A 208,957-nucleotide genomic window follows, 5' to 3' on the forward strand; every position below is an offset into this window, starting at 1 on the left:
TTGCCAAGTTCTTATCCGCGAACAGGGCTCGCTAGTATGCTAGGCTCAGACCAACACAAGATTCTCGTCGCCACCGGCATTTTTTAAAACTCTGCACACACGGCCGACAACATCGGCCCAAAATTACATGCCCTGCCAACAGGCGTTCACTGAGCGCGGACTGCGGAAAAGAAATGAAGCTCGCAGCGTGCGGCACGGACGTTTGGCAAGCAGTGAGTAGTTGCAGGATCAAGTGGCATCTATCCCAGCTGAGACTGGCCTTAGTCGGCTCACCGAGTTTCCGTTGTGACTCTATACAGCACGCTTCTGCGAAAGACGCAAGAATGCACGTGTCGTACAAGCCACTGCCGAGACACGCACTCGGCATGGCTGTTTGCAGTACGCACTGAGCACTTCAATCTACCGAGCAGCTGGCAACGAAGTCGGAGTCCACCCTGACTTCCGGTTCCCGGCCGTCTGCACGATGTCCACGCCCGTTGACAGAGCTCGCACAGTCCCACGACAGCAGGGGCCGCGTGAAACAAAACTCGATGCTTGTAAGGTCTCAAACTTCAGTCCTTCACGCATCAGCCTCGCCAAAGACAAACAACTGCCTCTGCAACACACTGCCATAACGTCTGACATATGTCCACGACCACTCTCTTCGGGGCTGCACAACGGTGTTGCGACAGACGACGACAGCGATGCTCACGAGATGTTCCTTTCGAGATGTTTTCTTATTTTCGTTCTTTTTTGGCAGCAGGTTTTTCATTGTGCACAATTGCAGGAATCGGTCTGAAGCAAGTCGGGGAGTAGAAAGCCTGCGACGGCACACGGCGGCGGCGAGAAATTTATTTTTGTTATTGTTATTATTTTTGGCGCACAGCGAGGAAAGGAGAACTCAGATGAGGCGTGGCCGTTTGTGCGTCGGTGAGTCCATCACGACATCTCCGGGGCTCGTGCTTTCCGGAGTAGTTCGCTTGCGAGGCTCAACGTGGCGCGAGAACTCCTCGGCGGTGAAGCTGCTCAGGCTGGCCGCACTGCGGAACCCGGGCAGTGACACACTGTCTTCGCTGTGGACTCGGCCTGAACCCAGAGTCGAAGAGAGGGCCAGAGCCCCGCGGAACGTGTCCAGGTTCGCGTCGTTAGGGTCCCCCGACCCCACGACGGCCGAGTGCTCCTCGGCGGTGGCAAGGTTCAGCATCGATGACGGCGGCGCAGTGGCCGCCACGCGGGGCTCGAGGTACAGGCTTGGTCGGGGCGAGGCCCAGTCGTGATACTGGTGGGGATGGTGCGGTGCCTTACCACACAGGAAGGCAAGCAGTTCCTCGCGCCTAATATGGCGCTTGTGCTTCTTGGCCCACGCCAACAGGTCCTTGATGCAACGCTGGTAGCCCCACTGGAAGTCCAGCTCGCTCACCCTCTGCTGAGCCTCCAGGCACTCTTTGTAGAGGTTAGTGACGCTCGAAGCGGCGTTTTGGAAGGGAACCCACTGAGACACTTCATTCTGGCGATCTGTGTACAGCTGGGCTACGCAGGTAGCCGTGTTCTGAAAGAGGAGCCACAGCTTCTGAGACGATGTGTCGCGTTCGCTCTGAACCTGGCTCTCCAAATCGGGCGCCTGTTCAACCTCCTCGATGCACTGTCTCTCCAAATTGGTAATCCACGAGTCCAACTCCTCGGCTCGTTCAGCCATGGTTTTTGTGTCGTTTGACGGGCTTTACTGCCGTCGCACTACTAACAACGATGACGCTGCAGCCACAACGGGTGGCGCGTAGCAACCTGTAGCGGCGCTACTATCGGCTGCAACCCGGATGTCAAGGAAGACGAAGCGAGCTCGAGCCCAGAAGATCACCGAGCCAGCGGCTATTCTTGTTTTTCTGGTCTTTCCTATTTCATATTTCGTTTCTCCACCTACATTAAGTATTTCCCTTACACTACATCCTGTGACCCTATACCTGGTCTATCACCCTTAATGGGTACGCTCCACGAATGAGCTGCATCATCATCAACAGCAGCAGCAGCGGCCAGGATTGTTTGATTGCCGGGGCCTTGACGCCAGTCCAGACTAAGCCCCCGTCTCGTCCTGGACGCATGTACGCCTCCTGAGCCTTCGGTAACCACGCCTCAAGCCACTAGCATCGGCTACGTACCTCCGCGCGTCAAGCCCTTCAAACGACATGTCAGTATGCTCATGACCCCCAACGCTGATTCGATTGTACACGTCCCCTCGCACCACCCGCTATTTATGCCATGCGCACTTTCATTCGCGGCAACAGTTCATCCCGCCCAGCAAAGTCTGTTCTCTTACGAGGCGTCGCACCCTAGCCCACCCGCAGCAGCGGCCACCGAAACAGAGACGTTTCATTGTCTGCATAACAACCACTCAGGCGCGCGCTTGCGCCCATGCATGAGGTGCTTTCACTGCCCTCGCATCATTCCGCAACCCGCAGACCGTCAAGCAAGCGCGCTGCACGCACGATGGTGCGCGAACCTGCACAACAGTACTCTGCAATCCTCACCTACGGGCCGTCGGTTTCGTCGACCTTTTAACCCGCGACCTAAAACTGCGCCACGAAAAGTGCACATGCGCAGGATACCCGGGCAACCCACAACACGATCACACGGTGCCACGATAGCACCTATGGCAGCGGAGTTTCGTAACGTCGTTGAAACGCGGGTCAACGCCGACCTGAGACCTCGCCAACACACAGCTGCCAGAGTGGACCACCCGAATCTCCGGTTGCGTTCTGAAAAGATTTCACTTGTCGACCCCGTCTGTGTCCTACCATAAAATCAGTGAAAGCATGCACTTCCCGACGTCTATATATCAGCAACACAAAGCACTGCCCGCATATGTCCGCTCGCATAGACCTACTCCGTAGCCTACTCATGGAAAACCTTCCACTGTGCCCCCTTGCCAAGATCACCTCAATACCTAGCATGTATCCTAGCAATGCCTACTTTATCGAACTTCCACCCCTCCCCTACCCTACCCACCTCTCGCCAACTCCTACGGCTCAGTGGCTGACTCAAGCCACCGGCCTCGAGAACCAATAGTACCTTGCGGACTTCGTGGAATCAGCGCTGAACAATCCACAAACGGCAGCCTAGACTCGGAGCTTTGAACTACCACACCGTTGTTTGCCAATAAATTTGTTTTACTGCGATATCAATTAATGGACACTCCAGGCCCATATTGCCGTCGCCGCGGTGTTACGTATAAAGTCCAAGGGCAATAACACCGTCACCGCGCGCCGTATGCTGTATGTAGGAGTGAAGGCGCGCGAGGGGAGCCGAAGATCGCGGCTCAATCTGGGGCGCGCGAGGGAGGAAAGCGGAGAGCAAACGCGCCGTCTCCCGTCGCATGAAAGGCCGTGAGGGATGGGAGGGAGGAAAGGGGGGGGGCGGTGTTGGACTCCGGCATAAACTGCGTATTTCGCGACACGGAGCAAAGGGAACTGACGATCACGGCTCAATCACGCGCGCGAAAGGGAGGAAAGCGGGTTGGCAGCGCGGGGAGGAGAGGGGGCGGCTTCTACTCCGCCATCATTTGTATACTTTATGCGGCCGCGCGCGGTATCTTGAAATCAATCTGCAGACGGCTCATACCTTTGTGCGTGCTGTGTTCTCACCGCTCAGTTTGCGTTGAAGCGATAGACAGCACGAAGGTCACTTCGCTCGCTGCTGCTGCCACACTTGCTCACGCCAGCGTTTTGACAGCGAGTGTCCGCGATCATCGAGTGTGATGTGTTCATGTCAGCCTGTGCACGCTAACACCATGCTTGTTAATTCAGTTAGTAAGCGCATGTTTCCAAGTTCATAAGGCTGATAAAACTACTATCCTTATTTTGTATAGCTGTCTACCAATTTGCTATCGCAATTGATGCTTCGCCTTTCAGGCGAAACGGCGGCTTTTTCTCTCTATGCCACGCGAGCTTCTCGATGCTTCAGCCGTGCCATGTCGCCTTCTCATCCTTCGGTAAATTGCGTCCTACAATCACTACACCTATGGAAAAAAGAGGCTTGACAAGTTAAAGCGCAGAAAATGAAGGCCGGTATGTGTCTGCGACGTTGCCGAGATGTGTAATACTGTAATTAAAAAAATGTTTTAAAATAAGTAGTTTTCCTAACAAAGTGCTATGTTCAATACTATCATAGACTTTAACTATGTCTAGAGACATTAGAGCAGCACACAGTCTCCACTGTACACAATACCGAGCCCTCTGACCTGAAACAAATTTAACTTGGGCTTGAGTGACTGAGTGAATAAACTATTATTTAGTCCAGCAAAACGCGATAAAACGCGGACCCGGCTAATCCCACGACGGGACTAACAGATCTAGTCTGCCGGCCCGATCGCGGGCGCGCTGGACGGCCAGGATTTGGTCCTCAAAGACGGGACTTCGCAAGAGCGTGCCCCACTCTTCCTGGGTGCACTTCAGGCCCAACGACCCGCACTCCTAGAGCATACGAGGCAAAGTAGCAACCTCACCACAAGCCACACAAGAACAATTCGGATAAATCTCGGGATATATGTTGTTAAGGGACGCTGAATTTGGGTAGGAGTTCGTTTGCAGGAGTCTGAGTGTGACCGCCTGCGGCCTGCTTAGCTTCGAGTGAGGCGGCGGGAAAACTCTTCTCTCTAAGTAAAAGAATTTAGTAAGTTCATTGTGCGTTATAGGAGCATCTCTGTGTCCGGGAAGAGAGTCGCCCGATCCGAGGGCAGCGCGATCGGTAAAGCCACGCGCAGCCTCGTGGGCAGACTCGTTGAGGTTCAGAGGAGCCCCTCAATCGCTCTGACGTGGGTAGGGAACCAAAGGATGGAGTGTATGGAGGTGTCGCCGTGTTTGGCGCCTTTCAGAATTTGAATTGTCTGCCGGGCTACCCGGCCTTCCTGAAATGCATTGATGGCCACTTTCGAATCGATATACACCCTTTCTCTCCGACCGTCTTGCAAGGCGAGTGCAATGGCCCCTCTCTCGGCCACCTCGGGGTTCGTCGTCCGTACGGAAGCACGGTTGATGACTTTGCCCCGCGTGTCCACGACGGAAACCGCAAATGCCTTGCCGTCTCGGTATGACTTGGGCTTATCCAGACTGTAATTCGACAATATAGAACCATTCCTCCGCCACTGAAGTGGTGACTTCATCCCAGCGAGAGGAAGGAGATGGAAAAAAAGAGCAGCGGTGGCAGTGGTCAGTAGGCCAGGACTTCGGAACCGTCTACCTGGGATGTCAGGGAGGCAGTGAAAGCTTGGGCTGACAACGCAAGCTTGCACTCAGTCTTTTTTAATTTTTCTATCTCTCTGTTGTGTGTGCAAGTGGGGGGACTGGCGTAGGTGTAATCTTATGAGGGCATGTTCTCTATTCTTGCGGTATAGTGGCAAATATAGCAGTGGCGCTAACAGCTGCTAAACGGTATAGACGGTCTCCTGGCTACGCTGCAGTAGCGTCGACACTTACCCGCGAAGGTGAATATACTCTGAAGTGTGCACGCACGCGTTGAGCAGACGCAGTTTACTGTGCAACTCCCATTGTCACTTTAACCGTACCACCATCCTTCCTCCTCACACCCTGTCTGCGTCGTTCACCCAGCCTATTCTCCAGCATGGACGAGCAGGCTAGAGTCACATCATTCAAGCCGACCGCTCCACCTTTCTTCCATGTAACGTTCATCCTCCTCCTCCTGCACATTCACATATGATAAGGTTGTGCGAATATTCCAAATTTCTCATACGAATTCAATACGCTTTGATATTGGATTCATATTTGATTCGAGAATTCACCACTCGAAGTTAGAATATTATGGATAATAAAACTTACTGGAGTCCGCAGAGAGAACTTTCTCTCTGCGGATTCCAGTAAGTTTTGTTATCCGTAATTCGAGTAGTGAATTTCGAGTAGTGAATTCTGGAAAGCCTGATGGAAGTGGTGACTGTTTCGTGTGATCTTATGCTGGATAGCCCCTCTTTTTGTGCAGACACACCAGTTCTTGAGCGACCGCATGGAGCAGACAACTTCTATTCAACAATTTCCAGTCATTCTGTAAGCATACCTTGTCCTTAGACAGCCTGCGAATTTGTTGTCTTGATTTAGGCAAAGCAATTTATTAATTATACAGTCTCACCATGTTAGCATCCCTTTAAAACAATGTGAGGAGCTGAAGGAGTACAATGAGCAACTACAACTAACAAACACTTCGTTGCATCTGGTGACATGCTGTTCCTTTGTATCATTACTGTCATTGTCACAGTGCAACAAATGCGATCACTTTTCAGTTGTTGGTCAAGTACAAGCACCTTGATTGACTGGATGTCCAGTTGTGAAGGGCATTTCACGTGTCACATAACGTAAATAAGCTTAGTTTTTTCTTTTCTTTCTTTACCAAGCGGACAGCCCGCATTCTTTATATTTTCACTTTTTTGAGAAAGAAGACAACATTGTACATTCGAAGCTCGTTCTCGATTATTCGTATTCGATTCGATTTGGAGATTTCGCTACTCGAACACCTTAATATATATTTTTTTCGCAGTGAAGTTCTGTAAACCGTAAATGTGACGTAATTATTCCAGAAGCACAATCTATTCATTTATCTTTACTTATTATTCCCCTTTATTATTAATATTATTAATACTGTTTTATGGCGCAAGGGCTACAACCACCAAAGAGCGTCAGTATCGATGTTTAGTAGTGCGGTAGAATGTTAAAAACATGACTGCGGGTATAATGGGCTACGATGCCTGTGATGTGCTGCGGTGGCTGTAAAGGCCTAAAAAAATAGGAAACACTGGTCTAGTGTCCCCTGAAAGTATCGTGGAACCACACTTCCCTAGATGACACAAAACGGCCCATAGACGTCCCAAAAATGTCCACACGTCCTACGTCCAAATGAAGACGTCCGCAAGGTCCGAAAAACGTATCACGGACATGATTACGTTGTAGAATGAGCATGCGAAATATTTTCTGCGAACGTGCACAAGAAAACTGGCCGCCAGATGTCTGTGCTTGCTTATTCTCGCGATTCCAACAGTATACTCCCCAAATTTACTTAAACGTTTAGGTTATTCCATCAGCGACGTCCCAACACATGACATTCAGACTTTTTCTACCCAAACATAAATAATTGGTCTCCCAGGGGTTCGGGCTTTCAGCTTCCTAGAAAGATAAACGTGTTTTCTGATACGTCCAAATTATAACACAAAGCTATATAAATTATAACATGCTTCCAGCTCGTGCATATACGGTACTTTGCGGAAAGCAAAATAGCGGAGCTCCTGTCCAGGGAACTAATCACGCAATCTGAATAACCCTTCATGAAGCCCAAGAACAAAGAAGCAGGCCGCTTTTATCTTTTGCCTAAAATACATGAGGTTCCCGTCAAAGAAATATTTGCAGTAGAAATCCTAGGTTAGCCTATTGCGTCTAATAACAACACACCTACCCAGTCAGTATCTAAATTCTTAAATCACCACCTTTCAAACATCCCCACCACCCTCCCATCTTTTGTTAAAGATACGCCGCACTTCCTTCGAATTATCGACGGCATCAACGCCAACCAAATCCTTCACCACCACGCTATTCTAGTCACTTTGGATGTTTCTGCCCTTTACACTAACATACCCATGAGTGAATGCCCTAGCGCACGCTACTGAAGTTTACCTGTCACTCCTTGGGTTAGTTGTCACGCTCAACTATTTCGAATTTGATTCTATTCACTACCTGCAAACTTTCGGCACTAGCATGGCAACAGCATTCGGTCCCACGTATGCGAACATTTTCTTGGGACAGCTTGAAGCAAACCTGTTGAAATCCTACCCTTTAAAACCCCACACCTATCTGCGTTACACTGACGACATATTTATAATATGGGAACATGGCACAATCGAGCTAACCGACTTAATTAGCCATTTCAATCGCTTTCACCCGAGTATTAAGTTTACTGCTCACCATTTTCCTAGTAAAATCAACTTCCTCGACACCACGGTCTACATAGAAAGCGGAAAACTGAGAACGACACTTTACCGGAAGCCCGGAAGCCTACGGATAGCCAGCAATATTTAAACTACAACAGTCATCACCCGCGATACTGCAAGCAAGGAATTTTTGTAGTACAAGCGAAACGTATAATAGGAATCTGCAGCGAAGACAACGATTATATCCACCACCTAAATTACCCTAAAACATCGCTAGCAAAAAGAAACTATCCACAAGTTGCTCTCGATAAAACTTATGATGTCGCGTCAAGATTGGAGAGACACTCTGAATTAGCGAAGAAACAGCTTACACTAGAATCTGACCGACCGTCGGCCTTTATAACAAAATATTCTAATCCACTCCCACACATAAACAACATCCTAAGAAAATACCACCCAATATTGTCAAGTAACAAGCATCTGAGGAAGGCGTTCCCGGATGTACTAAGAGTTACCTATTGCCGCAACAGGAACTTTAAAGACATACTAGTGCACGCGAAAGTCAGCCAACATCATTCCCCCGAAATAAAAGCATGTTGTCCCCCCAGGTGCAAAACCTTCAGGCACATTCAAAGTGACATTAAAATTAAAAGTAGCCCAAATAGTTATACACACGAAGTCAAATCCAGCTTTACTTGTGAAAGTTCGGATGTGATTTATATGCTTCAATGTTCCTTCTGTAAGAAACAATATATCGGTGAAACGGGACAATCAATGAACGCCAGATTAAACGGACATCGCGCGGACACCGCTAAAAAGCTTGACAAGGCCGTCGTCGAGCATATCAACCAACCAAATCACAACTTTGATGAACTTAAACTCTACATCTTACAGTCAAATTTCCGTTCTGAGCGAAAAATAATATACAGAGAATCAAACCTTATCCATAAGTTCAAAACACTGCAACCAAGAGGCATAGACGTTTCAAAGGAAGCTTTAGAATCTAATCGCTATGCTAAATTTCGAGCTATAGGCAACAACACTTGGTTTGCTTGCTTAGCGTTTTTTTTTCCTTTGTTTCCTTTTATTTATCTATTTATTCCATAGCCCAATTTCTTTTATTCATTTTTCTCACGAGCACTGTTTTCTGACGCTCCTTCTATTATCTCTTTCAGAGGCACGATAGCCCATGACTACCAGCGAAGCAGGTAATAGAGGGGTGCTGCGCACGCCGTTGACATGCCGGCTAACACACGGCCGTGTCACCGGCCTTGTGCACAGCACTCCCTTGTTGACAATTCTGCACCCTCGCCGTTAAAACACCTTCGCTCGTTGCCGCACGCACCCGCCTTACCCCCTCTCCCTTTTAGAAGAACCCCGCCTACATATACTGCGCCGAGAAAAGCAAATGTCGCCTTGAAAAAGACAAGTCCACTTCTCGAAACATTGGCTCCCGCTTTTACCTTGTTCTCGTTTTGCTCATCGTCTTGAACGCATAGTGAAACATACTATCTTTAAGGACAAACTGAGCCTTGAAGTAAAATCCCCAGAAAGGATCCACAGGATAGGCACCCGAAGCAGTGACCGAAAGCGCACGGTCATTACTGAAAAAACTAAAATTCTTTCCAACTGTTCTAAACTTAAAGACGCATCGTTTTCTATTTCCGAAGACTTCTCGAAAAGAGTGAGAGAACTGAGAGCTCGATTATGGCAGTCTTCCGCAAACGACAGAGCCAAAGGTTCAAAAGTAAAGCTTGCATTTGACAAACTGAAAGTTGACGGGAAAATATTTACTGGGGAACCGATAAAAAATGTCAGGACTGAAATAAAGCAAGCCATCAGTTCCTCCCGGAGTGAAAATAACATTTCATCCCCCCGTAGAGGCCGTAATAAAACATAATGCAAACTGACAGCACACGAAAAAAAAATCAGAATTCTTTCCTTGAGTGCGCGATGTACAGTAAAGAAATGTTGGTCAACTAGAACAACTGATCCTGTGATTCCTGTCGTACCACCCTCAAGTATTAGTAATAACTGAAACATGCATGGCTGCATCCGGTGGTCTTAGATTCTGGAATAGACCTCTCGCCATATAGGTTGTTTCGCAGAGATAGGGGATCAAGAGGAGGAGGGATAGCAGTAGCAATTAAAACCAATTTGAAATGTTTAGTGCTAGATGGAATTCCGGACCATGAAAGCGTATCGTGCAGGCTCACGTATTATGATAAGTGCGTAATCTTGGGGGGCGTCTACAGACCGCCGAATGCTGCACCTGAATATTTTTTGAAATGATGCACGACTATCTTTCAAAGCAAACCAATACAAAGTCAAAAATGATCGTAGCTGGGGACTTCAACTTACCCGGAATAAATTGGAAAAATGTTACACACGATGGTCGGGAAGTACGAAGTTCGGAATCACTACTGGACACCGTCTTGACTTTCTCTTTTGATCAACTATAGTTACTGAAGATACTGGGATAAGTTTATCCTCATCGTCGCTCCTGGACCTAATATTAGTGAGCAGTACGCTGCAGGAATCTACTGTGTTCATTGAAAACTGTATTACCCGCCGTGGTTGCTCAGTGGCTATGGTGTCTGGCTGCTGAGCACGAGGTCGCGGGATCGAATCTCGGCCACGGCGGCCGCATTTCGATGGGGGCGAAAACACCCGTGTACTTAGATTTAGGTGCACGTTAAAGAACCCCAGGTGGTCAAAATTTCCGGAGTCCGCCACTACGGCGTTCCTCATGATCAGAAAGTGGTTTTGGCACGTAAAACCCCATAATTTTTTTAAACTGTATTACCGATCACAAGGCGATTATCCTATCCTGCCCCGTATCAGCAACTCGGCAACACAAAAAACCACCGCCCACATATGTAAAAGATTGTGCGTACGCTGGCAATCCTGCTATGTTTAGCTTCCTGGAGTCAAACTTGCCGAATTTCAATAGAATTACAGACGTTAACTAACTGTGGTCATGAAGCAATAAAACGACGGACACCGACCAAAAGACTGCGGTCACGTTTTAAAGACATCGCTTCTTTTTGCGAAGCTAATTTTATTCCGCAAAAGAAAAAAGTGTATCAGCAGAGAATAGCCATGAGTAGTCCGAGAAATAATACAGATGAAAAGAAAGATAAAACGCCGACGGAAAAAAAGGAAAGAATGGCGACGCCTATAACCTTATTATTGCATTGCAACATAAAATCGGAGAAGCCAAGTTGATGTTGAGTTGAGTGGTTGTAAGCTACTGGTGGGATTAGCCTTTCAGTTGCTGCCGGAAATTGCTCCACCGTAGCGGCACTTAAAATACATAAATCATATAAATCAGACACAGACCTCACAACTACACATAGTCACTCCTAAGGTCAACATGTGGAGGCCAAATCCATGTCCTGCAGGTAATTTAAAAGAAGGCGAGAAACCTCCTTCCTATCTAACTGGTTCCCACGCGGGAAAACAATGTCCTGAAGAGAACTGTAAGGAATTTCTGTCTTCTTGAGGGGCCGAAATAACACACTTCTTTCCGCGTATACAGAGCACAGCACATAAGGCAATGTTCTATGTCACCGCACACACCACACGTTGAACATAATGTAGACAACGCCAGGCCAGTCTTATACATCCACGCAGGGGTACGAGCAGAGCCCGTGCGAATGCGGAGCAGTAAAGTGGCTTGGTTTCTTTTGAGACCCTTGGTCACACATGGCTTGTGAGGTGAGCTCCACAAAGAATTGAAGTGGCACGACACCGCTTCTCTGAAGAGTCTCTTGTCCTCTTGAGGCACTTTTCTGAATGGATTCCCCGACAGCGCTCTATGGGCGAGGCTGTCCGCTGTCTCGTTGCCTATGACACCTATGTGCGAGGGCACCCATTGGAATCGTATGGAGAAACCTTTGATATGAAGATTGTGCACCAAGCGTAGGGAGCTTAGACATAAGGCATCAGTAGGGAACCCGTGCTCCATCCTTTGAAGGGCGGATTTTGAACCTGTAAGAATGACAGCAGATTGAGGCGTACAAAGCCGTAGCTTCTTTAGAGCTGCCTCAATGTCAACGCTTTCGGCCGTTGTGGAGGACACGACTGCAGTGAAGCGAACCAACCAATCATACTTCAAAGAGGGAATGTGAAAAGCAGCTGCACTAGATCCTCTGACCTTGTCCACAGAGCCATCAGTAAAAATTTGAAGATGACGTGCATATTCAGTCTCAAGATGTTCCAGTACGAGCGAACGCGTTGCCGCCAAAGGAGAACTCCGCTTAGCACGAACGTGAGGAATTGTCAACGAACAATCGAGGCTCGCGAAAGACCAAGGTGGTTTCAACCTCTTAGTTCGACTTCTAGCGTCAAGACCCAGGTAACCAAGAGTATTAAGGGCCAAGTACGCTCAGTACTCAGATCTCTTTCGAAGGCTCTGTAGAAGGGCTCGCCCTGCTATCATCTGTTTGAGGCGGCCAATTTGCATCAATAACCTTTGTGAAGCGACTAGGCTAAGTGGGCCTAGCCAGGTGACGTTGAGTTTACTCGCGTCTATTGTGGAGCGAATAAAGTTGTTTCACTCACTCACTCACTGTCAAAACCATGTACAAACACTATATATTTAAATATATAAGCAGGACAAATTTCATTATAGTTTTCAACAAAAGGAGGTAGCCAACTAACAATTATTTCTAATAATATGGATAGCATATGCCTAAAGAATGGGTATGTTGCTGTATGCTCATCTCGCTTCAAATTGCTTTGCGTGCTTTTTTGATACTGAAAAAAAAACTGCAGACTTTAGTGACCCTTTCTGCACAGTCTTTTATCAACGGCGTGTGACATGCACGTGAATGATATGTGTCTCAGTATTGCTTCTCTGTCCAGTAGACAGTACTAACGAGTCATGAAAGAAAACCTATTCTAATAATTTACATTTGTTAGGGATGGAAACATCGCCACTTGCTTTCAGAGGTCATAAATATACGAGGAACGTTCCAAAAGCAAGTTTCGTCATTTATTTTCACACGGAAAATTTGTTGCCAAAAAAATACACCATAGCATCATGAACCTTCCACCGACATTGAGACACTTGTCGTAGCGTGCAATAAGTTTGAAGCAACTACTATGGTAAAACTCGGTGCCCTGCAATGCAAGGTATTGTCGCACAGCCTGCTCCACCTCAGCATTCTTTTGGAAGTGACGCCCCGAGAGTGTGGCTTTCAATCGCAGGGAACAGGTGAAAGTCCGATGAGACAAGATTGAGGCTGTAGGCCGGGTGGTCCATTCTATCCCATCCGAAGCGACGAATCTGATCTTCCGTCACTGAACATGCAACACCAGCGACCAACCATTTGACGAGACATGACCTCATCACCTTACATGATCTGTAGGCGTTCATGGATGACGGACACATTAGCTCCACGTGCCCATTCATACCAGATAACAGCGCGCACTTCCAATGGTGCCAACGTTGTCAGGACACGTCTGACTGCCATCGTGATCTGTACTCGAATAACCTCGGGAACGCCAGCCTGCCGCTCCTCTCTCTTCTTCGGCTATCTGCACATGTGTCATTCCTCCTCTGCTGACGCACCTTCCGTTGTTGAGCCATTAACGGGCGTGGATTGTTATAATGATTGTTTCACCTACTGTACCATCTTCTCTTTAAAAAAAATGACGAAACTTGTTTTCGGAACGACCTTCGTATCCGTATACAATTCACTCAGTAACTGAAATGTGGCCACGCCTGGTTCACTCAAAATTAAAATCAGTAGCAGCCATGCGCAGCAGCGTTTACTCGGAGTCACGCTGAAGCAAAATCGAGAGAGAGAGAGAGGCCGCAGTTTCGCCGTCAAGGCGAAGCAGTATTAGTGATAGCGAAGTATAAGTCAGTGACGCGAAAGCTCTTATGCTATAAATTCGTGTACGAGCCGCACACCCAACTTGACAGGCAACACTAAAAGAAATACAACCGAGAAGCAATCGCGTTCGGTGCGGTGATTTCGATCACGCTCAAAAGGGAATTTTCCCGCGCAGCGTACGTTCGCGCGCCGCTACTAGATGGCCAAAGGAAGCGATCGCGGAGGTTTACGGCGAATTTCATACACGTAGTTGGAAAAATTAGGTCAAATGGCCCGGTCCCATGTAAGGCTTGTCAAAATCGTGACAAGAAAGTGCGCCCCTTACACGAGTCTATATGTCAGTTATATCGGGCATATAAATCGTAGTAAACATTAACCTACTAATCAACACAGCAAGCATAGTGTAATGCACGGACCAAGTGAACCTGTAAATATCTCACTGGATGACTACGCGCATTCGCTGTCACAGCGCTGGCATTACAAAGAACGCCGGCAGCGGTGGTGAACGGTTCGCACAGCTGCGATATTCACCGCGACTCTGCAATTGAGATTCATCATCATCTGCCAATTTTTATGTTCAGTACAGGACGGACTCTGTAATCTAATTACCCCTCTGAACTTTGACTACGTTATCTACAACACTATAGAAGCGCGGAAAGACAGCCTGGGAAGGAAGACAGCGCGCATGAACTTCTCTAGCTCACCTTCTAACCTAAAACACCTGCTCTATAAAACTCTAATACGTCCTAAATTAGAATACGCTACTTCTTTATGGAATCCCGGCCAGGATAACCTGAAAACGGCCTTAGAACTTGTCCAAGATAACTCAGTTCGCTTTATATTTTCTAATTATATCAGAACTGCGGGCATTTCTTCCATGAAACATAATCTTAGTCTTATTTTGCTGACTGTTCGACGTAGAATTGCACGTCTATAACTCTTTCATATGATCTATCATCATCCTACACTGCACACGCAATTCTTCACAAGGCCTGATTATGTATCACAGTGTGTCGATCACTGCCATAAAGTTGGGACCTATCTATGCCACAAAAGGCATTTTTCGCAGTCTTTTTTTCTCTCGCACATGTATAGATTGGAACCACCTTCCCGCTGATATCGTAAATACTTCTAATGACAGCCTTTTCTCTGAAAATTTAGCTAACATTGTATAACCAGGGATTTCTTTTTTGTGACACACCAGCTAAGATTGTGTAGAAAGAAACCTTTTGTATTGTAGCATTGTGTTTTGTTCATATTAATCGCTCCGTTTTGTTTACTTGCTATGCACCACATTTTCTTTTGTACCACTCCCCTCTATAATGCCTTTGACCCTGAGGGTATGATAAATAAATAAATAAATAAATAAATAAATAAATAAATAAATAAATAAATAAATAAATAAAACGAGCGCTTAACAGTCTGATTCGGCGTAAATGAGTGGTTCGGAAAATCGTTCGCTCTTGTTCTAATGGAGGGGTGCACCTTCGTGAACGTTGCGTGGCGATAAGTCTTGAAAGAAGAAAGAAGTTCGGAGTTATCGCATAGCTCTGCCCCGTTCTGTACGAGGGCGCCAGTTTTACAGAGTATTCCTTATGAGGCATTCAGCTGGCAAAAGTTATCAGGTGCTAATACAAGGCGAGGAGGTAGTGAGGGAAGCTTCAGGGAAGTGAGGCAAGCTTCAAGCAAACCCAGGCTTAGAAAACAATGCAAAAACTTATACGAAGGAACGAAAATGGGGTACATAACAGCGCAAGCAAGGTGAGGCATTTTGGTAACGCAAAGACGTTTGGTTGCGCTATTTTATAATGCTCCTTGGTCAGTGCTGTGCGCTTGCCTTATTAATTTTGATTCGCCAGATGCTTTATGAGCTGCCCAATAACGCAATACACGCTGTTCCTGCTTGCTCTCGTGTCCTTTCACGTTTTTAAGATATCGCTTTGTTTGATTACCTATTGATTTGTTTGTTAATCTAATTGTTTATTTGTGCTCTTGATAATTTATTACCCTGTAATCATTTATTCCGTCTCTAGGAAATAAATGAAACCAGTGGCATAAGCCATGCTTTGACGAGTAATATTAAACTATTGCGTTATGCAGTCACATTGCTTTATGCTAATAATTCTGGTCAGAAGTCGTCTTCAGAAATTGTATTATTGTGTAATTTTTAAACATGTTACGCCTTATCTTCTCAAATGACCTTTCGTCAGGAAAATATTTCTTGATGACGGTGGGACGTTGCAGACCAGAGAGCCGGCAAAACGGTAGAACGTTGGAGACAAGAGGGTTCCACAAAAAAGTGGGAGTACTGCAAAAATGTGGGACATTGGGACCGGAATTGTTCAGCCCTTGTGACTGGCCAGTGAATTCTCTCGACGAGTGAAAGACGAAAAAAAACGGCATAAAAAGCGGATCTGGATCGCTGTGAAAGGGAGGTTTGGACATGCAAAGACTCTAGCATGTGGTGTGCCCCGAGAGTTGGAGCCGTGTTTGTAAAACTTGATCATGTACTTTTGTTTAGAAACCTTTTTCTCATCTCTTGAACATCGCTCTTACCCTTTCTTTATCCCGCACCTGGCACGGTACCATCCATGGAGGAGGAGGAGGAGGAAGTAAACTTTAGTAGGTTTATCCATGGAACCTTCGTGGCCGCGCGGACCCCCGACTTCACAACAGTATGCAATGGCAACACTTCTGGTCTATGCAAAAGTAAACTGATCAAAGATTTCTTCAACCATCTGAATGAGTTATAGGCCCCTCCTCTCAATTTTGATACCAGTAAGTTAGCGTGTTATCAAAGATTGCCATAGTTCTAGACGCGGTCGGTTTACAATTGGTGATAACATTTGCAGTATAGTGAAAAAAAAAATAAGTATCGGACTTGATTTTTCGGCAGCAGTGCAAATTACAAATCCGCAACTCTGCACCAAAAGCAGATATTGTAGTTCTGTGAACTGCACCTGTAAGAGCACCCAAACCGGACGAATTTGATATACAAATCAATACGACCTTGACTACTATGCAAAATACAAATAGGAGTTAAAACTACATAAATGTTAGAGCACAACAAAAGAAAAAAACATGACCACTCCCCACCCCACTTCAATCTATCGAACTCTTTTTTTTCTTATTTTGTTCTGTTCGGAACTCTGCTACGCTAAAAACAAAAAATTTAAGCAAATTTCATCATCTGTTTTATCATGCACTGGAGGCTCACATGAACAAGACAAGACTACGCGGCCTGATACGCTTCTAATGCAGGTTAATGAGGGCGCGCGCTGATCCCGACAGCCTTGCATTGTACGGGCAATAAAGCTTAAGAAAGCCGCAATATATATTTATCCACCAACAATATTTTAAGTGATAATAACGTAAGTTAAGTGAGGAAGATACAGCATAAATTTATGCGGCTAATGGAGCCACATTTCAACTAAAGCAATGATTTGGGCTAGTTGGTTATGCATTGAGAACATTTTTTTTTTTTTTTGCGCTAGAAGACGCGGACAAAGAAAGAAGGGTACAGGGCACACAAAGCATTTCGTATGTCCTGTACCCTTCTTTCTTTTTCCGCGTCTTCTAGCTCAAAAATTATTTTCGCAATACATTTCAATTGGTAGCTTGACGGCCGAAGACTATACGATCTGACTGTACAATGTGATACAGAAGTGTGGGCACGTTGTCTGAGAGACAGTAAAAAAATACATAAAACAAAACAAATCGTACCACTAAATCCCGAACATCTATGACAAGATTTGTTCGCATGTACAAACGAACCAAAAACTGTAGGTTTAAGACATATGATCACCGTGCCACGTGCATGACCATGGCTGTATTAGTCGCGTGTATCTAGCTTCACGTATTTCACTTCTTCACTCTTGCGAATGGAGCATATTTCGTACATATTTAAATACGCTTTAATGTTTGTCGGCGGGATTTAACGACTGCTGAGCTTCTGTGGAAGCTACCGTCCTTCTATTATTGCGATAATATGTATAGCAAAATATAGCCTAAATTAATTGCCACGTAGAAACACCTAATATTCCCATATGGCGTATAAAACCTTAAAACCAAACAAATATTAAGCGCTGTTGCATAAAACTATACTGCAACCAACCGAAATTCCGCGGCAGTACGACCAAAAACGAAGCAGGCGCCATGGCGCTGAAGCAGATGCTCCGACACGTGCACCAACTTTACACGCAATTCAGGCGCTGGCGGCAGGCGCTGCGACGGGCATTCACGCACCACGGGTCCAATTCACGAGAATTTCAGTCTAATCAACAAAGACATGGAAGCAAGTAGCTGCAGGCTCCAAATGTGTCAATTTTGGCCAATGGAACTACGGCGCCTTATATATATCACCGCAATGGTGAAAGTCGCGTTCCACTCCTTGGGTTCTATTAATAATGATAATAATATTTGGGGTTTTACGTGCCAAAACCACTTTCTGATTATGAGGCACGCCGTAGTGGAGGACTCCGGAAATTTTGACCACCTGGGGTTCTTTAACGTGCACCTAAATCTAAGCACACGGGTGTTTTCGCATTTCGCCCCCATCGAAATGCGGCCGCCGTGGCCGGGATTCGATCCCGCGACCTCGTGCTCAGCAGCCCAACACCATAGCCACTGAGCAACCACGGCGGGTCTTGGGTTCTATTCCAGCGAGCACCAGAGCAATTTGAAATAATTTTTTGCTCATTGAAGAGCGAAGTGAAAGAGGTTAGATAAAAAACGGTGAGACATATGGCAAACGGTCAGAAAGACGGTAGAAGGTAATACAGATGGTACATACAATAGCCCTTATGGAAAACCCCCGGCGCGCTTTTTCAGTAAGCACAAAGCCGAGACCGCGCTATACCATCGAGATCGGCCCAAGAAAAGGGTTAGCCAGATGGCAATAAAAACCATGCTACACTCGACAATAATGTTTCACATTAAAAATCAGGGAAGAGATCTACAGAGCCGGGGTTGTTAAATGCATATAGGTAGATAACTGTACAATACAGAGATATAGATTTTAATAAGAAGAGATAAAATCAAGGAAAGCCTGATTAGCTCAAGCAGGCTGGATGATATATTCGTCGCCACACAGTTTCATAGAAATATCAATAGAAGTATCTGCAGCAGCAGCAGCGAACTACATCATTGATGCGAAGCATTCGCATTAGTGACTCGGCGTGATTCGGCGTTTTCGTGGGCCGATCCCGAAGATAGTGCAGTGTGAAATTTAGGTCGGTCTCGAAGGCACTGGGTATGTGGCCCAGAAACAACTGGGTGACTGCCACTGGACATGCGCTGCTCTTGAATTAACCTATTTGACATCAACAACAAACATTCTCTTCAATGACGAGAAGAAAGGGTGTTAACCGAGGGGCCCGATTTTATTAATCGTATCATGAGAAGCCAACAAACAAAGACACCAAGGAAAACATAGAGGAAATTACTTGTAGCTTACCAATTGAATTAAAGAAATGATAAATTAATGGCAATTAAAGTGGATGAACAAATAACTTGCCGCACGTGGGGAACGATCCCACGTCTTCGCATTACATGTGCGATGTGTAAATGCGAAGACGTGGGATCGTTCCCCACGTGCGGCAAGTTATTTGTTCATCCACTTTCATTGCCATTAATTTATCATTTCTTTAATTCAATTGGTAAGCTACAAGTAATTTCCTCTATGTTTTCCTTGGTGTCTTTGTTTGTTGGCTTCTCATGATTCTCTTCAATGAAGCTCTTTAACGCCAACTTGTGTCACTGGGTAATGTGGGCCTTTCCCATGGGTATATGTGGCACTGGGTATGTGGCACTGCTTATGTGCCACTCTTCAATGAACCTCTTTGACGCCAACTTCCCGTGCAGCATAACTAGGCCGCGAATCGAGTCCGCGCCAATTCCACCGCTTCACGGTCGACATACGCAAGGCGTTTGACTCCGTTCATCACCCCTCGATCCTAGCTTCTGAATTTGGTGCCGCGGTATGACAGGCGTACCCTGGGCATACATACGCGGCCTTCTCCATGACTGTGCATTCAAAGTTGCCGTGGGGAAGACACTCTCTACACTGACGGAATCACGAGTGGGACTGCCACAAGGCGCAGTCCTTTCGACATTACTGTTGAACTTGGTGATGGCACCACTTTGATATCGCCTGGCTGATGCACGACTTCGCTTCAGCGTGCATGCGGACGACATTACAATACAGACTAGCGGGGACTCCAACGGTGAGCTGTCTGATTCCGAGATCACCAGGAGTTCGTAAGACTTTGAATCTTGAAGGTACGCTTACTTAAGGTAGATCGACATTGCTCACTTCCACGCTACTGGAAGTATACATATGCGGCCACCTACGCACTAAGTGGTAAAGCGGGCCACAAGTCACTTTCCTTTTCTCAGACTACTTTTATTCTGTGAAAATGGTTTCCTGAGGCGTGACATCACAAGGACCCTGTAGTTAGGGTCCCAATAAAAACTTTGCTGCTGACTGCTGTCTATCTGGCCCGAATAGCAGGAAGAATAGTACAGACATCATCGTCATCATCATCATCATATTCTATGTCCACTGCGGACACATACCCACAGTAGACAGAAAATATCATCATCACATCACTAGTGAAATATACTCGATAAAGCTCCCTATGAAAAATATTCACCAAATAATCGGTCTATTTTCGCTGGTTTCACGGTGACTGAAGGTGTGTTGTTCAAATGGTGCTTCCAGTTCACGCTCATGAAAGGGACTCAAAAGTGACCCAACCCGCCGCGCCAGGATGCGCCTTCAGACCTGGCAATCAGCACCTGCCGCTCCGGTCCAAGGAACCAGCTGCTGGATCAGTGGCATATTCTCTGCGGCTGCTTAAAGCGACGGTGGTGCGTGGATGCAGGGGTTTTAGGGCTGCTCAGCGCTCGCTGTAGTGCAGCACCGGAGAATGGCAATAGTCACCCTTCCCCCTACGCTGAGGCCCCGCCTGGGGCCTTCGCACTGTACCCCACGAGGAGAGGCGCCTCATATTGTAGTCATTTGTTTTTATGAGCGACTCCGAAATGGTCAGCAATATTTGAAGTGACCTCCTCCTCCCCCGCCCTGATGGATCCCATTCCTGATAGTGGAAAAGTTTTATTATTACTTTAATAAACATTTCAATAACAACTGCCGCTTCATGCGTAGACCTGCTCGCGAACAGGCGTGTGCTACTGCAGTGGCTGGGAAAAAGTGGATGGGGGTGCGCACACACTTGCTGCTCGCTCTGCTCTAACCGGAGACTAGCACGGCACTCGGTGTGTGGCTTCAAAACAGCGCGGTAGTCTATACGTCGTGTTGTCGCACCGTGCGTATTTGGAGTTCATTTGATGGGCAGACTGCTGTCAGCACTAAACACCATCCGTCACTCTCCGGATTATGCAGCCCGAAGATAGTGCAGTCCAAATTAAATGTGGGCCGATCCCGCGGAGGGCACTGGTATATGCCACTGGAGCCACTGCACAGGTGTCGCTTTGCAAAGAACTTCTTTGACACCTACTTGGGTCACTGGGTATCACAACATGCGCATAAACTCCGCATCAGTTCGCATTAAGTGACAAAAGCATTAACCGTTCGCTGCAGAACGATTATGATTCATAAGAACAATTCTCTACCGTTGACATGAATGCTTCGCGTTACGTAGACTGTAGTCTTTCGTCTTAGTGCCGTCGCCCCAGACGACGGTACTGTAAACAAAACGTTCACAAATGCGTTATTAAATTTAGTCCACCGTAAAATACTACCACTGAGCTTAATTTGAGCGGAAATCAGTCAGCGGTTAAGCTGGAAGAGTTAACACGCGCACACATACATACTGGATTCGCTGGACCAACACGCATGACAGTCATTCACTCACTCTCGCCTGGACATGGCGTCGAGTGGGACCACAAGGGCCCACCACATTCTTCTTCCGAGGCGCGCGCAAATCGAGCTGTCAGGGCCATTCAACAAGGTGTCATTGTTTTGTGTACTTTGGCGGTGCCTCGATCCGGGACAGCAAAGGGGAAACGGGGACACAAAAGCTGGAATCCGGATTGGTCTCAGTTTTAATCACCTCCGCTGACCCTTGGGTGCCCCGGAAATCATATGCCACATGCTTTATGGCTCTCAGGTGCACTCCTAATCAAGATACACTCTTAAGAAAAGTTTACACCCTTTGGGTTGTATTTTCTCCCCAAACAATAACCGCCATCAGTCTTACCCGCATTTCTCTAACGCTGCGAGCCGGGTACTTCCTATAGTCACGAACGGCTTGCACGTTATCAGCTTGACAGAGCATTCTCGACCGGAACGTAGCGAGCGCCGAGTTTCAAAGAGAGGAAACGCAAGCAAGGCAGATGACTATTATTGTTTGGGGACAAGGTAAGCCCCAACGGTGTAAACTTTTTTTAGAGTGTATGACAGCGCGGTGTGCCGTGCAATGGTTGCTCTTGATTTCAATAAAACTTAGAGTACTTGGAAATCAGCAATCACTTTATATGCGTAGCTCAGGCAAGGACCATGCCCGCTCGTCTAGTCGCCATTACGCACGCGCACTGCCCTCCGGCTTCTCCGCTCGCGTCATTACCTCGGCATGGCAGCTGCCACCATCGTTACAGGCTGCGCGGTCGTTTGTTACGACAGCGGTTCCGAGTTCTTCAATTTTTTTTTTCGCCAGCCGAGAGGGGAAGGGGCACAGTTATCATCTTTGCAAATGCCTCCGATCCGTTGCCAGACTAAACGCCAATCGTAACAGCCATGTCACATCAGGGAGGAGCTTTGCGCCGATTCTAACTCTCTTGCATGCTGTTACGACTTTGAGGTGGTCCCGTAGCGCTCGTCACCCGTTTCGTGACAGAGCGTTGGTAGCGAAGACTCCGAGTCAGGCGTCGGTGAGAATAACAAAAGGGACTTTATACACTATATACAGGTCATTATACAGGACATGAAGGGATCGGCACTGGGGCCGAGAGCTCACAGCAAACGCGACTGTTCTCGCACGGCGACGTCCGGCGAAAACGCGTGACACATCTCACTCCAGTCGAGAGCGGCACTCTGCTCCCGGTGGGTCGGCGGATCCGGTTTTCCAGGCGGCGCGCCGCGGCTTATAAGCCCCCAGAAACCATTGTCACTCAAACGGCCCAATACAAAGTGAGCACTCGACGGTCGTCGGAGGGGGTCCAACCAGCGACCACGCTCGCCACCCCGTTCAAAACTGGCGGGCGCGGTGACCTCCAGGGAAGGGGATGTACGGCGCCGGGCTGTCTGGCACTTGGCGACACGTTTGAACATGTTGCCCGCCGATGCTTCTCCGGAGGACACCACTGCCTGACGGCTCAGCATCTTGACTTGTCAAGGGAGAATTAGGGCGCTGTGCCTTTCGGCGCAGCCCCGGGTTTGTCCAAAGGGCGCTCGCAGGATAAATTCTGCACCTTGCAGATTCGGAATCCGGGCTTGTGGTAATGGCACAACAATGCGTAATCATGCGAACTACAATTAAAATTTGGAGTCGGATATCACGGAGCACAGACACGCTAGCAGTATTCTTCCAACTGATACCATGCAGAAACACGACTGCCTCTAACTTTTCAATACAAACATACCCACTTACTGCAGTCAACAAAAAGTTAAGTATTCAATTTTAGTTAATTGGGCTGCTGACAGCGATAATTACCATCTCACTTTGTGTCCCCCTGACCACACAACTTATTTGCGCAGATGGTCATCGCGTGCCTCGCAGTGCCTAACATTAGGAAACCATAAAGCTTCATTTTGGACACACTGCATAGAGTGGCAACGCAAGCCATAAAATTAGAACTACCAAAGTGGGTGGAGAAAAATGATGCACTGGGGAACTACAAAATGGATTCAGACCAGGCAGACGCTTAGAGGGTACAGTCAAACCTCGTTGATACGTAGTCGGCCGGGAACGACGTTTACGTACGCACTAAACGATGTACGAATTAACCGCCAATGCCAGTTTAGAAGCTACTTACCGGCCGGAAAACAACTACGTCACTATGCTCTCAAACACACACATTCAGACAGGCTTTATTTGTGGGTAGGCAGCATAAAGTCGGCGATCTTCACTTGCCGCCATGGTGGCCTTGCCGCGACACCTTCGAACTCGGTAAGGCCGCGAGCGAATTTGTCCACGAGGCCTCGCTTCTCTGCGAAAGCTCGCATGACTCTCAAAGCACGCGCCGCGTCAGATAATGAAGGGTCGTCGTCCACTTCCACATCGTCGTTCTCGTCATCACTTTTGCTTGAAGTTGGGCGAGGTGCGACGGCGGCAACACTGTCGGTATCCATGAATTTCACGGATGCAACAACGTCGACGTCTCGATAACATAAACATGACACGCCGCAGCAAAGACCTTTAGCCCCACGACAACACCACGACCGCAAACACACTGGCGGAATGAGGAGGAGGAATAAACTTTATTAGTTGAAATGAGCCGACGGTAAAATCGTCCGAGGTGGGCGGCGTCCCTAGTCCAGGATGCCGTTGGCTTGAGCTGATAGCTTGGCCCTGCTCACCAGGCGATGCTGGTCTTCAGGGCTCGAGCTTATCAGTTGGGCCTCCCACTGCTCGACGGTTGGTCCGGTGATGGGCGGTGTCGATGGATTTTGTTGACATTCCCATACCATGTGGTAGAGGGTATTAAGCGTAGAGCAGAAGGCGCATTTGTGAGTATAGGTCGTAGGGTACATTGCGTGTAGCAGGGTGCCGTGCGGGAATGTGCCGGTCTGTAGTTTTCGGAAGATCACCGCCTCTTCTCTTGTCAGCTGGGGATGCGGGGGTGGATAGATCCTTCTACCCAGTCTGTAGTGGCTCAGGATATCGGCGTATCTTTTCGGGACGCTATCTTGTTGGTCTACCGGTGCTCGTGAACCTGGTGGGATAGCCCGGAGAATGTGATCTCGGGCAGCGGCATTAGCCGCTACATTACCCGCCAGCGACTCGTGTCCCGGGGCCCAGACAATGTACACCTCTGGAAAATTGTCTCGCTTTTCGAGGATGCTCAGGGCTTGTTTGGAAATGCGGCCCTTTTGATAATTTCTACATGCTGTTTGTGAGTCGGTGATGATCGTGATTAGATCTTCCTCTCGCTGGCCCGTAGTGGCCGCCAGGGCTATCGCCGTTTCTTCCGCGCAGTCGATGTCTGGAGTGCTTACCGAGGCCGCTGCTACCTCTTGTCCTTGGCCGTTGATCACGCTGATAGCGTGGGCCGCTCTGTTCTTGTACTTCGCCGCGTCGGTGTATCGGACTTCTCCTTGTTTTGGTCCTTCGTAGGCCTTACGCAGAGCTTTCACTCTCGCTCGCCTCCTTTCTCTGTGGTATTCAGGGTGCATGTTTCTCGGGATGCTGGCCACCGTGATCTTCTCCCTCAGGGGTAGAGGAACCCGCTGTTTTCTGGACTCATATTCGACTGGGTAGCCCAGTCTTATTAGCGTGTCCCTACCCGTGCTGGTGAGCTTGAGTCGCTCTATCTGGCTCGTCTTGTGGGCCTCTACTAGTTCCTCCCAAGTATTGTGGATGCCCAGGCTGAGTAGCTTCTCCGTCGACGTCGTCGGTGGAAGCCCCAGTGCCAGCTTGTAGGTCTTTCGTATTAGGGTGTTCAATTTGTCTCTCTCGCTGTTCTTGAGACCCAGGTACGGGGTGCCGTAAGTGACTCTGCTGATTACCAGGGCTTGTATTAATCTGATTGTGTCCTGCTCTTTCAGGCCGTGCTTTTTGTTTGTCACTCTTCGCACCAAGTGCGCGACTTGGGTAACTGTCGCTTGCAGTTTTTTAATGGCGGCGAGACCGGCACCGTCCTTCTGGAGAGTGAGGCCCAGAATACAGAGTGTGTCCACCTTGGGTATGTTGACTCCATTTAGTGTCAACGTTGGGTCAGGTGTCTCCTGCGGAGGCCGCCCTCTTGTCCTCTTTTTGAGGATCAGGAGCTCCGACTTTTCCGGCGCGCATGAAAGACCGCAGCGGTGCAGATAATGCTCGGTCCTGTCGATGGCTTCCTGCAGGGCGTCTTGTTGTTCGCCCGCCGATCCCGTGCACGTCCACATGGTCAGGTCGTCTGCATACATTGCGTGACGGATACCCCTGATGTTCTCCAAGAGGTTCGGCAATCCCCTCATCGCTATATTGAACAGCAACGGGGAGATCACCGACCCCTGGGGGGTTCCTTTCTGCGGTATTTGGAACTTCTCGGTCCTGAGATTCCCCAGGCCTATGGTCACCGTTCTACCCGTCAGGAAGTCCCGGACGTAGTTGTATGTCCGCCGTCGGCAGTTGGTATGTTGTAGGCTGTTTAGCACTGCTTCGTGTGAGACGTTGTCGAAGGCTCCCTTCACGTCGAGTGCCAGGATGGCACTCTTGTGGAATGTGCTGAGGCCGTCGATGACTTCTTCTTTCAGTTGAAGTAGAATGTCCTGGGTGGAGAGGTTAGGCCGGAAACCGAACATAGTGTTCGGCAGGTGCCCACCTTCTTCCAGATAGGGCGAGAGACGATTGTGGACCATGTGCTCGAAGAGTTTTCCCGCGCACAACGTGAGAGAGATCGGACGCAGGTTCTGTAGGTTGATGGGCTTGCCGGGTTTCGGGATCATCGTTACGTCCGCGTGCTTCCAGGAAGCCGGTATACTGCCGTTCTACCAGCTTTCATTGATAAACTTTAGTAAACTCTCCGTTGCCCCGTCGTCCAGGTTACGGAGGGTCTTGTTGTTAATTTTATCCCTGCCGGGCGTCGTGTTTCTTGTGAGATTTCTTAAGGCTGCCACGATCTCCGACTTGGTGAAAGGTTGGTCTAAATCCGGATTGGGTTCCCCCTCGTACTCCGGGTGAATGACCGGCTGCGTCTTCCGTTGTTGCTCGTCTCCGATGTACTTCTCGGTGATGGCTTCGAGCGCTTCTTCTTCAGTTCCCTGGAAGTTGTGTATAAGTCTTTGTATGTGTTGCCCCGTGACAGTTTTTGATTCCGTCTTCGCGAGAAGGGTCTTTAGAATGGCCCAGGTCTTTCGATTGCTGAGGGTTCCCTGTAACTGGTCGCACATTTGATTCCAGTTCTGACGTCCGAGTTTTTCAGCATACTCCTCCGCCTGCCGCGAGACTGCGGCAATGCGGATCTTGAGTTTGCGGTTTCTCTTCTGCTTCTTCCATCTCTTCAAAAGTCCTCGCCTGGCCTCCCAGAGGTGAAGTAGGTGTGGGTCGACTTCGGGATTGTCCGCAGTGAGTTGGATGGTCTTTGTGTACTTGGTAACCAAGTCCATCACGTTCTTGGTCCACTCCTCGATGTCCTCTAGGCTTCTGGGGTGTTCGTCTTTCCGGAAAGCAGGCCAGTCCGTAATTTTGGCATGACCTAATCTCACAGGGGTTTTGTGGTGCGTGATTTCAGTCTGGATGATATGATGGTCGCTGCCCAGAGTCTCGTCCAGTCTCGACCACTCGACTTGCCTTAAGCCAGTGGAGAAGGTCAGGTCTGGGCTGGTGTCTCTGGAGACACTGTTGCCGATTCTAGTTGGTATTAGAGGATCGGTCCACAACGTCAGCTGGTGGTGTTGTGCCGCGTTGTGCACGTCCATACCCTTCTTGTTGGTTGATCGGTAGCCCCAAGCCACATGTGGAGCGTTAAAGTCACCCACCACGAGAAGTTTTTGACCGTTGGTGACTTTCTTCACTTCTCTCAGGAACTTGTCCAAGTCCTTTAGTGTGTCGCGCGGAGGACTGTATACATTCAGGATGTAGAGGCTCTGCAGGGTTTTCTTGGGAGGAACCAGCTCAATCAGAGTGTGTTCGATTCTGTGGTTGATTTGGTGCTGCTGCGTCGTGTAGTGCTTCTTGATGAGGACGGCGGTCCGGGTCCTTCCTTGGGCAATGTACGTTTTGTAGCCGCGCATCGTAATATTATTTGTTTCTGTTTCCTGTAACGCGATGACGTCAGGTTGGTGTAGGGTGCATAGGTGAAGTAAATTTTGCCGTTTCCGATTTATTCCTCTGCAATTCCACTGCCAAATTTTGAGGGTTTCGGTCGCTTCTTTCTTCTTTGCTATCTTATTCGCCATCTTGGCTTCCCAGAGTCTCGTTCATCTGGGATTCTCTGATGGGGTATTTTGGCTTTTTCCTTGCCTGCTCTTTTTCCCTTTCTAGAATGGAGATGCGTTGGTTGAGTTCGTTGCCCATCTGGGTGATCTCCTGGCGGAGCGTTTGTACGGCTGCTTGGACGGTGGCTGCCACAGATTTGCTTATGGTGTCGACGGCCTGAGCCAGTTCGGCTCGGAACTCATTTCTCAGTTCGGCCTTGTCTTCGGTTCGGGCCTTGTTCATCTTGTACTCTATTCCCGAATCGAGGTCCTCCATCGGGGGAGTATGTTCCCTCGGCGGCGTTGGTGTTGTGGTCAGTTTCTGCTGTTTTTGCAATTCGTCAATGAGATGTTGGAGCTTCCTCTCCAGGGCTTGTTCCCTGGCCTGAGCTCTTCTGTCGCGTTCCTCCTGGAGACCTTCTTGCTCTTCTAGACGTTTCATGAGCACTTCATTCCGCTTGATCAGGTCGGCGTTTTGCCTTCTAAGAGAGGAGATGGTTTCCTCGTATCTCGAATTTCGCTCTTGTGTCGGCTGTGAGGGAAATGAATCGGTTGTCGACTTGGAACTGGCTATCACTTCCGCCCAGGTGATCTTCTGCTGTTGTTGCTGTGGCTTACTTGTTCCATATTGCGAGGAGCTTGAACTTGTCTCCCTTGTTATAGGTGGTTGTCGGCCTCTTGATTGACTTCTCTCCCTCACGTACAGGGGTGGGGGTCTTGGCTTGAGCCTTTTCTCGCACTCCTTGCTTGCCGTCTCGTGAGGTAGTCCACATAGTTTGCACTGCAACTGGCAATCATGATCTACTTGTGGGTTCTGCACCCCGCACCGGTTGCAGATATGTTTGTCTGGGTTGGGGCATACGTCCTGCCGGTGGCCGATTTCTCCGCAGGCCTTGCAATACTGTACCGATCTGCGGTATGGGCGACAACGTGTGTACGAGCCGGCCACCTTCACATAGAAAGGGATGTGCGGACCTTCGAAGGTGATAACTGCTGAGGTGGATTTGCCGAGCATCCTCGCATGCAGGATGCCACAGTTGTTGGCTGCCAGTAGTTCCGCAAGTCGTTTCTCCGTCGTACACGCAGTGATACCGTGCACGACTCCACGTACTGTTCCTGGGAGCGGTTTGATGTACGGCGTCATCTCGTATGTGGCCGCCCCAAGTTCGATGCTGCTGATGGAACCGAGCTGCAGTGCGTATTCCTCGTCTGCGGTGCTGGCAATTATCAGGTTCTGCTTCCACTGCGTTTGGATTGTTACGTTCGCGCAAAATTCTTTGAAAGGAGAACCACTTGCCCTTGCAAGTCCTTCGGCGATCTTCTCGTCCGGCCAGCTGGACAGTTTCATGCCGGTTCTTGGTCGGTATACCACCTTGTAATCATTCTCTGGCAGCGGCGGCGTCACGCGTCGCGGCGGTGGCTTGCCGTTGGTTCGGCTTCCCTGATCTTGCTGCCGTTGGTGGTTGCTGTTGCCTTGCATGCTTGCTTCCACTCTCGGGTTGCTCCTCGCGTTCAGTCCTCCTTGCTGGTTCTGGGGGTTTTCTTGCTTTCCTCCCTCTTGTATGCGGTCCTCGTTCAGCGCCTTCTTGTTTTTTCTTGCCTTGATTGCTTGGAACCATGGGCCAGCTTGACTAAGCGTCTTGCCGCTGTTCTCGTCGAATTCCATGTTGCTCTGGACCGCTGTGGAGTCTTGGCTATTGTTCTCTATGTCCATTTCGTGAGCACTGCCGTTCGTTTCCCCTGCCATTCTCGGTGCTCGCGAGGCCACGCGGGCCCGCTCCTGGGGCGCGTGCGGCGTTCGGAGAACGGTGTTCGAATATGTCGAGGTGCTCGTTGCTCGGTGTCTCAAGGAAACCAAATCCTTTAAAAATCAAGTCCTTTAAGCATGCGCAAGCATTGTGCCACTTGCTCATTTCCACGCAGCCCGGTGTCATTATCAATGTTATGAAACTTGATCCGGCCAGTACAAACAAACAGCGCTGCGGCGACACGAACTGGTGCGGACGGCGGCGCAAGGTGCATTGATAACGCAAGCAAAGTACTGCAGGTGGCGGTGCCCGGTGCGATGATGATGTTCCGATCATTATAAGTCGTAATCGCTCATTAGCGCCTTATCCATCCGCGTCTAACCATGATGAACCGTGATCAAACGTATGCCGGCGGTGCCTGCGTATATGGCACGGCCGCGCTCACCGTATCTTCAAAACGATTTGCGATGCGGACAGAGTGCCGACTGCTAACAGCTCCGCACGCTGCTTTTGTATGTCCCCAAACAATTAAAAAAAATAAAATGGGGAAGCCCGCACCACCAGAGAGGTACAGCAGGCAAAAAGGGCCAATTAAACATAAATGAAAAGGGGAAGCGTGAGCTATCCCAACTGGAATTGGAGTAAAAGCTAATTGTGAAAAAGAAAAAGCGGAGGGTAGCCGGATGGAGAAGACATAAAAGAGAAGCATACGGCGTAGAAAAATGAAATGGCGCTCAATGTCAAGAAGCGTGCTCCGATAGGTGCAAGAACCCAAGTGCTCCCCAAAGCCGCCTACCCACCACCCCATGCAATAACCCGCAGCATCAGCGTGGTTTATTTAGATCATGGCAGGTGGTGGGCGCGGATGAGTAAGCATGAGTAACAGCCACGATAACGGTCACAATGAAAAGACAGAATAGCCAGGAAAAGGGCGGTAAATGATAGGAAAAAGACACGAGAACGAAGTAAATGAGAAAAAGATGAAGCATGCAGCTAGAGTCAGCTAACACGGGGAAACCCCGCCAATATAGTAAGCTAAACCAGTGCAGTTGACACTAACAAACATGCAAAAGTAACATGAGGCGAGAAAAGTAAAAATGAAACGAAAGAGTGGGATCAGGAGCCATCGGGAGAAGTGGAAAGGGTAGAAGAGATAGGAAGGACGGCGAGATGCGCCAGCTGCAAGAGCAGGGCTCGCGAACGTCGAGAAGTCAGCAGGGAACAAACGGGCGACAGAGGCGGAACTCGTGCCTCGTCACTCAATTGACGCACGATGTGCGCCGGGCAGATGAAATAGTGCGACACATTGTCGCACGCCGCGCCGCATGCGCACAAATTGTAAGCACGGAGGTAGAATCGGTGTAAATAAGACACGAAATGCCCATGCCCTGTAAATAAGTGCCCAAGTAGGTTGGTCGGCAGGAACCAATCGGGGATGGCATGGACGCTTGGAATCCAGCGGTAGAGGCGCGTGTCGCTGCCCTCCCGTTGCCAGTAACCATGCCATTGGTTCCGCGCTATGCGATAGAAACGCGCTCGCACTGTTTTGGTGGACGAAGTGGACGTTCTAAGCATGCCAGATCACGCCGCCGCCGACGCAGCGGAGTCTGCCAACTCATTGCCCACCACGCCCCTGTGACCAGGGACGTGAGACAAGCATAGAGAAAGGAATAGAACAAGAGCGGACACTCGGCGAAAATTGGAAACAGGAAACAAGTCACGCTATAGTATTAACGCCGACGAATTGGGGCCGCGAGCATCGAAATAAAAAGAATGTGAAATCAGATTAACAGCAATTGTTTAATTTTTTTTCTTTCCCGGAAAAAGTAAAAATATCTGCGTATAAATTAAATTAAACTTTGCGGCTTACTTCCGTTGCCTAGCGACAGGCGAACCGGCGAATGACGAGCCAGATGTTTGCGTCATTCGTCAGACACACCGCCGAAGCGAGAAAGACCGGCCACGCATCTGAGCGTTGGACTGTTCGGGCACCCGTCTGCCTGTTTTTCTATTTTGGGATTTAGCCTGGTTTGGCTGCCTCCCGGCGAATTATTGCGTTCCTTCGGAACTTCGACATGGCACCACTGCACTATTGGACTACGGCAAAGTGAGAAACTTTGTTCGACAGTCTGCGACGCACTTCAAGCAATTAGGCTTACTGCCCGGCACCTAGGTTAGACTTGACGCAGTTAACGAAAAGCAGCGTGGCCTTCGTGGAGCAGTTAATTTGAATTAATTAATCGTACTGGAAGATGTTTGCGACGCTTTCTATGAGCCCCAATATTATTTTAACTAATTTCGGTAGTTTTTGGGCATGCTGCTGTGACGCAGTTTCGCTTGTACTGAATTTTACTGCGACAAGTTTTGGCGCTTTCTCTGACTGCCAACATTATTGAAACTAATTTCATTACTTTTTGTGGTACCTTTCGAGCGCAGTGGGTGCGCCTGGCGCTGTGACGCGGTTAGCGAAAATCAGCTCGGCCGTGGTGCGCGGTTTCGCGCTTTAATGCTCTGACAAGTTCATGGCGCTTTCTCTGACGCCCAACATTGTTGAAAATTACTTTCGGTACTTTTATGAGGCCCGCTCGCCACGCCTGTTGTGACGCAGCGAAAAGCAGCTCGGCCGTGGTGACAAAGTTAGTTTGGCGCGTACTGAATCTTACTGCGACAAGTTTGTGGCAATTTTTATGTCCCCGCAACAATTTAAGCCTTCTTTCGGTACCCACGCTTGTCGAAAACGCGACGAGCAATCGTCAAGAGTGATAACACGGGAGTGCGTTGCTTGCGCCTGCAGAACGCACAAGAGATAAGCCAAGGAGCTCAAACGCCAGGAACTAGTAACTCGAAAATTCTGTTTTCTGAACGGCACCCACGCATTTGTCTTGAGTGCGAGTATAGAAGGAATTCTGCGAGCGTCCAGCATGCTCTGGTTGAGAGCCTGTGTTGTGGCCACCTCTGTGTGTTCATAGCGTACTATCGTGTCGGTTGTGGCCAAGTTCGCGAAACGCGCCGTAGCCCGCCCATTCGTGCTATTAAAGTAAAGGAAATAAGCCTTGGGAGGAGGGGAATGCTTGGAATTAGGATGTGTTTGTGGTATGTACGGTATTGCTTGGGATGAGTCGGGTATTTTCTACGCCGTGTGTGTAAATACGAACTGCTTTTGTTTGTAATGCCGTCCATGCACCACTTCCGCACGCTTGGCCTCTACAGGCATTATTCTTACATGTTAACACCAAAATAACACTTGTAATTTCTTCAGCTCACGTCGTCTGGTGCAGCTTCCTGCGGAAACTACTGCTGCTTACCTGGTGCCACAACGTTGGATGAATGCACAAAAAGCCCGCGACGAGCATTTATAAAGAATAAAATAAAGATTTCCTCATTTCACAAGGTGTCTTGCGTTTTTATGAATTTGTACGTGGCACATATTCAATGGAGGCTTGTGAAGATCGTTCCCAATCAATTTTACTTATCAATAAAATGATTTGCAAATAAATATTTAATAAATAAAAAAACAAATATATCTATATTTGCTGCAAAAAAAAAAAAAGAACAATGGAACCGGCGTGACGCGCACTAGCTAGTATTCAAAACGCGCGCGCACAAAAACGAAACCAGAAGTGTGCTTCAGGTATTAACGCCCACGGCTTGGTGCGCTGCAATCAATTCGGCCGCTGGGCTCTATGGGAGTGTCCGCTCTTGTTGTATTCCTTTCTCTATGATACAAGCATATTCGGCGACCTTCACGAGCCTGCAAAGTGAGCGCCCGCTTGCCACACGCGCAAGTCCGTGTCGCGTAGATGGGAAATCGCCGCCAGCAGTGAAAGGCAGTCCATAGCGAAATTGCTTTCTCTATGGGCAGTCTGTGTAGATGTTAACGGGCGCTCCCAGAGGCGACGAAGTAAGGAACTCGAGCGCCTCGGCGAAAGCGATCATCTCAACGCTATACGCACTTAAAGCGTGTAATACCTCGAACTTGCGCACGGCAGCCAATCGTAAACGAGGGTCGAAGACAATAAATGCCGCCCCCGCACAGGTACTCGTAAATGTGCCGTCAGTGAAGAGCTCTGATAAGCTGCAAGAACAGCGATGCGGGCAGCCTGTGCAGGGTTGAGGCGCGTGAAAGAGAAGCGACATGTTTCTCTAGAGTGACGGGACCACGGGTTGAATGGGCAGGCGATGTCGCGCGGATGGAAAGTCTCAGCGCCGTAATGAGTGATTTGACGGCGCGTGAAAAGAGAGAATTCAGCGCTGAGGCGGTCCAACTCTACAGTGAAAGGCGGACTGATGGCCAAAACCTGCAGCGCCGAAGTTCTGGTTGTATGATAGGCCCCGGTCAATGCCACTGACAGAGACCGTTGCACCGGCATCAGTCGTGTCAGAAGGCGCGTCGTCGGGAAAGGCGGCCACCAAACCAGCGACGTGTATGCAACCGCAGGCAGCAGAACCTGTCTTTATAAACGACGTAAAAGGACTGGACGCAGCGTAAAATGCATGCGGATAAAATTGAGCAATCGGGTGACCAATGTCGGCTTTAGTCTTACGGTAATCAACGTGGTCGTGAAAGTTCAGTTTGTCATCGAAGACCACGCCGAGGAGTTTAATGTGGTCCTGATGTTTTAGAAAAGCGCCGTCCAGTCGGATCGACGGACGGCGCTTAGAAGTGCCAATGTGCCCGTTGTTGAAAAAGACAAAAAAAGATTTGGATTGACTGATTTTGACCTTGTTTTGCCTGGCCCAATCGCAAATCAAGGTTAAGACCAATTCCGCTAAGGCCTGCAATTGGAAACGCGACGAAGCAGAAAGACGATGGTATCATCCACATAGGTATAGCGCGCGCTGCGTTTCTGCCGCTGCGCGCTGAAGAGAGACGCGCGGGCCCACATAGCCTATGTATACTGTACATATTGAAAGCGCTCTGCGAAAGCGGCAGGGTGCGCCTTGTCACAGAACAGCTATATGGCCTTGTGCCGAGAGCTTCGCGAGCGCTGTGTTCTCGCCGCCTCGTTAGCGTTGAAGCGACAGGCAGCGTGAAGGTACAGTCACTCGCTGCTGCGGGCTTTATCTGGAAAGCGGCCGTCTTACGGGACGGACGGATGGAGGGACATTTTTCTCGTTGGGTTAGCATAGAAATGCCATTGCCTACACATTTAAAAAAATGGCTTTTGCGCGGTTACTACTTGAATCGGATTTGATTGGGTTCGACGGCGACAGCGAAACCGCACCCTACCGGTAGCTTCTTCGCGTTACAGCAAGCAAATCTCGAAGGCCACACTTTTATGCGTTGCAATCGGCAACAGCTGTATGAGCAGAAAAGACGTCATGGTGGCCATGTTTCAACGTCACTATCGCTGGCGGCTGTCGTCTCGATCGTCGCCAGCCGCCGGCTGTCGCTGGCGGCTGGCGACGATCTCGCCGCTGCCACCATTTGTTAGAATTGTCGGACGATCTACGAGCTGTAGGCCGATCTCACCGCTGCCATTCAGATGCAAGATTTGGCAGTCGTAGCTGTAGGGATGAACTTGGGAGGAACTAGGTGAACAGGATTTATTTACATTATTTACATCTTAGGCAAGACATATATCGACAGTCTAGCGTGACTCGCAAGACTAACATACAGCAAACAGCTTACGAGCACACAGCTCACGAGTACATTTCTAGCATGACGAGCACTCAGCTCACTACGACGAGCACCCACTAGCAGCCGGCAAACGCTGCTTATAAGCTCTCTGCTCGACGTCATAGTTCGACGTCATTAAAGATGACCCGCCCTTTTGGAGGATGAGGGCTGTCGACTTGGAGGAGGATGAGGGCTTACATACACGTGCCGCACACACACACAGGTGTAAAGGTCCGGAGCTGACGCAGAGGGGCTTCGTAGAACTCTGAGCCGTCCCTGTTGACGCGGCCGGGTGGATTGTCTGGTGTCTCGAAAAGCTCATGGGAAGGAGCCTTCGTCGGCTTTCCCGCGGCAACTTCCCCACCCGTAGCAGATCAGGTCCACGTTGTTGTGTTGCGCACAAAGCCTGCTTCGTCGAACTCCTTCACTCGCAACGGCGACGAGGCTAGAGGTTGGCGGCGGCGTTCCGAGATGAGGTTACCACCGCTGGCGTAACTGGCTGGCAAACTTGCACTACAGCTGGCCGTTTTTAACAATGCACAGGTGACGATTTCGTGGCGCTGCCGAGGTAGATGGGACAACCGACTACAAATTGTATGGAGAGGCCGAAAATGTATTGAAGTGGTGGAAATTCACAAAGGACTGAAGTAAGGATGTCCTTTGCCTCCATTTTCGTTCCCGCTTTATAGGGCCCTAAACCACCTCTCGGGCTTGGTGAAATAACATAAACCGCGGGTAACCTACGCTGCTGTGAACATAGACAGTTTTAGTTTAGCGTCCGCAACTATAGCGTACGCTATACGCTATAATATAGCGTACGCTAAGCAGCGCACGTTTTCTACAATTTTAGTTGGCCGGCGATATCTTCGGATCTCAGAGGCCATATGCCGTCGTTGCGGCTATTTCGCGCTTTTAGCGACAGGTGGCGCTGACAGCTCGAACGTTTCTTTCGTTAGGCTTCGACTCGTTCGAAACGAGAAGCGATCTCGAAAACACCACGGGGTTATCCATAATATTCTGTCGTCGAAGCGGCCTGAGACTAAGCGAAAGCCGTTTACACAGTCATTTGCTACGAACGAAGTGCATTTTGCAAAAGCAACGCCAAATTCAATTCGAAGTGGGCAGCCGGGACCGCCGCCATGTTTCCCGCAAGCTCCGCAAACCCCGCAAAAACGTTAACGCTAACTCGTTTGCGTTGCGTACGCCCGCTATACCCGCTATTTCGTTTAGCGTTCAGCGCATGCGCAGTGACGACCCGCTATTTTTTAGCGTACGCAATGGAATAGCGTACGCTATACTAAAACTGTCTAATATATCAGCCAAGTTTTGCTGTCGCACGTGTACGGAGTGTGGAGCTCGCAAGCGGATCACGAAGTCGCCTTTCTTTCAAACGCTCTCTTTTCTATGGTGTTGGGCTGCTGAGCACGAGGTCGCGGGATCGAATCCCGGCCACGGCGGCCGCATTTCGATGGGGGCGAAATGCGAAAACACCCGCGTGCTTAGATTTAGGTGCACGTTAAAGAACCCCAGGTGGTCAAAATTTCCGGAGTCCTCCACTACGGCGTGCCTCATAATCAGAAAGTGGTTTTGGCACGTAAAACCCCAAATATTATTATTATTAAACGCTCTCTTTTTAGCAGACGACCCTGTCCTCACTCTCTTCTGGACGCTTTATTTCGTCATCGAACGTTTTATTTTGTCATTCCCTTACACGGCGATCGCTGATATCAAGCTGTGGTCGGCTACATGGCGAAGATACCGCGGCCGCCACGGGGTGCTGTGACGAGTCCACTGGCTAAGCGCATTGCGGCTCATTGAGGACAACCGCGTTTGGCTTATGCTTAGGTGGAAGTAGTGGCATCGACGTTAAAGTGCCCCTGAAACAGTTCGGACAAATTTTGTAGACGCATAGAGTACAGCTAAAGTTAATCATTCGTACCACAATTTCTGTGAAACGTCTCACATTAAGAGAGCTACGGACGATTACAAGTTACCCTCCTTCATAGTCATGCATTTTCTACTCAACTTGTTCGCCGAGTGATCGGGGCTAAGCTCCGCCTTCACTGGCTCTGCGTCATGATGGCACGTCATCTCGTCGACTTCTGGTTCTCTAGGAGCGAGCACGCGAAGCATCTCCAAACTCTCCGCCAGCTGTTTGGCAGTCGACCCCAAGCGAGAGCTATCGAAGCAGCGTGCGTTGCGAGCACTCTGTCGCTGCGCCGAACGTGTCTGGTATTCCGGTAACCACAGGCTAGCTGGGCGTTTCTACGGATGCCAGAGGCAAACTCAAGCTGATGAAGGAACTTGAGCGTAAACTAAAACCCCTTGATAATTTGAAAGTAGCGACACTCTCCTCCTCGATTCTCCTCGCGCGCCGGCTGCGCGCGGCACCATTTTGCTCCTGGGCTCCCGCGGACGGGCTGCAGCATTCTATAGAGGTGTGTAACTTTGGGCCAGTTGCGCGTCCCAGTGGTATTGAAAATTTTGAGAAATGCTGATAACACCATCGATAACGCTGAAGGCAACGTTTGAGGCGGTTGGTATATTCTTAAGCCGTGTGAACGGGTTATAATGATGTAAAAGGAGCTTTGAGGCGAGTTCTATACTCCGGACAATTTTTCTGCCACATGATCAGATGCTTTACTTTGTGCGACATTTAGGCAATTACAAACACAGTCTTATTATTCACCTGCACAAATAAAGGAATGGTATGACATTGCAAACATGAATATTATATACAAAGCAGGCAAAAAGAAGATATGCACAAATGAACATCTGCTCTGGGAGCGTGGGTTGCTCGGCCCTGGCATTTCCCGGAATCGGTTTTTAGGAATGATCGGATCTCCAGATCGTATCCCTCAAGTCCTGGATGTCCAGTACTCCCGTGATAGGGCTAGGAGGCTTGACCTCCCGGTCCCAACATGGGACTAGCTAGGCAGGTGGCAACACCTTGTACAGGACCAGAATAAAGCTTTTTCCTCCTCCTCCTCCTCATCCTCCTCCTCCGCATCTGATCTAGTATTGCTTGTGGCACATCCCTTTGTGTGTGGCTTATTAAGCAAAAGCCATAGATCTCTATTTCAAGGTCGTGTTGTGAGCTAGAGAAAATATCGCGTGACCGAAGGAATGCCGAAAGCGAACCAAAGCATATGCAGATGTGCATAACAGATGATTACTCATAAGCAAAGTAATTATTGATTAGTGATTGGATTAAGATAAATTCAGGAAGATTAGGGTGTACTAAAGATAATTAAGGTGGATTAAGGTTGATGAAGGTGGATTAGGATGAATGAAGGTGGACAAGGTGCATTAGGGAGGTTACGGTGGATTAAGGAGTATTGAAGTGAATGAAGAAGTATTACCGTGGATTAAGGAGGATTAAAGTGCATTAAGAAGGATTAGGGTGGGTTAAAGCCGATGAAGGTAGATTATGGTGCATTGAGGAGGATTATCATGGATAAGGGTTCACTAAATTGAATGAAAGAGGATTAGGGTGGATTAAGCAGGATTAAGGTACATTGAGGAGGATTAGGGTCAATTAAGGTCGATGAATGGGGATTATGTGAATTAAGATGGATTAAGGTATGTTGAGGAGGATTAAGGCCGATTAAAGTGAATGAAGGATTATCATAGATTAAGGTTTACTATAGTAGGCTTTAGAACCTTAATCCTCCTCATCCACCCTAATCCTCCTTAATCCTTGTTCATGCACCTTAATCCTCCTTATACACCCTAATCCACCCTACTCGGTCGTAATACTCCTTCATTAAGCCTAATTAACCTTAATCTACCCTAATCCACCTTAATGCTACTTCATACACCTTAATCCTCTTTCATAGACCTTAATCCTTATTCATGTATCTTATTCCACCTTAATCTTGCTTGGGAACTTAATCTTGGGAACTAGGAGTCGGATTCCTGATTAATAAGAATATAGCTGGTAACATACAGGAATTCTATAGCATTAACGAGAGGGTGGCAGGTCTTGGTTGTGAAACTTAATAAGAGGTATAAAATGAAGGTTGTACAGGTCTACGCCTCCACATCCAGTCATGATGACCAGGAAGTCGAAAGCTTCTGTGAAGACGTGGAATCGGCGATGGGTAAAGTCAAAACAAAATACACTATACTGATGGGCGACTTCAATGCCAGGGTAGGCAAGAAGCAGGCTGGAGACAAGTCAATGGGAGAATATGGCATAGGCTTTAGGAATAGTAGGGGTGAGTTATTAGTAGAGTTTGCGGAACAGACTAATATGCGGATAATAAATACCTTCTTCCGCAAGCGGGATAGCCGAAAGTGGACGTGGAGGAGCCCGAATGGCTAGACTAGAAATTAAATAGACTTTATACTCTGCGCTAACCCTGGCATCATGCAAGATGTGGACGTGCTCGGCAAGGTGCGCTGCAGTGACCACAGGATGGTAAGAACTCGAATTAGCCTAGAACTGAGGAGGGAACGGAAGAAAGTGGTACATAAGAAGCAGATCAATGAGTTAGCGGTAAGAGGGAAAATAGAGGAATTCCAGATCAAGCTACAGAACAGGTATTCGGCTTTAACTCAGGAAGAGGACCTTAGTGTTGAAGCAATGAACGACAATCTTGTGGGCATCATTAAGGAGTGTGCAATGGAAGCCGGTGGCAACTCCGTCAGGCAGGATACCAGTAAACTATCGCAGGAGACGAAAGATGTTATCAAGAAACGCCAATGTATGAAAGCCTCTAACCCTACAGCTAGAATAGAACTGGCAGAACTTTCCAAGTTAATCAACAAGCGTAAGACGGCTGACATAAGGAAGTATAACATGGATCGAATTGAACATGCTCTCAGGAACGGAGGAAGCCTAAAAGCAGTGAAGAAGAAACTAGGAATAGGCAAGAATCAGATGTATGCGTTAAGAGACAAAGCTGGCAATATCATTACTAATATGGATGAGATAGTTCAAGTGGCTGAGGAGTTCTATAGAGATTTATACAGTACCAGTGGCACCCACGACGATAATGGGAGAATAGTCTAGAGGAATTTGAAATCCCACAAGTAACGCCAGAAGAAGTAAAGAAAGCCTTGGGAACTATGCAAAGGGAGAAGGCAGCTGGAGAGGATCAGGTAACAGCAGATTTGTCGAAGGATGGTGCGCAGATTGTTCTAGAAAAACTGGCCACCCTGTATACGCAATGCCTCATGACTTCGAGCGTACCGGAATTTTGGAAGAACCCTAACACAATCCTAATCCATAAGAAATGGGACGCCAAAGACTTGAAAAATTATAGACCGATCAGCGTACTGTCCGTTGCCTACAGAGTATTTACTAAGGTACTAAGGTATTTACTAAGGTACTAAGGTAAGGTATTTACTAAGGCAAGTAGAATCAGGAACACCTTAGACTTCTGTCATCCAAAGGACCAGGCAGGATTCCATAAAGACTACTCTACAAAAGACCATATTCACACTATCAATCAGGTGATAGAGAAATGTGCGGAATATAACCAACCCTTATATATAGCTATCATTGATTACGAGAAAGCGTTTGATTCAGTCGAAACCTCAGCAGTCATGCAGGCATTGCGGAATCAGGGTATAGACGAGCCGTATGTAAATATACTGAAAGATATCTATAGCGTCTCTACAGCCACCGTAGTCCTCCATAAAGAAAGCAACAAAATCCATATAAAGAAAGGCGTCAGGCAGGGAGATACGATCTCTCCAATGCTATTCACAGCGTGTTTACAGGAGGTATTCAGAGACCTGGATTGGGAAGAATTGGGGATGAGAGTTAATGGAGAATACCTTAGTAACTTGCGATTCGCTGATGATATTGCCTTGCTTAGTAACTCAGGGGACCAACACGAAGGAAGATTACACCACCGAGAGCCACCAGGTTCTTGGTGGTGCGAGAGGACTCAGGCTGGTAAACTGAACTGTCTCCTACTATGTGGTCTTGCAAATTTTCTTTAACAGGGGATATATATACAGTGAAGTTTCGGCCGGGATCCGGCCTTCCCACACACACACACACACACATACACACGCATATATATATATTTATATATATATATATATATATGGGGTTCGGAAAGCTGGTGGGGCCCCAGCACGCCCACAATCCCTCGGAAAAATGAAAACTTTCCGCCTATGTGCAAAGGTGACATTTTTTGTTCCACTTAATATAGCATGCAGTGCCCGTCCAAATTTTGAACCAATTTACAAGTTCAATTTTCATGAAATGTTGCATGTATGCTTATGCGCTTCTGATGATTTTGTTTTACTCCTTTGTGGCTTTCCTTGAAATATCACCATAAACTCCTGCTCTTTGCTATCATCGCTGTACAAAAGATAATAATAATAATATTTGGGGTTTTACGTGCCAAAACCATCTGTACAAAAGAGGCCTCAGCTGCAGGCGGCCGATACCTTCGGTGACAGCCCGTTGGCTGCCTGCCGTTGGTATTATTCGCAATACTTTCATGCCCAATACTTGAGTGGACACACTTACATGAGCTAAATGTGCTCATGGGCCATTAACAGTGCTTTTTTCCCGATTTGGGATGTCAACGAACGGTGTTGAGGCGACTTTAACCCTATATTTGTGTAGTTTCGCTTCTTTTTCATCTGTATAGTCGCAGCCTGCGAGTATTATTTACGCGATCATGTTTTAGTACAGTGAATAGATAGTGATGAATATATACCGCAACGACATATCCAGTCGGTAAGGAATTACACAGGTCCCGTCAGTCTCAAAGCCAGTACCATATTCAAGTTGAAAAGAGGCAAATAAAAGAAATGTTGCCGAACAAACCTAAAAAAAAACTTCGAATCTGAAACAGCCTCCATCAATAACTGCATGAACGCGACAATCTAAAACGTTAACTGACGTTCATGCCGTTCAAATCGTGCAACTTTTCCAGCAAAGTAAGAACCCTTCAATCATATAAGATCACTTGCCGAGCCGAAATAAAGCGGTGTTGTTGCTGTCGTTCTTGCAAACATGATCCGAAGTTCTCCACTCGTATCACTTTATGCAAGCGAACAGCACGAACGAACCGCCGCCACTGCTGCTATATATGATGATTATTAAGGAGGAAAGAAGAGGCTTAAATTTCTGCAGCCCATCAGGGAGCATGGCGCAGCGTCAAAAGTTTCAAAATCGGCAGAAAAGAGCGCGAAGCGGCACCAATTAAGGGCGGCACCATACGTTGCATGTGGCGTCACCTCCACTCCGGCACTGCGTTTGAATAAAGCTGTCTAATCTTTTCTCATTCTTGCATATTTTCACTTTAAAACAACTTTAATGCACAGCTACGTTTTTGAGCATCATCATCATCATCAGCCTGGTTACGCCCACTGCAGGGCAAAGGCCTCTCCCATACTTTTCCAACAACCCCGGTCATGTACTAATTGTGGCCCTGCCATGCCTGCAAACTTCTTAATCTCATCCGCCCACCTAACTTTCTGCCGCCCCCTGCTACGCTTCCCTTCCCTTGGGATCCAGTCCGTAACCCTTAATGACCATCGGTTATCTTCCCTCCTCATTACACTCATTGAGCAGAATACATTTTATTTCTTTACTCGCTCTTTATGTTCGTCTTAAATTGCGCGGCCCCTTTGCGGGCTACCAGTCGCAGCAATCTATAATATACGGCACCAGATTTGAACCGGCGAACGTGCGCACTTGAAAAGGTGCGTAGGAAATCTACGAAGAATCGGTTTCCGTGCGCTCCATTTGTAGTGCTGCTTACAAGGGATTTCATGTGCCCTATCAACGCAACTATCTCCTCACCTTTTCCGAAGCATGCCGGAAACTTCCGCGCTTACCAAACTGACCGTGTCGACACCACCCCCGCCCGTTCACTCTATGTATTGGCGAACCCCTCTACAATTCGTTGAGGCTTTCCTGGATCCTCCTTGGCAATGCCTTCGAAATTTCGACACTTTTTCTAAGTAAATGTCTTCACAATGGCTAGAACCGTTTGGCTTGGACAGATCAAGTGCCGGCCATCGTGAAGATGTCTAAACTATGGCTTGACATAGTTCGGTGCTGCTAACCTGCTGAAGGTGTATCACGCTAGCTAGTAGCCAACTTGTGCTTCCTGGGTTAGGATGCAATAATGTCCCGATGCCATAGGTGGAAGTTTTCATATATATATATATACTGACACGTGTACTTATCTTTATCGGGCGACCACGTTTCTCCGCCTAACAAATGTTATCTCATAACGCAGGACGCGCCTGCATGTAAAAGAAGTTTCTGGAATGTTATCGATGGTTCCGTCCACTGTCTTTCACGGCAACTTGTGTAATCTGATTGCATGTATGCGCGACGCGAATAGTGTAGAACTATGTGGAAGACACGCGGGTTCCAGCGGTTAATCTGGAACATTCGACGACTGATCTATAAAAGCCGACGCGCTTGACCCGCTGATCAGATTTTCGACGATCGCCGATTGTGTTCGCCGCTCTCGTTGTGCTTTAAGTGTAGCCTGTTTTGTGGGCACAGGTTCACCCAATAAAAGCTAGTTTTGCCTTTCACAGTATTGCTGCTATGTTCTTCGACGTCACGACCACGTGACACCTGGTGGAGGTGCTTTTTGTTCATGTACCGGACGCCCCGACAAGCCGTGATCCAAGCCCGGACCGCAAAGAGAACACCAACGTAGTCCCGGACCATCGATCAAGCCGCCGTCTTCAGCAGCTGCCCCTGGAGCACGGACTTCTACCTGAGAAGACCAAGAAGATTGTGGCTAAGGCAACCCCAATGGAAGCCCCAGCGTCTCCCATCGTGCTACAGCAGCCCAGGGAACCGCCGACGTTCCGCGGTTCCGCATTTGAGGACCCGGAAAGCTGGCTGGAAACGTATGAGAGGGTCGCTACGTTTAACAGCTGGGCAAGCGACAACAAGCTTAGACATGTCTATTTCGCACTGGAGGACGCCGCCAGGACGTGGTTCGAGAATCGAGAAGCCACCTTGACGACGTGGGACCTGTTCCGAAGCGGCTTCCTGCAAACATATACAAGCGTCGTGCGAAAAGAGCGAGCCCCAGCTCTACTGGAGACCAGAGCGCGGCTGCCGAATGAGACGATCGCGATCTTCACTGAGGAAATGACCCGTCTGTTCCGCCACGCCGACCCGGAAATATCCGAGGAGAAGAAAGTCCGCCTACTGATCCGTGGTGTAAATGGAGGAACTTTTCGCCGGAATGGTAAGAAGCCCACCGAAGACCGTCGACGAGTTTCTTCGTGAGGCGACGAGCATCGAGAAGACACTGGAATTGCGGAACCGTCAATTCTACCGACGCACCAAGCCAACAAGCTACGCCGGAGTTCAATCAATGGCCACCGACGACCTGCGCGAGACCATCCGGGCAGTCGGACGAGAGGAGCTTCAAAGAATCTTCCCTTCATCGCAACCTCAAGTGGCCTCAATCACCGAAATTGTCAAAGAAGAAGTCCAGCGATCGTTCGGAGTTCCCGAGGTACAACCACAATCATCGCAGCCCCAGCAAGAAGCGATGACCTACGCCGCCGTCGCCCGCCGTCAAGGTCCCCCTCCGCGACCGCGCCAGGGCCCTGTAACGCCGCAATTCCGTCGACCACTGCCGCCGCCACCAGCACGCCCACCCGTCGCCCAGCGCAGCTACTCGAGGAAGACAGATGTTTGACGCGCTCCTGACGACCGCCCGCTCTGCTACCACTGCGGGGAACCCGGCCATGTGTACCGCCGATGCCCATACCGCGACCTGGGCTTGCGAGGGTTCGCCGTCAACGCACCGCGCCCTCGGGTAGGTGAACGCCCTCGTGACATAGCCGACTACCTCGCCGCTACTCAGGGGAGCCCTTGACGGCCGTCCCGGTCGCCGTCACCAGGCCGCTACCTGTCGCCGCAGCGCCGTCCATACACTAGCCCAGCACGGGGCCGCTCTGCGAGCCCATATCCGGAAAACTAAAAGCAGCAACCGATGGAGTTGCGGCTGCTGTTCGTCGAACTGACGAAGATCCTCCGCCGCCGACGAAGACGAGGAAGAGACCATCTCGACGACATAATAACGACACGCCGCCGTCCCGACAAAGTCAGGAAGCCAAGACTACACAGACGAAAGACGACTGGACGACGCGACGTTCCAACTTCAGTTCAACACGACGCAGCCGTGATCCGACGCCAAGACATAACTGCAACGCCATACAAAGAACCACCGACCTCGACGTGCTTCTCGACGGCCACGCAGTTACCGCCTTAGTGGACACAGGAGCTGATTACTCCGTAATGAGTGGACACATCGCCGCCCAGTTGAAGAAAGTTAAGACCGCATGGGAAGGCCCTCAAATTCAGACCACTGGAGGACACCTCATCACGCCGACTGGAATCTGCACGGCAAGAATTACCATTCATGACCGGACTTACCCTGCCAGCTTCGTTATCCTCCAACAGTGTTCACGAGACGTCATTCTCGGTATGGACTTCCTGAAGCAACACGGCGCAATCATCGACCTGAACTCGAAGTCAATAACGCTGTCGGAAGATAAAGCGATACCGCCGGATAGCCCTCGTAGTCACCACGCCTTGAGTGTGTTCCAAGATCAAGTGAGCATCCCGCCTCGCACCAGCATCGTTATTTCGGTTGGCACCGAAACAACCGCTGACGTAGAAGGCGTCATCGAAGGCGACCAATGCCTACTGCTATACCGTGAAATTTGCGTCGCAAGAGGGATCGCTCGACTGCATGGAAGGAAAACAGAAGTGTTGCTGACAAACTTCAGCCAGGAGTTCAACCACATCAACAAGAGCACGACGATCGCGTACATCGAGGAAATTCTGGAAACCAGTAATGCGTTTGTCCTCTCGGATTCCGCCGCATCTACCCCGATGACCATGGTTCCCGAACCAGACTACGACATTAATCCAAGTCTCCCCGTGATTAAGGAACAGCAGCTCAGAAGTCTGCTCCGACGATACAAAGGCTGCTTTTCGACGTCATCGAGGATTCCACAAACACCAGTCGCCAAGCATCGCATAACCACCGAGGAGTGCGCTCGACCACTCCGCCAGAGCCCTTACCGAGTTTCGACGCGAGAACGTGAAGCTATATTTTATTTTTTTATTTTATTGTACCCTCAAGACCGAAGTATTACAGAGGGGAGTGGGTAAAAAAAAAACATACACAAGTAAATAAACAAAGCAGCAATAAACAACAAATGTGATTAGTTAATTGCATCCGGGAGTGATGATGTCTGATAAGGCCGAACGAAACTTTGAGTTGTCCTTGATTGCGACAACTGCGCCGGGAAGGTGGTTCCATTCCTGAGAGGTCCTAGGAATGAATGATTCGTTACAGGTTCTGGTGCGGCACTGAATGATTCCAACCTTATGGCTATGGTCGATGCGAGAGGAAATGTAGGTAGGAGGTGATATTAGATTATCGCGTAGGTACGAATTGTGGAAATATAGTTTATGAAATAAAGCAAGGCGAAAGCACTTACGCCGGGCTGAGAGAGGAGCAAGCAGCAAAGAGTTTTTCATGGCAGTTACGCTTGATGTACGGCTATAGTTGCTATGAATGAAACGTACGGCATTGTTTTGGATTAGTTCGAGTGATTGAGTAAGGGTTTCGAGGTGCGGGTCCCAGATGGATGAAGCGTACTCCATTTTACTCCTAATAAGCGTTTTGTATAGAATTAATTTTAATGATGTAGGAGCAGAAGAAAAGTTTCGGCGAAGATAACCTAGCATGCGATTAGTATTGTTAATTACGTTGTCGATGTGCAACGACCAGGAAAGTGATGAGGTTATGTGGACGCCTAGGTATTTATACGATGTTATGACCTCCAGCGGAGTATCATTAAGGTAATAGTTCGGTGGAGGAATATGGCTGCGAGTTACACGCATACATTTACATTTACTTACGTTAAGTTGCATTAACCATACGTCACACCAGTTAGAGATAGCGTTTATATCGTCTTGTAAGAATTTGTTATCAGATTTGTCCGAGATTTCACGGAGGATAACACAGTCATCTGCGAAAAGGTAAATGTTAGAACAAACGTCATTGGGTAAGTCGTTAATGTAAATTAAAAAAAGAAGAGGGCCTATAACAGATCCTTGGGGCACACCAGAGTCTACAGGATTAGATGAGGACATATGATTTTCAACCACAACATACTGTAACCGATTAAATAGAAAATGTTCAAGCCATGCTAACAGGTGAGGATCAAGATTAAGTTTACTAAGTTTAAATAGAAGTAATTTATGGCACACTTTGTCGAAGGCCTTGGCGAAATCAAAGAAAACACAGTCTGCGAAAGAACCTTTGTCGAGAATAAGCTGAAGGCTGTGAGTAAAAGAAAGAAGTTGGGTTTCACATGACAAGTTTTTTCGGAAACCATGTTGTGCTTTTGTAAAAAATGAATTATTGTGTAAGTGCTTAGCTAAATGTGAGTACAGAATATGATCAAGAACCTTGCAAGGAATGCTTGTGACGGAAATGGGGCGGTAGTTGAGTGGCGAATGTTTGCTACCGCACTTATGAAGTGGGACCACCTTCCCGACCTTCCAATCTGTAGGTAGCCGATGGGTATCTAAGGATTGCTGAAAAATTTTCGATAGCAGAACAGATGAATAAACAACAGTATTTTTCAGGAATTTCGCGTTAACCAAATCAGCACTAGGACTTGATGACAACTTAAGACCTTTAATTACATTTTCGACCCCAAGAGGTTCAATGATAATAAAGTCCATAGGTGGGTAATTGCAAGACTCGAGGGTTGGAAGCACAGGGTTACTACATACGATAAAGTTGTTACAGAACACAGAGTTAAGGATATGGGGACATACATCTTCGGGTACCGGTGAACCGTTGGAATCAATCAACGTGATTGAGTTATCTTTGGAAGGGTTAATAACACGCCAAAACCGAGAACAATATAAGAGAACAAGTCGACGAAATGCTGCGCGACGACATCATCCAGCCGTCGAAAAGCCCGTGGGCATCCCCTGTTGTCCTGGTAAAGAAAAAGGACGGAACCCTACGTTTCTGCGTCGATTATTGTCGTCTGAACAAGATCACGAAGAAAGACGTACACCCCCTCCCACGGATAGACGACGCATTGGATCGGCTCTGCAACGTTAAATACTTCTCGTCGATGGACCTCAAGTCTGGCTATTGGCAAATAGAAGTCGACGAAAGAAATCGCGAAAATACCGCTTTCATCACTCCAGACGGCCTCTACGAGTTCAAGGTTATGCCATTTGGACTGTGCTTGGCGCCTGCAACGTTCCAGCGCGTGATGGACACGGTTTTAGCAGGATTGAAGTGGAAGACCTGTCTCGTTTACTTGGAGGACGTCGTTGTCTTCGCCGGAAATTTCGACGATCACCTTAGGCGGCTTGCCACAGTACTCGAGGCCATCAAGTCAACAGGGCTCACTCTGAAGCCAGAAAAGTGCCGCTTTGCTTACGATGAGCTTCTGTTCCTAGGCCACGCCATCAGCAAGTCTGGAGTCCGCCCCGACCCGCAGAAGACTGCTGCCATCGCAAAGTTCCCGCAGCCCATCGACAAGAAGGCAGTGCGTAGATTTCTTGGCATGTGTGCCTACTACAGACGCTACCCGCCGTGGTTGCTCAGTGGCTATGGTGTTATATATATATATAATATATATATATATATATATATATATATATATATATATATATATATATATATATATATATATATATATATATATATATATATATATATTTCTTGCACTTGAAGAAACTTCCGTGTGACCTCGAAGAATTGTTCACTGAAGTAACGGCCTTACAGGAGAATTTACAAGACCTGATAGTAGGAGACAGTTCAATTTCACAGCCTGAGTCCTCTCCCACCACCAAGAATCTGGCGTCTCTCAGTGCTGTAATCTTCCTTGATGTAATTGTCGTATACTTCGCTATCCCTAATACTGCAGTAGGACGTTCTGGTGGGCCGGTTGGTTCATATCTTTAGACGTTTCTTTTAACTGCACGAAAAGAACGAGGACACACGAAAGAAACACACCACACCACGAGCGCAGACTGCCAACTGTTTATTTTTGGTAAGCAAGCAACATACATATATTTCATTCAGGAACATGTACACGTGTCCGCATTGTCACTCTCACATGTGCCGATAAACATAAAAGCATAAAAATTATCTGCTGGGTAATACTGCTTAATATTACTACTTAATACTGCACTAATACTGCTTCGCCTTTCCGGCGAAACTGCAGCCTCTCTCTGTCATTTTGTTTTTTTCTGTGAGTCCGAGTATATATATAAGCGCTCCTGCGCTTGACTGCTGTTGATTCTGATTTTGCGTGAATCAGGCTTGGCCTCATTTCGGTTACTGAGTGAATTATACAGGGTGCCCCAACTATCATGCGCCAAGACTTAAAAAAAGAGCAGTTGCGTTACTCGAAGAAAACCTAGTGCATGTTGTTTCCAGTACAGTGTAGTAGCTACCAGTAATTCTTTCGTTCCTGAAATTTAATTCAACAATCGCAATTAATTATCTAACTCTAGAAGTACTGTCCTAATTATCGAAGTGTCAATGAGGCATTTGTAGCCCCCCCGCCTCCCAGGCGCCCCCAAATGATATCTAACTGCTGTGTTTTCACCGATATATATACTATTTGCGTGCAATTTTTTTCCGACTGGCAATCAAACCTCACGAAATATGAAAAATACCACGTCAGTGCGCCACCACTCGCATCCATAAAGCGGCGCCCTAGAATAAGCTAATTGAAAGCAACTGCATTGCTTGTCGCAAACCCGAAGAGACACCGCATCACCTTGATGATGGTACGGAAGGAGCACCAACAGCGGATTTCGCGGCTTCGCTGCTGTTCCTTCCTCTCTACGTCACACTTATTATCCGTCTCTCAAGGCCGACTGATCACATTGATAACAAAAGCCCCTTGATAACGCGGCCGAAGCGCCGCTCTGATCACGCGCGAAACGCAAAAAGGAATGTAATAGACAAAGCATGTTTCAAAATCCCGGCTCTGCTCGCACCGCATCGAAAGAGCGCGCGCGCAGCTATATTTCGCGCCAGAAACTTGCTTCGGACCAAAGCCAAATTAAAGTGACGGTTTTATGTTTCATGAGAGTGTATACTTGCTGCAAAAACAATCTCGCGTCAAAAAATAAAAGCGAAATAAAGAGACATAGAAGCGACCCGCGTGTAGACAAAGACAAAACCGATGTGTTCAAGAAAGTAAATGTACGACTTCTAAGTGATCCGAATTGGCAATCGGAACCCCTGCACAAAAAAAGAGAGATTTCAGTGTGCCCTTGTGATCTATGAATTCATAAGCGTTGTTGAACACCGGCTGCTGCCTAGCGGAAGGAAAAAGGAAGGAAGGAAAAAGTGGAGAAGGAAAGGCAGGGAGGTTAACCAGTTTAGCTTAACCGGTTTGCTACCCTACACATGCGAGAGGGATGGGGGCGATGAAAGATGGGGAAGGGGAAGATAGAGAGAGAGATAGAGAGAGAGTACACAGCACAGCACACACACATCGTCCGTTAGAGTCCATCAATCTGGCATGGTACGTGAGTGGAGGTGTTCGAATAGGTCTCCTTCTGCAGCTATGCAGTACTGAGTCCGCTTTATCACATCTTCAGTGGCTTTCTTGATGACCGACGCTCGAATTCTACGACAGACATTCGTTATCCTTGTCTTGAGCTAATATGACGTCCGTCTCGATCATGTAAGCACTATCTTTCACATAACCCTAAAGAAAAAAATCGAGTGGAGAGAGGTCACGTGACCTAGCCAGCCAATTTACAGGCCCGTGCCTTCCAATTATTGCGCATGAAAAGTCGCATCCAGCCAGTTTCGTGCTCGGCTGCTGCTGTGTGCTGGTGCTCCGTCTTGCCGATACCACAGAAGTGGAAGATGTGACAGCAGGACTTCGCCGAGAAACTCATCCATCACTCCGTCAAGGATTTCGTCCACGTAACGCTGTCCAGTCAATGTGTGATCGAAGATGGGACTGATTATGGCACCGGCGTAAATTCCACCCCCCACATTGAATGACCACATGGTACTGGTGCCGATTGCGCTTTACCCAGTGTGCATTGTAGTCCCTCCAATAGTGTGCATTATGCAAATTTACCTGGGCATTTCTGTGAAAACTGGCTTTATCTGTGCACATGATGTTGCTCAAAAAGTCCAGTGACTCATCAGCTTTTGTGAGGACCAAATTCGAGAAATCTAGACGATTCTACAGGTCCCTATCTTCCAAGCACTTGTGCTGGTTAAGGTGGTACGGGTGAAAAGCTGTCGTTTAGAATCCTCCGAACTGATGACTTGGAAATTGATACCTGCGCGGCCACGTCTCGCACGCTAGCGTGAGGGTTTGAGGCCATAAATGCTTGAACATCCGTGCGTAGGCTGGGACTCAAAGATGCAATCCTCCCCCGCTGTTTCTTGAAGCTGTAGTTTTGTCTCAGGTTTTCATCATTTCTGATGATAGTAGACGCGTTTGGTCTACCACCACACTTCCATGACTGATATATATTTGCAGCCTTCCTCTTGTGTTTTTCAGCTCCCGAGGCAAGGATCATTTTTACCTTCTGCTCATTAGAGAAAGCCATGGCGTCTGGGACGAAACAAAACACATTTTAAACGTTTGCACTGACGTTGTCAGTTCACGTTTGTGGTGATAGGGTTTGTAGCAAAAAAAAAGAGCCATTCGTGCACATTACCTACGCTAAGGCAACAGCTATCAAAGCTTGTTCCCAACTAACACCAAACACAACGTGTTACTTCAGCCGAGGCACGGCAGAGAAGGCACTAGCCCGATCACGATGCTTTACAGCGAAGCTGTATATGGCTATCTCATTCGTCCACCTGTCCCCCTGTCGCCTGACGCCGAAAAATCCTCCGGCGCAACCCCATGCGAATGGACGCAAAAAAAGAAGCGAAAGAGAGGCGCGCTATTGGCTGCGCCAGTAGTGACGTCGTTGCTCCACAGCCGAAAGCACGCGCAGCAATTTCTCTCCGGCTCCGAAATGGGTAGGACACGCGTCATACATACCCCTGAGGAGCAACTAGCTTTTGATCAGCAACGTCGCGAGCAGAACCGGGAACGAGCTCGTCTACGCCGTGAGATGCGTGAGTGCCGAGCGCAAGCAGCAACTGTGTACGGAGGATGCGGCAGCCTACCATGCCGTCGTTTAAAGGGCCCCTGAAATGGTTCGGACAAATTTTGTAGACGCGTAAGGTACAGCTAAAGTTAATCATTCACACCACAATTTGTGTGAAACGTCTCATATTATGAGAGCTACGGATGATTACAAGTTACCCTCCTCCATAGTCATGCATTTTCTCCTCAACTCGTCCGCCTAGTGATCAGGGTTAGGCTCCGCCGTCACAGGTTCTGTGCCATTATGGCACGTCATGTCGTCGACTTCCTGTTCTCTAGGAGCGAGCACACGAAACCTCTCCGAACTCTCCGCCAGCTGCTTGCCAGTCGACCCCAAGAGAGAGCTATCCAAGCAGCGTGCGTTGCGAGAATTCTGTCGCAGCGCCGAACGTGTCTGGTATTCCGGTAACCACAGGCGAGCTGGGCGTTTCGACGGAACGGTGGAGGCATGAACTCAAACTGATGAAGGAACCTTAACGTAGACGTACGTGAGCGGCCTGATCGGTCTGCACGGTCCAGCCACCTGTTGGCGCAGAGCTTAACCAGCCAAACAAAGCGCTAATATTGCTGTAACCAAGTGCAATACATTTTAAACATTTACAAAAACAACGTGTTAACGATTACACTCATGCGAAAAATTTACACCAGCAGCAAAGCAGAACAATTCGTTACTGCTACTCTGTATGGTTGAGCACTGTGCCAACAGGTGGCTGCACTATGCAAACCATTCACATTTGCACTTCTTCTCATCCCGAGAAACGACACGGTCAAACGGCCAGGCCCTGTCCCGTTGCGCTTGCGTTTACCCGAATACCGGACTCGCGAAACGCTATGGCGTTAGTAATCTTCCGGTGTAAAGTGACGGCCGCAAACGCGCAAATCCAGGCGCCGGTCGGATAGCGGCAGTCCGATGCACTGCAACCAGTCCGCTCGTCTGCTGCCTTGCAGACGGACAAGATGTCGCAGCTTGACATATTTTGCCAGTCGCTACGTTTGCAGTCCACAACGCAACACAGTTGAATTATAGTGCTCGCGAAAAGACTGAGACCGCCTCTGACCGCGGAGCTCTCGTCAAAATGGAGCACTTTGTAACACAAGCAGACGACACTTGCTGTGTGCTGGAAGTGCTTAAGTGTAGTTGGAAATTGTTCTTGTGGATTCTCTTTCTGTTACTTTCTTTTTATAGAAACAAAGTAACTAACATTCCAACTATTACGAACATCACACTATACAGGTAGAAAATGATCGATGACGCGCTCTGGGCAGCCAATCGGATAGCTCGCCCTACTGACGTCAATTGGGTGATTTGAGTCATATAGTGTTACGGTTGGCACCTAGCACGCCGTGCAGAAAGGACTTTAACCCACCATGCCTCGTCGAAACGAAGCGTGACTTCCTATCTCGAGTGTCTGCCGGTCTAGCGGAAGCCCCGCAGTGTTAATTTACAGGCCTCTTTTGTGTGTGTGTGTGTGTGTGTGTGTGTGTGTGTGTGTGTGTGTGTGTGTGTGTGTGTGTGTGTGTGTGCGCGCGCGTGATTGCGTGCGTGCGTGCGTGATTGCGTGCGCGCGCGCGCTGCTTTTGTGTCTGTCAACTATATGCACTCTCTGAACCACCCACGACGCAGTGTGCGCGACAGCAGCAGTGGGAAAGTCGAAGGAAGTGGCAAAGCTTAGAACGACAGAAAGCTGAGCTTATTGGTAAGTGTTCATAAAGCAAAGAAAAGGGGTAAGGCAGACAGACACCATATGCGGAGACTTCATAGCTCCGCTAGTTTTTTCAGACCCCGTTAGGTGGAGTAATTCTAAGGCGTTAGGCCAGTTTTTGATAGAGAAAAAAATCCTGGTGATATGTACAGCTTTAAGTATGGGTATCGAAGATTTGTATTACTCCTTGCCGCATGACGGGTTGCTAAACTAGTGCATTAAATAACAAGTGCAAGAGTCGGCTTTTATAGATAGATGCGGTGTTTCCACAGCGGCTTTGCTAGAAATCCTCTAAGTACAACGTCGACGCTGGTTGGGTGGAGAGATGGCGTGTTTCTGCAGAAATCATGAATTTGTATTGGTTCAAAGGTTGCCCCTATTCTTAATGATATTTACCTGAGCATGACTGACAGCTGCCTTGGGCGATTGTGTTATTAAGGTATTTGATTACGTTGGGATTACCTGGTTTTCTGCAATAGGGACGAATTTGATTCTCTGCTACCTCAGTAAGTGAGAGAGAGAGAGTGAACTTGAATGAGAACCAGAAGTTTAGTCGGCTGGGCCTAGGCGTCTCACGATGGGACATCGAGGTCTTGCCTCTTCGTAGGTCTGCTGGGTAGCCCAGAGTTGGTTATCGAGATGAGGGCTGCGCGGGGCGGCGTGCCATCTCGACGAGAGGGTCACGGGATTAAGGCCTGGGTACTGATGTTTGTACTCCCATATCATGTGGGGGAGTGTTGCTGATTGAGTTTTACAGATCTTGCACGTGTGGCTTGGGTAGATGTCGGGGTATATGATGTGATAGCGTGTGAGGGAGGGGTATGTATTGGTCTATAACAGGCGAAAGGTGATTGCCTGTACTCTGTTTAACTTGCGGTGAGGGGTGGGGAAGGTTCTTTCGAGGTAAAATGACTTCACAAGGTCGTTGTATTTTGTAAGGCGGTCGCGACCTGCGGGTGCATCTTGTTACGTTCAACCTGCGTGGTCTGGCGATCTTCGGGGAAGCGACCGTCGAAACCTGCCCGGCCCGCTGCGGCGACTCGCTTTGTAAGGACGTCAATGCGCCGCGTCCCCAGCCGAACGGTGCCGAGATGCCTAGACGCAGTCGGCGGACCAAGTGTTGTTAGTGGATTCACCGTCACCGTTTGTTTCGAGCGGGGGAACTCCTGGAACAAGATGTTTTGCGGCGCCGTCTCACGGGCCTTAGAAGTCGTCAGTCAATGGACAGACGCGGCGGCCACTGTCTGCGGAGTCAACTCGGGGATCAAGAGTCGCCTGCTCAGGGCAAGACCCGTGTCTGCGAAAACCCTCTCTTCTTGGTGTGGTCAGTGAAACCTGTGCGGAAGTGAGTGTGTAAACCCTCCCCTTTAAAGGCGGGTCGGCTACGATGACTTTGGACTCTCCGAATTGGTCGAAGGTTGAACGGCCGTTTTCCCTCACCTAGGGATCTGGGGACGACAGAGTGTTTATAAGCAGCTGTTGCGCGGCTGCCGAGGGTGCATTCTCTTTCAGTCGTGTTAGGCTGATGAACTGTAACGTTCTCATGTAGATACTGTAAATAAATCCCATATTCCTAGTTCTCGATGAGAACAAGTCTCTCCCTTCAACAACGTCCTCAGCGTGGATGAGTTGGACGACGGCATGGGCCAGCTACCATATATTTCATGCCCGACCCCAACTCTTACAATCTGCACAGTCTCCGGCACGGTTGACTATACACTCTAAGTTTACGCCCTTTGAGTCTTTTCTTGCCACACAACGATAAACGTCATCTGTCTTGTCCGCATTTCCTTTCTTTGACGTTGCGAGCCCGGTACTGCCTAGTAACGAACGGCATGCGCGTTATCAGCATGACATAGAACTGCCGACAGGAAAGTCGCGGGCGCGGCGTTTTCAAGAAAGGAAACGCAAGCAAGGCAGATGACGATTGTTGTTGTGTGGCAGATTTACACCCCAAAGGGTGCAAACTTTTTTTAGAGTGCTATAGTCCTCGTGCTACGGAGTGTGCAACCTCGTTGAGGTTGGTGAGGAGCGGGTTGGTATCGCCGGCGTGTGCTAGGATCCAGACGAGGGTGATTTGATTTTCAGACGAATGCGGGGCTTGTTGTAAGATACGGAGTGATTCTTGAGAAATACGACCCTTGATGTAGTTGTTTATTGCTGTGCGAGAATCGCTCAGTATGGTGTGACAGGCTGGGTCAAGAGTGGCCAGGGCGATGGCCACTTCCTCGGCCGTCTCGGCATTTTGGGTAACGATGTTGGCAGCATGTCGATCGGAGCAAGCCGCCTGCTGTGGTAACCGCCGCAAAGCGACGTCCATCTTGGTATTCAGCTGCGTCGACGAAGGTGACGCCTGCGGTGTTGGCATAAGCTTGGCATAAGCTCGCGTGGGATTGGGTATTTGTCTCCATGTTGACGGTGGTAGGTGGTATCAAGCTTGGTCAGAATTCTGCGGCCCATTTCCGTGAGGGTAAGCCGCTCCAGTTGGGATCGACGTCGCGCTTCGATTAACTCGTCTGTGGTGTTGTGGATACCTAATTGTAGTATAAGTTCCGTGCTGGTGCGGTCGGGTAGTCCTAAGGCCTGCTTATATAAGCTCCTCTGATGATGATGTCCAGTTTAGTCTTTTCAGCTTCGTACCAGTTGAGAAATGGCGCAACGTAAGTAATGTGACAGATGATAAAAGATTGGACAAAGCGGATGAGGCTTTCTTCCTTCATACCCTCTCGTCGGTTGTTCACTCGTTTCAGCAGTCTGGATGTATTAACGGTCTGTCGAATGATCTTGGAGATAGCCGTAGAGTTGGCTCCATTGGCTTCTATGGTCATACCAAGAACGCGGATGCTATAGGGGCCACGGGTATGGGTCTGCCGTCCCTCAGGTGGAGTTTGATTTCCTCGTATTGGTTTTATTCGTGGAGCCCCGTTGGGGATATCCACAGAGTGTGGGGCGGTATAGGAGAAGCTCCGACTTTTCAGGGGAACAGCGGAGTCCTGTGCCTTGAAGATAATTTTCTACTACGTAAATGGCGTCACGTAGGGCAGTTTCGATTTGGCCGTCACTGCCCTTTGCAGCCCAGATTGTAATGTCGTCGGCGTATATGGTGTGTTCAATGCCGTCGAGTTATTGTAGTTCTTGTGCTAATCCGAGCATAACCAGATTAAACAGTATTGGGGAAATGACAGGGCCTTGCGGTGTGCCCGTGCTGCCGAGGGAGAGTTCTTCCGACCGAATGTCTCCGACCGAGAGATAAGCCTTCCGATTGGATAGAAAGTCTCTTACGTATACGGTACGTTCTCCAAGGTTGAGCAAGGAGATCGATGCATTCGAGGATGGTGGAGTGCCTTATATGTTATCGAAGGTGCGCTCGAGGCTGAGGACCAAGACCGCCTTCGCGTGACGGGATTTGCCATCTTGGATTTGATTCTGAAGTTGGAGCATAGCGCCTTGGGTAGAAAGATGCTCTCTAAAGCCAATTATCGAGTGGGGGTGAACAGATGTGTCTTCGAGACGAGTGTTTACACGGGTTAGGAGTGCGTGCTCCATGACCTTACCTACACATGAAGTTAGCGACATAGGCCGGAGAATGGCGAGGCTAAATGGCTTACCGGGTTTGGGGATGAGAATTACTTTGGCCGTTTTCCATGTCGGAGGAGTGGATCCTTGGCGCCAGCAGTTGTTGATGTGTTCGGTAAGTTGCTTCACCTAGGGGTCATCTACATTTCTTAGTGTATTATTCGTAACACTATCTGGGCCTGGCGCCGAACGGCTGTTCAGCTTGTGCAGGGCAGCATGAATCTCTGCCACGCTGAAATCTTCATCAAGGGCAGGGTTGGAGGTCCCCGTGTATGGCCCGTGAGGTTGAGGGGGCCCAGATGGGATGTACTTTTGACATAAGGTATTCTTAACATGGTCCTTGCTATGCGTCTTGCTTTCTGTGAATAAAAGCTAAAATATGAGCGGGTGGTGGTGCTATCAAGCAAATGTTTGAGGATTTTTCACGAGCGGGGGTGGTGGAGTTTCCCGTCTAGAGAGTTACAGAGCTCTGTCCATTGCTGTTCACTTAGAATGCGGCAGTGTGCTTAAATTTCCTTGTTGAGAAGTGCGACCTTGCCTCTGAGCCTTCTATTGAGCCGTTGTCCTTTCCATCTAGAGAGGAAGGATGTTTTGGCTTCGATAAGGAGGGCGAGTTTGCTGTCCGTGCACTCAGTCGGGGCATCTGTTGTAATAGTGCGGGTGGCCGATTTGGTATCAGACTGTAGATCGCATGACCATGATTCTATGTCGGTAATGGGAGTGTCCGTTGTTGCTGTTACAAGACGTTTACGGAACGCATATTCCACTCCAAGTAAAGTCCCTTGTTCTCATCGTAACGGCTGTTAGGTGTGGGAGAGTAATTTCGATGACAGAGCGGTAAGGCTACCGTCCACGCATCCGATGACACCGGGAATGGGAACGTCGAAGAACCCTTCCTTCACGGCCGCCTTCTCCTCCGATGTCCTCGGAAGTGGACCCACTTGTTGCGGGCCCCGGCGTGGACGATTGCCTCCGCCACGCGTCGCACACACTTGCTGACCGCAGGCTGGGTCACGCAGATCGTCTCCTCGTTCCCTACCGAAGCTTGAAAGCTGCCCGTTGCGAAGAATCGCAACGCGCACAACACTTCTGTCGCTCCAACAACAGCGCTGTTGTTTTCACGCCTCTGAGTTCCTCCGCCACATCGTCTCACAGCCACCGCACAGTTTCTTTCTTCAGGCGGGACGCTGAGTCTCCTGTATAGAACGCAGAGCTTGCTGTCTTTCGACTCGGACGATCATCGCTTTTTTCCGCTGTTCCTTGGCCTTCTACCCGTGCGCGAGAAGAGGCTCTCGCAGCACAAGATGGTTTTCGCCTCGCCCGGAGAGCGCCTGCCGCGCTTTCGCCACTGTCGCCACGCCAGTTTGAGCCTGGTGACACGCGGCCCCGCCACGCCAGACTGCTCCGCTGCTGAAGCCAAAAGGGAAGAAGAAGAAGAAGCAGAAGCAGAGAAAGGAGCCTGCCGATGTTTCGCCTTCCTTTCCCGAGGCAACGGACGACTCGCGGCGCCAACCTGCTACCCCGATCACCCCTAGCGCGCCTGCAGCGGCAGTACAGAGGGGGACACCACCTGCCCGTGAGCCAACGCCAGACGGCTTCACTCTGGCGCTGTCGAAGGGGGACAGGCGGCGTGCACGGGCCCTGGAGAATGCTGCGCTCCCGGTGGACCCTGCGGTCATCGGCACGGTGCTCTTCCGTCCCGCGGCGCCTGGCGGAGCCTTCCGAGGAGCACCGCGCCTCGCACTTGCCGCGGCCCTCTCTTCGCAGCCCGGTATATCAGCGGTTCGCGTCAACCGCAGGCGCAACATCATGGCCGCCGACACTACCACCCAGGAGTGCCTAGAGGGGTTGCTCAAGCTCACCGAGCTGCACGCGATTCCTGTGACTGCCCGACTACCGGCCGAGCACGGCAAGAGCGCCGGCTTGCTGCACGGTGTGAGCGGGCTGCCTGCAGACACGGACCTACTGGGAGCCATCGAGTCCAGCATCCCTGTGCTGTCGGCAACGATGGACGGGAGCACCGTCACCATACGTTTCGCGGGACCGGTCCCCCCGGAGCACGTACACCTCTGCAAGCTCGGCTTCAGGGTGAGGCCAGCAAGGCCCCGCCCAGTACAGTGTCGACAGTGCGGCCGCTTTGGGCACGTCCTGGAGTCCTGTCAGTGGCCGACCGACTGCATCTCCTGTGGCAAAAGGCACGCGGCGAACATCTCCTGTCAGGCCGTACGCTGCAGGAACTGCAGGGGCTCCCACAGGGCGGACACTCCTGCTTGCCCCAAGTGGCAGGAAGAACGCAAGGTAGCCACAATCATGGCTTCCTCCACCTCGCCATTGTCGAGGCGCGCTGTCAGGGCAGCAGTCCGCGAGGAGCAGCGGCCGCAGCAGTCCTCACCTCCGGTGAGGTCCTATGCCAGCGCGCTGAAGGGCCCCAGCCCGGTACCCAGGCCTCCGGTACCAGCCCCTCGTGCCTCCCGCCGCGAGGAGACACAGGACACAGCCGTGCCTCCTGCCCAGACTACCGTGGATCAGCTGGTAGCGAACCTGCTGCTCATCATGGAAGCAGTCAGCACAATGCTGCCAGCTGCCCACCCACTCCAAACTATCTGCCTGCAGGCAGTGGCTTGCCATCAGCCAGCCAACTACCATGGCTGATCAGCCAACAGCAAGGAAAGGTCGCCGCCGCCCGAGTGTTCTCCAGTGGAACACTAACTCTCTGCGGCGGCGACACGCAGACCTTTCCCTGCATATCCTGCAGAGCGACTATGACGTGCTTGCACTGCAGCAGGTGTACGCGATGGCCGAGGACCTGCCACTCCCGGGATACACCGGTTACTCAGGCGCCACCACCTGCACGACACGCGGCTGCACGGACGCGCCGTGCCTGGACGACGCCCACCAGCCCGGCAAGCCACGGACAGCCATCTACGTTCGGTGCAATCTGGCGCACGCTGTGGTTCCAGTGGCCGACGTCGTAGGAGGCCCTCTGGAGTGTTGTGCTGTCACGGTGCGTCTCGGCAGCCAAGACACAACCATGGCGAGCATATACATACGACCGGGAAGGCCATGGGACTCCTCCATCCTTGACCAGCTGGCTTTACGCCTCGGGAGGCAGGCAGTCCTGTGTGGCGATTTCAACGCCCACCACACAGACTGGGGAAGTCGCCGCTGCTCCAGCCGAGGCCGAAGCATCCGCGATGCCATCAGCAGAGCCGGACTGGTGATCTTGAACAGCGGAGGACCCACCTATGTCCGCCGAGGGGTGAACTCAGCCATCTATCTCTCCCTCACCACAGAACAGTGCTCCTACTCCTGGGACACAACTCCGGACACTTGGGGTTCGGACCACTCTCCCATTGTGATCACCGCTGTACATGGAAGGAAGCCAAAGACCAGAACTTTCCACGTCATAGACTGGTCTCTGTTCAGGAAGCACTGCAGTGAGGCGGCCGATCGCTGTGACTTTCTAGATGCCATTCGGAGTGCGCCCAAGCGGCTACCGTTCAGTGCTCTGCGCCACCGGACACCCCTGCCCCGGATCTCCGCCTACTCAATCTCCGCTCCTCCAGGCGCCGCACGGAGCGCAGAGCAATTCGGAGAGGGAAGGCAGAGCACTGGACTGAATACAGACGGGTGGATGCTTGCTGTAGAAGACAGCTCCGGCGCAGGAGGAATCAGAGCTGGGTGAGCCTGTGCTCCAGCACCAAGGACCGTTCAAGGGGCCTCCTAGCCTGGCGACTACTCAAGTCACTCACCGGCAGGAGGACGAGCCGTCAACCCGTCCTCGCTGTGGCCATCTCGCTAGGAATCAGCGAAGAGGCCCTCGCGGAACTTCTGGCGGACCGGTTCGTCCCTCCCGTGCCACAGAGTGCAGCCATCTTACCGGTGGGACACCCCCCTGCCCAGCTACCCACCTGTCTACACAGCATCCACCCTGCTTGGACGTCCAGCCAGGTCGCTGCCCTCTGCCAAGAGCCACTTGCCCTGCATGAGCTCCAGGCGGCTCTGAGGCGAGGAAAACGCCGCAGCGCACCAGGAGCAGACGGTGTAACGCCACAGATGCTCCGTAACCTGGGCACCAGCGAGCAACAGCGCCTGCTCGAGTGCTTCAATGAGATCTGGCAATCAGGGCATGTGCCAGAGGCATGGCGCACAGCCATTGTGGCACCCATCCTCAAGGCCAGAAAACCGGCTAGGGAACTGTCATCCTATCGACCGGTCTCTCTCACCTCCGCTGCCTGCAAGGTGATGGAGGCCATGGCTCTGGCACGACTGGACTGGGTGGCCCGTGCTCGCGGCTTCCTGGCAGACCAACAGACGGGCTTCCGGCGGCGCGGTGCACTGCGGACTCCATAGCTGACATGGTGTCCACCGTGGAGGACGCCAAGGCCGGCAGGGACCTCGTGATGCTCTTGCTGATCGACGTACAGGGTGCCTTTGACAGCCTCCCTCACGCAGTTGCCCAGCAGGGCCTGGACCTCCTCGGCATCTGCGGCAAGCTGCGGGAGTTCCTCTCGTCGTTCCTGCACAACCGCACCCTCAGGGTACGTGTGGGTCAATCGAAGAGCACCCCCTGTCCAGTCGCTGCAGGCGTGCCACAGGGGTCAGTGGTGAGCCCCTTCCTTTTCAACCTGGCCATGGCACGGTTGCCTGCTGCCCTGCCAATCGACCATCACCCGACCCCGTGCAGTCCTCAATATACGTGGACGACATCGCCCTATAGGTGCGGGGACCACCGCAACACATCCGCAAGGCACGTGCGGCCCTACAGAGAGCCCTGGACACTGCGGCTGCCTACTTGTGCAGCATCGGCCTTACCATCTCGGCCAGGAAGACCGAGGCCTTGCTACTGCACCCCAGAGCATCAGCCCACCGCTCAGCTGGCCGGCTGCGGTTGGAGGGCGTCCAGATCCCATGGAACAAAGCAGTCACCTACCTGGGGCTGCGCATTGACCATCGGCTGAACAGGTTGCCGGCTACCAAGGCCCTGTGCGCCCAGGCGCTTCGGGTCCGCAAGGCTATCTCACAGCTCCTTGCCCGTGGACAGGGCTGTACCACCAGGTGGGCCCTGCAGCTATTTGAAGCTGCAGTCACTTCACGGCTACTGTATGCCCTCCCTCTTGTGGCGCTACCCCCACCCCGCCTGCGGAAACTGGAGCTGCAGCATCGGTCAGCAGTACAGCTCTGTCTTGGCGTTCCCCGAACCTCACAAGTGGCCGCCACTTTGGCTGAGGCAGGTGCCTTGCCCCTGTCATTACTCTTCCTACAACAGGGGCTACGACACATTGATCCGCCTACACCATGCTGCAGATGGTCAAGCACTCCTAACCCGCCTACGCTCCCGGCCACCATCACACATAGGACGGCTGTGTGGCCTCTATAAGGAGGTCATAGGGGACACGTCTGCAAACGCTGTACAGCCTCGCCCACCACATCGACCACCAATCCCTATCTCGACGGAGCTGCCAGGTGTCTCGAAGAACCATTCCCCAACATGCGCACTACAGCAGACGGCAGTCTCTCTCCTCCAAGAGAGACTTGGGGACCACCTTCACATCTTCGTCGATGGATCCATGATACTGGCTCATCCGCAGCAATCTGCGTTGCACCGGCCCTACGAAAGAGCAAGCTGTGCCGTCTCCTGGGGCACGCAAGTTCTACCACAGCAGAGTTGGCAGCACTCCACCTTGCTGTGGACCTACTTGCAGAGGAGCTACCAGCGACCCCGGCAGCCATCTTCTGCAACTCCAAGGCGGCGATGTTCTGCCTGCAGAACCCTAACAGGGCTAGCCTTGGGGTAGCGATGCTCTCTTCAAGACTGACGGCCCTTCAGGACGCAGGATGCTCAGTATATCTGCATTGGCTACCGGCACACGTGGGGATCTCGGGCAATGAAGAGGCAGACACTCTGGCAAAAAGTGCCCACCACTCAAGCGTCCTCCTCAGCCCTGCTGTAACGGCCGCAGACTTCTTGAGACACAGGCTGCGCTGGCACATCATCGCCTGCCACCTGGACAAACGGGTATCCCTGGGCCGGCCTCCACGGCCTCTTCCACAGCACGGCCTCCTACGAAGGGATGCCTCGTTGCTGCTCCGACTTTGAGTTGGCTGCTACTGGACGGCAGCCCGTCGGCACCGCTTTGGGAAAGCCACCTCGCCAGCCTGTGCCTCCTGTGGTGAACCAGAAACTCTGGAGCACCTACTGCTGGCCTGCCCTGCTCACCTGCAGCACCGCGGTCGACTTCTGCAAGAGTTCCACCGCCTGGGGCTCCCATGTTCACGACAGGAAGATATCCTCTTCCCCTGTCGTAATCAGCTAACAGCCTTCCTAAGTGTCATCGAGTACCTCGACTCGTCGGGGCTCTCGGCGAGACTATAGGACATTTCTACAAAGACGGATGGCCTAACGGCCATCCCACCAGCTCGGGCTTCCTGATCGGCCACTACTTCGGTTCCATCTCTACGACCCTCTACCTTTCTCCCTCCTACCCTCTCTCTCTTTTAACCCCATCCCCCCCACCCTGCTGGCGCTGAGGCGTGCTCCTGCATGGGTTGCAGAAAATAGCGCTAGCCTTTTCTCCTTCCCCACAAGAACCATTTCTCTCTCTCTCTCAGGCGATCGAAAGTGCCACCGAAACAGGTCATCTGGCATGTAAAACGCATTCTCAAGCTCCTTCCTCCCGCGCCTGGGCTGACGAGCCGCCGCCACCAACGCGATCAAGAAGGCAGCCATTTTCGATTCCAAACGGAACGGGGCAGTCGCCAGTAATTCCAATATTTTGCCGGGTTTGTTCGGCGTAACTAAGCATAATTAGTGTGTAAACGTCACTTTGACATGTCGGTTTTTTAGCATTCCTGACGTTGCTTGACAGGCAGGCAAAATGGGCGTGGCCTCAAAAATTTGGGCCAATGAGCGAAGGGTGATGGTGGATTTGGAATAAAAACAGATTGGAATAGTTTTACGTTATACCGGCCCTGGCTGCAGCTCTTGAAATGTGTAGAAAGGCACGCTCGTAAAGTTCACCTGTTGAAATACACCCCCCTCATACGTGCTTTTTGGCTTGTCGAAGTTTGTCTCAATTTGGTGACAAGGGTAGCTTCATCGCTTTTTAACCTGTTGAGTCAAAAGTACTGAATTACGACCACCAAATAATTGTTTAGTTGTTTTCATGTGACTGCGCTGGCCGACGGGATCCGACGATAGGATCAGCACTCTACACCTAAAGCTTTCGTCGGCCTCCAAAGAAAGTATATTCTGTGCAAGGGTGCGATTTCGACAACTGTACGGCTGGCCTTTCCCTGCATCGCTTTCCGCGCTGAAAGCTCGAAACGCCCATCAAGTTGAACGGCGGGGCATTTGAATATGTAGCTCTAAAGGCAGGCCAACAAAACAAATTTCGCGCCTTGGAAAACAAAATGACGTTACTTCTGTTTTCAACGGATATGGTGTCACATTATTTTTTCTTCTGCCAGAAGTGTTCCCTCCACATACAGATGGCGCTCAGCCCCATGAACCGTCGATGAACCGTCGATGAACCGCCATGTTTTGGATATATAGGCTCCTATGGAAGCTTTGCTACCAGGTATATTTACCTTGCCGAAGCCGTTCTGGCGCAGCATGGCGCAATTTTAGTCAACTTTCTGTGTTTGGCGCAGTGGTGCAGGAATCAGCATTTGTATCAATATGATGCAATTGGTGCACCATTCCCACCCCTGCAGGTACTCTCCCAAACTGAATGCATAGCAGACAAGCACAAGCCACAGAATCATGTTCAAGTTTGTGCAGTGCTCACAGTTGGACAAAACACAAGGAAAGTACACAACATATGCACTAACTCCCAACTCAGCTAAGAGTCGGCGCTTGTTCAGTGTACCTTCTTTGTCCTCGTGCTGCACATATTTCAACATGAATGCCTACCAACTCGCTCAGTTTTCCATCTTAACATATCTATACTTTAGGTTATGCGCGAAACACTCTGACAAAAGGACTACATGACGCGAGCACAATTTCTGAACTGGTAATATCATCAAACAAACATTTCACGTGACGTTCACTGAAATCCCCTTTGAAATGGGGCAGAAAAAATAGACACCAAGCCCGACTGATTTAATCAGGTTTTACTACATTTATCGCTATTGCTTGCTGACGCCTAACATTGCTAACACTAACATAACGCTATTGCTAATGCCTAATATTGCTTTTCCGCCTTTGCAAAAGGGAACTACAAATTGGTCATTCACCCTGTCTCCAGCCGCTACCAGCTAGAGCTACCAGAAATTATCACCCCGACAAGATAACCCCTATTTTCACGAGTACAAATTGCTTTAAATATTCCTTCTTTCCTAGAACAATAAATGAATGGAACTCTCTGCCGGCCGATGTATTCCTGTCCAATAACACATTACATGCCATTGAAAAACTGCATTTCAAAGAAATGTGTGACCGCATGGGTACTTTCATGCGTGTTAGCATGAAAAAAAAAAAAAAACTGTGTAAACTGGTACTGTAAATATTTCTCTCCTTTCAATTCAATCCCTTGCATTGTATGCTTGTAGAATGTGTTTTCTATGTACTTATATCATCCTTCAATGTACCTCATATGATTCAATGTATTTCATATATCATACGCACTTCTGTTCATTGAACATATTTAATTGCATTACTGTATGAACGAATTCCCTCCTGCCTCGGTCACAAGTTGGCCTGCAGTATTCTGTAAATAAATAAATAAAAAAATTTCGCCTTTTGTCTATTTGATAGACAAAAGCACACCAAAAATTCAGTGCTTGTAGGGTTCTTTAATAAAATTAGCAATCGAGAGATTGTGCTCATGTCTAGTCCTTTCCTTCATACATGTGTTTCTTGCACAACAAAAAGCATCAATACGAATAAGTACCAACTCGCCCAGCTTTCAGTTCTGTTCCATCTTAACTACACAATCACCGCAATAGTGATTGCCACCACAAATATATACTCACGAAGTCTGCCCTTCACATTGGCCATAGAAGCATACCTTGCAACATTACAGAAAATTACATTAAGCCGCTTTAACAAATTTCAAGTGAAACTCAAGATAATAACTAACTCTCAGTATAGCTTTTGGCGAGGGCCAAGTCCAAAATTTGCCCTTCTAACACTAAAGGAACATATTTTAACGCATCTTGAGCAAGGTAATTTGGTACTTGGATTATTTCTGGACTTTTTCAAGGCGTCCGACCTCGTGAGTCATGAAATATTATTTCAAAAATTTGAGCGGTATGGTTATCGTGGCAAAGCACTAAGTTTAATACAGTTTTACTTGGAACATCGGAAACAAATTGTTAAAATACCTGACTTTATCTTCGAACAACTACGGGTTTCCAGCAGTGTAACTCAGGGCAGTATTTTAGGCCCATTTCTGTTCAATATGTATATAAATATTACAAACATTTCTCCTATAGCACAATTTATTATATACGCCGACGACACAAGCATTTTCCCAACAGGAAAAGATATTGAAGCATTATTGAACTCCGTAGAATCCACACTGCTTGTTTTAGAAGAATGGACTGAAAAAAACTGCCTGACGATCAATGTGTCCAAGATGAAATGCATATTGTTCAGGGCAAAAGGAAGAAATAAAACCATAAATAGAAATATAACCTTATACTCTATTTCGATCGAAATTGTTTCTACGTTTAAAACATTAGGAGTAATTTTTCGTCAAACTTTATCCTGGGTTCATCATATCAACCATCTAGCAACAAAACTTTCTCAAGTTATAGGCCTCACATATCGCAACTGTAGTATTCTGTCACGGAAGGTTATGCTGGTCATCTATAACACCCTGTTTCCCTTAGGGTTAAACTACCGTCAATTAGTGTGGGTGTCTACAATGAAGGGAAGTATACAAAAGCTCCATGTACATCAAAAAGTGTTTCTTTGTACAGTAGAAAATGTGCACAGTCGTTTTCACACATCAAATATTTTCAAAATATGTTATGCCTATTATGATGATATACAATTACCAACTAAGTAAGCTTTATAAACAGGAAATAAAAAATTGTGGCACATTCTTAAAACAGTTAGCGAACCTACATGGTGACGTCCCTAGCCATGTCACCCTTTACAATGAATACCGGAATGTAAAAACATACCGCACAACATATGGTCTTCAAACACTGGAAAATCAATTGCCGAGATTAATAAATAAACTGAACAGAGAAAATATACAGCTGGAAATATATACATTTAAAGAACTCTGAAAATATTAGATGTCCAAATGATCATGTCTTTGACTGTCACTGACAATCTGCAATTACGCTACTGTTTTTTTTAATCCTTGTTCCATTCTTGTTCTCAACCTACTTCTGTTTTAATTAAGTCCTTTGTCCTTATTCCAAGTGACCATGTTTCCATTACCCATTTTTATTGTATATGTATGGATGTTATTTCCACCCGATGAGTGAATTGTATTTGTGACTTGTATATTCGAATTATATTGTAATTTGAATTGTAGTGAATACTAGTCTTTTTTTCTTACCTTAGTAGACCAACTTCGTATGAATTTTTGTTCTAATTGGTTCAAAGTATTTGTTCTGTCATTGCTTTCTGCCTTATTCGCGATAATTTTGTTTCTATCCATTTCTGGAAAATGGAATTCATTTATCAGGGTGTATTGTGTACTGTACTGTGCATGTTTCTTTTTTCTGATGTAAGCAATGCCGCTATACTGCTGTCAAGTGCATGGGGGCCTGCGGCTTTGTCAAGCTGTCATTTACGACAGCTTTTACTGCTGGCCTCCAGTGTCATGTACACTACACGTGACACAAACAAAGGCATTATTATTATTATTGATCTCAGGGAGAGGTCTTCGTCCTGCAGTGGACATAAAATAGGCTGATGATGATGATGATGATTAAGAGCAAGTCCTTTCTTCAATACAAAATGCCACCCAGGGTGGCAAGAACCATTGCTGTGCAATGCAACTTGGCATTGAAACGAAACACTTATGGTTAAGAGCGCTATGTTATTGCAAGTATTTGGGGTTACATAATTGTTTTTTTAATGTAAGAGCTATTTACTGCATCACACTTAGCAAAATAAGACTTATGTGCGCCAGATGTGCCGTCTCCTTGCAGTATAATCGCATGCCCAGGCTTTCAAGAGCGCCGTATTTGATGTTCAATATCCTCTGCCCCAGCTATATTATGTAACGTGTTTATGGTGATTGTGAAGTCGTGCACAGCCCAACATCTGGGAGGTCTTCAGAAAATAAAAAGTAGGCTTTTTCGATAATAGGCTTCGAAAGTTCCCAACATTTTCTTGAAATTCGGATGCTTGCAGCTTATTAGGTACTTGTATGAAATATACGATTAAAACTTATGCCAACCAATGGAGCCCTAATTTTTAATATAGAGGGCAAGTTTCAAAATTCTACCTTCTTGTCATAATAAAAATATGCCAAGTTCGCAAGAGTTCTGCTTAGACAAAGTTTAGACTCTAAAAAAAAAAGAGCATTTAAAATGATAGTTGTTGCAATGTGCTACATGCATAGATTTTCTAAGAAAGCTTTCAAGGGTGCCAACAAAATATTATCAAGGTATGGGCTATCAATCTTGGCTGCAATGTGCACAAGCACTTCCAATCTGTTTCTCATATTCAAAATTCAAATTCACTTTGTTTTTCTTAGAATTTGTGTGAGCTTATCAATCCCCATCATTAAGCAACAATTAATGAGCAAGCCTAAAAGTGTCAGCCAGCCACACTTTGTTTGATCTTATGTGAAATCACCCTGCTGTGTGTGCCACTATATTCTCTACCATGCATAATATTCGCTTATTGAAACTAACTTTGAAGCGTACGCTTCAGAAAATAAATGATGCCAATATGATGAAAGCATCTAAATGTCTGCCAGCACACACAGTGAGGCAGCATTTTGTTTTAGCAACATAAACACAATGGTGTCAGCACTGGGTGGTTACTTTCTGGCTATTTTAACAAAGGCACGAGGAACCAATAACTACAAACACATTGGATTTTGTAAGATCAAGTGGCAAAGCTGCGGTAAGCAGAGTATCCTAAACACAAACAAAAGGAGCAAGCACTGTTCCTAGGAATATTTCCAATGGATGGCCACTGTGCCAACTAAATTATGGTATGGTTGTGTGCTACACATAACATCAGTGGAAATTGGAATGTGAGCAGGAAAAAAACTGATCAGAATGCCTGTTGAACATAGAGTGTGACATGCACACACTCAGCAGCTAGTTTGTAGGCATGGTGTAGTCCCAGATGTACGTTTTGGAGCCTAAATTATGCAACTAACGAATGCAGGCGAACCTGAAAACCCAAGGAGACAGTCTGGTTGTTTTCAACTTGTTTGCCTTTGAATTTATACTGATAGTACAGTGCTCACGGAATGAAATGCAACAAGGAAACTTTAAGAACGCTCTATACGTGCAATTACTCAAGAGTACCATGTCATGTTGCTACAAATCTGGTCACTACACCTGATACAGACACTGATCTAAGTGAACAGCCAACAGCTGAAATAGATGTATGCACATTAGGTAGCCCCAAATTGATGTGTTACATTCCGAGAGCACTATAAATATATGTATGCTGGTACAATTGTTTGTGTTACGGCATGCACTGAATGAAACTTATTCAAAAACTAGAGTGAAACTTGCCAGCACAATGAAACCTGAAGACTATGTGGATACCCATGATACCAAGTCACTTGACAACAGGTTACATGCTCAATGCCATCTACCTGCTGGAAAGATCTGCTTCCGGCAAATACAGAGTCAATGTGTGCACAAACGAAGTATTTTTAAGCTGGTAAGAAACGTCTGCACTGACAAAATTATGTTCCACAATAATGTTTTGTTTATGTGGGCTTTAATGGTTCTTTCAATATAATCAAGCTGACCACACACCATAATGATCAGAGTGACAAGCCAGACAACAAGTCCCTCACTAGCACAGTGAAAACAATCAAGACACCTCATGAGAATATTAGAGGCCAAGCAACTCGTAAATATAACTTTATTTCACTATAACAGCACTTTGATGCAAACACCCAGAAACATCTGATGGAGTCCATTACTCTTTGGTTCATACTTAATGTGCAGTGCTAGCAAGGCCCACTACCGAATGAAAAGCACTTAAGTACATTGTACCACAGCCAAAAACAAAAGTGCACTGTAAGATACTGAAATGCAGAGAAGGCATTTTAGGCTAAGTGCTGAAGTCTGAAGGAGGTTTTAAATCCACACTGTGAAATTCACTGAACCTTTAACTGCTACACTGTCGACAGTGTCAAGTTCATCCAATTGGCATTATCCTATATGAAACTATTATAAGCAAGCACATGCATGTGAACAAAAACATATGCAATAAAAAAAAATCAATAATCACTGCAAGATAAAAAATAATAAAAAGTAAGTGTTGGGAGAGCAAGTTGAAAAAAAAAAAAAAGAAAGCTAGCCAATGACTCGTTTCCCTTCCCCTCCCCCAGAAAAGCAAATAAGACTAGGAGAAATGTATAAACCCTAGAAAGCAAAATGGCAGTGTTTCAGCAGATGTAAAACACATATGGTGCCTCACGAGCATTAACTGATTGACATTAACGTTGCGGTTGGCTCACATACCAGAAAGCATGGCAGGTCCTGTATCACACTGAGGAGAAATAAGTCTTCTCAGGTAATACGTATTAAGTTGTGCAGACATTAGAAAATTGGTAGATTCATATGTCTTTATTACAAACCTGTAATTTATCTAGGAACTAGCTGTAGAAAATGATGTACAAAATGTTGTTCACGTAACTATACCATAGCTGGCAGACCTTGCTTGGCGTGTCTGTTGCTAGCACTTGCAGAAACAATGCAACCTCTATTTATGTTGGCAGTTGTAGAGAGAGCCAAATTCAGTTCACATTACATTGCTGTCACCAGATACATACCAAACACAGACAACTCTGGAATCAATATGAAGTCTTTGAAAAGGCAACGTGAGTGATAAAACATGCTCAACCTCCACTTCAAATTGTTGCCATATGTTCCGAGAAATAGCAGAGGGCACCTCCTCACCAATGAGTTCTGCATATTTCATTTTTTTAAGGGCTTGTTTTCACATATATGTGCAGATCTAACAACTCATTAAAAAAATGCAACATTCAAGAAGACAGAGAAGAAAAAGAAAAACTCAAGCAGTCCATAGCAGCTGCCTGTACAACGGTGCTTCAACAAACCAGCTCCTTGGAATTCTTGGCCAGTTTCACAATGCACCACCACGTGAAAGTATCACACACGCACACACACACACACCAGCAAACACACAGTCAAGAAAGAAAGTCCTGAAGAGTGTCATGTGATCGTCCTTCCATCATGTTCTGCTCCCACAACTGTCCCAGTCTATGAGGTACTGCACTTTTCCGTCCATGGAAATGCGTCTGGCCAGTACACTGAAGTGGCTCTTTTCACCACTGACAGCCTCACTACTGCGAAGCAACTCCTTCCACCGCAGTGATCCTCGGCCTGAGATGTTGCAGTCTACATCTGAGCTGCCAGTGCTGGTTGTGGTGCTAGTGCTGCTAGTAGCACCAGAGCTGGATGAGGTGCTAGAGCTGGTTGCACTACCAGTACTGGTTGTACAGGTGCTGCTCATACTGCTACAGTCTTCCGAGTCTGTGTCAGCAGCACCAAAAATCAATCTCCGTTGGGAACCACGCAACTTGAGCTTGGTTGGCTTGAGTGGCACTGGGAGCGTGCGCTTTTTTGGGGGCCTCCCAGGCCTTGGCCTCGGCAGAGGAGGCGGTGGGAAGAGCACCTCATCACGGAATGGATGGTTGCCACCATGAAAATCTCGTAGAGGTGGTATGAAGGCATCCAAGAAAGTGCTGCCCTCTCCAGTACTTGAACTCACAGCTTCCTCATCGCTGGCAAATGGATCATGTGGGATCTTACAATTGTGAATGTGAGCCTTGCTTCTGCCTAGGCCATTGGACAACTTGCCAGAATGGCTGGCATTGTTCTAAAAGAAAAAAGGGCAAATAAGAACATCAGCAACAGCTACAACGTAAAGCTTCACATGCATGAAAAACTTATCTAGAACAGTTACAACTGTACAATGTTTTTTTGTTTGAATGCTTTATTTAGACAATACATTTTCTGGGATATAGGGGCTAAAGGCAGACGCAACTGCCTGACAAAGGCCCCCCTACCCATACATTGCTCAGGGGATGGAACATCATGAAACTACAGTGCAACAATGTAGAAACGAGAAAAAGAACAAAATGTATGCGGCAAGCAATCAAGTATACAAAGAAGTAAGATTGTTACACTGGAAGCACATTGTATGTGGCAATACAATGTGCTTGTAACTTAACCAAGTAAAAAATTTTAACAAAAAGTGGCAGTTTATCCCTATACAGTTAAACCTCAATATAACGAAGTCAGTAAAATCAACAAGGTGCTTCATTACACTAAAATATTGTTGAAATACAATCTTTTATGCAAATAAATACAGTCGCCTATGAATTTTTCTTACATGGAAGGGGCAGTAAAATTTTTCTAATTATCAGGCAATTGGAAAGATGATGTTATAATGAGAAAAAAGTCATTTTCTTGAATTTTAGAATCGACAATGAAAGACACGGTTTCTTGCTGTGTCAACGATGTCGTCACATCTGCAGTACAAAGCAAGCCTAGCAAAGGTGTCGTGTCCACTTCGCCTGGCCAGCTGATAGTGTTGCCCACAGTGGGACGACGCTATCATGAAAATCGCCTGCGGCAGGGAGACAATTCTTCATGTGCCTCTTGCTTCAACACATCTCCAGTTAAACGCCCCTGAGGACAGCACGCATTATGACACGCCATCTCAGTATGCCCACTCTTTGCACACAGATCAGATCTCTAAAATAGGGCGCGCAGGCTACACATGCACTCACTGACAGCAATGCACAGCCACAGCAGCGCTTGAAAAGGAGAAGCACGCCAACCTGCCCCCAACCTGCCCGCCTCTTTCCCCTCACCTCCCCTCACGCTTCACCACATTACCGCCAGCTTGGTCCCTTCCCCCCCCTTTCCTCTTGCTTGTGCAGGAAGACAGCACTTATCAAGCTATCATCCTTCTTGGCTCACCCTCACAAGCTTTCACTCGCACCCAATAGGATCTTATCACATTTTGCATTTGCATGGAACATGACGCTGCTCCGCTTCAGCCGTCCTCTTGGTCATGCGTGTGATTGGAGAGGTGCATTCACAAGTAGACGCTCATAATTCAATAGCTTGAGTATCTGTGTCCTGGGTAGTTTCCATTTATTGTCTCGATATCCCTTCGGGACGGAAGTGAAATTCTGTTATACTGAAATCGTGTATAAATACACTTCGCTGTACGGTCGAATGCCTCTACAATGCATAAGCTGCATAACGAAAGTTATGTCCCGCTTGAATCCCTCTCTCTCATGTATATTGTGAACGCCTTTACGACAAAGACCACAACAACAAATTTGCCTGTACAATGAAGGAACTTCTTCTTCATCATCATCATCAGCCTGATTACGCCCACTGCAGGGCAAAGGCCTCTCCCATACTTCTCCAACTACCCCGGTCATGTACTAATTGTGGCCATGTTGTCCCTGCAAACTTCTTAATCTCATCCGCCCACCTAACTTTCTGCCGCCCTCTGCTACGCTTCCCTTCCCTTGGAATCTAGTCCGTAACCCTTAATGACAATCGGTTATCTTCCCTCCTCATTACATGTCCAGCCCATGCCCCCATTTCTTTTTCTTGATTTCAACTAAGATATCATTAACTCGCATTTGTTCCCTCACCCAATCTGCTCTTTTCTTATCCCTTAAAGGGAAGCTGAAAGCTTTTCCAGAAAAAATGAGTGAAGAGCAGTACGTCGTGGTTTTCAACCCTCTGAATTCGAATATCGCATCGAAATTGAGCGAAAGAAAGCGCAAACATATTTTATTTCGACGAAAAGTGCAGCAGCAGACACGCCCAGCTTGCACGCCTCGTTTTCGCCTGTGATTCGTCGGGCGCCTCGTGACGTCAACAATGGCGTTCGTCCGGACCGACTGCTGCCGCTACACACGAAGCACGGTTCAAGGTAGTTTGGCGGTGTTTTGCTGAGACGGTCATGGAAAATTTCGAGAACTTGCGTTTCCCTGAGGAGTTCGGCCGGTTCGGCGTTAAGTCCAAACTCCACGAGAGCGATTTTGCGCGCGACGGGGACGGACGATGGCTTCGAGCGACAAAACGGACCGTCGCTTGAACAGATCGCTCGGTGTTGTCGCTCGATCGCTCGTTTCTAGAAATCTAGAACTCGTCGCTCGTCGCCCGCAAATGCTATGAGCGACTAGCCAATAGTGCGAAGCCGAAACTGGATGTATATAACTCAAATACTACTGTTTGTCGCACAGAATGAGCAAACTATTGAATTTTACACATGAAAAAATAAGAACCTAGTGCAAGACCTTCAGAAATATTTTATGCTCCTTCTTCAGTAAAATACATCAACTTAAATTGATAAAGCATCCGTCACGCTAGCTTCGGCGCATATATTGCTGCCCTCATACCGGGAAGTCATCGCTCAAAGCCGTTGCTTGTGTGGAGTTCGGCTTGCAAGCGACGAGTGAACGCGACAGACACCGCCTCGCTTGTCGCGCTGTCGCTGTCGCATGCAAGATCCCTTGTAAGGGGTTTATACTTTACTCCCTACATGGACGAGCCGAGTGCGAAGAGCCGGCCTCTCCAAGAAGCAAAAAATGCTGGTGCAAGCACTGCTTTCCACGTGAACGAAGGCGAAGTGTTAGCATCTCCTTGTGTTGGAAGTGTTCTTTGGCGAGTATGTTTTTTGCTAAGCTGCATTCAGCGTTCCAGTGGGTACGTTTCCGGGCAAACAACTGTAGTGTTATGTTCCTGCATGCCTCCTCGTAGAACGTAAGCAGTGATGCAATCTTCGGCATTTGTGCGCTGCCCCAAAGCTGTCGGCAATCTACACAGATGGTTTAAACGCGGGAAAAGTTTACCGGCTGTTGTAGCACGTGTAGTATAGAACCTTCATCAGCACGCCATCCGCACGCTACTCGTAACCGGCGAATTCCGTCAGCTACGTGAGATGGTCGGTTTCTCTATGCGTGCGAGAGAAGGGGGAGCGCAGCGTCCTGGCGTAAGCAGGCTTTCCAACACATGTAAACTTTACGCTTGCACTGCGTTATGGTATCTGCATGCAGGCTGTTTCACAACACATGTGCGAATAGAAAATTCGCAGCACTTGGCGATGAAACCTGCGTCAAGGGTGGGAGATAAACACGCACCTTCCGTTCAGGGTGCCTTTTTTTTTTTTTTTTAGATGAACCCAAAGCACGCATTATTGATAAACTCCAGTAGTAATCGTCACGGAAGTGGTTAGAGCACAACACTGTTGTTTTTGAGCGCTTGAAGTTGTTTCGCTTCACAGCAGCCTCCCACTTAGCTGAAAGCTTCTTGTCTTGCAGGAACTAATGGAACATCGAAACATCGTCGCGGCCGCTGGTGTTCGTGCAAGCGTAGGCTGCACAGAACGGCAGCATGATCGGCCTACAAGTTCAATTGATGCTGCGCACATCAACTACCACTCCTATATACACACAAACAAGGAAATGTAGGGTCGAGCGAAGCAGATTAGGACGGCACGCACTCAGAAATAAGCCCGGTCAGGCACGGTCGCGGAGACTGCGAAGGAGCGGAACACCAGTGTTGACGTCACTACGCCGCGGTTTCCGGTCTCCGCTCGCATCGTCAGCGTCAGCAGCAGCGCGCGGCGCTCGACGGGGGGCGGAGCTACAGTGCAATTTTAACCGACGATTGCGTCGCTCCTAAGTGAAAAATCCCCCCCAAATTTTACCTTAATGGTTTATAAGGTTCCCGCATCCGTATATGAGCGTCTTATTGAATTCGACAGACTCTTCAGCTTCCCTTTAACGTTACACCTATCATTCTTCTTTCCATAGCTCGTTGCGTCGTTCTCAATTTAAGTAGAACTCTTTTCGTAAGCCTCCAGGTTTCTGCCCCGTACGTGAGTACTGGTAAGACACAGCTGTTCTATACTTTTCTCTTGAGCGATAATGGCAACCTGCTGTTCATGATCTAGAATGCCTGCCAAACGCACCCCAGCCCATTTTTATTCTTTTGATTATTTCAGTCTCATGATCTGGATCCGCAGTCACTACCTGCCCTAAGTAGATGTATTCCCTTAGCACTTCCAGTGCCTCACTACCTATCGTAAACTGCTCTTCTCTTCCGAGACTGTTAAACATTACTTTAGTTTTCTGCAGATTAATTTTTAGACCCACCCTTCGGCTTTGCCTCTCCAGGTCAGTGAGCATGCATTGCAGTTGGTCCCCCGAGTTACTAAGCAAGGCAATATCATCAGCGAATCGCAAGTTACTAAGGTATTCTCCATTAACTCTTATCCCCAATTCTTCCCAATCCAGGTCTCTGAATACCTCCTGTAAACATGCTGTGAATAGCATTGGAGAGATCGTATCTCCCTGCCTGATGCCTTTCTTTATTGGGATTTTGTTGCTTTCTTTATGGAGGACTACGGTGGCTGTGGAGAGGCTATAGATATCTTTCAGTATATTTACATACGGCTCGTCTATACCCTGATTCCGCAATGCCTCCATGACTGCTAAGGTTTCGACTGAATCAAATGCTTTCTCGTAATCAATGAAAGCTATATACAGGGGTTGGTTATATTCCGTACATTTCTCTATCACCTGATTGATAGTGTGAATATGGTCTATTGTTGAGTAGCCTTTACGGAATCCTGCCTGGTCCTTTGGTTGACGGAAGTCTAAAGTGTTCCTGATTCTATTTGCAATTACCTTAGTAAATACTTTGTAGGCAACGGACAGTACGCTGATCGGTCTATAATTTTTCAAGTCTTTGGCATCCCCTTTCTTATGGATTAGGATTATGTTAGCGTTCTTCCAAGATTCCGGTACGCTTGAAGTCATGAGGCATTGCGTATACAGGGTGGCCAGTTTCTCTAGAACTATCTGCCCACCATCCTTCAACAAATCTGCTGTTACCTGATCCTCCCCAGCTGCCTTCCCCCTTTTCATAGCTGCCAAGGCTTTCTCTACTTCTTCCGGCGTTACTTGTGGGATTTCAAATTCCTCTAGACTATTCTCTCTTCCATTATTGTCGTGGGTGCCACTGGTGCTGTATGCCACTTGAACGATCTCATCCATATTAGTAATGATATTGCCGGCTTTGTCTCTTAACGCATACATCTAATTCTTGCCTATTTCTAGTTTCTTCTTCACTGCTTTTAGGCTTCCTCCATTCCTGAGGGCATGTTCAATTCTATCCATATTATACTTCCTTATGTCAGCTGTCTTACACTTGTTGATTAACTTCGAAAGTTCTGCCAGCTCTATTCTAGCTGTAAGGTTAGAGGCTTTCATACATTGGCGTTTCTAGATCAGATCTTTCGTCTCCTGCGATAGCTTACTGGTATCCTGTCTAACGGAATTATCACCAACTTCTATTGCACACTCCTTAATGATGCCCACAAGATTGTCGTTCATTGCTTCAACACTAAGGTCCTCTTCCTGAGTTAAAGCCTGTTCTGTAGCTTGATCTGGAATTCCTCTATTTTCCGTCTTACCGCTACCTCATTGATTGGCTTCTTATGTACAGTTTCTTCCGTTCCCTCCTCAGGTCTAGGCTAATTCGAGTTCTTACCATCCTATAGTCACTGCAGCGCACCTTGCAGAGCACGTCCACATCTTGTATGATGCCAGGGTTAGCGCAGAGTATGAAGTCTATTTCATTTCTAGTCTCGCTGTTCGGGCTCCTCCACGTCCACTTTCGTCTATCCTGATTGCGGAAGAAGGTATTCATTATCCGCATTTCTGTTCCGCAAACTCTACTAATAACTCTCCCCTGCTATTCCTAGTGTCTATGCCATATTCTCCTACTGCCTTGTCTCCAGCCTGCTTCTTGCCTACCTTGGCATTGAAGTCGCCCATCAGTATAGTGTATTTTGTTTTCACTCTACCCATCACCGATTCCACGTCTTCAAAGAAGCTTTCGACTTCCTGGTCATCATGACTGGATGTAGGGGCATAGACCTGTACAACCTTCATTTTGTACCTCTTATTAAGTTTCACAACAAGACCTGCCACCCTCTCGTTAATGCTATAGAATTCCTGTATGTTACCAGCTATATCCTTATTAATCAGGAATATGACTCCTAGGTCTCTTCTCTCCGCTAAGCCCCGGTAGCACAGGACATGCCCGCTTTTTAGCACTGTATATGCTTATTTTGGCCATTGGAGACACCTAAGTTCCTTGAATGATATGAACACAACAATCAAGGAACTTAGGTGTCTCCAATGGCCGACTTCTTTATTCACAATGACCGCTACGTAGTAGTGCCACCAATGCCCTCGGCATGTGCATGCCGCTGGGCTGTGCTCTGCACTGAAGCTAATGGCAGAACTAGTGGCGCACTTGAGGTGCATGCTGATGTCAGCAAGTGTTACGTTTCTGCTTCATTGTTCCATGAATCACTCAAGTCATACGCTGCTTGCAACTTCGCAGTGGGTGCGGTGGCTGACGAATAAGTTTCATTTGACCACAACATGATGATGCAATTGTAACTAGCAACTGACAATGTCTTCAAAGCCATCTGGGGCAGAAAGGACATCACTGTCAATGAAAGCAATAGTGATCAAGAGCCAATAAATGAACCAAGAATTTTGACAGCAAGGGAGGTCGGAGCAGGATTTGATACTATGCAGCTTTACGTTGCGTCACGACCACATTCAACCGCGGAGCATGCCGTAAACGTTGAGGCAATATGTTTGGCTGCAGTTGCACATTCCGCCAGACACAGTGTCACAAAAAGTAATGACTTCTTTCACTTTGTCGCTCTTAAATTCATGTTAAATAAAGTCTTCTGTTGGTAAATATGCTTCACCAGCTCTATTGTGAGTGCATTCAGACCGGGATACATAGCGCAAAAATTGCACAGGGACAAGCAGAACACAGGACGAGCGCTACACAACAACGAACACAACGCGTTCGTCGTTCGTTAGCGCTCGTCCTGTGTTCTGCTTGTCCCTGTGTAATTTTTGCGCTATGTATCCCGGTCTGAATGCATCCCACCAACACGCCCAAACTTCTTCCCTGCTATTGTGAGTGGTATGGTGTGTGAGCTTCACAGCAAAAACAACCTGTATAATGAAGAATTTTGGAGGTCCCAAGCACTTCATTTAAGCAGAAGCTTTAGCTCAGGCAAGGTTTGGGTACGGGCTAGTTGGTATTCCATGGTATCAATCGTCACTTACAGCGCATACATGGACGAGGGACAAAAAACGATGACGAAGACAATCGCTTGTCTTCGTCGTCGTTTTTTGTCCGTCTATGTATGCGCTGTAAGTGACGATTTAGCTCAGGTGCTCCTACCTAAACATATGTAAAAGGAGAATTCGTTTTACTCGGCAACCACTGCACGGAATTTGACGTGGTTTGTCAAGTTTAAAAGAGGCACTTAAAATCTAGTGACGGATGGTTTCGAATTTTCGATTTCGGTCGTCAATTTTTTTTTAATTGGCAAAAATAGAACATTTTCAGAAAACGAAACTATCTAGTTAACAACTCTGTAACTCAGCAAGCAAAAATCATATCATGCTTCTGTGAATTGCATCTGATAGCACATCTAAAGCGGACGAAATTCATATGTTACACATGAATCTCAAAAAAATTTAGCAATGTGTAAATACAGCTTTTGCAGAACCCTTGTACACAACGCAACAAATTCACGTAATACATAAATTGACATGTAGAATTTGTCCGCTTTGAGTAATCTAATGGATGCCATTCACAGAACCGCAATATCTGTTCTTGACAGAGAGCTATTAATTTGTGAACTTTGTGTTTCTATGTTTTTCGAACTTTCAAATTTCTGAAAATTCTTTCAATAAAATTCAGGCCCTAAATCGAAATTCCACTTCCAGCAGTCACTAGAATTTAACTTTCTCTCTCAAATGCAATTAATTTCATTAAAATCGGTCCAGAGGTTATTTCAGAAAAGCATCTTTATGTTTTACATGTATTTGAATAGGCTGCGTCGAAGTTGGGCCCGAGCTAAAGCTTCATCTTAAAGGCGTTTGACTGTATTGAGGTTCTAAGTACATGGTGTTCTATGGACAAGGGGCTAAAGAAAGTTAAGATAGTTTGTTATATCCCGGTTTAACTGTAGTATGTACTAAAGTAATTTTCTGACCAAATTAAGTAGGGGCTACTTGTCTACAAGACTAGCCCACTGATACAAAACTGTAATACAGCCCATAGAAAACATGCTACTATCTACAGTTACAAAATACACACAACAGAAAATGCTTAAAACATCGAAGCCCTACAGATGCTACAGTGCAGTCCCACTTGCTGTCTGTTACAGCAACATAGTACAGACATGAAACTACAAATAATTTGAATGACTTTATCAAATTCTTACTGAACTTATTTTCTTTAATTTCTTTTTAAAAATAGAAACCAGTGGCAAAGTGTCATGAAAGGCTGCACTGTAAATGAGAAGAATTCAGTTGAAAATGGATTTGTGAATTTAGCCCCCTATGAGAAATGTCATGCACTTGCACAGTATGAAATACCAAATATAGAGTTATGACAGACCAAGAATCCCATTCCAATGTACTGCATGGCCATGACACCACAATGCATTTGCACACAGCTGGTTTTAACTCAGTGATACCAAACCTATACAAGGCGCTGTGCTAGGACTAGACTCATGGTCCAATATAAATATCTCATATTTAAAATCTAACAAAATGACCAGTACCAGACATGAAAAATTGAAAGAAAAACAATAGGAGTTCTGTCTTAATTTTAGTGGCCCCAATCCTAACCAGCCTGCATACAATCTTTTTGGTAGCTAGCAAAGAGATAAGTAAAAAAAGTAAAACACTCCAGCAAATAATTCTAAGTTGTTCACTGAAAACAGCAGTCTGAAACTCATAATAACTATGCACATAGAAGCCATAGTCATTTGTCACAACTAAAGATATCTAAAATCCCAAAGCTACATGAAAATACTGCTATCATTTACCCTCTTATACTCAGTATGGCCACATTCAGTCCATTCTTTATCTCAACAGTTGTTTTTTTCCCGAGACCCTGCAACAGTGCCATCTTCTACCTGGAATTTTTAAAGAGGGTGCGTTCACTCCCAGGCTGGTCCTTGCACGAAAACACCTACCATGCCCAAGTCCTCCTTTAGCAAATGTGCATCATTCTGCACATTTGGGCACTGCTATGTGGGCACTGCTACGTGGACAGCTTCAATGGCTGCCAATTCAATCAGTTGATGGAGCTGAGCAGAATGTTAATTCAAGGAGCCCTTGAGCAACGAGGAAAGGCTCCACTGGTTTGTCATAAACAACAGCTTTGAAGAAAACTAATAGCAAAAAACTAGTTACCTTGCAAAAATTATTTTTCCACCCACAGCCCCCCAAGCACAAGTCCAAAGCTAAACTTCATGCATACAGATCACTCATTAGGCCAAAAATGGAATACACAGACACCCCCCGTCTGGGGTCCACATAATAAACACAATATTAATGCACGGGAAATGATTCAGCGGAAAGCAGTTAGGTTTATTTTTTTCCAAGTACCGTATAATTGACTCACCAACAACTATCAAGATCATCGTATACAGACATTACAGTTACAGCTGAAAATTCTAAGAACTGAATTTCTTTTTCTACTCAAAAATAAACTCTTGATCCATCCTGCTCCATATGCTGGACCATTACCACAAGACAAACCAGACATCACCACTCTGAATCTTTAACTCTTTAACAGGAACTAATGCCTTCAAATTTTCCTTTACCCCCCATACAAGTGAAGAATGGAATGCACTACCATTATCATTGTTAAACAGCACTTACTGAATTGATCTGATTAATTTTTATCTGTTAATTTTGCAATAGAGTTGTGAGTGTTTTGTTTTTCTTCTGAATACATGTATGATTACTTTTAGTAATTTTACCACTCCTACTTGGGCCCGCATGGGCCTGCAGTATTTTGTAAATAAATAAATAAATGACAAAAGCACAGGAAACAACAGTCTCAATGCGCCAGAGTGCTCAAATAAATACAAACAATCAAAAGTCATAGAACATCCCCACAGCACCGCTGGGACATTTGAAGGGTGGCGATAATAAAAGAAGCCACAAAAAAAGCATAAGTGATCGTCACTGTGACATTTTAAATTCACTGTTGCATGCAAATTAGTAATATTTCGTTCAGGTGTTCCTTACAGCATTCTGCTGTACATGGTATGGCATGACTTATTCACCAAAGGTCTGCATGGTTCAAGCATGACTCATGATATGAATGCTAGAAAAATTGAGGCAGTGCCAACAGTGCCAGCACAGCGCATAGCATGCACTTTTTAGTCAAACGCCAACATACAGGCTGCATCATCTGCTTAACCTAATGGTGCAGGTGGCAGTGTTTCCAACTATACGGTTATCACCCTCCAAGCAAAGTCTTCATTTGAGTGCTCTGTAGTGTCGTAGCTCTACATCTTGATACAGATGTAGAGCTTCTTGAAGTTTTTTTTTTCCAATGTCACGAAAATAATGGCTTTGAGAACGTACCACAAAACATCAATCTTGGACAATACTTTCCTTTCACAACTAAATGTAGCAATCGAACTGGAATAGATGTTATCTCAATGGCTCAGACATTCCTGCAATTAATGACAACAAAATGCTGTTACATCTGTGATCCACATGAGTCTTCTATTATTCTTGATGCAAACAATAGTATTCTGCCGCAACCAATACAGATATTAATGTGAATGTAAAAATGCAATTCAGAATAAATATTTCAGATGCCACATAAGGACAAGGCAGTGCCACTGGTTCTAAATTTTCATTTACAAATATTCCTCAAAATTAAATTATTAATTTCAAGATATTTTTGCAGCTGTGAGTAACTCATAAAATCAATGCCCCCTTATTGAATAGACCGAATTTGTTCCGATGGAAAGATAATTTAATCAGCACATTTTGATGTTTCGTGCTGTATTGTTCACTTTCATGGCAAAACAGCTTGCAGAGTAATGCAGGTGAACTAAATTTGGTGTAAGGTCAAACATTGGGTAAAATTAAATGCCACATGGGGTCTCAAAGGTTTTTCTTGGGAAAAAAAAAAGGAAAATGGTTTGCAACACTGCTGTGCAGCCAATTTTTCTGTGAACAACTTTCTAGTTTGTGCATAAACACGTGTGAACATGTGCGTGCATGTCTGTGTGTGTGTGCTATGCCTGCTCCCAAATGGTACATGCTTTATGTCTCCATACTGTCATAACACCAGCTGCAAAGCATCCTGATGGGATGTTCCAGACTATTCCAGTTACAATATAGAAACACTGTGTAAAAAAGCAGGGAGCTCTTACATACACTCAGGGAACTTCCAATATGCACCAGCAAACATCACCCTAGCAAGTGTCATCTGCAAGATGATGCGCACCTTGGCAGCACCACCTTGTCCCACCAGTAGGCACTGATGCTCCCTGCGCCGTGCCATCTAGCCTACACTACGCTGCAATCGAGGATCATTGTGCAGGGTGCACTTTAGCATCACAGAATCGTCAGCTGAGGTGTGGTGAACCACACACAAATGTAGAGACCCCATGTTAAAGGAGTTTTGCAGAACCCCTTTAAACAAGCAGCAATTTCTCATGGTAACAAACAGATGTGTCAGCATCAGGTATATTAATACATACAGGGTATTTTTCTTTAGCTGCACCAAATTCTTAAATATTGCTTGGGCTGATAACATATTTCTAACCCTTGATTTATATTACTCAATGAGATGGCCATTACTTCAAGAAATCAAAATGCTAAATTTAGTAATTAGCAAAGCTCTGCTAATTAACTTTTTGGTTAATTAATTTACAGCATGTATTCCAATCAACGAATTATAGCCGTTGAGTTTGCAAGGCATATCAACTTGAAACGAATTCTGAGGACTACACTAGTTTGAATATTTTAATCTTTAATATGTCTGACAAAATGCATTGGCATTCCAGTTACTTTTGTGCTTCCATCCATAAAACAGTGTTTTCATAAAAAAGTAAGTAGAACAACAGTGCATTCTTTATTGCAAGTTTGACAGCACATATATCAAAACTTGTGCCATCCTCACAATTCGTTCTAGGTCTATATGCCTTGCATACTTACTAGCTACACAAGTTGTAAATTGAAATATGTGCCATACAGTAATTAGTTAAAAATATAATTCGTGTAATATGTTAATTATTCAAATAAGCATTTTCATTTTTTGTAGAAGTTATGCCTCATTGAATAATTTAGATCAAGGGTTAGATTTGTGCTATCTGCTGCAGGCAATTTTAAAAAATTTGGTGCAGCTACAAAAAAAAAAACATGCTATATAATTATAGCAGCTACAATAACGCAGATACCCAGTGGCATCATCTTGGAAAAGGAGGACTGAAGTGCGATGCACCGCAGTGCAACTCAAACTGATGCAACATGGAAGCAAATTAGCAAACACAGTGTGCACGTTGCTTGCAGTGAATGCTGGACACTGTATTGACTACTGCATAAGCAGTTACTGGACAAGCATAAAATCACAGTTTTGCAGTGATTTACGTGCATGCTATAGCAATGAATGAATGTTTGATTTTTAATGGCGCAAGGGCCATGTATGGCCAAAGAGCGCCATGTCGATGATAATGGGTTTGCAATATACTTAATGATTTCCATGAAATTGGGCGATGTGGCTGTAAAGGGGCCTTAAAGTGTAGTTGCTCTAAAGTACGTAAAATCTGTATAATAAGATTATGGCGATGGCGTATGATGTGTGCTATGAACATTAAGATGCATTTAAAAAGAATGATACGATGTGTAAAAATATATAAGGTTATAAGATTGGCTGGAGCACTACTGCCTCCTTAGAGCCCTTGAAACGCAAGGGTCTGGAGGCATGTGCTATGCAACACAATTATCGTAGCGGCATCCTCTGGAACGAGGATGCTCTACGAATGTAATGGGCTTATAACATGTAGGACAACGTCATTTAAGAAATTGAGGACTGCCTTGCAATTAAAAAGGGGCTCTCTGCCAAGAAACATAGCCGGGTGAAGAGGAATGTGGTAATGGTATGCAAGAGGAAAATGTTTCTTTCTCTCCGCTTCGGCTTTCCGGCACTCCAGGAGGACATGGAGGACGGTAAGCCTATCCCCACATCTACCACAGGTTGGAGGGTCACTTCCGGTGAGTAGAAAATTATGGGTGCCAAACGTGTGTCCTATTCTGAGACGACAGAACAGGACATCCGTTCGGCGTGATTTCGCTACAGAGGGCCAGAATCCTAATTGTGGTTTTATCACGTGGAGCTTATTATTTGTTTCCGCGTCCCACAGGCGTTGCCAGTGGTTCCGTAGTTTTCTTCGTAAGAGAGGCTTCAGATCAGTAGCAGGGACCCCAGCGGTAAGAGTAGCTTGCGATGTAATTGATCTGGCCATTTGGTCTGCTAGAACATTTCCCTCAATACCTCTATGGCCAGGTACCCAGCATATAATGATATGCTGGTTAGATATGCATGCTCTACACAAAACGGAGTAGAGCTCAACAAGTACAGGGTTCTTGTGTTTAGAGAGTGAATTCAGGGCTTTTACGACGCTTAGAGAGTCTGTATATATGACTGTTTTTCGAAGTTTTGATTTCATTATATGCTTCACTGTCGACAACAGTGCTTGGGCTTCTGCCGTAAATATACTAGTTTCCGGGTGCAGTGCGCCGGATTCTGAAAAGGATGGGCCGGTGGCTGCGTAAGAAACCCCTGCATCCGACTTGGAAGCGTCCGTGTAAAACTCAGTGCAAGAGTACTTATACTGGAGTTCTAAAAAATGCATTTTAATATGTGCCTCTGGCGCATGTTTCCCGACATCTACAAACGACATATCACAGTCTATGATCTGCCACTGCCATGGCGGTAACAGTTTCGCTTGAGTCATAGGACACTGTTCAAGGATGGGAACACCCATTTCCTCAATTAGGTTCCTCACACGCAAAGCAAACGGCTTTCTCATTGCAGGCCGGTTATGGAAGAGCGTAGCAGCGGTGATATTGTTTGTGGTTGAATAACAAGGGTGTTCATTGTTCGCTTGTACTCTCAGGAAGTATGTGAAACTGCTATATGACCGTTGTAGATGAAGTGACCACTGATTTGACTCAGCGTAGAGGCTCTGGATTGGACTTGTTCTGAAAGCGCCCGTCGCGAGACGGATACCCAGATGGTGGACGGGGTCTAGGATTTTTAATGCACTTGGTGTTGCAGAGTTATAAATTATTGCTCCGTAATCAAGGCGGGAGCGGACAAGACTGTTGTATAAGTTTAATAGACACTTTCGATCACTACCCCATGTAGTGCGTGACAGAAGCTTGAGGAGGTTCATTGTTTTCAGACATTTTATTTTCAGATTTTGAATATGGGGAATAAACGTGAGCTTTGAATCTAAAGTGATTCCCAGGAATTTATGCTGACTGCTCACAGAGAGGTGGTCTCCCTTGATCATAATACTAGGCAGTGGTGCTACCCCCCTCTTGTTTGAGAAGAGTACGCAGGTACTTTTTTGAGTGTTTATTTTGAAGCCGTTCTCATCTGCCCATTTAGACAATTTGTTTACCCCAAGCTGCACTTGTCGTTCGCAGACAGCAATATTGCAAGATTTGTAACTAACTTGTACGTCGTCAACATAAACGGAATAAAACATTGTCCGTGGAACGACTGTATGTAGGCTGTTCATTTTGACAATAAAAAGTGTGCAACTAAGTACGCCTCCTTGCGGAACACCAGTTTCTTGGGTGAATGATTTCGATAAGACATTACCAACCTTTACGCGAAAAGTGCGGTTAGAGAGATAGCTTTCAACTGTGTTTAACATGTTCCCACGGACACCCATCGCGGAAAGATCGCGGAGGATCCCGTATCGCCACGTCGTGTCGTACGCTTTCTCTAGGTCCAGAAACACTGAAAGTAAAAACTGTTTATGAATGAACGCATCTCTAATGTTCGCCTCAATGCGGACAAGGTGGTCTATTGTTGACCTTCCCTCTCGGAAACCGCATTGAAGGGGGTCTAGTTTATTGTTGCTCTCTAAGAAGCTGATTAAGCGCCGGTTTACCATTTTTTCAAAAGCTTTGCACAGACAGCTTGTTAACGCTATTGGCCTGTAGCTGCTGGCTAAGGCCGGATCTTTCCCTTGTTTGAGTATGGGAATAACTATAGCTTGCTTCCAGGAAGATGGAATGTACCCCGCCGCCCACATGGTATTAAAAAGAGATAGAAGTGTTTCCAGAGCTTCAGGGTGTAGGTGCCTAATCATTTCGTACATGATACGATCGCCACCTGGCGCCGAGTGGTTGCAAGAAGCCAGAGACGCCTTAAGTTCCGCCAAAGTAAATGGACAATTGTAAGCATCACTCGATGAGCCTTTGCGGTTTAGGGGATGCCGCTCCTCGCGTTCTTTGTGTCTTAGAAATGTTTCTGTATAGTGCGATGCACTGGAGATATATTGAAAGTGGTCGCCTAGAGAATCCACCTGATTTTCCAGGCTGTCACCTTGGCTACTTACTAACGGTAGGGGATGTGACTCCTGGCCTGTTAACTTATTTACCCTATTCCATACTCTTGTTTCATCAGTGTGTGAATTTATACTGGAGATGTACCTATCCCAGCTTTCTCTCTTTGCTCGTCGACGTGTTCTCCGACCTTGTGACTTGGCTTGTTTGAATTTAATAAGGTTTTCAGCGGTTGGACAATTTCGAAGCAATCTCCAGGCCTTATTTTGATTTTTTCGTGCTTTCCGACATTCGTCGTTCCACCATGAGATGCGACGTTTGCTTGCCAAACCGTTAGTTTGCTTGATACATTTAGTTGCAGCGTCAATAATAAAACCTGTTATATATGCCACAGCGTCGTCTATATTAAAACCAGCAATGTTATCATCGCCTAAATACGTCAACTCTTGGAACAATTCCCAGTTGGCTGAGTTAATGTTCCATTGCGGAAAATGTGGCGAGCATGCATCCTGTTTCGTTAGGTTTAAAATAATTGGAAAGTGGTCGCTCCCAAAGCAGTTCTTCAGAACACTCCACTCAATATACGGAATTAGTGTACTCGATACTATACTTAAGTCTATTGATGAGTACGTGTTATGTGCCACACTGTAGTACGTCGGCTCTTTCTTGTTAATTATGCATGCTCCTGAGGAGGAGAGGAAGTTTTCAATTAGGCGACCTCTCGCATCGCAACGAGAATCTCCCCACAGAGTGTTATGTGCGTTGAAGTCGCCGGCAACTATGTAAGGTTCCGGAAGTTCATCTATATAGTTTTGAAATTCTGTTTTGTGAAGATGGTAATTCGGAGGAATGTATATGGAACTAACCGTGACTAATTTGTTAAACAACACTCCTCGGACAGCAACTGCCTCTAGGGGCGTACGAAGTCTTAATTCCCGGCAAGCAACACTTTTGGCAACTATAATGGCCACACCTCCGGACGACACGACAGTGTCATCACGGTCTTTACGAAAAATAGCGTACTGTCGGAGAAAATTAGTTTGCGTATGATTGAGGTGCGTTTCCTGAACACACAGCACATTTGGTCTATATTCATGTAGGAGCTCTTTAATGTCGTTGAGGTTATGTAGAAGTCCTCGCACATTCCATTGTAGTATTTGTGTATCCATTATGCTATATGTGTAGGGTGCTGTGTGTTTAAGAGACTGATATTGGTTCACGGGCCTTTTTCTGGCGCCGTGACGGGAGTTTTGTCTCTTTTGGAGCGATCGAGACCGCCTCGCCGCTCCTTAGGCGCTGGTGGCGCCGTCTTGCTCGTGGTTGTGTCCATCGCCTCTTGCGAGGCGCTGGAGACGCGCTCTTCCGAGCGCTTTGTTTGGCGTGAAGGCCTCGGCACGTTGGATGAGGCCTTTGAGGTCACCTGCCCGGAGGTAGATGGCCCCATCTGCTGGGTTGGCGTAGCAGCACTAGCTGCATACGCCGGGGGGGCGGATAGCATCACTGCCGGCTCACTGAGTGTGGGTCGGACAGCCGCCGGAGACCGTTGTGGCGCTGCCCCCTGACGCGCCACTTCGGCAAAGGTGTTCTTTGGCAGGAAGGATACCCGCCTGCGTGCCTCTTTGAAACTTATGTTTTCTTTTACTTTAATTGTAACTATTTCCTTTTCTTTCTTCCACGATGGGCACGATCGCGAGTATGCAGCGTGCTCCCCTTCACAGTTTACACAATGGAGAGAGTTTTCACAAGTTTCAGAGGTGTGCTCATGAGCACTGCATTTCGCGCATGTTTGGCGGCCTCGACAGCTCTGTGAACTGTGACCGAAACGCTGGCACTTGAAGCAACGCAAGGGATTTGGGACATATGGACGAACACGGAGCTTGATATAGCCGGCCTCGATGGACTCGGGCAGAACACTTGTGCCAAAAGTAAGAATCAGGTGATGATGATGATGTGTGGTGTTTTGTGGCGCAAGGGCCAGATTTGGCCAAAGAGCGCCATGACAAATGGTGGTGTTAACGATGTAGTATGGAAGATGTGACTTGGCTGTAAAGTGGCCTAAAAATAGTCGCTGTAAAGTGCGTAAAATCTACGTGCTATAAAATTATGACAATGACTAATGACGAAGACTGTGAAGATTAAAATCCATCGTAAAAGAATGATGCATTGTTTAAAATATTCGAGACGTTAAATTGCTTACAGCACTACTGCCTCGCCAGAGCCCTTGAACCACAAGGGCCTAGAGGCATGTGCTATTCAAAATAATTATCGCAGCGGCATCCTCTGAAGAGAGGAAGTGCTACGAACGTGTGGGGCTAATAACATGCAACACAACATCTTTCAAAAAAGCTAAGATGGCGTTGGTGTCAAAGAGTGGTTCTGGACCAAGTAACATACCAGGATGAAAGGGGATGTGGTGCCTGTATGCTAAGGGAAAATGTTTTTTTCTTTCGGGTTCGGCTTCCCGACACTCCAGTAGGACGTGGAGGACGGTCAGCCTCTCCCCGCATCTACCACAGGTTGGAGGCTCGTTTCCCGTGAGTAAGAAGTTATGTGTGCCAAAAGTGTGTCCTATTCTTAGACGGCAGAATAGGACATCTGTCCGGCGGGATTTTGTTACAGGAGGCCAGAAAGCTAATTGTGGCTTTATTACATGCAGTTTATTATTTGTTTCCATGTCCCACGAGCGTTGCCAGTAGTTCCGCAGTTTTCTGCGCAAGTAGGGCCTCAGATCTGTGACAGGGACTGCTGCGGTAGGATTTACAGAATACGATGCAATTGATGTGGCCATCTGGTCCGCCAGAACATTGCCTTCGATGCCCCTATGACCGGGCACCCAGCATATGATGACATGCTGGTTACATATATACGTTTTACATAGGACGGAATAGAGTTCGTTGATGACTGGGTTTTTGTGCTTAGAAAATGACATTAAGGCCTTCACAGCACTTAGGGAGTCCGTATATATAACTGATTTCTCGAGTTTTGATTTCTTTATATACTTTACAGCCGACAGCAGTGCGTAGGCCTCGGCCGTAAAGATACTAGTTTCCGGGTGCAGTACGTCGGATTCCGAGAAGGATGGACCGACGGCTGCATAGAATACCCCGTCGTGTGACTTTGATGCGTCTGTGTAGAACTCCGTGCAGGAGTATTTGTGCTGGAGTTCCCGGAAATGCATCTTGATTTCAATCTCTGGGGCATGCTTTGTGACTTCCACGAACGATATATCACATTGTATGAGCTGCCACTCCCAAGGAGGTAGCAGCTTGGCTGGATGCATTAGGCGAAGCTCGAGGAGTGGAACGTGCATTTCTTCGCTAAGCTCCCTCACACGCAGCGAGAAAGGCTGTCTTACGGACGGACGATTGCGAAAGAGTGTAGCACATGTCATGTCATTAATGGTACTAAAACAGGGATGTTGGGGGTTTGAGTGGACTTTCAGAAAATATGTATGGCTGATGTATGTTCTCTGCAGATGAAGTGACCACTCATTTGATTCTACATATAAACTTTGTATGAGACTCGTTCTGAAAGCGCCAGTGGCCAGTCGGATTCCTAGATGGTGGACTGGGTCTAGCATCCTTAGTGCGCTCGGGGCGGCAGAGTGGTAAATCACGGCGCCATAGTCTAGTCGTGATCGAATCAGGCTTTTATAGAGATTCATTAAGCACTTCCTGTCACTACCCCACGTAGTCTGGGATAGAAGTTTGATTATGTTCATTGTTTTTAGACACTTTACTTTGAGATGTTTAATGTGGGGGAAGAAGGTGAGTCTGTAGTCAAGTATGACACCTAGAAATTTGTGTTCTTTGTTTACAGGTATCTGTTGTCCACGCAGTTCTATGCAAGGATCTGGGATAAGTCCTCTCTTTCTTGTAAAAAGAACACAAGAGCTTTTGTTAGGATTGATCTTAAACCCATTCTTGTCTGCCCACATTGACACTTTGTTCAGACCATGCTGTACCTGTCTCTCGCAGACTGCAAGGTTACAAGATTTGAAAGCTATTTGAATGTCGTCCACGTAGACAGAGTAAAAGATGGCGGGTGGTAGTGAAGCACGAAGCGTGTTCATCTTCACGATAAATAGCGTGCAGCTGAGCACGCCTCCTTGGGGTACACCCGTTTCTTGCGTAAAAGGACGTGAAAGTGCATTGCCGACTTTTACCCGGAAGGTACGATTTGACAGATAGCTTTTTATTATATTAAACATATTACCGTGGATGCCCATTTCTGACAGGTCTCTTAAGATTCCGTAACGCCACGTTGTGTCATACGCCTTTTCCATATCGAGAAATATCGATAGGAAGAACTGTTTATGTATAAATGCGTCCCGGATATTCCCTTCAACACGCACGAGATGATCGGTTGTGGAGCGCCCTTCTCGGAAGCCGCACTGATAAGGATCAAGCATTTTGCTCTGTTCAAGAAAATGAATGAGTCGCCGATTTATCATTTTTTCGAACACCTTACAAATGCAACTTGTGAGGGCTATCGGGCGGTAACTTGCCACTGAGGAAGGGTCTTTGCCTTGTTTCAAAACAGGGACTACAATGGCTTCCTTCCACGCGGTTGGAAGGTACCCTGCATCCCAGATGGTGTTGAAAAGTGTGAGTAGTGTAAGTTGCGTGTCATTGTGTAAGTTTTTGAGCATTTCATACATGATTCTATCAGATCCTGGTGCGGAACTCTTGCATGCGCTCAAGGCAGCTTTCAACTCGGCAGCACTAAAAGGGCAATTGTACGGTTCATTCTGTCGGCATTTATTGATGAGTGGCTTGCATTCTTCTATTTGTTTATATTTTAGGAAGGATTGCGAATAATGATTTGAGCTTGATACACTCTCAAAGTGCTCCCCAAGTGAGTTGGCCTGGTCTTGCAGTGTATCGCCCTGTGTGTTTACCAGGGGGACTGAGTATGTTTGCCTACCTCTAATCCTATTAACTCTGTTCCAGGCTTTGGCCTCATCCCTAAACGAGTTAATACTCGATAGATACTTTTGCCAGCTTTCTCTTCTGGCCTGTCGGCGGGTTCTCCTACCTTGGGATTTTACTTTTTTAAAGTTTAAAGAATCAGGTGTTTGGTCTGAATTTCCTTATTATCACGCCTCATCTTAATTCGCTTAACGTTGATGACATTCTGCTCACTGAAGCCCTCCAAGAGCTCAGCCTCAGTCAGCTCCAAGAGATCATCATCGGAGACTACGCCAAGGGTTGTATTCATAGTACGATGCGGTGTTACTGTTACTTTGGCGTCGCCAAATGATACTAGATTAGGTAGCTTTTCATATTGCTTCAGGTTGCGGAGCTCCAAGAAGAGATCACCACTTGCCATTCTGAATGCTTTGTAACCTGTACCAAGAACTTGGGTCAGAGACTTGGACACGAGGAATGGTGAGATTGCTCGCACTGGTTTGTCTGGTGTTTCGGAGTGCACTACATGGAAACGAGGAAAAGTTTCTTTTTGACGGGCAAAAAATTCGAAAACATCATCGGTGCGCCCCCTCTTGAGGGAGCGATCAGGTAAGGGGGGAAAAGAAGAAGCCATAAGAGATTGTAATTTCGGCAGTAACGCCAGCCACCCACCGTGGAGTCCTACAAGGGGACGTTGCAGGACCTGTGAAACACGGCCTGCAAACGCCAGCTGTACATTACCACTATAACCAAATATGAAATAACCTAGGTTGGTTAATCACACAAGGTTAACCCTTGCTGCCTGGAAAATTTGGAAGTAAGCGGAAGGAAGGAGAAGACAGGAAAGATGAAAAGTGAGAGAAAGACGAAGGCTGGAGGGAGAGAGAGACAGGAAAAGGCAACTACCGATTTCCCCCGGGTGGGTCAGTCCGGGGGTGCCGTCTATGTGAAGCAGAGGCCAAAGGGGTGTGTTGCCTCCGCCGGGGGGCCTTAAAGGTCCAAACACCCAGCATCAGCTCAACCCCCAGGATCCCCCTTTCCCCAGACACGGCTAAGCCGCGCACGGCTACACGCGGGAGGGTCCAACCCTCCTGTGCTCGGGTACGTGGTGTCGCAACACACCAAACGCCTGCTGACGCAGACGCCCCTGCGGGGCATGCTATAGCAATAATAACATGCTAGTGATAAATACCTTGTGATGTAAATCAACAAGATCATCCTTGTATTCAGCACACTTTTTCCAATGTTGATTTTATTATTTGCTTACCTAGTGGTCCTGCTGCATGGGACAATAGCTGTAACCATGACTTTTATCCTTTTTACTACAGTATCAATTGGTTAAAAATTTAGGTTCACTCACATTCTCAATAGTACTGCCTTATAACAGTTCTGATCTCTTGTAGAGATGAACAGCCAGCATATCAGTGAAATAATTGTTCATTATTTTTATCGATATTTCTGTATTTGACATATTTAAGCACCACAAGAATTTCAAAATGACAATCTAGTTACCTATATGAAATAATGACATGATGGCCCCACTGTCTTGCACGGGTTAACATTTAGAATGTGACTACATAGCTGTAAAGCCATAACCACAAAGATTAGTAGAATGTATTTGACACATATAGCTGCTAGAAGACAAAATCTCCAAGTTATTCAGTTGGTGAGATAGTAGCTAAACTGGGGTGATGTGGTCCTGTAAACTCTTACAAAAACAAATCTGTCGACATTTTCATGACAATTGAAGCATGGAATACAACAAAAGAAAGTATGGTACAACCCTGCCAGCATATCCACAATACTTGGAAGGTGCAACAACCAAACACTCCCTTAAAATTCAAATACTCAACAGTAAGTTTCTATACATGATGCTACATACTGCGTTTCACTGCGGCTTCTAGCAATCTAGGACAGTATAAATTGCTGCAAAAGTGGTACATAAGTACAAAGCACCATTTATCTCGGCAGTGCACCTGCTGTGCTTGGCCACTGGGCACAAAAAGCAACTTACCTTCATGCGACTGCTCTGAAGCCTTTTCCTCCTTGCTTTCTTCTGGCCATTTTCTCGACCTCGCATTCCAACCATGTTCTTTACAACACCACGCCTGAATACACGGACACTGCAAAACATTTTAAAATAGAAAGCATATCTATCATACAAGGGCCAAAAGTGGCAAAGCAAAGAAATAAAAGAAATATCACAAAGTTTAGCCTCTTGAAAAGTTACCACCCTCAGTTGTGAAAGATCAGCAAAATCTCGTTATTTGGTTCTCTTTATTAAAGAGATCCATCTGGTCCTGGCAAAAATGAATTATTCAATAGCATCAAATGCTCGTAAATTTGCGTGGACAGTCCACACCCACTACAACTGATCTGCATAAACATATTTTTGGATATAACAGACCATTCCTCTCACTTAGTTTGGTCTACCTGTATTATACATACTATGTCCACTTTTAATGGGCACTGCTATAACTGACCATCAGCAACAACAAACAAAATTTTGGGCATATAGACCCACTTCAAATTTACCAACAATGTGGTGCTGGCGTATGTCTGGGGAGAGCTGGGGTGTTTGTGCCGCAATCATCTGCTACTCTTCAGTTCAGCAATCGGGTCTTGTTTGGAATTTTCCCATTACCCATAATACAGAAAGCATACCAGGCTAGCACCAAATGTAGGGATTTCCAAACATACCTATTTTTCATTACCTACATGCTTTTGTACAGCAAACATTTTGGTGAAAAAGAAAAGGTACAGCGACATATGAGAAGCCATTTTCGAGGGCGTCAGCTAAAACTAAGAAGAAAAAAGTTTGGAGCCCCCTTCTGGCGATAAGAAAGTCTGCTTATATTCTTTACTAAAATCACACAGGGATGCAACACATGAAAAGTAGTTTCCTTCAAATGCCGTTGGGCAGCATTGATCGAAATAGCTGGTGGCAGCATTGGAGCGACGGCTGCATTTCGCTACCCCTCTCCGCTCACGACGGCAGCAAGGAACAACACAACAAGCACATGATATGCTTTTCTCTCCGCCGTTTCTAATTTTAGACCACTTCCAAGGAGCACGGGAAAGAAACGGGACACCTTTGCGCTGACAAACTTTTTTTGTTGCCACAGTAACCATGCGAGAGTGAAAGTGAAAGTCAGTGGTTCACTCTCACAATGCCTTGTGACAAACTACAGCTAATGATGAGAGACGCCATGCCACCTTAGTTGAAATGCTTGAAGTGCTTGGAGCAGTATGAAGAAATCAAACGAACTCCCAGAAATGTCTGCGTGGAGAAAAAGAGTTTTCCTATCGACAACGTGAATGGATGATCGCGCAAATGCGACGAAGCTATGACAGCAACAGGGGGAAAACAAGGCGAGCAGTTGTCGCTTGTGACCAGCTTTTGCTGATGCTTAACTGCTCGACTAACTGACGAAGACGTGAAATGACCCCAGAGTGCACTAAGCTTCTGTGGAACAACCATCCTCGTCCGGCAGCAACCCAGCATCTTTATACTGTATTTATTCGAATCTAGGATGATAGCTTTTCTTTAACATTCATACACCAAACTCTAGGGTTGGCTTACATTCAAGGATTTTTAAAAATGTGCCAGTTTTTAACAGAAAATGATGAATGTGGTACATAGCTAGCACCATCTAGGAAAGTCAGTATCGCAGTCACTACTAGCAGCACCAATATCCAACTGAAGCACACGTACGATGCCGTCATTTTGACCTGTGCCGTACCGCCATGTGGCGTCACATTATCATAATGGCACCAAACAGGCGATGCCACTATAATGCCGCTTTCAAACGAAAAGTTGTGCTAGCTGCAGAGGCATCGTCAAACGTTCAAGCCGGGCAGGACTTCAGCATTGATGAGAAAAACGTTCGTCGTTGGGGGCAACAGGAGATGCTTTTTGCGTGCGCTGCAACGAGAGAACGACCGCAGTAAGGAAGATAGTGTGTTTATAGACCCTTTCACTGTTTACAAACATAGGCCCTGGACGGCTTCCGGTTTTGCTCACTGACATAGCCCGCTAAATCTAGCGAGCAAGTTAAGCATTGACCGCTCTATCGAGTAGCAGCAGTGCGTTAAACTAAGCCCGCAGATTTTCAACACTTTCCTCTGTACATAATGACAATTTTAAAGTCAAGATTATCGCAAGTTATACGAGAAATTTTATGTATTAATCTTAAGGGGTAATGCGCATGTCTGTTATCTCAGAACTTAAAAACAGACTTTCCACACAGTGGAATAACTACTAAACGAAATACTAAACAAAGTCAACACCAAAGTGCGACCATTCTGCAAAATTTGAGCAAGAACAGTGCAGTGGTGAGCGCAAAATCTTTTTTTTTTTTTTTCTTGAACATGCGCAGCCAAATATTCAGGACCCTGTACATACTGTTGTTTCTTCCTTTCCCGCTTTGCGTTGTTTCTTTTTTTAGGGGCATGCAAATATTCGAATATGAATTGAATAGTTGTTGCTACGCAATTCATGTTCGATTTGAGATTTTTATATTTGAAGCTGCTGAATATTCGTTCAGTTTGAACACTATTAGGGCAACAACTGTTGCAGCAGGCTACAGGCAGAGAAATCTACGCAAGTAGACATGCTTTCAAATGATGCTGCTTGCAGGAGAACTACGGTTGTTGCGCAAACAAATCGATCCTTTAGCAAGCCCGTGGAGACGACTTCTGCAAATCAGTTTCCAGTCATTAAATAAACATGCCTCGCTTTAAAGCTGCCTCTGAATTTGCTGTCTTGATAGTGGCAAAGAAATTGTTTGGCCCCCAATCTCGCCAAATTTTAATTCCTTCCAAACAATGCACGTTGCTGTAGCATTACCCTAATCTCTTTGAACAAGCACTGCACTTTGCAATGTGCCATTCCTTTGTTTTATTACTGCCATTGTCATGGCGCACCAGATACGATCACTTTTCCTTTATTTCTGATTTACAAGTTTCTCAGCTGGAATGACTTGGTGGTATCGAAAAATGTAAATGAGCCTGTTGTTGCAAAAGAAGTCCATGCAATTTTTTTTATTTTCCTTTGTTTAGAAACTTCAAATATTCTATATTCAAAGCCACTCTTTTTCAAATATTTGTACTCGATTCGAAAATTTCCCTATTCACACGCCCCTACTTCTCTTTCATATTGTGTATTTTTCACATCTGTGATTCAAACATGCTCGGCGTCAAGTGCATTGAACTTCCCTTGCTAGTTTTCTCCGTATGACTTAGCCAACATTCCCGTTGCTGTGTCTTGGGTGGTGTTCATTTACTGTGTCAATGCCTTGGTGTGAATTTGCGTGTTCATCCTCTGCAAAAATATCTATGTATGTATCAGCAAAGTAGAAGCTTGACACCACTTTCAATAATATGATGCTTTCTATAGAAAAAAAAACTAAGATTCAATAAAACTGCTTTCACAATGCCCAATGTCTGCATGTAGTGCCCATGCTCTGCAAATAATAAAATACCGGAAATTTGAGATAGTTGTCCAGGTTTTGTGCAACTTGACACTGCTATGTAGCATGCTAAGCTCCACTGCACCCAGCAGATCATTACGATATTATGCTACTGCCTGTTGATATTTTCCCAAATCAGCTATGTTAATGGCAATATTTTCTAAAAGTTAAAACATGCACTGGGCAGCTGCTGACAAAATGCCAGCGTTATTGGTCATTGTTGAATTAAACGAAATACCTTAGAAGTGCTTGTCACCTTGCACCTTAATGGGGTGGTTGGACCAGGGGTGTTGTTTCTGTCGCTAGACCGGTATTTTAAAGGGACCCTGAAGCGATTTTGTATAAACGTGCAGAGTTTTTAGAGTAGGTCCTTCTGATCATTAATTGACGCATCTAAGTGCTCTGCATAAAGCATGTAATTTATTATAAGGCCTTAAAAATGTACATCACTGCCAATCGCAGCACACTGCTCAGCAGAATTTTCATCCGCCCCTACCCCATATGACGTAAATCACCCAATTGAAGTCAGTAGGGCGAGCTATCCGATTGGCTGCCCAGGGCGCGTCATCAATAATTTTTCCACCTTTATGACAAACAAATGATGTTCGTAATAGTTGGAATGTTAGTTAATTTGTTTCTATAAAAACAAAGTAACAGAAAGAGAATGCGCAAGAACAATTTCTCACTACACTTAAGCACTTCCGGCACACAGCAAGCATCGTCTGCTTGCGTTACAACGTGCTCCATTTTGACGAGAGCTCCGCGGTCAGAGTCGGTCTGTCTTTTAATGAGCACTATGATTCGACTTTGTTGCTTTGTGAACTGCAAATGCAGCGACTGGCAATATGTCAAGCTGCGACATCTTGTCCCTCTGCAAGACAGCAGACGAGCGGACTGGCTGCAGCGCATCGGACTGCCGCTATCCGAACGGCACCAGTATTTGCACGTTTGTGGCTGTCACTTTCCATCGGAAGATTACCGTATTTACGCGACTGTAAGTCGATTCATTTTTACATTTGAATATCTGAAGTGGGCGGGGTCGACTTACAATCGAAACCAAAACGTGGCAACGCCAAAAAAGTGAGACCAACAGGAGCTACAACGTAGTTACAATTTTGTTTGCTCTATGGCCCTACTCGTAGCTTTTTGCTATCCCGTGCATTTGTTCACTTTTCAGAAGGGTTTTTCAACATTCTTAAGAGTTTTACAGTGCACACAACACTCATGGGGGGTGTCAATAGTTGATGGAAGCACCGCTCTTCCATTCGCGGCGGCACCCTCAGAAAGGCGGCGCTTGCGGGGAGTATCGGTAGTTCATGGAAGAGCAGAAGCTGCTCACGGGTTTTTCTATAGTTTGACCAAAGGCATTGGTTTGACGCGTTCGACTTGACTGCCGGCTACGTGCTACTTCCGTGCTTCCTCAGTCGTCATGAGTGCTCCAGGCCCGCTAATTATTCGGCACTAGTTCACAGCAGCGTTCAGGAGGGCTGTCATTCTTTATGCAGAAGAAACAAATCACTGCGCAGCAGGCCGCAAGTTCAATCTTTCTGAACGGGTGGTGCGAGAGTGGCGACTGCAGCGAGACGAAATTTTCACCTGTGACAGCAAGTGATGAATTTCCTGCGTGCCGAAGACTGGACGTTTTCCGGAGCTGTAGGCCAAGCTTGCGACGTACGTCGCTGAAATGAGTGATCGGTCCCTGCCAGTGAAGTGCGACATGGTCATGAAACAAGCCCGGATCTTCGCCTTTTATGACCTGCTCCGCCGTGAGTATGAGTTGCTGGCGGCTGAAGACCGCGAACTTACGCCAACCAGACCTGTCAAAAGAGCCTCCATGACAGCTGCGTGTGGTTGGGTGCATTCAGCATGGGGTGCATTCAGCATGGGCTGCTGTTCCACAAGATGTCGTGGTGTGGTCGTTTGCCAAATGTGGAATTTCGCTGGGCGACGACGCACTGTAGAACTGTAGCAGCGATGATGACGGCAGCCCTAGTGAATACGAGTAGTCCAGTGACCATGTCAGCTACTAATAAATTTTCGTTATCGAATGTGCCCTTGGGTATGCTCTTCTTTTCTTCTTTTTTTTTCCTGCCACACAATGTGGGGGGGGGGGGTCAACTTACATTAGAGTCTACTTACTATCATGTAAATACGGTACTAACCCAATAGCATTTCGCGAGTCCAGTATTATGGTAAACGCAAGCGCAAGGGGACAGGGCCTAGCCGTTTGACCATGTCGTTTTACGAGATGAGCAGAAGCGCAAATGTGAATGGTCTGCATGGTGCAGCCACCTGGTGGCACAGAGCTCAACCACACACAGTAGCAGTAATGAAATGTATTCTTCTTTGCTGCTGGTGTAAATTTTTTGCAGGAGTGTTATCGCTAACACATTGTTTTTGTAAATGTTTCAAATGTTTTACACTTGGTTAGAGCAATATTAGCACTTTGTTTGGCTGGTTAAGCTCTGTGCCAACAAGTGGCTGGACCGTGCAGACCGATCAGGCTGCTCACGTATGTCTACACTAAAATTCCTTCATCAGCTTGAGTTTATGCCATCGAAACACCCAGCTCGCCTGTGGTTACCGGAATACGAGACATGTTCGGCGCCGCGACAGAATGCTTGCAATGCACGCTGCTTTGATAGATCTCGCTTGGGGCCGACTGCCAAGCAGCTGACGGAGAGTTTGGAAAGGCTTCGTGCGCTCACTCCTAGAGAACCAGAAGTCGACGACACGAAGTGCCATCATGACACTGAGCCAGTGAAGGTGGAGCTTAGCCCCGATCCCTTGGCGAACGAGTTTAGGAGAAAATGCATGACTATGGAGGAGGGTAACTTGTAAATGTCCGTAGCTCTCTTAATATCAGACATTTCACACAAATAGTGGTGCGAATGATTAACTTTAGCTGTACCCTACGCATCTACAAAATCTGTCCGAAGCGCTTCAGGGGCCCTTTAAAGATATATATCTAGTTTGAAATGGCTGTTGCTCGGTTTTTCGAGCTCTTCCAAGGTGTAAGAGGCATTTTGTAATGAAATGCGAACTTCATAACTGCACTATGTAATGAGAAATAAATTGGAAAGTTCTTGATCCCGTGTATTTCAATGGGCCAGGAAAAAGCAGGTAATTCCAATTGGCAATCACTACTGTAAACAGCGCCACCACATACTGATAACATATGCTGTGCTGCGCCTATGCGTGTGCGGCAGTGCACTGCATGCAACATTTTCCAGCCACCCACGGAAATGCATTCTCTAAAGGAGTGAACACACCAGCTGGAAGCTTTGCACAACAGTGAGCCATGCGACATCCTCGGCTATCACTATTTTTGAAGTCACCACGTAAGCAACTCACCACCGCCTACTGATGTTGGCTCGATGCCACGAAGCCTAGCGTGGCCTATCCAGTTTTAATATGAATCTGTGACAGTGCTTCAAAAACAAGGACTAACTAATCATAAAATGCAAGGTTTAGGGGAACACTTACTTTCTCTTTGTGTCATCTCACACAACAGAGCAGGCTACTATTCGAGGTGTCTACGATGCGAAGTGCATAATACGGATGAGCCATCTCAGTGCAGAAGCAGTTGTAGGCACCAAGTTGAGCTTGCTTATTATCGCAGCTCCCTATCATGCTTAGAGGTATAACATTTAGAGTAGCTTTCAGTTGGGCATGTAAGTAAACGCTCATGATGGAAAAGCGCTGCGAAAACGGCGACTTAGGAAGAAGAAAACTTAGGAAGTCCTTTGTCCCTGTGTTCTTCCCAAGTCTCCGTTTTTGCAGCACTTTTCCATCATGAAGGTATAACAGTGGTTGAAGCTAGTCATAAAAGATAATAAATATTGCTACATGCACATTGCATGTTGCTTTTGGACGATGCACGCAGGCACCCCGATAAAGAAGACGAACTGCTCCTGGGTCTCGAGCTGTCGATTGAACTGGCCAGCACTGCTGTTGTTTTTGTACATAGCATACATTGTAAATAGTCTCCAGTGTTTCGTCCCTCGTCCACGTAACAATGTTAAGACATAATTTTATTCTATTGACTATTACCGTATTTACTTACATAATGATCGCACTTGCGTAACGATCGTACCCCTGAATTTTGTCGTCAAAATTTCCTTTTTTTTATTTCCCGCGTAATGATCGCACCCCGAACTTGCCGCAGCGATATGTCGTGTGCCAAGTCTAGCTAATAATGATTGCGCTTACCATCTGTAGAATGCTACGCGAACGACTCTTCAAGACAAACCAAGCGTTCTGCACACACCAAACATTCTTAAGCAGATGCCCCATTTCATTCCTTTCATCACTTTCTGCACTTCCATGACAAAAAAAGCTACAACCAAACTTCTTTTTATCATGTGTAGGCTTTATAATGGTTGTGGTCAACAACAAAAAAGGTGCCTTTCAATTCTTCTCGTCTGCACTCGTGGGCACGCAACAAATCGCAAGCAGCAACGATAGCAGCCACGTTTACACTGATACGGTAGAAGTGTACCCTATTCATATGCCAACGCTTGTAACACAGCTAAGATATTGGCCACCCTTAGCGGAAACGTGCCGCATTATGATAGGAGCAAAGACAAATGCCGCAGTTTCCGCAGCCTGCCCGCTATGTGTTCCTATGTCACTAGCAGCTAAAGCGTGCCCATCTGTTTACGACATGGCTACGTTATTGCCGCAAACTTGTTGATATTAACGATATTATTCATTACTGATACGGAAGAAACTGTTTCAATGTATGTAATGTACTCACGAGAAGAAAAAAAATTGCGTTCGGTGCGTTCAGCTTGCTCCGCCAGCCGCCATTTTTGTTTTGGCGTCATGCACTATATACAGCAGCAGCCGCCTATTTGTTGACCTCTAGTCATTCCGCAGCAAAGGTGGGATGAAAAAAAAAATTCTTTTTGTGGGAAATTTGACCTGCGTGGTGATCGCACCCCTGAATTGTTGTCAATTTTTTTTTTACAGAAAAGTGCGATCATTATGCGAGTACATACAGTATTTTGTGCTAAAAACAAATTGTAGACTGTGTATCTGCGGGCGGTGGCACAGCAGAAATATCGCTTTTACCCATTAAAGAGATTTAGTATAATGTTAGTCTTACCATCACCGGCCGCCACAAATGCAGATGCATGGAGCTTATTGTATACTACATTAGTACCAATGTAGTACTACTAATGTATACTATATGACGAAATTGACTCACCCCAAGATCAAATCAGGCTAAATAGTGACTTTGGCAAAATTGTTGCATGGTGCCTTCAATGGCAAATGGCTATTAACTATGAAAAAAAAAAAAAACGCCTTTATGAGAATAACACTAAGGAAAAAGCCCCTTCTCTGCCGCTATTTTGCCCAGAACACTTGTATCTCCGAAGTATCTCACTATAAATATCTCGGTATACACATATCTCACAATCTTTCCTGGTCAAAACATAATGACACTGTAATGGCTAATTGTTTTCGCAAATTCTTTACCCTCAGACGGTCCTAAAATTCTCCACACCAGCTGTCCGCCTCCTGGCATATAATACAACAGTTCGTCCTACTTTAGAATATGCAATAATCATTTGGGACCCCTACACAAAAACAAATATTGAAAAATTAGAAAGAATTCAAAAGAAAGCTGTCCGATTCATCTACAATTTTTACGGTCGAACTTCTATAACAGATCTCCTTAAACGTAGTGGCTTCTCTTCGATTACAGAACAAAACATGTTTTCCAATTAAAATTCTTTTTTCAGCTAATGAATGGCCACTACCATATTGATACCTCACACATCTTAACACCTTTAACTGGTTATGCTACTCGTCATAAACACTCCCTAGCAGTAACCCCGTTAACACGACACCACCACTGCTTCAAATACTCATATTTTACAAGAACAATAGTTGATTGGAATAAACTTCCTGATGAAGTCGTTACACAAAATTCTTTATCCCGTTTTCAGGCGCACCTGCACTCATGACTCGACCGCACATAGTTTATTTGCTCCTTTCTTTATGCATTTTGTCCTTTTGGCATGTTGAATTCAAGCGTCGGCATGATTGCTTGAACTGTATGTTTGTATGAATGTACTTGTATGTTTCTACCCAGCTAAGATTTTGTAAAAGATCGCAGTATCTATATATAAATAAATAAATAAATTGGGCTCCGGTAACCTTAGCTTAGGTTACCTTAGGTTTTGCCAACACATGTGAATCCAGCCTAAGTGGCTCCTGCAGGTTAAGCTGGATTCACACATGATGGCAAAACCTGGCCAGCTCTATGGGTTAAGCAGCGATCATTTGACGCAAGTGCCACAGGGCAAGATTTTCACAGGGCCGGAGTACATTCTCTAAATTCGCATGCTTTCTCTCAACTCCAACACTTTCGTGCAATGCCAAAGCACAGAATGTGAGAGCACTGTTCTCTGCGCCTCGCTCCAATTATCAGACTTGTGTTTGACACCAACAAATCAACAAAGTAAGAATTCTCTTTTGCATCGCAAACACAATTCCACACTAGATAGCTAGCCTAGCGAGCCAGACCAATCCAGCCTACGTTAACAGACTTGAAGCTCAGTGGACTACACAGAGAACAGACGAATGCCAAATGGATGGACAGAAATATCGGCCAGCATTTTCAATCCAGCATGCGAGTGTAGAAGACAAGACTAGCTGAGGGCAGCACCTCCTGATGGTGCATGCATCACATGATACGCTCTATGTTGCGGAAATCCTCGTTTCTCTCCATCATGTGAATCGTACTTTACTGTAATTGTGTAAAAAAAAAAATGCTGGCTCTCCCGTAATGGAGAGGAGATGTAAGCATGGAATGGCTACTGGCAAAACAGATTCGTTGGAGACGATACTAGCCACAATGTTAAAATAGGCGTAGTGCATGTTCGCAACGGCACACCTCCCCGCATTACAGCACACCACACCATACTGTGCACTGGTCCATATGGACGCAATAGTGTCCTGTCACAGACAGAACCTCATTGCAAGTCTCGTCTCGGTCAAACAGCTATCCGTGGTGCTGGTGCACTGGATGCCACAGGCGCTGCCGGCGCACCGGATGCGCTGTGGAACCAACGAACCATTGGCGTTGAAAAGAGCACAGGCAGCTCTGTCTCAGCGCCAAAAGATGACAATCAAGTGTATACTGCCCTGTATCTGCCTTTTGAACGTTGCTATTGGAAATGACAAATTAAACTACAGTGTACTAAAAGTTACAGCTTGAGTAATATTGTGAACAAACAATTGGAAGAACTAAGAAGAAATATTTTTTGTAACTTGTTGGGAAGTAATTAGCATATATAATGCAGTCTTGACTGGTTGCCAGGATGATCTTATTTTGTTCTCGCAACTTGCCCACATGTTCATGTTTGAGGGGCCGGATAACGGCTCTGGTTTTTGGCTCAAGGTCACTTGAAGGTTGCCAACAATGGAAGCTAAAAGCATTTCATGCTTAACATGGAAGTGGCCAAGCTATCTGCAGCGATGCTGCCAAAGCTAAACAAGAAGTGAGTCATAAGCCTCACTGTGTGCAATTGACCGTGTAGTTGTATTTGATCAGCAATGTTTTACGCAGAATAATTTATATATTACAACTACAGCCTGCGGACTCAAGGGCATGTCAAATCACATATTATTTGGGCATCTTTATGCTTATACTACATTTTGTTTGCAAGCAAAAGTGGTGACCTGCAGCCGCTGGTCGCAGAATTGTCTCACTCGGCTCTTTTATGCTTGCCAACAAATAGGTCCAGCCTCGAACCAGAATTGCAAAATGAGTCCGCCAATCCATTCACACTGCATTTTGGAAAATGGAGATCCCTGTACTTCCACCCCTTTTAACTCCTCGGAATGGAGACAGTTGGGCCATTCCCACTCTTAGAATGGTCAAGGCGGTCCATTCTATTCCTCTAATTCCATTAAATTAAATGCTTTCTCTATAATTATTTACTACTTTTACTTGTGAGCTAATGACAAAAACCAATAAAAACAGGTATTTTTGAAGTCTTAACATAATGTTACATACTCTTTTCTTGCACAGCTTTGTAGCCTCTTATTTCTTCATAGCATTCTCACCTGTAATCTTTTCAATTAGTATTGTAAAGCAAAGTACAAAATAATCTCACACTGTGTCCTCGTTTTGGGCGATTTCAATTATTTCAGTGAAGATCAGCCAAGCAATATTAATACATGTCATGGAAGAATTAACACAGCAAGCTGGGCGAGTCGATGACTGAACATATTCATGCCCACCCTAGGAATATGTTCATGGAAGAAACACGTTAAAATCGTGCATAGCTACCCTTTTAGGTAACCTGTAAAATTATATATAAACATAAATAACTTATCCTGCTAGAAGTGGAAGACTTGTTGACTAAACTGCTGGTGCTCTTAAACACATAGACTGTTCGCTGATTTGTATGAATAATTACATTGAATTGAAATACTTAGGTTGTGCTTTTTTTTTTTATTAGCTTTGCTTGTAGACACTCACTGGTATTGCTCCTGTAATGAGGTTTCTAAGTATGTTATGTGTTGCGCTTTGCGTTTTCTGCAGGCTACTGTTCGCTCGCTTTCGGCCCGCCTCCCTCACTCCCACATGCAAGATAGAGCTGCGTTAGCCTGCTCACCCTCACACATAGAGCATACCTCGAGCGGCAACGATTTTATTACCCTTGGACTTCACACGGAACCTCACAGCGACAGCAGAAATGCACCTGGAGTCTCCATATAATTGCTATCGCAATAAAAAGTGCTTGTGTAGTCATTTTCAGTGTATTGTTACAGCTTCGTAGCATTGCCCATAATGTATGAAACAGAGTATACAGTCAAACCCACTTATAACAATATTCAAGTGCCGCGAAAATTCCATTATTATAACCGATTATTGTTATAACCGGGTTGCATGAAAAAATCAAAATAGGAGGATGGCAGAGGTCATATGAGAAAACTACATAGGCAGGGAGGCCAGTACTCCTCCCCACCACCTTCCTCCGCCCGGCAGCTCATTGTGCTTACTCGTTTAGCTGCTTCCTGGGTGATCCAATCGCGTTACCAAGCCGCGGCTGTCTGCATTATTGAATAGCACTGCTATAACAACTGCAAAGAGGTGTCACGGGTGGCAAGCGATATGCATGCACCGCTAAGGCATCACTTTGGTGGCCCCAAAAGGGGCCTTTTAAAAATTGTGAGAAGGCTGCTGCAGCAGCTTGTCAGCTTGATAAATCCAGAAGAAACAATGAGGAGAGATCGCCAGAAGCATTTCAGCACGTACTTCTCACTGGCTTGCACGACAAAAGCCTATGTCCATCAGCCATGCATGCTTTACGCGAAGCTTGCCGACACCCTTCTCCAAGGCATCCAAGAGCTCCACGTAGTGCAGTGGAAGGTTCCTCGCGAAAATGAAGCTCTGGAGGAACTGAATCATGCCGGGCCTCCTGTGAGGACAACGTTGAGGCAAACCTGCCCTTCCGTGTCATCGCTGCTGTCGTCGCCGTCGCTATCTGATGCAAGCACGTTCGTGACGATCGTCTCATCGGTTAAAAGCACTTAGTTTCCAAATCTATAGCCGTGCGCTTTCTTTTCACCAGCAATGGCGTGCATTGCTGATGATAAGCGGGCGGATCAGCCATCTTCCATTTTGCCGGCGAGTCAAGCGAAGTTGAGAAACCGCATGGTCGGGAACAACTTCGACACACAACCAACAACTACGAACGATTAAGCTGTTCACAGAACTGCACTGAATGAGGAGCCAGCGAGCAGCATGATGATGATGACAGTGATCTAAACAAAGGAAAGATGCTTGATTCTGCAACCCGTGAGGGAGAACAACATGCGAGAGAAGTGGTTCTTGCCGAGGGGTGGGGGGAAGGAGGAAAACTATCTTCTGCAACCTTTGCAGGAGCACACGGCGGGAGCACGCATAGGGAGCACGGCTCAGCGCAATCTGCTTGCGGTGCAGTTCACGCAGTCCATTTGTCTTTCGGAGGGTAGAGCGGCGTAGAGCTATGGGCGCAGCCCATTCGTGTTCAGAGGGGTGGAAAAGCCACGGGAGAGTCGCATGGAGATGGCTGTAAAATAAGCGCGTGGTGGCTGTTGTAGCAATGGCCCATCGTGCAGTGGCTCGAATTTCTCGTTTTCTTTTCTTTTTTTTTTTTTTCAAGGATTTCGCATTTCACTACCTTTCGGCTCGGACACCCAGCAGCCACACTTCATTGTTTAACCGATAATGCGGTGTCGAGGCATTGTAGTAAGCGGGTTATTTCACCATGGAAAACATACCAAAGTCAACGGTTCAGCAGCTTCTCATTGTTATGAACAATATATTGTTACAACCGGTATTGTTATAAGTGGGTTCGACTGTATATTTCACCCCTGTTACTTGCTCTCCATCATGACAGTAAGGAATAAATGGTAAAATCGGCCATAGCAGGGTGTCTACCAAGTTGACATTTCCAAATTCCCTGAGTTTTCCAGGTTTTCCCTGAGCACCTTTGCAAAATTCCCTGAATGAGCCAGAACTTTGTTTTATGTCAAGACAGGCTGACACCACGTTGTCCGATGCTGTCACTCTCTAGTAAGCATGCTGAAACAAAAAAGAATGACTTAATCCAGTTTGAATAGTAAGGAGTAATATCTATTTTATTTAAAAAGAAAACAGAAGGAAGGTGTTAGTAAAATACACAGCGAAAGAAATGGTAAAACCCATTCCAAATTGAGTCGAACATTTTAATGAAAAGGAGATGCATACATAAGTAAATATTTTTTTAATATGAGCTATTTCTATCAACTGATAGCAAGCTCATCTGTATGAGGCCTGAACTTTGTCACAACTAAGGATCTCTCTCAGCAGCTGGGAAGTCAACCTGAACCGTCCTGACACACTTTCAGCCCGTACACAACATCTCAGTGTTGGGTCTCACTGCTTAAAACAGTTTATTTTGGTTTGGATGAGGGACATCTGCATCTCGGCGTCAGCCAACACTTAGATTTTTTTAGCTCAAGCTCCTTCAAAAAGGCGGCGGCACGCTTCCGTTCCCGTTAATTCCTCAGTGCGTTGGTCCTTTCTGTTCTCATCCTCCTTCTACCATGCTTTCACCACATGGATCATTTGAAGCATCCTCTTGGTCAGTTGTACAGTCAACGTCCGATTTTTCTGATTCCCTAGGGGCCGCAAGAACATCCGAAAATCGGGCAGTCCAAAAATAATGAATGCCTGTCTTTTTAACTACCCTTAAGGGCTAAAATAGACACAGGCACGTCCGAAAAAGCTCTTAAGGCCTGCCAGTACACTTATTAAGCATATCGGTGCTCGTACTGTGATAGGACACGGGGGTGCACGCGTGTATAATTAAGGAGTACATACTGTGTCCCGTGACAATTGCCCCTTCCCACGCTTGTTATGCTTCACCGCGTAACACTGCTGTAAGGAGGCGAAGCTAACTTTCGGAGACTGGCATTACGCAACGCGCTGTGCTCTGCGAGCTTCAAAGCCAATCGCGAGGATTACAAAGGCGGAGTCGGTGCCATAGGTGATAGCGGCGAATTCTTTCAATGAAAAACACGGCACCGCACGGCAAGAAGCTTAACAGCGAACATAGAAGCAGCTAGGCTTAACGTTGCCGCGGTGGTGGTTATGGCTGCCAGCGGATCTGCGTGCGAGAGTGCCGGCTCGAGGCGGCGAGATAATCAAAATAGCGGCAGTGGCGGCTTTGATTAATGCCATTTCTGACCTGCAGTCAGAGCAATATACATTGACTATATGGAGTACGTGGTGGTGCCGCAAAGCCGTGCAAATTATCGGGCATCTCCGAAAAATCAGACGTCTATAAAATCAGTCATTAACTACTCTGGCAATACATCATGCGATGACACGGCGTCAATGACGATGCGTTGCGATTCCTCTGTTACTGGAGCCAGCATTACCACGACTTTCGTTCCCTTTCAATAAAGTTACAGCTAATTTTCCCTGATAGAAGCACAAATTCCCTGAGTTTTCCCTGAGTTCTTCCAGACTATTCAAATTCGCTGAGAATTCCCGGTTTTGATACATGGCGCATTATTAGCGTTATGCCGCTATGTTTACCGTTCTGCTGCAATGTCGCGTTAGTAATTTTCCTGTCTTTTCTTTAATCATTAATACTGTTTAACACTCTGGTCTTGTTAATTACACAACTTCACTGAAAACAATATGTGGGAGTTATTCCTTGTTATTATATTATGTTTTCTTTTTTTTTCCAGTGAATCTTGAACTAAATAATTCTTTTTCATCTCGGTTCCACTTGCAGTTGTAGTTTGTTAACTAATACGGTTTTACAGATGTCATATATTCTATGCATTTTCTATGTACTGCCCCCCTTACTCAATGCCTCACTTTGAGGCCTGTGAGGGATTTTTAAATAAATAAATAAATATCTATAGGCACCCTGCAGATGTACCTAGCTCTAGCCCCACCTAGGGCGCTATAGTGGCAGCGTGAGCATATGTCAAGATTAGTAGCTGCAGCAGCGGTAGCATCATTATAGAGTTGGGCTGTACTCTACAATTTGTTTTGTTCTAAACCATTTACACTTCAACTGAAAACTGAGATTTTCAAGGTTAAGTGCGATCAGTTCACGTACAAACCGCAATACCTACTATGCAGTGGGGTGCAACAGTGTTTAGAACAATGCTCCAGGTACGAAGCTTTTTGCCAGTATAGATATCGGAGAACCAACGGTATGATCTCTGGAGCCAGCTGGTTCATTGAAGAAAGTCAGCTACATGCTTGGTATTTTCGTTAAATTGGTTCTGATGACTAACGATCGCATCATGGTGTTATCTGCAGAAGGTTTTTTTTTTTTCATTCTATTGCGCTTGTTGTGTTCAAGAGGCAGAGTGCAAAGTGCACGAAGCTGATGAAAGTAAATTCAAATGGTAACGGCTGCCGAATGGCACTTAGACAAAGCCATGATTTAGGCGAGCAGACATGCCTCCGCTACATTTCCAGCACTGCCATTAACAAGGCGTTAATTGTTTTGCAGCATTTTGGAAAAAGCAAACACTCGCCTACAGCCTGCTGCTGACAGCAATATGGCGACATCTTGTAGGATGCTGCCCCATTGTACACATACCTCTTTAAGGATTGTTTACACATTAAAAAGAATTCATATTCGAAAATATGTGCCCTTGATCACTCTGCAAAAAAAAAAAAAATTATGAGGCTTAACGTGCCAAAACCACTTTCTGATTATGAGGCACGCTGTAGTGGAGGACTTCGGAAATTTTGACCACCTGGGGTTTTTTAACATGCACCTAAATCTAAGTACACGGGTGTATTCGCATTTCGCCCCCATCGAAATGCGACCGCCACGGCCGGGATTCGCTCCCACGACCTCGTGCTCAGCAGCCCAACACCATAGCCACTGAGCAACCATGGCAGGTTAATCGATCACTCTGCAGATCGGTTACTTGCACACATTAACTACTGCGTTTTGCAAAGCAACAGCCAATGTTTTAAGATGACTAAGGCAGCAGTTTCAAAGCGACAGATGTGCTTTAGTATGCTTCACCTCAATATAAACCAGTACTAATAAGGCAAAGCATACTGATCGGACAAAGGTGAATGTGGCACGTAGGGTTTTTGCCCAGCGACTGTATGGCAAGGTGAGAACTTTTGATTGACAGTCTGCGAAGCATTTCAAGCAAATTTAGGCTTACGGCACAACACCGAGACTAGTGACTCAGTTAGCGAAAAACAGCTTGGCCACTCTGGTGTAGTTAATATGAGTTAATGACTCGTACTGGGAAATGTTTGCGATGCTTTCTACAAGCCGCAACATCATTACAACTTATTTCAGTAGTTTTTGGGCATGCTGGCCGCACCCGGCTAAGTGATGCAGTTAGCGAAATGCAGCTCGACCATGGTGACGGTTTCGTGTGTACTGAATCTTACTGGGACAAGTTCGTGACGCTTTCCCCGACCCCCAACATTATTCTATCTCGCTACTACTTGGGATACTTCTGAGGTACGCGCGCCGCGCCTGGCGTAGTGGCGCAGTTAACAAGAAGCAGCTCGGCTGTGTGCCGCACTTCCACATGTGCTGAATCTTACTGGGACAAGTTCGTGACGCATTCTCTGACCCCCAAGATTACTGTAATTAATTTTGTTACTTTTTGGGATACTTTTGAGGCATGCTCGCCGCACCTGGGTTTGTGAAGCAGTTAGCAAAAAAGCAAGCCGGCCGTGGTGACAGTTAGTTTGGCGTGTGCTGAATTTTAGTGGGACAACTTTGCGACGCTTTTTTATGGCCCTGCAACCAACGTATACCTTCTTTCGGTACTCACACTTATCGAAAACGCGACGAGCGATTGCCAAGAGTGATAACACGGGAGTGTGTTGCTTGCGCCAGCAGGACGAGTAAAAGATAACGCTGAGGAGCTCAAAAACCAAGAACTTGACAATTCTGTCTTCTGAGCGACTGAAAACAGGCTTTGTACCTACAAATTTGCCTTGAGTGCTACTAGAAGGCATTCTGCGAGCATGTAGCATGGTCTGGCTGAGAGCCTGTGTTGTGGCCACCTCTGTGTACTTGGCATACCATCGCATCGACTGAAGCCAAGTTGTTTTGGAAATGCACAGTCACCTGTGTATTTGTGCTCTTAAAGTGCAGGAAATAACGACCAAGGAGGGAGGGATGCTTGAAAATCAGATGTTTTCTTCACATTATATGGCATTGTTTGGGAGGCGTCTATTTGCCACGAAATGTATGGAAGAGTGAATTTATCTGTAATGCTGCCCATTCACCACTTAAATGCATTTCGCCTCTACACGCAGTATTCCTGTTAAGTCAATATACAAAAATGATACATGCTTGTAATTTACTTTTTTCAGCTGATGGCGTCCGGTTGAGCTTCATACGGCAACGAGTGCTGCTTACCTAGTGCCACAACTTTGGATCAAAGCACAAAAAGCCCAGAACGAGCATTCATATAGAGCAAAATAAACTTTTCATCATTTCAGAAGACGTCTTGCATTTACTTTATGAACTTGCATGTGGAACAGATTCGGTTGAGGCTTGTAAAGGTTGTTCGTAATCATCTTTAGTAAATAATAAAGCGATTCCGCAACGAAGCTGTGCGTGGTTCAGCAGTATAAGCGGAGAAAAAAAAATGCCGCGCCAATCAGCGGAGCCGGCATGGCTTGTGCCAGCTGGCTCTCAAAACGAGTGCGCTCAAAACCGAAACCCGGAAGGTGTTAATCCCATCCGCTTCGTGCGCTAGTCAATTCGGCCACTGGGCTCTATGGGAGCGTCCGCTCTTGTTGAATTTTTTTCTCTATGACGTCATCCCATACAGAAAATCAACCCAATCATACAAACTGCTTCGCTGTGAATGAGAACCTAAGCATCATTGTTGATCCTGCTTCTTGGGCAATAAAATTTAGAACTATGTTTCGGCTTTTACCCATTCAAAAAGCAACACTTTCGTATCATCGACAAGATCGGGTAATGTGAGATAGTTTGAAAGGTTATTTGTTTCTGCAAGAAGCACAGTGTGTAATGGGCATTCAGTATCGCCCAAATCTAAAGCACCTGAGACCACAATGAACACTAGTGACTAGTGTGGCTTGCCACCAAACCATTCCAGCTGCTGTGTGAAATTCTGGTTTGGCTGGATAGCGTGTGAAATTCTGGTTTGGCTGGATAGCACCTGGATAGCGTGCGCGCGCTATCCAGGTTTGCTATCCAGAATGCAATAAAAAAATTCATTTTCTGAATGCATTTTTGGATTTTTGCAGGTACTTAAAAGGACTAAATAATAACGCTTCAAGATTCTAAAATGAGAAGATGGTAATGGCTTTGCTACAAACCTTCATCATGTATCTTACTTCATACACACTGAATGGGTAAAAAGGAATACAGAATTTTCTGCCTGGATAAAAATTATGCTTCTAGCATAATAAAGATAGCTTCTTGCTCACCCTGGAGCAGCCTTGGAAAGTGGTGCTCGTGGAGGCAAGGCAGGCGCAACACTTCGATGTTCCCTTGGTGCTTCTTCCCCAGGGATGGGAGGAGCAGTTCTGTTTCGAAGTCCCCACAACGACGTTCTCTTCTTAACTTCCTTGCCGGATTTAAACCTTTAGAAATAGAAAGAGCCCAAGTTGAAAAAAAAAAAAAAATGCTTCCGTTATTGTCAAGCACATATGTGCAAAAAAAAAAATATATAGGACAAGGAAAGCAAATAAGATGGAATAAACAAAGGGTGCAGCCAAAGGAGAGAGGGTCACAAGGCTTTATCAGCTGCACCTAAGATATACAGTTGGCACTGCATATATAATGCAATCACCTTATTTTCGCTATCACCAGTTATCACAGCATTCTGTTCAATAAAAGTTTTCAATCTTTCATACCAACAATGATGCCACCAGTACAAGCCATGAGTGTCAAGCAATGTGTTGCTTGGCACTGATGAAGTTTTCTTTATTTCTTCTCCCGTGCATGCACCATATTCTCCATTTATGGTAATTCTGGCTTCCCATCACTTAAAAATGGTCCCATAAACTATCAAGATGTAGGAACAACATTACCTGGCCCTATCACTGCACAGGCACCCATAAATGTTTGTTCGCCTTTCCCGGACAGAACACCGAAAAATCTAGACAAAAGAAGGCATACAAACTTGGGTTACAGAAAACACAGCACTACTACTCGTGAAGCAAACTACACAAACACATCAAAAAGGTACATACTTCAGATGGCAACTGCAAGGCCAGCCATATAGAGTTGAGGTATGGAAGGATTACATCATCTAAGTCATAATACTTCTTTCGACGCTCCATGACCAAGTTGTACAATGTCAAATGAGTAATGTCCATCCTGAAAAAAATAATTCCATGTTTCCAACATCAAACAAAACACACTCGAGAACAGTCACTGCCTTCACAGGAATGGGCTGCACATGCCCTTAAACAGACATGCAAAATGACCTTGCTTCAATGCATGCAGTACACTGCCACTCTTTCAATGCTCCTGTGGCATAGTGTACCATTATGTAAATGCTAATATTTCAGAAGCATACCAGACATATTAAACAACGCTACACATGCAAGCAACCCCTTGTGGTTTGAATTTGGCACCCAAAGTACTGCCATTTAGAGTTACTGTGAAAGAAAATACCCTGTTTAAAGCAATGTATAATCTATTGTGCAGTGCGCAGTGTACGTAACTATCGAAAACTATAAATCAAACTTTTTTGCCCTCTACCAAAATATTAGACCTAAAAGCATAATTCCTCTGCCCAACGGTTACTTTTAATACCACAGTTCCACCCATAGGCAAAGTTCCTCAGTGCATGGTCAACATGATATCCTGTTCAATAACAAAAGCCAATAAGTGGACAAACCAAGTCAGGGGCATCCGCTTGACAACTTCTGGCCCATTATTGCACACAGAGCATGTAAAGTAGTAAAAGCTGTCACCATATAGCAGTGGGGTTTCAAGGCCTTGGATGCAAGCTGAAAAATGAATGCATTAGCTTGAAATTACTGTTCAATGCATTGTTTCCTAGCATGCTTTAAAAACAAGGCTTTGGCTATGAAGGGCATCAAAACCAAAAACAGTGCTTGATGACATCCATACAAGACTGAAGTAACATAATGCCCATGTTGCACTAAACACAGACCAATAGACAGCTATGATGAACTCCTAGAATAACCACAGTTTTATTACTTAAGGAATTATTGAAGGGAGGAAAAGTTCACAAAATTGGTCCACATGTTCATAAACAAAAGTATCAAAGGACAAAAAGGAAAGCATCAAGCATGCAACTGCTATAAAGTTCTGTTTGATCATGCATTAGCCCTTTAAGCGCTTTATTAGTCTGACCAAAGGTGATATTACTTTGCTTTTTTACATTATCTTCAAACTACCCTTTTCTGAAAACACTTCTAAAAAGCTTTAAACCAATACACTTCACGCTATATGCATGCAGACCTCCTTTTACCTCTTTACTGAGCAATATGCATATATTGCTCATAGCTGCAAATGGTACAGTTCAAATCAGGGATATGTGTCAATTAACAATGCTTCAAAATCAACTATATTGTGTAGCAAACTTTGGCACCAAAAAAAGTTTTTGCTTTAGACGAGCTGTGCTCGTCCAAAGTAAAATTTACCAGTATCGTGCTGACGAGTTAAGGTCGTCCAAAACGCCCAAGGGATTAAGAAACTAAATCCTCTGCCAGTTACAAATCATTTCCCTTTCACACAGTAAAAAACCAGACCCAAGCTGATGCCTTGTGGAACTTATTAAGTGCAAAGTCACTCATGTTTTCTTTCCAATGACTTTGCTGTGCGTCACCCAGGGACTCTTTCAACATGCTTTCCAAGTTTTTAATTTGTTGTAAATCAAAATGAAGTGCAATTTATACACACACAGGCAAGTCCCTTAACAACAGTGCATTGTGCCCTGCTGCGAGTAAATGTGCATGTCTTATGAAAATAATTTGCATGAATTCAGCAGAAGCAATCCTTACATCAGTGAAAACATTTACAGTCTTCCACTTGACACGACTCCCAGACATGCTTATTCAACTCAAGCAATGACTAAATTAAATTATGTGCTTACGTGGGCTTACGTAAATTATGGGTTTTATGTGTCGAAACCGCGATCTGATTATGAGGCACGCTGTAGTGGGGGACTCCGGAGTAACTTGGACCACATGGAGTTCTTTAATGCGCACCTAAATTTATGTACACAGGTGTTTTCGTAATTTGCCCCCATCGAAGTGCGGCTGCCGTGGCTGGGATTTGAACCCGCGACTTCGTGCTTAGCAGCCTAGCAATGACTGTTTTGAGAATAAAGGTGGGACCATGGCTATGAAGACATGATAGCTCTGTGTACACACACAGTCCACACAGCCCACAGCACTCAACCTGTGTTGTCTCTCCTAGTCATCCTCAACAATTTGCCTTCTGCTTACAATGGATCACTTCGAACTTGCTCACTGTGACATTCTTTTGCTGTTCATTGCTAGCTCTTCAGGCTCTTTTTTGTGTGCTAACCTTCAGTGTTCATCCTGCATTCTTTCCTAGTCATCCTCGTCCATTTGCGTGCTGCCTTACAATGAGCCACAAAAATACTCAGGAGAGACGTTTATTATTCAAGAGCAAGCTTTTCATGACATACATGTGAAAAGAAGTAATATTTCTCTCCTTTCCATGGGTAAACATCTACCTGCAAAGCATAAAAAGCAACTCTGGCAGGCCTCTTAGTTGGCTACATACAAGGAGAGCTCTTCATTTAAATTAAACACTCCTGAAGGTTAGCAGGCAAAGGTTTAGCTGAATAATAAAACTAAATAGGTTTGTGTAATCCTATACCTTCATGAAACCATTGCCGGCATGACCGACACTGAAGCATCTTCATATTCCACCTGAAAAAGCAAGCGGAGTTTAGCAATACATAAGAACCTCATAAGAAGCACACATGCAAGAACATCCCAAATATAAAACACAATAAACAAGATAACAGCCCTTAGATGCATTATAAGTTGTGGCAGTACTTTAAAGGTAGACAGTGCATGCAGATAAGTGACAACCAATGATGTGGGAATGTAATCCGACACTGTTTGGCTAGAGCGTCAGGCTCTATTATATTAAAATAATATTTAAACATCACTTACTGTTATTATTTTATATGCCATAAACCCTCCAATTAGGTGTGGGCACTTGGAAGCAAAGATTCTAAAACACCTCAATGATGGTAAAAAACAATGTAACACATTCTTTCACGAAATAGTGCACTCCTAAAGCAAACTATTCCTTCATGCTGAGGGTGCCAAGGGAAACATGATCAGTTCTGCCAATTAGTGATGCAAACTGCAGGACAAAATTTCATGACACGAAGCAACCAGCTTTATCACAAGACAAGCACACTCACTCGCCCGGTCCCCCGCAGTAGCAATAGCAGTTTTTGGTGTTCACTTTATGCTGATCATCCCACTGCAGTGTCTTCATCTGCACATCAAAGAAAATTCCGTCAATCACTGGACCCACTATAGAAAGGGAAACCTGTTCCATCTGAGGCAATTGGCACCCCCAACTTAACTGTAGGAAAGGTCTACTATGGTAATAAACAAAGCAATTTCAAGGAAACCAAAGTTCCAAGGAATGCAAAGCAGTAAAAAAAGGCATTTCTGCATGTTATACTTCTAATTATGTATCTTACAGTTAACACAATCAACTTGTTCTCTTAGTATGCCCCGTTCTGCACACCATGAGCAATAATGATGATTCAAGTAAAGTACTCCAATTTGTCTCGGATCATCAAAAATGTATTGTCATAAACGTGTTCCTACTGTGCACAAAATATATTTTTGGAATATGAAAATTGTTAAAATTTCAGAAATTCAAATACCTCACAGCCTAAATATTCAGCGTGGTGCTCTAAAGTGCATTGTGTAGGACCAACGCTCAGGTGCAAAAATGCATAATTGGAGGCTGCATGTCTGGCCGTGAAATAATTTAGCATTTTAGCAAATTGCACATTCTAAAAGCTTTTGTGCATAGGCACAAATTATGGTTTTCCCAAAATATGTTTAGTATCTTATTAATCAAATGTGAATGAACAAAAGAAACCTCAGCCTGGAGCCATGTGTTGAAAAGGTTGCGGCCTTTGCCCTAACAAATACAGCTCCCCTTTTCACAACATTGGCCTAAGGATTCCTTTGGACATCCACTCTTGATCAATTTCTTTTCGCGAACTATTTGTCTTTCTTTGCTTAGAGTCTTAGGACCTCGCTTCATGCCTTTAGAATGACATGCACGTTCTCTAACTCATGAGACACATAAAATACTACTAGAAATATATATGGACTAAGATACATGATATTTTTATTGATGTTTTTTGAACTGCACAGTATAACAAAAAAACCTGGTGGTCTTGCCCACACTTGTCAATGACTGTCCATTCTTAATGTGACACAAGCTTTCGATCCACTGGTTTAGCCACAGGCTAGCTGACCAACCATGACAATTTTCTGGCAGCCTTCTATCCCTGCTGAGCGAGCTACAATAGCTCGCTGAGCAGCCACAACATTCTGCTGCTGAGCACAAGGCTGCGGGTTCAATTCCCAGTAATAGTGGTCACATTTCATTACAGTTGGAATGCAGAAATGTTTGTGAACTTAGAACCTAGTCGATGTTAAAAGAAGCTCAGCTGGTCAAAATTGTTACAGTGCTTCAGAACTACAAAACTGTGCATTCATCAAAAACAGTTCATCATGACTACCCCTTATTTCCAATTTAACTTCAAGCTTTCTGGGTTCAGTGCACAAGCAAAGACACACAAAGCAAATACAAAAACATTAATAAACAGCTATTATAATACTCATAATGAATTATCTGGGCTGGAAATCAGGGGCCATATTTTTGAATGACCTATTTCATTTCTCATTCTTTTCTTCCTTTGTCACTGGTTCATATGTGGCATAGATGCTGACGCACAGCCATGACTTCTGGGATCGGCCACTCAGAGAAATACACGATGATAGTAATTTAAAATTAAATAGGAGGTTACAAAATATGGGCCCAAAGTGAATGGGAGATGTACTCAATACAAGAGCGCGGTGCATCGCATATAAATAAACGTCGCATGATACCATGCTCAAAGTTATTTTAATAAGGTTGAGTAATGCTTTGAAGTCGCACGATCGAATCCCGGCCACGGCGGCCGCATTTCGGTGGGGGCGAAATGCGAAAACACCCGTGTACTTAGATTTAGGTGCACACTAAAGAACCCCAGGTGGTCCAAATTTCCTGAGTCCCCCACTACGGCGTGCCTCATAATTAGGAAGTGGTTCTGGCATGTAAAACCCCATAACTTATATTTTTAATGCTTTGAAAATGTCTACCAAGCGCCTAAGTCTCTGAAGTCCACTACCACCTGCTTTTTCCAACACAGAATAGCAGGGAAAAAAAATGTACTGCAAGGACATCCCTGGCAGTCTTTCCTTATGTTCCTGATCCAATTTGCGCCTCCACTAATTTTATCCCATTCCTGTGGCTCCCCTGTATCATCACACAACTCTGCATTAGCTGCATCACAATGCATTTCTTTGGTACCAGCTTATCTTCAGCTTTCAACTGCTCAAATATTTCTAGTACATAATCCTAGTGTTTACAGCCATCACACAGTTTCCTACAGCGAATACACTGGATGATATTGAGAATCAAAAGAACACTCCGGCAATTACAAGAGGACTATGTTTACCAAATCTACGAAAACTGTGCCATAGTGGCAGAAGCAGATCAAAGCTTCGTTCTGCAGAGAAAAAAAATCGTAGGGAATTTTTAAAAAATGCTCTTCAAAAAACTTCTGCGGTTGTTTGTCCTACTTAGGCCATCAGAAAAGTAAGACAAAGATTCCTATATTCACTTAATTATAACCCACTTTCTCTGAAAAAACTGGCTAAAACTTTTGTCAGAACAGGGCACAAAGAGAAGGTCTTCCGGTCAACATCAGTTTCAAGTATGCCCCACAAGTAACATTTTTTACATGCAAAGAGGCTACCCCCTTATGCATTCTGCATGTTGCCGAGTGCAGAACATGGGCATGGAGCAATTTAGTAACGAAAATCAAGGCATCTAGCACAGCTACTGCTACCGCCACGCATTTGCCACAAATGACATGTTGCTGAAAAATGAGTACTTAATCAGTGTATAATTTCTGTTCTGCACAAACAATATTGCAGGTTAGCATTTGGGCAGCACTTGAGAAAAATCAATTACGTGCTGCTCCCTAGGCCTGTCACGGTAGCCCAGTCATGGCAGACTCCACACTAGACTGAATTTAGATTACCTACATACAGCTTAGGAAACCAATCGGCTGGTGATTTGCAAAGTGTGAATGCCCAAGCTAATATGAAATACTTCTAACCACTGATAGTGTAACCAATTTACTGGCAATAACCTACTAAGCCCAGAGCCACACAAACAACAAATGCACTTTCCAATAGAGGGAGTTTCAATTTTCTCTTTTCCAACCATGAGCGTGTTACAATTGAACATGCCTTAAGGCTAGCACAAAACAGAGATAAATTGGAAGGAACCCACTGTGTATGTAACAGCAACATACTAATCTGAAGAACAGTAATTAGAACTTAGATGCAGCGCAGCTATCTAATACCCATGTCACACAGGCACACTTGGAAGGCCTTCCAGTTTATGGCCTTCGAAATGCCACAACTCTATCAACTCAAAGGAGTTGTGGCGCTGCTCCAAAGTACTTTTGAAAAGCTGTTGAGTGGTTCAGGTGTTGCTTACAAAAATTGTGTGGTGCTGCGAATCTTTATTTTCATTTTCATGTCACAAAAAGTTAAATAATATTGAATCAACTTAATAGCACAAAAATTTCAAGTGGCAAAGATACTTAAATAATTAATAACACCCATATATACTATATTTTACAGCATTTTGGTTTGACTTTTTCTTTCTAATTATGAGTACGAGCACACTGTACGAGAGCACATGTTCATGCTGTTTCCCCTTCCGTTGCTCAAAGGCCATCAGGGTTTCGATAAAGTTGTAGGGTGCTCCATTGACTCAATATATTATTGACTCGGCGGCCTTCAAAGACACCCGTGTAACAGCTCGAACTTGATGATGATGATATGTAGTGTTTAATGGCGCAAGGGCCAGGTTTGGCCAAAGAGCGCCATGACAAGTGGTGATGTTGACGATGTATTATGGAGATGTGACTTGGCTGTAAAGTGGCCTAAAAATTGTCGCTGTAAAGTGCGTAAAATCTACGTGCTATAAAATTATGGCGATGACTAATGACGATTACTATGAACATTAAAATCCATCGTAAATGAATGATGCAGAATAAAAGATATAAGAGATAGTAAAATTACCTGGAGCACTGCTGCCTCACCGGAGCCCTTGGAACACAAGGGCCTAGAGGCGCGTGCTATACGAAAGAGATATCGTAGCGGCATCCTCTGAAGAGAGGACCCGCTACGAACATGTGGGGCTAAAAACATGCAGGACAACATCTTTCAGGAAATTTAGTACTGTGTTGGTGTCAAATAAAGGTTCTGGGCCGAGTAGCATTACAGGATGTAGGGGGATGTGCTGCCGGTATGCTAGGGAAAAATGTTTCCTTCTTTCAGATTCGGCTGCCCGACACTCCAGGAGGACGTGGAGGACGGTCAGCCTCTCCCCGCATCTACCGCAGGTTGGAGGATCATTTTCAGTGAGTAAAAAATTATGTGTGCCAAATGTGTGTCCTATTCTTAGACGACAGAATAGGACATCTGTCCGGTGTGATTTTGTTACGGAGGGCCAAGAACCTAATTGTGGCTTTATCACGTGCAGTTTGTTGTTTACTTCTGCGTCCCACTTACGTTGCCAGTGGTTTCGCAGTTTCCTTCTTAAAAAAGGCTTCAGGTCTGTGACAGGGACCGAAGCGGTAGGATTAACTGTATGCAATGAAATTGATGTGGCCATCTGGTCTGCTAGAACGTTACCCTCAATGCCCCTATGTCCAGGCACCCAGCATACAATGACATGCTGGTTAGACATATACGCTCTACAGAGAATGGAATAGAGCTCAGTAATTACGGGGTTTCTTTGTTTACAGTGTGACTTCAAGGCTTTCACGACGCTTAGGGAGTCTGTAAATAAAATTGTTTTTTGAATATTTGATTTTCTAATATGTTTCACAGCCGACAATAGTGCATGGGCCTCAGCCGTAAATATACTTGTTTCAGGGTGCAGTACACCGGATTCCGAGAAGGATGGACCAATGGCTGCGTAGGACACCCCGGCATGCGACTTAGAAGCGTCTGTGTAAAACTCTGTGCACGAGTACTTGTACTGGAGCTCCAAGAAATGCATTTTGATATGTGTCTCTGGCGCATGTTTAGTGACCTCTACAAAGGATGTGTCACACTCTATCAGCTGCCACTCCCAGGGCGGTACTAGCTTAGCTGGAGGCATTAGGCGTTGTTCGAGAATTGGGACATCCATTTCCTTGCTAAGTTCTCTTGCACGCAGTGAGAAAGGAAGTCTCATAGAGGGTCTGTTATTAAAAAGTGTTTCACACGTGAAGTCGTTAATGGTTGTAAAACACGGATGTTCCTTATTAGAGCGAACCTTGAGAAAATACGTTAAGCTGATGTTGGTTCGCTGAAGATGGAGTGGCCACTCATTTGACTCTACATATAAACTTTCAACAGGGCTTGTCCTAAATGCGCCAGTGGCCAGACGGATACCCAGATGGTGTACGGGATCTAACATCTTAAGCGCGCTCGATGCGGCAGAGTGGTATACTACGGCACCATAATCTAACCGTGATCGAACTAGGCTCCTGTAAATATTCAATAAACACTGTCTGTCGCTACCCCACGTTGTGTGGGATAGTACTTTAAGTATGTTCATTGTTCTAAGGCATTTTTCTTTAAGATGTTTTAAGTGAGGAATGAAAGTGAGCCTGGAGTCAAGAATAACACCTAGGAATTTGTGTTCTTTGTTGACAGGAATTTGTTGTCCGCCCAGTTCTACACAAGGATCTGCGACCAGGCCTCTCTTTCTTGTGAAGAGAACACAAGAACTTTTGTGGGGGTTGACCTTAAATCCGTTTTGGTCTGCCCATTTGGACACATTGTTTAAGCCCTGCTGTACCTGTCTTTCGCATACTGTGAGGTTGCAGGATTTGAAGCCTATTTGTATATCGTCTACGTATACGGAATAAAAGATGGCAGGTGGTAGTGAAGCACGTAGTTTGTTCATCTTAACAATAAAGAGAGTGCAGCTGAGCACGCCTCCCTGGGGTACACCAGTTTCCTGGGTAAAGGGACGTGACAGTGCATTGCCGACTTTTACACGGAAGGTACGATTGGACAAATAGCTTTCAATTATTTTCAACATATTTCCACAGATGCCCATTCCCGACAAATCTCGCAAGATCCCGTAGCGCCATGTTGTATCATATGCCTTCTCCATATCGAGGAATATGGAGAGGAAATACTGTTTGTGTACAAAGGCATCGCGAATATGTCCTTCAATGCGCACAAGATGATCTGTTGTTGACCGCCCTTGTCTGAAGCCACACTGATAGGGATCGAGTATATTGTTGAATTCAAGGAAGTGTATGAGTCTGTGATTAATCATTTTTTCAAAGAGCTTACACAAACAATTCGTAAGAGCTATTGGACGATAACTTGCTGTCAAGGAGGGGTCTTTTCCGTGCTTCAGCACAGGAACGACAATCGCCTCTTTCCATGTAGATGGGAGGTATCCCGCAGCTAAAATAGTGTTGTAAAGTGTGAGTAGTGTAACTTGTGTGTCAGCATGTAAGTTTCTGATCATATCATACATGACTCTGTCAGGTCCCGGTGCAGTGCTTTTGCATGTGTTCAAGGCAGCTCTCAACTCGGCAATACTGAAAGGCCGGTTATAGGGTTCATTCTGTCTGGAGTTCCTAATTATTGGCTTACATTCTTCTATCTGTTTATATTTGAGAAAGGACTGAGAATAATGGGTTGAGCTCGACACGCTCTCGAAATGCTCCCCAAGTGAGTCGGCCTGATCTTTCAGTGTTTCACCTTGTGTGTTTATCAGAGGAAGTGAATATGTTTGTCGCCCTTTTATCCTATTAACTTTGTTCCATACTTTGGCCTCATCTGTATAGGAATTTATACTTGATAAGAACTTTTCCCAACTTTCTCTTTTAGCCTGTCGGCGGGTTCTCCTGCCCTGGGACTTTACTTTCTTAAAGTTAATAAGATTCTCCGCAGTGGGAGACGCGCGTAGCAACCCCCACGCTTTGTTCTGTTTTTTACAAGCGATTCTACAATCGTCGTTCCACCACGGGACACGCCGTTTGCATGCCAGGCCATTTATTTCTGATATGCATTTTGATGCGGCATCTATTATAAAGGCTGTAAAATATTCAACAGCAGCATCAATTTCTAACGAGGACATGTCATCCCATGATATACTAGTTAGGGTGCGGAATTTCTCCCAGTCAGCTGTGTCAACCTTCCACCTAGGAGCCTGTGGTGGATATTCGATATCTTTAGGTGATCTTAGTAGTATGGGGAAGTGGTCACTTCCGTAAGGATTGTTGTTAACTTCCCATTCAAATTCAGACAGTAGTGACGGGGAAACTAGGCTAAGATCTATTGAAGAATATGTTCTGTTTGCAAGAGAGTAATATGTGTGTTCCTTCTTATTCAACAGGCACGCACCAGAAGAGAGAAGGAATTGTTCAACAAGTCGTCCTCGCGCATCTATACGAGGGTCGCCCCACAGGTAGTTGTGTGCATTGAAATCGCCAAGAACAATATAAGGTTCTGGCAATTCATCTATGAAGGACTGAAATTCATACTTAGTTAATTTGTAATGTGGGGGTATATAGAGCGAGCACACAGTGATAAGATTGTTTTGGAGAACAGCACGAACCGCCACTGCTTCAAGGGGCGTTTGTAGCTGCAAACGTTGACACGCTATGCCTTTCTGAATAACAATGGCAACACCGCCCGATGATGCGACAGCATCATCGCGATCTTTGCGATAAGTTATGTACTGTCGGAGAAAGTTTGTATGTTTTGATTTTAGGTGTGTTTCCTGTAAACACAGCACTTTTGGATTGTGTTTGTGTATGAGTTCTTGTACGTCATCAAGGTTCCTAAGAAGACCTCTAACGTTCCATTGAATAATTTGTGTATCCATATTGAAGGTTAATAAGTGCTGTGTGTATGGAAACAGGTGATGCCTTAGGTTACAGAGCTCTTTCGAGGCCCTGTAACAGGGGTTCTGCCCTTTCTGGAGCGTTCGAGTGAGCCTCGCCGCTCCTTAGGCGCTTGGTGCGCCTTGGGAATAGGTGTAGTGTCCATTGCCTCTTGTGAGGCGCCGGACACGTGCTCTTGCGAGCGAGAAGTTACCAGCGAGGGTCCCGCCTTGGAGGGCAAGACCCCTGCGCCCACCAGCCCGGAGGTCGATGGGGCTCCCTGGGGAATTTGGCTGCGCCGGCCGTTGCCAGCGCTGGAAGGGACCTGGGAGGTTGAGGCAGCCTCGGCTGCGCCCACCTTCGGGGTCGATGGTCCCTTCTCCTCGGTTGACGGAGCAGCGCTAGCTGCAACCGCCGCGGGGGCAGATGGCGTAACTGCCAACTCACTGTCTGTGGGTCGGACAGCCGCCGGAGGCCGTTGTGACGCTGCCCCCTTACACGCCACATCGGCAAATGTTTTCTTGGGCAGGTAAGATACCCGCCTGCGTGCCTCTTTGAAACTTATATTTTCTTTTACTTTAACTGTTACTATTTCCTTTTCTTTTTTCCAGGATGGGCACGACCGCGAGTACGCGGCGTGCTCCCCATCACAGTTTACACAGTGGAGAGCGTTCTCACAAGTTTCAGTGGTGTGTTCTTGGGCACTGCATTTAGCACAAGTTTGGCGACCTCGGCAGCTCTGCGAGCTGTGGCCGAAGCGCTGGCATTTGAAACAACGGAGTGGGTTTGGCACGTACGGCCGGACACGGAGCTTGATATACCCTGCCTCGATTGACTCGGGCAAGAAACTTGAACCAAAGGTGATTATTAAGTGCTTCGTCTGAATCTCTTTACCATCTCGCCTGATCTTTATTCTTCTAACATTGATAACATTTTGCTCACTGAAGCCCTCCAGGAGTTCTGCTTCAGTCAGCTCAAGCAAGTCATCGTCTGACACAACGCCGCGGGTGGTATTCATTGTACGGTGCGGGGTTACTGTTATGGGGGTCTCTCCAAATGACAGTAGTTGCGGTAGTTTCTCATACTGTTTTACATCACGGAGCTCCAAGAGAAGGTCGCCGCTTGCCATCCTCGACACCTTGTAACCTGGACCAAAAATATCAGTTAGGGACTTTGAAACAAGGAATGGTGAGATGTTTCGCACTGCTTTGTTTGGCTTTTCGGAATGAATAACATGGAAGTGGGGAAAGTTCTGGGTTTCGCGTCCAAAAAACTTGAAGACATCTTCGGTGCGCCCTCGTTTCTGAGGGCGATCAGTAAGGGAGGGGAAAGAAGTTTCCATGAAAAAATGTATGCATTCGGCAACAGCGCCGACCGCCCACCACGGAGCCCAACGAGGGGACGCGGCAGAGCTTGCGTACAAGTCTGCACGACGCCAGTCGTACGCCGTCACTATAACCGAATATGGTGTACCCAAGGTTGGATAGCCACACAGGGTTAACCCTTGCCGCCAGGAGAAAGGAAGTAAAAAGAAGAGAGAAGGAGACAGGAAAGGTCAAAAAGTGAGAGATAAAGACGAAGATTCGAGGAGGGAGAGACAGGAAAAGGCGACTGCCGATGTCCTCCAGGTGGGTCAGCCTGGAGGTGCCGTCTATGTGAAGCCGAGGCCGAAGAGGTGTGTTGCCTCCGCCGGGGGGCCTTAAAGGTCCAGACACCCAGCATCGGCTCAACCCCCAGGATCCCCTTTTCCCCAGACACGGCTGAGCCGCGCACGGCTACACGCGGGAGGGTCCAACCCTCGTGTGCTCGGGTCCGTGGTGTCGCAACACACCGAACGCCTGCTCACGCAGACGCCCCTGCGGGGCAGCTCGAACTTGACCTTTGAGTCAACGGACTATCAGTTGGAAGGCCTTACAAACACCCGTGCGACACGGGTACAAAACATTGAACATATAGTATCAGACAAAAGGAGCAACAGAAACCAATCTAGCCCATTCAAAATACACTAGTGCCAGTAAAAAGCACGACTACGCTTTTTTTTTTCCTTTTCTTCCACACATACGGCTAAACTTCAATATAACAAAAATAAAGGGGGAGCCAAAAATGCTTTGTTATGAATTATGACTGCCCTCTTAGCCAATACTGCCTAGCGGGATTGGGGTGGGCGTAGTTACCAATGGATAAGCTGACGGCAACGCAACAGCACATGATGCACCACAAAAGTAAATTAAGAGTGTGCATGTGTCAATTTATTCTTCCGTCATGAATCAATCACTTAGCTTATCAGTGTTTGGCGAGAATGCTGGCAGAGCACTGCAATCCTCAGATTTCGTTCAACACTCACTGCAGTATGCAAGAAGATGGTTATTAACAGTAAAATCAATTTCCTTATACAGGCATTAAGCTTCAATAATTGCACAAAGTTGGAGGGTTGCAGCCCTTAGGCAGGATGCTGAATTTCCAAGAACTGCACAGCACACATTTTGTGCTATGTGCTTCACTCTTCGCATTTTATTGCGGCGTGACAGCAGACAACACTCAACCAAAGCACAGTGTGCAGAAGTAGAACCGCTGCTGCATGAACTCCAAGATGTGCAGTGTGCGGCGTACCGCCCAATACTGGAGGTTATGGCTGCTGCCTCAGTAGTGTGGCCGGCTTGTAACGATGCCAGGTGGCCCCACGGTAATTTTGAACTGCCGCATCAAATTAGTTGCTAGAAGAGTCATACATGGACAGATTTTGGCCTAATCGACGCAGAATAAGTAAATCTTCATAATGAACTAAAGAAGGGTTTGTTACATTCATTTATAGGATATTCTTTTTTTAAACTGAGATTTTAAATGCACATGTTTATTTGAAACCTTTAAGGGCAATTCCAATTAGTACTTTATCATATCCATTAGTTAGAAGAGTTATGAGCAGCATCACATGCCAACAGATTTTGTTCTAATCGGCACAGAATGATCAGTAAATCTTCATAATGAACTAAAAAAGGGTAAATTATATCCAGTTATTTGAGAATTTCAAGGGCACTTTCAATTAGCACTTTATTATATTCAGTAGTTTGTTATGACCAGTTCTACTATAACAAGGTTCAGCTGTATACAACCTAGCAGTCTTGCTAGTTCAACCAAGCTATCAAGAATGGCGTGCCAGTAGAAAATTTACAGACTAAAATCAATTTCCCATGGTGTGGACACGTAGTGCATCTAAAGTTGTAATGCTGCTCAGGTGGCAAAAGGGCTTTTGCCCCTTTAAAATTTCCCCCCTGCCCAATGTTCACTTTGAAACCACTCATATAGCGAGGACTGCAAATCAATGAAAACATGCTGCACCAACAAACCAAGACTGCCCTGTACTCATTCCAAGTTCAACTTCATTTTGATACAAAGGGGACCAGTAATGAGCTGCTCTCTCTTTTTCTGCACACAAAATAGGGATTAGATGTGGAATTATCACTGCCTATTTACCCCCACAAATGCCCATGAGGGCAAATAGGCAGAAATGCCCTTTTCTGAAATTTCCTGTGCACATTGAAAAGTAGCTGAAGCTCACCATTTTGCTTAGTTGAATGAAAAATCCACAAAGTTTCAGTAGAACTTGCACAGCATGAAGAACCTTCCAGCTCCATAAATTTTCTCGCAACATGGAAACACCTGTACAAGGTTACCTGGCCCTATTCATGGAAATGGCCAGTAGTAAAACTGCCCAGCGACACCACCTCTAACACTGCCACACTTTCCTTCAAGAACTGTAGCCAGGCAGATGAGCAAGAAAACATTTTGCAGAAAGCAAAAGTGGGAAAAACTAAACCTTCTTTCTTTTCGCAACTGTGTATGTCACTGAAATATGCCTGCAACTATGAGATTGTAACGAACTTTTCTTTAACCTTCCGTAGCCGTGACGGACACCCTATGCACTAGGCCACGGCTGCACCCTTTTCATTAGCATTGGGTGCCTGGCCGCAGATTTCGAACCAACCACCTTCCTTAGCCGTGACGGATGCCTTATACACTAGGCCACGGCTGCAGTGTGGATTATTGTACTCTCGTCCACGCACAAAACTGGGTGCGTATCTAATTTCACGTAAGAAATAAAAATTACCTTTAGGAAAAGGCTTGATGCAGAATACTTATGCTTTGTTGAAATCTGATAAAGTGTAACAAAGCTAGATTCTTAGTGGTTTCACACAACTAGAACAGCAGTTGTAGCACAATATTTGATCATAATGAAATGCTATTTCACTGCAACATATTCCATCAGCCTTGACTTAAAAGAGCACCAAAAGGAACAAATTTTTAACACAGTCTGGATGAAACTTACATTATATGGAAAGCCAAGCTTGAACATCTGTACCCGGGCTCCTGAATAAAGAAGCAACATTTCTTTCACCTTGTCAATGCCACAAAAAGCAAAAAATCAAAAGCCCAATCAAGGGAACCAAGCATAAAAGACTATTCCAGCTAAACCCCTAGCTTGATTGCACTCAAGATGGCATACTACGGTTAGGTGCTATGTGTGTTGCATCCAGAATAAAGGGCCCCGTTTCATCATAGCCGTGACTGAGGTGTTACCATTCTTTAGCTAGGAAAATCTACACATCTGGCATCGTTACAAACATTGTGCAGTTACCATTTATTGTGGGCAAAGCAGGTAAATACTGCATTCAAACACAATATTAAACAATGTGCGCTATGAAATGTCACTTCTGTGCATACTTAAAATGCAATCAAGTCAGTGGTTCAGCCGAAGCAGCTGCTTCTATGTGTCTCCCTTATTTACACAACACAATGTATATCGTAAAATGTCTTAATTACATCTTTACCAGCTCATAACACTGTTTCAATTACATTTTATTATGATAAATCATACTGTAATGGTGTACCTACATGATAGACGGCTCAGGGCTCAGTGTACTACTGTTTCGCAGATGATTCTACAACCCATAATACAGCTGCAGACAGCATCCAAACGACCAACAAGGCGAGCAGACGACAGCGGCAGAAAAATATTATACATGACAGCGTCGCCGAAGTGGGTGATCTATCAAGTCATCATTTTGTACTGTTTGTCCCATTTGTTCCCAACTGGTGCTTGTATTTGTTTTAGGTTTGTGTCATGAAGCTTCAACAGCAGGGCATTCATGACAATTCAACACCATTCCCGTTTTGTACATAGCAGGCAACACGCGGAAGCTAGGCAAATAGTGCACTCAGAGTTCTCATTCTGTGCCTGTCACAGGTTAGCTGTTTTTGGTCTATTATGTTTCCTACGGAAGCTCTACATTATATATTACAACTACAACTTGTGGACACAAGTTAACATCAAATCACATATTACTTATGCATATTTGTGCTTCCAGTATAGACAACGTACAAAATTTTAATCGCGAGTGCAGCTGATGTGCTGTGGACACTGGTCACAGAAACATGCCATTCTGCTCATTTGGTATTAAATACTTTTGGATCTCCCCAATGTTTTTCATGTAATAAATATCTTACACTTCACAACACAAAAACATGAGGCTAAATTTTAATTGCTTAGATGGCACCTACCTATGTAGCTATCTTTCCCATGTGACGCACTAGTTTTTGGTCACAAATGCGAGCAGTGAGAAGACTTTCTAGCCTTTGTATCGTTGCCTGCTGTGTATAAAATGGTGCGTAGCTGTACATAGCCCCAGAGATTTGGCAGCACGCGTGGCAAGCTAATGAGTGCTGCCAGACCTTGGAGGCTATAGATAACAAATGTTAGCTTGTTCTCATTATTCCCAATAGATGGTGTCACAACCTACCATATTTACTCACATAATGAACACACTTGCTCAAGAAAAAACAAAAAAGAAAAAAGAAAAACAGAACGAAAGTTTGGAGGTACATTTAATATGTGGGGTTAATTTAATGCAAACTTTTTTTGAAAGAGCAAAAATTAGGGGTGTGCGTATATTTGGAACTCTGAATACGAATCAAACAATCTTTGTTATTTGCTTCGCATTTGATTCGAGAATTCATCATTCAGAATTGTCAAATATTTGTTTCTGTTCGAATGTAAGGGATAACAACACTTTACCCTTTCACTACCAAGGATGAGCCAAGCTTGTTGCTAAAATTTGCACCGCTCCTACTGAGAACAAGTACGGGAGCCCCGACTCCCTGCGTTAACATTTTTGTTTTGCATAAAGCTATTTCATTAAATCTGGGCCCATCCGAACTAAATCCTTGAAACAAAGTTGAGCCTTTCCAGGTTTAGTGCGGATAGGCCCAGCAGGTACAAATTCCAACGACAAGCCTGACTCGTCCTCAGTAGTGAAAGGGTTAATGGAGCCCCATGCAATTCATCACTGTTCCCAATGATTTTGCTACAAGGGAGCCACGGCTGCCGTGGCGTTCTGTCCTGCTGTTCCTCACTCTGCCCCCATCTCTGTACGCTGTTAACCATCTGTGTACGCTGCTTTTAGGTAGCTTATATACCAATTTGTTTTTGCAATTAGGACAAAGCAATTTATTTTTTGGCCTATCTAACCATGTTTGCATTACTTCAAGACAATGTGTGGTTCTGTAGTATTAGGCTTCTCTCCTTCAACGAAGACAACATCCACATACAATTGCTGACATGCTGTTCTCTTGGTTCATTACTATAATTGCCATGGTGCACTGGATAACTGAGAGCAGCTGTTTGTCATTTATAGTCACTTCAGTCAAGCAGGTGTCCAGTTGCAAACGGCATTACATGCATGTATCAAGCATGTACCAAATATTCTAAACATCTTTCTCTTTTTTCTTTTTACCTCACGGAATCGACACAACCCCCTTTTTTTTAAAACTTTACTTAGAACAGAGAAGATATTCTATATTTGGAGATCATTTTCTTGAAATATTTGTTTTCGATTAAATTAGGAAATTTCGCTATTTGAACAACCCAAGCAAAAATTCAAAAATAAGGTGTTAATGCCGAAAAAAAAAAGTTTTATATACCTTATATTCCATGTACAAATAGTACATGTCCACTATTTCCAAACAGTGACAGCGTTACAGTCCATAACCCCTAAAAGGTGCGATGCACCCAATTCGTGGAGAGCAGCTTGTCATGCTGCTTGCACCAGTGGCACATACAAATTTCGTCAGCATCGAAAAGCCTTCCAGCAGCACAATTTCCATGCTACAACACATAGGCATTCCACAGCCTTCAACTTAAAACCAGCTGTATAACTAAATTAAGGCTCATCCCCACAGCAAAACGCAAGACAGGCAGAAAAGAATGGTCACCTTCGAAGTAGAAAAACATCATGCAGATCCCCTGCACTGTGGGAATCGTAAGCGAAGCTTTGATGAGCTGGCAAGACAAAACGGCTCATCCCAATAATAAATGCGCAGTAGATTTCAGCAATGTCCGCATCGATGACGACTACCACCACCAACATGACAGTGATGACAAGGTAGGCAAATAAAGCGTCGATTTAAAAAGAACACTAACATATGACTCACCAGTTCACTCGCTTGTAGCTGTCCCACTGTCTATGCGTCGTTTTGATTGGCTGTCACAATGACATGGCAGCAGAAAGCATTAATTTTTCCACCAAGAAATCGCTCTTGGTGGCATGTGCTATAATCATCAGCCGGAGCGAGTGAACTGGGAAACTAAAGCATGGCTATTCATTCACAGACTGCACAGGACCAAAGTGCAGGGTGTGCTTATTCTGCGAGTGCATTCATTGTGCGAGTAAATATGGTAAATTTTGCATACATGAAACTCGCGGTTGACTGCAATGGATATTGTTTTTCAAAGTGAATGATGACAGGTATTTTTTTTCCCAGAGAATGGTCTTGTAGGTAAAAGTACAGCGCTTGTTGTCCAGACACAGGAAGAATTCTAGGCCAGAATCAAGATGGGAGAAATAGCTCAGCATCTTCTGTCCATGTGCGTTGTGCACAAGATACTGCCAACAGCAATTCATGACGTCTAATCGCATGATGCACCATCCAGCATGGAAAACTGATTTTTTTTCTGCTGTGTGGATACACTATTAACCTCAAAAGCAGCTATCTTTTTCCAATAGGTAATTTTCAATGTAACATAAAATGTCTGTCACTAACATATGGCGGCACACCAGCATGCCAGTATTATAGCATGCAAACATAGCAAGGTACTCTTTATGGTTTTTTAGAACCATGCTACATTGAAATACATTGCACTAATCTTATCATAAGAAGCCAACAAACACCGACACCAAGGACAACATAGGGGAAATTACTTGTGCTGAATAAATGAAATAAAGAAACGATAAATTAATGGAAATGAAAGTGAATGAAAAAACAACTTGCCGCAGGTGGGGAACGATCCCGCAACCTTTGCATTTCGCGTGCGATGCTCTACCAATTGAGCTACCGCGGCGCCGTTTTCCCATCCACTTTCTTGGGTATTTATGTGTCCTAGTAGAACCCTGGGAGTGTCAGCCAGCGCCTCCACTCGCAGACCTTGGTGGCGGATGTGGCACATCCTTTCTGCCGCAGGCAACACGAGAATGTGGTCTTTTTGGCTGAAGGCTACTGGTCAATAAACCTACACATGCTACCTGAAGGCATCAATGTTGCCGGATTTGGGACCCTCGTTATGTAATAAACGAGAAGAAAGGAGGTGAACCGAGGGGCCCAACCTTTATTAGTCATATCATAAGAAGCCAACAAACACTGACACCAAGGACAACATAGGGGAAATTACTTGTGCTGAATAAATGAAATAAAGAAACGATAAATTAATGGAAATGAAAGCGAATGAAAAAACAACTTGCCGCAGGTGGAGAACGATCCCACAACCTTCGCATTTGTAATTCACAAGTAATTCCCAGCACAAGTAATTTCCCCTATGTTGTCCTTGGTGTCAGTGTTCGTTGGCTTCTTATGATATGACTAATAAAGATCGGGCCCCTCGGTTAACTCCCTTCTCGTTTATTGCACTAATCTGTGCAAAAAAAGAAAATTGTGGGTTTTTGAAGTCTAATCAGTGTGACAAAAGGATACACAGTCTTAAAGAATATCTTACAATAAAGAGATGGACATATTGCATTAAAATAAAGTTCTGGGATGCAAACAAGGAAAAGGCCATAACGAATTTGAACAGCTCATTACCATGAAAGCTGCACCCCAAGTTACATAAATAAGAATTTTCATCCAATCACAGTAGGCACTTTAAAGGGGCCCTGAAGCACTTTTCTAACTAATCATACAGGGTGTTACTAAGTTGCCATTTCCAAATTCCCTGAGTTTTCCAGGTTTTCCCTGAATGCCATAGCAAAATTTCCTGAGTGATGCAGAACTATGTTTTATGTGAAGATGTGCTGAAACCATATCGCCCGATGCTGTCACTCTCTAAAAAACATATAAAAAAATTTATAAAAACGACTTAATCCAATTTGAATACTAAGGAGTAGTATTTATGTTATTCAAAAAGAGAATAGACGGGAGGGATTAGTAAAATGCACAGCAAATAAGTGTCTTCGAAAAAAAATTCAAATGGAGTTGAACATTCTCAAATACGAATAAAAAGGAAATGCATAAAGAAGCAAATATTTTCGAATATGAGCTATTTCGATCAACTGATAGCAAGCTCAGTGGTATGAGGCCCGAACTTTGTCACAATTGAGATTCTCTTTTAACAGCTCACAAGTCAACCTCAGCTTCCCTGACATACTCTGAGCCCGTGCACGACGCCTCAGTGTTGCGTTTCACTGCTTTACAGAGTTTATTTTGGTTTGGATGAGGGACACCTGCATCTCGGCATCAGCCAACACTTTGTTTTTAGAGCTCAAGCTCCTTAAAAACAGCGGCAGCACGCTTCCTTTCCAGTTCATTCCTCAATGCGTAGGTCCTTTCTCTTCTTGTCCTCCTTCCACCACTCGTTCGCCCCACGGACCGTTTGAAGCATCTTGGTCAGTTGCACAGTCCACGTCCGAAATATCGCCCAGTTGGAAAAAATAAATGCATGCCATTTAATGCCCTTAGGGGCTCAAACCGCCACAGGCGCATTCGAAAACGCTCTGAAGGCCTTTCGGTACACGTATTAGGCATATCCGTGCTCGTAGTGTGACAGAAAGTATCGGGCGCACGCGTGTAAATTAAGGAATACATACTGTGACCCGCGGCAATAGCCCCTTGTTATGCTTGTTATGCTTCACTGCAATACTTTTGCGTATGCTTCACCAAGTAACATTTCTACAGAGAGGCGAAGCTGTCTTTCGGAAACCGGCATTATGCAATGCACCGTGCTTTCTAAGCTTCTTAGCCAATCGAGAGGACCACAAAGGCGGAGTCCGTGCCGTTGCTGACAGCAGCTAATTCTTTCAATAAAAAACTCGGCATCCAACGGCAAGAAGCTTCATAGCGAACGTCCAAGCAGCTAGGCCTAGCGTTGCCGCAGTGGTGGCTACGGCTGCCAGCTGATCTGCGTGTGAGAGCGCCGGTTCGAGGCGGCGAGGTAATCAAAATGGCAGCGGTGGTGGCTTTGATTAACGCCGTTTTGGACCTGCGGTCACGGCAAAACATCCGGAAAATCAGACAGCGAAGAGTTCTTGCGTCTGAAATTTCAGACATTTGATACATTGACTCTATGGGGTACGTGGTGGTGCCGCGAAGCCGTCCAAATTATCGGGAATCCGGAAAGTCGGTCGTTGACTGTACACTGGCACCTCCTCCAGCCGACGACAGGGTGTCAAGGACGATTCATTACGATTTCTGTCTCTTATTCGAGCCTGCATTACCGCGACTTTCGACCCTTTCAATAAAATTACAGCTAATTTTCCCTGATAGAGGCACAAATTCCCTGAGTTTTCCAGAGTAGTCAAAATCCCTGAGAATTCCCGGTTTTCCTGGTTGGTAGACACCCTGTCATATAATGGCCTCACTATTAAAGTATGTTGTCCCACGAATCTCATGCCACAAAAATATTTAGAATCCAGCTATAAGTCAAGTTATCACATCAATACCCGGCTTTCTCTCTCTTTTCATCACCGCTGGCGCACTTGAAGCTACGCAGCAGAGAAGTCAAGAGGGCAAAACTCCGGTCAAAAGTTGAGTGTCGCGGCACCCTGTGGCAGCCGCAGTAGGCTATGCTACGAAGCATGCTGCTGCCATCTCGGAGGACACAGCTGTGCGCAGTGCACAGATGAAATGATTTTTCAGCATTTTCTCAAAGTTAGCCATTACATATTACTGAGAAGGTTCTCGCGATCATGAAATCAGCCAATAGTGTTGTCGGCCAAGTACTGTCTATGACCACAATGCAGATGCAAGAGCAAGCGTCTGTTCACTGCTTTTGACACAATTGTAAACTCCCTGCTGCATGCAGTGCAACAATATTTGGCTCACATGTTCACAAGAACTTCATTAAAAAATCATCAACATTCTTGTTCTATGTTCATAAAGTGTTTCAGGGCCCCTTTAAACAAGCACCTGTCCATGTATGTCACACATGTCATGATTGATAGATGATGCAGGACTCGGAAAGCACTTCAGGTTATAAGCGTATGCAATACACTTCAATGCAATATGCAATACAGTATGCAATACAATATGCAGTATGCAATACAAAAAACTACTTAGCTACTATATACTTGGCACACAATTCTGAAGCCAACAGGTCATGCTTGCACTACGGTTCAAGCACAGCAACAAATTGGAAAAATTAGCTTGAGCTTACTATTGCCTTGTTACTGCTCTGAAATGCTCACACTTTTTGTGGCTTATAAGACGTAACACACTTGGCACTACTAGTTGCTTCATCCACCCAAATGAAGTTAAAAACTTGTCTTTTCAGAATTCATCACAAATGCGCACGCACACACACAAAAAAAAAATTAAGCTTAGTTAGCCAAGCAAAATGCCACAGCCATACATCTGTGGAACTCTTTGCCAATTACACTTAGACAACTTTTTGCCATTAAAAATCTCCACAGACAGATAGCAACACCAGTACTCAGATAAAATATTGCCAATACCACAGGTGGTGCTACAGCAAACTGCCGCAAGGTGCAGTTTAGTATGAAGATATAAGAGTTGAAGCTGTAAAGTGAGTTTTACTGACAAGGGATCAAAGTTTAAGGCCAAACATAACATTTTGGACAGCATAATAAAAACCTGTTTAAGATATTTAGGTATAAAGGAGCCTGTTCTTTTACAGTTGAAATACAAGTGGAAGAGCCATGAAAAGCTAGCACGAACAGGTGTTTTTTATACACTCGCTGGAAATGATGCAGAGCCTGGAATGTTGAGGACCAGCACAGCACCTGGGCATGAGCTCCATGATCGGGCAGTGCTCGTAGCATGCCGAGGATTGCAGAGGCTGTTCCTGGGATGTGTCGCAGTCACTAACCACCATGTGCCCACATCATCTGCTAATGTGGTGTTTGAAGGCAGTTAACAAAAAAACTAGACAGCCCTTCGGCATTGCCAAGATCCCTTTACTATTAGATACTGAATTACAACCACTTTAGCAAAAGGGATACTGTTAAACTTCAATAAGACAAACTTCAATATGACAAAATTCTGGCTATAACAAGGTATTTAACTTTTTATAACTTCTTGTCTGTAGAACACCATGTATTTCAAACTTTAGTAGAACGAAGTGTGCTTATACATGATTTTAACATAATAAGATCTCCCTGCCGCCACAACAGAACATGAGGACAATCAATGGAAACTGCCGCTGGCCCAGATGGTCAAATGGTTGTATTACACACGGCTGCTTGAGAATGCGAGCGTGCAATAACATGATCAAGCGTACGTCTTCTCTTTTAACTCAGCAGCAGCTACACATGGCCATCAGCCCGGTTGACTGCATAAGCGGCACGTGCAACCTACCTTAGAGTCAATCGGCGGCGGGTCCAAAGCCAAGATGGCCATGGCTTCCCGAGTGTTTTCTTCCCACATACTTAGTGCTAGACATCGCCTAACCTCTAGTTTCGGAGATACGTTGCAGCAAGAGGCATGCAAAGCATTTGCTCCCCTCTGCCTGCTCTCTTCATGATAGCATCACCCCCACTGCAGGCGAAACTATTAGTCATGGTGGCAGAGTGGATGCAAAAGCTTCGCATGCTTCGCCTTGTACTGCCCATGTAAAGATATAATCGACACGCCATGAAACCGCTTCTTCGGTTGCACTCTCAAATTCAACAAAATGATGTTTTTCTCACTGAAATTTGTCCTAACGATTGCCCAATAATTGGGAAAATTCTACAGCCCCTTCCGTGTAAGAAAAATCCACCAGCGACTGTACTTATTTGCATAGAAGTCGAATTTCAACACAACGAAATTTTAATACATAGTGAAGCAGTGACGATTTTACCAATTTAGTTATATAGAAGTTTAATTGTACTGCATTGCAGTTGGCCTTTAGGATGCCTAAGCTGTTCAATTATTTTGCATGCATGGATGCCTGTGAAGCAGCAATGACAAACAAAGTTATAACAAGTTCATTACATATTTGGCATAATTTTTGTGATCACAAAGGGATCGCAGAACTTTGGGATATAGATATCAATATTCCACGAAAAGAGATCAACTGTGTAAGTGAGCTTTTGTGACATTCAGAGAGTATATTGCTAATAGCACACATAGGCATTGGGATGAAGGTCAATAGCTACTCACTGCTGGAAAAACAAGGCTAGAACTTTGTGTCAGCATTTCTTTTAAAAGTTTGAATATTGAAGGAGCAAATGTAACAACTTACCATTTTTGTAGTTTTTTGCACTCTTCTGTAAAAAAAAAAATAAATTATGCTCAAGCCACTACCTGTCAAATAATATATTCGGAGTATACTTCAGCAAATCTGAAAGCTCTCGCCCCGCCACAAAACTCCAGACTTCAACATGAATGATAGATAAAACAGATGTGGAAATAAAAATAGACATAAAAGCTGAGCACTCTTACCCGCACAGAGCCAACGGGAACGCAATTTCGGCAGTGCCATGGTATATTTGGCAGGAGGACCTGGTCACTTATCTTGGGTGTATGGCATGTTTGATGAAAACCTTTAAATGGGAAAAAAAGCAAGAAACAAAATAAAGTCTTAAAAACAACATTGCGCTCTCATGATACTACCTCTCTACAAAGTGTGACGAAATGTATTTGCAATTCCACATATTATGCAAATTAGACAAATTACCTTTTTAACAACCAAAAGAGTCATGTGATTGATCCCAATGGAAGACTTGAGATACACCATTTAAGGTGCTCATAACTGTTTCCAAACATACAAAAAGTGGATGCTGCTAATATTAGAGTAATTAATTTCAGCCAATTTCATTTAAAAAAGAAAGTAAAACTCAAGTGCTGAAAAATGCAACTGTAACACCCTTAGTAGACGCCCACGAGTGACATGACTGTTCTTATCAAGCCATCATCTCTCAAGCTATCTGATAATGCATGGCTTGCATAAGCAAGTACAAAGTGGTATTAAGGCCTACCTTTGTTGCAAGTGTCACAGATGACAATCTCATTAGGAGGTTCAGACTCGCCCATGGTGCAGACACTACAGACAAGGTCATTGTCTTGATCATAGACAGACTCTCCATCAGTAGATACGTCAACAGCACACGTGGCACCAGGATCTATGAAAAGAATGGACCACCTTCAAAAATCAACAAAGAACATCAGCAACTTTTGATCTGAACGCAGAAAAACCCTAAGAGAAAATCTGCACGAAGAAACACTGCATTAGAACACATGAAATAATGTAGGTGTATTAAAACAGAACACCAACCCTGATTGGACCTACCTGAACGTGGAGCATAGCACTTTCCATTGACAATCTTTTCTGGTGGGCCACTATGAAAGACATTGCCATTGAGACGCACCTTGCCTGAAGCACCATGCTCACCAGAGCTTCCAAGAGCATTACCAGAAAACTGCATATCAAAATACTTCTGTCATACATAGAGGTCCTTCGTTTTAATGCAGTATATTATCACTTCCAATGTGTCTTTCGTAATAATTAAACATGCACGTTTCTCATGTCGTTCACATCCAAATTAGGGTTATTATGTGTAAGAAAATTACTAGCCAGACAGCAACCTATTAAGAAAGCAGCCCTGAAGTAGCCCCTACATAAGTAGTTTTGTTTTGAACTGTACCCAAACAAAAAATAGTAAATTCACTGGTGTTATTATGGCAATCCTAAACAAACCATAAAAATAAAATATTTTATGATAAAATTGTAAAGCTTGACAGGTATGCAATCAGGCGTGGCTCCGTATTTAAGAATTGCAAAGAACATAGTCATCAAGTTAGCTGTCCCTGCTTTCACGAGGCTCAAAGATCAGATAATGCAGGGTAAGGCAAAAGTTCTCATAAAACTTATGGCTGATGAAATTATTGTGCCGTTTGCGTTCTTGTCTGGGCATAGATGCAAATTGCATTCTTGCAAGGCACATCCGACCTACAACTGGCATACAAAGATGTACAGCTATATACTTATGAGGATTCTACCAGCGAAGACATGCAATGGCTCAAATGCCGGGCGTTTCAATACCATAAATTGATGACATGATGACAGCAGTAACAACACAAAAACATCATACACAGCTCAATAGTACCTGTGTTACCTGTATCATTTAATCCAAAAGCAGAAATTTTAATCAACTGACCTGTCCTTTGATCACAAATAAATGACCGTGCCCGTGCAATGTTTTTTTACTGGCTTGTGACAATGACTGCCAGCTCTTAACAGACACTCACTGAGGTTGCCAAATAGCAAAGCTTAACCACTGGGTTTGTCTTGAATATGCAATTATGCTTACACTGCAAGGGTTTTCCTTGTCTGTCACAAATTCATGTCGCAAGTTATTTAGGATGTGGCTATGCCATAATGGACACACTGCCAAAATTTTGATTACAGGGCCCCTGGCATGACACCTGTTACCACCTAGCTAGTTATTAAATCAACGAAGAGTTTTCGTAATGTCTGTAAATGGGACAGATGTACACCACAGCCAGATGTTCAATTTAATGTTCAATTCAGATTCAACACCTCAATTTTTGCAAACAGTACATTGCCATCGCAATACAAGAAAAACCATAATAAATTGCTCACCTCATTATTGTTATGACGATGCTTTACATCCCTTGGCACCTTGAAAAAATTAATGCATGCACTGCTGTTAGCAATCACCACCTTCACAAGTAGGCATAAGAGAAGTTTCAGCCAAGTTTCAATAAATGTTTTCTTAGAGTGGCCTTAATGTAACATCTTAAAAGTTTCTGCTTCACAAGTTAAAAGAATAAACCATATACTATAGCTACTGCTTTAGCTCAACTCATTCCCAGTTGCATTCGTACATACAGTAGGTAGGGCCGTAGGAGAATGTTATTGGATGCAGGAGGATATAAGTAGGGCCGCCATAAGTAGCCACATTCTCTATGCGAAAGTTTGATCACTTGGTTCAGCTGTGAAACCAAGAAAGTTCAAGGACCTGAATGGTTTGTCATTTCACATCTCTAAAACCTCAATGAATACACTGACTATGCTCCGAGACAAAATTTTCTGTTAGCTTTTCTATGTTCCATACCAAAGGATGGCCCTCCCCTTACTTTCATCTGGTTGGCCCCTCCTAATTTTGAGTGCAATAAATCTTGGCATATTATGGTACACCTCTACAAATACTAAAGCTTGGCATTAACCCTCTCAGAAAATATACGGCACCGCGAGCAAGTTCAAAATGGTCGTTGCTGTATATTTACGGCGGCGTCTGTACGTTTAAAAAGCGCACAAATTTCCTAATTTTTTCTTTCCTGGCATGTGCAGCCACTATTGGGAGTACAGGGCATTTTTTTCTCGCACCTCCTTCTCTCGGTTTTCGTTGCATGGTTTTAGAGCTAGTTTGCTCCAGCGCGTCTATATACTACCACTCGCGCATTGGCACGCGCACGCGGGTGGGTGGCGGTTTGGGTTTTGTTCCACAGGTGGTTTCAGCTTCTTGCGCTTGCAAAACTGATAGCTATCTTGCTACTAATCGCTCAAAAGGCGGCCGCCTGTTTTTCTCTCGTTTAGTGCTCACGGGGATGAGCATAGGAAGGATGCCACCGCACATGCGTTTCCTTTTCTTTTCTTTTTTTTGGGGAGACTCACAATATCTAATTGCCTCTGGTTGGCGATAAGATGAAGATTAGCGGAAGTTCATCACACATTTTGCTTTTTTTTGACGGGCACACAATCACACAGTTTTCTTGGGTGCGCTCACCTACGCAGTTAGATTAGGCTATGGACATAAATATTAATGTAAGAGCAGCAACATTTGAGACTTGCGAAATATTCTTGTGTGTTCATATTCTAAGCCTTGAACTATAGCAATGCATCAAATTTTTAATTCTTATATGTTTATTTCCTTTTTATTGTTGTTATTCATGAATAAAGAGTGCATATATACCAACGCAAAATATTTTTTCCTCACTTCACGGTCACCCTAGAAAAATTACGGTAAATTTTTTTCAAAATAGTTCCCTCAGAAGAATTGGAATCTGCAATAAAAAAAATCTACCCTGGGCGGATGCATATGGCAAAAAAAAATCGAGCCTGAAAGGGTTAAAATAAGTACAGACAGTCAACACACGATATCAAACACTAATTTCTCAAATTGCTATTTTTGCCTCGCCACTAGCTCATTATCTAGTGGCAAGGTCAATCCAGCACAGGCTGGATTAACTAAATGAGTTCTGCAAAATTCGTGAGAAGTAGGCATCTACTTGAAAGTAGTGGAAAGCTACAACAGAAACACTCATGGGTTGCCCAGAAAGCTTTATAGTACAAGTGAGTGATTGTTTTCATTATCATAAGCCTATTTTATGTCTACTGCAGTATGAAGGCCTCTCTCAGCATTAAGAGAGGACACTACACGACGCTGTATGGTGTCCCCTCCCTTTTCTTAGTCCTCGTCTTCAGCTGCTCTGTTGCAGCCACGATCTCCCTCTCCCAGTGACCTCCAATCTAATCCTCTACTATCTTTGACTGCATTTTCTTACTCTTGGCATCTCATTCTGTGATTCTAGTAAACCTCTGGCTATATTATTGATAGAAAAAAGGAACAGGAAGAAGAAATACATTGCTGGCAGTATCGTAACTACTGAACCTTCAGATTGACATGAGCTAAAATTCTTGTGGCATTACTTTGAGTTGTTAATTCCCCATCACACCCCTATCTGCTGGCCTTCTGGTTACGTCAGTTGACACAAGTTGGCACATAAAAAAAGGGTACTTGTGTTAAGTTTAATCCTTGAACCAGGAGAAATGTTTCACCTGTAGAGCTTTCTTCCCAAGAAAACTATGTAGTTTGTTTGGTAGCTCCGTACTACTTGTACGTGAACCCGACTTGACAATGAAGAAGTGCAATTAGATTAATGAAGTCGAGGTTTTGACGGAAGCCCGTCTGGTCGGGAGGCATCATGAAGAAGGGTAAAAAGAAGGACACCGACCACACCGAACACCGACCAATTAGATTAGTATATGGGTCGCAGAAAGCAGTCTCTTGCAAGACGTGGGGGCAGGTGAGGGCCAGACAGCAGGAAATGCATAGCTCATCTTCTCATTTAATCAAGCGAACACATATATCAATACAATCGCTTCCTGCCAGCAGGCAATATGAAGAAGGCACACCCATGAGCAAACGTATATGGATCACAGGCTCACCGAAAAAATAAAATTTATTCGTAATTCAGATGCTTAAACAAACTGACGAGAGCATTGGAAAGTTCTCAATGCCAAGTTTGGACTGCAGTCCTAATTTTCAAGTTTCATTTTGAGGTGAAAAATAAAAGTGGTCTTCTTGTGGAATCCCTGGTACCTATACTTTTTGCTCAGGGAAGCACCAAGTTTGTTGTCTTTCTGGACAATGCACAAGTTAAAAACAGGAACACAAGTCAAAACAACATGAAATGTTCTATGTGCTAATGCAGAAAGCGATATCAACACAGGAATCCACTCTAGCAATGAAATTTTTTCGTAACAAGAGAACCTAACACAACCACCGCCAATAGAAATAAAGCACAACTGCAAGGCAAAAATACATGGCATCTGGATTATGCACATTATGAGCAATGGCTTGAGCAGAGCATATTTAGCCTGCTATCCCCCCCCCCCCTTGCCAGGGCATACCGAAGCAGATATGGGGCCATGGCCCCATATATGCATATTCGAATGCATTATTTCCAACTCCTCCTGTGCTTCCAAGCTTTAAAGGGCCTTTGATTTGTGCACTGCTAACAGACAAGATCACATGGTGTTTGCAACGTATCAAATGGCTGTACTTTGTGAAAGCAGCTGAAATTTCAAACGCCCTGCATGCCCTTCCTCCCACAGTTAAAGGAAAGAAGAAAAAAAAGGTGGGGCTGAGGTAAACATGAGGTAGTCCCTCGGCTCCTGTATGGGAAAAGGCTGGGAAGCAATGTCACTTGTAGACATTAGTTGTGGCAGAAGGAGAGTGTCTACATTGTCAGGGAAGCTTATCTCCTGGCAACATGGCAATGCAACATTTCTATTTCTCCGATCTCCCCTAATAATGAACCAAATTGAAAAATTAGTGTGGCAAAACACTCCCTAGATGGCACTCTACAACTTCCAGTGTATAACTAAAATTCGAATGGGTCCTCGTGAGGGGCCCTTTAACTAAACAATGCTGATGAAACGCTATAGAAAGAGAAAAAGAGAGAATCTGCAGAATAACAAAGCCTTTTGTAAACTGTAACCTTAACATTCTGGTGCCGTTTTCAAAATTCGGCATTGCACTGCCGAGCTCAAGGTCGCATGTTCAATCCCTGCAACGGTAGCCACATTTAATGGAAGCAAAATGCAAAACCCTCACATACTTAGATTGAAGTGCATGTTAAAGAACCTTAGGTGGTCAAAATTATATCAGATCATAATAACAAACTCTCATAATAAACTAATAATAAAACTAATAAAACACTTCAAGTTTCTTTATTATTATTATGCATTACCAACTAGCCCACCTATCCATCCTTAGATCATGGTTTTGGTACACAAAACCAAAGAATTAAATTTCTTTAAATGCGTTCAAAACAAAGCTTGTCACACACATCTAATAACTGAAAAATCACGAGCTTCATATCCTGTTTTTCTGATTGATAATGGGGAATGGCACCTACATAGAACAGTAAACTTACCTGTTCTTCCATATCATGGCTGTTGTGTCGTTTATCTTTTCCCACCTACAACAAGCAATAAGACCTTGTGAGACAAGCTCGCAGCATTTTTTTGAAAGAACAATATCACTATGCTTAAAGGGACACTAAAGTGAATTTGAATGCGTCTTGTGGACTGTCACACAGATCACTAGTAATATAGGCAAAAATTTGGCTGGGGTCCGGAGCTCGTATTAACCTTTTTACCATGTAAAAAAATTGTCTTTTCTGAAGGCTTTAATAGGAACCTTTTACTGAATACACCACAAAATGTTATGTGCTGCATACAGATCAAAAGCTAAATAAATGTACTTTCAGATAAATTTCAAAAACATATGTTAGAGCGTAATGTGCAATTTATTTCTGAAAAATGAACTTGACTGAAAAGTACTGGAAATGTTTACTATGCTGATAATGTAAAAGTAATAAAAGAAAATAATATTCTGAAATATAAAGAATGTTTCCCTTTTGTTTTTCTACAGTCCATAAAAGTTTCAACAATTTAGCTTATCGACATGAGCCTTTTTTTTTTTTTTTTTTTTGCCTAGTGGAAACTGCCTCTTTCCAGTAAGTGCCACATTGGTTAAAACATCACACTGCTGGTCTAGGGCCAGGAAATATCCTCCATACGCTGTAAAGAGACTGCAAATTAGAGAGATCACAATACTGCCAATATCTATACCACATCTCAGTCAGCACAAGAAGTCGGCCATCAAAAGGCCAAAAATAGCCCTCACTGCTGAATAACTCCCAATTGCCCGGATTGGTATTGGGTCTCCATTGTTTCAATTAAAATTCTATGATTTGACAACTTCCTCCAACTCATTGCTGCTAGTTGCATCCAAACAATCATTTGAGGACACAACTGAATTGCCAGATCAACGTCATTCACATGACTGCCCAGCCATCTTCATGATCATAAGCCACGCGCCCCTGCGCGCTCGCTAAAAATCGCCATCGCATGACAAGGAAATAAAGTACTGAGAAAATGCAAGTTTACTCCTTATGTTACGTTCCAGATATCACGGCAATTCCTTAAGAACACCAGGAGCCTTGCAATCGGGCAGTGCTCGTGGGTCACCTGTCACCCATCTTCAATGGCCATGGTAAGAAAAGAGTTAATAAAATGCAGAGAAGTCAACAGCTGGCAACTCCAGAGGCACTGGAACAAAATGCTTGGAGCCACGAGTCAGTAACATATATGTAGTAAAATGACAATTTCATTATTTTGTTGAATACACTGAAATACAATGCATTATTATTTCATTTCACTTTTATGGAAACTTCACCTTACTTTTATGCCATATTTGTATCTGTGAGGCTTTAAAGAATGCAAGAATAATGTCACAGCACCGGTTATATTATGCAGCGAGTCAGTCATTGCTGTCATACAAAACTTGGCCTTAGCCGCTTTCAGCATGGTCACCTTTGGTGTCCAATCTCCACTCAAGACAGCACACCGACTCAGAGCCAGAAAGTGAACTTAAAACAATGTTAAGGAACCCTGGTTTGAAAGAACATACGTGGGAGCCTGCATTCAAACACATTATCATGAAATAGTCTGTAAGCTAATGTCTTCCTTGGCATGCAAAAACGACACTCCTTCTCTTGCACTGGCTTCCTTCCTGTGTGCACCCAAAAGAGACTGCTCAAGGAAAGAGCCATGTGGCCAGTCTTTTGCATTCAGGTGTCTACTCATCCACCTCAGTTTCTGGTGACCTACCTTAGACAATGTAATAGCATCACATCAAGCCGAAGGCAATTAGCGTAGCTTGGTCTACGAATATTTAAGATATTTAATATTAATCGTATCACTCCTTCCTGAATTTGACACTGTCAGAAGTATCCATTATCTAATAGTGATCCCACTGTAACAAAAGTATTTAATAGGAGCTCATTCTCATAAAAACAACATTGCTGAAGAATCCAAATAAAGCAGGTAACAAAACACGAAAGTAAGGCCTTTTATGTTTTGTGTTAGGTTATAAAAACTATCCTACCAGTGCAGCCTGGCTGGACCTGCATAATCATAGTCAACTGCTAAAGCCCAAGCTTGGCAGGCAAACATTCCTTTATAAAAATAAAACACTGACCTTACAATAGTTGACCTTACATTGACCACATTAAAGACCTTAAAAGATACAATATAAAATGAAGCTAACTTCAGTTCCTTGAGTAAACCCAAGTTGCTGAGAAAATGGTAGTCAACACTGCTGAGAATACAAGGGAAGTAGCAATGAAAGGGACTAACCAGTGAAATTTAAGAAGTTTGTATTTAAGAAGATTTTTTGTAAAGAAATTCTAAGTCCAGTGACAAAAAAACTAATCACACAGCAACAACATCAAAGGTGTCGCCAAAATATTGCTGCAAGATTACTCCATTTGCAATTTCTATCGATTGCACATAAGAGCATGCCAGAAACACCAAAAAATTAGAGCAAGTGTGACTGTGGGGGGCGCCAGTAAGTCCTCCTGCTCCACAAGCATTGGTCCAGAGATTTGCAATACCATGCAGAACACTGCATCAAGCCCCCCCAAATCTTGCAAGACCTTGCAACAGTAAGAATGACAACACTGCACATCACATATTTTTTTTTTTACGTGCATATTAAGTAAGCATAAATGCAAAGATGCACTAAGCAGCTGGCAATAAAATAAAATTTATTCTTGAGACAGAAACCAGGTGAATATTCTGGGAGCTCAACATCCCAAAGCGACACTGTGCACTATGAGGTCTATTATAGAGGGAAGTTCAAGATCATTGTCAATACCTGCACTTCTATGTCTACCCAGGCCTCATTAACAACCACATGAGCATTCTTGCAGTGTGCCATATTGGAATCAGTTATCCAAGGCTGAGATTTGATCCGACCTTTCACTCAGAAGCAGGGTACTGCAGTCACAAAGCTGGTGCAATGTAACTATAACCAAAGTGTCTACAATGTCCTGTGCTTCTTTTATGTGGATCACCTAAAGCATCACTTGTTCTAGCTTTACACAGCTTGTCAGTCAAAGACAACATTTCTTGGTGTAGCCATAATTCTGATGGTTAAACCAAGAAACCCCAAACATATAACATGCACATGCAGAAGTTCAAAATTTTTTAACAGTGGCAGAAGTCTAAACAGAATGACAGGTGTTATAGGTATCAAGGCAATCAATAAATAGAAGCTGCGCAAAATAAAGCAAGCAATTCAACAGTCAACAGGCATTACAGGGGTCACTAATTAAGAGAATATGCAGCAGCATCTTTAGCGACAGCTTTTAACACCACTTAAGGTCCTGCGACCCCTATATTTAAGTACTTTTTGATTATGAAATGCCGCTACTTCTTAGTCTGGCGATGTGGACAAAGCATCACCACAAATAAATGTTGTCTACTTCTTCTTAGTCAAACTATTTTTCTCACATTTTTTAATAAAAATCTAAAGCACAAACATGATGCTCAGTATACAAAATACTTGTTCGTACTATTAAAATCTACAGCATCAACATGTTATGTGAACCTAGGCTTTAAGAAACATGACTCAGGAAAGAAACAAAGCTACACTCAACAGCACCCAAATTTATTTGTTTTTTAAATCATGAGCCATTTCACTTTCCACTCTCTGAAGGTGGATGACCAGCAAAGTTGTTTAGCATACGACACAGCAGGACATAGAATTTTGAACAAGGGTACGAACATAACTATTGTCCTGATGATAAGTATGCACACACATTCTCGTGTGACCTTTGTTATTAAATGCGTCCGTCACATAAGGCAATGAATGGCTCCTACCTGTAAATTTTAAAAATTTTAATGTGGCCTTTCCATTATGACGACAGAATAGAAATGAAATTCTACTAGTGGTTGCGCCGAGGAGCGCCAACGAGCTAGTTCGTGGATGATGGAAATACCACTATAAAAGCATACCCTCTCTCAATGAACTAGATGAATGTGTGTTGTTTAGTGGCGCAAGGGCCAGTTATGGCCAAAGAGCGCCATGCCAGTGTTAGTGACTTCGCAGTGGATTGATGAGTACTACGAAGTTGATATGACATGGCTATAAAGGGGCCTTAAAAATAGCAGCTGTTAAGTGCATAAAATTCACATGTAATAAGATTATCGGGATGTCTAATGACGTGAACTATGAGCATTAAGATGCACTGTGAAAAAAATTATACGATATACAAAATAAGTCAGATGCAAAAATTGGTTAGAGCACTATTGCCTCACCAGAGTCCTTGACAAACCTAAGGGCCTGGAGGCATGTGCTATACAAATTACTGTCACAGCGCCATCCTCTAAAGAGGGGATGCACTACGAATATATGGGGCTAATAACATGCAAGACATCTTTCGGGAAACCTAGGACTGTATTAGTATAAAAAAAAACGGTTCTGGACCAAGAAACATTACAGCATGACATACCCTCCCTCAACGGCATCCAACTACTGACAAGCACTCAGACAACTGAGCTGGCTGAGCTTTTCACCGTTCAGCTAGCTCAGCAGTTGGTTTCCTTGTTCCAAATACAAGCACTTGATACAAGGCAGTGACTAAGAGACATATGTATGTCATATCAAGCAACAGCTCACTGCTCCTTAGAACAGCAGGAACCCTAACAACCACAAGTTAGGCTCTGAAAATATCAACAAACCAGTCAAGTTTTTCACCTGGTTTCACCAGCAAATTTCATACATTTGTGCAGACTGCAGCTGACTATTCATAGGAACTTTGGAAGCCCACAAACATGGATAACATAAACCTGGAATGTGGTCAACATAAGACCAACAAATGTGCACATTTTAATATTTGTTCTTTCCCCCGCTTTGCATGCGCTGGCTGTGCCCCTCTTATCCATTATAAAACTACTTCTGCCACGGGGTATGTACAAGTGGGCATGTGGCACTGAGTATGCGCATGAATAGACGAGCAGAATAAAAATTTAACTAAATTAAATTCTGAGAAAATTGAATGAAATTTTGGGGTGTTACATGCCGGAACCATCATATGAATATGAGACATGTCATAGCGGGGGGACTCAGGATTGGTTTTGACCATCTGGGGGTTGCTTAATTTGCACCCAATTCATGGTACAAGGGCGTTTTTTGCATCTCGGCCCCATCGAAATGTGGCTCCTGTGGCCGGGATTTGATCCTGCGCTCGACATAGCAAATGGAAAATTGAAGCTGCAGAGAAGTCAAGAAATGGGCTCAAAAAGTAGCCAAGTGTGGAGAAAGAAATGAAGAGAACAAAGCGGGACCAGAGGGTGCATTAAGCAAGGAATATTGAGGTACAAGTAAGGGAAGAAGAGAAGCGAAGACATTTCAGTAAACATCAAAGGAAGCTTCACTTATAACCAGTTCCCAGATATACATGGGATCTGCTGATTTTTTTCAAGTCAACAGTGTTTTCAGAGAGCTTTTATGTTCCTCTAAATCCAAAAACATTCCCACATGAAGGCAAACATAACACTGGCAGATCAAAGCATGCATGAAGGGGTGAGACAGAACATTGTTAGCATGCACTGAATGCTGTCCTTTATATCCTTCCCAATGACAATATATTAAAGCACACTTGATGGTGCTTTCCTTTCAAAGGATAGAAATGCCACTTATGCAGCACTTTGTCGCTGTGGTGAAGAGTCATCACAGTGGCTACTCGAGTCCTCACTAGGATGTATGAATAAAACCAGCCAAAAAGGAAACGCCACGAAAATACTCCTAACCTCATCCACTGGATCAACTCCATTAGCGATGGCCTGGTCCTTTCCGACCAGGTTGTACCAACTGCGTAGTAGACGCTTTGGCTTCTTGTGTCGCACCCGCAGCCTCAATTCCCGGCCACCCTGCAGTGCTCCACGGGACATGGCGTACTACATGCACAGGTAAGAGGAGCACATCTTCATACAAACAGAAGCATTTCAATTTCTTTCCTAGAGCAATTGCTGATCGTAATATTTTGCTTGTAGGTGCAGGTGAAGGTTGCAATATTTTCCTGGTTATAACATAGCTGAAGCCCTCTGTCCCAGTGAGGTTAGTATGTTTGGGCCATATTTAAATATGTTCTCTCAGCTACTATATTCTATGTGTACAGTTTCCTGAAGGAAGCCCTTTGCAAAGTCTGCACTGTATTTTCAAGTCTGAGAATTTGTAAAGCAGCTTATCCCTTATTTTGATTAGTTACTGCAAGCCACACACATTTCACTTTTTTAAACTCTCTGTCGCGTGCACTGTTTTCATGTACTGCTACATTCATGCTACTGTATTACCATGCCACTCCATCTTGAGTGAAATTATTTAAAATAAAGTGTTTAGCACACAACAAAGACAGCCCTCCATTGTATGTCACTGTGATGTTGTTGGGCTCATCATCAAAATAATGAAAGCAGGCAAAACCCAAAATACAAAGGCCTTTTTCAGTCACCCCACCTAAAACCAGGCTTTCCCCCTTGTTCAGTGAATTCATTTTTCTTTACTGCAATGTCATTTTGATACTATGAACTCAAACTGTCAAACAAATTTGGAGAATGCAAAAACTGCTGGACAACTTTGTCTGCACAAAATTCAATTGCATGAAACAAAGGAAAATGAAATAATAATAAGAAAAGCATATAGATGCTTGCAAGGTGTCAACAGATATTCCTTTACAGCAAATTGGAGAGCCTTGGGGGCTCATTGAAACGTAATCAGAATGAGAAAAAAGAAACGTGGAATAAAGATATCTCAAGCCCTGTATGAACAGTTCACAATGAGCAAATACAAGCTTCGATTTGAAAACAAGCTAAAGAATTGTTAATCACAGAATGACCGTAAATGCTACTCCACCATCATGACAGTACTTCCTTGCAGCATGAACACAGTCAAGCATTAATACAAATTTTGATTTTTAGTATGAACAAAATGATTGCAACCTGACTCAGCACAAAATGTTGGAACAGATACAAACACAAAACAGACAAGCATAAGCACTTACAATTACAATAAGGAGCATTCAAATAGCTTGTAACTGGACTGAATATGAATACTAGAAAGCTGCCTTTAAATAGAATAAAAACTTTTTGCCCCTTTTTTCATTTTAAAATCGTAATAATAAGATCAGGTAGTGGCCACATTGTAATCCCCCCCCTTTTATTGCATAACTTTCAGCATAAATAATGCCATTTACAGCTGGAAGCACTGTCAAATAGCCTGCAAAAGAAAAGTAATTGATAACTGATTACAGCCACCGTGACAGTGACAAAGCAAAACAGAAAAAGATAAAGAACTATGCACCCCTGGATGCACAAGTGCACTTAAAAAATGTTAATTACGGGGTTTAACATCCTGAAACTGTGCAGTGGGTTATGATAGATGCTGCAGTGGAGGCCTCTGGATTAATTTTGAACACCTGGTGTTTTTTAACGGGCACCCAAAGCCTGATAAGCATTTTTGTATTGCATCCCCATTGGAAGGCAGCCACAATGGCTAGGAACTAAACCCTCGAGCTCATGCTCAGCAGCAAAACTATGCCACCTCAGTGAGTCACGAGTGTGCTTAGCTTGCTAGTAATGCAAGACGGAATATTATTTAAGCATGAAATCCTTTTAGCTCCCATTGTCGGCGACCTTCAATTGACCTTGAGTCGAAAGCCAGAGTCGTTATCTGGGCACTCGGAAAACATCCAGGCGAGTTGCAAGAACAAAACTAGATCATCTGGACAACCAGCCAAAACTCAAGAAAATGCAGTCTCTTGCCCCCAACCCTTTGTACAGGACCACATTACATACGCTAGTTACTGCCCAAACAAGTAAAAAAAAATATTGCTTCCGAGTTCTTCCTAATGTTTGTTCACAATATTACTCAAGCTGCAACTTCTAGTACGCTGAAGTTTTATTTGTCATTTCCAATAGCCATGTTCAAAACAGGGCACAGGGCACAATACACTTACAGGGCACCATACACTTCATTGTCATTTTTTGCCTATGAGACAGGGTTGCCTGCCTGTGCTCTTTCGAACACCAGCAGTCCATGAGTTTCGCAACGTGGGTTTTGCGTCACCTCGAGAGATCACGCCACACCAGGGCTGGATAAAGATACCTTGCAGTTGTATCATGATATGATACAAGATACTCGGGCAACAAGTATTTGAGATACAAATACAAGATACTACCGCAATTATTGTATCTGATACGGTACTTTTCGTTTGTATCGTAAGGTACTTAGATATATTCACAAATTTCTAATTATAGATCTATATGATGTAGCAGCAAACGCATTTACACAAAAATAGTTGCTTGGAAAACTCTGACCAACCTTGTTTTATATTAATTAAATGTCTGTTAATATTTCAAAATTCATGGGAGTAGCTGCTCCATTTGCCAACCAGCTAGCGGGCCACCATCGAACTACAAGAACGCCAATAAGAAGCCTCTGCAAGATGGTGCTAATACCACTATGGAGTTTTACCTTGTCCGTAAACTATGGGCGTTTATGCAATACCGGATCACGGGACAGGTGCAGAGCAGCAACAACACTGCTAGTGATATTTTTACAGCGAAGCTGTATACCTCTACCACCAATGCATCTGTTGTGTCTGTGGGCAAAGATCTGAGCCAATCCTAGAGATAGTGCAACACCGGGCCAAGCCGTGGCAGAGGTGAAGCAGGCTTGAAGTACTCTGCCAATAATAATAATAATAATAATAATAATAATAATAATAATAATAATAATAATAATAATAATAATAATAATAATAACAACAACAACAACAATAATAATAATAATAATAATAATAATAATAATAATAATAATAATAAATGAAATTAACAAATCACAATTTCCATGTATTTTTTCTGTTTGTACATCAACAATAAAAAAGGTTAGCGTGGGCCGATCCTGGAGATAGTACAATACCGGGCAGACCCGCGACAGGGGTGAAGCAGGCTTCAAGCACTGTGCCCCTAATAATAATAACAGTAAATAATAACTGAAATAAACCAATCAAGATGCATTATTTCAAGCCGAAGGGTATACTGGAACTGTTCGTGATTACTACATGGACTGACGAGCAAGAGGCATTGCCATATACACAACTTAGAAGGGTGATTATTGGGGCTAGTTGGTCCTTTGTCCCACTTTGCACTGCACAACACAGCATATACACAAAGGACAAAATATGTGTGCCCCCATACACCCTTGACTCACTGTGTGAAACCCACTGTGTATATTTCTTTAGACATACCCAAGTGTGATATCAACAAGTTCATGACCACGCACTTTGCATGAGTTAGCCATAATGACACTACCCCTGTGATCATCATTGGAGACTTCAATGTGGACATTTCAAAACCAGACAAGAAATGGTATTCTCAGTTTGTGCTGGAAGAGTCCAGTTTGAAGTGCCACATCAATCCAAGTCACTCAAGTACTCAACAACGGTCATGTATAGATTTAACTTTGGCCAACACTCTGTCTAAGCTGTAACCAAACCAATCTATGTATGTGACAATAATCACAACACTATCGTCACTACCATTACCAAATGATGAAAGTATATACATGTACCCTTGCCTAACCCTGTGTTATGTGCTAGAACCATTTGTGACATCGTGTATACAGAGAGCACATAAAGCTTCAATGACCTTTCATAGTCTAGTTATCTGCTGACGTAAAGCGTTCATTAGCGACACATTAACATGCAATCCTTTTACGACTTTTCTTCTACGAGAAAACTGGAGATACTTGGCTATCACTAATACTGCTTCGCCTTTCCGGCGAAACTGTAGCCTCCCTCTCTCTGTCTCTTTTTTTCTGTGAGTCCGAGTATAAGCGCTAGTGCGTATGACTTCTGTTAATTCTGATTTCGAGTGAATCCGGCTTGGCCTCACTTCAGTTACTGAGTGAATTATACAGGGTGCCCCAACTATCATGCACCAAGACAAAAAAAGAGCCGTTGCGGTACTCTAAGAAAACCTAGTGCACATTGTTTCCAGTATAGCGGAGTAGCCGCCTGCAATTCTTTCGTTATTGAGATTTAATTCAGTAATCGCAATTACATATCTAACTCGAGAAGTACTGCCTCAATTTTTAAAGTGTTAACGAGGCATTTGTAGGCACCCCAAAATGACATCTAACTGCATTGCTTTCAGCGACGTACTCATTGCGTACAAATTTTTCCAACTGGTAAAAAAACCTCACGAAGTATGAAAAAGATCACGTGAGTGCGCTCCCACCCGCATCATAAAGCAGCGCCCTCAAATAAGCTGATTCAAAGCAACTGCATTGCCTGTCGCAACCCCAAAGAGACAGCGCATCACGTTGATAATGGTACAGAAGGAGCACCAATAGCTGGTTTCGCGGCTTTGTAGCTATTCCTTTCTCTCATTTTTACGTCACACTTATCCATCTCTCAAGGCCGACTGATCACATTAATAACGAAAGCCCCTTGATAACGTGGCCGAAGCGCCGCTCTGTCCACGCATGAAATGTGAAAAGCAATGTAATAGGCAGAGAATGTTTCAAAATCCCGGATTTCCTCGCACCCCATGGAAAGAGTGAGCGCGAAGGTATATTTCATGCCAGAAACTTGTTTCGGACCAAAGTCAAATTAAAGGGCGCGTTTTATTTTTCATGAAAGCATATACGTGCTGCAAAAAGAGTTTCCTGTCAAAAAATAAAACGCGAAATAGACAGAACAAGAAGCGCCCAACGTGTAGAAAAAAGGCAAACCCAATGCGTTCATGAAAGTAAATATATCACTTCTAAATGAGCCAAATTGGCATTCAGGATGTCTGCACAAAAAAAAAGAAAAGAAAAAAACACACATCAGATCTCAGTGTGCCCTTATTATCGATGAATTCGTAAGCCCCGTTGAACACCAGCTGCTTCCTAGAGGACGTGTTCGAATAAGTCTCCTTTTGCAGCTATGCAATACTGTGTCTGTTTCATCAAATCTTCAGTGGCTTTCTTGATGACCGACGCCGGAATTCTATGGCAGACATCTGTTATCCTTGCCTTGAACTAACCTGACGTCCGTCGCGCTAATGTACGCATGATCTTCCACATAACCCCAAAGAAAGAAATCGAGTGGAAAGAGGCCAGGGGACCTAGCCGGCCAATTTATAGGCCTGTGCCTCCCAATCTACTGCGCATAAAAAGTCGCATCCAGCCAGTTTCGTAATCGGCTGCTGCTGTGTGCAGGTGCCTCATCTTGCTGATACCACAGAAGTGGAATACGTGACAGCAGGGCTTCACTGAAAAACTCATCCACCACTTATTCAAGGATTTCGTTCACATAACGCTGCCCAGTCAGTGCATGATCGAAGATGGAACCTATTATAGCAATGGCCTAAATCCCGTACTCCGCATTCAACGACCACTGGTACTGGTGTCGATTGCACTTTACCCAGTGTAGATTGGAGTCACTCCAATAGTTTGTATTATGCAAATTTACCTAGGCATTTCTGCGAAAATTGCCTTCATCTGTGCACATGATGTTGCTCAAAAAGTCCAGTGACTCATCGGCTTTTGTGAGGACCCAATTTGAGAAATCTAGACGATTCTATAGTTCCCTATCTTCTAAGCATTGGTGCTGGTTAAGGTGGTAAGGATGAAAGGTCATCATTTAGAATCCTCCAAATTGATGACTTGGAAATTGGTACCTGGATAGTTCCTTATCTTCTAAGCATTGGTGCTGGTTAAGGTGGTAAGGATGAAAGGCCATCATTTAGAATCCTCCAAACTGATGACTTGGAAATGGGTACCTGGGCAGCCTCGTCCCACACGCTAGCATGAGGGTTTCAGGCCATAAATGCTAGAACATCCGTGCGTAGGCAAGGACTCAAACCTGCCAGTTTGTCTCAGGCTTTCATAATTTCTGATGGCAGCCGATGCGTTCGGTCTACCGCCACACTTTCGTGACTGATATATATATTTGCGGCCTTCCTCATGTTGCCATTTGCAGATCCCAAGGCAAGGATCATGTTTACCTTCTGCTCATTAGAGAGTAACATGACGACTGGGACGAACCAAAATGCACCTTTAAACCTTTGCACTGACGTTGTCAATTAGCTTTTGTGGTGATAGGTTTTGTGGGAGAAAAAAAAAACATCCCTGCACTTTATCTACGCTAAGACAGCAGCTATCACAGCTTGTTTCCAACTAACACTAAACGCGACGGTCTACTTCGGCGGGAGAGCGGCAAATAAGGCACTAGCTCGATCACGATGTTTTTATTTATTTCCTTTCTTTTGTTCTGGCTAACTCAGAGGGAGCCTGTTCGAGGGTGCTGCTTTATGATCCGGGTGAGAGCGCAGTCACATGGTATTCTCCATATTTTGTGGTTTTCGTTTTATCAGTCGGAAAAAAATTTGCACGCAATTAGTATGTCACTGAGAATACCACAGTTAGATGTCCCTTGGCTGTGTCTTCAAATATCTCATTGACACTTTGATAATTAGGATATCGTCTTGAGTTAAATAATTAATTACAACTGCCTAATTAAATCTCAGTAACAAAAATTACTGGCAGCTACTCCACTGCACTGCAAACAATATGCGCTAGGTTTTCTTCGAGTAATGCACTGCTCTTTTTTGAACTCTTGGTGTGTGATTGTTAATTGGAACACTGTGCAAAATGCAAAATTTGCAATTATGCAAAAAGGTAAGGCGTGCAGACAGGACACAAGAGAAGTGGACAACACGAACGGTGACTATCAACTGAAGGGAGCACTTAGGCGAAAAGAAGAAAGAAGACAAAATTCATTTGCACAAGCTCAGGAATGGTATCACCACGTCTCAGTCGGGTACATGTGCTGGTCTACGTGAGAGATAGCTGTTAAGGCACTTAATCTCTTCCTTATGTAAAGTAATCGAAGGCTGACTCATGCACGCACTTCCACCATTATAGATATGCCATGCCTCTGCCATAAGATGCACATCTTCATTCTTGTGCCTGTACAACATCGCGCATTCATCTAACTCTGGCATGCAGTTACAATCTTGGCAATGTAGGGAAAGATAAGAAGGCGATCCACCAGTTACACCTTTTATGTTCCATTAGCCTCTGATTGATACACCGCCCCGTTAGCCCTACGTAGAAATGGCCACAGCTAAAGGGAACTTTATAAAACACACCTACCCAATGGTGGAAGTGCGTGAGTCAGCCTTGTCGCAAAGTAACTTGTTTGCACAAGCCATCTTTCACTGTTTCTTTTAAGTCCTTTGAACATTCATGCATCACCCACATCTCTCTTCTTTACACAATCACTGACATAGCAATTACTTCTGAATAGGCCTTAGCTGAATAATAGCTGAATAACTTAATGTACAGTTTCAGAAAAATAAAGTTCTAATTTGGTCATTAGTCCTCAATTTTCAGTGAACAGCTTGCATTTGAAATTTTGCAATGAAAAGTTTTTGTCAGAAGCATGAAATGCAAATGCTCTCATTATACACAATGAACTGCCCGCAAATTTCAATTTATGCACCTTAAGAGTTCTGGTAAAATTACAGCACAACAGTAACGCACAACATACATGAAGGTTTATTTTTTCTTAACTATTATCATGAAACATTTTTCAATTTACTTTCTTGAGAAAAATTAGTGCAGTTATAAACCATACATTGCTCACATAATAAATGCAGTAACTAGGTATTTCACCTATATTTTGAAAACAATGACCAACAGTTGTACACAGCACTTTCACACAAAATAATTCTTTGCAAGCTAACAAAGACACATACACACATCCCACCAAAGTTTAGTGAAAACATCCCAATGTCGCGAGAGCTTATAAAAATTAATGTCATTGCCTCAGTTTTATTGTTTTTGAATAATATCAATTAAAACCAAGTTTCCCTCTGACAAGAGATCAATTTCTTTATTTGCTGATGGTTACATAACTGAATCCATATACCAAATCGTCGTGTCACTGCTGCTGTACGGGTGGCTAGAGCTTAGTCAAGCTGCACAGATGCAGCTTTTTTCTCTGACCCCCTATTTTCGCAGTAACAATGTATGTCCGCGGCGAAAATAAAATTTGATTGATTGATTGAATTACACCAAACATATTTTTAATGTTCTGCTAGACATGCGGTGAACATAGTTCCATACTAGAATTACTATAGGAGAATCTGGACTTAGTCACTCAACCACCAGAGATATGACAGGTAGTACACTGCCAAATGCAGCCTTTCCTTTTAGCTCTTTATGCTTCAATTGTACTGTGTCTTAGCCTCACATTTCAGGAAACCAGTGGTGTGTGTTATGTCAGCTAATTCCTTTTATACACTAATTTCAAGAGCATCAATTACTTTTGGCACATTTATGCATGTGTGTCACTAAATCTAGATGACAACTTCGTAACTATTTTTATATTTCGAACAGTGCTTTCATGTTCTGAAAACAGCCCAATCAAAACCCAGTGCCCTTCCACTCTGTGAAGAAGGATAACCAGTGAAGCTGTGTGTGTGGGCCCCTTAATCGCCAACTGCACCTCCGTCATGGGTCGGCCCGGTATTGTACTATTTTCAGGATCAGCCCACGTACGGGGAGTGCTTAACACCTGCATCATCTCTGCCATGAGTGGGCCCGGAATTGCACTATCTTCAGCATTTTTTTTCTACATGCGGACACAATAGTGGGGAAAGCAGCCCTTAACAGCTTAGTTGTAAAAAAGGAACTAAATGTGAAATCTGCTATCACAAATTGGGTTCAAGAAGAATAACATAAGGGAGAGGGACAAAGTTTAGGCAAATTATGCATCCCTATAAGCAATGCGAAAGGGAACATTTAAACTGTTTTCAAGAGGCTATAGTGGCCAAACATATCTGTCCCATCAACGTCACTTATCGTTTCACAGAAAAGCTACATGTCACATATTAATATGTCAGATCCAAATTCACACATGAGTAATCATTGGTTTAAAGCATAATCGCTGCTCCCCTTTCATAACACTCACTACCCATCATTCACTTGCTGGCTTGAAGCAACGTAGTGGCAGTGCAAGTTCACTAACACCGCATTTCCCCTTAGCATTCTTAGCATGAAAGTCTCTGGTGGGGAAGACAAATATTGCTAGGATGCAGGAAGAGCCTAATGATAATGAGCCCATAACATGTCACCTAATTTTGTGTGTTCATACAGATGTTGAGTATATTACAACCACCATTATGTCCAGTCACAGCATGAATCAACTGAGGAGACAAGCTAAAAGCAAAAACATGTCACCTGATTCATGCTGTCTCTGGGCAGTACTGTACTGATAGTCCAAACAACCACTGCTGTTAATGACACTATCTACACTCTCTTCTGGCAAGGACAAAACTATTTTGCAAAACACCTAGTAGTGACATCATCTATCAATGATCATCTTGCTCTATATTTACCACCCAAAATAATGACCATAAACATGTCAACAAGATCCAGAGTTGTTTTGACAAGAACCTGTGCACTGATGCGCCTAACAGTACAATTTCGAATGTTTTATACATTCATGCATCAAGATTATTTGAAAAAGTAAACAAAAAAATTTTAACAGCCTTGCTACATAGCATACTTAATGGTACTTCAATACAAAAATGACTTGGTTTACTGAAAAATGTGGCCCTCCAAAGTATATGCTAACTATAATACAACCACACACAGTTACTGCAGACCAATGGTCCAAGTGCGATGGACAATACAACTAACAAAGTATCTATTTTACAAAGTACACATGGCAGCATCTGAGGGATCATCTTTTTATACAGTGTTATAAGGTTCTGTTAGGCTAGTTCAGCCGGATACAGAACGTGGGAAAAAGGAAAACTTATAAATATTACTTCTGGCAAAATAAGGGGTTATAAAGTGTGTTTGGTAATTTCATGTAGGTCTTGTAGTCAATGGGGAAAAAATTTGTGGGATCAATCGCCATTTTATCATTAAGGAGTAAGCCCAAAAAATTTAAACATGTTTTTCTTCTTGATTCAAGTAGTTCAATCTTGTCATATTCATGAGTTCAGAAGGAGAATCAGTGTACCTAAATTTAGAATAAATAAACCTGACAGCTTTTTGCTGAATCCATTCTTGGGTTTGTAAGGTTAAGTTTAGTATAAGGATCACAAACAAGAGAGCAATATTCAAGCTTAAGTTGTATGAATGTGAAACTGCCAAGTTTGATATTAGGAGGAGAATTTCGAAGTTTACATATTAAGTAACAAAGTTTGCAGAAAGCCAACGAGCAAATGTCAATGTACTGATTCCAAGAGAGGTCATTAGTGACTGTCACTCATAGGCACTTGTAATTCAACCTGTTTTATAGGAAAACCTGTCAGGTTAAAGGTATATTTAAGTGGAGTTTTCTTAAGATTTGCACAACTTGATTCAACTGCTCATCAAATAATGCGCAAGGACATTATATAAAGTCCACTTAATTGCTGGAAATAACCACTTTTGGAAGAAACACTTTTGCAAGCACAACTATAATGAAGTACTAATTACTTTCCCTGCCTCATCCGTCAGAAATATCAGCTGCAATTATGTGGCACAATTTCGCCAGTTTCTTGTCCTGCATGTACAATTTATCATGAAATCAAGTGGCAGCGGCCTTGAGCGAATTAAATCTACAATTCTCGCTCTTGGTCTAATATCACTGGATATCATCCGGCCGAGTTCTAGCTCAACAAATGGCAACGTTTGCGAAAAAAAAAGTGTGCAACAAAGTTCAGCGTTTATTGATATACACCTGTATATTGTCACGCAGACGATAAGAATAATAAGCAGGCGGACTCTAATGGTTATGGCCCACTGTTCCAAACCTTCATACAGCGAATGAAATGGCCAAGGAAGTTTGCAAAACAACGAAAATGCTCACCTGTCTGGTTATGAAACTGAAGGTGCATTAGACAAGCATTAAAACATTCTGAAAAATATAAATGTGGGCGCATTTTCTTCAGCAACGTAATCGCTGTGCCACCATAGCTAACGTTCGAAAGCTTGCCAGTAGGTCAGTAACGAACGGCCAACGCTAAAGAAAAAAAAAAGGGGGAACTGCACAAAAAGGGAAGCAGAAGAAAACGTACTGAACCAGGCTTGCGGTGTATTGAGAATGGAATAATCTTGTGGCGCTAGTACACGGGGCTGAATATGTACTGTACACGGCTGTGGAACGCGGAATTTCGGATGAAGTGTATCTGTAATAACGAGTGCTGTAACAAAACAAATAACCGAAATTGTCATCGGTGACCCGGCCGGCGCAACCGAATCAAACATATATGCTTGCGCACAGCCGCTCCGCTCAGGCAGATATTTAAAACTGACGCCTTAGCAAGATTTCGCACACAGCGCATGCAGAGGAAACGTTCATTACCAGTAACATCCGGTGAGCAGGAAACAAACTTCAAGTCGAGGGTTCAGTAGCCTCTGAGCTTCATCGTCCTAACAAAGCTAAAACATCACATTATAACGTTATCAGCACCGTTTCACCAGCAACATGTTGCTGTAATAAACTGTAATCAAGAAATCTAATACTGAGGACAAAAAGCACTAAAAAGCGCCGAATAAACGCCAATCACCGCAAATGCACGGACTACCCGACGCCATATTGGGAGTTTGGCGCCTTTTGAAAGCGTTTGAAAAGCGGGCGCAAGATGGCGCAAAATATCACAGTTGATTTAAATTTCAATACTAATAACTGTGCGTTGTTAATAAGTTACCATGTATACTAATGCTTATGTATAAGCAATATATGTGATATTGTAAAGGTTAGTTTGCCTACACAAATATCTCGTTCCCAGAGCAACGTGGCAGCACCAGCGCCTTCGCGTGCTTTTTTTGTTGTATCATAGAGTTTGTGTTGTGCCAGTTGTGCTTGCCGGTGCGTGTGTGTAAATGACGGCTTGTTGGTGCAGAGAGGCCGCGCTTTTGAATTTGCGAGTTTGCAGACATACATAGATATTTATATTCTAGTGTCGACGCCTTTAACAAGAGCCATGACTGATGAGATTCATTTGCGAGTAGAGTTCGGGTACAGATATATCGTAATGAATACCTGTTGATGTTTGCATTCGTCACTGTTACGTTAAACCGTTCTGACGTTGATTCCTTGTTACAGAGGCGGGGCGGAGCTACTTTTTGGGAATCAGAAAAAGCACGATGTTGCCTTACGCGGTGGACATGAGAAATGTAAGCTTCAAATGTCCGTTCATTGCATGGCATTCTACAAGTAGCTGAGCACCACCAGGAGTGCGCAGTAATGGGTGTTCCTGAATGTTAAATGTGATTTGATAGCTTACGACTAATTACGTATGGTGAATACTGACAGTGGTCATACCAGTCGTGGTCACTGTGGCAAGATTCAATGCAAATGTTATAAGGAGCGTGATTTAGATTATTGGAAGTACCCATCAACTAAGCGTTGTCACTTCGTCTGCACTAGTTCATACGTCGCATGTTAAGTAACCATACAGTTATTACACTGGCACTTTTTTTCTTATTTTTCGCTCAGGCACCTTGTCTGATTTAATCACGTGGTTGAAGGCAAACCTCCTGAAAGGAAAAGAAGAGCTGTTTGTTCAGGGAAACACTGTGTGAGTGCAGCCTTGTTCACCGCATTTGCAAAGTTATCAGCATTTGTTGATCTCCTAAAAGGGGAACAGTACACACATCATCATCAGCCTGGCTACACCCACTGCAGGGCAAAGGCCTCTCCCATACTTCTCCAACTACCCCAGGCATGTGCTAATTGTGGCCATGTTGTCCCTGCAAACTTCATAATCTCATCCGTCCACCTAACTTTCTGCCGCCCACTGCTACGCTTCCATTCTCTTGGAATCCAGTCCGTAAACCTTAATGACCACCGGTTATCTTCCCTCCTCATTACATGCCCTGCCCATGCCCATTTCTTTTTCTTGATTTCAACTAAGATGTCAACTTGCATTTGTTCCCTCACCCAATCTGCTCTCTTCTTATCCCTTAACGTTACACCCATCATTCTTCTTTCCATAGCTCGTTGCGTTTTCCTCAATTTAAGTAGAACTCTTTACGTAAGCCTCCAGGTTTCTGCCCCGTAGGCGAGTACTGGTAAGGCACAGCTGTTACACACACATACACAGGTATAAATGCGCGAATGAATCAAATTGCATGGTGCCTACCAAAACAAAATGAAGCAATTGAAATAGTAGTGACAGAACTTGGGACTGTGCATTTGTAACAGTTCTTGTCATTTTCCCACTCTTTTTCCCTTATTAGTTCGCCCGAAGCCACGACCCCATTACCGCTGGGATCGGCCATTCGGCGAGACAGACGATAAGAAAATGATATAGTTAGAGGAAAATAATCTTTATAGCAGATTTCATAGTTGCGCAAACCTTGTTTCACATGCTGCGATTTAGCTTGTGAATTCTCATCTGTGTAAATGTGCCATCGGGCTCCTTTGTGCTTGCGATCTTTAGATGTTGGGAGGCGCTGAACTTTTGAAAATTTGCGCATCCGGCATGAATGGGGACCCAATAATAAATCCCTAAGACATGTCACTATGGCTTGCCTGCTTATTTTCTGTTTTGATATAGTAAAAGCCTGTTTCATGTGCAATGATATTGCACTGCGTTTTCATGGCTGTTATGTGCCCACATGTGAACTTGGCAAATGCTGTTTCACAAGCAACAATTGTAGCCATCGCAATTTTTGTATATGCAAGCACCTAGTAGAAGATTGAATTATTGTAAGCATCGGTCTGCTTTGGTGAAAATAATGTCAAATAGACTAGAATCTGTTTTTGTGAAACATTTTTTGTATTTGAACTTGTTACTCACCAAAACAAGAAATAGGCTAGCAAACCGCTGTGATGTGTTTGACAATTCATGCTGTTATTGGTTCGTGGTACATGCGATGTGTGCAGTTTGCAGAGAACTTCAGTGCTCTGAACGCTGCAAAATCACACGCTCAAAGTGGTCAGCAGCTCATTTGCCGCACCTGCAAAATTTTAAGCAAAATCGCACCATGTGAGACAAGCTTAATCTGTTCAAACACAAAAATATATTTCACAAAAACAGTTTCTAGTTTGTTTTACTTTGTTTTCCCGAATATGCTTTCACCAAGAACAATTCAGTCATCCACTAGGTGCTTACAAATGCAAAAATTGCAGCAGCTATGATCGGTGTATGTGAAACAGGCAAGAAGCATACAGTGCATTTCATGCAGTTGTGAGATAAACTTCAGAAGAGTTCCCCATTTAACACTTGGCATGAAGCTATTTCTCTGTTTAGGTAACGTAACCATTCTATTGCATTTATTTTCCTTTCATGCTTCATTAGTGGTCTGAGCACTCTGAAATTGTATGCTTTCTTGGTGTGATAACAAGTAAGCACTAGCCCTGGCTGAGTCAGCACCAGCTCATTCATCACTTTTCACGAGTGCTCAGGCAAGAGCTATGTTTCCTACATATGAGAGACTGACAAGCAAAAAGCTGCATTGTTTCTAGATGTAGGATTGTGCAACATTTTGACAGAACACACAGAAGAGAAACACAACGAAGCGCTCCATTGTATGTGTTTGTCTTCTGCGTGTTACGTCACAATTTTGCACAATCCTGCATCTGGTATGCTATAGCAACACGTCCAGTCTTCAACCTTAGCAAGCTTTGTATTGTTTCACTGTATTCAAGGCTGACCTCAAAATGTTTCTCAACCGCAAGATTTGGTGGTACCTCAAAACAAAATTTGCTTCACATACTTTTGCGGAGATAGCCACAAAGGCTTTGAGTTCTACAGGAGATGGGTATCCTTCCAACTCAGGCGTTGATCACATTCAGCAACCAGACAGACCAGAGAAGAATCAAAAGAATCTCTGGAACACAGCTGAAGCTAAATCTCATCCATGGCAGTGTAGAAAAGAAAGTCCAGCTGGATGGGGAAGCTCGCAAGCTTTTTGAGGGTACCACCTACACAGTAGAAAAATTTTGAAGTCTTGCATTTCTTCTGGAAAGACTAGTATGCATTCTGGCCAAATTTCATGCAAATTGATTGTCTATAATAGTAATAAGCATGTTTCGAAACTTTTTCGTTTTTCTTCTTTTTCAATCTTACACTGTTTTTAGTGCTTGTGCAAAAAAAAAAAAATTCATGTTACTGAATCTCGACCAAATTGTGCAAGCACAAAGACATGTAAACTGCAATGCTTTATTGTAATTTCCAGCAAATTTGATCATATGCATTTTAGGAAACAAAGTATCGGTGCTCTTGGTAACTGTATGTGAGATTTAAAAAATTGTCTGTGAGAAGAAAATAACTTGTCAGCTTATTTGTAACTATTTATTTATAGGCAGCAATATAGAATATTTTAAAACACTCTTTTAGGCCTCGTATCACCTGGCACAACAGACCCTACTTTTCCCACTTTTAGGAGGCATAGAAGGTTAACCAAATAACATATTGGAAGACTAAAATCTTGCTCAAAAATAGAATAAATTCTATGTTGTGCCTAAATTTCAGCTTTGTTATTGACGAAAATGTATCTCCGAGGCAATCGCTCTAGGCGCAGGTAGATTCTGTGTCTGGTTTTCTAAGTTAAGCTGTAAAAATTTTGTGATAAAGCTAGCACCTATGCAAACCATAAGAGTTACCTACACAAATTACTGAGTGAACACCAGAGTGAACTCTGGCGCTAGTGTCTAGGTGTGTTCATGGGCAGCACATGGATTTGCCTAAACTTTGTCCTTATGGCTTCATACAGCTTCGTTAGTTTGCAAATTGATAATTTTCAGAAAAATATTGCTTTAAAAATGACACATTTTGCAATGATTATGCATGTGTGCAGAGGCTAATTGCCTTGCTGTGTTTAGAAGACTGTGATTGCTTGAAAATTTAGAAAGAAAATGAAGCTTAAGATATAGCACTACAGGAATGTCTTAAGCCAAAGCACGATTGTAGCACTAGGTTTTCGTATAGTAATTTTTGTAGGAAATGCTACGCAGCAAATTACTCTTGTTTATCTGGTACTTGGCCAGGAAGATGAGGTATGACTCAATAAGGCATAGGTAAGTGGCTGAAGCGTTTCACCTTTTATTGTGGTCTTTACAGATTATGAACATGTTATGTGAAGTTGAAGTTACATAATTTTTATTCTTGGTAGATATTGCTCTTAAAATTTTAACCATTATGTGCTTTGAAATATGTGGCATCTAAATTTGCTGTTGACTCTCTTCATTTTGCAAACTCTTGCAACACATGCCTCACTGGAGTCGGGACATGGGCAAGCAGCTAGCAAAGTATGCCATATCTCAATTCACCAGTGCTAGCAATAGTCTATCATCCTGCAAGTTCTGTTATAAAGATTCAGCATGTTAGTCTGTTGTGATTATGGCTGGGCCTTGAATCGAGGTCTGCTATGTTCTGAGTATAAAACCTATTTTCCATGGCCATTAGATATGCCACAGCACTCTCTCAATTCAATATCCCATTCCTTGATGCATTGTGCTTGCTCTTGTGTATTTGCAGTGCCATATTTAAATGATCAGGAATCCTGCCTCTTCCTACTTAAGTTGCTTTAATACAAGCTTACCATGATACATCATGAGAGCATAATAAATTTTCTAATGCATGACATGTAAGATAAAAAGAAAAAAGGAGATACAACATACAAGCCACGTGCCCCGAGCTAATTGTGCTTCATTACAAATGGCTGGTGATGCAGCACTTGCATGTGCATCATAGATATTGTGTGTCGCCTTTGATCTCTCTCCTCCCGCTCATTCGTGCTTCCAAATCTTCAGCACTAAACTTAATCAATAGAGTACAAGTATAGTGCAGCCCTTCACCTTTATTTCATGGTACGCAAAGGAAAAGGAAATATTTTATTCTGTATGTCGAACCGAAAAAGATACTGGTTCGGGTTCGAGTTTAACGCACTTTGATTTCATTCCAGTTCGGAAGAATGAAGAATTATAACAGTACACAACACTTAACCACTTCACAAACCAGTTCAGCACAGTCCATTTTATCCTTTCCCATGGTGGTATGCTGCGTAGTACTATTGACTTGTTCACATGGTGCATGCTCAAGTTTCATCAAAAGGAGGCGGAAGTTACCAATGAATTAGATATGGGGGGAATTCTCATGTGCATATTAAAGATAGGGGTAATTAGTGAGAGTCCTTGCATCAGTGTAAGGTCTGCATAGCTTCCACACTCATTAATTTGACTTTAGCAGAGTCAGTTAATCTTTGTTTTGCTTCAGGTTTTTACTACGCAACTAATGGTGAGCAAACTGTGGTATGTGATCTATGGTGTTGAAGACAGTACGAATTTGCATTGTATTCTATAAATTACAGTTTCAAACTTCTAATAACTAGCAAAGAAAGAATCCAGCATTTCCCATTTTGTTCAGTTTGCTGTTTTAGAAGCAGATGAGGACATAGATGTTTCTGAACTATGAACAAGGACAGTTTGTGCTGAACCATATGCGCATTGTGCCGCAGGAATAGTTCCTACAACTCGAAGAGCATTATACTCTGCTTGGCTACACACCACACATGCATTGAACCACGGCACTTAACAAAAGCAGATTCTGCGTGCCTTTTATAGCCACAGTTACCACTCACTGATAAGGTGGCAGCATTCATTAGCAACCACAGTGTTATGGTTACAATAAGTCATGCAGCTTAACTCATTATTATCCCTCCTTGAGGGCATTGTCTTTTCCGCTCTCCATGCATAGTTAGTTTTAGTAACAAGTTTACCTAACGGCGGAATTGAAAGCTTCACCAGAAATGTTGATTCTGCAGAGCCCCTGAAACAATTCTTCAGTTGCGGAACATAACTGGCGTAGCCGACTTCAGAAGTGCAAGCATCTCTGCCGAGGTGGCTTTAGTTACCAGCACATGCTCGTCATATGTCCCCATTCTCGCATACAGTGCAACTCACAACTATCTGCTAGTGGGGTGTGCCAATTGAAGTAGTTTTTTTCTTAGAGCCGTGCAAACAATTGTTTAGCGCCCATTGTCACCTTATTTGCTTGAACTATGTATTTCTTGCTGAACAGGTAACTGTTATTATTTTTTTGGCTCAGGTTCAGTTTGGGTTCAGACTCGTTACAAAGTAACTGGTTCGGGTTTGGGTTCAGTTTCACCCGAAAGTTTTCAGTTCAGATTCGGTTCAACACCCTGATTCTATGATTACAATTTTGCCTGTTTTTGACATGCATAAAAATAAGGCATAAAGAGAAGTTGCGTCTGGATAAGAGGCTTGTCTCTTGTCTGATACGGATGCCTTGTTGTTGACAATATCACTACAAATATTAATACAGTTTCTTTTATAGATATTTAAACATCCTTAAAGAAATATGCTTTCCAGCAAATTCCAGCATTAAATCAAGCCCAATTCAATCTCAGCGATGATACAGTGTCTGTAGTAGTTGTACTGTTTTCCCATGACATAAAGCATCACTGCCCTTTTCCTGACAAGGGTGAGGGCATGGACTTTTTTCAGCTTTCATAGCATGAATTTTCACCATAACATCGATCGCCTTTCTTCTACAGCTGTATTTTTTGCCTAACCACCTCATATCCACACATTAGTGTGGTCCAATGCCAACCTCTTTTAGCATGGCCTCGTACATCAACCTTCTTTTTAGCCCTCTTCTTAAATCTTTATCCCATTGCACCAGCATGTCAGCATGTAGGTTTAGGATCACCAATTTAGATGATAATTCTACTGCTGTTTCAGGAATGTATGTGCTTAGAACCCTTGCATAAAAAAACTCCCAACTAATGTATGCAAATGTGTCCATTTTCACCTCTTGCAGAACATATAAACATAAATGCAGAGCTCTTGTAAGTTCATTAATGAAAAAAATTAAAATAGTAAGATTACATTCTCATCTGGTATTGTGAGCCCTCCCCATCTCCCATACCCCACTTTTCAGCTCATAGCTTTGAAAGCAGGGTTATGTGAGGCAAATACAGTAATGGCAAGTACTAAAAATCATTTTTGTGTTTCTTGTAAACATGTTAAAATGTCTTGAAGCCACTTTTCAATTTATCATTAATATCTTTTGGCCCTTAGTATTGAGAAATTGAGCTCCTGCTTTGATGTGCTTGCCTTTTAGCTCTTGAGTTTGGGGGGTTGTCTTCACTGGGCCACTTCGGTAGTCTCACACTGTGAAGAAAACAGTCTGAATGTAGGTGCGAGGTAAAGACAACAGAGTACTTATGTATGTGTTCTTTTTGTGACTGTTTTTGCACTGCTTTTTTCATACAAGACATGAGAGTTAATAGCCTTAGGCAATAGTTTGTTGACATTGTAATTTCTGTCTGGCTAATAAACCAACATGTGCTGCTTTGCCTGGTGCCAGGTTGAAATGTCACACCACACAATAAGAACCCACTTGATCCTGACGGTAATTTCTGAACCTGGCATGTATTTGCTCTCATCAAAGAGTTTGACAGCTTGATTAAACTTTTTCTTAGTTTGAGGGTCGATCCAGAAATAAGGTTCCCATCAATTTTAGAAATAGACAACATTGTTTATTCTCGTAGAAATTTAGATCATTGGAAAGATGAAGCTTCGCTCTATTTTTCTACATAATCGCCATCTTTTTCTACGCATTTTGTAGGCGGTGCTCCAATTTCTATATCCCAACGTCATAGAACTCCGCTGCCAAACCGCTGAGGAAGCGTTTCACCTCTTCTTTGACTTCATCGTTACTCCGGAAGCGTTGGCCACTCAAATGTTCCTATAACTTGGGGAACAAGTGATAATCACTAGGTGCGAAGTCTGGACTGTATGGTGGGTGAGACATGACAGTCCACCCAACCTTTGTCAAAAGTTCCTGCTTTTGACGGGAGATGTGAGGTCGGCGTTATCATGAAGCAGCGTTACACTGGTTGCCAGTCGTCCTCGCCAGCAATTCTAGATAGCTCGCCTGAGTTTTCTTAGTGTTGCATAATAACTGTCTGAGTTGATTGTTGTCCCACGTTCCATGAAATCGATCAGCAGTATCCCCTTACGATCTAAAATAACACTGGCCATGATTTTGCCAGCAGAAGGAGTTTGTTTGAACTTCTTTGCGACTGATGACTCTGGGTGACGACACTGTTTGGATTTTTGTTTCGTTTCGGGAGTGAAATGAAGCACCCACATTTTGTCTCCCATGACAATGGAGTCCAACAATCCTTCCTTCCTTGACACTTTTGAACAAACTGGCGAGCACAGTCAAGGCGTTTCTCCTTGTGGTTGACGTTAATAGCCGCGGTACCCATCAAGCACAACACTTGTGATACCCCAATTTTTCAGTTAAAGCTCTTTCCACTGTACCGTAAAAACTCCCAGGGATGTGAACAACAAGTTCACGGCCGATGATCCTCCTGTTTTGAAGCACTTCGCGTTAGACCATCTGGATAACCGCCTTTGAAACTGACTGTCTTCCACTCCGGTCTTCATCGTGGACTTCCTTCCAACCGGCACTAAACCTCCTGCACCACTTTCAGACATGTTGAATGGACATACACTTGTTGCCATACACCTCTGTCAACTGATGATGAATATTTACCGGTGGAGTCCCTTTGGCATGCAAAAAGTGAATTATGGAACGAATCTCACATTTGGCGGGATCAACAATGGGAACATCCATATCGGACAGCTGCTGAGCCAAGAATGAGTGGTGCAGCGAAGCGCGGCCGGGGTGAATCGAGAGTTGGGGAACAGCCGCGCGCAGCAGTGTTGCCGGATTTCGCCTCGCACCTTCCCGTGTGGATGGAGCTCTTTGGGAACCTTATTTCTGGATCAACCTTCATATATCACAGCGGTGTTGTGCTAATGCACTCACAGTCCAATAAGACAGAAGGTATGGGTGCAGTATTATTGTAGCAGCATGGGAGCAGGTGCTAGTTCAAACACATCGCAACCATGGAAGCACTTTATATGAGCAACTGTTTCCTCGTCGCTCAGATGATTACCACCACAGTTGAGCACCTCTACAACGAAATGACCTGTATAACGAAGGAATAATTCTGTCCCTGTTCTATTGTGAGCTGTGTGGTGTGTGACTTTTACAATGATGTCACCTGTATAACAAATGATTTTAGAGGCCCCAAGCACTTAGTTATAAAGGCATTCAACTGTATATACAAAAAAAAGTGGCAGAAGTAGGGAACGAGGGGTAGCGCTCGGTAAGTTACAGACGTAGACGGAAGTTACAGTAGATTTCGCAAAAATATAAAGTGCAGCAATGTTGCTACAAAGTTGAAGGCTTTGCAAAATAAAAAAAGTCACTGTTGCACTTCTTGCGAAAATTCATGAAGATGGCTATGTTCAAAAATCAATTTCTTCTTTCTTCGTAAATTATAGAAAACACAATGTGTCTCGACCTATAGCCAGTGGCTAGCAAGGGGTCAAGTACATGAAAGTTGTTTTAGTGCAAGTAAGAAAATATGTTTTACAAGGCAAATCGGCACAATAAAGAAATTCAATTAGATATAATAGATAATATAATAGATTTAACAAGTGTCTTAGTAGTGTATGAAAGAGAAAAAACACACCTGTAAGCAAAATTGACTACACCGAAGATGCATAAGGGTATCTTCACTCGTTGATGTTGCCGATAAGCACTGATACACATTCTTTGTGACTTTGCGAGTATACATATTTTATTAGAAAAGTCAATCTGTTGAAATGTTATTCACAAAATATCTCCTTGTGATAGGCAAAAAAAGAGAGGCCTCTTTCATATGTTAGTGGTTTAGGAAACAGTGTGCACCCTGTCTCCTCATCAGTGTAGGAATTTCTGCAGGAACAAGAAGCACTGACAGTGGATACTCCACAAAAGGCCATTTGATGCTTTAAAAAAATTGTGCATAATGTTCTAAATACACAACAGCCACTTCACATGTCAAATAAGATGAAACAAAAAGGAATAGTTTATTCTCCACCCTTTAGTATTCATGTGCCCAAAATTTGTGCTGATAAAATAGCATAAATCATCATGCAGCAGTTAAATTTACCATGCAGTTGGAGGGAGCTGCAATAACTCTGCAGACCTCCGTGATTCCTATGCCAACATAGGGACACAAAAGCAGGGACACGTACAGTGCTCACGGAATGAAACGCGTCAATTTAGGGCGAAGTAATTCGCATACTTTCGTTTCCACTGGCTGCAGTTCGTGTCACATAGACGTAATTCTGGTGCGTACACCTGCATCGGAGTCCTCGTCACCTTTGGTGACCAAATTCCTAGCTACATGACATGGTGCTTTCGTGTACTTTGCACATATGTAAGGTTCTACTAAATGCTCTGTGTCCTATTTCATTCCGTAAACACTGTACATGAAGAAACCAGACTGAACGAGTGATATGAAGAGTGAATGAATGGGTGATCATATTTGTGTCCTTGTCCTTATCTCCTTATGCTAGTGCAAAAATCACCGAGCTCCACCAACAAGCCCAATTTCAAGTATTGGCTAACAGACCTCGCTGGATTATAAGATGTAGTTTTTGAAATTCTGATCAATGGAGTACTGATGTCAGTGTGTAAGTCAGGCTGGCAGTTGGTAGAACAAAAGAACTGCTGTGCCATTCAAAAACTTGCCTTGTGGCCTTAATTGCATGTGTAGAAACTTATTCCAGAATGCACATTGAAACATATGCAGGTAAAAAGAGTGGTTCCATTGGCTCTCACTCCCTACACCCATTCTTGTTCGCAAACAAGATACTGGACTCCATGGTCTACTGCCTATTATATAGACTGTCAACCTCTAGGGAAAAAACAAATGAGAAAGTAAAAGCAGAGGTTATGTTCATCAATATTTAACAACTCTGTTAGAAATTCCGCTGCGGTAGCTTAGTGGCTATGGCATTGCACTGTAAAGCTCAAGGTTATGGGTCCAATCCAAGCCACGGAGACTACATTTTGATAGGGGTGAATTGCAGAAATGCTCTGTATTACATTTAGGTGCACTTTAACCCCTTAAGTGCCATACAAATTTAAAAAAGAAAGATTTTTAAAGTGCACAATTTTTTAGACCTGAATATTTTGCACCAGTTCTTTCTAATATATATAATGTTACGTGTAGCTTATGTACAAGTCTATTTACAATATATTTACACGGTGGCAAAGATGGCGACGCTATATCAAGCGGGGCCACGTCGTCTTCTTTCTCCTCAGTGCAGCCACACTGTGGCAGCTGTTCCGTAGCATCACCCCCGGCAGTAGAAGCACCGTCCCGGTGCTTAATCTACACATCTGCGGTGAAAGGTGTGTGGTATGGCTTTAGTCTCGCCACGTGAACGATGTCACTTGCAGCCGACGATGACGCTGAGAGGTTGGCGGGGATGACTTCATATGTGACATCGGTCACTTGTCGCACCACACGGTATGGGCCAGTGTAGCGCGACAGCAGCTTGTCGGAAAGGCCCACACGTCGAATGGGTGACCAGAGAAGCACCAGAGAACCCGGAGTAAAGTGTATGTCGCGATGGCGGCAATCATAGAGGCGTCTCTGATGCTCCTGCAAGGCGTCAAGACGGGTGCGGGCAAGCTGGCGCGCGTGGTCGGCGTGTGTGAATGCGTCGCGGGCGTATTCAGTGGCTGAACGTGTGGCCGAGGGCAACAAAGTGTCTAAGGGCAACGCGGGTTCTCGGCCGTATAGGAGATAGAATGGTGAATAGCCGGCGGTGTCGTGACATGATTAATTATACGCGAACGTCACATATAGTAAGTGAAGATTCCAGTCGTGGTGGTCGGTCGCAACGTACTTGGATAGCATATCGGTGATGGTCCGGTTGAGGCGCTCCGTGAGGCCGCTAGTCTGTGGGTGGTAGGACGTGCTGAACTTGTGCTTTGTCGAGCAGGAGCGGAGGATGTCCTCGACGACTGCTGACAAAAAGCTGCGGCCACGGTCAGTGAGCAATTGGCGCGGAGCACCGTGCAGTAAAATGATGTCATAGAGCAGAAAGTCAGCAACATCAGTAGCACAACTTGTCGGGAGGGTTCTGGTGATTGCGTACCGCATAGCATAATCAGTAGCGACGGCGACCCATTTATTTCCGGAGCCCGAGAGAGGAAACGGTCCAAGAAGGTCTAGACCAACACGGAAAAAGGGTTCCGGTGGGATGTCTATCGGCTGGAGACATCCAGCTGGAGGTGTGGAGGGCTTCTTCCGGCGCTGACAGGGCTCACAAGCGGCAACTTAGTGCCGCACGGAGCGGGCGAGACCCGGCCAATAGAATCGACGGCGTACACGGTCGTATGTGCGCGAGAAGCCCAAGTGTCCAGCCACGGGAGCGTCATGAAGTTGTTGGAGGACAGTCGAACGCAGGTGTGATGGAATTACGAGCAGAAGGTCAAGGCCGTGTGGATCGAGATTGCGGCGGTATAGTGTCCCCTCCTTAAGGAGAAACATCCGAAGAGAGGAGTCACCAGGCATTGACTCCGGATGGTTGATGAGGGCTCATAATGAAGGATCGCGGCGTTGCTTGTTGCCGATTTCAAGCAACTGGGACACAGAGAAAACGCAAGCGATGGTGTCCGCATCAGCCGGGTCGTCGACGGGGTAGCGGGACAAACAATCGGCATCCTGGTGCAAGCGTCCCGTCTTATATACCACGGAGAAGGTATATTCTTGCAGGCCTAACGCCCAGCGAGCGAGTCGTCCCGTGGGGTCCTCGAGCGAGGATAGCCAGCAGAGCGCGTGGTAATCAGTGATGACACAGAAGGGGCGTCCATACAAGTATGGACAAAACTTGGCAACAGCCCACACAAGAGCGAGGCACTCGCGCTCTGTGATTGAATAATTGCGCTCGGCGGGTGATAGAAGTCGGCTAGCATAGGCTATAACGCGATCATGTCCATGCTGGCTTTGTGCTAACACTGCTCCTATGTCGTGACAACTGGCATCAGTGCGAACTTCCGTTGATGCAGACGGGTCAAAATGGGCCAGAATTGGAGGCGTGGTAAGGAGAGTAGTGAGCTGCGAAAAGGATGCAGCATGGTTAGGTCCCCAAGAAAATAGGGCGTCTTTCTTCAAGAGGTCGGTAAGGGGACATGCGATGGTAGCAAAATCCTTCACAAAGCGTCGGAAATAAGAGCACAGCCCTACGAAACTACGAACGTCCTTGGTAGACTTGGGAACAGGAAAGTTCGTAACAGCGCGAATTTTGTCCGGATCAGGTCGCACGCCTCTGGTGTCCACGGATCGTATCAATGCTGGTGACGTTCGTAAACACCAGTAAAGTGAAGGCGTCGTCAGCAATCCCTTTGAGGACATGATTAACCTTATCGTTTTCAGACATGGTCGGGTCAGCCTTGGCACAAAGGGCCAAGACGTCGAGAATGTAGGACACGTAGGACTCGGTTGACGTCTGTACACGTGTGGCAAGGGCTTTCTTGGCATTGACTTGACGACCGAAGGGATTGCCAAAAAGGTCGCGGAGCTTCTCTTTGAAGAGATCCCAGCTTGAGATCTCTTCGTGAGTCTGGAACCATGCAAGTGCAGCTCCGTCGAGGTAGAAAAGAACGTTTGCAAGCATAACAGTCGGATCCCACCTGTGACTGGTGCTGACACGTTCGTATAAGCGGAGCCAGTCGTCAGCATCAGGACTGCCGACTCCGTTGAAAACACCAGGATCCCGATAGGGGGAAACGGCGACGTAGGTCGGGGCTGCAGGCGGAGACGGTTGCGTAGATGAAGTGCCGCCAGCAGGAGCCGTTGCGACTGCTGCGAAGCTCCATGACGGGTACGGGGAACGTCCACCTCCACCATATAATGTTACGTGTAGCTGATGTACAAGTCTATTTACAATATATTTACATGTAGACCAACAGTGGCAAAGATGGCGACGCTATATCAAGCGGGGTCCCGTCGTCTTCTCTCTCCTCAGTGCAGCCACACTGTGGTGGCTGTTCCGTAGCATCATATATACACACACTCACCGTAAATGACTTGCACTTTTACTGGTTTTGTTGTAAAAAGTAGCAAAAGTTATTGTGTAATATTTATATGTCAAAATTACAAGAAACTGCGCATATACCAGACTTGTACACATTCCGGAAAAATTAAGCAATTACAATGACTTCATTCAAAAATGTAAATGATTAGAGCTACCAATTACTGTTCCACAAAAGTAATTGAAGCATTACACAGTAGTAGTCAATTAATTTTATATTACTTTCCTCCAAACTTCTATTAACATTGCATAGGCACGGTAAACGGAACAAGTTTGCCTGGCATTCAGTGTGTCCTGTGCAGCCCTTCATAGATTGCTTGCCTGCACTAACACTTGCTTTTAAAAAATTCTGTGGATCATTGTCCTTTTTCCTTGTAAGGACATCAGCTGCAACCCTGAAAAATTTGGAGGACACTTAAGCTTCACCTTTAAAAGTGGAACGTAATAACATTCAAAGATCCCTGACTGCTTTTCATGCTTCCCGGCAACTGCAGCATATGTAACTGAAATGTTTACCTGGAAACGCTGGTGGCGAACGCTTTGCACAAAGGCAAACTTTCTGGTAGAACCACGGCCTTTTATGTGGGCCAATCTCCCATTATTGTTTTGTGCTTTTAATATTTCAGTCTGAAAAGATCTAACGTAAAAGGTATGCGCTGCTGGCATTTTTTTTTCCATCGCATTTGTGGGCTGTCATTCTCAAAATAGTGAAGAATAACTTTGCAAAGAATGAAAGACAATTTGTGAGCAACTTTCGTGATAGAAGAGTGGTTGGGTATGCGTGGTTCAGAATGATTTTTGCGAAAGGACAGTCGACACTGGGCGCCGACGCTGGATTTTCTGCGACACAGGGCCCTTGACGCTGTCGTGTTAATACTTCCGCGAGGAGGAGGAAAAAGAGGGAGGTTAGCCACTTCACTTGATGTGCACACAGGGTGGTAGGGTGGTGTTGCAACGTATACGGATTTTGCACACAGGATAGTGGTTGCTCAGCATTTGGGTCCTCTATGAACAGCAGCACTTCAGTGTTGCTCGGACTTTGAGAAGACAGTCCCGGTTGGACCAATGGAAAGCTGAAAAGTTTGTCCGTATGTGATTTCCTTGCTATGCCCTCCTAAATTGCCTTCACCATTGAAAACAAGAGGAAGGCGGGAGATGTAAATTCAAGACGATGAGCAAAGTGAGAACAAAGTGAAAGCAGGAGCCAACGTTTCAACAAGTGGACTTGTCTTCTTCAAGCCGACATATGCTTTCCTCGCCACATCATATCTAGGTTGGGTTCTTCTAAAGGGGAGAGGGCGTAAGGTGGGTGGGTGCAGAAATCAGTGAAGGTGTGTTAGCGACGAGGGTGTCGAATGGAGAATAAAGGAGTGCTGTGCACAAAACCAGTGTCACGGCCATCTGTCAATCACGTGTCAGCCGGCGTGCACAGCACCCCTCTATTACCTGTTTCCCTGGTGGTCGTAGGCTATCCTGTCTCTAATATAAGGAGCGACAGAAACCGGTACTCGTGAAAAAAAAAAATAAAAGAAACTATTGAAGTGGAATAAATAAATAAATAAAAGAAAACAAAATGGAAAGAAAGGGAAAGAAACACTAATGCAACCAAACTAAGTGTGGTTGCCTATAGCTTGAAATTTAGCGTAGTGAATGGATTCTAAAGCTCCCTTTGAAACGTTTATGCCTATTGGTTGCAATGTCTTGAACTTGTGGATAAGGTATGATTCTCTGTATTTTCTTTCTCATTCAGAACGGAAATTTGACTGCCATATGTAAAGTTTAAGTTCATTAAAGTTATGACCTGGTTCGTTGAAAATGCTCGGCGACGGCTTTGTCAAGCTTTTTAGCTGTGTCCACGTGATGTCCGTTTAATCTGACGTTCATATTAATTGTCCCGTTTCACTGATATGTTGTTTCTTACAGAAGGAACATTCAAGCATATAAATCCCATCTGAACCTGTTCTGACTTCATGTGTATGTGTATGTGTATGACTTCATGTGTTTATTTGCGGTGCTTTTAACGTTAATGTCACTTTGAAGGTGCCTGCAGGTTTTGCACTTGGAGCGACAACATGCTTTAATTTCGGGGAAATGATGTTGGCTGACTTTTGCATGCACTAACATGTCTTCAAAGTTCCTGTTGTGGCGATAGGTAAACTTCGGTACATACGGGAACACTTTTCTCAGGCGCTCGTTACTTGATAATATTTTGTGGTATTTTCATAGGATGTTGTTTGTTTGGGAGTGCATTAGAATGTTTTGTTATAAAGGCTGGCCGTCTGTCAGATTCTGGATTCTGATTCTGGCTAATTCAGACTGTCTCTCCAATCTTGATGCGACATCATGAGCTCTGTCAAGAGCAACTTGTGGATTGTTTCTTTCTGCTAGCGTTCTTTTAAGGTAATTTAGGTGGTGGATATAATCGTGGTCTTCGCTGCAGATTCTTCTTATTCGTTTCGCTTGTCCAACAAAAATTCCTTGCTTGCAGTGTCGCAGGTCAACAGCATCAACACCAACCAAATCCTTTCTGACCACGCTATTCAAGTTACTTTGGATGTTTGTGCCCTTTACACTAACATACCCATGAGTGAAGGAATTGAAGCAGTTTCGAAATCCCTGCAATCAATCCGCAAGTGCACGCTCCTAAAGTTTACCTGCCGCTCCTTAGGTTAGTTATCATGCTGAACTATCTCGAATTTGATTCTATTCACTACCTGCAAACTTTCGGCACTAGCATAGGAACAGCATTTGCACCCACATATGCGAACATTTTCATGGGACAGCTTGAAGCAGACCTGTTGAAATCCTATCCTCTAAAACCCCCACACCTATCTTCGTTACATTGACGACATATATATAATATGGGAACACGGCACAAGCGTGTTAACCGACTTCATTACCCATTTCAATCGCTTTCACCTCAGTATTACATTTACTGCTCACCACACTCCTAGTCAGATCAACTTCCTCGACACAACGGTCTACATAGAAAATGGAAAACAGAACGACACTTTACCGGAAGCCTACCAATAGCCAGCAATATTTAGACTACAATAGTCATCAACCGTGACACTGCAAGCAGAAAATTTTTCTCGGACAAGCAAAACGAATAAGAAGAATCTGCAGCAAAGACCACGATTATATCCACCACCTAAATGACCTTATAACAATGCTAGCAGAAAGAAACTATCTACAAGTTGCTCTCGGTAGAGCTTATGATGTCACGTCAAGATTGGGGAGACGGTCTGAATTGGCGTAGAAACAGCCTATACCAGAATCTGACAGACTGCCAGCCTTTATAACAAAACATTCTAATGCACTCCCAAACATAAACATCCTACGAAAATACCAAAAAATATTATCAAGTAACAAGAGTCTGAGAAAAGTGTTCCTGGATGTACCAAAGGTTACCTATCGCCACAACAGGAACTTTAAAGACATGTCAGTGCATGCGAAAGTCAGCCACCATCATTCTCCTGTAATAAAAGCATGTTGTCGCCCCAGGTGCGAAACCTGCAGGTATCTTGAAAGTGACATTAAAATTAAAACTGCAAATAGTTATACACACAACGTCAAAACTAGCTTTACCTGCACAAGTTCAGATGGGATTTATATGCTTGAATGTTCCTTCTGTAAGAAACAATATGTCGGTGAAACGGGACAATCAATGAATGTCAGATTAAACGGACATCGCGCGGACACAGCTAAAAAGCTTGACAAAGCCGTCGCTGAGCATTTTCAACCAACCAGGTCATAACTTTGACGAACTTAAACTCTACATATTGCAGTCAAATTTCCGTTCTGAATGAGAAAGAAAATACAAAGAATCATACCTTATCCACAAGTTCAAGACATTGCAACCAATAGGCATAAAATTTTCAAAGGGAGCTTTAGAATCTATTCACTATGCTAAATTTCAAGCCATAGGCAACAACACTTAGTTTGGTTGCTTAGTGTTTTTTTTTTCCTTTCTTTCCTTTTTTTCCTTTTATTTATTTATTCCATATCAGAATTTTTTAAATTCATTTTTCTCACGAGCACTTTTTTCTGCTGCTCCTTCTATTATCTCTTTCAGAGACACGGTAGCCCACAACCACCAGCAAAGCAGGTAAGAGAAGTGTGCTGCACATGCTGTTGACTCGCCAGCTGACACACGGCCGTGTCACCGGCCTTGTGCACAGCACTCCTTTATTCTTAATTCGACAGCCTCGCCACTAACATACCTTCGCCTATTTCCGCACCCACCCACCTTACACCCTCTCTCCTTTAGAAGAACTCCACCTATAAATACTGTGGTGAGGAAAGCATATGTCGCCTTGAAGAAGACGAAGTCCACTTGTTGAAACATTGGCTCCTTCACCATTGGGAAATACCAGCACCTGGTCAATTCATCTGCCACCCTCTGGTGGAGCGTTAAGATGAAAGAAATATTCAGCTACCGGGGTTGCCTGTCTGAACATGCGCATTTGCGAGCCTGCTGCCTGGCACAACCTCGGGCGTTCTACTTCAGGTTTTACCAAATTCAGGTTCTCTAAGCTGCGTCATTTGTTACACCTTGTCTCAACATTAAAGTAACTGGTTAAATGTAATTGGTTAATGAAAAAAAGTAATTGAATTACAGTGAACATTACCGAGTAAACAAAGTAATCATTGTGTTACAAAAACACTGTAGTTGACTACAAATAATTAATTACATGTAAGTCGTCACATACAAGTCTGACATATACACATGTGCAAGAATTGTCTAAAGTTCACGACGAGTTAGGTCATCGTCACCACCAGAGGACGCTCATTGTGATTACGTTTTTTTTTTTTTTTTTTTTTAATAGCCCAGGCAGGACATTAGGCAGTATAATAGCAAGAGCTTGGTGGTGCAACCCACCGCCCCGTTCCAAAGGGGACGCTCATAACAACCATCCATCCATCCAGTTACCTCACCATTGGCAGTTAAGGGGTGCCCCTTATTGAAAATTTTTTATGTATATGTTTAAAACTGCGTAATTTTTTTAGACCTGCATGTTTTACGACAAATTTGTTTCTAAAAAATTTAAGATAGTAAGGATGCCTACTGCATTTTACTGGTCTTGTTGAGAAAAATTAACAAAATTCATTGTGTATTACTTATTTGTCAAAATTAGCAGAAATTGCACATATACACATGTGCAAAAATAGCAAGAAAGTTAACAATGAGTTAACTCGTCATTGGCACGAGAGCACAGTCGTGATGATGAGTTTACCTCATCGTCGGCAGTTAAGAGGTTAAAGAACCCCACATGGTCAATATTAATCCGGAGTCCCCCACTCTGAAATGCCTCATAATCAGATTGTGGTTGTGGCACGAAAAATCCCAAACAATAATTTCCATAATTTCCATTAACTGAATTCCATAAACCATAAACCAAGTTTCCATAATTCCATAAGCACCAGAGACAGAACTGTGAACAGAGAGCTGCAGTTCTTGCATTATCTGAGAATCAGTGTAAGATACAATCATTCTAGTAGCACAGCGCATCGAAAAGAGAGCACAACACATCTTGTAAATACAGTGGTTTTTCTTTAATGTGCCTTACTGTGAGCACAAATAATCCCTCTGCTGTATGAAAATTCAAATGCCTACTTTGAGTGATGGTGCGATTTCAGTGAAAGACATTCACATTATTCAGTATAAGGCTTCAAATGCTACCACTATATCACACTGTCATCTGCTCGCTTGAAGTTGAACTTTAGTACACCGAAATAACATCATTCAAGCTTGTTCAAATATATAATGATATTATACAAAGCAAACATGTCAGCTTTCTGATTTTATACCAACCTTGTATTCGTAGCATAAAGTGTCGTGTTTTTAAACACATATAAGAAGGTAGAAAATTGTGCAGAAACAATTGACTATGATTGTCAGTGTAAGCGAATAGCCCGACTGGACGAGCGAATGTTTTCCTTGCTGAACACTCCACTCCTGCATCTAAACCTCCAAACAAATCAAAGCTTATACACAGTAGCATGTGCATATCAAAGAGCTATAACGTTGACTTTTAGTGACTAATGTGTCCTTCAATTTAGTTGCATGAGAGCACACACCCTTTGATTGGCACCATACTGCAAGTGCGGCCGCCAACTGCAAAGACAGATGAAATAGGCAAATAAAGCTATTCACTTTACTACCCCCCCCCCCAACCATGTCTCTTGAAATATGTCCTTATAGCCTGCTTAGAATAAGATTAAGACAGCTATTCATTTTTGCCCACATGACTTGAGGCATGGCCTGGTCTATGCTGGCCATTGCAAACTTGTCCTGTGGCTTATATGCATCAGGGTGAAATGGAAGGGGCAGTAAGCAGCACTGGTGGATCCAGAGAAGGGAGGCTTCACCTCACCCCCCTGGATCCACCAGTTCCCATAACATGAATATGTTATCTCAGAAAAGGATGTAGTGCTAGATACTCACCATGCATCAGCCTTAGTTTTATGTTTGACTTGAAAGCGTCTTTTCAAATAGTTCCTAACCTTGTTGCTATGTTTTTCTAACATTTTGCAGGCGGCCAGGAATTCTCGTCTTGGTGAATGACACAGATTGGGAACTCCTGGCAAGTGATTGTTTCGTGCTGTGTCCTTGACTCTAGGGTTCTTACATTACTCTTTCTTGAGGTACTGTAAAAAATTGCAGCTGTGATCACTCGGTATGTTAGATATGGGGCACTAAAAGCAAACATTGAATCAGTCTAGACTGTAAGGTCGCCCTTTTAGAAACCTCACAATATTTGTTTTATGCCAGATGACTTCTAGTTGCTGTGAAAATCATCGCATAAGGAGCTGCTGAAGTTTTTTGCAATTCGTCCGTGACTATCGGGACCATTTACATGAAATCATGTGCAGTACTCACGCTCTGACACCTACGCTCTGCTGTATGCTATGAACTGCTTTGAGTCAAAGGGCCTATGAGGAAAAGGTTCCTTATTCTTTCATACAGTTCCAACAGGGTGCTGTGAAGAGATAGCATCAATTAATTGTTCCATAGAAAATAATCCAATCACGCCTCATCATTAGCCTATTTCAGTCCAATGCAGGATCAAGGACTGTCCAAACTGTATTCAGTTACTCCTGTCCTACACCAGCCAACTCCATCTTACTCCTGCAAATATCCTAATATGATTATCTATTTTATTATGCCCTCAACTGCATTCCCCTTTCCCTGGCACCCATTCTGTTTGACTAATGGGCCACTGTTTTGTCTGTTCTGTGCATTACATTAGCTGCCTTACTAGACCTCTTCCTCTTAATCTCTGATAAGACATCAGCTACCCATGTCTACTCTTAAATCCGTACTGCTGTCTTCCTGTCTGTTAATGTTACACCTATTATTGTTTATCACTTCATGGACGCTGATTAGATTCTCTTTCACGTTGAAATACGACGTAACTAATCTTTCTATTTATGGTTGGCTGCTGTTTACTAACTACAAATGGGACATCACCACCATTCACATTTCCTGTTTACATCATTTTCTTGCTTATAAAAGCCCTGTTCTTAGTGAAAGTGGTACTTTGGACATTTTGAATCGCTAATTTATCACTTCAGCTTGATTCAGTGTTTGCCTTTAGTGTTCCCTTAAGGTGAAAACCAAGAAGGATGTCTTTCACATAGATGACCACATAGCATGCAAATATAATGATATGAAGTTTTGTGACAAATGAATGAGAAGTTGCAATTTTAAGCATATCTCCTTCAGACATAAAATAATTTAGACCGATTAAAATTTAATTTTAGAACATTTAAAATAATTAACACATATTCATCATGAAGTTGAGAGTATGACGGAAGCCCGTCTGGTCGGGATGATGCATACTTAAAAGGAAGAGGTCTGGACACCGACCAAAAATGGTTTAAAATAGTTATTTACGTTTCGGCTCCCCTGCCGTTCCTGGATACCCTTGTGCAGCGAGATGGCCCAAACCTGTTATTCAAGGTGTTTAGGAAGCACACTCACACGGGCCGCTACCTAAACTACAAATCGGTGCACCCTGCTTTGCAAAAGAGGTCTGTTGTCGGCTCTCTTCTTTGTCGGGCAAAAAACGTGTGCACAACAGCGGAAGACCACATGGCGGACAATGCACTTGTGCGGAAGGAATTAATGGCTTGTGGATACCCTGAGTACGTCATTGACTCAGTAGGGCGCTAGCTGGCTCGCACAGTACCCACCCAGCCTGGACCCCCCAAAAGACGGGCTTCGATTCCGTACGTCCCCGGCATAAGCGAGACTCTTGCACGCGTCCTGCGGTCATATGACATGCAGGCTGCGCACGTGCCCTCCAGGAAACTTAGACACGAGCTCGTGCGTGTGAAAGACCCTTTGGAAAAAGACAAGTTCCCAGGCGTGGTGTATGTCATTCCGTGTGCGGACTGTCGGTATGTCTACGTCGGTGAAACCGGCAACTTCAAAACAAGACTTAAGCAACACATGAATGACGTCCAGAAACGACATGTTGCATCGAATGCCTTGGCCGAACACTGCGCAGCCACATCACATAAGATTAACTGGGAGAAATCTCGTGTGATTGCCAGGGAACGAAATCATTCTTCGCGTATTTATCTTGAGTCCCTAATCATCCAAACCACGGTGCACACTCTTAATCACAACGAAGGCAATCTGCCGCCCATGTATGCCAGGTGCCTTAATCATGTTTTCAGACGAACATAAAAAGGGGCGCCAGCTCTGCCGCTTCTTTCATTGTGAACAAGGCTCCCGTGAGGGAGCCGAAACGTAAATAACTATTTTTTGGTCGGTGTCCAGACCTCTTCCTTTTAAGTATACATATTCATCATCTTCAGCATTATTCAAACCAATAAACGAAGGGGTAAAGAATTTCGATTTTGTGTGTGTGTGTGTGTGTGTGTGTGTGTGTGTGTGTGTGTGTGTGTGCGCGCGCGCGTTTTATTGACTCCGCAAATGGGAACTCCACATCTGAATGTCAGTTATTTACAGTATAGGAATGAAATAAACTTATTTCGTGTTCAGTGTGCTTAGCAAGCAACTAGTCACTTCTGAGAGCTGCCTGGCATAAATTGTTGCTGTCAAAAAATATAGTGAGAACCCACTACGTGATGCCTATGGTGCCACAAGCAACCATGGGGATGTCTCGTTGAAATATTTTTTCTAAGATGTTTTACACATATTGATTTTGCAGCTAGTCCAGAGTGCCTTAAAATAACGGAAGCCTTTTTACATATTATGTTGTTTGTGCAGTTGTAGGCATATCAGCCAAAAGGGATATGATAACGTTTTATGAACTCAAACATTGTAGAGTTAACATTAACAAAATGGTTATAAATGTGATTACAAGTGCATCGGATATAGCTATATGATTCACTTCTTTTGTTCATCCTTTGTTCCTCTCTTTTTATGAGATGACTGTACTGGGATGATCATGGCTAAATTCAGAGTGCTAACTACTGGGACACAAGCTGAGTAGCTTAGCACTGAAATTAATAACATAGTAAATGAACTGCCAGTGTCATATATATATATTCTTTAATGATACACATGTTGCAGGATTGTGTGTTTCTGTATAATGGGTATGTGTTTTCTTTTACTGATGTCATAGAGTGTCTGACTTTATTTTCCTCCTTTGTTAACCCTTATTTGCCACATTGTTAACTTATTCATTTATTGCTTCTTTTCACTTACAGGGTGGACTTGACTATGAAGTCAAACCAAATGACACTGTGCTTTTTATATCAACACTGCATGGTGGATAAACGTATATGCAGGCCAGAAATATAACAGTATATGTAGGTGACTACATTCCCTTGCAAAAATGAATAATAATAAAATAAATACCAATAATAATACACAAAAAGCTGAAGCACTTGCTCATAACCATGTCTAGTAAGAACTGCCATGAATTTGAGTTAAATGGGCAGTTCTAAGCATGGAATTATTACAGATTAAGTTATACATATTTTAGCCAAGAACTGACAGTCTTGCATTTCTTGCTGAATCTTGCCATTCTAGCACATTCTTTCTGTGAACTGAATGTCACCAGCCAGCTCAATAAAGCAAAGCAAACAGACTTCACAACTCAGTCAAGCTTGTAATCTTGCCCTGGACTTTTTCATTCCAGGCCCAGCACTGCACCAGCTAAACCACAAGTCCTCTGGCATCAGCTGTAGGCTTTGAAAAGGTGCAGCATCTTGAAAATTGTGCAATGAAATTTGGAAAATGAAACACCTGATCACAAAAAGGGTGTGTGGTGATGCTTGCTTATGGCCAAATGCAGCAGTAGTGAAAAAGCACAGATGCCGGTGATGATCAAAGAAGGAACAGATTTAATGCATATAGAATAAGTTTTATTTCTATGGGCAGATGATGGTGAAGATCAAATAAAGAACAGGATTGAATGCATATAAAAGAAATTTGATTTCTGTTGGGTACCCCGACATTCGGAAACTTATTGCAGCAAAGCTGCTGACTTGTTGGCAGGTTTGACATCTGACTCCTTTCCTTCTCAAGCTAGCTGTACTACTGGCAGTGGCCCCAGTTCCAGCGGCATTGGTAGCTTCAAAGCCATAAGCCTGTCCTTGCTGCAACTTATTGCCAGAACCTTGCTTACCCCTGAAACGTTAAGCTACATTGCTCATTTCAATGTAAACATGCTTTTAACACTTTTGCAGTACATATCACATAACTTTTTTTTGTGCTTACACAGATGTGCATTCACATTGAGCCTTCGTAATTCAATGTACTTTTTTTTTTCCAACTGAGCTTACAGCTGAGAGAAGGATTTGTTTTTAAAAATGTAGCCTCACTCAATTGTGGATCACTCCGCATCCCTTCATTTGATGTGAACATCTTGGACTTGCTTTACTTTTTCTTTTTTTATTTATTGTAGACTCATAAAGCTACAGTTGGTATCTTTGAACCAAATGCTCACATTTCCTCTTTGTCGATATGTGGTATGTGCCATTAGCACTTCACAAATGAAAACAATTGAAAGCTTCTTGGCTTCTCCTCGGCTGATAAAACACGATGATGCCTCACACCAGGTCAAGAGTTTGTTTTGCAGGTTCAGGCAGCCACATTCTGACAGAGGCGAAACACACCAAGGTGCATACACATCAGTTTTGGAGACCTGTAATAAATGATGTTGCTAATGGTAAGGCCTGGAGCCGCTAACTACGCTGTCTGTCATAGCCCGAGTGGCGCCTCATAGAAGTCGAGGCTAATCAGATTAGTCAACAACACCACGATTCTCAATGCCAACGTTGCCATAAACTTACGAGCATCATAAGAACACATGCTCGAGCGCACGTCAGAATACTGTACAGCACCGTACCCGAAGCGCATAGCAGTTCAACATTCTAGCAGGTTTCGGATCAAATCCGTTCAAGTTGATCTTGCGACACTGACGCACTTTGTTCAGAGCAGTCATTGCCCATATAGTACAATGCCAAGGTGATGGTAGTGGTATCCAAGCGGCGCCCTACGGCGTTCTGTAAACATGTGAGTGCGGCCTCGCAGTACGAGGCAAACTGCATCTCAAGAGCAACAGTCCGTTAAAATTCCGCACGAATTTCGGATGTTGTAAAACGTCGTCAGTGTACTTTTATGTTCACTGCAGGACGACGGCCTTTACCAGCAATCTTTAATTACCCCTTACCTGCGCTAGCTGACTCCAAGTTATGCCTGGAAATTTCCAATTTTATTACCCCGCCTGATTTTCCGCCTTTCTTGACGGTGCTTTCTTTCCCCTAGCACCCACTCTGTATTTCTAATGGACCACCGATTATCTGCCCTATGAATTACGCAGCCTGCCCAGCTTCTATTTTTCCTCTTAATTTCACCTACCACTACCCCGTTTGCTTTCTGATCCCCATCGCTCTCTTACTCATTCTTAGCGTTAGGCCTAACATTTTTTCATTCCATCACTTGTTTGAGCAGTCCTTAATTTATTCGCAAGTTTCATTGTTAACCCCCAAGTTTCTGCCCCATATGATAGTACTTGAAGAATGGAATGCTTGTACACTTTTCAATGACAGAGTGAGCTCCTGCAATCACCCATTTGGGTCTGCAGTCACTTGCAGACCCATTTTCATTCTTTTGTAAGTTTCCGTCTCATGATCAGGGTACCCTGTGAGAAATTGATCTAGATAATCTTACTTCTGTACATACTCTAGAGGCTGACTGTCGATCATGAATTCTTGTTTGCTTGACAGGTTATTCAGCATGACCTTTGTCTTCTGCATATTATTGTTTAGCATATTATTCTTCAACTACTCTTACACTTTCTCGGTTAAAGTCCTCAATCAATTATTGCAATATGTCCGCAGCATTGCTGAACAGGAGAATGCCATCAGCAAACTGAGGTTGCTCAGATATTTGCCGTTGATCATCGCCATTAATCCTTCCCAGTCTAATAGCTTGAATACTTCTTTTAAGCATGCAAATTAATATAATTGGAGAGATTGTGTCTCCTTGCCTGACCGTTTCCTCTATAAGTATTTTGCCCCTTGCGGCTAATTAAAACATGCGAAGCCGGAACTGTCACTGAGGCAGAGTCGAAGCCTGAGAAGTTGTGGATGCATGCGCTGTGGCTGAACGTAAATGTGGAAGTTACACATATATGAAATAATTGAGTTGTCAGCCGTATGCTGCAAGCACCGCAGCCTTGATGTGAAGTTCTTTCAGTCCTTCAGTACAATCCATATGATATGCACTTATACCGCTAATAACACACAAATGTTGTATCTTCGTCCAAACTCACTGAATTAAGGAATTGAACTGTGTGCTGCTGAGAGAGCTCACAAGGCAGCATGATTTGAGCGATGTAAATGCTGATCTTGCTGATATGACACGTTTTAGTGACCGGCGTTTTCAGGTTGTCGTTTTGAGCTTACTACTGCATAGCAGGCACAGAGCACAGGGTTGCCAGGTCCAAAAAGTAAAAAGTAGCCAGTTCATTGCAGTGCGTGAATAGTAGCCAAAAAAATGTCGCCATGCTGCCGCAATGGCCAATCACTTAAGAAGTACACATTGCTGTAGCCAATATGAGCTGCTCGTTTTGGAGATGTTATGTAGAGGCCTTCAACTTATTTAAAATGTGACTTTGGGGGTCAAACTAGAACTGGTGGCTCCGTATTTGTATTGGGGAACTGTTATCCCTGCATAAATAATTAAGTAAACGCAAGTAGTTGTCACTAACTCTAGTACCAGCAAACATGTTGTGTGAACAATTGTTGCTCTTTAATTGTTTGTCAAAAGAGAGTTTTAGAATAGGGGCCTCAAAGAGCTTTGCAGTTAGCTTTTGGGCACACAGGAGTGAAGAGTTTTGAGAATAGGGCTTTGCATTTGCGGGGTAGCGTCTTGTGCTTGCAGCGCCGCTGTGGCATCAAACAAAAGCTATTATAATTAAGTAAAATGTACCATTTTATGATACGAATAATAATTTTGACATTCGTGTTTTTGCATTTAATTACAATTTAGAGGTTATTCTATTATCAGCAAGCAATTAGTTGCGTTTAGTTTTGAATAACCAACTTTACATCACTTCACCAGCCAAGTTAAGCTGTGTTAGGCCTACAAGCCATGAATTCGACAATTGAATTCAGTATTAATGGCGTCTAATGAATCAGTCTTCACAACACATGTTCATTGAGAGGAAGCGATAACCACAGTCACTTCTCCTAGCTTGCAAACTTCACCCATTACCGTGAATAGAACCCATTTTGGTGCTAGGTTAAAACCGTCTCTTCAGTGGGTGCCACCATTGTTGACACAAAGCTTTTGGGGCTCCCGCTAAGTCGGTGAAATAGTGTGCCCGACGCAAAACCCAAACGCAATTTGCATCTCGCTCATGCGCAGTGGCTTCATTGCTATTTCTTTGGGGCCCCAAATGTTTACGGCCCATATTCTAAAACTCTCTAATGTATCCCCTTCCATATCTCAACTTTGCAAGGAAATATCCTATACTAGCCAGGATTTCTTATCACCTAAAAGTTTTTTAGTAGTTTTTATAGCCATGTATCAATGTTTGCTTGCATACCTTTACTCAATCCATTCTAGAACCATAATAAAACTTCAGTTTCCACCTTATTATTTTCTGAGCACTCAACTATAAAAGGAGACGTTCTATGGAATGAAACAAAAGGTGTTTCTGATGAACGAATTTCGTCAATTACAAGGTGGAGGTTGCATCCTCCTTTACAAATACACATGGTGAGGATGGTCGTTGCACATCATGTGTGTCATAAGAGGCGTAGTACAGTTAATTATTCCATTTATTTTTAATATTTTGTCTGGTTTGTCTGTAGTTCTTATAGAAATATGTTGATTTTAAAAGTAGCTATTAGATTTGTTAAAGTAGATTTGTTATTCACAAATCAACCTGAATTCGTCCGCTCCACTCAAGTGCTACCTGGAATAAGCGATCATAATGCTCGGTTTTGTGAAATGAATGCTGAACATTTAAGATGTATTGAAACAGCAAACAGATGAGTATATAACTACGGAAAAACAAATGTAAGCAAGATAAAGCGTTGAATGAGTACCGGATGGTATCTGAAACATGTGCCGACTACACTGAAGTAATTGAACTATGGCTTATATTTAAGGAGAAGATGTTTGAACTGAGGCAGCGCTTTGTTCCGGCATGGGCATTAACGAAAAGAAGAAGTAAGCGTAAACCTTGGTTTACTCGGGAGTTACGCAGTCTTACACGCAAAAGGCAACTAGTTTACAGCAAATATAAAGGAAAGCCAACACGTGAGTATTGGTTGAAGTTACATGAAATTACCGAAAAAATGAAAGTTGCAGTGGCAGCTGCAAAACATTCATTTGGAATTTCAATGGAGTAAAAATTAAATGATAACCCAAAGGAATTCTGGAAACATGTAAAGAGAAATGGAAAAGACACTGCAACTATACCGCCTCTTGTGTCTGGTAACAGCTTTATTGATGATGACGTAGGAAAAGCTGAGTTGTTTAATATGTATTTTAGCTCTGTTTTCAGCTGTGCAATTGGACATGATGATACGAATACCTTGATTTTCCAGCCAGTGATGAGTGTTATGGATGATGTTGTTATTAGCATCAGTGGTATAGAGTCTCTGTTGCAGAATCTGAGGATTGCTAAGGCTGGGTGTCCTGATGACTTGCCAAACAAATTTTATAAACTTTGTGTTCAGTCAGTTGCACCGTACTTGAAGATTATCTTCGAAAAATTGCTTGGTGAATCCTGCCTTCCAGATGACTGGAAGATTGCAAGCATTGTGCCGATTCACAAATCTGGTCCTCGTGACACTGTGTCAAATTATAGACCAGTATCACTAACCTCAGTAGCATGCAAGACACTTGAACATATTTTGTATACTAGTATAGTAGCACGTATGGACGCACATTTGTTGTTTAATCCTCATCAGCATGGTTTTCGAAGGGGCCTATCTTGTACTACGCAGTTGACTGAATTTGTGCACGACCTGGCAGGGGCACTGGACAGGCGTCTTAGCATAGGTAGGACGTTAGGCAGTATGATAGCAAGAGCTTGGTGGCGCAACCCACCGCCCTGTTCCAAAGGGGACGCTCATAACATCCATCCATCCAGCGTGGACTGTGTGCTTTTGCATTTTAAAAAGGCATTTGATGCCGTGACGCACTGTTTACTAATAAAAAAATTGTCCTTTTAGAATATTAATCCTCAAGTGGTATCGTGGGTAAAATATTGCCTATGTTTACGTCAGCAGTTTGTGGTTGTGAACGGTACTGAGTCCCAGAGGGTGCAGGTTGTGTCTGGTGTTCCGCAAGGCTCTGTGTTGGGGCCGCTATTGTTCTTGCTGTACGTGAATGACATTAGTGACGAAATAGTGTCTCAAATGCGGTTATTTGCGAATGACTGTGTTCTCTATAGAGTAGTCACTTGTCACTGTTATGTTGAAATGTTTCAGGAAGACTTGAACCGAATCATAGAGTGGCGCGTCAAATGGAATATGAATTTGAATTTGTCCAAAACTGTTCATATGAAATTCACAAGAAAGAAAAACCCTGATGTGCAACCTTATGTTATTAGGAATATAATGTTGGAACAATATTATTTAACAACAATATTTAGTTGTTTATTTTACTCCTGAAATCAATTGGCACCATCACGTCGATTATGTCGCTGCTAAAGCATGAAAAACCTTGGGATTTCTTCACCGAAATGCAAACACTTTTCCACAGTCATGCAGGGATATTTTGTACAAGACTTATGTCAGGTCGATTTTGGAATATGCGTGTGTAGTTTGGGACCCGCCTACTGGTGGAGATATAAGTTGGAGCAGGTGCAGAACATTGCCTCTCGTTTCGTATCTGGCACATGCAGGGCTCGATACAGTGCATCGCGTACGAAGGAAACACTCAACTGGGAATTGCTCGACACGTGCTGAAAGAAGAGTCTGAAGTTTTTTCATGCTATTTATTATTCAGCTGTTCGGGATGATCGCAAAACGTTTGTACGAGAGCCTTTTCTTAGATCCAACCATGCTGACCATGATTTTAAGGTCCGTGAATTCGTGACAAAAACTGAATTGTTCAGAATGTCTTTGTTTCCTAAAACCATTAGGGAATGGAATAGACTGCGAAGTGATGTTGTGAGGATTGAATCAAATGCTGCTTTCTTTTCGATGTAGATTGTAAATGTGCATTGCTACAGGCTTTGCCTCTTTCTTTTTTTTTTTTAAGCATTTATAACTCCGTCCAGGAGCAGAGGTGTCATATGTACCTCTTCTTGTACCCCCCCCCCCCCCCCAATTGTAATGCCTTGGTGCGGTGGGTTCCTTAATAAATAAATAAATAGTATTGGCAAAAGTACTGAAGTTCTCAGCTACGCTACCCTTACATATATGCATTTTTTTTCATTACAGCGCTCGTCTTTGCAGTGGCAGGCGTCGCAAGCTTGCTGATCTTGTGCACAGTTTTAGCTTTATGAATACACTTTTTTCGTAAGATTTTTTTTATGCCAAAATTTGTTAGTAAGTTTGCTTAGTGAATTCCACCCCTGCGTCGGAGAAGCTAAGAGAGCGCAGAGCCGCCGACCACGCGATCAAGTGCCTTTGCTCGAGCCTTGGATGTGGGTTTTGGAGAAGCCATATGCACTCCAGGCAAATAGACACTATGCCTCGTGGTAGCGTGAAAGAGCAGCAAGAAAACTTAGTCAAGAAGCACATTCCAGAGTGTCAAATGCTGAAAAAAGAAAGGGTCAACAAAGTGTAGATGCTAAACTAGACAAGATCGACATAATTGCATGTGAAATAAAATATGAATTGAGTGAATAATGAACATGAAAAAGAATATCGAAATATAACCAACATTTAATCATCGAATCATTTGGACCACCATGTACGGTACGTCGAGACTTCGTTGTCTCTCTCTCTCGCTTTCTTCTTTTTTGTGTGTGTAAGTAGGGCACATATGCAGTCTGGGGCCGTATGTGCCCCAAGAATGGGCACATTATACCAGTGGCTGAAGTTGTGGTGTGGAACAGGTTCTACTTACCACAAAGTGGGCAAAGTACCCAAAGAATGCTAATCACATTAATACAGAATGCAGAGAACGCCTCAGAACGGGCGCTTCAGCATTCCCTCAACTGTGAAAGAGCGAAAACGCTGGTTGAATCATGGATCATCTGCACTTGAGTGTAGAAGACGAATTCAAGATTGGCATACCAGGTAGCACACAGTCTTAAAAACGCAGATTTCAGGGATACAATGGATAAAACAAATTTCTTACCCTTTTTGACGTCTTAAAGACTTCTCAGACTAGTCAGATTATATCTCATCGTTAAAATCGCTTACAGAATGTTTCCAAAAAAACTATTTGTATCATTATCTTCTCGACACCCTGTGAAAGCTTTTTTTTTTTTTTTTTTTCGGGAAAGCTTTTCTTTTTTCGTGGCAGTGTCATGCTTTCTTCGATTCCGTTGGAGGGTCACAGTCGACAAAGCAGTTTCAGATGGTTTCAGCATGGGAGGCTGAGCAGTTAGCTGCTGAGTGCTGCCTGCCATATTGCGAATTACGTCAAGCAGACAAAGGAACTTGGAATAATGTGTCAATTCTCTACTTTCTGTGAACTTTTTGGCTGGTACGGGGGGACTTCGTTGTTGCTAGTTATTGTTAGCAGATATCTGGATGTGGGAGCAGTCATAAGAGATGCAGTTACTCGTGATTATAGCGTACTGTAAATGATGAAAAGCGGCAGGAATGGTCACATTCATCTCCGACCAGTGCCAACCCAGTATGTGCAGCCTTGATGTTCGTATTTATTTCGAGCATCTATTTAACTATTGTATCATGAATACTTGAAGTAGAAATAAGTCTTGAAAGCTGTTAATGTTGCTAATTTTAGGTTGTGAACAAGTTTTTGAAGTAGTGTGTATGTGCACTCTCCTGTGCGATCGCTGACAGGCCCTGAATTACTCCGACGCCTCCTCACATCTGTGGGAGACAACACATGCTTTCCGAGCATAGAAGGAGGAGAAACTGGCACAAAAAGCGTTTGTGAGAAGCATCTTAAAGGGATTAGCGAGTATGTAACTGTCAATGGGCTTGCTTTCTATTTCTGAGTTACGAATTAAGAATAGTGATAAATTGCGCCTTATACGAATTTGTTCACATACGCGAAGTATATAACTCGTGTTAAAAAGTGGGTGATCCCCATTTACTTTGTATTTAAGTACGTCATGTTTAAGTAAGCTCGTCTGTAAGTTATTAAAGCGAACAGCTTTTTTTGGCTATTGGCTGTTTTCGTGGTAGGTTGACAGGACCGGGTATGTTGGGCTTGTGGGAGGGAAGGCGAGGAAATGTGCCAAGGGAAAGGGCACATAGTCTGAAGGGTAAGGGAGAAGAGTGGAAGGGGGCATCATATACGAGCTCTCGCTAGCCACCATACTCTCACGGCAGAGAGGGGCACGAAGGTGGAGGTGGGGGAGGTGGGGGCGCACTGTCACTCGTTTGTTGCGGGAAGGTGAGGGATAGGGCTCATGCTTTTTGGCAAGCGAGTGGGGGAGAGGAATTGGAGAGAGAAAGAAGAGATGCTGTCACATGCTCGTTTACCGCACATCTGACTGGCCATTCAGCGGTGACCTGACGGTCGTGGATGATTGGGTTTACGAGAAACCATGGCGGATTCTCACCCATGAAAAATACACCGCAGGCGCAGGCGAGCGTTTTGTCGAACTCTGATGGCGTTGATGTCGACACATCATGTAGAGCAATAAGTGGACAAGTTCGCCCTTAACGGCAGTCCTGAAGGAACTGCGGAAAGGCACCGAGGTAAAGGGCACATGGTCTCGTGCAACAGAGTTGGGGGGGACGGTGGGAAGGTGGGGAGGGGGGCTGTTGAATGCTCCATCGTTCTTTCGGGCTATTCGCTTACATTGACAATCGTTGTCAATGGTTTCTGCATAATGTTTCTTGGAAGGTATAGAACAATATGCCAGAGGATGTGCTAAAATATATTTATTCATGTTTCTTAGCTGAAAAAGAACTCAATTGAGTAGCACCCAGTGTTGTGCATTGTCATTTTTATCTTACAAGCAATGATAAGTTCGCACCTGCTCAAAAAAACAAATAACCACACGTGCTGCTTGTATCAATGCATTTACATCTTTGGTAATGCTGCTAACCGCCGAGTTTCCTTTCACATCACTGTAAAGCAGCAAAACTTCGTCATTTGCTGATAGATGGTTGCATTGAGGTATCTGTTATGCCACTAGTTTGGGTCTGTGGTTCATAATTCAGCTTTCTTACACAGTCCTATGAATATACAGTTATCAAGTTGCCCTTTTACTTGTTCAATGAAAATGATGTGCGTGTGTCCCCAGAAAGACCAGGTCCAGTCTACTTCACCATTCATGTTATTACTGCACGAAGATAATACGGGGACGAGGGAGGAAGCACACAACACATGCGCAGACTCGCAACTCTTTCATTCTGATATTGCTACAAATATATAGTTGACACAGGTACACGTGTCATCGTATCTAAGGCAGAATGAATGGCCTAACAAGAAATTGCTATATGTCACAAAACGATATTTTCGATGTATCGGCATTCTAGATACCGTGCTATAGACACACGAAAACGCCTAATCTGTGAGGGCTATTGATAGTTGACTTATGGATTCTTTGTAATTCTCTTAATATAAAACGCTTGTGCCATCTCTCGGTTCAATTGTTCTCATTGTGAGGGGCCGTGCTCCCAGAAACGTTGGGGTGCATCAGCACTTGGCAAATCTACAGCAAGATGGGACACAGCTGCATTTTTCAGCGATAAATGATATTCTCGGAGGCGTGTGTTGACACACCTTCCAGTTTGCCACACAATATTTTCAGCGCGACAATGGTATACGGTAAACTATGCCTGCAATACAAGGAACGTAGGAACAAGTGTGGTTCACTTGGCATGTATACCTTGACGTATCGAAGAGGCAGTTTCGCTCCTTTTTCACACCTGGATGCAGGCTTCTGAAAGTTTTTCTGGGTCCAAAAATGCAGTTTGCACTCCATACCGCAGGGCTATATCCTTTAACGCGTGTAGTAACACATGCACATGCGGAATGACAGAGAACTTTTCCTTGTGTCTTTCGATGGTTTGCACAAGTTATTACCCTTGACGGTTGCTATTAGTCTGTGACGGTTGCTATTAGTTTGTTACATGCACTGATAATGGCATGGCTGTAGGGGATGTTCTTTGAACAGCTTATCAGGCTGGGGAAAAACAACTTTCCAGAGGTTCACCCATTATCGCACGGACTAAAGAATGTAGGCTAGTGATACGCAGTGCAAAGTGCACTCTCAGCCCCGAAAAACTTTCAAAAGCCTGCACCACGGAAGGAAAAAGGAGTGGAAATACCTCTTCTGCACCTCAAGGCGTGTGCCAAATGAAGTACACTTGTTCCTCTGTTTCTTGTAATGCAGATACCCTGGTCGTGGCATTATTGTTACTATATCTGGCGTCGTTTACCAGATACGCTTGTCGTGCCGAAAACCTTACGTAGGGTAATGTGGAAGGTGCGTCAAGACATGCCTTCGAGAACATGAACTGTCCCTGAAAAACGCAGCTCTGTCGCACTTGGCTCTGCATTGCCGAGAGTGAAGATGCACCTTAAAGTTTCCCAGCGCACGGACTCTCACAAAGGTAAGGGAACAAATGAGCTGTGGGATAGTGCAAACGTCTACCTGCAGTTGTCTTGTTGCTAGTTGTTATATATGAGGCGGTAAGTAATTCATTCGAAATACTTTTGTGGGCATAATCTTTTACAGCAGAGCTGTATATAGCTAGGGCACCATGTAATTTTTGTGTCCGCACACAAAAAATCATCAATGGCTCATAGCCCCATAAGGCAGAGGCTACAAGCACTCAGCAAAGTGAAGCGAGCAGTGCTTACATTCTTTCTAATCATGCATGTAACATACAGAACAGCATGTCGAAAACTCTCATAATCAATGGCTCATACCTTCGTAAGCAGTGGCTCATACCCCTGGAAGTAATAGCTCACACCCCCGTAAGCATGCAAAAGATGCAATGGCGCATAGTGCTGTAAAGTTCGTGCCTACTCACTTTGCGTGGGTTAGTTATGATGACACTACCCCCGTGGTCGTTGTCAGTGATTTCATTCTGGATGTGTAAGGACCGTAAAGGGGGCGGTTTATACGTTTCACGTTGTAGACATATTGTTTGCACTGCCACACCAATCCGGCCCAACCGACCACCCAGCAACGTACGTGCATTGATTTGACATTATCAAAGAACGTTTTTGCAGTTGTATGCCGATCAGTGTATATCATAGCGATGACAAAGCCATTGTGACCGTCGTTACCAAGTGACAATGAGTGATGCAATAAAGTTCTTACCACAAGTTATCTCACCACAATTACAGCTTTACTGGTCATCCACCTTCACAGGGTGGAATGGTCTTTGAATTGAATTGAGTTTATTCCGCAACAAGAAAATGTTACGAGGAGGACAGGTAAAAGCTGTAAAAACAGCTTGAGGAGCCCTGACCCCCTATCACATGGGGAAGCACAAAAGCATGCGGCTAAGGGAGTACAACCTACTAAGAGAAAACGCTTACAGGAGTTGTAAAACGTCACTTGTAAAGGCGATTATACATACTAGTCAAATAGAAAATCATCGTATCACATCATTATACAAACATTAAACGCCGTTGTTTTGGTGATGTACTAGATATGTCAATCTTATTTTCTTTTATTATGTGGTTTAGAAGTGTAGGCAATTGAAATTGTAACATTTGATTTCCGTAATTGGTCCTACATTTGGCGACGTACCACACTTCAGCATGGCGCACATTATAAGCAAGGAAGTTTCTCTATCCTTGCTAGGTTTGTCATGGCATCATTATTTTTCAGCAAACCGAGTTTATATAAACGGCATAGCTTGTAATCATACATTGATGGAACCTGAATGATGTGGTGCTTCTTAAACAACTCTGCACTGTGGTAGCAATATGGGATTTTACAGGCTAGGCGTAGAGCACTTTTTTGCACGACGGAAAGTTTGCTAACCTTTGAAGCTGTTGATGTTGACCATACAAGAAACGCGTAATTCAATAGAGAGTAAAATGAAGAGTTATATATGAGTATGTTAACAGAGGTAGGAAAATAGTAACAGCGACGGCACATAATGCCGGTTGTCCTAGATAGTTTATTAATAATGTAGTTCACATGATCATCCCATGTCATGTTTTGTGAAAAGTACACGCCCAGTGATTTGAAGCTTTTTACGACTTCAATTTTAGAGTTATTTAACGAAATGGTGGGTAACTGGACATATGTGTGGCGGGAGTGAAATAGAACAGCCTTCGTTTTATTAATGTTTAGTTTTAGGGAGTTCATTTGAGCCCATGCATTAATTTCAGACAGTGCGCTATTCACTCGACTGCCCAAATCGGCACATGATTTGCATGAAAAGAATAAACTCGTATTGTCAGCATAGATTATATAATGGGCTGTTTCATCAATGTGGACAATCTCATTAATATAAAGTATGAACAGAAATGGTCCCAGGATGCTTCCCTGAGGGACACCTGTTTTAATAGCTTTTATTGAGGAATGTTTTCCTTCAATGACTACAAATTGAGTACGGTATAGTAAGTATGACTTGATTAATTTGTGTGCGATACCTCTTATGCCATAGTGATCTAGTTCTTGAAGCAGAATAACATGATTAATGAGGTCGAAGGCTTTTGAAAAGTCTAAGAAAAGCCCAAGTACCATATTTCTGTACTCGAAATTTCCTAGAATGAATTCCTTTTGGGCCAGTAGTGCGAGCTCTGTAGACTTGTTTCTCTCAAAACCATACTGTACAGAACTGATCAAGAAGCGGTCAGTGAAAGAGGTGAGGCGTTTCAAAATTATTTTCTCCAAACCTTTGGAAAATACAGGTAGAACTGATATAGGTCGGTAGTTGGACATGTCATTTCTATTACCCTTTTTATATACAACTGTTACTTTTGCTGTCTACATATTTCGAGGGAAAGATCCCGTAGATAAACACATATTAAAGATGTAGGTAAGGCAGGGTGCTAGTATGTCAATTACATATTTTACTGGTTTCATTTGAATATTGTCCGCATCAGTGGCTTTGTTATTGCTGAGAGTTAGAAATGTAACTACAAACTCACCATCTGAAACTGGCTCTAAAAATATCGTTTGGGTTGTTCGCTCATTCATATATCTTAGATCAGCGCTGCTGGTGGTAGCGTCACCAACTGATAGGAAGAAGTCGTTAAATGCATTAGCTAGCTCGGGGCCTTGAATTTCTATTCCATCTTGTACAATTTTGGTTACTGCCTCAGATGCACTACTAATTACAGTGTTAAGTGCCTTCCAAACATTTTCTGTACATCCTTGTGTCGAGTTGAATAGGTTAGAATAATATTGCTTTTTTGCATCACGAAGGTGTTTGGTGACAAAATTTCTGTATTTCTTGAAAACTTTGAGGACTTCAGGAGATTTACTCACTATAAATGCCCTAAACAAATGGTCCCGCTTTCTTATAAGCTTGAGGCATTCTTTATTTACCCAAGGTTTCCGTCTTTTCTTGCATGTCTTGACTTTTTGTTTTAAAGGACTCGTATGCATCTATAAATTTGTTTGAAGAGAAACCGAGGGCCCTAATTTTTTGTTAATCATAACCATATGGAGCCAATTAGAAAAAAAAGTTTGGCACGTGCCTTCATGTTCTAGTCAATTGAAAATATGAATTACAATTTCTGTGTTGGTAGTGCTCTTTGCAGATGCATTTTTTATCACAAGCGAGGAGTCTGTTTTTGTAGCCTGCAATTGCTTTCATCTAGTTTTATTCTTCCAAATGTCCGTCTTTGTGTATTGGTGTTATTCAATTTTGAAAAATCTATATTTTTGTGTGGCCTGTGTTCCACTGGTGACGGGTTGCTACTTGTTATGTACTAGCACCGACAAATTCTATTAAAAAGCTAAAAGTCTTTGTTAATGATAAACCTTTCAGGTGTTTCTGCTATAGTAGGATACAACTTAAACAGCAATTCGCAACCAAGGCATACGGGCTGCGCAGGTTTTATGTTAATGCGCAGCCAATACACAAGCAAACAAAATTGTCGTCATGCGACCTTTTCAAAATGGCGTCGTACTTGATACCTCTGAGCGTCTGCTGTTGATTGTTTTCATCGGCGGAAGCGATGAGGTGTGCAACAGACATGGACAAAGTATATGGAGTCTGAGAATTTCACTCTTCAAAAGTCTGCGGTACAGTTCATTTATTTCACTGCTGAAAGTTTGAAGTACAAACTATTTGTAGCCTCGCAGAGGAACAGTCGCTGGCAGTTACGAGGGTGTCGGTGGGGCTGACCATAGTATGATTATCTTTGGAGCCTTATTACCTTGCACGACATTTCCAATCTGCTGTATTCAAGAACGACTGTGTTCATTTTTATATTGTCGGTGGTACAATATTGTTGGCGGAGCTGTTCTAAGTCGAGCCTTCACCGTCCGGTGTCACGCAGGCAGGCAAGTTAATGGCACTAATCCACTATGGGGGATAGGCCATAGGAGGGGGGAGGAGAGGGGTATATGAGCAGGTGTTTCGCCGGCGCACGCCCTTTCGCCCCCTGGATTCCGTTCGGCGTGAGCAGCAGCGTAGACGTCGCACAAATCCCGAGTTTCGAGAGCGAGAAGCACAAACCAGTGGAGGAAAGCCGCTACTGCCGAGTATCGAGAACGAGAAGCGCAAGTCAAGCGCCGGTGGAGGCAAGTCAACCCCCACGTTCAAGAGGAGGCAACCCAAGCCAAGCGCCAGCAGAGGCAAGGTAACCCCTAACTTCGAGAGTAGGAGGCAGAGCAGAGACGTCGACTCAGAGAGATTCCTCCCGTGGAGGTGCCGATGGACGGTTCAAGAGAGAATTCCCCGACCGTGAGTGCGGCCACAGCTGCAAGGTGTGTGATAGGCTGTGGTTTGATCACAACCTCACACAACTGAAGAGTGTGCGCAATCCGGAACCGAAGCTCGAATGTAGCAAGAAACGACGACAACGAGACAAAATACTTTAGTGAAAATACACTAAACACGAGTTAAAACTTGAGAAAACGCCACCAGCTTCGCTGTTACGACGACTTTCACTGCGTGGAACTGGCTTTACTTTTTCTTATACTTCCGTACTTTAAGTGTTGTGAATTGGGAAATAAAATCATACTTCATCAATATCTGTTTGGAGATATACTTATTACGGTGCAAGATCTTCCTTTCGCACGTGCTGTGGCAAATGTTAGGAAAATGACCGGGGCAGCGAAATTGCGATACGTGACGCAGATAGCGAGAGTGCTGGGCTCTTTCTCATGTTTATTATGTGGCAACCCGCCGTGGTTGCTCAGTGGCTATGGTGTTCGGCTGCTGAGCACGAGGTCGCGGTATCAAATCCCGGCCGCATTTCGATGGGGGCGAAATGCGAAAACACCCGTGTACTTAGATTTAGGTGCACGTTAAAGAACCCCAAGTGGTCGAAATTTCCGGAGTCCTCCACGACGGCGTGCCTCATAATCAGAAAGTGGTTTTGGCACGTTAAACCCCATAATTAAAATGTTTTTATTATGTGGCAAAATCTGAATTTATTGACAACGGCGGCCATGCGATTATGGATCGGTGTCACGATCTGTTTAGCTCTGGTTCGTATGTTGACCAGCCATCTAATCATACAATTCCAAACCACAGCCGGTAGATCGAACTACCTTCGAGCGCGAATAGTGGGAACGGCTAGGTGCTCTTGCTTGTTATCCACGTGCCGTAATTTCGTCGCTCCAATCGCCGGTTACCCGCGCTTATCTTTTTCTCTTCCCACTATACAAAAAAAAAAGTTCAGCTAAGCTGCAAAACAAAAGCAAACACTAAATCGGATTCTTGGCTCCCGTTTGAAAACGTGTAAAATTAATTTTGACAGCGGTTTCGGCGAGATTCTTTAGGTACTTGGAAACCCCTTTTCTAGGTGGGTTTTTACCACGACCTACTGTATGTAGTGAAGCTGTATACCTCTACCGTCCAAGGAAGTGTTCGTGTCGGCGCGGTAAGCAAAAAACTCCCCATACGTGGGCCGATCCCGAAGATAGTGCAATGCCGGCCCGAGCCGCGGCGGAGGGGAAGCAGGCGTTAAGAGGAAGCTTTAGCTCTGGCCCTACTCCGACACGGCCTATTCAAATACATGCAAAACGCAAAAACGTTTTTGTGAAATAACCCCTGGACCGATTTTAATGAAATTTGTTGCATGTGAGAGAAAAAGTTAAATTCTAGTCACTGTTGGAAGCGGAATTTCGATTTAGGGCCCGAAATTTTATTTTTAATTTTCGAAAATACCAAAGGTTAAAAAAATAGAAGCATGAAGTTTACAGCTTAATAGGTCTGCATCAAGAACAGATATCGCGGTTCTGTAAACGGCATTCATTAGATCATTCAAATCGGACAAATTCGATATGTCAATTTTATCTTACGTGAATTTGTTACGTTGCTTACAAGGGTTCTGCAAAAGCTGTATTTCCATATTACTGATTTTTTTTAGATTCACTTATAATACACCAATTTTGTCCGCTTTAGATGTACTATCATATGCAATTCACAGAATTGTGATATCATTTTTCCTTGCTGAGTTACAGCGTTGTAAATTTGATAGTTTCGTTTTCTGGAAACTTGCAATTTTCGCCCATTTTTAATAAAAAATTACAACCTAAATCAAAAGTTCGAACAAACCTCGCCAAATTTGGTGCAGTGGTTGCAGAGAAAAACGAATTCTCCTTTTGCATGTATTTAGATTCGAGCACCCGAGCTAAAGCGCCCTCTCAAGCACTCCCCATACTTGGGTTGATCCCGTAGTGAAATGCCGGTCCGACCCGCGGCGGAGGTGCAGTTCGCTGGTCATCCTTCTTCACAGAGTGGAAGTTCTTTTCCCTCTCCCACTCTTTTCGTGTTTGTGAATTTTTTTTAGATCTTTCTGTCTCCCCTTTGCCAGTGCAGGGTATCGAACTGGATATCTACGGGTTAACCTCCCTGCCTTTCACATCTATTTTATCTCTCTCTTGCGACGTTTTCAAAGCCGAATTTCGACCGTGTATAAAATGAATTCAAGCCGGACATATATATTGTATCCTACTATAGTAAGATACAACTTTAAAAAAAAGAGATCCCGGCCGCGGCCGCATTTCGATGGAGGCGAAATGCGAAAACACCCGCGTACTTAGATTTAGGTGCACGTTAAAGAACCCCAGGTGGTCCAAATTTCCGGAGTCCTCCACTACGGCGTGCCTCATAATCAGGAAGTGGTTTTGGCACGTAAAACCCCATAATTTAAAAAAATTGGCTGAAGGCTTAGTTTGGTTAAGCCTGGAAGATTGTGAAAGCAATACCCTTGGCTGCGCCTTGGTTCGGCTGATGGTGTGGACATGGTTGCCCTTTGTTAAACTTATGGCTATACATCATCCGACATAGCGCAAGGCAGCGCGCCGACCACTGCGAGGAGCCGAGCTGTAGCCCCATTTATCCTCCTAGCGTGACGTCACACCAGCGAGCGCCCTCTCTCGGTAGCGCCGCAGCAGCGGTGCGCAAGGCTTCGCCTCCACCATCGATGCCGCGAGCTGGGGCCCGTCTCCCAATCTGGCGTGACGTCACACCAGCGAGCGCCCTCTCTCGGTAGCGTTGCAGCAGCGGCGCGCAAGGCTTCGCCTCCACCATCGATGCCGCGAGCTGGGGCCCCGTCTCTCGAGGTTTGTTCGATTCAGAAAAAGGTGCACGGCACCACAAACGAAAAGGTGCCGGGCTGCACCCACTCGCTGCAAGGTTCAAGGGTGCAGTGCACCGCGGCGGCACCTTGCCTTGCACCCCGTTCAATCGAGCACGGGGGTGCAGGGTGCACTGCTGCACCTCGGGGAATCGAGGGTCTAGGTGCAGTGCACCGTGAATAGCTAGGCGCAGAGAAACTTGGCTGAATCGAACAGACCTATAATAAGGTTTGTTCGATTCAGAAAAAGGTGCACGGCACCTCAAACGAATAAGTGCAGGGGGTGCCGGGCTGCACCCACTCGCTGCAAGGTTCAAGGGTGCAGTGCACCGCGGCGGCACCTTGCCTTGCACCCCGTTTAATCGAGCACGGGGGTGCAGGGTGCACTGCTGCACCTCGGGGAATCGAGGGTCTAGGTGCAGTGCACCGTGAATAGCTAGGCGCAGAGAAACTTGGCTGAATCGAACAGACCTATAATAAGGTTTGTTCGATTCAGAAAAAGGTGCACGGCACCTCAAACGAATAAGTGCAGGGGGTGCCGGGCTGCACCCACTCGCTGCAAGGTTCAAGGGTGCAGTGCACCGCGGCGGCACCTTGCCTTGCACCCCGTTTAATCGAGCACGGGGGTGCAGGGTGCACTGCTGCACCTCGGGGAATCGAGGGTCTAGGTGCAGTGCACCGTGAATAGCTAGGCGCAGAGAAACTTGGCTGAATCGAACAGACCTATAATAAGGTTTGTTCGATTCAGAAAAAGGTGCACGGCACCTCAAACGAAAAAGTGCAGGGGGTGCCGGGCTGCACCCACTCGCTGCAAGGTTCAAGGGTGCAGTGCACCGCGGCGGCACCTTGCCTTGCACCCCGTTTAATCGAGCACGGGGGTGCAGGGTGCACTGCTGCACCTCGGGGAATCGAGGGTCTAGGTGCAGTGCACCGTGAATAACTAGGCGCAGAGAAACTTGGCTGAATCGAACAGACCTTCGGTCTGGCGTGACGTCACACCAGCGAGCGCCCTCTCTCGGTAGCGCTGCAGCAGCGGCGCGCGAGGCTTCGCCTCCACCATCGATGCCGCGAGCTGGGGTCCCGTCTCTCGGTCTGGCGTGACGTCACACGGCCACGTGACGCGCAGCTGTGTAAGGAGGTGCCACGACCACCGATGGGCCGAAAGTGCGAGCAGTATTGCTTTCGCAATAAAAAGCACTTGGCAACCAAGGCACACGGACCGCGTGGGGTCACAAGACACATAGGCCAATGACATAGGCAGAGTCACATATTCAAGGAGCAAAGGTCCCCAGATTTTCTCTCTCGCACCCACTCTTGCTTGCGCCTGCGCACGAACGGCTGGCGATCCCTCAAACGAACATCTCGTGCGCCTATCTTGGAACGAAATTGCGGATGCATTACAATGGCTTCTGTACGCTAGCGCTCACTTTCTTTTTGAAGCGCTAACGTCGCCATATAGCTGCCAAGGGCCAAAATGTATTAGTCGATAAAATTTGCAGCCCCACGTCATCTTTCGTCATCTTCATGAAAACGCAAAATTGCATTTTGCAAAACTTCCGTTTCCCGGCACGAATGTCAAGGCACATGAGCTCTCCACAGCCAATCAGAAAGTCAACACGGCGAATAATGGCGGCCGTGCAGCCATTATTCCATGCGTGTCGCCCACATTGAGCCTCTTGAAGAGTTTGCATGGTATTTTCATTGGCGGAAGCGATAAGGTGTGCAACAGACATGGACAAAGTGTATAGAGTCCGAGCATTTCACTCTTCAAAAGTTCACGCTACAGTTCATTTCACTACCGAGTCTGTTTTACGCATGAAACTTCAATGCCAACTGAAGTGATACTTGACAGTAAATTGTTGCGGCGAAGCAAGCGTTTTATTTCAGTGCAATAAAGAATTCGGCTTTCACCTTTCCACTATAACAGACGAGTGAAAACGTATAAAATTACGCGCTTATAATTTTATTTTTGTGGTTACCGCCTTATTTAGGTAACAGGGAAAGTTTGAAGTACGAATTATTTGCAGCCTTGCGGGGGAACAGTGGCTGGCGGTTATGAGGGCGTAGACGAGGCATCACTGCAGGCTTGAGTTGTATAAATGGCCAGACACGCCACCGAAGCGAGCGGGGTTAGCTACGCATGTGAAGTTCACTTGTATGGCGACCCGTCTCTCTCTCTCTCTCTTTTTGATGTAGCCTTCGTTCTTGCGTTACTTATGCACTTCGACACGTTACCACTGCAATACTGGACTACGGCAGGATGAGAAATTTCGT

At 44.7% G+C, this 208,957-nt stretch overlaps 2 protein-coding genes and 1 pseudogene across 9 annotated transcripts; 1 reads left to right on the forward strand and 2 right to left on the reverse strand.

Moving 5' to 3' along the window:
- Positions 1-880: 880 nt before the first annotated feature.
- LOC142587625 (HUWE1-associated protein modifying stress responses pseudogene) lies at positions 881-1,675 on the reverse strand (annotated as a pseudogene).
- A 68,955-nt stretch (positions 1,676-70,630) lies between these two features.
- Positions 70,631-164,077, reverse strand: Pcl (polycomb protein Pcl). 2 transcript variants are annotated; one of them, XM_075697403.1, is made up of 17 exons: positions 163,837-164,077; positions 152,237-152,383; positions 146,509-146,553; positions 142,427-142,465; positions 141,113-141,242; positions 140,802-140,945; positions 140,266-140,366; positions 140,066-140,090; positions 130,670-130,710; positions 118,552-118,628; positions 117,993-118,045; positions 116,014-116,125; positions 115,361-115,487; positions 115,199-115,266; positions 114,593-114,748; positions 95,169-95,277; positions 70,631-72,634 (listed from the first exon to the last, which is right to left on the reverse strand). In XM_075697403.1, the coding sequence occupies exons 1-17, from the start codon at positions 163,843-163,845 to the stop codon at positions 71,987-71,989; spliced, it is 2,031 nt and encodes a 676-aa protein (XP_075553518.1). In that variant the 5' UTR covers positions 163,846-164,077; the 3' UTR covers positions 70,631-71,986. The 2 variants fall into 2 exon arrangements, with proteins under 2 accessions (XP_075553518.1, XP_075553523.1); XM_075697408.1 differs by lacking the exon at positions 152,237-152,383.
- Positions 164,078-164,299: 222 nt separating this feature from the next.
- Positions 164,300-195,721, forward strand: Urm1 (Ubiquitin-related modifier 1). 7 transcript variants are annotated; one of them, XM_075697440.1, is made up of 7 exons: positions 164,300-164,493; positions 164,581-164,651; positions 164,974-165,055; positions 182,477-182,509; positions 184,940-184,988; positions 188,523-188,582; positions 195,295-195,721. In XM_075697440.1, the coding sequence occupies exons 1-6, from the start codon at positions 164,459-164,461 to the stop codon at positions 188,541-188,543; spliced, it is 291 nt and encodes a 96-aa protein (XP_075553555.1). In that variant the 5' UTR covers positions 164,300-164,458; the 3' UTR covers positions 188,544-188,582; positions 195,295-195,721. The 7 variants fall into 7 exon arrangements, with proteins under 7 accessions (XP_075553555.1, XP_075553551.1, XP_075553547.1 ...); XM_075697425.1 differs by lacking the exon at positions 195,295-195,721 and adding an exon at positions 188,089-188,194 and having other exon boundaries at positions 164,301-164,493; positions 188,523-189,057; XM_075697419.1 differs by lacking the exon at positions 195,295-195,721 and adding an exon at positions 188,089-188,190 and having other exon boundaries at positions 164,301-164,493; positions 188,523-189,028.
- The last annotated feature ends 13,236 nt before the right edge of the window (positions 195,722-208,957 follow it).

This window comes from Dermacentor variabilis, chromosome 1 (genome assembly GCF_050947875.1).
Source record: "Dermacentor variabilis isolate Ectoservices chromosome 1, ASM5094787v1, whole genome shotgun sequence".
Lineage (NCBI taxonomy): Eukaryota > Metazoa > Arthropoda > Arachnida > Ixodida > Ixodidae > Dermacentor > Dermacentor variabilis.

Coding starts and splice junctions, on each gene's coding strand:
- Pcl (XM_075697403.1), bottom strand. Junction 141,243..142,426: donor ATCGTCATAACAATAATGAG/GTGAGCAATTTA, acceptor TTTGATATGCAG/TTTTCTGGTAATGCTCTTGG. Junction 95,278..114,592: donor CTTTCCAAGGCTGCTCCAGG/GTGAGCAAGAAG, acceptor AATGTTTTGCAG/TGTCCGTGTATTCAGGCGTG.
- Urm1 (XM_075697425.1), top strand. CDS start 164,459: ATGACTGATGAGATTCATTTGCGAGTAGAGTTCGG. Junction 165,056..182,476: donor TTTGTTCAGGGAAACACTGT/GTGAGTGCAGCC, acceptor TATCTCTTTCAG/AGACACGGTAGCCCACAACC. Junction 182,510..184,939: donor CACAACCACCAGCAAAGCAG/GTAAGAGAAGTG, acceptor AACATTTTGCAG/GCGGCCAGGAATTCTCGTCT.